Raw genomic sequence first — 288,358 nt, forward strand, 5'->3', positions numbered from 1 at the left:
TAGAAATCCAAGAACATACAACTCCGTACTCTGGAGACAGCTGGAGCTATTCTTTTTTAAGGTCACAGCAAATGTAATAATGCCAGCAGCTCATAGTGCTCTTCATTAGGCTGTGTAACTTCCAGAACATCAATCACTCGGTGGAGGGTGTTTACTTACTTTCTTTAACAGGGTGACTATATTTTTTAAATTGGTAACCTAGTTTAATTCTCCCTTATGAGACAGATGCATCTGACCCTGTTGCTGTTGGGAATTTGGTGATGCAGGAAGTCCTCTTCCTGTCTCCTGGCCGAGAGCAGAGGATGCTTTTGCATCTGGGGCTTCCCAGCACAGATACTCTGCCCACCTTCCAGGTGCCTTGGCATGCAGCAGTTTACATTAGGCACTTCAGTGTTATTTAATCAGAAATTCGGGCTCAGGGGTTTGTTTTGGGTTTCTTTGCCCTTGTTTTCTTGGTATTAGTAGCGAGCTCCTGTGGGAGCTTGCTGCAGACAGCCACACTGACAGCTCTGGGCTTTGGTGTGGTGCTGGTGCTTGCTGAGGCTCCCTGCTCACTCTTCCTTTAATTGAAAGTTGGGAAGAGGATAAGGCTTGGCTCACACCCCTTGTGAGACCTCACACATGCAGAGAGTTGTGCTTGATGAGAAGGCAGAAAGAGTAGACCCCTGCCTGGGGTTTGTCTTTTTTCCCCCCTAGCCCCTCCCTAGGAAGCAGGGAAGATGTAAAGATACTTTGTGAGCAGTGGGAGGGAGACCTAGCTGCTTCCCAGTGTAGGGATTACATATTAATACATCAGGCTTCAACAGCTTTTGGTTACACAAAAACACACACAGAGCAGCAGAGGGGCTGAGAAAAACATCGAGTCTCAACACCTTTGTGATCCTCTGGAAGCACACACACACATGTTCCTGCTTCCACATGTGGAGCACTGAGAGAGGCAGACACAGGGCCAGGGAGAAAGAAGAGAGGAAACCAAACCCCTCAGCTACATACCATGGCAGCAAGAGCCACCGTGTCGCTGCAAGCCAAGGAGCATCCCTTCCTGCTGGAGCCATGGACGTGGAGGACAGGTAGGAGTAATGCAAGTGGGAGCAGCAGGAGGACACAGTGGAAGGCAGTCTGTGGCAGACCTGCCCCAGCAGTTTGTGTGGTTAAGCAGATAAAGCACTGTGGTGGTGCCAGACAGTCTCCCTGAGACGCAGCACTAATCCTGGAACTGTTCTAACCTGCCCTGTAACCAGTCATGGTGTGTAACCATATCAAATGCATAAGGTCTCGATAGATGTGTTAATCTGAATTAGCGTGAATGCACTCAGGTTACAGAGTGTCTTATTTTAGGTCACGCTGGGAAAGAGTCAAATTATTGGAGGCTATCCTTAGGGCTGCTCCCAATCCCTTTGTCCCCCAGCCTGTGTTGATACTGGGGGTTGCCCCAACCCAGATGCAGGACTTTGCTCTTGGCCTTGTTGAACCTCCCATGGGCCCACTTTCTGAGGTTGTCCAGGTCCCTCTGGATGGTGTCCTGTCCCTCGGGTGTGTCAGCTGCACCTCTCAGCCTGGTGTCACCTGTGCAGACTGGCACAGGCTGATAACAAAAGGGGTTGTGAGTTGTGTAGCTTTGCTCTGCAGAGCTCTGTTCAGTACAGCAGCTCTCGTGGGTGTGGGGCCGGGCTGCAAACGGCTCTGGCACCACATCCATTGTCTGATAAGTGAGGCAGCACCCGCACAGCAGCTGGGCCAGCAAAGAGAAGAGCAATTCTCTGAATGCCTTCTGCTGAGAGGATGCAGGGCTACAATACAGCACAAGCACTCCATCTACCTGAAGTGCAGACCTACTGCTGCCGATAGCTTAAGCATTAGTGCCCTTGGAAGTTTTAATTAAATAAGCAACCTTGTTTCTGGCTTTATATGTCAAATATCTCTTTGTGGTGAAAATCTTCTTTTTGGGGAGATTATGTCTGTGGATGCCAGAAGGTACTTGGCAATAAGCGCCTCATGCATTTGTATCCCTGCACAGCCTCCATAATCCACTCACTGCCTCAAGATGGTCTTTAGCTGCAAAATTCAGATCCCCATCTTAAAACAATTTGCTGTCCCGGCATTCTCAGTTCCAGAAGTTTAGCTTTATCTGCTCTGTATTTCTCCCCCTTGGGAATTTGGTTTGGGACTAGCTGTTAATAAATTAAATAGCACCTTTTTTTTTTTTTTTTTGGTAATGCTTTTGCAACAAAGGCTCATCAGGGAATATGGAGATAATCAGCTTGAAGAAAATCCTGAGAAATCTGTCTGCACCTCTCCAAATAGGTCACCCACCAGGCAGCATCCCTGAAAATTGTATGGGGTGCCTCTGAGATAGCCTCCAGATTATTTATGGTGTTATAATTCAATTAAGTGGTGGCAGGGGATCAGTGAGGGTGGCTGTGAGATCCTCATGTGCTAGATATTTTTGGACCCTACAGAGGAAGAAATGAGAGTATTTAGGATTGAGTAATTACAAGGGTTAGGATTTAATAGGGAATTTATACTGCAATCTCTGGATATTAGTCTTGCTGAGTTACTTCATGAGGAGGCATAATAACGAAAGCACTCATCAAACAGGTATCTGAGATGCTGCTTATAAATAATTAGTAAATGATCTATGGAAAAAAAGAAGGTATATGCTTGGACAATGTTTTGTGACCATCCCTAAATTATGGAGATAGCTGCTCTAAAACGTGAGTCTGCCTTAAGCAGCAGGCTTTTAGGTCAGTAGAGCACAAAAAGGTTATGGGTTAGTGCCTGATGGATTCCTTTCTGCAAGAGATGGAGAGCAGATTTTCCTTGACTCATTTAAAGGAAGTGGGGAAAAAATATGTAGCTGAGAGAATAATGTGTTGCTTTAATGTAAGGGAGTGAAATGCTGGTAAAACACTTTCCTTGGGAGAGAGCGTGGACTGTCGGGATGAGAACTGTCCCACTGGAGGTGCAGATGAAACATGACTGAGCTGAGAAAACGAGCAGGATGTTGCTTCGGTTCAGCTACAACAGAAAAATAGTGAAACACTTGTAATATTAGTTCCCTTGCACTCTGGCTGAGTTTAAGGCACCTCTTTCAGAGATGTCACTGGTCTTTCAAACTTTGATCTCAGTGTAAGTCACCTTACAGTAACAATAAACAATCCTCATATTTTAAAACATGAGATTTCACTACTCAGGGCTTTCTAGCTGCTTTGTGAGACTTCTACCTGCTTGTTAAAAGGTTGCAATCTTATTCTCACCTTTGCTGGTTCCAAGTGAATGCAAGTGGTTTCCATCTGTTAATCTGCTTGGTGAGGAGAGAGGGTTTTATTCTGAGTTATTCTGAGTTGAGCATAGCCCTCTTCCCAGTGCTGTTCAGGAAGCCTGGCTCTGTGCTCAGCAGCCCAGGGTGTGCTGCTCCTTTGATAAGTGGTTGGTGCCTCCTTTTGCCTTCCCTGCAGAAGGTACTGGCAACATCTGCTTCCTTCTTAAATTCAAGGGTATTACTTTGATCAATCCTGGAATGCAACTCTGGAGGTGGGGGATGTCTTATTGTGCTACCAGGACTCTGCAGTTGTAGCATCTGTTATTGTCTGTGTGAGAAACCCATGTTTCTGAGCCCCACCAGCCATCATTAGTGACCAGCAAATTTAATTTATCTCTTGGAAAGCTGTGAGTGGACACACTTTGGAATGGAAAGTCGTACTTTGCAGTTGAGGCCCTGCACTAAGGTGCAGCTAGTCTGGGTTCAGTTCCTGCCTCTACCACAGTTGTCCTGCAGCCAGGGCACAATTCATAACCAGGATGCAATTCCCAAGGGACTGCAGAAGTATTTAGGACACTTCACTCCTCTGTGGTGCTCACTTAGGTACCATGTAGCTGTGAAACCCACTGGTCTCCATGCCAGGATGCAGAAAAGGGGTAGAAGACCACCTGCTCACTCTCTACTAGTGTTGACATGGTCCAGACAAGTCTCAGAGAGAGAAGGGCCACAAGTCTATGACTTGGACTCTGAAAATAATCCTTATTTATAATGAAAGCAGTCATATCATCCAACAGTCATTCCTGGAAACCACAAATCAGGAAGACAATGGCAGAACTGAATGGCAACTCATGAAGAGACCTTGTGAGAGGTGAGGATTCCTAAAATGGAAAGTTGTACTCTACTAGTGGTATAATAAAGCAGCTTTGTTAGAAACTATGCAGGAACTAGCTGTTCTCTGGACAATCACATCATCCCACTGTCTACCTGCACTGCTTTAGTCAGGCTGCAATTCTTCAGTACACAAGTAAATAAATACAATGAAAAAATAATCCTGACATGCTCATTTGTCTATCCAGTCACCAGTGATCTATATTTTTGAGGATATGCTGAGATGAATGGCTGTAAGAAGACCTGGACTGTGTTATGAACAGCACATGCTGTCCTTTTAAGCAAGATGATAGATTTAGCTGAAGGCCAAGTGTACCTCAAGTATTAATTCCTATCTCTTTTTAAGAACACTGAGAGCTGTTTCTGGCTTCTTCACAGTGTCTCTATGATAAACAAAATATATCCAGATTTAAGGCTCTCCAGTGACATTCTGCCTATACAGAGATGTGTATAAACACACACCTGCAGTTCCAGTCCCTGGAGCACTGACACAGCACAGGCAGCTATAGGCAGCCTGTAAACAGCTGTAGGTTGCCTACAGGCAGGCATAGGCAGCCTGGGGACAGACAGAGGTTGCCTGTAGACCAGCACATCAGATCTGTTCTGCTTTGGAGAGCCTCACGTACTCACCATGTGTTGCAGCAGCTTGAAGTCAGCTCTTAAGTAGGGCACAGGAAAATAAGTCTCTTTAGGAGTTGGACTTCCATGATCCCTGTGGGTCCCTTTCAACTCAGGATATTCTATCATTCTATGAAGTCTCAAGTCTGGGTAGAAAACATCTATTGTTTTACAGCTCTGCATTAAAAAGGCTGTGGGCCCAATCAAAGCTGTGAAGATGAAAATCTGATTTTGAATTATCATGTGTAGAAAGAAAAAAACAAATGCACACCCGGACCCACATCTCCAAAGATCTATCAGCATACCTGGATTTCTCCAGTGGTGATAACTTCTGTATTAAAACAAGAAGCTGAACAATAGTTTCCTGGTATAAATCAGGAAATTTTGCTTGTTTAATACTCTCTATGGTAGGGGCATATAGCTCTACCATGATTCAAGCACACACCAAGAGAAGTCACTCCTGTACCTCATTTCCTCCCTCTGACTATCTCTGGTCACTATTAATCATTAGGCAATTACATTCTTTAAGATAAATCACCACAAGTTGCTCTTCTATAAACAGAGAAACAGCTTTTCTTTGTAAAGATTGATTTAGTTGCCCTGCAATTTCCTGTTTAATTAAACAGGATCAGTCTGACAAATGCAGGTTTTTAAGCACTTTGTTTCCAGCTTTTTTCCCTTCTCCTAGGAATATACAAAGGATGGACTTGTTTTTCATGGCATTGAAAGGGCAGCTAGGTTAATACCAGTCACTTTGCCCTTGAGCATCGATTAATATCAGCTATGTCAGATAATTTCATGCACAGGAGCTGCCAGAGTGATTCTCCACCAATTGAGTGTAAGACATTCCTGAGCCAGCAGATGTATTTTGTCCAGCATCTTTGCTCTCCTTTCTCCTCAGCTGCATTGAGCCCTGCTCAAAAGAGTAGAAATTTTGTTGGTCCATATCACAGATCTGAATGTTGAGTAGGTAAAAAAGAGGCTTCAGGGGTGCATCATCCTCAGGGAGGTAAAGGTCTCCTGAGATGAGGCAGGTGCAGAGAAATCTGCAGGCACAAAGCTGAGGATTATCCTCAGATGGACTTTGGGCTAGTAACTTCAAATAAATATGTCTCCAAACACAGCAATAAATGGAGGGTCTGGCCTGGGAGCGCTCAGCTTGGAGGGAAGAAGTTTGAGGGGGACATGGGCAGGGGTTATCAAACCATGAAAGAGGGAGATGCAGCTGATGTGTCCTTCAAAAGCAGGGCTATGGGCACCTGATGTGTCCTTCAAAAGCAGGGCTATGGGCACCTGATGTGTCCTTCAAAAGCAGGGCTATGGGCACCTGATGTGTCCTTCAAAAGCAGGGCTATAGGCACCTGGTGAATGAAGCGGATTTTTCCAGGAAATAAATTTGCACACAGGGCGGGGAGGCACGGCACACACTGCTGAGGGAGCTCTGGGAATGGATGGTCCCAGCAGGTCCACAAAGGGATCAGCCACACTGATGAGTCCCATGGGGATAATAGGGACAGCAGGAGGAAGAGGCTGGGGCAGTCAGAAGGATGATGCAACCAGGCCATTGGGTGATATTACCTGGGGGGATTGCCTGGGAGGAGCAGTGGGCAGGCAGTGTGTGTCACAGTGACAGGGCTGCTCTCCCTGTCCCCACCCCTGTGCCAAACGGGAGATGTGCCCTTCCACACCCACTATTGTCTTGTCTCAAAACACTCATCCAGGTGAAGTTATATGGCTTGGGAAGAAAGTAGACTGTCACATCTTCATTGGCTTTCAGATAAATGTTCCCTGACACTGGAGCCATCTGCAGTTTCAGTCTTGCCACTCCTTCCATTCGTGCCTCTGTTTAAATGATTTCTTGAAAGGAGAACTCCAAAGAATAATTTTTCCCCTTTCAACCTCTTCCTTTGCACCCACCTTGGAATATCACTGATCACCCAGTAAGCAATTAGCACTCAACCTTTCCCTACACTCAATACCATCATTACATCAACAAGGCAAAAGTGTCACGTTCCTGCTGCTTGTCCCTGAAATGTTAAAAAGAACAGGGATTTTTCTGAAAGACATTTTCTTAATTTTTCCCTTTGGTATTTTCAAATGATACTACTTAGCTGCTGTGACATAAGGTAACCCTATCTTGTGCTGAGAACTGCTTGTCTTTTGCTATTAGCTCTGTTCCAGAGTAAACACTTGGAAATGTCCTACTGGTTCATATTATTGTCATGTTTCACAATTTGGACTGTGCTTGTAAGGTGTGCTGGAGTAAGTCCTGAGGTACACATGGATTAAAGGGTGTTTTTGTGTGGTTGGCAGAAAATGGTGGTAAAATTTCTTTGAGAGATGTAGGCTGTGCTCTCCCAGCTGCCTTTTGCCCTTTTGTGATACAAAGACAAAAGCCAAAATGCGTGTGAATGTTCTGCAAACTCATGGTCTCATACGCGACGCGAATAAAAGCAGGCTCAATGCAGACTTGTCACATCTATGGCATCACTTCCAGGAGAAACTCTGATTGACAAAACCATGGTCCCACCAGCCCTCTACTTGCTTCCTACAGGGAACTCAGGTCTACCAACATATGAGAACTCCTAATCTGAGTCAGACAAATCGTGGCAGCAGGTCAGGGATTGTCCCTGGTGTGGAGATGGTGATACCCTCCAGGTACAGTGACATCATCTCCTGGCACAGCGGTGTGAGGAGGATCTCTGACCACAGAGTAACACTAACAAAAGTGACTCTGATCTTCCCAAGGGTTCAGTCTCTCTGCATGAATGCAAAGGTGAAGGGGTGACGCAGCGGGAGCCATCAGGCTGGGCAGGAATTCTGCAGGCTGTGGAGAGCTGGGCTCCAACGGCAGCTGGAGCTGAAAGGGAGCGTCACCCGTCTCTTTGAGGGTTTCCTTGCTGAAACATCTTCTCCCTCAGGCTAAGTGGTTCATGGCTCTCGGCTCGTTGCTGTTACAAGACATTTATGTTTCATGGCAGATGGTCCACTGCACAACTTGTTCTTTTTTTTTTTTTTTTAAGCTAAGGTAGATCAGCAGGCAGTGGTTCAGTCGCAGGCAGATACAGGTTGAGATTTCAGTATTATCCCACATATTTTTAAAAGAAATGGAAGGGAAAAAAAGGGGTTGAGAGAGAAATATTTTCGCAGTCACAAGATTTGTCTGTTTTATACTATATTTGGCATGTATTTTGTGAAGGCCAAAATATGGTTTTGCAAGCACCTTTAGAAAAGTGTTAAAATACAAAATAATGAGTGGACAGTACTATACTTTGTGACTGTATGTATCAAAATACACTGACTTTAAGCTGAGCTGCATGGAATTTGACCTTGGCACAAATGATGGTGTTTCTCCACTTCCTTTCTGACCTCTGCCTTTTCAGACAATTTTCAGATTTAATTTACAATGCATTTCCATATACAGAGGAAAAGTGCTACAACTTTATCTGTCCGAGGAGTCCCAGTAGTCTCAGCTCACCAGATGTTCCTTACTCATTTAAGCAGTGCATTGAGCTTTGCTTAGTATGATAATTTTGAGAAGTAATGAGCATGGGGAGACATAATGAAGAGTTAGAGGTAGTGGCTGTAAGGGTAAAATGTTTCAAGGAAAAGATCAATTGTTGTGTGTCCGGCTGCATTACCATAACCGTGGGCATTAATTGTTGTCCAAACACCTACGGGTCACTCTGAGCATAAATTAGGTTTTGATTTCTTTTCTTAAGGGCAGAAACCTGATCAATAACCTTCCCTTGAAAGCAGGACCTCACTGCAGGCAAAGTCTTTATTTTGACTCAAACCCTTGTGATTACCAGGTGGGGTTTGCTGCAGCAGGGATTGCACGTGGCTCTGGGGTGAGATAGTTTGTCACCCTTTGCACCAACCCACACCAGGGCTGGTGGGAGTCACTACCTCAACCACCAGCATCTCCTCTGAGCGCAGAGCTGCCAGACTTATTGCTGGGGAACAAATCTTGCCTGTTGCAGATGAAGGGAGGGTATAAAGGACATTTTTTGCAGTCATGCCTTCCTACCCCCAGGAGCAGGAAGAACTGACCTGTTTGTCCAGTGACTCCTTTTTGCAGCATCTGATTTTCACTGTATTTGTGTCCAGCCCTTGCTCCCTGCCAGGCTCCACCAGCCAAGGCCAGGTTTCACCATCAGAGCAGCTGAACGCAGCTCCAGGAGCTCTGTAAGAGGCTCTCTCACTCAGTCCCTTTCCTCATCAGAGAGGGTGGGGGTCCCACAGCCCTTTGCAGTGGGAAGCCAGAGGGAGAACATTCCCAGTTATCCTGCAGGGACCTCACGTTAGAGGCTTCACTGTGAGGTTCCACTCCACGTCCAAGAAATAAAAGGCTGAAAGGCAAACCCAGAGTTCATGTTTCCTAAAGAAGTTGAAATCTAAGAGTCCACATAGTTACATGAGTATTTTCCCCTTAAGGAATGTTGGGGTTTTAAAGTTTAAAATACATTCACCTCCTCTCCAATAACTTGCTGAAATACTAAGAAATTTTCAATCTTACTCAAGCTCACAGTAAATTTTTTTTGCCCTATATTTACAGCAAGGTCAATTTTTTCTCCCTGAATTTTCTTGCATATAATTCATTTGAATGGGGTGGCTTCTATGTCATCTTTAATCTTCTAAATGCATCTTAAATCCAAATTATAAATCCTAGAAAGGAGTGACCCATAATGAATTCTTAACCACAACTTTATGGCAGAACAAATATACTTTTCAAATATGCAAACTGTTAAATGTTTTCTTATCATACTAAAAGTGTGAATTAAATTATAATATGATGAAAAAGTAGCAGTTTGCAGTAATTCCACATGTGGCAAATCTTCAGTAGTGCATAAAATTATTCAGTGAACTGTGGAAAACATCAGAGCAATTCTAGCCTTAAAGCTTTTCTTCCAACAACCAAAAAGTGCCAAAAACAAGCAAGCATAGCTAAGCATTTCATCTTGGAAGCAGCTTATTGAATTAATAAGACAAGTCAATTAATGTAATGCTCTGTTGCTTCGGGATAAAACATGAAAAGGAAAAATATGGAGCTGTTTACTGTAGTGAGATCAAGCAACCATGAAGTCTGTAAAGTTAAAGTTGCTCATTTCTCTAAATCCTAAGGAAATGATCAGCATAGCCATTGTATATACTCACTTTATATGTAAGTCATGAGTGAGATATGGATCTTCTGCTGTCCAGACAGGGGGTTTAATATCAATTTGCTCCTCCTGTGAGTCTGGTTTGCCTCTGTACTGCTTAGCTTGAAACTGTGGCTGGAATAATTCACACTGGTCAAACATTGGAACTGCCTGCCCAGGGAAGTGGTAGAACCACCAGCCCTGGAAGTACTTAAAAAATCTGTGGATGTGACACTTGGTGACATGGTTTAGGGGTGGGCTTGGCAGTGCTGGGTTAATGGTGGGACTTGAGAGGTCTTATCCAACCTTATTGATTCTGTGTTGGGTTATGTTTGGTGGGCTCAGATGTGTCTGAGGGCATTGAGTGCTAAATGCTGAGGAAAGTTACCTCTAATGTCTCTGGGGTATTTTCCATGGGTACACCCAGTTTTGTAGAGCATTTTAGAGCAGTGAAGAAAATCAAGAGCTGCAGGTAGAAACTGTAATTCAAGCACAGCAGCCGGTGTTTAAATCATGGCAAGGTCCTGACAAATTGAAAGTTAAGGTTGGTAATCTTTGCTTTCAGGTCAGTTCTTCAATTTTCATTTAGCTTAATGCTAGGCTTGTATGTGCTCAGAAATCCTGATTTTAGGTGTCTGTGAAAAAGTGCCTGAGAAGGATGGTGTCAATTAATGGTGAACAGCTGGTTTTCCTGTGTAATAGACCGTATCTTCCCAGAAATCCTCATTATGCAAGCTTAGGGGTTGACAAAAAAAATAAATAATGATAATCCTGATCAAGAACTTTACCAGTTGTAAACTTGTAGTTTTCAAGTCTTCTGCCCAAACCACCGCCTTGATTGCAAGACACTAATTAGATCAGTTTTAAAAGGACTGCTGAGGGTTAATGAGGACTACAGAAAGGTACTGGCTGTTGGTAAAGATGAGTACCTGAATTATTCAGGCATAAGATGACTTTCATGTCTGACAGCAATTTGTGAAGAACAACTCTCTCATAGCTATTCTGGTAAAATTCTGTTGGGAGCGTAAGGGCAGCAGGTGGAAGGGAAGCTGGAGACAGCAACACAGACCAGGTCTACACTCATTTTGGGTGATGATGTTGGGTTTTTGGGATGCCTTTGCAAGTGTCAAGTCTTCAAATGGTAAAGCCACAAGAGTTGCTTAAAGGTGGAGTCACCGTAGTCTCCAGGGAGATGTGTGGAGTATATTAAGGGAAGAGCATGAGGACTAGAAATCAATGACAACTATGTGTTAAACTGGTTTTAGTTTTGGGCTAAACTATTTTGGCAGTTTTAGGCTGCTATTCCTAATTTTGCCCCCAGATCTTCAACAGCACTGACTGTAAGAAATCCTGTCATCCTTATTTGCCTTTGTAGCTTTATTCCATGGTGGAAAAAGGGATATATTGTGGTCCCATCACATGTATTTGTTGTAGTTTGCTGCTAGATGCACAGTCGAGATGTTATTGTTGGGAAGAGCCACTGTGACACACTTGAGAGCTTTTGAGGGACGCCTTTAACTCCAGGATTTCATAGATCATGTGCAACGAGCAGTCACAGAAGCCACAATACAAATTATTATTGGGGGAAGAAGACATTTTTAGCTCAGCTGTGGGGCTGCAAAGCACCATTCTGAACCAGCAAATACTGTGGGTTAAATCCACTGATATGGGAAACTGAGGTAATTTGGCAGAAACTGTCAAAAAATATCAACCCTTGCTATCCAGTCCTCTGGGATGAATTCAGTGACTTCAGCCTGGAGAATCTTTCCAGGCAGCAGGTACATCTATGTGTGTAGGTAACTCTTTCCTGTTTTGCTCTCGTCCCTGTTGTTCTCTTCACCTTGCTGGGTATTGCTGAAATTTTTGCCGTACTCTCCACTGAGGTCAGTGCCTAAAGGATGAGGACTAGCAACAAATATTAAACCATCTAACATGCATTTTAATTTGTCTAATATGTGAATGCCTGAAATATCAATTCAGAGTTGGATCTTTCAGTTTCTGTTGCCCAGGGCTGGTGCTGACTGTAACAAGACACTGCTGGAAAGAGCATTGCAAGGTGGAAGTCACAGACTATATGGATACAACATCTGTAGGGAAAAATGGTAGGATTGGGCCCACTATTTGGAAATCTCTAATTCTGCTCAAATCAGAGAAATAGAAGCAAGTTACAGGAGCTAGAACTGTAAACAAATCAAAGTGTTCTGACATTAAAAAAAAAAAAAGTGATATAAAAAAGGTGTTTCAGTTAGAGGAGTAGAGTGGAATACTGTTTATAATCCCACAGTGAAGCTAATGATGAGATTAGCTTTGCTGAATAAAACCAACAGGCTCTTATCATCTGTCTTGTTTTGTATGCCAAGTAAAAGAATAGGCTTTTGTGTAAGCACAGTATCATTTTCTCTGCCTTGGACAAAGCCAGGGTGGAGATGGACTGAAAAGGAGATAGGCTATAATAACGTCTAGAAATCAAATGGTGAGAGAGTAGAAAAGCTGATAGAGAACATAATATTCCTATAACAATCACATTTCAGCACAGAGGAGCAGAAAAGGCTGCTGTAGGCTAGCAAGAGTTTTTGGGCTTTGGGTGCCAGAATTCCCCCCTGCCCTGGTGTTTATGAGCCTTCCCTCTCTCCAGCACCAGCTCAGGAGAAGGCAGTGCTAGGATGTACCAACTAGGGATATGGTGATTTTCCAACTTTTTTCCATCTAGTCACTGTTTTTTTTCTCTTTTGAGGCCATAAGATCTTGGAACTTGAGGCCAGAAGAAAATGAAGCCAAGTGAGTGAAGCACTCACTGAAGCTGCCTCTCAAAGACACATACCCAGACTGTGTTACTTCTCTGTTGCACTAGTAGTTGCTACTTAGCTTATGTGTATTTGAGCCTGGTGGCCAAACAGAAAGGGGGAAAACAGCCAAGATGCTGAGGAAACACACTGCAGCCTGGTTGTTGCTCTTGAGCAGCTTTGAACATCTATGCTGTCAAACTCTGCTCAAAGAGCAGGAAATTATAATGAGATTGTGGACCTTCCTCAGCAGAAAAGCTTTATTTGGACTGTTGTACTGTGTTGCAAAGTCTTGAGTGCTGTTATCACACCTGCTCAACCAGTCAAATTCAGGCTAGACTAAGATCAGGGAAGGTTGGTGGAATACAAATCTGCTTACAGTGAGTCCAGTGAAGCCCCTTTGGTGCTAAATGCTAAACTTGACACTGGCAGAATTAAAGAAAAGCTGGAGAGTGCCTGGAGGTTTCACTGAGGGGCAGTGAAATCTTTGTGACAGGTCTCCTTCCCCGCTTGTGTTCATTACTGTGACTTAAATGGATCTCAAGGTGACCTCTCAGTTCCTGTTCCAGAAGCAAAGCCAGTGGAAGATTTTGACAAAGACTTGAATTCAAGAGCCAAGTGCGTTTTTCCTTTTAAGATTTTTAGCTGGTCTTTGGCCTTAATTCAGTATTGAAGTTCTTCAGGTTGCAGGATGCTTTGAAGGCTGATGCTTTGTTTCAAAGATACTTCCAGGGAATATTCCTTTAAACAGAGAAGGACAGAGAGCCCATTGTCTTTAGCCTGTAACATTTCCTAACTCTTTCTCTGCTTTAAATCATGTCTGTGGGAAACTAGTAGGGATTTAGGGACTTGGGGCCAGATCTGTAAAAACTCTGGTCTGTTTTACACGAGATAATATGTAGGCTCCACTAGCCTAGATAGCAGAGTGTTTCAGAAAGAAAATATAACTGAAAGAGCACCAGGAAAAAAAATGCTCAGGAAAAAAGCATGGGAAAAGGCTTCCCAGGGAAGTGGTGGAATCACTGCCCCTGGAAGCTTCAAAAAATATGTAGATGTGGTGCTTAGAGATACAGTTTAATGGTGGATCTGACAGTGCTGTGTTAGTGGTTGGTCTTGATGATCTTAGAGGTCTTTTCCAACCTCTATGATTCTGTGATGTGTCTGTGTCTGTGCTTGGATCCCACACTGTGCATTTCACAGCAACTTGGCCTGTTCTTCACTCTCTATTTCAAGTCCAAAAAAAGTCTGATCAAATCAATAGTGGTAAATTTTCCTCTTGCAGAGGCATAAACTGATGGCAAGCCCTCAATAGTCAGTGTGCTGAGTTCTTGGTTCTGTTCAAGGTACAGGAGACCTTCAGAAAAACAACAAACAGAATGGGTTCAGTGAAGGTGAGGAGCTGACAATTAACTCCTCTGCTGCAAATCAAACACCAGGAGTATCTTCTCTGCACACAGGACACACTTGAGATGGACCCTGTGTCCCTGAGCTGGGGATGGCTGGTGTGAGAAGTGAAATATGGGAGCTGCTGGCACGGGTTGGCATCTTGCCTTCCAAAGCACACAGGAAAAGGAAAAGAAAGAAGATGACATAAATCACTGTTGTTGGGAACAGCTCCCTGAAAATAGGTCTTTTCTTTAGTCTGTTGGGCAGCAGTGGTAATAGAAGACTAATAGAGATGGATGAATGCAATTGAGTGGTGTGAAAGAGAGGGGATGAGATGAGATGAAAATGAAATGAAATAGGAAATGAAGAGGAATGGCAGGTGGGAGGAAGAACTTGCATATTCCCCTGAGCAATATGTTGGGCTGTGCATAGTTTGCTTCATATCTAGTTGGGCCTTCCCCTAGATTCTAACTGAATCAAGGACGGTTGTCTGAGAAAGAAAACAGATGACAAATAATGGGAAGCAGGTCAGTAACCTGATGCTCAAACATGTATATTGTTTCTGGTCATACAAACTGGATCATATTGCTACCTGATGGGAAAATAAAAATAATCTGACCATGAGTGTTGGATGAAAAGATGCCATATCCGGGCCTGTCATGGGGTTTCCTCTGCACATTTCTGAGCTGCACACAGCAATTAGAGGTTCATGTCAAGCAACAGCAAAAGGTTTTAGCAAAGATCTGCCAAGTGTGTCCACAGACAAATATTTGTCAAAAAGAAAGCAATTTCCCCGCCCCCCCATGACTTAGTATTCTCTCCCCTGGCAGCAGTGTTCACATTTTCAGGGGAGACCAAGTTATTTGTGCTTCTTGTTGTCTGCTGCAGGCATTTTTCTGGTGTAAAAAGTCAACTTTTACATGAAAATCATTCTATTGGGTGGGCATCTTCCAGCAGTTGTGACCTCCAGAAGAAGGCCAGAAAGTTGGCCAGGCTTGTTTCTCAGCCCATCAGGGTTAAGCACAGACATTTCTGTGCCTTTTTCCATCTCTGCTTTCATCTGAAAGGCTCAAAGCACTTTCTACTATGGAGCCATGAAACCAAATTAGGGCAGGACTGTGTCCCTGTGGGAACAAAAGATGTTGGAGTAGATCTACTGGTGGTCTTCCATGCATCAGTGGTTTGAAAATCCCAGCTGAAGGGAGGTGCACAAGCTCTGATCAGTTGGAGCTAAAAGCCAGGGTCTGCTGTCAGCCAAATTTCACTGGTGTGAACCATCTACAATGATGACCTAAAATCCAGGAGTCCTCAGGTCTGCTGCTGTGTCTGCTGCAGATTTTTAGCATCACCTTGGGCAGGTCCCAGGTCTTACAAGTTCTGGTTTCCTGCCTGGAAAGCAGAGGATTCAGTTTCTTTTTCTCAGAGCACATATTTTTATAAAGTACAAATATTTGTGAAGTTAAGTGTTTTGACTGTGTGAGCCTCTTAGAGAAGAAACCATAAATATGTGTCAGGCCTATGATCTGAATTCAAATCGATGAACTAGAAAAAGTGTTGACAGCCTGAAACCAGCTGCCCTGTACACACATCTCCTTCTGTCTACCTGAAAGATTATTTGTGGAGTGTGTTTCTATTTTTCTCTGACAAAAAATAGAATACCAAGCAAAGAAGCATGACCCATTTCTCTGTCAGGCTCTAAACCCTGCTTACTGGGATGTGACTGAGGTATTGATATAAGAGAAGTTCATTTTAGGCTACAATATTCATTGTGCCACTGAAGAAGAAACAAAGCCTGCCACCTTCAGATGAAATGGATGTGCTTTCCAAGCCAAAGTGTGTTTATCTCCTCCACAACTTCTCTATGATCTGTAATTACATTGAGACCATATAGTGAAACAGAAAAGTTGCAAATGAGGAGAGTTAGGAAGGTAACTAGTCATTTTATAATAGGAAAACATACAAGCAATACACCACTGAAAGTACCTGCAAACTCTGTCAATAATCAGTAGGTCTGATAAGAACATCTCTCTTCATAACTGCATCACCTTCAGTAATTTTTCATGGTCCTTTCTCTTGTAATGCCAAGTCTGGGTGCACATCATGCTGTTCATAATGTTGCCCATAGCAGTGGACTTTCCCCATGGGTCTTTTTTTTTTTCAAATATAGCATATAGCATATTCAAAGCAATATCAAGTCATACCACACTGAGCTCTTTATTACCAGAGATTTTTGGACAGAAGCACATAATCTAGATTTTCTGAATCAATAGGCAGATGGTGGCTACTTTTTTTTTTTTTGCAGTATTTTTTTCCAACTCGTACATTTTAGATTTACATAACTTGGTTTCACACATCTGAAGAAACACTGACATAAATCTAAGTTTATCTTCGATGCATTTACAAATATTTTTCTTTTTTTTTTTTTTAATTTCCTGACATGTCTCTGTCTAGACTTCTGCCAGAAAGCAGGAACTTTAACTTTCTCCTCTGTTGACATAAATACCTTTTAATATTATGCAGAGAATGGCATGACTGTCACTTTCCCATGAGGATGTGGGACCTCCCCCACTGAAACACATCAGCTTTCCATCAGCCAAGATAAGTAGCTCTGACATCTTCCTGCAACACACTGCATATCCCTGAAATACAGAATCTTTGTGACTCTAGGCTGGTTGAATCTTTTTGATTATTGTTTTCAGTTTGGTTCCCTGAAACAACAAAGGTTAGCTGCATCCGACTCTTAATTTGACTTCATCTTCTATTACTCGTTATTTTTTGCAAAGGCCTTAATTCCCCTCTAAAACATTTTAATTAAAACAGCAATTTCTCAGTGCTGCACTTCACGAGCAGATTTTGCAGCAACTTCAAAGAGACGCAGATGTTTACTGAATTTGGTGGGGTGATATTTGAGGCTGCCTACTGGCAAGGAAAAAATTCATAAACATCTCTGAGAAACTTTCCTTTGGTAATGACAACATTTCCTTCTTGTATTTTAGCAAGTCTAATATTTCCCAATCTCAACAGGCATATTTCACAGGCACAGGCATAAGCACTGTTATCTACTCACAGTCTGAGCCCTGTGGGATGCACTGCTTTGGGGTAAATGCCTCCCAGTGCTGTCACCTCGGGCTTTGGGTACAGGAGGCCGTGTGTACAGTTTGCTCTGTGTGTGTCCTCTTATGGAGTATCAGGAGACTGGGAATAAGGAAACCAATGTTCAGTTTCTGCTCAAATTTTCCACAGCCCTCCAGTGTGATCTTGAGTGGCCATTTAGCTTTGGGTGCCTCAGTTCCATCTGGTAAAGGGGTGATAACATATCCTGGCTTTGGATTGACTTACCTCCTGGTGGCAGGGTCTATCTCCCTGTGCACCAAGGGCTTCTGAGCTTGAGAGGATCTTGGGGTTTTTAAAGCACTGTTCAAGTAAAATTCAGAAATGCTAAGGATTTGTTTTGAGGAGTTTCTCCTTGTGGCAGGTGAGCCTGGAGGGGGTCTGATGATCCCGTTTGGGACCACACATGTGGGTAACTGGGCAGGCAGTGTTCCCCTCTGAACTGAGATAATGGTACTAGGGACACATGGCCACGGCAGTCTATGTCTAAAACACAGACTAGGGTTCAGGTATCTTCTGTGGTTTGTAGAGGTGGCTGTAGCCAGAAAATACATGGCCTGTCCATGGGACACCAGGGAGGCTTGTCCCTGCATGCTAGGACCTACAACTGGTAGTGAGGCTCATGCTCCTTTCCTTGCACAGAAGAAACCACAGAATGTTTAAAGTTGGAAATGACCTCTAAAATCATCGAGTCCAAGCATTAACCTCACACTGCCATCTTCACACTAGACCACGTCCCCAAGTGCCACACTGAGATGTTTTACCAACACTTCCAGGGACGGTGATTTTACCTCTTTCCTGAGTAGCCTGTTTCTTCCCTGGATACCTTTCACTCATCTCTTTTTGAAGAGGAGATAAATAGAATTACTTGGAAACAGCTTATCCCTTTCCACTGTGAGCATCAGGCAAAGACCAGCATGGAAAGCTGGCGTGGAGTATGGCGTGACACGTCATGTAGCTGCTTTAACCTACAGTGTAATTACAGTGACAATTTCTGCCTCTTGAAGCATCAGGATTGAAGTGGTTGCCCTGAAGGAGAAAGAAAGTTAGTGGGAGAATTGCGACCAAATCTAGGCTGGGAAGTGCAGCACTTCCTCCACATTGGATTAAAAGTGATCAGCATGGCCAAAGGGGTCCTGTGAGAGACAGGTAAGTAGGCTGAAAGAAAATTGGAAATATTAAAGAAATGAAGCTAGACTGGATAAAACTAGTTTTACAATTCCCTATTCCTCTTTGATTTGGTAGCATTAGGTGGACTCAAAGGTAGATTGTGCAGACTTATGCGTGACAGCAAGACACTTTTCCACATGAATAAACCCCCTGGAATTAATTGAACTGCTCACAAAAGTGCCTGGGAATGTGAACTAGGCTTGCACATTTCAACCCTCAAAACTGATCTTTCTTCAGCAGTGCAGGAGCCAGGCTGCCTGGTGAACAGCAACAGCTCAGCTAGAAATGGGAGTTCAAACCACTCACAGTGAGTGGGTCCATGTCTCTGTGGACAGATCCTTGCTGGGGAGCATCTCAGCTCAGCTGAATTCTCCTTGGTAAGAAACATTAAAACTAAACTGAAGGAAACTATTCCTGAAATGAAAGCAGGGCTCAGCCACAAGTCTGTGCTTACCACAAACTGTCCTGTGTTTACTGTGCCATGCAATTGCCCACATGTCCACTTTTAGCTGGTGGCAAATGCTCTCAATGAGAATTAGCCTGACCTGCAACGAGGGAAACTTAAATTTAGGTAGTTCTTCCATATGTGCTGTGGGATAAGAGCACACAGCCAGGCAGTCCCTTGTGTCGGGATGTGCCTGAGCATTCGGGGTGTCCACAGAGGCATTTGCTTCAGCTGAGGTGCTTGTTCACCAGTGGCAAATGGGCTCCTGAAAAAGCAAACCATGTGCAAAATTCCCCTCATGTGTTGGTCTGGAAAGAAATAGCTTTGTTGTTGTTTCAATGAATTAGTGAGCCAACAATGCAAAGCTTTGGAGGTGGTTACTGGGTTTTTACTGGAGTCTCTAAGAGCTATACAAAGTCTGAAGACATTGTACGTACAGTACATCTTTAATAAGAAGGGAGCTCACAGTCTACCAAACTCTGCCAAATAAACTTTTAATACATACTGTACTTCACTCAATAGTTGTCCATCTCTTCTTCATGGAGTATCTAACAGCTCTAAAAATATTTTCTTGGAAGAGGATAGAATTATCATTGTTATATATCAATCAAGTATGGTTAATGAAGCAAAGCCAGCATGCTAGTATTGCACGGGGGGAAAAGCCTCCAGAACACAAAGTGAAACAACAAATGCCCTCAAAATTCTGCCAAAGGGAACAGGAAGCTCTGGATGCCGCATCAGTAGGATTCGTGTAGCTCTTCGGCGTCCTTTTACCGCAGCAGGTTTGCTTTGCCTCTTCTCTGCCACATTTCTCTCTCAAACAGGAAGGGAACTTCCAGACCATTACAAAAAAAGGAAAAAAAAAAATTACAGCAGCTGCAGCAAAGTGTGGTACTATTCAATTTCTTGAAGAGCGAGGCTTTTATTTCAAAATATCATATATTAATATATATATATTTCTATATATATATACTTTAACTGGTATAAAGTAAATTGTAGATCCAAACTTATACTGTTGTTTGTACTTCGCAATCTCGGAAACTTTAGCAAAGGAACCATTTTCTTCATTTTTTTATTTTCAGCTGTCAAAAATCAGGGGCATTATTTCCACCGAATACTTTCTTTCACACAGTAAAGCCACTGTTGTTATCTGGTAAACAGTCAAAGTGCAAATAAGAAATCCATTTGGCTTGTAAATGCTGAGATGGTTTTAAACTTCCCATACTTTGTCCTCATCCATCAGCAGGGCTTTCACTGCCTCCGTGCAGACTGGGTGCTCTGTTAAGTCCTCGGGTGGATCTGCAGTGAGAAAATACAAAAGAGTCAGTTACGTAAAATATGCTATTTTTTTAATAGGGAAAGAAAGACCCAGGCTCTGTGGCATAAGGGTGAGTGATATAGCTGAGTTTAAATTGCAGTACGAGGTGTGTGTGTGTCTTTTCTGTCAGGGCTGCAAGAATGCAAGGACATGCAAAAGGCAGACCCTGAGCAAACTCCTGCCTGTGCCTTGGGAGATGCTGGATGTGCATCAGCTACCTGGGTTGGTGGTGCAGGAGATCATAGAATCCCAGAACATCTTGGTTTGGAAGGGAGCTTAAAGATCATCTCGTTACCCCCCCTGCCATGGGCAGGGACACCTTCCACTATGCCAGGTTGCTTCAAGCCCCATCCAACCTGGGCTTGGAAACTTCCAAGGATGGGGCAGCCACAGCTTCTCTGGGCTACCTGTGCCAGGGCCTCAGCACCCTCACAAGGAAGAATTTCTTCCTGATATCTAATCTAAACCTACTGTCTTTCAGTTTGTCATTCCCTTCCCCTGGAGTAGGGGAAGGGAATGACAGAAGGGCCTGGTGCCAAGGTGCTCTTTGCTGCGAGATGAGATGAGCAGAGGCTACTGAGAAATGTGATGCTCAGGTGCCTCAGGGAACCACAGAATGCCCTGCATTTCTCTGATGGAAAAATGTGTGGAAAATCAAGTGTTTCTCTGGAAACTGGGGGGTGGGCACAGGCTGTGAAGCTGGAGAGGCGCTTTGAGCTGAGCTGCTCTGCGAGTCCTCAAGTGCTCAGCGCTTTAATATCCATCCTCCAGATCATCAGCAACATCCAGCCTGAGATGCTGCTCTTCTATTTCCCTCTGCTGAAACGTGGTGATGCAATCTCCAGGCAGGTCCTAGTACAGCTCCAAGGGCCCCACGTTTTTAAGGAAAGCACTGAAAGTTATGTTCTTAAATTAAAAAAGAAAAAAACACAACATAACAAAAACCCCCCCCAAACCCCCCAAAACCAACTAAACAATCAAAAAAAGGAGTGACTAGAGATTAAAAAAATTGAATGACAAAATGATTTCTTTCCAGTGTTGTTTGTCACCTGCCTGACCATCAATAGAAAACAAATTGATTTACAGAAGCTGTGAGCTCTATATCTTTGGCTTTAAAAACTTAATTAGTGAGCTATGCTAAAGGACTAAACACAGAAAGAGGTGTGCTGGCAAAGACTTCACTGGATATGTTGTCCACCTCCTTCTGACATTAATCAGTATTAATCACCCTAGAAAATGATACATATTGTGTATATACATGTATTCATAAATATATACACACATACATGCTTATATGTGATTTATTGTGGGCCTGGAAGAATATACTGATGGGTATTTTAATCCTGAGATTCACAAATGTGAATGTTTTCCTTGTCAGGACAGCAGCTGCCCAACATAGATGTATTTAGTGTAAGGAAGAGTCTTCATTAAAACAGTTTACAGCCTGTGCAGACTTGCTCTAGCTTTTTGGCTCATCACCACAGATATAACTAGGTTGTGGACTGACTTTTCTTTTTTTTTCTGCCTTCTTAACTTCCTTACCTACATAAATTAGACACACATGGCCCAATCTTGTGGCCTGGACTGTGATCAGTACAGATTGCACTGTAGTCTCTTTCTCTGCTGCCATCTGAAATGGCCAAACTAAGGAAAAAAAGTCTGTTTCAGGATCTGATTGCTTCCATTACTTTACATTTATGTTGCCAGAGTTGACACAGCAGTACAGATTCCAGCAAAGTTTCAGGGACTAAGAAGTAGAATTTTTACTCAGAAAATGCAAGAGACAGTTGCTAAGCACATCATGTCATGTTGCCTTTGTCAGTCGGGTTCTGTAATGATATTTTAAAGCAACAAAGCAAAATTCTACTGGAAGCAGCACCATAAGGTACTCCCCTCACAAGCTAATTAAAATCATTCCTGTGGGTAAATGAAGAAATATTTTTTTTTTTCAGTTCTGAGCATTCACTCTGCAAGTATTTAATTTAAATGAAATACAATAATGCATACTGAATAGATTGGACCATACATCTGCATATTAATGAAGCTCCTAAATTTCTAGCAATCACTTCTATTGCCTAAAACTAGTTTATATGATGAGGATTGGGGGAGTTAAGAGTAGGATAGTTTGACTTGAAAAAAGCAAATGCAATTCCTAAATTATATAACTTGCAGACAGAGTGCAGAAGGAATGAATTATTGCATAAGATACTTCATGTTGCTTCTTATTTCTTCAACATCACTTTCTTCCATTTTAACTCCCCAATTCAGTGAGAAAAAATGTTGCCTTAATGGAAAGGACATGTAGTAAGTTTGTGTTTTGGGGTTTTCTGACTGCCCTGCAAGGCACATACATTAGGGCACAACCTTCCAGTGGTGCTGCACTGTGACATGACCAGCTGAGAGCACAGAAATATTTGCAGCAACAACGATGAAACTGAGTAATGAAATCATAGTTCCCTCCATGCTTCCTTCATATTTCTAGGAGATGACAGGGACAATATGGATCCTGTTTTTGGGAGTCACTTCCTGCCTTCTGCAATCTCCTAAATTAGCAGATATCCTAATAATTGAATGTGTTGGTGTGATTAGCCATGCCAGGAGGCAGAGCTCAAGAAGCTGGAGGTGCAATACAAATCCTTCATCCTAGTGTAGATCATAGGGAGGGAAAGAAAAGAATTCAGATGGCATGGGGGTCAGTTAGGGTAAAATCTCCTCCTTCAACAGAAAGCCTAAAAGACATGAAAAATGACTAGCGTTAGGATTGCAGGAAAAGGAAGAAGTCAGAAAATCATGACACTAAGCATGTTCCTGTGAATTAACAGCTGGGTATGAGTATGTAGAATTTCTTAATAAACAGGGAAAAATATCTTGAAAATATGCCTTTTTTTATTATTTATCAGGTTTCAAAAGATATTTTCCACTTCACAGAAAATTAAAATTTATATATTTATAAGACATACTTTGAGTTGAAAATCGTGTAATTTTCTTGGGGAAAAAAATCAATTGTAGTATGAAAATGAGTTAATTAAAATTGTTGAATACAGGTATAGGTGGTAGTTTTAAGCAAATGGTTGTGAAAAAAAATCTCTCAATGAGAAAGAAAAGCTAAAGTCTATTTTTGAAAAACACTTTTATTCCCAAGGCAATCTCCTAGTGGGAGAAGTTTAGGCAGCTCATTCACACTCTCTCTCTTTGCAGCCCCATCTCTGTGTTTTCCTGGCATTGTGTGGTGAAAGCTGTCATCTCCTGTTGGCTTGTGTTACCTGAACCTTCAGCATCTCAAGAACATGTCACTAATGGGTTCATGGGGCTAGAGCTGCTCTGAAGTAAGACCTGACATGCAGATAGTGAGTTGAGTCCTCTGTCTCAAAGCCCTTGTACAGCTGCTACCACAGATGTGGCCCAGAACAGCCAAGGAATGGATGTAGGATAATATTCTTCCCTTTAGCCACCAGAAGGGGATTCAGTGAGGGGCATTAGGGGTTTTCTTAGAGGTAAAAATGTCTTTTAGAAAGTGGCCTGGCAATTCAGCGGCTCCAACCTGCTGGTTACTGAGCCTGGATTCAGCTGACCAGCCTGATCCGTCTGAATTTTCACCAAATTATGGCCAGAAGCATCGAGTGACTGGGGAGGTGTGCAGTGATCCTTAAGATTTTTACAGCAGACATGATGATGGAAAAGACATGGGCGAGCAGTCATTTAGTGATTCCCTTTCCTAACAGGACCTCCTGGGTGTAGACAGAAAGACAACTTACTCTGGTGGTCTTGATTTTATTGCCAGTCGCACACATCCATCCAGAATTATCAGGCAACGTCTTACATTCCTCTCCTTCTAGGCAGGGCTCCATCTCACACCACCATTTCCCAATCACTATAGAAGCTGAAAGAGAAAACACAATGTTTGCCACTGAGTTACAACGAACAAATCTAATTAAATAATGTCTCAGGGGTCTAACACTGCATTTAAAAGGCAGAGTGTCCCTTCAACTGGAGTTTAGTTGTAAGGATTTCATATTTAATTACTTCTTTGGCATCCTGCATTGCCTAAGACAGTGCAGTGCTTTCCACAGCCTCCTCACACACGAGATCCAGTCTGTTATGCTGTGACTGCAGGGGAAGCTGTGATGGCAGCAATACTGCTGCAGACCAAGGACCATCCACCCTAACAGCCTGTCTCTGTGAGTGCCAATCTGATCCTTATGGACATATATAAGTATAAGGAAAGCCTAAAGAGATTTTCCTCAGAATATTCTCTGGGTCTTCAGGACTTGTGGCTCAGGCTGCTCCAGATAAAAGCGTGTCTGCTTTGCTTTCAGTACTTTCAGCTGGCTTATTTTTTTAACCACAGATCTCTTCAGAATTTTTTGAACCTATGGAGACTTTTAGCTTTCCCAGTATTCCATGGCAGGGAGCATCACAACTAGAAATAGAGGGCAAGGTAATACTGAACAGTAGCAGAAGTTCTTTGTTGAAACCTGATTATGAATTTTATAGAAACCATATTATCTCTAGCAGTAACTTTTAATTTCCAAATATTTAATATTGTAAATAATGTCAGTGTTTGGACCTTGTTGTTTGAATTTAATTGGCACGTATGTTTACAACCTTGAATGTACCTTAATGAAGTTTCTTGCCTGGGAATTGGTATCTGACTATATCCTTAACTGTATCTTAATGACATTTTTTGTCTGGGGATGCTGATAAACTTTAGCTCACCTTGCAACTGTGACTAGTTAGAGTGTGAGTGGCTCTGTCTGTGGTTTGTTTTCTCTGGCAAGAATTAATTTCATGGCTGTACTCAGGAAGCCTGTCAAAGCTTTCTGCACAGTCACTCAATTAGAGATGCTTAACCCATTCATATCACCCCACATGGCTGCTTCAAACTCACAAAATACCTTGGAAGCAGCTGACTACCTTATACCTCACCATTCAGCTCTGGAAAATACCCTGTTGTGCATGCATTGATTTAAGGACATTTCAGAGTTTATAATTAAATTCTTGAATATGGAATTTAATAGAATAGTTCAGTTGGAGGGGCCCTACAATGATCCTCTAGCTCTCTGTGTTGTCTTTCCTGGTTCTTCCCACAGATTATACCTGATTTTTATAATGTAATATATCATTTATCCATATATGCAACACAAAAAAGAAGCTCTTTGCACCTGTGTTTGCAAGGCAGTTTAATGATGCTATTCACACACCTTTTTCAGAAGGGTATCATTAATGCTGCTAACAGTAGAGAAAAGAGATGTCTCTCTCTTTGCTAGGCATGAAAAGGCACGAGGGCTGAATCTGTGCTCTAATAATAGATTGTGCAGTGGGCAAACTGAAAAACCATATCCTGCTAAATACTGGCCTTCACAGCAGTCATCAGAGCAGAGCATCCTCAGGATGTGTGAGAAGAATCCTATGCCATGGAATCAAAAGTGCAGCAGTACCATAGGATTAAATAACCATGGAGAAGGATCCTACAGTGCTGGGTACTGAAAAGCACAAACCTGAACACCCCGGCCTAGGGAGTTTACAGTGTAAACCAGAGATATGACATGAATACAGACTGAGAGGCAGCATGGAGAAGCAAAGCTGTTCATGGCAATTAAAATGATCTAACTGCTTATTGATGCTGCTAAATGCAGCCCAAGTATTCAGACCTCGACCTTGAAAAATAATCAAATGCAAAGTCAGCGCTGAACCTTTGTGGCAACTGCTTCACGTAGTGGTGTGCAGGTTTTAGTATATACATACACATACTTATTTATGTATTTATTTATTTGTGAGCACAGTGCAGTGCAATCACAAGCAAGGCCACTCAAATGTCCTTCAGTGAATACCCTCACCTGGGCTGGAGACCAGGCTCCTTTTATAGTGGGGGAAACTAAGGCCCTTTGCAGATGAAAAGCTCTTATTTGTCTCTAATATGTAAGTAGGCAAAATCCTTTGTAAGTCTGAAGGACTACAAAGCTCACTGTGGTCTCGTCCTCAGCCCCATGCTGTGGCAAGAGCAGCCAGAACCCAATGAAAATTACTTTCTTTGAGTCTTGTATTAATAGGTCTTCTATTAAGACCCTTGTAATCTTTAGGAGCAGTTGTCCTTCTAGGGCACTGTTGATGAGTTCTATTTGATTTCAAAGTTTTACACCTCCAACTCTGTTCAAAGAGGGAGGGAAAAGCTTTAAAATGAATCACAGTTTGCAGCCTTTGAGATTTGGGTCCACCTGTACGAGGAGGGGTGAACTTTCCCCAAGGAATATGATGCAGCTTCTCAGTGTTTAAGTTATGTCTCTCTGAGATGTGCTGAAGCAGTTGTGTTAGAGAGAGAATTGCTCAAGTTAAGATGCTTTCCCTCAGGGTGGTTTACACTGAAGAGCTCCCAGATCCTGAGGAACGTGAGCTTCTGACCTGAACTGCTAATTCTGGATGAGAATCCCAGATTCCCATTAGTCACCAGGCAGCACAGGCTGTGAGTGCTCACATCATGCTGAATTAGACACTTGTAATGTTTTGGAGTGGTTTTCATTGTGTTCTTCTCACTGTCTGGGGAATACATGAAGCACAGAGTTTCTTCATGCACGGCTGAATTGACTGACACAAATACCCTCAGCCATGGGGAAAGAAAAAGGATGTGATGTAGAAAAGCCTTGACTACTCCTGCTTTCCCTGTATTTTGTTTTAGTTGTGTATTTTTTTTTTTTTTTGCTCCCCAGCTCCTGCTTGCTTAAATAAGGGATTGCTTATATTTCAGTTATTTTCAAGAAAATGCCCCTTTTATAAGAATATTAAAATCCAGACATATAACCAGTGGGGCTGGGGAGAAAAGCAACTTCCTTCAGAAAATTCTCAAGATTTCTTTTCCAGCCAATTCACACAGGCTTGTTTCTTTTTTTTTTTTTTTTTAATAAATCTTTGTTTGCAAAGCTATAGAAAAAAATTGATCAAAATATTTAACTTTAGATGTATTTAGTCTGCATGGATTAACACAAAAAAGCATTTGGTTGAAATGGCATTTGCTAATCATGTGCTCCAGAGAAATAAGCTACAGATAAGAAATCTCAGGATCAGATTGAATATAGGGAAAGGGGAATAGAACAGCTTATATTTTCTAGTGTTTACACAATTCTATTGCATTTTAAAATACGTTTGTTCCCAAACATAATGCCCAAAGCCTTAGCTGAGTGCAGAGAACTGCCAGTTTAGGTTGGATTCAGTGGTTTTCAGCCTTCAAAGTTCATGAGAACCTTTGCAGGTTGCATGAGGGTAGTGACCGTGTTTTGACTTGCTCTTGTGCAGCACCTGGAGCCCAAAGGTTTGATGCATGAAAAAGCTGGAGGGGGATGTTTTCCCCCCGAATTTCAGTAACAGTGTATTCTATTAAGGGGCAGTAGAAATGCACTGAACAACTTCAGACATCTACACCTAAAAGGTCAAATAAACATGGAAACACTAATCATTCCATAATTTTCCTCTCAGATCAAGCCAAATTTGGAAAAAATAGACAATAGTTTTGATTAAAACCGCCTGTTGAAACTCCTGAATTTACCATGTTTCACATTTATCAGTCTTCAAGTTCTTGCACTGAACTGAGTCTACTCAGTTGGTCAAAGCCCTCTTACAAGTGATTAACAGGACAGAGACAGAGAAAATGTGTGCACACAGCCCAGAGACTCACAGGCACTTGCTTTTGTCGTGTTTGCTACCCCAGTGTGTATAGAAAAAGTAAAGGTGTTTTTTCCCCCGATAAAATTCTGCTTTAACTTTTCTGCATTTGTATTTAGGAGATTGCTTTAACAACATGTCAAAGTCCACATGATGATAAGTATAAAGACATTATATTTAACAATGTAACAATATGACAGTCCTCACAGAGTAATAGATAACTTTAATTCATGTTTATGGAATACCCCGAAATGTGAAAACAGAACAAAGTATCATCATGCATTTTTCAGCAGTTTAGAGGGAACATGCTATGTATTAAAATGTTCCAAGATTGCTTCTGCAGTTGCCATTATGAAGCCACAGCAGCTCTCTTTTTGCCTGTGATAAAGTGTACACATTTTGTTTGTATAGAAATAGAATACAAAGGAATGGAGATATTAGATTGCGCTTCCTCCTGATTATGGGTATCGTGTTACTCCAAGGAATAAGCAGCAGAGTTCATTTTCAAAACCAGTATGACACTCATTGCAGGATGGGAAAGTTTCCACTGTAAGTATAGAACATTCCATTTTAATCTAGTTTCCACCAGCGAAGATTGATATAAATAAAATTTAAATAGAGAACACATTTCACAGATGTCAGAAGTGAAAAAGACTTTGTCAGCTTAATGAAAAGATATCAATTTTCTCCACTTTATTGAATAAATTGTGAGTCATTTTCTAAATGGATTAGATTAAAGGAAAGTTCAAACTCCCTGTGAGAGACTCTTGAGCTGATGGAGATTTTGGCAATGGCAATAGCACAGAGGTGGGTAAAGTCTTTTAGGTAGGGTTTTTTTTTCAGAATAAATAGATATAAACTAGTATGGGAGAAACTGTAACCCTGTGCTCACCTATTCCTTATAAAACAAAATCCCAGAGAATTGAACGAGACGTAGTTTCTTTTACTTTATTGGGATGCCGTGGGGAGCAGGATGGAGGTGAGAACACACATTCTGGGAGGATGAGAAAACTGTACTGAAAGAAAGTGTCATGTGAAGGGCTATGTGTTTCATAAACAGACTGAAATAGAGGCTACTCTGGGAGCTGTAAAGCAGCAACCTGAAAAGTTGAAGAATACAAACCCGAAACAAAAGATTTCAGGTTGAATGTTGCTATCTAGGAAAAATACAGGGTGTTTCCTACAGGGAGTCCAAGCTATCAAACTCTCTGCTTTAATTCAATCTTACTCAATTTTAGAAGTATCAATATAATGCTGCTGCAGCGTAATGCTTTGCTGCCTTTGATAACAGCCCTCTCATAGCTCTGGGAAAATGGACATTTCTCCAGTTTAAAATACAAGCACAGGGCAATCAGTTTGGCAAGTGGTGTCTCATATCCCTAATTGCCTCACATTCAGTCTTGCTGAGTTAATTTAATATTTTTTAATTGTAGTAAACATTAAAAAGAGATCAGCATACTAAACTTTTTTCTTTTTTTTTTTTTTAACCCACTGATCTTTGCAATATTCTCCAGGTTTTTGAACAATGTTTTATTAATTCACTGGCAGAAACTTAAAAGAATTGAAGATTTATTTTTTTTTCCATTCAGATTTCTTGATTTTTTCATTGCAATCTATTCAGCAGCCAGAGCAGGGTATTTTAAAGAGTGTAATACGTGTCTGAACAACGCTGTGGGATGCCCTGAAATATAACCATTAAATATGAAAGGGCAGATTAGATGAAAAGAATCCATGAACGATTTCCTTTTAAGATTTGCATAAACCAGCAAAAAAGGGTGTTAATTCGACAGCATGAGAAGACTCACTAGTGAAAAACCACTTACACTGCCATTTCCTAGCAGTTGACATACTGTTAGGTAAATTAGGAAAAATGACATGAGTATGTTGTGTACTTCCCTCGTAACAACATGACTAATAGAGGTGGTGTTGGCTAATGGCCTGAGAAGCAGAAACTCTCAAAGCTTTTTTAACCCCAGCTCTGCTTCTCACTTTCTCTGTTACTACAGGTAAATCATATCCTTGCTATCCCAGTTTTCCAAGTGTAATTTTATTTACTTAAGAGGATTAATTATTCTTGTTGTATTTCCTTGTATGTTCCCCTCTGTCTTTACTGACCAGCTGAACTTTAACACTGTATTGCAGCAGTTTGGGACTGACCCTTTTTCTGCATTTGTACAACTTGAAGAATGGGGTCTTGGACTGAGCTTGGCTTTCCTAGGTACTACGAAAATAAATGATAACATTAAAATTATGTGAAGCCTGTGTGCTGCCAGAAGGTTTTTAAGCACATGCCTGACTTTGAGCTGAATAGAGATGGTCTGTTAAAAAGCAGATTTCACACAAAATAGCTTAGACCTTGCCAAGGAATTTCTAGTCCTTAATCCTGTTCAGCCTGGGAGTGTCAGATGCTGTAGCTTTGTCATTTTTCCATGTCCCTTTCTTTGCACCTCTGGAAACAAATGCTGCTTAGACATATGGCTGAGGGGCATCCATAGCTGAAGTAGGACCACAATTTCTCATGGGTGGCACCTTCATGGTGAGTGAATGTGCATCTGCACTTCCATGAGTCCATTAACAGTGACAGTACTCAGGTCCTCTGAGTGCTTATAAAGTGTGCCCAGCTGTTCAGAGGTAAAAAAACCCTTGTTTTGTTAGCCAGGTACACAGATAAAACATCCATATTTTAAGAACTGTAGAATTTGCATAGTCATCTTCTGGGGAGGATGGATCTCAGCAGCAATGTGTAGGACAGGGAACGGCAATCAAAACTTTTCTTGGATCCTCATAGCTCAACTTGTGAGATCTTTTCAAAGTCTCAGATTTTAAGGTAATAAAAAAATGAAGCCAGCAGAAGCTGTCAGGCTTGGAGGTCAGTGGGTTGTGGCAATCCTTCCCAAAGGTGTCAGCAGGTCCCAGATCAGTCATGCTGGCAGCTGACTCTCAACCTCATCCCCATTTGATAAATTTGTACTCAGGAGGTGTTGTAGGCTTTTTTAAGCTTTAATTATTCCACATTCCTCTGAGCTCAGACAGGACCAATGCTTGACATTTTTTCCTGTGAAAGTCATGGATCATAGTTGATATTCTAACTGAACCTCCACTGTGTTATCTATCAGGAAACTTGATTTCTGCAAAGAAAGGCAGAGCAAGTCTCGACAAAACAGATTTTTGCAGATATCTGTGGCAGAGAGAAAGGACATGAAATGATAAAATAAATCATGTATGATAAACTTGTCTCCCCAAAAGTGCACAGTGTATTCTATGACCTTCCAGAGTTCTAGGACACAGTCTTTTATTTTTTCTTGGAACTTCCTGAGTTCATGCACAGCAACACACATCTAAGGCAGGCGTCTTTATTTGTAGTTTTATGTGTGTGAGTTTATTGGTGTTTGACATGACATAACCTCTCTGCAAAGACAGGGGGTCATTTGAGAGCAACCTGCTGGCGTTAATGAGTGCTAATGAGACTAATGAGAACATGAAATGCCACATTCACGGAGCTGAAATGAATACAGGTGACTGAGGATCCCCTTCCAGCCCCTATGGGCAAAATTGATCTTTTGTAGGTTAGGGAGACCCATTGCTGCTATTTATTACTGAAGTTTGGAACAGAATCCACCCCCTTGCTGCAAAACAAAGCTGAGTGCAGGCTGATAAAATATTTGTGCAATGAAGCAGTGTTATTTACACTCTATTTGAATGGCTTCAGATAACCTAGTGAAAACTTAATCTTATTGTTATATATTTAATGAAATGCCAACGAACTGCAGCATAATTATACATTTTGGAAAGACAATAGGAAGCTAGTTATAAATATTCACAGACATGTTTCAGACCAGAGTTGAGAACTGGTGTCCATCAAAGAAGCAGCACATCTCCATGCAATGTAAATCTTTCATTAGTAATAATTCATTAATAAAGTAAATGAATGAATTGAAATGCAGACAGAGGAGAACCAAGCTGTGAGATGAGGATGAGAGGGGTACAGAGGTTTGTGAGTGGCCTTGCAATGCTATTCCTCCAGTGGCTGGAGGGACCCTGAGTCATATATATTTATATCAATATATGTATGTATGTGCACATATATCTGTGTATGTGTGTGTGAATGATGAGTGGCTGTGATGCTGATGCTGCTGTGGAGATGTTTGCTCACACAACCAGCATTGCTGGGAATTGGCTGTGATGAACCAAAGATACAGTTGCTGTGACTTTGTCCCTCATGATGGTGGCTGCCAGCACCCAAGAGGAACAATGACTGCCTGGTTTTGCATGAGAAACCAGCGATCTGTGTTTAGTGTGTGATCCAACAGTTACTGGAGAAACAGGAAAGAAAACCCCGCTTAGTTTTTGCAGGCTTCAGACCAAATCTGGTGCCTGTAAAAGTTGCCATTTGCTCAAACGTGAATCCCCTGTGCTGTGGGTGTTGGGTTTAGGGATGTGGAAGGGAAAAGCTGCGAGTTGGGCTCTGAAGGGTGAAAGTCTATTACGGAATTTTGACTGAGTGAGGTGCCAGAATCACAGCTTAGCAGCAAAGCACTCTATGAAAGAACACTGGAAATGAATAAATTATATAACTGTAATGCATTTATAAGGCATAACAAAGCATGCATAATATATTGGAGAGTTATCAGTTATGAAATTAAATTCTGGTGTACAGCTTAGGTATAAATTGTGTAGTCTTTCTCTCTTGTTTCCTGTCAACAGAGAAGATTCCTGTAAATAAATAAATGTGGAAAATTCTTTATTGAACCTTCAGACCTTAATAGCACATAATGTGATTATGTGTCATTAGTCAGTGAAAAATACCTTTTTTTTTTTTTTTTTGCTTGTGTATGTTTTTCCAGTGAAAAAATGTTGTTTGGTGTTCTTTTTGAAATGCAAGCTATTATATTGTCCTTGTTTTCCTCTGTGAAAAATACTAAGTTCTTTGTGCTTTAAAGACCTAAGGCTGAAAGTCTAAGCTTAGAAAATGTTGAAAGGTGTGGCTGTGTTGCAGGTGTCTCTGTAGCACTGAGGACTGTCAGATGGGTGCCTGCTGCTGAAGAAAGCATGGGAGGACAGGAGAAGGGGCAAAAGAACTGTAAACACAAAAGAACTGAGCAGTAAAAGGGTGGAAGAAGGCAGGTTTAGATTAGATATGAGGAAGAAATCCTTCCTGGGAAGGTGGTGAAGCCCTGGCACAGGTTGCCCAGGGAAACTCTGGCTGCCCCATCCCTGGAAATTTTCACGGCCAGGTTGGATGGGGCTTGGAGCAACCTGGGCTAGTGGAAGTGTCCCTGCCCATGGCACGGAGGTGGAACTGGATGATCTTTAAGGTCCCTTCCAACCTAAACCATTCTATGATTCTACGATTCTATATTTCTCCTAAAATCTGGATATCAAAGAATTTTTGGAAAAAGAGACTGCTGAGAGGTGTGAAATACATGAAGCCATCTGCTATTCTTCCGTTAAAAAGGATGGAAAGAGGATAATAATCAGAGCTGGAAAATTCCTGAAGCAAAATACCCCTTAATTTTGAGCTGCTATAAGTACCTAATGTCCTAAAAGGCTCCCATCAGTGCAAACCCCTGCTGGTGTGGTCAAACTTATGCCCAAAACACCCACCAACACAAGTCTTTGTCCTGTCTAGTAGCAGTAAGGCTGCCTAACTCCTCCACAGCTGGTGATTAAAACGCTTATCAGTTTTAGTTGAAGTTCATCTGTGCTTGACCTGATGCCTCATAATATATTCTTGGTAGGTTCTCTTGCCTCCCAAATGTTGTGTTCTTCAGCCTAAAAAAATATGTGAACATCTATTATTTAATGGACACATATGCAGCAGAGCAAGAGCCTTCAACAGCTGCCTTTTGCATGCAGCTGGTTGATTTTCAGAGTGAAGTGATGCAGGTCAAAGCCCTGATGAACACAAGCCATGGATGACCCAAAATGCTCCAGGAAAGGATGGGAGCAGCCCTCTGCTGTTGTCTGTACCCACCAACTGTTATCAGTCCACTGGAACTACAGAAACATGTTTATTCAAAACCCCACCAACCAAAACTCTCACTGCACAGGGTCAGGTGCCCTGTGCTCTCGTTGTGGGGATGATTCCACGTGAAATGAAAACTAGGAGAGGTTTTACTGTCCTAATGATGGTACTATGAACTTGCACGGGGTACGTGCTACTTTATGCACGGTGGTGCTGAAAGACAGCGCCTGCAAATTTCTTCAGGAGGTAGTTAACTTGCAATTCTCTCTCCTGGAAAAGACAATATGGTCCCAATTCTCTTCCATGAACTGGGGATTGCTGTGGTATAAATAACACACCTATAGAGCACTTAAATCTCCACAGTCCAGAAGAGCACAGTTTAAAATCTGTATGGAGGAAGTTGTTTTCAAAGGTTGAGTTAAATGAGCCAACTGCCACTACACAATGTAATTACTGATTTATTAAAAGTGTTGTATTCATTCAACTCTCTTTGTTCTGTGGTGTAAGACAAGTCTAATTTTGTTTTAAAGATTAAAGGAACATTTGTTTTTTGTAAACAAATTCCTAGCTGCTATTACAAATTACATAATGCATAATCTTGACATGATAGATTGGGAGATATTTCAGTGCAACAGTGCCAGTGCAATCGGAACAGGAACTGCGAGACTGAACAAAAATTGATGAATTGAGCACACGATATTTTGTATCTCATATCACAGCTAAATTACTGCTTCAGTACGCATGGAATAAGAGAAGTAACTCAATTATAAAAGCTTATCAGCAAGACTTACAAACAGAGAAATTTGTGAGTGGATATTAAACTGACCTTAACTGACAAGCTTTCCTTTGAAATTATGTTTTCCTTCAGTGCTCATAATGCTTATTTACTCTGAAACCTTTTACAGAGCTGAGAAGTCTGTTAATGGGCACTTGAAATTTCATGGTCGCGTTGGTATTGGCACAGCTCATGTCTTTTTGCCTCCATTCAATTTAACTCTGAGTTGCATTCTTTTAAAAGATCAAAATTCACTACAGGGGTATTTTTTCTCTTTTTTGCCATCCCTGGGTTTCACTTCCAGGTAAGTCTTCGCTACTAATAATTTATACAATAACCTTACCCTGTTGTCCTTAGAGTGAATAATCCTGAAGTCAGACAGGGTTCATTGTTTCCATTGTAATGCACAAGATGTGCTCTTGACAAAACAAGCAGATGGAAGGAGCTGTGAGTTGCAGACTTCAGATACTCCAAGAATTCCGTGCCCACTCCGGTCAGGTAATTCTTAGCTCTGAAGCCATAAACTCTATTCTCATCACTACAAATTGGAGCTTAAAATTTTGTTTTTCACAGACGTCTGTCCTTGTTCTGCTTGATCTCATTAATGCTCATACAAAATGAATGGAAGTGGAGCCTGAGCATGCCCAGCACAAGTTCTTTTACAAATCTGAGCATGAATTAGTGTAAAATGCTATGCAGAATATGTTCAGCTCTGCCAGTTGCAAAATGCATGCAAGCAGAAGCCCTTCAAAGACAAATAGCTAAACAAAGAGACTGAGAATTGCTATAGTTACCAGAAAAGCAAAAAGAAAGTTCTTAATTTTTTTTAACTTTATAATTCTACACTTTTGCAATGCTCCCTCCGTTTGTTGTTTTAAAGCATTTTAAAACAGCACAAGGTGGGTTTCTTTCTAAATATTCGCCTCCAAAAATACTTGATCAAATAGGAAAGATGTTTGGCTATTCAAATCTCCAATTCTGTTATTTATAATGTGCAATGTCCTTGAGAGCCAGACATGACCATGTGCATGGAGAATGGGACTCCAAAGATGGGAGTGTCAACAAAGTGACTTTTCACCTTACCAGTGAGCATTGAAGAACTGAGAACTCTGAAATGAAGCTTTCTTCCATCTGGAAAAGAACTTCCAGAAAAGGTTTATCCAGGGGAGTTTTTGCTATCCAGCTGCTGCCATATTTTATTTATTTTTTTTTCCTTTCCATTTCCTCTTGTATAAAAAAATCTCCTTGCACTGTTCAGGTTTATCTGCCATGGAGTTGCAGGATTGATATTCTTCCCAGCACCACTTACAGTATCTGACTTCTCATTCAATCAATTGATCTGTGTGAGTGATTTCTCCTTTCACTTGCTCCGGGCTTCTCCTCATGTCCAGTCCTTCCCCTTCTGCTCATTAATTCAGTCTCCACACCTGTGATCCCAAAGTGGGGGCTGCAAACTGATGGCTTCCCCCATAAAACACTGAGCATGGGAAATGGAATGGCCACATACTCAGTTGTGTGTCACATTTAGTACAAACTCTAAGATACAAATGTTATCTCACTTTGACCTTTAGGTGCTGTTTTTTATGGTTTTTTTGCTGCTTCTAAGACAAAATGCTCTCACCACAGGCAGCAGAAGTGGCTTGCTTACAGAAGGCAACATTCAGAGTTGTTTAATTTAAGTTTCAATGAAGGTAGAATATGATAATTTATTATGAGAACCTTTTGCATGGGCTTCCTCAAATATTTATAAACTCATTTAAATAATTAATATAGGAGTTTTAATAAACTGTTTATATTCACAAAAGGAATGTAATTTGCAGAAAGGACAGTTCAGGTGCTAGGAAACATGGATAGACCACATGAATTAAAAATAATGGCTTGCATCAAAAGTTTATATGACCTTTTTGTAAGTTGTCTAACGCTGCTTTCTTGGGGTGAGAAAATGCTTCTACTGAGCTGGTTAAGCTGTGCACTGCACAGGCTATTTCAGGGAGGAAAAAAGGACAACCTTCTATTAACTTGGAGATTTCCAAGGTCAAGGTCTGTCCAAAGAAACAAAATATATTAATTGAGAATATCAACATAAGTCCTTTTTTTCCTCCCTTATTTTTTATCCTTTTTTGAGCAATTTTTGCTGCATACTATTCTCAGGAAAGAGAACCAAGTTTTTCATTCATTGAGGCAAGTTTTCATTTATCACTACAATAGGTTATTATTTAATCAAGCATTAGCTATCTAAACCAGCCTGTGACCATCCTAATATGGTTAATAACAATAAAATCCTATTAACAAAAGCAATTACTTCACAGGAATGCAGCCAGATAGAGCTTTCCCAGCCTGCCTGGGCATCTGTGATTTCCTTTTTCCACCTCTGGAGCTAAGTTGAGCACACAGCTCTTGTAGGATATCAGATTCCAGCCACTGAGGGTTGAAGGGGAGTAGTTCTCTCCAGCTCAGTTTTCTCCCACATATCCCTTTCCATTAAAATGTGAGGTATTCAGGTCCTGCTGAGGTGAAGAGCCCCCTGAGCTGAGCAGGTACCCCCAGGGCTGTAAGGTTGCAGGCAAAACCTTCCCTGCCAGTGCAGGGCTGGCTCTCTGTCATCCTGAGAAACCAGCCCAGGCCTGATGCCTGAATTCTGCCCTATGACCTTATAGCACCAAAACAAAGAGGTTGTTTGCTGCCATCCTTTAGTTGATAAGTAATTGCTATTGCTGACCCATGATGTGTTTCTCAATATGTCACTGGGACTGCCTTTCGTCCCTGTATCATTTACCCTCTTCAAGGTTAACTTTAAACTTCCCACAAACCACCTAAGTGCAAACAGGTGCACACAGGTCTGTCCAAAACAGGAGCTATTGCAGGTCCAAGAGCTCCCCCTGTACTGGATTCTCCATTATTCCAGGTGCCATCCCTTTGAGATACCAACTACTTTCACTGCTCCAGGCAGCGTCAGCTCAAAGTCATGTCATGAAGGCAAACTTTTCACACAGAAATAGTAGGTGGAAAGGAAACAGACTTTTTTTCCCTCTCACCTCATCTATATAAGCACAAAAAAAAAAGAGCTCCACCACATTTAGAAAGGCAATCACAGCTATTTCAAATACCAAACAAACTCAAGCTTATCTTGTAACTTCTTCTGCTGTCTTAAAGCTCAGGGGTGCTATGTTCTGCAAACACCTCCTCTTTGCAAAAACCGCCAGCCAGCTCCAGCTCCAGCCCTGGAGAGAGCGTTAGCAACCAAACCAAGGCAGATAGCAGGGAAGGAGAGGAAAGTATGCAAATTTCACTGGGCACACTGTAATTACTAATTCATAGCAGAACAGATCACAGTATTTCACGCTTATCCCATGTAATTCAGTCGCAGCAGTATTCATTTTGCTATTAATTTTAATAGAATAATTACCTTTATAAGAAAGAAAGAAACTACTGTTAGAGGGTCAGATCCTCAGGTGGGGAAGATATGGTGATTTATGCCAGTTTGATGAATTTTGTAATCTTCCTTCTCCCTTGCTTTGAAAGGAATTCAGTAATTGACTGGTTGCCAGGCTTACAGAGATAATCTATGCTAAATGAAGCTAAATAAGAAGAAATGGCAAAGCAAAGAAATGCAAACCCTTAACGGTAAAATTTACATATCTGCATTTGAATGTTTATGTGTGTGCCTGGCAGACACACATCCACACACACAGACACAGACACAGACACACACACACACACAGACACACACGTGTCTAAACAGCCAGTTTCCAGTTCATTCCCAACGCTGTCTGACAGGAGAAACAGTTCCCATAGTGACACACTTTGCTGAATTTATAATGTTACGTGTCCAGGTTCAGCTCTGCAAAATGACAAAGAGTTTGGGGGTCCAATAACATCCTTTTTGATTATTAGAACAGGGAAGGGTTTAGAGTATGAGCTGCATAAATGACCTACAAAATAAGGAACAGACAGCTATATTATTATCTCAAGAACCCACAGAGATATGCAAACCACTTAAAAATTTTGCTCTTGGTCACAAGAAATTTTTGATAGATACTTCATAACCCACAGTTGTCAGAGTTCATGTATTTTTGAGAATAAGTTTAGACCTTAACCCTCTGCCACTTGCTGCCCTCAAAGTCATTCTGTCTTTTCTCCTGTTTTCCCTGACATTTTTGTTTTGTTGTCCTTTTTCTTCATTTTCCTGGCTCATAGGAGCAGATCTGCCTTTTGCCTGGAATGGTGTGTCAGAAAGGAAGCAGAAGAAGGTAGAACTGGTCACCAAGAGCTTCTAGGCAGCTTCTGCATCTGCCTGGTCTTTAACCAGCTTCAGCTGCTGTAATTTAGATACTTCAAGGTGCTGCATTATATTGTAATGGGTTGCTTTGAGAATTACTACTGAGATTAATTGAATTTATGGCCTCATTCTGGAGTATGTGCCCTCTTGTCGTGATTAAGATAATCCATTGCTTGAAACAGAAGTTACAATACATGTCAATTTTTGCAGTCAGCAGTGCTGTCATTGAAGTTTTTTAGCTCCAAAAAAATAAAAATGAATTTCAAGATAATTGTTTCCTTTCTCTTTGCTAGGGTTTTATATTCAACTATTTTATTTCAGGGTTCTGTTTAAATTGAAACTACTGCAGCATTATATGCAAAGAGAAATCAATCTCAGAGGGGGAGAAAAGAAGAACCAAATATAGATTAAAAAGCTGCCTCTCCAAAGATTTTGAAATATGAGAAGCCTGGCTCTGCATGTAAGATTAATGACAGCTACGTGTGTGATGAATAGTTCAGCTCGAATCAGGGGAAAGTTTTACCCTAAGTATCTGCTGTTTCAAGTGTTGCAACCCTGGCATCACCCAGCCCTGCAGCAGGTACACGCGGCGTCCTGATTGTCCCAGTCTGCACAAAGAAGTGAGCAACAAAGAGAAATAATACCTGTGCTTATAATCAACCCACATCACTTCATGACAAAAAGGTAATTTCTCTCCCTGGGTATCCTTCTTTTCATTATTTTTATGCGTGGTAATGTGTCAGCTTTGCTGTATTCTTATTAAGGAACGCAGACACGGCTCTGGTGGTGGGGGCTCGTCTCACATCGCGGCTCATGAATGGAGCTATTCTTGTGCTTTAAATTGTAAGTATTTTTTTTGAAGAATGGACAAAATGAATATTCAGCCAGTGTGCATTCAGAGGCTCAATTCGTGGCCAGGGAGCATTCAAGACTTCAGTTCTGTGTTGGGAGCTCATGGGGAGACCTTCCAGCTCTGCCTCGCAGGGAGCACCAGCCCCAGCCAGGGAAATGCAGAACGGTTTCTGCAAGGAAGTGTCTTTGATGGCTGACGTGCTTCAAGATTTTGTATTTTAATATAAATGAGTTATTCGAACACTGTCAGCATTTTTTCATTAAAAAGCAGGTGGAAACAGTCAAATTAGGACAGCTTTTGACATCCAAAGGCATTTCTAGTATGCCTGGGGGGCTCGAGCTGCATCATCACACCATAGTAGTTTCCTGTGTCATTTCAACACTTCCACTGCAAGGATTTCAAAGCAATTCCAAGCCCTACCTTGACATTGTAAAACCCTGCCAAGGCAGAAGGGGAAGTACATTCTTGTCCTTGGATCACTAAGGATTGTACAAATTGCTCTGAAGGATGTGGGCAAAAATGGTAAAAATATCCCTGATACTTCAGTGGAAATGATGTGTTGTATTTGTGTTCTCTTTTTCAGAGAGAGAGAAGCAGAGGCAATCCTTTCCATTTTCTGTGGGCAGTGGAGTAAAAAGGCACTCATGAATTCTTTAGGAATGTCCAGAACATTTTATATAGCTGTAAGAGTAAGGCTTTCTTAATACTAAAAAAATCTGACTCCTGAGAGAGTTCTTAATTTACACATGTACACGTATTATTACTTTTTGGAAGGAAATTCTTCCAAAGCTAATGAGTTATATAAACTTATTCTTTCAAGTCACTGTTTTTGGTCTTACTTTCAAATGGAATGAATATGAGAAATTGAATTGTATAGTTGTTAGCACTTGTTGTTTTAAGTTGTAATTTTTAATTTAGAAAACCACTGAAGGCAAGTTATTTATGTGCCCAAACATGGAATTTAGATGGCTTGCTGGAAGCCCTCAGCCTTCGAAAGTGAGATCCAAAATATCAGTTTGCACCCAGGAAACAGAGGGAGGAGCAGACTATGTCTGCAACTTCAGTAGTGCAGCCTACAGGGTTTGTGTTCTGGGTCTTCCTCCAGCAGTCTGCAACATCCCCAGATCATCACTCAGCATGATGCCAAATGGCCTCTCTTGATAGAGACCTGAGGAATGATAAAGGATGGGAGAAAAAACAAGCCAGACAAACAGATAGATGTGAAATGGATCACACACACAAATATATATATATATATATATATATATATATATATAAAGTCTGTGTTTTCTTTTTTTCAGGACACTGGAAGAGATGGGCAACAGGGACACACCTTTGCAACATCATGTCCCCATGCAGAGATGCTGGGATATATCACAGTGAAACTAAATCCCAGCAGCATTTTAGTAAGAGCTTGCTAAAATACAGTGAGGCAAAAGGGAGCTGGATCAGCTCCACAAAGACAATATAACCATGTATTTAATATCCCTGAGGGATTGTCCTGGACCAGTCTCTCAGCACAGCTCGCTGCATTACATGTTTGCTCTGCAGGAGTAGAGTAACAAATGGGACTATCAGAAAGGGCCATCAAAGCATCCTCTGTAATTTTGAAGAAAACTAGAATTGTAAGAAGCCAGCCACACTGTATGCAAAAGAGGGTCTAAATGTACTGGAATAAGATTGAAGACCTGACATTTAAATTGCAAGGCTGACATTTTTATGCATTTTTACATGCATGCTCTTACGGCTCTGTGGGTTGATGGAGGATAGGAATGAGGAGCTGATGCCATCACCTCCTGATGATGGCTTCCAAAGGCAAAAAGAGAAATTGTTATTTATGGCAATGCTGGGCATATCTTTATAAAATGCACTTGCTTGTCATTCAAGACAAAGATCTGAAAATCTCCTTGTTTTGCTGAAACTGTTGGAAACTGTGTCCATATATAACATGGCAGGGTTTCACAATCATATTTCCAGAGATGCAATATAAAGACCTTTCCATTTTCATCATGTTATACACTTTTCCTGCAGCCATAATTTGTTAGTTCTGCTGGCCATGAAACTAATGGCAAAGCTTCTTCCAGAAGCTGAAGCTTCCCTTCAGCTCCCCTTCAGTGGAAGCCAGACATGTTACACCTGCCAGTACCAATGTTTTGAGAAACTCCACTGAAACTTTAGAACGAATGACAAGACAGAATTGAAAACAATTTATGCATAGAGTCATCACACTCAGTTTGAACAGTTATGCAAGGAATATATTATCTTTACCTGAAACTCCCAGAACTATCTTATAAAGCCTCTGAAGCACTGGGGGGGTTTGGCAGGTTACTTTATTTTGTTTCTTTTGGGTTTTGGGGGTTTGTTGTTGTTGTTTGTGGAGGTTTTGGGTGGTAACTAGAGTTACTGTCTGGTATAATGTCTCGTACTACACACAGCATATCCCAGATACCAGCATACACAAAATAAGTCTGCTTTCCAAAATGTCTCATCTGAATATTTCTCAGGGAAGAGAGTTGTGAGCAGCGGATAACTTTCTAGGGATAAAAATGGTGTAAATACACTTCTGGATTGAGGGATCACAAGAAAAACCTCACAGCTCCAATCCTGATCCTTCCACAAACACAGCAGAGTGTAGACAGAGCAGCACCAGTTGCAGTCCCCAGCCTAACCATGGTATGAATCGTATATTACCACAGACAAACTTTTGCCAAGGCTTTAAGCTATAAAAAATCAAGTACTCCAAGAAAAACAAAAAGCCACTGCCCTGATGCAACCAGAAGGTGATGACTGCAAATAAGCTTTACAATGTGCATGACAAAGAAGGGTAGAATTGAACATTAAATCCACCAGCACTTCATAACCCAGGACTTCTTCCTAACCAGAAATGCGATCTGTTATCTCACTAAATTTTATCCTGTCTCTTTCCATCTTCTTCCTTTCAGTGGTGACTAGATCTGATTGACAATTAGTTTGCTCCATTTAATCCTAATTCATATGTGTCTCTCAGACTTCCTACCTTGTCTGCCTGTCCTGCTGTGTATACCAATAACACAATAATCTATACTTTGCAAAGTTTTCATGATGACAGCAAGGCAGAGAATGAGCTTTAACTGTGCCAAACTACTCTCATAATCAAGCTTAACACAAATGTCTTATTATGCACCTCTCTTCTTCAGCAGGGCAGAATTGTCCCTGTAGAGTTTTTCATGGCAGTGGGTGGCAATCTTTCCAGCCTACCATGTGTGTTAGCTTTCATTTGTACCAGCAGATCATGGAAGAAGAAACACAGATAATGTGTTAGTCTAGAAGCAATACACAAGGGGTATCACAGACAGATTAATCTGGCGCCTCCAAGACAGCATAATTCATTTGGATGAAAAGGGGATTCTCCTCAGTGAGACAGAGAAAAATCTCTTTTTATCTTTTTCTTGGCAGAAGTGTGAAACACACGGAGAAGCTCTTTGTGGGAAATGGGGAGTGCTATTATAACTGCTGACACCATTCTGGCCAGAGATACTCAATTAGCCCCACGTCCAATTTCCTTTTTGGCCACAGGCTTCCATGGGCACTTGGGCTTTGTGGTTCCCTTCCCTAAATATACAATAGGCACAACACCACGTCTTCTGTCTCCTCCTAATACAAGGACCAGTGATGTGGTGGGCAACACTGGAAAAGCCAAGACAGGAGAATTTCAGCCTCACTGGGGGGCTGGGCCTGTGAGCCAGCTAATCTGTAACACAGATGAGCAAGTCTTCCCTCTGTGAAGGTTAAGTCCAGGCCAATGATGGTCACAGGACGTCACTGTAGGTGGTACAGCTTCAGCACTGCCAAACTCTGCCCTCCAGCCTCCCCTTGGAAAATATATTATTGTAAGCACAGTTAATTTCTTGTAACTGTCAAGAGGCTTTATTTTTTCTTCTCCCCAGTGATGAATTCCCTTTTAACCAGAATAATGTGACAAGGAATAATTGTCAAAGAGGTAAATTCATACTCAGCTCTTTTGATTATTTGGCAGTTTTTGAATTTGCATAGGCAGCAAGCAATGTTTTTTAAATATATACAGGACTTGAATGAAAACAAATGTGTTCACAGTAAAATACCTGTTACCCACATTTCATAATGGAGAGAGTTGTGGACAGATATAGGTCAAGATTTAAGTGCAAGGATCACTAACTCTGACACTGTTTTGAGGAGGGCAACTTGCCACTCCCTGAAGATAGTTGGTTTTCAGAGCAAGTATAGGTCAACTCTCTTAGAAAATGAGACTTCTATGAAGGTCTGTTCATTTGGTACATCATTATGCTCCTCTTCATAAAAATCTCGAGTACACTCTTCTCAGTTCTAACTGCTATTTCTGCTGTAAAGATGAGCAAACTCATTTCTCATCAAGAACCTGAATCAACACTCCTGGAAAACTCCCATTAACTTGACTGTGAATTGCCTCATGCCAATATAAAGTTATAAATATGGAGTAGCACCACTGGCACAGAACTGACACTATTGTAAAATATGAGATACGATTACCTTGACCTGTTTTATTCCATGTGCTGCTTCAGTAATACAGGTTCCAAGGCCCACCAAAATTTGCAATAATTCCCTAATTTGCATCAGATGTCTACCCACCATTTAATGGATTTTTAATGTCCCTGTATTCCCACAGAGCAGTGACACAGGGCACACAACTTTGGCAGGGGGCCACCTGAAACACGGGGTTTCCTCTGCAGCATTTTATTAGCAAAAGACTAGGTAAAGGAAAGAGTGCTCCAAGAGGCGTAAAAATAATAATAGCACTGAGATATTGATTTATAAGGGACTGGGTTTAGATTACAGCAGGATAAGCAATGCTGAAATTCAGTAACAAGTTAAAAAGGGTATCTGAAATATTACTATAGAGGGAAATGTGAGACAGAAGGAGTAGCAAACTGAACAGGAGGCTGGAGTACAGAACAAAGTGTATCATCAGCACAGGGAATCCAGGAAGAGAGTACAACACATCAGCTTGACACTAGACCTTGGTGAAGGCGATTGATTACATTGGTGTTTTGCAGGCAGGGAAAACAGAGATGAGCAACTTGCCCAAACAAGCTGGGAAAAGAACCAAGAAGAAAAGTCAAGACCAAGGCTGAGGTCTTCATTTCCACTGGCTGTAACATTGCATTTCCTTGGAAAAGGAAACGGTACTGAAAGTTACTGGCTTGAGAATATCCCCCTGAAGACACTCAGTGTGTGAGTTGGGAATACAGGCTGGAGAAACCCCGGAGGGAAACGGTGCTGCCGCAGCACCAGTGTAAGTGCAAAGACCAAAAGCGAAACCCAAACAGTTTGTGTCACTAAATCATGTTTCTTTCTTGGAGGGATGAAGATTAATCAAGACAGAACTAAAAGTGAGTCTTTGATAAAATGCTTAAGTGGCCACACTTGAACTACAAATTATTTGCATCAACTAGAGGATGAAACATTAGTTTTCCATTATGCTGCAGGAAATAGCAGCTTGCTAAATAACTCTTTTAACTTTCCTCTGGCACCTATTGATTATATCCAATAGAAATTAAGAGTAGAAGGCAATTAAGTTCAAAATTTAATGGTGCTCTGCTCCTGTTAATTTACTGCCTGACCTGATCAATACATTACACTGGATAACAATCTATTCCAGCAAGGCTTGGTTTCTCCAGTGTCCCTTCCACTAAAATTACAATAATGACAAACAACTAAATTTTAAGCAAATAATACTTTAAAAATAATAAAATGACATAAAATATAATTAAAAATTGGAGTATTCCCTGTAGTAGTGAAAACAACAGCTTAAAACTAAATTGACTTTTGCAACACAGAGCGTGGACTTTGTCAAAATATTAGATAAGCTACAACCTCAGCCTCACAGAACTCCCTGGAAATCGAAATCACATGCAAGTTTTAAACATCTCACATACACAGCAGTACAAAACACCTGCCCTTAATCTAGAAGCCAAATTGAAGTGGGAAACTAGAGATCAGTGGTAGTGAAAGAAACAATATTGTGCTGTTTTTGTTCTTTTTTTCTACATAACAGTTAAGGTCTCTAGGTGAATACATGCAGCATGGGCTTTATGTATAGCAAGCTCTGTCAAAACCTGGAAGTACCAAGTTGATTTGTATTAGGTTGCAGGTGTTTTTTGGTCCTTTCTCTAAAACCATGTAAGCACTTTTTAAATAACTAAGCCTCTTTCCTAAAGGAAACAAGGACATGGTGGCATTTGCCACCTCCTTTTATTCTCAGAGGTAGCACATGCTGGGTCCCCCAGTGCCACACAATATTGGGTGGTCTTGGAGGCCACAGGGGTGCTCCTGCTATACTGTCCTGCACACATAATCCTTGGAGAGGACAATCCAGATGCAAATTGTCACCAGCAGCCCAGCATGTGTAAAGCAACAGAGCATTTCTCCAGGAGAGTGGAGTCATCGAGTGACTGACTCTCCCCGTGTGTGTCTGAGTGCACACACACATGCCTATGTAGCTGGCTGAATTTCATCACTTTTTTGCCAAAATTCAACATGTCAGCATAAAGTCAAAACAAAATATGATGAGGTTTTCTGAAAATATCCTCCTCGCTGATCAGCTCTATCCCTACTGGCATTCACTGTGTAGCCAGCACACCATTAATCACTATGAAACATTTTCATTTATTTTGACACCAAAGAGAAATTGAGAGGAAGAGTATTTTTGGATGGGAATGAAAAGCAGGCTGTAGGAATATCTCCTTTTACCTTAGGGTTTCCCCAGACTGATGGTCTAACAGGACCCTGTGGGTCTGCCCCCCATGTTCTGCGTTTTTATCTCATCCTTCTCAGGTACAGTAACACTGATCTGAACAGTGCATGTCTTACATCTATTTATTTACTGCACATTCTTTCTGGTTTTTAAGAAAGAAAAAAAAAATTCCAAATTTTTGTGGTTATTTACTGCATCCATCCAGTATTACCTACACAACAAGTCTGCTCAGACTCTGCAGTGTGACTTCTCTTCATTCCTGTCTTGCCCACAGCCCAGTTTTTCTTCTTTTCACTACACAATGCCTGTGTCCCTGCCCTTGCTGGATGCCTGCCTTGTTTTGCAGCATAAACTAGTAGATTGTGGTTTTTTGTTAGACTTCAGAGTGCAAGTACAGACCCCTTGCTCTCTGCAAAACTCCTGGGAAGAACCTCTCAACATCTATGGCATTGTTTTCTTAGTGAAAACAAACAAACAAACAAAAATAATATGATAATAATTCCAGGCACCTGTCATTTTTGGCTGAAAAATTATGTAGGAAGCAGCAGCATCTGCATTCTTTGACATGTGGTAGTATGGAATGAAGTGAGCAAATACAAAGGTAGACATAACCAAAATATGTTATACAAGCAGGACACTACACCAACGTGGCTGATTTGTATTCTACAGAAAGCTACATGCAACAAAACCTAATATTTCAGGAAAAGCTGGCAGAACAAGAGCACGATCCATGCCCTGAGCACAGGGATACTGTAGTAAGCCTTGCCCATAATTCTACCCAAAATCTGTGGATTCAGCAGAGTCAGGAAGGGCCCTGACTGGCCCTTCTGCTTCTTCTGCGATCTGCCAGCACTGCTGATGTCCCTGGCTACACATTTCTTCCAGGTCCATCACTATTAGACAGTAAAAATAAGTACACTAGAATAAAAATGCAGCAAAATTCAGCAAAATGACATCAGTGCTTCCTAAAATGGTAGAGGTGTTCACCAACAGCACAGAGCTGGCACTCACAGTGGTGGTGAAAATGCAGTGTAACAAGTCATTAAGATCCAAGTGGTCATTACAGGGTTTTTACTAATGATGCACTGTTGAAATTGAAGGAACACACTTATGACTTTGCATTTTTAACAGCATTTATTAATACAGACCAGTGCTTTATATTTGTTCCCCATCTCATACTCTGCAAAGCAGAGCCTAGCAAATGCTTCATAATTAGTAATTTATTTGATTTAGGACTGTAATTTGTGTCCACAAACAATCTGCTAGCTGAGTGTGTTGGTTAGACTTTGGTTATTTTAGAACTATTTGGTGAAAAAAACTAAAAGGGGGACAGTTTGCTCTCCAGCTACTGTGATAACATTTGAGACATATGCTACTGAGAGTTCATGAGCTGGGTTAAGACCGTTCTGCAATGTTGATGCATAAAAATCACCCCAAACAGGCTACAGACTGACAAACTGCTGGGGGGTTTGGGTCCTACAGGCTATACAGGTCATATTCTGAGAGGAGGAACTGGAAATGTGTCTGTGATCAATTGTATGGATAATTGATTCCCTGGAATCAATTAAACCCTTGTTGACTTGCCCGCCTCCAGTCGCAGTTGCCAGATTAATTCGTGTAGTTCAACACAATGGATAATCTTGGTGCTCAATTAGTGACTCCTCTTTGAATTCTCTGCATCAGTCAAAAGATTAACGATTTGTTTGCTTCCTTCAAGGACTTGGTCACCGTCTCTTCCAAATTTCAGTGTGCAGTAACTTCAGGTCCTTGTCTCTTAATTTAAAGAGAGTGCAGTGGGGAGGAGCATTTTTCATTTTTCCTTAAGCATCCACTTCTTTTGTGGTCAAATCCCTACCCCACAAGCCACATTCAAGCCTTGTGAACTATCTCCATGTTTATAGATGGAAGGTAGCTTTGACAGAAAATTAAAAAAGACTTGATGCTTAATAGAATAGTCTGATCATATATTTTCTGCACTGTATAGAGACCCCTGTAGACACAGAGCATTTCACAGCCCTGGTGCACCACAAACAGTCTTTGATGCAGAAAAGATTGGAACTCATGCAGAATTAGCCATTTAGTAATATGGTCTTCCCTGCAGAGACAGATGCATGAGTTCACAATTAATTCATGCATGCATAGCAAATAAATTATGCTGTTTCTTACAATTCTGCATGCAATTTTACCTTAGGTGTGTCAAATTATTATCATCATGTATTCTAAGTCAAATCAGAACCCAACTAAACCTAAACACTAATTTTTTATTTCTCTGCACATACATATATACAACATAAACAATTCTTGATGCAGAAATGTCACTAAATCACACAGCTTTATTTAAAAGGGGAGCTATTTCCTCTGAGTCTCACTCAGTGAGTTGAGTAAACGTTGCTGTGTTTCATATTAAATGTCTTCAGAATTGGTTCTTTCAGATTTTCATATGGGAACTCTTGTCCTTGGAGGAAAATAGAATAGATAGGGATTATAATGGTGAGTATTGGAATGTTTGCCAAGAGCCTGCAATTGGTCCGGACTGGATCAGGGCTGGGATGTGGAATGGGGAAAAACCTGCACTGGATCAGGGAGGGAATCCAGACAGGGAGAAAACCTGGACTGGATCAGGCCTGGGATGCGGAATGGGGAAAAATCCAGACCGGATTAAGGGAAAAAAATTACAAAGGGGACAGTTTGCTCTCAGCTACTGCAGTAACATTTCAAACACACTACTGAAGACTTTGCTAACTGGAAAACCTTTCAGTCTAAGCACAGCAATTTTATTTCTCTCATGCTGCTCCAGTATCATCATCTATATGGATTAGATATGAGGCCTGGAAGTTATTTATAAACATGAATTTATATCACTGTTTCTATTAGTTTAAGAGTAATCCAAGAATAAATTATTCTAATCCTCTTTTTCTTTTCAAATGCCAGACTATTTTTCTTTGCAAATATAGACAGGAAAGGAAAAAAAGAATCACAAGACAACTAATTAAAGAAGGTTAAATCAGCAGGGCAAAGTTCCTTACAGGGTCTAATATATAAAAACATTAACAGACAGTTTTTTCCTATACCAAATATGGTTATTTTAAAAGTTAGGCTGTAATATATGTGGCATTTCTGCCCCAGAGTTCACTACAGCATCATAATCAGAGTCAGGGCAGCGTTTTCACACTGCCTCTACTGACCTTTATGGGACTGGCTTCCTCGCCTCTGATGACCAGGAAAAAAGAGTCGTGCTCAGTGCAGGCTCCTCCTGGTATGAGGAGCAGAGCAGCCTCACAGTTTCCTTTCTGAGTCCTCAGGATCTGCTCAGCCAAAGCAGCCTGAAGGTGGGAATCGCCCACAGCTGCTCCCGAGGAGCTGGTCCCCCCGAGCCAGAGCTGGGCTCACGCCTCATCAGAGCTACTGATTTTGGAAACTAGAACAGAGCAGTGGGAAGCTGCCAACACTAACTTCCTAAAGGTTAATACTTACAACTACATTTTGGCTGATATTTCCAAAGCTGCCTAGAGGGAGTGGATGCCCAGTGCCCATTAATTTTAATAGGAACTGGGCAGGCACAGTCCTTGTGAGACTTTGACTATTTCAGCCTATTACTGGTCATGACATAAGGTTTGATACTGCAGGAGGCTGATTACCTTGCTGGGAGCACGGGAGCTAATGCAGCTCCTATACTTTGGCTTGAAAATTGAATATGCAAAATGCATGAAGAGTGTAGCTATGCTTACCATAAATAATGAGTTTAAAATGAAAATGGTTCAGATGGAAAGGGTCTAACCCAAAGCTAGTTAGCAATGAGTGTTCCTGATGATTTCAGAAATAAAATGATACAATTCAGCACACACTTGTAGATCTTTTCCCTAAAGACCTTTGCATAAGGGTTGTTACATTCGAAGCTTAAGCTTTTAACCTGGTTTGTCAATTTATTCCTTTTGATAGGAAGTTATATTGGGTTTCAAAAGGTTTTCAGTGCCAGTAAACATTAAGACACAGAGCTGGGTGCTTTGCAATTACATTTGAATTTTAGGAATTTCAAACCCTCCCCCCTTTCATTTTATATATCAAACCTAACTACACACAACAAATTTAGACCATGTCCATTGTAATCACAGATCATTTCTGATCACAGTTTCCATCCTGCCATGTGCTAATGAGCAACTCAGCTGGGAAATCTGCAAACTCAGGTGGATAAATTTTGCTAGAATCCCCACTTCTGGGCACCAGGGGTCATTGGTAGAATGCAAGCCAGGTGGTAAAGCTATAATTTACTTAATTTGTGTTTACAAATGCTGTTTTTTTCTGCAATGATCACACAAAACTTATAAGTGCTATGTCAAAAGAGTAGTAGAAATGGATTCTGCAATACTGCCTTATCATTGCTCATCCAGGGAAGTCCAGGACTGCTATCTCCAACAAATAGAATAGATTAAAAAATTCTAAGTCAATATTTACAATGGAGAATTAATTGGTTCCACTGCTAAAACTGATTTATCATCAGGTTATTGCAAATAGATGTATTAAAAAAAAGAAACCAATTTTGGTCAACCAAACAATAAAAAAATATTGTATGAAATAAAGTCAAACTGTAACTGAAGGCTGCAAGAGGTTTTTTTGTCTCTAACACATAAATGAATGTTATGAGTCTGCTTTACAGCTCTTTGTCTTGACTTTTAGTCTGTGGTCTACCCATACCTCAGTAAGCTGAGGTATTATTTGATCAAGGAATGCTAATTACTTTGCATTTTATGGGTGTGGCAAAAGACACTGGAAGTCTTTAAAACCAGTTGTCATCCCTACTGTGAAGCTGTTTCCAACCTCTTCTGGTTGAGAGCTAGCTGTTTTTCTAATTTCCAAGCAACATTCAATGGTGAGAAATTTATTAAATCCCCCAGTGTTTTCTTAGCCTTTCTCCATCCCTCGTGCCCATGTGCTGATCTGACAACAAATTCACACTCCATCCTTTGCTTTGCTGCCCTACAACTCTTCTCTCCAACAGGGGCTGCCTGTTCTGCTGAGCAGCCAAAGCCTTTCTCCACACCTGGTCCCACAAGATAATTCACCTCTTTTTTAAAAGCAGAGTGGCTGGAACTGCACATCCACCCAAGGAAAGGACCAGTCCCTAGAAAGTGCTAGAAAGAAGCGTTATCCTTCTCTGGCTCTGTAGCAAATTCCTCACCTGATTCCCTGCCTGACACTCAGATGAGCCGAATTCATCGATGGACAAACAAGAGAGATGAATGGCTCCAGTGCAATGGTGAGGTTGGGCCTTTGCTGCTGACCTGAATCCCAGAGGAAACACAACCTGCCAAAAACTATGCAGATTTTCTCCTTTACTGCTTCATTCCTGTGCTCTGTGGTCCAAAGCAGTGGTCACTGTCCTTTCCCCCACCCTGCTCAGAGCAATGGGTACCTGTGTCCTTGGATAACTAATGTGATACAAGTGTTCACTACAGTAATGGACCTGAGGTTTTATATTTAACAGGGACTACAGGTGCTCTTGTTTTAAAATGTGTTCATCCAGTTAGCAATTTTCAAGAGGAGGAAAGGAAACTTCTAAAGGAAATAGAGTTCATTTGTTATTTGCATAACTGTATTACATACAACCATATTTGATGGTATTTCATGGCGGGGTCTGGAGAAAAAGCAGAGGGCATTTTGTAATAAGAAAACCAATAGAGAGAGATGTTTTCTACTCCCATTTCAGTTAATGGGAGATTTGCCTTTGTCCTCAGTTAAGACAGTGTCATTTGCTTCTCAATTTCATTCCTGAGTGATGGTTTGTGCTGATGTTTCACTTTCCTGTTCATGAGTCTTGGGCACATTTGGAAGATAAAAAAAAAAATGTACTGACCATGCACATGCATCTTGGAAACTCTGTTGTATGCTTGCTGCCTAGGAATTGTAATCAAAACGAAGTGATTACACAAACCCACATATTAAAAGCCATTCATCTGCCTGCAGAATGGTCTTTATGTACCAATGACACAGGGCAGAATGCTTAAATTGTGGAGCACAGCTCATTTTCACACTGCTTTCTTTTACATGATAGGTTCAAAAGGGAGAGGCAGCACTTTTTAAACATTATTGGAAGTTTCCATACTCCATCTTGCTTAACCTCGAACAGTTATTGTAGCAAACTGAATGGTCTATGGAAACAACTCCCAAGGATGAATAATGCTTTCTTTGACACCTACATTTAGACAGCTGTTCCAAAATCTGCAGGTTATGTATGTGCTGAGTAGCACAGTTCCTCAGCACAAAGTCTAAGATTTCAAATAAATCCCTTGCTTACAATGTACTTACTTGACTCCTGAGTTTAAGACAATTCTGCAATGTTGATGCATAAAAATCACCCCAAACAGGCTACAGACTGACAAACTGCTGGGGGGTTTGGGTCCTACAGGCTATACAGGTCATATTCTGAGAGGAGGAACTGGAAATGTGTCTGTGATCAATTGTATGGATAATTGATTCCTGGGAATCAATTAAACCCTTGTTGACTTGCCCGCCTCCAGTCGCAGTTGCCAGATTAATTCGTGTAGTTCAACACAACGGACAATCTCAGTGCTAAATTAGTGACTCCTCTTTGAATTCTCTGCATCAGTCAAAAGATTAACGATTTGTTTGCTTCCTTCAAGGACTTGGTCACCGTCTCTTCCAAATTTCAGTGTGCAGTAACTTCAGGTCCTTGTCTCTTAATTTAAAGAGAGTGCAGTGGGTGGGAGCATTTTTCATTTTTCCTTGAGCATCCACTTCTTTTGTGGTCAAATCCCAACCCCACAAGCCACATTCAAGCCTTGTGAACTATCTCCATGTTCATAGATGGAAGGTAGCTTTGACAGAAAATTAAAAAAGACTTGGTGCTTAATAGAATAGTCTGATCATATATTTTCTGCACTGTATAGAGACCCCTGTAGACACAGAGCATTTCACAGCCCTGGTGCACCACAAACACAGTCTTTGATGCAGAAAAGATGTATGATGGGAACTCATGCAGAATTAGCCATTTAGTAATATGGTCTTCCCTGCAGAGATAGATAATAATTGGAATTACTGCAAGGATTTGGTGTGAGGGGATACAGCACAGATGTTAACCTGACCCTAATGTTTCCATAAGCTCCTCTTGGCAACTGATTAGCTGGACACTGCTCCCATATATTCCCTGAAGACAGTGAGCAAGGATTAATGGCCAGTCACCACTCTGTTCATTTTCCTAAACTCAACAAACCATGTCCTCATTTGGCTCAAACTAGCAGATCTCTCTGGATTTCAAGAGGCAATTCACACCAGCTGAAAATCTGCCCCTGGGTGTCAAACCACTTTCTGAGAGCCCTTTGCATGTTGCCTTGGACTGTGCACGTGGGCTCTGCTGCTCAAGGCAAACATGGACCCAGTGCTTGTTTAAAGGCAGGGGGTAAAGCTTTAAACCTTTTACTCCTAGGACAGCACACATCCTGTGTCAGCTGGAACATCACTCCACACATGTGCAGTAAATGGTAGCAAAGTACTTTCTGTTGCAGCCCCGCGGGTTAGATACAGATACACGTGGAAATCTCTCCCTCAGCATTGTTGGGTGCTGGGCTGTTGTGAGAGGAGCCTCCCTTAGCATTGCTGAAGCTTTTCTGGCCCCTACATCCACCACCTGTAGATGCACACATAGTTCACAGGGGGCTGAGGCCCCTCCTCTGGTCTCAACGAGGTAGACCTCTGTATGCAAAGCTGTGAAACTCCTTCTCCTGGTTGTTCTCCATGCTCTCCAGGCAGCATTCCCAGTCCTTTTGTTACCTGAGCTCATGGTTCTCACCTGCATAGTCCTGCCTGTGGCATCACCCCTGCAAGGGAATTTTATCTAGGTTTTTTTTTCCCATCCAGATTGTGCTTCTTTTTCCCTGTGGTGCCTGGCACACTGGCATGGCTGGCTGCCCTCCCTGCATCAAAAACCCCTCACCAGGCTCTTTTCAGTGCTGTGATTAACACTTAATGCTACCCATCAGAGAAGAAAGCTCCTACTGTTTTTCCATTTAGCCTCTAGTGGGCTTATTGCAAGTATTTGAGAGAAAGGTTGCTCTACCCTGTATGCAGGTGAAATAATTATATGTTCCTGTGTGTCTTCACACTGCTCCATGGCCGTACCAATCCCTAATTTCACCACAGGAATGCTGCTTGTGCACCTTGGTTGGCTGTGAGGGCTCTGCACCCTCTGTGTCAGCACTGAAATCTGTCAGCTGGAGCCTGGAAAAATGACCACCCCTCAGGTAGATGGAGACAGTGCCATGACATATCTTTTTTTCCCTCTTAAGTAGAAAAAGAAAATGTTTTTCCTGCGGAAATTGGGATTTAAGTGAGCTCTCTGCACTTCATCAGGGGTGGATTAGTCAGCTGTTCTATAGGCTCGATATTAAAAAGGGTGGTTGCTTTGCTGTGCAGGAAACCACAATGTCAATTGGAGAAGAAAGAAATATAAGACACAGGTAGGGAGATAAATTATAGCTGAGATGAAGATGTACTCACATAAACCCACAGTCAGAAGATCTCATTAGCTGCACCATCTTCCCCCCAGAAACACAGGATCATCTGTCTCTTTCTCCCTAATGCCTGCTGGAGGTTTGCATGTGGAATGAACGGCACAGCCCTCGCTGGGAGATGGGGAAGTGCCTGACTGGGAAACCCTCACTGCAAACTGGCTCAGGCAGGCTGCAGATGTGATCCTTGAACATCCTCCTCCTGTGTACCTTAATCACTGAAAACACCCATATGTGTTCGAACAGCACTGGGTGTTGTAACACCACCTGTGACAGGATGGGTCTGCAGCATGTGCACAGAAACACCTATATATATATATAGATATATATAAGCATAGATATACGTACATATACCCACACATAGATTGCTTGTACAAACACTTGCTCAGGGCCTCTCTGCTCTCCCCAGGCTGCTCACTGATGGTGTGGGTTCAGGAGATGATACTGTGCTCTGACACAAAAACTCACCCACCATGGGCAGGGTCAGGCACTTACCTCCCCTCTGCTCCCTTCAGCCTCTGCCCTGCAGACGAGAAGACAAACTAGTAATGAGAGCTGCTGTGCCTTGGTAAATGAACTAATTACTCTGCATCATCACTGCCAGTTTTGCTTTTACTCCCCCTGCAGTCAGCACCTCTCAGGATCTGGCTGCGATTTCAGGGTGGCTGCAAGGGCGTTTCAAGAAGACATGTTTCTGGACAAAAAGAAAAGTCTTAATATATTCCAGTATACAGTAAGGCTTCTCTCCCCCCCTCTTTCTCATTTTTTTAATAGCTCTTGTGATATTCTGTGGTTTTGTTTTTTTTTTTTTTTGAGTTTACTTAAATGGGTGTCAGTGGGGAAGAGATACATTTTTTCCCTCCCTACAAATGAAGTCATCTGAATTCACCAAATAAAAATAAATACGAGCCTACTGTTCAGTTCCAGTGGTGCTGCAGAAGGACAGGGCTATAGATTTTCCCAGGAGTGTGGAATAATTCACCAAGGCTGCTCGTTATTCATACAGACAGTGCATTAATAATACGGGACCCTGAGATCTCCTCTTATCTAGGCCGAAGCACAGCTAGAGGGATGAGAAGCTGACTCCTTGGATTTCAAAAAGCATTTTTCCCCCATTCTTCAAGAAATAAGAATTGATTGAAAGTATTTTCACAGAGTGGGGAAAAAAAGGCTTTCTGGTGATACCACCTAAAGTACACATTAGATAAATAGAAAACTATTGGCTTTGTGACTGTGAACTGTTTTCACTTGATGTAAGTGCTGATAGATACAGGATTATCTCTAACAAAGCATTTACTAAGGACCTGACCCGAAGTCAATAGGAGTCTTTCATTTGACTCTACAAGGCTCAAATCCTGCTCTCAGTCCAGGGAGGGCCAGGAAGTGTCTGTATACCCCGTGCCCATCTCTTAGTGGTGCAAGCTGGGGTAGCACCATTGCTGTGGGAGGATCCATGGGCTGAGGACCAGCTCAGGGACCCATGAGGGGCTGTGCTGCACCTCTGTACTGAAGGAACACAGTGCTCCTGACTGTATGCTCACTCTATAGTAGGTATCTTATCCATGATTTAAAAATTAAACTCAATTAGCTCATGTCAACAGCGTGGCTGCACTTACCGTCTGCCTGAGGAGTGACCAGATACCAGATATGACATTTTCATTTGTAGGTCCTGGGTGAGAGAAAGGAGGGAAAATGCCAACAAAAGGAGCACGTGCTGGTGAATGATGTCCTCTCTCTGCTCCCACTGTTGCACATGGAAAAATGAGGATGAGCAGTACCAACTATCCAGCAGCATGACTGGAGAGGTGTGAGGTGTTGGCCCAGAGAGGCATTAAAAGTCATGGTGCTCCCACTGGTCACTAGGACTTGTGTTTGGTTTGATAATGCTGACCTGATGAAGTCTGATCTAAATTCACAGGGCCACATGGTGGCTAGTGATGGATTATCCTCAAACTAATAGAAATCTGAAGTATGTACCTGCATGTTAATATTTCATACAGTGTGGAATTATCTGAAACTTCAGGTGATCCAAAACCAGTCTGTGAGAAAGGGAAACACTGGATTAATTTCATTTTATTGTTCTCTATCAGGGAATGATTTCCCTTTCCCCTGATGAATGACTGCTATAAAACAGGACAACAGCAGACCATGGAGAGCTAAAACACTACTTCTGTTGCCTGAGAGCAAATGCTTCAAATCCTGTTGCAGACAACATGGAACCAGATCACCTCAGATCTCTGCAAGGAATAATTTAGAAGGAGAGATACTGCACAGCATTTCAGTAGCAACTTCCTTTTTCCTCATTGGTTTTGACCAGTGTTAAAACCACCTCATTTCCTAAAAGCACTGGCAACATGCACAACCTGCATGAAATTCCCTTTGTGATTTCAAAAGCCAGTGCAGGTGCTTTTCTGTTATTCTATACTCTGTGATCCAAAAAATTTCAAAGATAATTATGCAAGAAATATGAGGTTGCCTGTGAAAGAGCTTAAAATAAACTGGAAGAAGATTGAAGGGAAGGGAACAGAAAAACTGAAACATTAAAAAAGTGTGTCTGAGAGCATCATTGTAACATAGTAAACTTCAGTATAGATGAACAAATTATATATTATTCAAAGGCCTCAATGAACATACAGACATAACCACCTACTGACTGTACAGAATGGTTCAATACCACTTTAAAGGATACGGTACAAAGCACATTATTCCCAGTATAAAAGTGACCGTAAATTATAAGTATCTTACATTCCTATTACATTTTTATAGTAATGATATGAAGTATTAAGACTGAGAGAATATTGTCAGAGCTTTTCTGTTAATACTTACTCAGCAATCCTGTGGGCTCACTTGGCCTGTGTTTCCCCCCCTCTTTCACCCTAGAGCATAGAAAAGGTGTAGACTCCCGTGTCCAATCAAACATCCATGGTTTTTATACAGAGTACTAGAATGAACTGCTTAAAAAACCCAAAACAACAAACAGAACAAAATAAAAAATAAACCAAGTGGCCACAAGACTGTTTTGCTAATGGAAGCAACCAAAGAAAACTGCAAGTCAGGTGTAGACAAGCCATAAAGGATAATAAAAACCCCAGACATAAGTGTATTAATCAGTTCCCCGCTGCCACTTGCTCATTGTTGCTCTCTAACTCACACAGCCAACTCTATTGATGCCACAGAAGAAAACCTGAGCCTATTCAGAAAGGTGACATCAATTTTGCATGAAGATTAGGTCAATGAAGAATGAGAGGTGGACATTACAGTCCTGACCCAAATGTGACAGTTTTGATATAACCTTTACATTTGATACTGTCACAACAAAGTTATTTTGAAGTTATGAAACCCTGTATGATGCCAAGACCTGGTAAAACCACCAAACATGGAGCAGTCTGCAGCCCTTTATTTGAAGAAAGTGTCTTGGGTTGTAAGAAAGCAAAAACAAAGGCAAAATGCCTTTTCAGGAGGCAGTGTGAAGGCAAGTCCCTGAATAATATCTAAATATTTTGAAAATATGCTGAGTACATCTCGAAAAGGTTAAAAGAGCAATTTTAACCGTATTTAAAAGTCACATTTTTTTTCATCAGGGCTTCACTATGCTTTCTGTACTGAGAAGGAAAAGCAGGAAAAGAAAGGTCTCATGGAGTAATGCAGAAGATTAGGAATACCTCCACTTTATGCATGAGCAACAGAAAAAAATCATCATCCCACATAATGTAAAGATGTACTTCTCTCTTAAACAGAAAACAAAGCCAGCTCTCACACACACCACCCAGTTGTGTCCTGGAGCAATATCTGGCAGGAGTGGAAGGCAATGCAATCCCTGTTCTGTAACATGAACTCAGACTGTCAAAGCATGAGCCTTGATGAGGTGTTTTCTGATGAAATTTAACTAGGAAGCACCAAAAGCTTGATTCCAATCCCAATAAGTCATAGTTTGGCCTATGGTACAAACAGGGCAATACTGAGCTTGTTCATACTAAGTAGCCATCAGGTGGAGGTGGCTCGAGGTGATAATCAACCACAGATGGGAGCCAAATTGCCAACATGGGGTGTCCCAGTCCTTGTCACCTCTCAGAGGTGATCAGTCTGTTTGGATGTGAGTATATTGCTGTACCCATACACCTTTGGATATTTAGTTAATGGACCCAAGCAAGCTTTCTTACTGACACATTAAGGCTTGAAATCATATACTTTTACATAGTGTAAAACCTAGTGTGAAATTAAATGGTCTTAATTGTTATAATATGGTAGATAAGGAAAGTAGAAGGTTGCAGATGACCTTTTGAAATGTCCTCGTGTACAAAAGAAACAGCAAATCCCAAATCTTTGTGAGTTAAAGTACTGACGTCAATGGGACTCCCATGGGAAGTTTTGGGAGTTTGCCTTAGCAAGAACAGACCAAACAAATAGGACAAAGTTTTGACTTAAGGTCAGTATGTCAAAAGTCACAAAGCAAAGCCTGGGATAAAACAAAGGCCAAAGATAATGTCCCTTGGATTAATTTTTACGAGCAGCATACTGGGTTTTTGAATCCTTCACCAGCCTTCTACAAAAGCAGCTATGGGCTGACTACCACAACTAAACTTGAAAGGGGAAGACATTCCTTTGTAGTTCACATTTTTCAGCTTTGAAGTCACAGTGAGTCTTACCAATGACTTCAATGGGACTTGCTTTACACTTTTATATTAGTCATTGTTTTATCCTTACTCCTTTCAAAATTCCGGACAATAACATTTCTTTTTATCGTAATCCTGACAGAGCAATTAGGCTTCAGTCCACACCTGCACCCGACTTTTTTCTTAACAAAGCATTCTTTGAGCTTCTCTTCTCTGAACAGAGTTATGAGAGCTGAATTAATGGTGTCTCTCTGCTCTGTCCACTTCCTCTGTTTTTTGTGACCTGCTGAAGAACATGAAATTCTTCAAGGCTCATACAGCTGATCTTTGGTTAAGACCAGCTGTAGATTTCACGTTCAGTTTTATGAGTGTGCTTAGCAGAAAAAGAAGATTCTTTCTATCAGGGTAATTAAGCAATAACAGAATGACAGAATGTGGATTAAAGTGTAATCATTCACAGGTGCATTCATAGCATGGTTTTAGTCACGAGTTCGGAAGACGAATCACATTCCCAGTGTAACAAGCCATGAAATACTGCTTCATAGTTTAAAAATTTGAGAGTGTTTTGGAAATAAAACATTTCTTTTGTATCTTTAATATATAAACCAGATAGGCACATGCCACAAATACTTGCTGTGAAAACATGAGGTTCTCATTGCTCCAAGGTACCCCCAACTCTCATCTTTTAGGTGTCAAATGTGCAAGACTCTGAGCTTTACCTGTACAACCCTCCATTCCACAGCACCCACCAATACTCCTGTCTAACGTTGGGCTACAATAGGACCAGCCCCTGCTCCATTCTAGTGCCTTTGTAGCCCATGATTGAGGAAAGGTACCCAGAGGAAAACATTTTTCCCAGTGTTTGCTTGCACAGTTCCCCCCTCTCGCTCACTTGGAGGGCAGCTGAATGCCAAATGACCGACCCAAAGAGGGAAAGTTGGGCACTTCCAAAACCTGCAGATGCACCACCACCCCCAGGAGTCCAGCCATGGAAAGGGTGAGGAGAGCTCAGTGCAGAGCCCCCCTCAGCTGCAGCCAAAACCAACCCGTGGCTCTTAGAAGCACCTCTGGGCCAGGGGTTGGCACAAACAATGGCACAGGACATTGACCATAAAGAACAGCAAGGGGTTTTTTTACAGCATATTCCACAAAGCTGCTGCACAGAGGGATTCTGCAACACAGAGCAGCTTCTTTGGGAAGGGTAACTAATGGGATTAGTACCACTTACTCCCCATCTTCTTATGTGATTTATATTTTGCTAAGCACTTCCAAGCCCTGTTTCCCTCCCCAATTGCTGAGTGGTTTCACCTTGCAGCCACGGCAGGGGAGCCCCAGAGAGGAAAACACCCTGTGCAGCTAGAGCTGATATGAAACCCAAACACCTGATATGAAACCCAGACACAAATAACATGGTGCTTTTCCTTCACCAAAAAAATCCCCACGACAAGCAACAGCACCATGGATTTCAAAAGGCAAAGGTTGTTTCCAGATTTCTTTAAAGTTTGTTTCAGGACAAGAACACAAGATTCATTTCTTTATCTTATTTTGCCACTGACTTTCCAAATGAAATCAAAATGAATGGCAGTTGTCCTTTGAAATATTTACAAATCAAAAATAATGTGGCACCGACAGGGCCCCATGAAATGACACCACGGATAATTTTGTCCAGTTATTTATTAAGGGCTTGATCCTGCCCCAGAATCTCTTATACTTATCAAAGTACCTATACTGGGTACTATACTCCCAGTTTTTTGATAATCTTAACATGACTCATGTGCACAGAACCACACACTAACGTAGTAGGAAGGTGGTCTAAATAAATACTCATGCTTATAGAGTTTTGTGTTTTGTTAAATAAAGAACAAAACAAAATTCCGATGCATAATGTATAGACTAACAGCTATCTACTGGATAGTACACAGAGACATATATACAGGAGGAGGTACTTGCCATCAACACAGGAGGGTCTGTTTCTTGTAGTCCCAGCCACTTTCCCAGGTAGACAGGAGCATTTTACTGTTTGTGATCTTTCCTCAATTCGATTCTTATTACAGCATCTGTGTGCTGCTATAACTTCACACGTTCCTCCTTCTGGAAAAAAAAAAAAAAAAAGAAAAAAAAAGAAGAAAAAAGAGAATATTGACACTGATTAGGAAGCACTAATCAAAGCACCCAGGCATGCTCCTGCCTGTGACTCTGCCTGGCTTCTATATAAGTAGGATTATGATGTTATTTCTCCCATTACTGTGCTCCCAAATCAGCCAGGTACTGCTACACCTCATTTTCAATAGAAAATGTAGATAAATGTCCTTTGCCTGTCTTATATTAGAAGCTTCTCTGACATCCACATAATTTTTGGCCTAAAAATGACTGTGTCAAGGTCTGGGCTTGAAGAAATGTAGGTGAAATGTGCAACAACTGTTGACTGATTTTATGCTTGTAACTACGGAGGCCTCTTCCACAAATGTTCTCTTGTACAAGGAGAGGGACTAAGGGAATTCATCTAGAAATAAGATTTTTCTCCAAATATTTGATTCTGTGCTAGCACTCAGCCCCTAGGGAATGACAATGAGTCTCTCCAAATCACAGTGTGGCCCAACAGCACTTCCCTTTGCTGCTCCACTCACTAAATTAGCAGTTTTAAGGCAGGAAACATTCCCATTGTGTGCAAGATCACCAGGCTTAATTTGTCTTCTCCCTAATTGTTCTTTATGAGCATTTGCAATATTTTATTAGATGGAGAACACAGAGGTGTGATAGACAGATAGACAGTGGCTTTGGGTCTGTGAATAGTTGGTGTTTGTGGCATATGCTGAGCACAGAAATGACGTGTCAGGTGTGCCATTCCCCTTCACCTCAGCACTGCAGTGCAAGGAGACAAACACCACAGTGGACTAATGCACTGCCCAAGTAATTTCTCCATTCCTCAGCTAAGATTGTATTTAGCTCATAATCACTGAGTGTTTAATAGTGTCAGTCTGTTCCCCACAGATATTTGGCCACTTTATGAAACGGCAGCATAAATTTGGCAGGATTTGTTTAAACTTAGTACAAAACCTCATGCACAGCCCACTAAAGCACAGGATGTGTAAGAAGCTTTTCCAGAACAGCATTATTTCTTCATGCCATTATGAATTGCTAACAGTACAGTGCTTTTGCTATACCACATTATTATGTCTTTGGCTTTCACTCGTTTTGAAACAATATCAAGAGCTTTTAAACACCAGAGTACCCTGCAGCCAGGTGGGAGGATAAGCAGTGTGGGGATGCTGATCCAGGTCTGGCTGTGAAGAAAGGATTTTGGTAGAGGTTTGGGAGTTCAGTGGCATCTCCCAGCTCAGGAGAGAGTCCTGTTACCTGGGGATTCTACAAATGTGACATTTCTGTAGTGAAGCACTGGGGTAGGTGGGCAGGGAGGAATCTCTTGCCTGAATGTTAAAGTCATATGGTGATGTGTCATAAGGTGTCCCTGGGGCATTGAGAGGTACAACAGCTACGAATGAACACACACAAAGTGTGGAAATGTTTTGTAATATTAAATTTTAAACCCCCTGACATTCCAGGGTCAGTCAGTGGACAGAAGTGTGTGAACATCCATTAGGGCAAAAGAGCTTGGGTTATGTGGTCATGGGGTTCAGCACTGGTGACTCTGCAAGCATGAGACTATGTAGTAAATATTTAAGTCATCTGGACAGACATACTGCTGCATGTATTAGTTATCAAGAGCATTTGGCCTGCTGACACAAGCTTTTTGAAAGCCAATAGGTGTCAGAGAAGAGAGATCCCAACAATACAGAGAGCCATCATCTGACAAACGGTCTTTGAAGTGTCTCTTAGGAGTAAGAGGAATTGTGATAATCAACTCAACCCCAAATGTTTGCATTTGCTATGAAGTAATCCTTCACATAAACTCCCTGTTCCCCCATCCAAATCATATTGAAAGCAATGAAAAGACCCTCATTGGTTCAATCCATCTTATGGTCGTGCCCTAGGAGGAGAAAGATTTGTGATTTTATTGATTGCAACCCTAATACTAAAGATAATGTACACAGTAATAAGCATTTCTAATTTTAGACAACATAGACTGCGTGGTAAATATCTGTGAATAACCTAAATGCTTAATTTTCCTCTATTAATTTGCTGTATGAGTACTAATAACCACATGAGCTAGTCGTGCTTATTTGCTTATCTATTCAAAATAATGGGATGTGGTGGAGGAGCTTTATAACACCTTTAATTGTTATGTGGAAGCTGAAGTTGCTGAAGCAATAAAGAATTTAGCTCAAAGTGTATAGCTGTTTAGGAGGGGCAAAACATAATGAAACTATAAAGGCAATGAAAAAACACTTCTTTTTAAAAACTGCTAGACAGTTAAGTACATTAATTGGAAGTTTTATCTGCATGGACTATAACTATGTGCAAATAATAATAATCATGATAATAGGAAGACCCTTCCCAGTGCTGACAACAGAAGAAAAAATTCATCTCACATGGAGAAAGTTCTGCACAGTACACACCCCGTTTTCCTGGAAAATTTGCTTTTGGGATCAGATTTTTCCATTCAGGAGTGTTTGGCCTGTGAATGACTGCTGAGTAGCATTGCATGCAATGTGTTTTGCTGGTATACATTTTACCAATGATGCATATACATGTCAGACTTTTAAAAAGCCATATACAAAATGGGAATAGTGGTACCTAGACAGATACAAATGGACACAGTGAGACTAGGAAAAAACCTTATTGAAAAAGCACACCCTTGACTACATTATTCACAGGAATGTATATACCACAAATATACTGGGGTTGGGATGTTCAACTTAAAGCTCTATATCAGTGTATAAATGAGGAAACTAATTAGAGTGGGGAGAGGAACATGAATCAGTCTTCAGTTTCCACTGAAAACCATTTAAGATGTTCAGATGTATAAGCAAAGTACCTTTTTATTCTGTGATTTTTACTTTTTATTTCCTACTTCTTCTTTGGGGGGAGGGGATGGAGAGCACCAAGAAATGCTCTAATACCAACATCTGAGGACTTCAGCTCCTGAGCCAGTGTTTTTTTTATTCTCAGTAGTTCATCTGGATTATGGAAGACCTGGTGAGATATTACAGTGCTGGGAGCCCTGAAAAAAGAATGTGAATTATTGACCTGATAGGCTGTGAGTGCAGTAAAGTTTGAATCCTTCTCACAAAATCCAGAAATGTCTTTTTTTTGGAAGCTTATGGTCTATTGAGCTGTGGTAGCTTCTGGCTTTGATTCCACAGTAACAGCCTCATCCAACTCATTCAAGTCAATAGGGGATTTGCCATTGAACTTAAAAGGAGAGGAAAGGGCCCTAAAATCCTCTAAGTAAGTGTCTTCTAAATGTTTTGTTGACAGTTACATTTCATGAAGTGGCTGCTTTATCCACCTGACAAGAAAAATATATTTTTTTATTTTTTTTTTTAATAATTCCCTCCTGCCCCAAGAAAATCAGAAAAAGATTAGAAATGGAATAGGAACTTGCAGATCAGGAAGAGCTTTGATCTTCCTTCAAGAAGCTTCAGAGGTGAATGAAAACATCCTTATATGACTTATATCCTCTTCACACCAAACATTAGCAGGACTTGATAGTAAGAACAGCTGATCCTTTCTGAGCACTCAGTGCACAGGATGCCCTCAACTTTGCATGAAGAAAATGTGACACCTACCAAAGCAAGAGGGACAGAACTGGCTGCAAGGAAGGATTCTGGGATGTTGCAGGTAGCAACTCTCTGTGTCATTGCAACTCTACTCATATTTCCAGTCCTTCCAGAAATCTTTGTTCTGCATAGGCTTAAAATACAAAACTGTAGAAACAACACAGCATTCTTATTGTAAAACAGGGACAACTGTTTGTTACCCCTGCTAATAGTTTAATTCTAATTGGAGGAGAGTAAACTCCTGGAATTGTGTTCTTTTTTGTCTCTGTTATAAAGCCACCTTGAGTTTACACACTGCAGAGTGAAATATTTTATTGTAAGTATGAGCCTGCTGTGGGAGGCTGTGATTTAAAATATCTAATCACCTATAAGGTCTGAGTGCAAGCCTGGCAGAAGCCAAAAAGCCATCTTCTAGTCATCTCTGTTTTTTATATCTCTAGCTGAGGGGTAATAATAAAAGCATATTTTGCACTTCAAAATTATAACTCGCCTCTGTATTCTAGCCAAGCCTGAACTTATCAGTAAACAAACATAAAAAAGGCAAACAGCACTGCTGATTTGTGTTATACATTCTGGAAGTCATTAACTATGACTCAGGTAACAAAACTTATACGTTCTCTCTTTGACAGTGATGACAATTTAATAGTATTTGACTCTGCTGAGTTACGTGGAGCATCCTGCAGCAATGAGGGAGGTTGTTTATCAAAATGATAAACATGTTTTCATTTCCTCCTTGGCTGCATGTATGTGATCAGAAGTCTAAGGCCATCAAGAAATCACTTATGCTGGCCACCAGACAGACATTAAGCTACTCAGGACCATCTGTGCTTGAAATGAGTTCCACTTAATGGACCTTCCTAGGGCAGGTCAATCATAATGAGTGTGTGTGTGCAGGAATGCAGGAGCACAGCATCGCCGAGCTGAGACTTCTCGCGCTGTTTGGCAGCGGCACAGACGGTTGGGAGATAAGAGATGCCTTTCTTTTCAGGGTCATATGCCCAGTGATTTTAGAATTCAGATCCTCTGTTATGTTTGCTTCTGGCTCGTTGTCAATGCTCCTCACAGCCTAATCCAGATGAAGGTTGTTGTAAGAACTCGTTCGTGTTACTTGTGACACAACAGTGATACCCAAACAACTTCATAGGCTTTGCTGACTCTGTTACACCATTAGCCATTCACTATGGGAATACAAGCAAAAGGAATCATATGGACCAACCCTATCAACACTTCCAGACAGTTCATTAGGACCATAGCTGGTTTATGATAACTGTATTTATTTATACAGCTTCAATTAGCCAGTCTTTGTGCCAATGCTATCACCGTGTTAATGTCATACACCCATATGTTATTCTGATAAATGCCTAAGTATATGCAGATGCTGCTAGAAGTAGGAGATCAGAGAAAATTTGAAAGAGAATTAAAGTTCTATAGACTTCAAGCAAACATTGAACAGCGTGACAGTAAAAATTCTTCAGACACTTCCAGTCTTTCTGACAAAGTGCTTACAGAAACTAATGGGTAAAAGAATTTGCCCCCTTGCCACTTTGTGTCTTTATACAAACATCCAAGGGAAAGAAAAAACAACTCTGCTACAACCATTTGTACATTTACTGTAAAGAATTCAGGTTTGGGGGCTGCAGTTTAAAGAGTTTTCAGTTTGAATAAGCTCTGGAAACTTCCCAGGTGTAATTAATACATTCATAAGCTTTAATCAAAATGTTTATGCCAGCTAATGTGCCAGAACTACAGACTGCACTGTGCACAGGGGAAAATACTATACTTTACTTTAAGAAATAATAAGCCACTACTATGGTACTTACAAAATAACGTTTTTGCTTCTGACAGGAATATGTAACAGATGGAAAAACAAAGTCCCATGCTACTCCACGAGCTGCTTCATAAGTGAACAAATAAAAGACTCCTCATAGCCACAGTGCAATTACACTCCAATATTTCTTTTACATGTAATCCACTGACTTTCTGCATCTGCTCCAGAAGGAAAAGGATCAAACTTACAGGATGCATTTGCAGAGCAATCAGAGAGAGCTTATGGTTTTCACTCGTTTTTATGAGGTCAAGGCTAACTGCACCTCACCTGCCAGAGTGCCCTCAGTTCCAATAAGGCCACAAAACAGCTGAATTTGGCCCATGATCTTGATGTAACACAAAGGTATCGTCAAAAAATTGACTTAAGTAATGCATGTTAGCATTACACCATGCTTAATTCTTTCCCACTATGATAACTGATACAAATAGATTAATGGAATGCTCATTATGTATGGAATTACCTTAATTGTGAGAATTTGTGATGCTCCACACATTCTCTGCAAGCTTCCTGGTTATATATGGGATTTTTTTTCCCCCAGTGGATCAGAATAGACTGCAGTGGTCTGTTTCCTAAATTTCTATTTATATTTTCATTAATATTCAGTATTTTCATTGTTCATTATACAAGCTATATATTATTTTCATTTGGGGAAGACCATGCAACAGCAGCAATGTGACTCCCACTGTGGGTCATTAAGTTTTAGGTTGGGATATTACTTTCTCAAATGTTCCTGCTATGAAAGGGTTCTGGAGACACAGGGTATCTCCTCTAAAGAAACTGCTATTTTTTTACAAAAGACCACAACAAGTATTTCCCTGAGGACAGTGGCTACTGAAATTTATTTTCCCTTGGAAATGCACCTTGTGTTAAACTTCAAGACCATATTGAGGTTCTTCTGATGTTTAGGTCACTTAAAAGAGTGACTTCATGGAGGTCATAGCCCAGCTAAGAGTCCACAGGACTCTCTCCAGGTGGATGGTGCAACATCCTGTAGGTTCAGGCCCCAATTTCCGTGTCTTTGGTGCAACACCCCTATTTCCAGTCAGAATAATGTTATTGTACTCATGTCAGAGTCTGGAGAAGAGCTGCTGGACAAAGCAGGTCAGTTACACCTGCAAATTCATTTCATACTGAGCCAAAGTTCTTATTTTGGAGTCAGAATTCATGAGCTAAGAAGGGCAATGTGCATTCAGCACAGGCATCTCTGGTTATTTATGGTGCTATGAGCTAACTTTCTAAGAGCAGTTTTGACAGAAAAGACCATTTTTATGGAATCAAGCTTTTCTACAGAAGTCCATACCAAAGGAACTTCTAGAAGAAAACAGTGTCTTTAAAATATTTTGTTCAGAAGAATTTTAATATTTCAGTTCAATATTAACTTCTTTTTCTTTTTCATTTGTATTTTATTTCCCTTTCAGTATAATAGGGGAAGCAGGGATATGCAAAGCTCTAATTAGCACATGGATTTGTAGTCTTTTAAAATTTTCTACTAATGCTCTCTGCCATCAGCCACAGGAGGGTTTTTATCAGGGAGATTTACAGATTCTTGTACTTACACCGAGAATAGACTCTGATCCTCACAAACTGGTTTATTCACAGAAATTAAAAATGCTGGTTTTTTGTAAAGGAGAAATGGCATGGATTCTACTCTTGAATTCAAAAAGAAAACCCTGAACACACCAACATATGGGATGTGATTGGATCTAGGGCTGGCTTATGGATTTCCATATCAAACCAATATACACACCAGAGAATAGGTTTTCCTACCAAAGAGCCTTGCAAATTGATCTCCCGAGGAATTTGCACAGGACCTTATTCTTATGCACATTAAAAAAAAAAAAAAAAAAAAAAAAAAAAAGAAAAAATCTCTTCCAGATGAATCAAAGGAAAAAATGGTATCCAGAACAACGAGGCAGCCTCGTAGCAGGTCCTGCCTCTGGCACTTTGCAGCTCCCACGGCAGCGGAGCGGGACCGGCGGGCTGAGGAAGGCGAGGGGACAACGGGGCGAGAGGGGCTGGGCAGGAATGCTGATGAGGAGCTGGCTCCCGGCTGCTGCTGAAGCGGAGTTCTGGGTAGTTTTAATCACGATTTTGCACGTGCACGGCGTACACAAAAAAACGACGGGATGGACGAGAAAAGCCCACCCGCGGTGCGCGTCCCCTGCCCCCGGCAGAGCTCCCGCCAGGGCCATTCCCGCCCGGCCGATCGCCTTTTTGTCACAGGGGCCGTGGCGAGGGAACCGCAATAAGTGCTCTCAGCGTTCTTGTATCGATGAACTACAGAAAGCAGATATGTAACTCAAGAGGCGGGAAAGAATCCAATGTTCTCTTAGTGGGGGATCTTCAGTCTTTTAATGAGATTTTTTTTTTTGCTTCAAGGGGAGATCAACTTACGGCAACTCCGAGAAATGGAGGTTGGAAATTAGAAGTCTTGGTGGGATTTACAGCTCTGGAATGCCATTAAGAGATGTGTATGAAGAGGCAGGACTTAATTCAAAAAGAGAAAAATGTTATTTTTGAGAAATAAGTCCCATATCAAAAAGTAATAAGCATTGTGATTCTAAACTTAATTGACTTCAGTGAGATATGACACTCCTAGAGGTCTATATCACTTGTAAATAAGATGTCTTGGTCTAAATGATGTATGCTAGCATGGTAGAGCATAAAAACTGTAAGTATCTTTTAAAAAATCTTGCTCTCAGTCACTTGGGTGGTTTGGAAAATTTAATGTTTGACATGTCAGAGAAGATAAAAAAAAAAGTTTGGACAAAATAGATGTAATATGTCTGCATTCAAGCAGTGCTCCTCCTATAACTTAAACTGCAGGCAGCACTATAAACTAGAGATTAAAAAGACCTGCTGTGCTATTCTGATCATTGCTTTGCAGCTGCACAATTCTTGCCCAGAACAAATTTCTAGGTATCAAAGCTGTGGAGAAATGAACATTTCTACTGCTGAACAGAAATGAACATTTCCAATATGGACATCTCTAGTTCCTTGCCAGAGAACAGTGAAAATCCAAAGTGGAATTAAACTTGAAAATAGCCTAACAATAAAATTTGAGTGAACCACAGAATATTGTTCTTGTGGCCTCAAAATGTTGTTCTTTTAAATGCTGCCAGCAAAAGGCATCAGAAGAATTGAAGTTAAGTTAAATGAGTCTCAGAAAAGACACACAGGACAACTCTCTCTTTGGATGGAATAATTAAGTCGATAAGAAAAAAGCGATTTAGTCACAGCTGCTGATGAGAAATTACTATAGAAATGTGCATGAGAAGTAGCTACTAAGAAAGGATTTAGAAATTATTCTATGTCAACTATGCAAGCACTGTTTGGTCCTGCCTGAGTCTCGCTTTTGCCCAACAGGCTTTCCCCGAGCACCTTAATGTTTACAGATCTCTAAAACTCACTAATGCTTTCATTAAATGCCTTTATTTTCAGACTACTCCTCAAAACTGGGAAACTGCATTAATTTTCCCATCAACCTCAAAAGAGGCACAAAATTGCTTGTTACACTCATAACACACACCCTTTATTTTTAAGGATGATATATGAAAATCTCACACTTTTAGGATTTCTTTTAAATATTCATAAATTAATCCACTGATTACAAAGAGCTTGGCAATAACCAACTTTCAAATCCAATCCTTCAGTCCTGACAAAATGATGCAGAGATCTTAAATTCTTGTGGAAAAGTAGAACAACGTTGTTCTATACAGTTCATCCTTTGATATGATGGCTGCAGATAAATTCATCCCCAGGTAATTTTATCCACTAAGGTGATTAGCCTATGGAGAGCCTATGATGTGTTTACTGAGCACAGCAACATAGTTTATGGTAATGCTCTTGTCATGCTTTATAAATGTGTGAGGTGGTTTTTATGAAGTGGTTAGATAAGGAGTGGTGAAAGTAATGTGATCCATAAAGAATGTACAGTGATGAAGAGCTGGGATTGCAGAGATACTATAGACAGACTGATAGAGAGAATTATAACCAGTGCAGATGCTGCATTAATCTGCCAAAGAATGGCAATAAATAAAATAACAAGAAGGAACTGTTCTAAACGAATTTGGCCAAAGCATAAAACTGAGATGTTGAGGTGGGATCAAAGTGGAGGTGTTTTTAATGGGATCTCTTACAGATGAGTTGCCTTGCTATAGTGGCAGCAACATTTTCATCAGTGGGGTTGACCACCTCTTACAAAATCCATGAAAAGGAAAACAAAGGACTGTAAGTTACAGCACTTGGAAGCAAATGTCACTGTAAGGTGTTGAGTGCTATGAGCAGCAGCAGTAAATCCTGTCCTCTGCAGCAGCTGAGCCATGCCAAGCAATCATTTCCCAGTCATTTTTCCTTGGACAAGTGAGCCCATTATCCCACCCCTTATATTTCTAGAGTCATTCACACCGTGACCACCAGCAGCTGGTCCTGCATTTGAGTACAAAAGGATTCCTTTGCCAGGAGCTGGCTGCACAATGGTACAGAAGGACAGAGGATTGAACCAAAGGCACAGAAGCAATCAGTTGTTTTTGCATGGAAAGCATTTTACACTGCATACATTATCCATAGCAGAAGAACCTGGTAGTCTCCAGTTTAAGGAATTTATAGCACACTCATTACTGAACCTTATTTAGCTTCAAGCACAGTCAAGCACTTCAGTAAATGTTAGGGACCGGGTATGTGAACAGTAATATTTTAACTTTCAGACTACTATAGTGTGGTTATGAATTAACAAGTTAAAAAATCCTCTCTCAAAATGATCCATTCTATTCCAACCTAAGCATGACTGAGCTGTTTTACCTCTGGTCAGGACCAAACCACTGCTGAGGGGAGAAGCAGAGGATGGTGTGCGATTTGGACTACGATGTTCTCAAAATTTAACTCATCAGTGCAGCCACTTCTGTGGGAAACCTGAGTGGAAGGGTGGTTGCCTTCTCCTCACTGAAATTTAAGGGAGAGGACAATGCCAATATTTTATTTCATGATAACCTTTGGTTCCTGTTATTTTCTTTTGTTTGTTTTGTTCTGTTGTGGTGACCTTCATCTCAAATAAAGCAAGTCTGACTGATTTTCTCTTTTTCCATATTACTTTAAACATTTCTCAAACCTCCTTTCCCCTACATTTTCCCAAAGTCACTGTCCTGAGCTGGTTTGTTTTTTCTTTTCTTTTTTTTTTTTTTTTGCAAAGTCCCCATGTTTTGATGTCTCACCTCCCTGTTTCTGTTGATGGGCAATATTTTATTTCCTGTCACCTTGATTTGCTCTGTCTTTCCGCTCCAGCTCCCTGCATACAATTGTAACCCTGATTTATTCTGGTTCCCCAATCTTTCTCCCTTTACCTTTTTTGTAACTGCATTGGATGTTTCTCTCTCTGACAATTTCTTTCTCTTCTCTCTGGAAGCTCCTGGTGAACAACACAATGCAGTACTACCTCCTAATAATTGATCACCTGGCTCCTGTTCAGATTTGTACTGCTCCTTTGAATACATGTCCAATTCAGTTCACTCTGTTGCCTTATAATGTGAATAAAAAAGGCTGCATACTTGAGTGGAAATACATGAAATCTAGTGAGCAAATAATTTCCTACTTTGAAAGCAACATGTGACACATTACAGCACTGGCTTGAAACTCATATTAATTTATTTTTTATTAGCTAAACAGAAGCAGTATGCAGGGAGCTCTGCAGTTAAGCAGAACCCAAGAGGCCGGGCAGAAAACACATTTATTTTTCTCTGCCCTGTTTACCCTTGGTGATGATCAGTATTAATCCAAACACTATCTCTGAGAATTTGGAATCAGATTTTTCAATTAAAAGTCGCTTTTAAAACAGAATGTTTTTAAAAACTAAAACCTTTTTGATGAAAAACATTGACACTTCATTGGCCAACATCAACAGATTTCAATTCAAGATAAAATCCCTGTCTCAGGATGGGTTATAATTCATGTGATGCAACTACTTTTAGTTAGTAATTTCCAGTTTCTTTCTATATAGCACTACAGCCAATAAACTTTATGCTGTGCTCCCATCCTCATCAAAAAGGAGAAACTGTCTTGAAAGATGAAGTCTCTTATGATCACAAAGGAACCATTTTATATTAAGATAAAAATAAATTCAACTTTTAGTCCAAAATAAACCAAGTGATACATTTCAAAGCAATCATGTAAAAAGAAAAAGATACATGTACATGTCCTTATCCATGTACTGCAGCTTCCCGAGGAGAAGGAGCCAGTCTGATGTGCTGCAGATGCTGTGCTAAACACAGCACTGCATGAAAACAGTTCTCCTTCCCTCCACTCTTCATAGACTTGTCCTGATTCATGTCCAGCTCTGTCCACTTTTGAGCTAGTTGGAAAAACACCATTGCACTCAACCCCAAAGGTTTTGCTCTGGAGGGCTCAGGTTCAAGTGCCACCCCAGGGGGTTCACATGCATCCAAGGTGTGCAGCTCCAGCTGAGCCCCACCAGAGAAACTACTCTAATGCTCTGAACCCTCAGTTCAGCTGCCTGCATTTCCAGTCTTGAAAGTTTTGGATAGTGTTGACTATAAACTGGCCTCTCATTACAAATAAAAAAAAAAAAAATTAGAAAAGCCTGCAAACTAGAAATAGGACCTCTCTGCCAACTCTTTCTGGTAATTACAAGCAGAAGAGGTCATCTTGCACAGTTCTTTCCCAGTATCGAAATGTTTTCCTCCACACGCTCATGAGCATCTTACTCGATTTATTTTCCCATTATTTAAGCAATTGGACTTCTGCTGGTGCAACAGGGGATCCTTCGAAGATCCCATTCTAGTGTTTAATGTGATCTGCCATTAGGCTGAACATCACAAGAATGTTCTGTTTTCTTTTGCTCAGTTTTCCTCATTAACCCTAATTGTAATGCTATGACCAACTGAACACAACTATTCCCTGTTCCACGTTTACAGATGTCAGATATGTTTTAGATGGTCATCACATCCCCCATCATCATTATCACCACTTAGACAAGCTGTGCATTTGCTGCTTCTCTTCATCTTTCCTCATAATCCTGCCTCCATCACCTTAATGATGTCCACAGCTCTTCTCAGCATATTGACAACACTGATGTTTTTAAAATTCCACTTAGTAATGTAACAGTTACACTATTATTAACAGTGATAAAAATTCTGAGCTCTTAAGTTGATGAGCATTATTATCTCCATTTGAGAGGAAATCTGTCCTATTTTCCCAATCCAGCATTTATCTACACTCTGCTCTTCAGTACTGTTAACTAAACCATAGACAACCAACACAAGTTAATCAGGTTTCAAGAATATTTAAGCATCAGTGTATAAACTTCCAGATACCTTGGTATTTGTTACTGCTTAGGCACATAGGGACTGTGGAAGTAGACAAGGAATGAAAAAAAGGGGTAGAAACAGAGACAGATGCTATGCAACAGAAAATCCAGCCAACAGTCTGAGATGGAAGAGGAATGCCATATCTAATTGAAATGGCTCTCTGTGCTTTCCAGCAGTGTTCCCAACAAGGATAGAGACTATTACCTCCTGGGCTTGGAGAAAATGCCATCGCTTTCCTATTTTTTTCATCCCCACTGCAGCAGCTAGAGATTTTCTAGCATTAATACTTGAATTCTTCTTTTCCCCAGATATATTAGTTCAGATTTTTTTTCTGGTTCCATTCACATTATTTCCTGGGCCTGCAATTTTTTCTGATCCTTTTTATTATGAGTTTTGGACTTCAGTGACATCTGTTGTAACAAATATTTTATTATCACTGGTAAACTGTTGGAGGGTCTGTTTCCTATAACCCTCAGCCTGGATAGAGCCATCATCAAATATTAATTTTAAAACTTGAAAGATGTGTTTTTGCATGCAAGAAAATCAAACTAGCACTTGCAATGCCTATGGCCCAAAATGGAAAAAGGGGAAGAGAGTTTTCAGCCCAACCTGCCAAGATACCCGGCACTGTGAAGATGTGGGTTTCCCTGTTTTTCCATTGTGATCCTTTTCCTACCAAAGTGCACGCTAAAAAAAGAGGGAATTTAACCCTGCAGCCAGGAAAACTACTGACTTTCCACTGAACAAAGAGAAATGTAATATCAGAAACACCTTTAAGGCAGGCTTGGTTGACAAACAGGTGTTCTCTCTGTAAGACAGTTTTCTTATTGATCTGTGCTAACATCTTGCAGAAGTGAACAATCTCATTGCCATGTCAAAGGCTAACCATCTGTGAACAAGTAATGCAGCCAGAAAATCCATGTTGCTGCAATAATAGCTTTAGGACGTGGGTTTTATTTCAATCACCACTAAAAGAAACCCACAGAAAGCACCACAAAAATTCTTTTTCTGATAAATCAGTGTTCCTAGAAAAATACACAAATTTCATCTAAATAAATTACAATAATTTACACACTTTATCAAACAAGTAAAGTTACTGAAATTATTAGGAAAGTTCATTTATTTCTTTGCCTCCTTTAATACTGCAATCACCTTCTCACAGTCTCATGCATTGCAGCCCTTATTTAGAAGTCATAATTCTCTCTGTGGGACAAATCACATCTACAATACCTGAATATATATGTTAATACTTCCAAGGTCAGAGTTTTTTTCCCATCAACGAACAGTATTCAGCCATGCTGGAACCAGAATTTTAGACTAAAAGACCGTTCTGAGGGACTGATATGCAAGCCCAGGTTCATACTGAGAGATAGACTAGTGAATTAATGATGCTAGAACAGAAACCTGATGGCAGGACTTTCTCAGACCAGGAAATGGTCTTGTGAGAAATTTTCTAACTCAGTGAGATAGCACTAGGTCCTGAATTATTGGGATGTCAGAGGATACTGAGGTTGCTGGGCACAATTTTTGACTGAGGGATTTAGTAATCTGACTGCTCCCTTAAAAGCCTGAACCAAGAGTTCCCTTATATAAAGACAATTAATTTATTACTATTACTATTGTTAATACTATTACTCCTACTACTCCTACTGCTATTATTATTATTATTATTATTATTATTATTATTAATTATCTGGCTTTGATAAATTACTGGACATTGTCCAGTCTATAACTGTTAAGTGTATAGATTTATCATTGAAAGATCTAAGGTTCTGGCTAGATCTGGAAGGCTTAAACTTTGTCCTCCTGCTCTCTGGTTATGCTCGGGGAACAGCCTCATGGAGTACCAGCAGTGTGGCATCCAGAAATAACTCTCATTCCCATCCTCCTGCTGAAGACCTACAAGGAGCAAAGTTGAGCTCACGGTTCCTTGCACTCAGACAAGACTGGTGAGAGCCCTTGAGTGCAGATATTTCGCTGGCACAGTTGAATACCAAGATGTTTGGCATAACTAACCAGAACTGAAGTGCAAATTTCTGTATCTTCCTGTTTACATCTGGGATAACGGTGCCAGTGGAGAGGGCATGGAGCAGAAAGGACATTGGCCTGTAACATTTGAGCTCCTGGACCTGAGCTGCAGCAGAGACAGTCAGGGAGGGAACCCTTAACCCCAAGACCTCTCAGCTCAGTGCACAGCACAAGAGAAAGCTGGGCTGGGAGGAGGCACAACAGGACAGAGTTGCCCCAGGTTTCTCATTTTTCTTTCCTGCTTTCTTCATTCCTGTTTTCATTGCAGCAATCCAAAGCCTGTCATCCCCAGCTGATGTAGGTCTCTTATTTTTTTGTATAAAAATTCCACCGATTGCTGCTTTCTGAACATATCAAAACTCTTGGGCATCCGTGGACTCCTCCCCACTATCACTGTTTTGTTGGCTTGTTTCAGCTGAAAATTTGCATGAACTTGAAGCACTAATTCCAATTCTTTTAAAACTAGGCTGGATAAAGAAAGTATTGTAGAGATTGACAACAGAAAAGCTACTGCAGAGAGCTACAATAAGAAATAAAAAACACAGCACTGTCGGTAATTCAGCAACGTCATGGTTCTCTCTTCTTGGGCTCTTTCAACCCAAAGCATCAAAAAACCCCAATTGGCACTTCTTGATGTATATTTGCATACTTGTGAGTAATTAGCTTTTAGAGTATTACCAAGGAGCTGAACAAATGTACCATATAGCTCCAAAAACAATTCAAGAGAAACTGTTTGCATTTGAATGAATTTACTTTGCTGGTACCATGCATGTATCAGCTGAGTGAACACTTAATGTTGAACATTAATTATACAAACAAAAGAAATGGCACAAGGCTGCTGTCTCTGTGAGTTTTCTTCCAAGATTAATCCTTGTTTATGTTGGAGGTTTTGTGTCCTAAATAAATTCCTAACTGTGACTGCTTCAAAAGGGATGATATTTGAGATGATTGAAAATGTGCACTGATCAATGCCCGAGACAAACAAGCTCTTAGCTGCTGTTACTCACTCACTGACCCTCACTCAGTAAGAAATTCTTTTTATCCTGCTGTGAATTTCATCAGATGATCATCAGCATGATGGACTGATGATGGCTCTGTTCCCCTCTGGCCAGTTGTCTGACATATGGCTTTCCAGTCAACTGCTTTTGGTTTTATGGTTGTGTTTCTGATCCTCAAGAGAGGGAGAGTAAACACTTGGGCATCACAACAAAGTAAAAAAAGAAAAGTGCAAAACTGCATTGAAGCTTCTTGAAGAAATTTAGGTTTAAAATTAATATTTAAGCTAACACCCCCCCGATACTTTTGGCCCTTGATTTAAAGGAAACATATTCACAACAAAGCCAATATACTTGTTAAATAACCTCAGTAAAATAGCAATATAAAGTGAATAGAAGAGAACGAGAAAAGTCAACTGCAGCTCATTGATGCAACCCCCAGAGCCCCTAATGAGGAGATTAGGTTTGCCCAAAATGTAAATTTTAAACTGTGGTGACTAATGTAAGTTAAGAACAAAATTTAAATGTTTCTAATCAAAGTAAGGCTGACTTTTTGGAAAAGAATATTATTCAGGAGTGCTGAACAAGAGATGTGTGTAATCAGGGTACTGATACATGTCAGGAAAATACGAATTTTTGCTGTGTCTTCCAGCAACAAATCCAGGAGTTATGACAGAACATGTAGTTGAAGGCTCAAACAAATAAGGGTCACACAAGGCACATGAGCTGAAATTTTTCTGTGAGCTCACAAAGCAGTTAGAAAAGCAAATGGAAGAAAATTCCTTTAAGGGTTATTAAACACAATCCCTGAATCACAAACTACTGAAAACTGGGAAGGACCAGGGGGAGATTCCCCCTGTTGGTTTATCACTCCTGTGCTCTGCCTTGGCATGTGCTGCAACTCGTACTGAAGACAAGATACTGGATTCCTGGCCTGACCCAGTATGGCTGTTTTTAAATTCCCAAAGATGGGCCCAATGTCCCTGAGGTCATTCTTCTAGTCATCTGAAAATAGTAACCCACTGTAAAGAATCACCAAGCTATTTAGGACACACATACCTAACATAAATCACATGTTGGGACTTCCATATCCCTTTGCAGGTCTTGCATTTCCATTTCTTTCTGCTCTTATCCAGAGCAAATCTCCGTCTGTATCCTCTTTATAGTCAAATCACATCAGTTTTGAAGTTCCCTCTCTAACTGGTGCTATGAAATACCACCACAAGTACACACTCCCAGTTTTATTTATTTCATCACCATCTGACAGCTTGCCTTGAGAAGCCTTGTCCAGAGTCACTGCTAAAGGACAGAACAAGGCAGGAAATGTCAAAGTTGTCATGCACATTCCCCAGGTCTTTGATTTCTCCTGCCAGCCACACCTTCTCCAAAACTTCTTTGTTCTTACGCTTCAAGCTAAGGATGAATGTCCCACGCATCTGAGAGACCCTCAGAGCATCCCAGATTCACTGCTAAATGGCCTTTAAACATGTACAAAGCTGGAACATAAATACTGCCAAACCAGATCAGAACAATTGTCCATCATCTGTTCTGCACTCGTTCTGACAGATGAAACACAAAGGACTTCAAAGGAACATTAAAGAGGCCCATAAATGGGACAACTACAATATAGGCTGCTTGCACACTTATTTTCTGGGGAATAGGAGCTCCTATTCCTTTGGGAGCATTTTTAATCATAAGCAAATTCATGATGTTCAAATGACCCAGAAAAATACCCGTAGTATTTTTTGTCCGTTTTGCTGTTGGGTTGCCACACATTTCACATACATTACACACTGTGTTAATAAATATTTTAAACCTAGTTCCCTGCATCAATTTTACAAATTTATTTGGTATCTGCACTCATTCATCAAAAGAGCTGCAAATAGAACTGTTACTCCCTGTTCCATTTCATGCCTTTTCATGAGTTTTTCTCTACTGTACATGGTCACCAACATGTCAGTTTTGCTTGTATAAAGCTATTTCCTTGTCTCTCAAACCTTTTATGTGGCTCCTCTTTTAGATTTCACTGGTGCTTTTGCACTGATGATAGAAGGGGTGATGTAAATCTGTCAGTAGACCTATCTTAAATATTCACAATGACTTTCAAGAGTTCAGTAACTAATACAGTGTTTCCCACCCCACCTTTATCCTTGTGTGCTGGATTTGCAGTAGTCACCAGTTTGGGCACACCTACTTGCTCTGACATTTTTTTTCCCTATAACCAGTGTTTTTATAATATATCACCCTTTGCAGCTCCACCAGAGAGGTGATTTTCCCTCCACACTACAAGGGCAGGAGGTGTCACCAGGTGACTCACCCCTGGGACTACTCTAGCTCTGCTTTCTAATCATTCTTGGCCTCTTTTTCCATTTTCTTCCTTTCCTCCTGGGCTTGAACTCCTGTTACACTATTCTGCAGTCTCTGCTTGTCCCCAGAAACAATTCAGCACACGTTCCCCTGGGTCCTCTTGTCTCTCTACAGTTTACATCTTGACAACATCACCTTCCCTAGTTCTTCACTTACATGATCCCTCACAGATCCATTATTCATTCTCAGAGCACAGTGTTGTTAACACATCACACGTGGGGTCGTGTTCGCGCGAGCAGATGCTCTGCTCAGGAGATGAATCGGGGCTTTGAATCGAGTAGCTGGGATTTAATTAGAGCCCTGTACTGAGGGACATCCACAAGGGCTACCTGTAGCCCTGATGTGATCCTTTAAATGGCACTTTGAATGCCTATTGAATATACAGACAGAGTAAGGCCCCGAGGCTAAAACTATACATTATTATACGTTCTCCATCACCCATGACTGTATCAGCCTTTCTAAGTCAAGTCTTTGCAAGTACTTTGTGAAAATATTTAGTCCACACTTCTCCAAATGTACCAGATCACTGAACAAACCTTTAATAAATCTAATTTATGGTAAATCTCTTAGTGCTAATTGATTAATATTAAAAATAAGAGATAATTGTAACAAGCATTTCTGTGTACCTCTAGGAATACTTTAAAATAGTGTTAGTGCTTCAAAGGCTTTACTGATGATAGTTCCATTATTTGCACATACAGCCCCCACACGTACACAAACTGTTACAGGAGCTTTATTTAACTTTGCTTTGTCTTGGCTCCCTAAATATAAGGAGGTCTTAACTTTAGGACTGGTCTGAATGCACTGAGAAAGATTTTCATATTACAGCAGGGACCACAAACTACACACACTTTTTAGCAGTGGTTGTGCAGGTCAGCCTGTAAAAACTCTGGATGCACATGCAAGAGGGGCTGGGCAATTGTGCACATCAGCATCCCTCCAAGTCTACAATTATCTGTGCTGAGCATGCCTGACTGTGGTCTGTGTGCAGATATAGAGAGTTTTCCGTGTTATACTCACAGAGTCTATTACAGAAAATCTGTGTTCATTATGGATGAGCAGTACATCTTTCCGTATTTTTTCCGAGCATTAAAATATGTTTCATAGCGTATTTTTAGCTCAGTTCATTAAATGCATGCACAAACATCCCCACATATCTCTAACTCCACTAGGCTACTCCGACAGTTTTCCTCAGTAATATTAAAGACTGTGCACTGCTTGCTTTGTGTTTTACTATTACTGCCACGAGCTTCACAGACTTAATTGTCAGAGTGACAATATTTCAGAGTGAGCTGTGAATTCAGGCTGTTGTTGGAAGGCTGTGTATTACAGCTGAGGTGGTGGAGGGCAGATACTTGATATCAGGAATCCTGTGTGGAAGTGTTAGAATTTTATTCATGGAAAGCCAATTTTGCTGAACGACATCCATGCCAGCAAGGTGTTGTATGTCACTAAGGGATATGTCAAGGTCTTTCTACCACACTGTCTGATTCTTGATGCCAATCATCAAAGAGCATTTGGAGAAAAGGCAAAATGCTATCACCCTTGTATATAGCTTTTAAAACCTTAGACTGTGGATAAGAGGTGTTGATTCCCTTTCCCAAATACAGTAAGAGGTTAATGCCCCTGCACTTGGATTTTTTTCACAAACAAGCTTCTGTCCACTATGATTTTTCCTTTGATTGCAGCAGGTCACACACACATCAGTTTAACTGAACAGAAACACCAATAAACATCTGTAGCTCAACTCAGCTTCAATTTCTCAGCCTCAAGCCCCGTGTTGCAGATGGAGTAAAGAGGTATTTTTTCATCGTTATACCCACTATTATCAAAATAATTATTGGGTGTCTAAACATAATTTACAGGTAAAGCAGAAGGGAATAGTTGTCTCTTTGATAATACAGTAGAATCAATAGCAATAATTAACTGATTACTGATTAGATGTCAGTAACATACAGAAGTGGAACGGAGAAGAAAAGTAAAGCTGAAGTTCAGATACAGTAGCATCATGAATTTGAAGAAAATAGACATTTCTGTCTCTGGCTCACTTTGTATTTCCCCAGCTATTCTGAGAATATGTAGAAAAATCCACTAAAGTATCTTTCTGAGATGCTTCTCAGGAATTAATGTAGCTGAAAAGAAACCTATCTCACGGGGACAGCTCACAGTGCAAAGGTTGACAGGAGATTTGATCCTTGTCTACCACACAAAATCTCAAGGCAAAATCCTGGTCCCACTGAAGAAATTGGCAAATGTGGACAGGACTTCACTCCATCTGGTTTAATTGTTCAAACTGAAAACTGCTTTGTTTATGGGATGTAGACTGCATGAAATTAAGTTGCCTTCATTGTCTCTGTGCAGCCTTTTTTCAGCCCCCGGTGAAGGTTTCCAACCTCTAAATGAAAGAGGGTAAGTAGAATTTAAAAGTTCATTTTGTGGATTTGTTCCTTTGCCCCCTGTTCTGGGCTGTAAATTATTCCATTACTAGGACATAATCAAAAAGTCTCTAAAGTGTATCCACCACACACCCAGGAATCCAGGTCTTTCCTTAGTTAAATTTGTCAAGTAGAAATATCTTTCCATATGTGTTAACCTCCAAGATTGAATGGGTTTATTGTTTTCATTTTTTAGTAAAATAGTTCAAGGGAGAGAAAGAAAGGATGAAATATAATGTTCAAAGGAACATGCAGCACCAGATCAACACCCCTGGCTGCTGAAGCCAAAGGGATCCAGACAAAACCCATACTCTAATAAAGGCAGTGTTGCATGGTTTTCCTAAGAAAATTCATAGGTATCAGTTATAACATGGTGAAACTCCTTGGTCCTGCATGATGTATTTACATATGTGGACAAAATTATACAACCATATTCTCAAAGTTTTATCAAACACAACGTCACGAACAAACAGAAACATTTCTTCTAAGACACCTAAAATCTGATTTTCACTAGAAATAATGTTATGTAATCATCTAAAGTTCCCATTCTAGAGTTGTACTCATCCCTACACAAAGAACAAGCACTGATCATTCCTGGGAAAGAGCATTTTTAGCAGTGTGGATCCTACACTAACCAACACTAACTGCTTTATAAACAACTGTATCACCTCTTTCTAGTGATCTACTGTGGACAACATAGTGCCAAATAACTCCCTGTTCTATGCTTAAAATCACTGTATTTTCTTAAAGGAGAGGTTCTTTGGCTGGCTGGAGACAGTTTTCTACTGGGATGAGTCAATAAATTATAGTGCATCAATTTATTTGAGAAAGGCTATTGCCACAGCAAGAATGACTGGAAGTTACTTGGCAGCTTGTTTTATTTTGGAAAGAAAACAAAGTTTCAGAAAGCACTTGATTCTTGGATTCCTGCATTTACCTTGTCTGGATGAGATTTTTCCCTTTTTACTACAAGAGCTGGGTAGTAATGCAAAATGTTTAAAAAGTGGATGTTTTTCAGCTGGTTTCACTGCTTCCCAGATTTAGCCAATGACTTCTAAAGCTCATGTAGAACATGTCCAAAAAGTAGTCTTTATTATAATAAAGTACTAACTGTATTGCTAACTAAGAGAAACAAGAACCCTGTTAGTGTCTCACCCATTCACTATTTTAAGCCCAGATAAAGAGCCCTGTCTCATTAAAACTAACTGATGCCCCACATTGCTTGAAAGGTTATCTGCAAACTTCAAACCTCCCTGCAGGACCTTCTCCTGCTGGGGCTGGGACCCTCTTCAGCTGTCAGTGTTTCTCAGTATGGATAAGCTGCTTCCCCAGCCCCATAAACTCCCTGTGAGCAGCTTCTGAAATGGTCCAGGGGGCAGGAGATGTTGCCTTTTCACCCAAATATAAAGATTTTCAATGGCAACGTGCACACAACTGACATAGTCCATCCCCAGAACTTCGTCAGATTATCCTGTAATATCTCTAATTAGATATTTTTGATTCACCAACTTTATTTGCAAGGTGTCAGTCACTGTAGACTATTCACCAAATAAAATCAGAACTCGCCCTTCTGTTTGTGGCTGAGAGGTTTTTTTTCAGATGGAGCACAACATTTAGTCATTCTTCCCATCACAGGTGGCAACCTCATTTTGTGAGTGACTATGCCTCTTATTACTTATCTGCTGCTTTCTTGCTGTTCCTCTAATTCTTTTTTAATCTTTGCACTGTCCTACAATTGTTCCTGAATGCTGATGTCTCCTAGACTCTTTGTCCCTGGAAAAGCCAGTTAGTGCTGCAAGTAAATGCTATAAATGCAAAATAAAATATTTAACTACATGATAACTAAAATGCCAGCTCTCTAAAGCTGTGGAAACTCATTTCCAGTCACCAAACAGCAATTGTTATTATGCCTTTCATGCAACAGTAGCCAGTATCATGTTTGTTCAAAAGACCAAGCAATAGATAATAAAAGGGTCACCAATTAATGCTAAATTATATTATCTGTTTTCATCTAAAAAATCAGAGACTGAGTGTGACTTCACTCCTACAACATACTTTGAAAAAAGCAAATAAAGGAGAATGAGAGAAACGTTAGGAATTGACTTTGGAGCAGGGCATATGCTGTACTTAAGTGGAGATTATAATGTCATTTAAGAATGTATTTGCACATACTTGGAGTGAATATCTCTAAAATCTGTGTGCATGTGTATAAACACATTCTCATTCTTAAACATATATATGCATAAAAGTTCAGCTAGCTTAGAACTTAAAATTCAATTGTATTTTCCTCAGGAGTCTCTGACTATCTTGAAAGATATGTGTAGTTAGCAGATAGCTGGAGGTACATTTGAACAACTGCTCTGCCTCTACCTGCTGTTATTTTCACAAAAACAAGAGGAAAGTGAGTGATGTCTTCTACTCTCCATCTAAAAGCACCACAGGCACTAAGAAGTGTTTTAAACCATCTTTGCTTGAATAAGTTTCTTAATGTCATCTGGCATATTCTGACATTTACTAGTTATTTGCAAGTTAGGTAAAAAATTGCATATACAGATCATTTTCTACGATGAAATATCACACTTTGGTGATAATCTGGGTTCACCCACTGAATTTTGATTTCACTTACATCCAGATAGTAGAGTTGACCTCTTATGATAATTTATTAGAGTTGTGCTCTTTATCAGAGCTAATAAATATTTGTATTATTTTTCTGTTCTCTACGGATTGAAAATACTAAAATTAGAATCCTGAAATGGATCCATAACTAATGTGGATCTATTACTGCTTAATATGTCTATTTGATCTAAATTCAATGTTTTAAAATCTGGTTCCCAAAACTAACATTGCCATAAATTAGATGCATCATCTCCTGCAAAATTATTCCCTATTCTAACACAATTTGGTGTTTCTCTTATTTATGGGTGTCTTTTAGGTCTTTTTCTTAGCATGTCAATATATATATATAACTTATACAGCTTATTTAGTTGTCATGTGTTATTTACATGACTTTTTCAATATTTTCAAGCATCTGCTGCCTGGCAGCAGCACTCTGTGCATTATATCATGCAAAGCTTTTGACTGTAAGGGGATATTTAAGCTCAGGTGTAAACTTTGTATTATAACACTTCAAACTACTGTGAAACAAATCCCCCTTTTTGTGTCATAACAGGCCTATTTTTGTGCAACTGATCAGCATCTAGCCTGAATTCTTCTCATTTTCCTGGTTTGGACTGCCATGGAAAATTCAGACTAAGCACACATTAATGCTCACATGCTTCTTTGGCACAGGTTGTGATTTCTCTTTTCTCAGTCTGTTGCACAGTCCTGAGTCATGATTGCTTATTCTTGGTCTTCAATTCCCTTGTTTCTCTGTTTGATCAAAGCCCAAATGTGTCATCTACAAATTAGTTGTGACACTCAGATGCAAGAAATAATGTTTTTCAAAGATATTTTGGATACAGAAAGCTACCATTTTTAGTGATACAAAGACCTTGTCTACTTCAGTGTTTCAGTCTAATCTTTGATCTTGCTGCTCCATGGATGTACCATTATACAATTATCAGCCATGTATCCCTGAATTCTCATGTATTTATTCTAGTCCTCACCCTTCCCCTTATGAAAACACATATTTGCACAAGTTCCTTCTGTAGGAGCAGCATCTGCTTTGTGCAGCTGCAGTAACAATCTTCCCCATCATCTCCTTTGATGTTTAGAAATGATCGATGGTAGAGATATTGCATCCATCTCCTGCCTGCACAACTGTGGCTGAGGCTCAGGCACACACAGCTCTCAGCCTTACAGCATAATTACAAGGCATATTCCCTTGTATTACACTAAATACAGACAGTGATCCATATTCATGTTGTTGTGATATCAGACAGGACGGATAAAATCCTGCAAGCCCCACTAAGGTGATAAAGTCAATGGGATTTCTACTTGCTAAGAACTGAAAAAAGAGACATGAGGAATTTGATATCATTAAGTGGTCCCTTCTGTATTACAAATAAGGTGCATTATATTACCCACTGTTTTCAGTCACAGAATATTTTACAGTCTGCCATATTACACTGTGTGCTCCTTAGAAGTTCTTGCTGAGCAGCTCTTAGCACTTCCAAATGAGAGCGACTGGACTCAGACCATGTGAAAATCTTGGAGGCGTTATTAAGGAGATAAAGAAGTTGAGGGGTTATTGGAAAAAATTAATTCCATGTCTTTGCTTACCACAGAGGCAAATGCTTACTTTTATTCCCACTTCCTGAGGCAGGGCTCCAAAAATGTATGAACTGCTTAGGAGTAAGCTATTACTTATCACGGCCTTTGCATATATTGGAACAGTAAATCAGAGTGGTGCCAAAGGAAGTCCTTGCACACTCCTGTGGAGAGGTACACAGATGCATATAAAGAGAGGCAAAATACTACTAAAACTCTACAGATAGCTGGAAAACTCATCCCTCAGTCCTAAATCGCCCCTGAAATTTGGAGACACCGGATTTCAGATGAATATTTTATATTACATCTTAAAGGCTCTCCACTACAAGAAGTAAAATAATTGTTATTAAATTCTCAGCAGATTACAAGGCATCTCCAGAACACAGTGCAAAGGAGAGATTGGGCCTTTGTGGTGCTCAACTCACTGCACGCTGGGGAAGTGGATTTTGCTTTTTGAAGGATATTTGCCTCCAGCATAATACCAATAATGGAAATAATATCACATCATATAAGGTTGAAGCTTTTATTCTCTATAGAACTGAGGAATGATGAGAGAAGTACTCTGGGAATTTTACCCTTTAGATTAAATATTTGAGTCATGAATGTCTGAGACAATCAGTTTCAGTTCTGAAATTACCTTGCTATCTCAAGCATAGGAAGAATAAAAGACACTTTCTGTATTACAATTAAGACATGGAAAATCTTATTTTCAACAAGATTTTATGCTTAAAACAAGAGAAGATTTTTTTTTTTTTTAAAATAGTGCTTAGCCTTGACATCAGCTCCTGCAGCAGTAGCTAAACTTAGTCTGTGCATTCTGGTTCCCCTCTCGCCCACTGCAGCCAGTTCTACAGACAATCACACCACTGCAGTTCTTCTCCCAGGGAACAAGTGACAGGATGAGAGGAAATGGCCTCAAGTTGCACCAGGGAAGGTTTAGACTGGATATTAGGAAAAATTCTTTCACAGAAAGGGTTGTCAGGCACTAGCACAGGCTGCCCAGAGCACTGGTGGAGCCACCATCCCTGGAAGTGTTCAAAAAAGCTGTGGATGTGGCACTTGAGGATGTGGTTTAATGGTGTCTGTGGTGGTGGGAATGGGTTGAGAGTTGGGCTTGATGATCTTAGAGGTCTTAACCCTTCTGTGAAGCAGAAGGCCATTCCAATGCAGGAGCCCTGCTCCTGAGCATGCTGGATCGCTACTGGCAGCCTTTGCAAGGCAGCTTCAGTCCAAAATATCAACACAAACATCCCCTGAACTGACACCACACCTGCTTGATGTGGGAGCCCATTCCTATTTCCAGGATGAGCCACAGTTAAAACCTTCTGGGGACATTGCAGGGACAACTCATCTCTCAAATGTGTTACCTATAGTTACATATAGTGCCATGTGGTGTAATAACATGCTCGAGAACCTATTTAGGTATGGACAAAATAGTTTATAGGCTTTCGAACTTTTCAGGTACCTGAACCTGTAATGAAATTTTCCTAAGTATGAAAATTAGAGTTTTATCAGGAGTTTCTGCAGACATAGATTCAGGGTCTAGAATTCCTCTTTTTTTTCTTTTTTTTTCTTACGTTTCTCTACACACAAGTGATGACTTTGGCAGCATAGTTGTTACATTGCATTTTTTGGACTTATCTATCATCCCTTCTGCATCAAAATTAAATTACGTTCCTTTGTGAGCTCCTCTGCAGCAAGTCATGAGCACGGTACTGATGGCAGGACAGTCACATTTGAGTTTCTGCTCTTCTTGGTTACAGAAAAAGCCCCTCACCTGACACCATTCAAATCCCAGCCTGGCCTCAGCAAATCACAAGGACCTCCCTGGCTGGGAAGGAGTCCCCCGAGGCCCAAAGACTTCACAGAATCACAGAAAGGGGTAAGTTTGGAAGGGACCACAGTGGGTCATCTGGTCCAAACTCCCTGTTCAAGCATTTGCTTTTCACTGCAGTATTTCAGGCTAGCAGAGACATAAATTGCAGACATCCTAACGAGTTTACCAAAGGTTTGCTCCCAGGAAATTATACAAATAAGCACAAACCACACACACACAAGTAGCACTTCTGGGACAAAGGAAAAATGTAACTTAGAATTTTTTCCACCTTGTAAATTTGATCTATAAAGCTTTTATGAAATTTCTGAAGAGTTTCCATTGCCTAAAACAAATTGATTATAGACACAGAGATGATCATGATGGAGGGATTACAAATGTTTGCAGAACTAACAGTATTTATTCTCAGAGACACTTTGGCAAGTAGAGAAAGCGTGAGACAAATGTGTGCACATGTGTATTCAGAGGAGTACATCATATGTGTTTTCTTCTCTACAAAGAACACATTAGATTCTAGTTCCTCAGAAGTGACATAATCTCTATGTATGTAAATACTTTTCTTTATAAAAAGATTGGCATTTTGAGTAAAAATGGAACAGGACTGAGGGGATTTGCTGGGTTGAGAGGGGCAGTCAGTTCATTTCTTCAGTTCATTCACTTCTGCCTCAGTAAATATGCTTATTCAACAGAGTTTACAAGGCTCAGCACTGAAACAGCTGGATGAAATCCTGTGACCTTTGCTACACAAGAGAATGGGATTCTAGTGGCACTTTCTGACCTTAAAAAGCTTTGAGACAATGGAATAACTCTGTAAAAAAAGGAGAAGATTTACACATCTTTGAAATGCTAAGTCTGTGGACCTTCAAAGAATTAATTCCATGTATTCCCTTCTTCAGCTTATTTCCTTTTTCCATTATTCATATACATTGGAGACAAAGTCTAGAATTTGATGTAATTATACTGCCATCTAATTCACTGGGGTCAATATATAATACAAGAAAAAACTTCAGAATACCATAAATTGTGCTCATTAAAATGATCTAGCAGAGGCCATTTATTATGAAAAGGGAAAGGGGTATGACATTTTTGGCAGTAATTGGGAGAAAACTTTTTTTCCCCTGGTCACACCAGAGTCACACATGTGAAACACTGGTGTTGGCACATATTGCTGCAACAGTTTCATGGCTCAGCTCTGAGTACGATGGATTGAGTTTCTCTTGGCCTGAAAAAAGCCAGCAAAAGTTGTCCAGTGGCCCTCAGAGCTAAAAGGGGACGATGTGGGCCTGTGGAAAGCACAATATACATGGAGCTATCCAAGCTGCCTTCTGCAGGGTGACCAGGGAAAATCCAGGATTGTGAAGAAAATGCAGAATAATTAACATTGTATAAACTATTCTTCTTCAAAAGAACCATTTGCCTCACCTCAGAGGTGTGATGGGCTCGATGAAGAAAGAGAAGAGGTTGTAAATAGAAAGAGCAGAGAACTGCAGCCAGAAAACCAATAAAATACATATCACTTGGGGACGACTGGGTTATTTTATGCTGAGGCAGAAGGTGTGGAGCTTTCTCCAAAGGCTGTGCAAGGGGAAGGAAATTCTACTCATGTAATTAAGCAAACTTCAAGAAAGAGAACCTGAAACTAGTGGAATGTGAACAGAGACTGCTACAGCTTGACAGAAAGCATCCAAGTGACTAGAGGAGTAACCAAGTGCCCTTTAGAGGCATAATGAGCTTGGGTAGGAAGGCCAAAGACTTTCATGGAGCCCTTCTTTTCTACTACTGGTTGATTGGAGTTATGCAAATAGAGTAAGGTGTAAACTTGGTTTATATATAGACCTCAAGTCCTGAATAAATAAATTGGACCCATCCTAGTACAGATGGTGGAAATAAGACAGGGTTTCTGACTTTAGGCTAGCAAACTGCAGGTAATAATTTCACTACTACTAGGTTTCAGTAGATGGTTAAATTGTTTTCCAGAACTAAGTACAGTCTAAGTTGGAATTTGGGTAATTGTGAATCAAGAGAGTTGCTGTAAAATTTGATCCAGACCTGTACTGTTAGGTACTGCCAGGAGTTTTAAGAGATCTCTGATTTGGAGTTCTGTAATTTTGTTAAAAACAGCTAGGTATCAAGAACTCTACTGCTTTCACTGCTGGTGAGCAACACATATGTACAAGTTCAAAAATTTCATATGAGGTATATGAAATCCTGGTTTCTAGAACAGGACATGCACTGCTGGAGTGAAGGGGAAATAGTCCCCCAGAACATTTGATCATTTTCCATGTTCCTCCAGAGTTTGTTTTCCATATACATTTATTTCTCAGGGATTTTCTTGCATGACTTTGAGCTTAAAGCTCTTGGTACCTTACTGAACTGTGCCCTATTATCCTGGGTTTTCTTAATTCTTTTTCAGATGCTTTATGACGGAAAGAACTGTCCAAACAAGTCCAACAATACAAAATCTGGTTTTCCAGACCACTTTCCTCCTATTTACTGCCGTGTCTGTGCTACTGGAGATGCAGTTAAAAGAAAAGAGAGAGAGGAGTAACAGTTCTTTTGGTTTCCCCAACATTTAATTATATTTCTAAATTGGATGAAAAGTAGGAAAATCATTAAAGATTTTTTTTTTCTTTCAAGTATTTTCCATACAGTTTTAGGAGCAGATCTTCTCAAGGACATGCCACAGGCAAAAAACCAACCAACCAACAAAACAAAAAAAAAAACAAAACCACAGCCCTCTTTGGTTACTTATAGATGATTACAAGTTAACCAAAATTTGAATTTTGTAATGTGTTTGAAAGTTATGGGTGTCTGAATTAGCCTCACTGGGGGCACTGCTTGCTTATGCAGGATTAAACATCAGTTATTTCTATGACAGTGTGAAGTACTGCATTTAGCAGGCAAAGGAAATAGAGTATATATGCATAATATATGAAGAGAGTGGAAATTCCACATCTCATTTTGCATGTGAACAGTTTAACTGCAATTGTCAGTACAAATGTAAAAGGAAAAAAAAAATCACAAGCAAGGCCTGTTAGATGTGATTTCCCACCCACCAGACGAAAGGAGACACTGTGGGCAAACTCTGCACAAAACAGTCCTGTGACAGGTCCTTGACAAGCCCAAGAAAGCAAACACTCTCCATGCACTCCACAGCTGTGCTGAAAAGATCCACTTCTCTGTGAAAAGCTATTGAGTTTAGGAAGCAAAGATCAAACAGCCCAAAGACAAGCTTCATAAAATCATGTCAACCATGTCAGTAGCCCTGATTTATCTAAATGGGGAAACTCTGTAACATTAAGTTATACTGTATGTTAACATACAATGACATTTGGGCTTGATGTGTGTATGCTGGATGTTTGAATAGCTCCCTTTTTGTGTGGATAGAGATAAATGTAGCTTAATGTTGAGCCAATTATTCACAAAGACACCAGGGGACTCACGTCAACAACTAGTTAGCTTCCGAATTTTCAAGGGAAAGATACATGTCTACTGTTTGTCTACAAATATTCAGCAATTATTACAGATATGAAGACACTCGGTAACACTCAGTAGTCATGGCAACCTGCTTTCATTTTATTTGAAATTGAAGTTCAAAGAGCCATTTGACTGGAGTAAAGTATGTCACCTTTTAATTCTTTATTGATTTAGGAACTAGATGTTAAACTTCTATCTTATGTTGTAAAGATGTCATTATAAGTATTCCATCCTGCCTCTGCTGTTGCCTACTTTTGTATTTTCAATTCTCTATTTATGTGTCATTTGCAGTTTTACTCAATTTTCCTTCAGATCTGATGGAAATGCACTAATGAACTGGGTCCTTCCACCTCCAACCCTTAGCTTTCCCTGCACGTACCCACTTTCTCTCCTTTTCCTTCATCAGCTGATTTCAAGATGCTTTATATTGCTCTTTATTTCAAAGTCACAGAGACAATGTGGACACAGCTTCTCACTGCAGGTAAAGCCTCCTTACATCAGGGGATAGCAGCAGCCAAGGCAGCAGTGACTGGGCACCACATCAGTCAGACCAGGGAGATGGAGAAGGTACCAGCTACCAGGACCCCACATGCTGCTCCACAGTGGAAACTGTTTTAAGCATCCACGTTGACACACCAAACTCTGGTAAATTTGTGCCCTAACCCACAACACAGGGGCTTGATTTGAACCTTTCAGGTACCCATTTTACACCCTAATATTTCCTACATATATTTGGGAATAGGAAGCCAGTCTTTGGGGACAAAGGGATATGCACACACGAGTCTGACAACAGTCATTATTTACAGGATATTATAACAGCTGGGTCCTGTGAAAAACACAGTGGGCTTTAAGTTTTACTGGAACAAACACTGGTTCAGATTATTCTGAACCCTGAGAATCCTTGACCAGCATTGTATTGTATTTCCAGGCTTGAAAACACTCATCTCAGACAAACCCGGTCATATTCATTTTGCTTTCTTTCTATAAAGCAAACAACTGCCTAGAGAACATCTGAGGGCTTTCTCCTATCTTGCTCTGAAGGATAAGTGGAGAGCCCTGTGAAGAGGTGCTGCTGGGGACTAACAAAGGAGGGGGCACGGAGAACATGCATTCCCAGGCTCTGCTGTTGTTCTTTCCCCACTCACCAGGTTTGGGGCTGGGAATGATTTTTTTTTCCCCCCTCTGTGTCAGATCTACAGAGCTTGCAGGATGGTTGTGCCTTTCTCTTTATAACAGGTGAGTCTTTCTTGCTGGGATCATCAAGATACCTCCCATTTCAGAAGGTGCCTGGATTCCCAACTCTCCCTGTCCTTTGCCCACCACACACTGTTACTGCCCCGAATGCTTTGCAGTCTCAGTGTGGGATATCTGGACAAAGCTGAAATCACAGTGTTTAAAAGCAGTCAAAGTAAAGAAAACAGTCATCTTTTGTACCCTCACATTCCCTAAAACTACCAAGCTACAGAGCTGGACATGGGCCAGCTGTGACTTTTCTGCATACAAGAAGAATTAAAACAACTATGAAGGAGTAGTTGCATAAACCTGCAGGGCAATAAGCCAGATAGTTTTGCTAAGATCATTTCCAGGCAATGTTCCATTCCCAGTGGAGGTTTCTATTGATCAGTAGTTATTTTTGCTTGCAATCAGCCATAGACTTTAAAAAAACCCCCCAACCTCTGCTTAAGAGAGCATCATCATAAAGTGTATCAAAACTCTAAAGGATCTTTGATTACAGTGCACATCCACTCATTATTTTTTCCTCTAGCTGCCTTCTGTTTGTTTTCTACTATTCTCTTTTTCCACTGCTTAGAATCAATAACAGCTCTGCCACAGTCAAATGCCTTATGGTTTTGTGTTTATAGCAGTGTGAGGGGGCAGGAGCTGCTGCAGGTTAGAGAGTGTCTGTCCCTCACCACCCTGCTGAAGGCACTGGGACTCTGCAGAGCGGGACCTCTGCCAGTGGACACTGCTGGGGATGGGGGTTTAGGAAACTGGGTTTTCAGCTGACTTTGTGCTGAGATAACACTTTGAGTGCCTCTATCTTCTGGCAGCTTGGAGAAGCCTGGGAGTACACACACTGTAAGCAAAGGCTAAGTTTATTTCATAGGAAACTCCACACTTAACTAATGTTTGCATCTGTAGGCCCTTTTTTGCTGTTGTGTTCTCTTACAAGAATGATATTGTCTTTGTGAAACAAATATATATTTGGCTTTAACCACCCTTAAATATAGATCTTTGTGAATGCTGGTTACTATAGTTACAATGGCATTGTGGGTAATTCTTTCATTATAACTGTTGCATGTTTGTATATAAACAGCTGAGCTGCATTTTTTTATTTATTTTTGTTTTAATCTAAGAAGCCACAGGAAATGCTTAGATTTAAAATTTGCTGATCGAGCCTGCAAAGTAAAAAATGTGAGATCAGGGTGAAATCAGCATAATTCACTGCATTATTTTAAAACTTAAGGAAAAATGTAGCTCAGAAAGCTGAAAAAATGTTAGAATAATATGCATGAGTAGGTCCACAATCCATTTTGATTAAACTTGCACTTAACCATTTCACAGATTCCAATTTTAATGCCAAACGATAGGTTGCCGTTAAGCAGGCCATGAATATAAAGCCTTGCTGTATGCTCAGGCTTCTGTGATACATCCAGACCCATTAAAAAGGAAATTTTCCTGCTTAAATTCAATTCTTCTTGGGTTTTTTGGGGGGCTTAGTTTTGTTTGTATTTTTTTCTTTTATGGTGTGACCAATCACCTCAATATATTGCTTCCTACTTTGATATGCTTCAGAAAGAGTCATTTGCAAATTATTATTTATATAGTTATTCACATATTAGTTTCAAAGATAAATTGAAGACCCAACATAATTACTTCTTTTGATAAGAATCCCTAATTCACTATGCAAATTTACTACCAGAAGTCACCCTGATTTCTTAATGAAGCATTTGATAAGAAGACCACGCCAAGATAACATTCTGCATTTCATCCAAAGGAGCATCTCTGCTTTACCTGACCTGCAGCTGTAACCACAAGGGGGGGGTGGAACAGCTTTGGGCTTCCAGGAAACATTGCACAGAAGATAAACAAGACAAAATATCATCATTGTACCCATTTGGTACCAGTTTCTGATGAAGGCAGATTGAGACCTATCTATCACTAGCACATCCCTCTCAAAATACCATGACCCCAATTTCATAGTCTCCCCTTCCAAAAATCAGCATGAAGTGCAGTAGAGAGCATGAAAGTTGAAACCAGCCTTCCCTTGGGAACAAGATGAGTGTTTCAGTAGCCACACAGACCTGCTCAATGACCAGTGCACCCCACTGACAATGGGGTTTACAAAGCCTCTCTATTATACAATCCTAGACTTTTTTAGGTTGGAAAAGACCTCTAAGATCAAGCCTGCACTGTCAAACCACTAGACCGTGTCCCTAAGAGCCATGTCTACAAATCTTCTAAATACCTCCAGGGATGGTGACTCCACCACGTCTCTGGGCGGCCTGTTCTTCTTCAGGCCAGGGGGACAATCACTGTCCTAGCCCTGCTGGCCACACTATTCCTGCTTCAAGCCAGGTGCCATTGGCCTTCTTGCCCACCTGGGCACATGCCAAGTCATGTTCAGCTGCTGTCACCAGCACCCCCAGCGAGGTCCTTTTCCACCAGGCAGCTTTCCAGCCACTCATGCCCTAGCCTGTTGTGCTGCAGGGGGTTGTTGTGACCCAAGTGCCGGACCTGGAACTCGGCCTTGTTAACCTTCATACTGGCCTTGGGCCATGGATACAGCCTATCCAGATGCCTCTGCAGAGCCTTCCTGCCCCCTCAAGCAGATGGACACTCCCACTCAACTTGATGCCATCTGCCAAGTTGCTGAGGGCGCCTCAAAGTCCCTTCTCCTGATCATCAATAAATATATTAAACAGGTCTGGCTCCAGTACTGAGCCCTGGTCACCTACTAGTGACCAGCCCCAAATGAATGTAGGACCATTCCCCACCCCTCTCTGGGCCTGGCCAACCAGCCAGCTTCACACCCAGTGAACAGTTCTCCCATCCAAGCCATGAGCAGCCAGTTTCTCCAGGAAAATGTTGTGGGAAACTGTGTCAAAGGCTTTACTAACCTCTAGGTAGGTGACATCCACAGCCTTTCCCTCATCCACCAAGCAGGTCACCTTGTCATAGAAGATCAAGTCACTCCAGAAGGACCTGTCTTTTCTAAACCCACACTGGCTGGGTCTGATCCTCTGGTTGTCCTGCATGTGCCATGTGATGGCACTCAAGAGCGTGCACTCAAAAGCAAGGTAGGAAAAGGGGGGGTTGCAATAGCTCTTGTAGAATTAACTATAAATGAAAATATTGACTCCTACCAAAGTGAAGTTCACTAAAGAGGGGGACACGGCTCATTGTCTTTAAACTCTTCCTTCTGGGCTAATTAAAAGTTAAAGCGCTGTGGTTTTGTACCTGAGATTCCAGCACCTCAGTAATTGCTGCTAAGGAAGAGAGTTAAGTGGAAAATAATTGCAATCTGAAGGTCCATCCCCATGCAATCCAGAACAGCTCCTGCCTACCTGCTCTGAGATTTCACTTAAAGAAGCAGTTCTGCTGGTGTCAAGATCCAGAAAGAGTTTCAAATACTTTTTGAACTGCAATAAGCAATGGAAGAGAAATCATGCTCTTTATGACCCATAGTTACTTTCACTGAATACATATGAACTAGTTTACACTCAATTCTTTTTTATCTAAATCAACTTGCCAAGCATTCAAGACCTGATTTCATGTTGCTTTTGATAGAGCCATCAAACTCAATTGACAGCAAGTATTCAAAGACTTAAGTGAGCATCTTCAAAACAAAGGCCACAGGATGAAAAGTAGAGAAAATTTTTGGAGGATTTCATCCCTATCTTCCAACCATAGTTGTTCCTACTAATTCTGTTCCTTGCATCTTACACAATGCAATTCACATCTCAAAATCTCCTTTAGTTCCCTCTTAATTTAGCTCTTTTACTCTCAGTTCTGTCTTTTGCATTATTGTCTCTGACTTTATTCATGCCAGGTAGGACTGCTTATTCAAAATAACACATTTTTAATATATGCATTAGTGCTGTTTTAGGGATAGAATAGTCCCTACTTGGTCAGATTAGTGTATCTCTCATTTAATTACAACTCGAAAGGTTAGGAAGTTTTATCATGCATACATATTCTCTGGGAATTATCTGACTCTAAAATATAATTAATCATCCTCTGTCATGCTTTTATTATACCCACTGCTCTCTGGAGTAATTCTTTTATTTCATCTTCATTCATATTCCTCTGACCTTCCTCTTCACTCTGTTGCCACAGACCTCAGGTGAATTTTAGCCAACTGCTCAGAAATGAGTGGATATTGTTAAACCCATTTGTCAACCACATTATCAACTCACAAACATGAGATCTCTGCATATGCTTAGCATTTTCCATATATAGCAGCCCAACTATTAACATGGATGGCATCTGTCAATGTTGACTAAAATTAAATATTGGAACTACTGTAAATAATAAAGCAGTCATATAAAGATTATTTCTCTGGAGCATAAGCTACCAGTAAACATGATTTGCATATTGTGCTTACAGCTGTTTCAACATGAACTGTTTGCTGTGGTTCATTAAAATGATTTGATTTGTCAGATTCCAGGATAGTTGCAAGTCTACATACACCACCCTGGATGAATGTGGTGACAATTCAGGTTTTCAGTACAATGCACATGTGTACTGGATTAGTGAGCTGAATTGAATAATAAAGCTTAAAAAGAGATCATTAATCACATGTCTCTGACGAGAGAAATGAGAGAGGGAGTACCTCTGAGAGACATTCCTAAGAAACAAAGAGTACAAGCAGCAAAGCAATGTCCCCTGTGAAAAGAAAACCTCTTTTATAGACCTACATCTCACTTACATTCAACACTCTGCAATCTTTTCTATTGACTTAGCAGAAGTTAAACTGGGACTTGGGCATGAAACTTAAATGATATTTCCATATAACACTCTTGATCTAGATAATAACATTCATATATCTATGAAATGTTTTACTCTAACTTACAGTAAATTCACGCAAATCTTATTTTTTGTCTTAATCTATTTCCTTCCCCCACAATATCACAAAAGTCTAGATTCTTCTCTCCTCCCTTTTCCTCCTCATACTCACAATCTCAGCAGAGCAGCAGAAATTTGATTTCAGCTATTGAGCTGAAAAATGGCAAGATGGCACAAAGACTGAATTAAAAGGAATCCTGTGCTGTGAAGGCACATGAATGCCCAGGTGAGGCTCACCAGAGCCACAGCACTCATCTGTATGACTGGGGGCTGCATTTTAGAGCTCAGCTATGCTGGAGAAGAGCAGCAGAATCAACATCACTGACATCAGAGTTTTGGGGCTAATTTGCCTTTATGCCAGACCCTCTGGGTGTGAGCCTGAGCCTGGTGGGGCTGTGAGCTTGATGCTGGACCCCAGGTGACTTCAGCTTCCCTGCATCACATCCCCCAGTACACTCAGTCCCAGCTCAGATGAGAAATCTGAAAGGCAAATACTGTAACTAGGACAGCAGCAGCTGCCCTCTTTTTGGTTATCCAGCCTTCCTTTCCACCTCTTGCTCTCAGCCAACATAAGAGGACCTCAAGAGATGTCCTTAGATATGTACTGGGTTTTTTTTCCATTTTCAGAGTGTGCAAGTTACACAGAGCAAACAAAGCAACAGATGCGACACACACTTGAACAGCTGAATCCTGAGCAAAAACATTCAGTTATTGCCTTTTCCTTCCATGCAACTCCATGCTCTTCACAGTCCTGAAGTATTTTTCAATACTATTGAAAGAGATAAGGATACTAGAGTGAGAGATAAGGATACCATAGTGTGGCACTGAACTTTTATAGTGTCTGGACATCACTGAAAGCATCAGTGCAGCTTTTAGAGGTGTATTTTTCAACCAGGAGCCAACTTAGCTGGAAAAGACGTGGATGTGATTGCAGGGGTTCTGCTGTAAACCTGATTAACCAGTGCTAATCTGAGAGCTTTGGTGGTTTGTAAACACACATCGTTTGACTCTCAAGTCTGTAGTTCAGAGGCAAAGGATATATTTCCACTGCTCACAGAATAGTACAGGAATTTAAATCCTACATTTGCCATAATAATCAAAGCTTTAACAAAAGTACACATAGAATTGAGTGCATGTCCAAGGAAAGTGTTCTGCAAAGTATTTCCAGTCTGCCCCAGGAAGAACACATGTGCAAAATATTTCAGCAGAAAAAAATTCTGTTTCTAATCCCAGGCAGATAGATTTGCTTCCAGGAAAGCCTGTCCACTCTCAAAAAGTCTGCTAAAGAAATGTAGGGCTTCAAGAATGCTGGAACAAGAAGAAGGAGAGAGAAAAAATAGCTTCTTCAGTTTTCCAGCTTGAGAAGGAAATTGGTTTAGGTCAAAATATATATGCTATTTCAACAACAACAAAACCTCTGCATTTAGAATAGGCACAATCTAAAATGCTTCATTGAACATAAAAAAAAATATTTTATTATGTTTTCGGTTTATTTAACTCCTGAACAAATCACTGATTCAATTTTTTGTATGTAGAGCTTTTCTTTTTTTTTTTTTTTAAAACTGAAAATGCTGATTTGAAGCAAAAAGTTCAGAAGTTGAATCATTAAAGCGCTGAAATGAAACATTTTGGCATTTCCCATGAACTGGTTTTCAATTCTCACTTGTTCCTGTATTTTTCATCAGGAGCTATTTATAAGATTTGACCCAAATTCTTTTCTCCCCAGCTAGCTCCTATTTTTCAACTAATTTATTATTTGGCCAGTAAAATAGTGGCCAAGACCTGAAGGTATCATCAGTTCAGTTTCTAAAGAAAGCAGTAAAACACCTCTTAGCACCTCAAAGAGGCAGAGCAATGGGAAGAGGAGACTTTCCTTATTACACTTCTATTTTTCAAAAGATTTCCTAAGAAGGGGCCCCCGGAACAAGCAAACTTCTTGTGTCTTCAAAATGCATCTTCTCTTATTTGATGACATATTACCCTGTGTCTGCCTGCAGGGACAGTTTTTATGCCTCGTGCACTTGCTGATGCTGGGATTTGGAGCTGTGCATCCTCCTTTGCAGCACAGGTAAGTAATTCCCAAGAACTCTTGTGTGTTGAAACAGCAGCTTCTCATGGATTGGGTGAAGACTTGGATGGGAATGACCATATGGTAAAAGACACAGAGGTGTGAGATAAGAAAGTAATTTGAGTTTTCTCCCAGCAGATATGTCAACTGAACCAGATACTCCAGGTGCAACCTGGATTTTGGTCAGGAGCTGTGAACGAGCTACAGAGCAGCTCCTGGGTTGTGTTCACTCAGGGTTTGTACTATTTTCTATCCCCACCATTTTTCCAATCTCATGTTGTGTTCTGCTTCTCAACTCAAAGCAATTTACTGAAGCCAAATTCTTGCCTGGATGCTGATAAGAAATAACACTCCAGAAGTCACCACAATGACTACTTGTGGGTAAGTGTTAAACTGGCAGAAACAGGGTCTTTTATTTTAGCAAGCAGAAAGGTTTTGATACAGTTCAAATTACATAACCACATTTTCTTCCAGAAGAAGAAAGACAGACCTTATTGAAGTCAAAATCAAAACTCCCATTTACTTAAAAGGGGCAAAAAGTAAAAAATCTAAAACTTTGGTATCTTTAAAAAGAGAATCATAAGAGAGCCTGGCATCCCATTCATTTACTGGGCCTGTCTGAAGAGTCAGGTCTGAGTAGCTTTTTTTAACTTCCAATTTTTTTTGGAGAAGATTGAAGAAAAGAAACTACCAGCAAAGAGGAAAAGCAAATGGATGACTTTTTTAATTCTGCAGGGGAACAAAGAAAAAGTGATCTTAGTTTCATGTGCAAGTTATGAAAAACCACTGTAATTTGCACTAATTCAGTCCTCACCCTTTCATTAACAAAGACTGGTCTGCACCAGATTACTAATGATGGATTTGAGGTGTCTGTGACACACATACACCCACCAAGCACCTTGCTGAGATTGTTTTTAGAGTTACACAACGAAGGTGCTACAGTCAGTCAAGTCCATTGCTGTGAGCAGGTGAAATAAGGGGCTTTATATTGCCCCACTGCAGGACAATATGTACAGGACCTTGACAGAGCACTAACTGCTGCAGACAGACAGCCACAAATCTTAGGTATCTGAGACTCCATCACAAATCAGCCTGGTGACAGCACATGGACAGGCTTGCAATGACCCCAGCACCGTTGCACACACTCTTATCTGCTAAATTGCTTTGCGGTAACCTCACGTCATGTCCTTGACCACACTTGTAAAACTATTTGCCTCTTGCTTTCCAAAGAGCTGACAGTCCTTGTTTGGAGCTTCTGAGCATCAGAAGGACTATCTATTTTTTATTATTTTTATTTATTTACCACATGAATAGCTACAGTTTTAACTAGTCAATGAGTAGTTGACAAATGAAAGAATTGTGAATGGCAGTGCGTGAAACGGGACAGTTTCAAAGGATGCTCTAAGAAAGCATCCTTTGAAAAAAACCCCAGTTTTTCAAAAAGGAAGGATTTAAAAGACAGCAGAAAACCTCAACACAGACCTTTGTTTGTCATTTGTATGCAGGTGATTTACAATAATTATAGGACAGATGTTGATTTTTTAAAAACACGCTGAATACTTGTGCATGAAATAAATAGGGCAATGGAGTGGGTTAACTAAGACTGCAACATCCCATTCCTGGGTCTGGTGCACACCTCTTCATGGTGCATTCTGTTCTCTGTCCTTTCTCTCCTCTCTGTTGTGAATCTCTGTCCTCATCTCTGCAGTTTTCTGGGAGGGAAATAATTGACTGGTACATTTGTCTCTATTTAGCCTTTTTCCCCTTCTGTTTGCATGTTCTACCCTGTTCTGCCTTTTCTATTTATACAGCAAACTTTCTGAAGCAGAGATGTTCTTCTGTTCTGTCTGTACTGTCTCAAACCACGGTGTCCCATCAATGCTCAGTCTGTTGGCACAACAATAATAGACCTGATAATTGTTATTGGTCCATGCTATTAAAGTTACATCAGTGACATGAATGTGCAAAAACATCAAGCTGCTGGGACAAATATCTGTAAATTTCTTAGCAGATGTCATGTGTGTGTCAGAAGCTGAGGTAAGGAGCTAAACAAGTACAAATCTGTTTACAAAATGTTGAAAACGCTCAGAAGGGATGGAATTAGTTGGCACAGCACAAAATGGAGGTATCACAGTGCTAGACACTTACTTCACCTATCCTTGTTTTACATCAGGGGTCATACTCCATTACCTTTTGCTCCAAGCTCCAAGTCAAATTTGATTAGGGACTAATCTGATTCCACATAATGAGAATACTATTTAGGATGCATGCTTTAAATGTGGCTTTTAGTCCACAGTTTGTTAGGTTAATGAATTTAACAATTGAGATGATTTGTATTTCCATGGATGATTTGGCATGGAAGGCATTTGTAAAATGTGCAAAACTGGCTAAAAGTGGCATTTCAAGAAACACAAGTGAATAATTATGGCTGATGCTGCAACTTGCATTTGTCCTTCAATGATACATAGGTAGATAATATTTCTCAGATGTTTTTAAGAGAACCATTAGAAAGCATGAAGGGAGGAAGAATTTATTGGACAGATAAAATGCAAGAAAAATATTATAAATTTTTGAGCAGATCTAGTAAAGTCCTTTGTGCTACAACTCCTACAGTTACACATTCAAATGAGTATGAAACATGCCATGCTTGGAGCATCTGAAATCAGTACTTTTGGCCAGCCAGACATCAGCAGAATTGGGTCAGATGTAAGACTTAACCCCTACTTGCCAAATGCCCCACTCGCAGCTCTTTTCTGTGGTAAAGTCTCATGCAGGGCCCTCTCTGAACACATGTATCCATAGCCCTTCTTTCAGAGCATGGGCTCCAATCAGTCCTTTAGCTTTTAAAGCTAAAAAGCTAAAGCTGATGCTGCTGGAGCTTTCCTTCTTATTGCACAGAAGTTTTGTAGCTGAAGTATTCAACCAGCAAAGCAGAGGCCCAGGTGTCCTCATCACCCACCTCTGCTGAGCACCCTGGTCACTAAACCACTGGCAGAGCATCTCAATGCTCCTGGGGAGTGCAGATAACAGGAAAGCTGATAACTACCTCTGGAAATGTAGAAGCCCTGGATTCTGGACCCTGCTTCCAGAAATACTGGCACATTTTCTCCAGTCAGTTGAGGCATGCTGTTAAACCAAAGTATTTAGCTATCCCCAGAGTGGGTAGCTGGATGAGCTTCCAGAGTTGCAGTTTCAGACACAGGCACCTGAATTTTGCCCAATCCTTACACTGATGCTCAAATCTTGTATTGAATTTGTCTTTTTCATTCCTACTCCAGAACCTGAGAGCCAATTGCTTGTCAGAAGCACTGAAGCACAGTGGTGGGAAAGCAAAGAAACTTGAATAGCACAAGAAATCAATAATGACTTTTCTTACATTACAAGTTTGTTGCAGCACAAAGCTCTACAATCAGATGCTGCACACATTATTGCTCCTTTTTAAAATTTGGAGGCGTGGGGACTCTACTGGTGAACAGAGCACTGGGAGATTTCATGCCAAGCCAGCTATTCTGGGGGTAAGAAAGTTGTATATCCCAGAGCACCACTGGGCTCTTCTTGAAAGCATCAGCAACAGCATCAACAGCAGCCAAACAATGTCCTAACAACAACAAAAAAAAATCATCTACCATGGTTACACTGCATCTCAGGGCTCCCTCTGTTGTGTTACCTTAGAGCTCTACTCCAAAGATCACCTTGCTGCCAGCAGGTCACAAATTCTCATGCTCCCCACAGCAGCTACAGGGAACATGAAGTTCGGTTTCCCTGTCACTGAGTCAAACCCAAAACCTACAGAGAGAAGTGGTTGTGTCTCCAGACTGAAAGGATGACAAGTTCATAAAAGCCTGAAGCCTGGAGGAGGAACAACTTCTTGGTGAAAAATGCCAGTTGATGCCTGGAGGAGCTGCAAAGGGTGATGAGACACTTCTTCCCACAAAATGTGCTGAGCTGGAAGGGACCCACAAGGGTCATCGAGTTAAACACTCATGGCACAGCATATGCCACACGTGGCAACCTGTCTTCATTAAAACCCATTTCCCTTTACAGTGGTTTAAAATACAATTTACAATTACAGAAGATGTCAGGTCAGCCCTTTCTGAGTTTTTGTGCTGCTCTGAGTGCCCTACTCTGCAAAGCTAAGAGGAGCTGTCCCCCAGCCACCCCTCCTGGGTAAAACGTGGACTTGTTGGGTCCACGTGGAAATACAGATAGAAGACTTCAAAGGGCTTTCAGTTCTGTCACACAAACCCCACAAAAGCTCAAAATTATACTGCTCTGAACCATTGTTGTGTCATCCTCTTGAAGGTAGGAGCATCACTGCTCACTTTGCTCTCCTGCTGAAGCAATCTCTCCCTCTTAAGTGCACAGGGTGTATCACAGGATTTGCCTCAGGGCAGAGACTGTAGTGACTACATTTTCCAGCTAATGAGCATCTGAGAGAAGGTTGTACCAGGAAGAGTAAAAGAAGTAGCAGCAATGCTTTTAGCCAAATATCAATCATTTGATCAGTCTTGATCCAGCTTATTCCAGCCTTATGTGAACATGAAACCAGTAAGGTTCATGCTGGAACTTACTGAGCTATGAGTAGCAGACGTGGTCTAGGGCCTATCGTGTCTTTCTCACTGACAGTCCAGGATCTGTGATTTCTCAACAACCAGCTCAAGCACCTGACAACTCGACAGACATTTCATAAAAGTACATTTATTACACGGTACGGCCTAACTGACACAAATTTACTCAGCTGATTTTTGCCAGCTGAGGATGTTGCCTTGGAATGATGGCAGCAAGCCAGGCTGGAGAAACATATCGAGAAATAAACAGTTGGTGTAAGTTCTGCTGTTATCTGGAAGTGCCTCAATTGAGTTTAATGGTGATTGTTTACAGCACAGAGTGCAATACCAGTCATAAAGTGAGAGAGAAAGTGAGCAGATGACAGGGAGAGAAAGGGATATGCATTTCCCTCTCCCAGAGTATGTCACAGAAACCACAATGTTTGTACTCCAAACTTCTTTCCTCTGAGATACCTCCCTTTGTTGATCTGATGATACCAGGATGCTTTCTAGTCTAGCATTTATAGAAATAAGCTGGCAAGACTATACCAATATTACCATTTAGGAGAATGTCTTTGGTTGAGTTAGCTTTGGACACATACACATTCTATTGAAAAGCACACAAGGGGATCTTCAACAAAAAATCATAATTGCAATGAGCACAGTGCAGAAAGCAAGCCCTGTTGATTGCTGGATGCTGACCAATGCATTAGCAATCCCAACAACTATGTGTTTTACTTGGATATTCAAACATATCTATTGCTCATATCTTCTTCACGGTTTGCTTAACACTGACCTTCGGATTTCAGCTACTTGTAATAACCAGAAGTAATTTGCCAAAGGTAACAACAGTAACAAGTAGCAACTGCACTTAGGCTGAGCTCCCATATTGCCACAACAATATAACTGTATTAGCATCTGATGGCAGGGAAGATTTCAAGTCCCAGCACAGCGAGATAAATGTTACTAAATGTTAGACTACTGTGAAAGATTCAACAAAACATAATTACCATGATTATAGGCTATAAAAAGTAACATTACAAAAGAGCTCACTTAATACAAAGGAGAGGAGGAACAAAAAATAGATTTCTGTCTAGGGGTCTCTTTTACACAATTACAGAACATTTCAGCAGTCGATACAAAAAGCCAGGTGGTTGTATCCAGAGAAGCAGAGAGAATTGTTTTTTCATTAAACCAGTGGTATCTGCTCACTTCCCTCCCTCCACCTGGTTCTACCAGTTCTGTTCTGAGAGTTATTTTGATGGACCATGACCCGCTTGTCACCCCACAAAGACATTAAGGCAACACATCTTTCACACGAGGAGTTTCAAACAACCCACAGTTATAGAAGGGAAGAGATTTCAAAATGGTCCAAAGCAAACACAGAAGCAGTGGGAAAACCACATGAATATAAACTTTCTGCTGTGCTTTACATAGAAATATTCCTTCTTTTGGGAGGCACAGAGATGAATTTCATTAGATTTTCTGAAACCAAACCAGTGGACCTGCACACATCCCATACAACAAATATACTGTACAGAACAGTAACGTGCACTTGGGATAATATTCATCCCAGAATATCCACCTATAGGTCACTTGAGTGAGCACCATCTCTTCCTCTCCACGCTGCAATCTGTGTCAGGTCTATATTTCAGCTCTTGGCTTACTCATTAATGATTTTTGGGGACTTGGCATGAGCGAATGTTTACCAAAATCTCAAAAATTGCCAGCCATTCTTCTCCTGTTAGATTGTACCAATATTTTCTCTCTCAATTCAGTGGAAAAGTAAGCATACAAAGGAATTTCTTACTAGTAATGCAGGTAGTTAAAACTATTTTAATGACAGATACAGCCACAATGCCTTTTTTTTTTTTTTTTTAATCAGGCACTCTTATAAATTACATTTTTCCTCATTGTTACAGCTCTGAGTTGGAGGTAGCTCAGACTCTGCTTTGGTCAGAATAAAAAGCATGACCCAGAAATTTCTTACAAAGAAAAAAAAAATGATTGCTAAAATAATTTAAAGTTTTAATTAATGATTCTCTTGAATAACTTACACTCAGGTCACCTTATTCTTTTTCTGGGTAGCTTGTTATTTTTCTGCTATGGGGAGACTTCTTAAATAGATCAATAATGTTCTGCGCTGCCATTTTGAGAAACTGAAGCATGAAAAAGAAGTTCTGAAAAACATTTTGAGGCTTCTTTTGTGCTTCAGAGAACTTAAATTTGTTTGTGTGCTGTAAGAGCATAGATCTGTTGTGCCATTCAGGGACTGAATGCAAGCAGTTTGAATTCAGTGGTGATCATTAAAGGAATACATGCAAAGGATGTGGTATTGTTGAAGGGAAAAGATTTTTGTCAGAAATGGAGTCTGTTTTCTGTATCAGGAGAGGCAGAGGAGAAGGATGGAGTAAATTTAAGCTACAGCTAGGATGTGTGAGTTCATTTGAACCTCTTCTCTTGCTGGAGCTTTGATGGAGAGAGGCACAGAGTGATGCTCTCAGAAGCACTTGCCTGCATCTTTAGCTACCTAAATAATGTAGGGAATTTTAGTCATCATCATCAAAATATCCCATTGTATTTACATGCACTGAATGAAAAAATCCCATTAAATTCATGCCAGGTATTGAACAAAAGAGAAAAGCAGAAATGAAACCAGCATTTACTATCTTTGCCTACAGTAGTTCTCTGAGGGGTATTTACACAGCATGAGGGATGTCCCCAAACCAGCATCATTAGTGGTCTCCCACCTCCTCTGTCTGCAATTTAAGCAAAGACTTCAATCATGACACGATCACAAAATGCTAAAGAACAGAAAGACAGAAGTTGTTCAGCAACCCACAGCATTTTCATTAATAGCCCTGGGAGTGAGGCACATTCCTCCAGCAGCGCTTCAGGCAGACACGTGTATTGATCTCTGCGAGCTGCCTCCTTCAGAGAGGCTGCACAGCAGTCCTGGGAGCATCTTCTGGATGCCCCCGCCTCTTCTGTAAATAACTGCACTCCTAAGAGCAGAACATCCTGTTTTTACCCTCTTCCACCTTCAGACCCACCCAGAATTCGCTTTTTGTGTCTGTGCTGAAAATCTTGTTACAGCAGCTTCCATATCACCTTCCCACTCTTCCTTCCAAATTGGCAAGCCACCAGAACCTATTTTTTTTTCCTTTTCTTTTCCCCCTAAATTGCAGCCAGCAACAGGAAAAGAAGAGAGGTGGCAATGAGTGCTGGGCAGGGGGCCAGTTGTGGTGGGGTCTGGGGTGGCTGAGCTCAGCAGTGCCTTCAGCCCATCCTTGGTGTGGGGAAAAAGCCACCAGCAGGAGCCTGATGGGCTTACAGACTAGGGACAGGGTGCTGTACTGCAGGCAGGACTTGGTTCCCTCAGCTGTTCTCCAGGTGCTGTCTGCCCACATCGTGGCTCTGCAACCTCTTTTTAAGCTTAATTATTTATTGTTTGGCAACCCAGCCATAAGCACTGGGACAGGCACCAGTGGGAATCTTGTTATAGGTACAGAAGCATTTGAACTTCAGCTTTGCTTAGGATCACTTTACATGATTTACCAATCACTAAACATGACTAATGATCAAATCAGACATAAATGTTTCCTGGTAAAAGTGATAAAAATCAATGAAAAAATTCTTTACAGTCATTCCAATTATTTTCCAAATTCGGTTCATAGGTGACAAATTAATACTTAAGCATATTGGGGGAGTATGTGCCCTTTATTTAAACAGCAATATAGATATCAATTAAAGGACAAATTAGTTATACCTTTTGACTTATGTGCAAGGAAGAGAATCACTACAGTATGAAAGAGTTTTTAACTAGTGGGTAGTTTGGCAATTAGGGAGCTGTCAGAGCTTGTTATGTTATCTTGCAGCAGTTGGTATTCAAAATACTTCTTGCCACTCATGATCTGAGTGGGAAGTTGTTAATATGCAGTTAGAGTCTACAAGAGTTCAAAGGGTAGAATTTAATTACGATACTGTAAATTCTTAATTTTCAATTACTATGACACTAGGGATCTGCCCTTGAGAAAGGGCAGATAAAAGACATTTTGGCATTTACAAATGTATGAATAAATAGGAAGGCAAAGAGAAATAATATGTGCAGGATTGTTACATTTGCAAGTTCTGTGATTGCTTTTTTAATTTATTTTTGCTGTACTAGATTGCAAAACAGTTTCCCCCTGTCAACAGTTACAATGCATCATTTGCAGATATTATCTCGTTCCAGGCTGTGGTTTTCAAGGCCATCAGAAATACTACTTTGATCTGCAATGCACTGTAAACCCATGCACAGGTGATGATCACAAGAGTTATGTGCAACAAATAAATACCTGTTCTAGGAAAACTCCTTATTTAGAATCAAACACCCAGCTACCTTTGTTGTTGAAATCACAAAACCACCTTGGCCAGTGTTATGCAAATATTTGTGAGTAAGCTTTTCTCTGTCTTCCAGTTTTATTAACCTTCATCAGTGACCTCACCACCAAACTCAGCAGTGTAGAAATGATCCGGCTTCACCACCAGGCAACTTCCACCTGGAGGCTATGGACCACATTGGAAATGATGGATCAAAGTATCCTCCTTCCTACCTGATGCTCCATTACTAACTGCAGTTAACTCTATGCACCTAAACCCAGCACACATGAAGACTTTTCTATGAAAGACCATACAGTCATTAGAAGGGGTACAAGGGATTATGCTGAAGTCAGCATTAATGAGGAAAGCGGAAAAGCAGAGGAAAAAAGATGGCCTGGATAAAACAATTAAGTTTAAAAGGCAAGAAACTTTTGCCCTGTGGCACTGCCTTAGCCCTGTTTAAGGGATAGAACACTAAACATGCAACCTTTCCCAGGACAGCACGGCCCAGCCTGTCACACATCACCTACAAGTGTGCAAGTGGATTGTGTCAGCCTGGTTTTCTCTCTGCCATTTTCAGAAGTGCCAACACGACTCTTCACTCCAGGGCAGCACAGCTCAATACAGAAAGTGAAAAAAAAACCCCATACAACTCCCCCTCATGCCTGTAGTGGGGTGAGAAGTGGTGCTGCCTGCCCTCAGCTGCCCACAGAGCCCCGAGGAGCTCACTCACCACCTTTGCCTGGAGCAGGGAGGTTTTCCGCCTCTCCTGTCCTAGGAGTTATCAGAGACAGTTCTGAAACAACCCTTGGAGAAAGGATAACAAGAAAATCCCTCACATAAAAGGGAAATAAGAAACACTCCATGACCCTAGGACATTTATCACCAAAGAGAATCAGTGACTTGCACATCAGACTCGAAGTCGTCACTGTAGCCCAGCTGGTTACACGGGGCTGGCAGGGGAGCACCCGGGTGTGCTCCTTCCCTGCAGAGAGTGTGAGCTGATACAGATCCCCTTAAACCTCAGGGAAACTGCTTTTAGCAGATGTTTGTTACCTTGAGTCGCCACAAGGGCTGCAGACACTTACAGGTGATGGGGTGTGCTGTATCTATGGTTTACGAATTTACCAGGGAGCCTTCAGCAGACGCATCAGCCACTGGGGTCCTGTTTCAGTGGGAGAACCACAGTTCCCCTGCAGAACCCGACCTTCCAGATCTGCTGCAGGTCTGCACTCCTCATATTCATGCAGTTTTGAATACCAGAGTTGGTAGTTTCACAGCTCCATGTAAAATTGAGCAAGATCAAACTCATGGAAAACTCCGTGTTCCTCTCCAAAACTGCAGTGATTTTATTTTATGATGGTCTTTATGCCACGTCTCACAACTACTATCTGCAGTACTGCAACAAAGATCATATTTGTGGGTGTTTCCCACCAAACCTACAAAATAAGAATGAATGCTACAAGACCAAATATCTAAAGAAATCTTTTGTTCAAGCTGAATAAATAACTGCAATTGAATCCCATGTAACAGACCATCATTGGTGGGATAAGGAATAAATAGTCATAACCCAAAGTTTACGTAGCGTGAGACACCACAGTGGGAAAGTGTGCTATTAAAGTATTTTTTCTGATGTCTTTTTAAAACATTTATAATTTATATAAAATCACCAGGCGGTACCTTTAAAGTTATTTAGCATGAAAGTCCAATAAAAAACTCCTTAGGTTTTAACAGCATGACACAATAGCTCTCACAGTATGTATAGTTAGCCTGCTCTTATTCAGTAGAGTAGGGAACAAAAGCACAGTACTTGGTGCTCTCTGTCAAATCAAGAAAAGTCATTTCACCACTTACAGTGATTTACATGCACGGCAAGTCAGTCCAAAATGCAGGTGCTTTTTCCAAGAACGGAGAGGAAGCACGAAAGGTCAGAAACATCATCACAAGCACTTAATACAAAGCAGTTTCATTAGGTTTCCACAGATACGTGATGCTGAAGGAAATCCCAACTGAAGCATGTCCTTCAAGTAACACACATGTAGCACTATCCTAATTTGCTCAGTTATTCAGCAGTGGGGATCATGTCAGCTTGTTAATTAGGCAATTAACATCTGAGACACCAACTCAAAGAAGTAGGAAAACAACCTATTTTCAAGGTGTAGGTGCACAGAAATAGTTTATCTGGGGCTCTCACTAGTCCTTTGTTTAGTTTGTTGTTTCTTGGTTTTTTGTTTTTTGTTTTTTTTTTTTTTTCCCAGAATGAAATGTAAAACTAAGGCAAAACCTCTAATCCCAGGTCCCACTGTGTACTCTCTCACTCCAAATCAGGGAGAACCTGTAGATACAGCCATGGGCAGATTGCATCTCTGGGCCTGTGATTAGTGATTTGAGGAGGTAAGAAGAACAAAGAAAAGAAAAATAGAAACAAAACTCTTTTGATGTAGGGCAGCTGCTTTTTCATGCTCTGGGCTACTCTGTACCACGTCTCTAACTTTGACATGGGCCAGCTTTGAAAAGGCACACAGTAAAAAGGAATCACAGTTACATCAGCATCCACGGTGTGGGCAAATGCACCTCTCATTATTTATTCTATTACCAGCCAAGATTGGTGGCAACAGCACCAGCAAATTCCCAGCCATTTTCTCTCTTCTAACATGTGCATGTGGTGCAAGATCTGCATCTCCCAGTGGTCAAGGAGGGGACATTTTGCAGTGACATTTTGCAGTGACAACCTGCAGACCTGTTGAAAACTGCACTGGGACATGGGGAAGAATGGCATCCTACTGATGCATGAACCAAGGTCCTGGCAGTGCCATGCATGTACAAACCTGTTTCACAGCCAGTGGCACCACAACAATATTCTCATTGTTTTGAATTGTCCAGTGCTCAAAAAACAATTATACTGGGTAGGGTAAGAGGGGAGCTTTTTTTTTTCCCTCAACTCCAACAGTCATTTTTTTCTAGACTCCCACAAACATAATTTAAAAGTGTTTCAAGGTGGTCTGTGAATAGCCTGAGGTGTTAGTAGATTATTTGGCGGACTCCAACACTAATACAGACAAGCATCATGCATAGGCTGAGGAGAAACCCAATGGTTGTCAATAAAGAACTGAGCCATTACCATCCATTCATTCAGCTTGATTAGTGGTGAGGACCTGACAGAGGGTGTAATGGTAGCTGTTTCTAGATAGGAAATTTACTAGCATTATTTGTACTCACTGTCAAAGAAAACTAAAAAAAAAAATAAAATAAAATTACAGAATAAACCTTTAAGCTGAAAGAACACAACTCTGTTTTGTGATCCTGGGGGAACAAAGGTTGAATCTGCTCCCGGATCAGAGCAGATAAAACACCTTCAGTCATCCTCAACCATCAAACTCCTGCCCTGGTGCCTGTGTCATAGGCTTAGCACAGCCATGAAATCAGCTGTTTGCAAGTTCCTACCATTAGATAGATCCAATGGGAGCACTTTGCCCAACTGCAGTTTGAAATTGCTCAAAGCAAACTGGTCTCAGGACCTTCCTGCTGGAGGACAGCAACCTGAGCAGGAGGATTCACAGTTCACCCACAGGAATAACCCTTCAAGTACAAGTAAGCAAGTGCAGAACATCCACGTAAGGTGCATGCAGAGAACTGGTGTCAGATGACAGGGAGTTTGCCAGAAATGCTTTTCTAGTGTTTGTGCAGCACTTGTGCTGACTCAGGCACTACGAAAAAGGTAAGTAATGACTCTGTAAGTGACTGTGTTCAAAGAACAAGTAGTTGTTTTTATTTTTTATCCCCGTTGCACCCCTACTTCTCTTTAGAGGTAACAGCTGAGGAGCCAAGTACATTATTCTGTAAATACACCAAAATGGAAATGTTTCTCTGTAATGGAATAGTTGATCACCTACACCAGCTTCCCCATTGATCTACATTCCACGTAGCCTCAGGAACACTGCAAGGGCTGTAAATCAGTGAAGAATAGCATCCTTTGAGTCTAAATCTCCTCAGCCATTCAGAAGTCATGTTAATATGTTGCTGGAGCTGTAACGTACACGGAGCCACTGTCAGTCGGAGCTGCTCCAATCAATGGCATTGAAGGAGAGCCCTGGGGTTGGCTCCTGTATTGATCACGTTAAAGGGTGATAAACAATTACAACCATCAGCCCTGTATCATTGCCCAGGACACTAAATGAAAGATTCCCATGCCTTTAAGGATGCATTTTTTTATTGTTGAGTGTATCTTCATTCAAGCTACTGAGTCTTATAAAAATCTGTTTTCCTACTTCCCTAAATGATAAAACAGCAGGATCTGGAGGACAAGCATCCTTTAAGCCAACAAGCTGAAGGTGCACTCAGAAAAATGACTATAAAAACATGCCTTGCTAGGTGGCAAATTCTCTTCTTCTCAGTATCTTTAATATCTTTGAGCTGGACACCCGGTTGATTTTTTCAGTAGGATGGACACTACTGTGAGCTCATGCCTGGTGACAGAGGGACAAAAACACAGCTCCAGGGACTCAGGAAGCTACATCCTGAGGTAATTTGACAAAGTCAGGACTAGAGGTGAAACCAGCCCACTTTCATGGATATGCTTGATACTCAACCCTGCCAGAATAGAACATGTTTCTAAGTTTCTCTAAGTGAAATAAATACCATTCCAAGTTCCTATAGGAAATAGAGGCATTAAAAACATGTGCTTGATTTTCTCACAGACACATTTTCTGTGCTAATTTACACCCTGGAGTAGCTAGGAGTCTCCACATCTTACCAAAAGGCAGATGAAATCCACTTCAGTATAGAGATGGAAAAGTCAATGTTGATTTGTGTCACTGTAGGCTTTGTATTGACATATATGAAGAGAAGAGAAAGGAATTTTCTCCTACTTTTTCCTTTAAGCTGCATGAATTTTTGCATTTCACATTATAAATGATAACTCTGCAAATTTGGCTTGCCCAGATCCAATATAACAGTCCACCAGTATCTTAACTGGTTAACAGGATTTTTGTACAGGAGCTGCTCTTTCTGATTCCCTGTGCTGATGTTCAGCTGTGCACACTGGATGTACCTTCCAGACACTCCAGTTATGAGACACATTTTCCACTATGTCTTTTGAGATGGAGGAAAAACTGGAGAAAAATGACTTCCTCCCATTAATGGAAAAAAACACCAAATACCAAAAAAAACCATAAAATTAGCAGCTAGAGGAGCAAACCAAACAAAGGGACTAGCAGAAGCACTCGAGGTAATAAATCTAGAGATAAAAATGGGTGCCACTGTCCCTGAGACAGCTCTCCCACCACCTGCAGCCAATTATGGGTGTGTTCAAATCCTGTCCCTGGTTTAGTTTCTGCAAGGCTATACTTTAAAACATTTTAAACTAAATCCACTGAATCTCTTCCCCTTCTGAGGGAAAAGAGGGGGCAGCCAGGACCCTTTTAATACTTTGTTTCATGAATTAAGTCAATGAGCACAGCCTGAATTTGCCTTTTGACCAAGCATCCAATCAGGCCAAAATACAGAAAACTACTGCCTATTACTTTAGAGATCTTTGTGGGGATTCCCATGCCAAAACATATCTGTAAGCATTTTCCTGAGAAGTTTTAAAGCAAGCACTTCTCCATCAGCAGTTATTTGGATGTGATCAATTGGAGCTGCCATGGTAGGGCTGGGGGAGAAAATTTGAGATTTTCAAAATGTGAGATCCTTTTCTTCCATACTACTAATAAAGACTGAATAAAGAAATAGGCTTCAGGCCTCTTAGGCTCCTGCACTTAGAAGTAGCCATCTAACATGTATATTTGCCCATCGGGGGGTGAGCACTGTGTGGGAGCCTTGTGCACAAATCTTATTAAATAACCTGTGGGATGCACACAAAAAGCCTGAGCACTTCCTTCAATAAGCTAGCATGAACATTTATTTACCATTTTCATTTTCTGTGTCAATCAGGTTTGGGGAAGGAAAAGGAAAAAAAAAAAAGGAAAATTGTTGGTATTCAAAATGCCTCAGTACAGGAAAACACTGAACAATGGGATTGTTGTATCCAGCGTCTTTCCACGCAGGTTTTTATAAGATTTGTTAGCTAATCTGTTTACAGCATTAAGGGTCTGTCTCATATGATTCAAATTCAAAGGTTGACAAAAAAGGTCCAAAATCCCTCTACGCTGCAGTGTAGAAATCAACAAACAGAAGGCAGCACTAACTCAAATAAAAACAACTCCTGAACCATTTTGGAAGGCAGACTGATTTTCAGAAACTCGTTAAAACAATCCCCAATTAGGCATAAAATAGAAGATTCAAGATTCATTTTCTAAGGAAAGAAGGAGAGTCTCCATCCTCACGGCTGACTGAGGCTGTGATTTGCAGAGCTTTAAAAATAAAACTCCGCACCACCCTCCCTCACCCCCTTTTTAAAATATTGCTTTCCAAAGCAATCAAGATGCCTCCTGGAAGAGCCAAATCAAACTACATCTTGTCCTTGAGGATATTAGCTGAGAAACGATTTTTTCAAGCTCCACTGTAAGGCATACATTGATCTGATGACAGCTTTTGAATCTTTAGACAAAGCTGAACTTTGGCCTTTTCTTCATAATACCAGCATGCCTGTCTCCATGAAAGCCCTCAGAGCCACAGTCCTTTTGGCCAAACATAGAGAAATAAACTATGAATAATTCTTTTGCCCTTTCATTTCACTATTCTCACTTCTCATGGAAGTTTTGGGGCCTGCTCCCATTTTTTTGTCCTGCAATGCTGTAAGCTAGCATGTGATTTTAAGGAAAGAGACCATTGTAATTAGGCTTACTGGGTTTTTCAAGTTTCTGGATTTTTAGAGATTTTTTTTTTTAAAGGAAATAAAAAGTTTTTCTTTCTTTACGTTTTCTTAGCCTAGGGCAATTGCCATAATTTTCCTCATGCTTCAGGGTGGGCACATGAACTGGTCAAAACTGCATGTAGAAAAGAAAAAATGGAGAATGCATTTTCTAATAAAAATTATTTTTATTTACAAGATAGCAAAGGGCAGGATACTTTTGAAAAAAAAAAATCATTTAAGGGTTGAACACAGAAACTTCATGTCCTCCAGCCACCCATAAGAACCAAGTCTGTTGTGAGCACCTCACTCACTTCCATAAAGTTTATATCCTGCAAGTGAGAACTTTTCCATAGCTCCCTCATGGCTCCCAGCAGCTTCTATCAGTTGGGGTTTCTGAATCTGCTGAAAATTAACAAGGTCTTAAAAATAATAATTCACCATTAGGAAATCAGTAGGATGCCAGCAAGAAGACAAGATAAAATAGCTCTTAAGTATGTAGATAATTCCCAAGGAATAGAAGATTTCAGTGCTCAGCCCCTCCATCAAAGCCTGCTGAAGTCAATTAGAAGACTTCACTTTGACTGAGGTTTATAACTTGGGATGTGGGGAAGGCTCAAGGAAAATTGCTAAGTTGGCTGGAACCCGCTTTTTCTCCTATTCCTCATCGCCTTTGTAGTCAGGTACAAAAATCAAAGAGATCTATGCCAAGAAAACTAAAAATGCAGCTGAGAAGAAGGTGTTTCTTCAGTCTTACACCTCTCAGGCAGATTCCACAGGATTTCACCAGTGAAATCCAGAAGGATATATCTGGAATCCATACAGCATTGAGCAGTTGAAGTAAAAGAATATCTATGGTACGATTTCTCTTAAATACATCTCACATCTGTCAAAGCACACTGCAATCAATACTTTTATGACTGTAGCTGCAAGTTGCTGGAGAAACACAGCAGATATCTTTTAAACTGATATCAGCGAGATATAATGGGATATCGGAATTAACGTTAGCTCAGTCAAGCATGACAGCTTAGTGTAATGACTAAGTGTCAGCTACTTTGAAAGTTTACATCTCTTTTAATTACCACAATTACCCAACTGACTGGTTTTCAGCTCGTGTGGCTCCTGGAGGCTACGAATGAACAGCAAACTGCAACACATACAGATGTCAGCAAAGTTTTCCACTGAATTGTAAGGATCAGATGTTGATCCTTATCTAACTGCTGTCCTCTGCTAAGAAGCTCACTGTAGAAAAATGTTACCACTGCTCAGGGTGGGGAGATATACCCTGGTTTTGTTCTCTCAACATAACAGCTTTTCCTGGCAGTGGCAGTTGTGGAAACTCCATAGATCAAGGACTTTTCTTACTTCAAGGCCTCTTCTGTATCCCACCAAATTCAGGATGGTTGAAGGACTACTTGTTTTATTTCTAATTAAGGCTTCCTTCTTTTGTCTCCAGGCTAATACAGCTCTTCAAACCAAATCCTGTGGGTTACACACTACACACAAGAACTACTTTTTTCCCCTGTGTGCACGGACAGGCTGGAAATACAAACCTAACTTTTAATGAGTTCTGTTTCCAGCTAAGCCACCTATCACTTTGTCACCTCAAAACTCCCAAAAGCAGTACCTGTGTGTAAGGGAGTACCAGGTAAGCACACACCTACACAAAACTGACCTTTAATTGGTCAGTCCAGACCTGTGTAAGGCAAACAGGGACCACTGGGACTCTGAGTGCTGATTCCAGGGAGAACTGTGGGAAATCTGTGACTAGCAAGTGCTGAATTAGACCTTTTCTGAGAGATGGCATTTTGCAGTAGGATTCAGTCAGGGAGCTACATTCTTCACCACTTCTGCTGTCCATAGATGTAATTCTGCTCTCCCAGCCTTCACCCCCCCGACTTCTGTGGATTGCACCCCTGGTGTACTCCCCCCTTTTGTACTCTCCATTTTTGAAGCAAGTACTGCAAGAGCTATGAGGAGATGTTTTCGTAATGAGGGTAATTATCATTGCATTTTAATGTACTGCAATACAGAGCCATGGTTCAGCAGCTTTACTTTAGAGCAAGTGTTTAATATAGAGAGCTTTAGATCTATCACGAAATACATCTGTAACTAACCTTTGGTGCTGCATGCCAGGATTTTCTCCTGCTAAGCACTAATAAGGTGTGCTCTGGCCTGCCTGCCACAAGTGGATGGGGCTCCTCTAATGAGTCTATAGCTACAAAAAAAAAGGAAACAACTATCAAGTTACTTTGGCCTCATTTTATATATAGCACCACCTAATAACTCTAATTGTGACATAACATTGCCTCCTAGAGATTGATATCACTACATTAAAAAAATAATCAAATCAGAGTGCAGCAAAGGACAGGGGAGCTCAGAGAAAAAATAAGATTAGCTATAGATAGGACCAACTATCAGAACCATAATAGTGTTATAAATCCCATTCCTTTCAATATACCTGACACAGTATACACATAAAGAAAGTAGGAGTAAAATACCACACACAGGTTCATTATTTTCCTTGCCATACACTGCTTCTTGTATAGTTTTGTTAGAATAGGAGGAAAGGGGAAGAGGTTGTTTAGGGCATGGTGAAGGAGCATTCCCTCATCTTTTTTCAATGAGAAAAGTGCCTATTTTGGACGTGCACAAGGAGGCTCTCACAGGAGAGATGAAACCACTGACAGCAGCCCTCAGGTATTATGTCAGCTGTTCCAAAGCCTCTGAGCTGAGCCAAGCCATGAAAATCCTTCTCCAGCCTGTCAGGGCTGAGCCTTGTTAGCAAATTGGCCAGACAGAAGAGGTAAAGCTCAGTTCTCCCAAAAAGTCAGTTAAGAGGACTATGAAAGCCTGTTTAGCTGGTCACTAATAGAATAGAAATCATCAGCCTTGGCTTGGGAGGCAGGAGCCAAGGTAGCCAGGATAACTAAGACTGTGTGAGTACATGATGCTCTTTGGGTCTCAGTTAAGAGCAGAAGTCAAGCAACACACAGCAGGAGACTCAAGATGGTAATGCTGTTAATGAAACACTGCAAATAAATCCCAGGAGAGCTCTCCTCTGCAACCCAGGCCCTGTGTGAAGTGTGTTGCTTCCGCTGTGCTGGCCTGACCCCTCCAGCAATCCTGTTATTAGGCAGTGGAAACACTGACCATGTCACAGTACCTCCTGCTCAGGTCTGTGCTTTTGCTGAGAAGCAGCTTTCATGCATAAATAAGTTAGTACAGGGAATCTGGGATGGAATCTCCATAAGTAAGAAACAACTTTAAAGCAAAGCCTGTGAAAAAGCCAAACTGGAAGCAGTTTAACAATTCAGAGTTGGTGGGGGCAGAGAGTGGAGCAAGGGAGAGAAAGGAGCACAAGGCATAAATTGTGAGGTCTGGGATCACTTGGAAAAGAAAGGATAAGAAATCTCCTTTATTCCAGCTCTCACCTATTGTGATTTTCCCTGCAGGGAAAAAAAAAAAAAAAAGGGCTTTCCAAGTGGAGACACCATTGATGCAAGCTGAATTTTATGTTGGCTACAAAACAACCCTCTTATTAACCCTTCCTCTGAGAATCACCATCAGGTTTTTCCTGTACAATGTCACATCTGTCTCAAACCAGAAAGTCTCTTCCTTTACGAAAATCACACTGGTGTTCAGTGGCATTTTCCAAAGCATGAACTTGTCAGCTTCCTTTGTTTACTACAGGAGCCCCAATCTCACCCCAATAAATCCCTTTCCTAAGAAAGCCTTCCTATTTCCCCATCTCTCAAGCCATCTAGAGCTGACTGCTGCGAAGGAGGTGTGGGTACAACAAACTTGTAAAAAAGGGAAATGTTAAGCATTATTAATGCATTAGAGAGCTAACATAGTGGCTGTTCTTGCTGTCAAACACTTTAGTAATACACTAATCTCACCATCCGTGGAATCCCAAGCCTTTCCCCAGAGAAGCTGAGATTACTGCATCGGCCACAGAAAGGTGAATGTTGCTTTTCCCATTATGATTCTACCCACAACTTCTAGCACTGCCTGATTAAAATAACTTGGTCCTGACTTTCACAGTATTTTGAAGGTGACAACATTTTTAGACATGACATCCTTCTCCAACAGAGAGTGCAGTTACAGGAGCCTTTAATGGCTTTTGCAAAGCAATAACTGTGCAACTTGGAGAAAAAAAAGGCAAAAAACCCCTTAAATATGAAAAAGCTGTTTTTATTAAGACCCTCTTTTTCATTAACATTTGTATTTTAGAGCTCAATATCATTCTGTGGATATTGATGGTAGAGAACTGGGTACTATGGCACTGAAAGCTTCTTTTTCTGGTGATTTATTTTACGGTAAATACCCTTAATTTGCTTTATTTAAGATTAAAAAAAAAAAACCAAAAAAAAACACACAAAAAAAGAGAAAAAGAACATTTTGATGTATGCTTTTTTCCCATGCTCAGGTATGAGATGTGTCTGGCAAGAATAATTTGTCAGTAGTTAGAGACAGAATAAACTCCATCAGAAACCTGCATGTTTCTTCTTGAACGTTTGGGGAATTCTACCAAGAATCTTTGGAGCCCTATCCAAAAGCAGACTTCTGGAGATCAGAAAGAGACGTTTGTTTGGAAGTTTCACTTCCAGCAAAGCTGCTCTTTGTACAGCCTGCACAGGGACACTCTTGAGCAGAGCCACCAACACTGACAAAGCTCCCCCGTGGCCTCTCTGCAACTCCCTCAGCTTTCCTGCTATGATTTTATTTTGTTAAACCAGATCAAAGTTTTGAATCTCCTCACAAGTCATAAAAACATACACACATTCACAATAAAAGTACTCACCAGCTATCCTGGAAATGGTAGGCATCAAGCTCAAGGAGTTATTTTTCCTTACGTCGGTAAAACTTTCTTCTAAAGTAGCCTGGGAGTGTAATTTACCAAAAAATTCTGATTCAATTCCCTTTAGTTCCAGGTTTGTCCTTGACTCTTCAGGCAAGAAGATTTTCTTCTAGTAATTTTACAATTTCAAATCACCAGCCCTTCTTCCAGAGCTGCTTAAGTGCAACCCCTCCTTAGGCAAGAATCCTTCACAGGTGACTTTAAGTGTCTCAAATGTCAGCAAACAAGATACAGAAGGGCATCCTACCACCCATTTGATTTCACTTAAGTAAGGACAACAGATTCTCTCTTTTTTCTTTTTCTTTTTTTTTTTTTTTAAAGTTAATATGGTATTTGCAGATATCAATTTTATTTAGAACTGCTCTGTGGCTGATTTTTATAAGCATTTGTTAAATAAAGGCATCTTCCTTCAATCCCAAGATTAGTATTTGCCTCCCCAACATTGCAGCTCAAATATCTTTTGGCAGAAATAGTTACAGCTGAACTTGAGCTTTTGACAGAAATCTATCAAGAATATCAGCACATCAAAGATCTCCACTTGAATTCAGTGAAACTGTCACTTTTTTCTTCTCTGCTTGTTATGAAAGTATTCCTTCAGAAGCATATCCTAAGGAAACTTTTGCAGTATGGTGACTAAATTTTCATACAATTTGTAACTACTTAATTGTAATGAAGTCTGGAGAGAGCAGTACCCACTCATCTCACATGAATTAGGCTGTTGGGGACTACCAGATATTGCTGAGAGGAGACAGATGTGATGGAGAAGTAGGATTATACTAGAAGGGCCACAATTTCTTCCCACTCATCCCAACCACAGTACATCTGGATGGAGTATGGTCCCAGCTGAGAACAATGTGTACAATGGGTAGAAATCTCCATTTTCCCAATTCCCAGGGAGCTGGGAGTCTGAGGACACAGAGCAACTGGGAGCAACTTCAGATGCTCTAACTGAAGTCAGGGCTGGAGCAGATGGGGTTTGTGTGTCTGAGACCCATAATCTGCTCCCTGGAACTCCTCCTCTGCACTGAGCCAAAACACACTGAGCTCAAAAGGGCGCTTGAAGTAGCTTAATTAGGGAGAAGCTTTACAAAAGCTGCTCTTGTACAAAATAAATCATTTACTAGCATAAAATATAGAAACAGTTCAACTGGTTTTTACATTTCTGTGTCCAATGCACTCTGTAGAGCTCAGAAGCTCCCTTATAGCTTCTTAAGAAAGAATGAAAACAATGGAAATTATTAAAAAACAGCCCAAGACACCAAAAATCCAGCTATTAAAAGTACCTAATATGATATTCATGCTTTCATGTATCAGATGCTCCCAAACTGTTCTTGCCACATGCCTGCATTCATTACAGTATGTAAAACTGGGAGTGATAGTCATGGTCTTAAGTCAAATTATCCCACATCAAAAATCAGTCTCTGCTCTTCTACCTCAATCTTGTCACGCTGCTGTGGCTCCAAAGTTGGCCACTTCCCTTAATATAATTCTTATCTTTAATGCTTCCCTCCCTTCACCCGCCCTGCACTAAAAAATTGCTTTGTACTGCAAAATGTGGCAAAGGATTTTCAGAAGAAGGGGAAAACCTCCCTGCAGTAATCTCTCCTCATATCCAACTGCCAATTTGGAAACTCAAGGTGTCAAAAACCTCCCAAGTGGCATTTTCCTCCCATATGTTTTTAAATGTTCCCTTCCCAAAGGTGACCCTTCTGAGACACCACTTCCCCTGCAGGAGCACACCACCTCCAAATCCATCTGCTTGGACCTGACACTTTAATTAGCAGGGAGGGGAGGGAACAGGAACCCGCCCTGCGAGAGGGGCTGACGGCACAGTGGGGGACGAGGCCAAAGTCTGTGTTCAGGACTGACCCAGAACCTGTCTCATTTCAGCTGCTGCAAAAAGAAAGCACCAGGATTCCCCTCAGACGATTTGGGAATGCCAAGTGGCAGAAACAGAACTCCTCCAAGCTAATTACTGAAAGAGTGGGACAAGTAAATGAGTCACAGCAGTGGAAATCTCAGCAAACACTTGTCCTTTCACCACAATAAAACCTGCTATTTCCCTTGGGAAAAATCAAAACCCATTTCCCTTCCTTTCACATTAATAAACATCATGTCAGAAACAACAGCACAGGCTTACAGAAATGTGACTAAGTTTTCGATATGTGGCTTTTTTGGAAAGCTCTTCAAACATGCTAAATAATCTTTAATAAATGTAATGGTTCGCACTGGATTTTTTTTGTGTGAATTGTTTAAAGATAAGAGAGGCTTTTAAAGCAACTTTCAGGTTCGTTCTAGTCTTGTGATATCTCTTTAAAGTTCAGAGCCATGGCTATGCATTCAAGTGCTGCATTAGCGAAAAATGGTCATGAGCTGGAAAATCAAAGTGTTATCATATGGACATTTGGACATTATTTAGAAATTAAGATCAAGTAAAAGTTTTCAACATGTACAATAAATATTAGGGAAGGATATTATTGTAAATGAACTGGAGAGTTAAATAGCATTATCACAGTGGAGAAAAACATACTTATTACTATTCCAAGAAAGAATAGATGGAATTTCAAAGCAGTGGGTAGGCTGAGATCCTTCCCATTGAATTCAATGGAAGAGCAAACTCAGACAACAAAATTATTACTTTGAAAAGCAGCAGGTTTCCTGCCTAGAGAGTTAAAAGATCCAAATCTCTGCGTGACCACTTCCCTGTGGAAATCCTTGGAAGTGTAGCTGCAGTACTGTGCTTTCCCACGCACATGTAGGGAATCTGTGTCCCTAAAAACAGGAGTCTGTTTCAGTGCCAAAATAAAGTCAAGTGATATTTATTAATGTGCCAATGTCTGCTCCTGGAGGAAAGATGGGCTGTGCAATTTTAGAGGTTACTTCACAATTGTGGCCCTTAGCAGAGGATATGTTGTTAAGCACTTTGCAGAGGCACTGAAATGACTCACGAGCTTCCCCTCATGGTGGAAAGAAATTGGCACCTCCTGAAGGTGGTTCAGCCCATCAGAGATCATACTCCTAACTCATGGCACTCAAACTGGGTGCCTAAATTTTTGCATGGAGGTTTCTCATCCATAGGTTGTTTCACTGCCCTAACAGGGTATGCTGACCACTATTAAAAAAACTGGGAGATTTCACCAAGGGCGAGTGCCCAGAGAAGTGTTTTGATACACTTTTAGCTGCAGAAAAAGAATGAGCTAAGAACCTAATAGGCATCATATAATTACAGAGATCACATCAAGAAGCTCTGTCTTCCATCAGGCTGACTAATTATTTCTCTATATAAGACAAATTTCTACTCAGATGAAAAAAATGAAGTTTTTCAGTGGAACTGTGGCAAGCCATTAAACCCCGCAGCCTATGAAGGTTTGCAATGTACCTGACACACAGTATCAAGGGTATTTCAGGTCTCACTGCATGTCACTTCGAGTCATTAGTTTTTTTTTTTTTTATTGAAGCGTTACATTCCTGGGCTCGGGATGGCAGAAGTTGCGAGGAGGTCTCTGAGGTGCAGGTCTGGGTAAAGCAGAGCATCGGGTCATGAGATATTTATCAAGTGATAACGTGAACGACCGAAAAAGACATGAGGTGAGGACAAAGGCTCCTCCAGCTGGGAAGTTATTGAACACTTGGAGCCTAGGAAGAGATCACTCAGTGGCAGCTGGCTGCCCTAACTCCCTAAAAAATTAATCACTGCTGATAAATGCATAAAAAGACAATACCTCAATCTGTTTTCCACTGAAGGTGGTGGCAAAATTCCCATGTCTTGTTCCTCTCCACCCTCCAACCTGTGCCATGAGGCCCAGATGTGCTCACAGCAGTCCTGTTTTTGCGATGGAATAACTGTGCTGGCACCAGCGGGTTTGTGAGTGGTGCCTGTGGGGAAAATCCACAGGACCCATGTCCCACAACTGTGTTCCCCCCCCTGCTTCCCCTGCACTGTGCAGAATAAACCCTCGGTGTCTGAGCCTTTGTAGTGTCAAACTTTCAGGTCTGGTCAGTCCTGTGGTGCAAACAGATATATTTTGAGCCCTAAGACTCTTGTAACACTGAAGGAACATTTCTCACTAAGCTGCTATTGTTTTCAGTGGGCATTTCTAAAAACAAGAGTTCCTTACACACAATTCACGAGCACCCTGTGATTTTGGAATGAGGACACGAGCAAGCACCAGAGTAGACCTTGCAAATATGTCTTGGTTTAGAAACAGTCATTCTATGAATATTTTAATTGATAAAACCATACTGTAGAAATGTTCATAGAAAATTAACACAAGTGGAACACAGAATAGCCAAAGGAAATTAATTTACAAGTGTGATGGTATGAAAATTCCCAGGAGACAGTGAGCAACTGAACTAACCCTAGTTATAAGAGCTCTCTCTGTGCTTTCAAGATCAGCATTAGGCTTGGAAGAAAAATTCTTGTACCTGCAGCAGAAGAGCAGATGCATAAAGGGCTGATAATGAAGCCCAGTTAAACATCTTTCTACACTGGTAAAAGTACGTCTTGCACTTGGGGCACAAGTACCAGTCCTGAGGGAAACTGCAGCAAATTCCCACTCGAGGATAAGTTCACATCAGAAGGTACCTTTGCAGTCTAAATAAGGACAATGCTACTCATGTCATGATAAAAAACATTTAGCAACATGCAGCCACATAATTATGGGCTGCCAGCAGCTGACAGAACTCTGTGCTGGCATATCTACGGTGCAGATTCACATTTACTGCGCCAGCTTTTTGGTTTAAAGAAGGATGATTGTAAAGGCAACACCTGACAAAAGCATGGGTATCCATGGGAAACAGCTAGTGAAGTCAGGGAGGCTTTCCATTGGCTCAAAAAGCCAGGGTTTCCTCTGTGTATACACAAGACCATAAACATTTCATAAATTATTGCAACCAAATCCAAATAAATATATTTAATAGACCAATTTTCTCAAGATTGATTCTGAAGAAGCTCTGTAAAATGATACGTGCTTGTACATACAAAACACAGTAAAAAAAAAGGACTCTTTTCCCTTATGTTTTAAATTACTGAATACTCCACACTGGTTCCTTTGATTTTAATCTAAAAGGCTGAATTTGCAGATTGCCTAAAGATAAATGAATATTCGTCATCTGTCCCACTAACATTTTTCTAAGATATTGCTTCTCCTTTTGGCAAAGCTGCTAAGATTTGCCTCTAGTTTTTATCTTCTGTTGTAAAACCGAATTTGTTTTGAATGACAAATAATTCATTACAGAATTCATTTTTTAACTTTTCTTGCCTGAGACACCTTTTCAATGGTTTCAGGGCATTGTTCTAGCCAAAGTATCAGATCCACTCTTCTATTTATTCCACCGTGCAGTTCAGTGTTTTGCTCTGGCAAGCTTCCAGCTGAATTAATTTGACATTCACTGATCAATCAAACTGTCTCATTACTACCTTCTGCCCGCCTTGTCATCATGGTCCACTGTTGACAAGAGTAAGAAATGAACATCCACAAGGTCACCTTCAGAAAATCTTTTATTTAGTTGTAGTAGACCTACTGCTAAGCCCTGAGGTTATCTGCAATGTTCCTGTGTGTCTCTCCCTTTCTTTTCACATGTGTAGTGAATAATTTTACGTAGCTCACACCGTTCACAGATGGAGCGACTCCAGCAGTTATTTAAACAGTGGCCTTAGTAATTACACGGAGGAGGATTGTTTTATTTCAAAAACCTCATGAGTGACAGACCAAGCAGACCATTCAGAGGAAAGTATTCAGAAAGGGGTGCTGAGAAAAACTGACAAACTCTCAGTATGGTATTATTTATAGTCATTACACAAGAAAGCTGCTTTCCTTGTTATATAGTAAATTATTCCAATTAATTCCTACTTATGAGTGCCAAGTGATAGGGTACAGTTTGCCAAAAGGACAATAGCATGGCTCACCAGAACAGGTACTCTGCCAGAGAACCTAAAATTTCTATTTTCATTTGTCTGAATTGACACCTGTAGCAATTGTCATGAACTTCTTGTGCAATTAAACCTTATGTGTTCTGTGCAGGAGTTAAAGCATTTGGAAGGAGATATCTGCCCTTTTGAATTTTTTTCTGAGTTGGTTTAAATTTCCCATAGGAAGACACTTTTTAGACATTCTACAATATTTTGTCATGAAGATATTCTGGTTCACACTTTACACAAATTATTGGTGCATTACTACACATTACTGGAAAGGGAGCTGAAGTCCTTTATATTCTCCTGAGACCAATATAGCATGGGTTTGGTTATCTTTAGTTACACATATTCATGGATTCTGGCTTAGGAACATCCTAACATTCACTGGCACTTAGGATCACATAACACTGAACCTTATACACCATTAGCTTTCCAAGGCAGCACAATTATACCAGATTATGGATCTGATATTTCAGACTGGTTTTGTCTGGAAAACACCCGATATTCCTCAGGCTTATTGCAAAATTTTGGCTACTGTTTCGGAAAAGCAAGTATGATCTGATAGATAGGATTCATTTATTTCAATGCATTGAATCTTATTTTGAATACCTTATTCTGCTTTTCTTCTATTTCTTAGAACTTTTTAATGAGAAAGTAATTTCCATGTTGCATATAATGTCTTTTTCCTTAACAAAACTTCTGTCTGTGTTAGGTGTTCATTGGAGTTCTGGATGTGTCCACGTAGCAGCAAACACATCTCACCACTGCAGTTATGCAAATTCTTAATGACACAATCACAAGCACTGCACAGAAACTCCACCACTGTCACAAACTTGGTAAGGATGTTTTTATATGAGAGAACCTGTACAAGGAACGGGGGTGGATGTTTCAACAAGTCAAAGTCATAAGACTCCTTGGGACCAATTTACTATGTACTTAGAGAGCAAAGGGTATCATTAACTTTAAGAGGAAAGCTCACTTTGCAGTAAAACAGAAACCATCAAACTGGAGATGGGAGAGTTAAAGGAGTTATTAAAAGGATGGGAAGTCGTTTGGCAGGAAGCCTCCTGGTTCACTCCCCAAACACAAAGGGAGTTGAAGTATTGCCACTCCAGTCCCAGAGGAGAAGGTGCTGACCTACAAAGCATTTGTGGGAACATATGGTTGGGTCTGCACAAGGTGCATCTGAAGTAGAAATAATAACCTGCAAAACTATGAGACTAGCAGAAACAAAGCTGAAAGAACAGGAAAAATTAGGGCAACAAAAGGTAATTTTGTTAAGATTTATAATACCAATAAGAACATTATTAATTAAATCCTGAATAAATGCATTTGGGTCTCTCATTATGTGCAGGTGGGAAAAAATACTTTTTTTTCTTGACATTCAGGCTAATGCCTGATGCAACAAATATTTTCTATGTGCCTGGATCTAAAAAAAAGGGTTAAAAGGAGATATTTTGAGTAAAAAAATATTTCTTGTCTCACTTGAAATGAGCAATTTTGTATGTTTAATTTTCTCCCTGATCACACAATCAAACACAACCTGCCCTCATGTTTACAAATCTATAAAAATTTCATGCAAATTGTGCCAAAAGAAGCTGCTAAATCCATCATACCACTGTGGGTCCATAGATGCACCTATCAAAACCAGTATTAATGTCACAGCCTGAGCAAGGGCCACCTGTGAAATCCTTTCTGCCACACTCACTCCCACACCACAGCAGGGACCACCACCATGTGTCACTGTCAGACAGCAGGGGAACCTCCAGGAAACAGAACTGGCATAGTGAGGAATAAACCCAAATCTCTGCACCCCATTTTTAATAACATTTAATGCCATTTTTAATCAGTTTATGTAAATTTGGAGCCTTGCAGCTTTTCTGCACAATTTCCACTTGGCCAACTGAGCAGGTCATTGCCAGAACAGAAAAAGCATGTGAGAACATCAGTCCCACAGGACATGGAAATAAACTTATGAACCACTTGCTAAAAAAATCAAAGAAAAGGGGTCATGGAATACTTAAAATAAGCTTACACATTAGAGAAAAGAAAGCTTGAGCATTTTAACAAAGTGTTATATTATTTTCATAGTGCTATTCTGAAAAGAGGCTGCAGCTTAGAGAAGTAGTGACTCTCATTTCATTTTTAAGCTGCTATTGTTTTGGATGACCTTCACTGTCATATCTCCTGATTTTGAGCCATGGGGTAGGCATTTATGTAGTATGATAGAGAAAGGGAAGCAAAGTAGAGATTTTACTTTGAAATATGATTCAGGACCTTGTTCTGATGCAACTAATAGAAAAGTGCAGAGGAGACTGATGCTCTGAAAACACACCCCATTTCCAAATAAGAAGTCATGGTCTTTATGTAACTCATGAGAAATTACTGATTTGTTACAAGGAGCCTTTAATCAGTGGTACAAAGTGCTGCACTTCATTGGAACATTACAATTACATAGAATCACAGAATGCTGTGGGCTGGAAGGGAACTTAGAGATCATCCAATTCCAACCCCCAGCACTCAGCCCTCATTTCCACAGTTTTTGTTGCATATTCTCTTAGCTGCTGCCACTCCTGTTAGGGGTTGCTGTGTGGTCTGCCAAAGGTGTTTCAAAGGTCTGTTTGCCCTCAGCAAAGAAAAGCCTCTCCAGCCCTGGATTAAAGGTTCTAAGTCTCTGCCTTTCAGCTCTGCACCCTGAGCACCGAGCCCAAACTCATTAATTGAAGCAGAAGTGCAAGAGTACAGTCATGTTTCTACTGGGTGCCAAGACAGATATTTGTTGACATCAAGGGAATGCTTGAATTTTGTTTCCTACAGTTAAAGCTACAATAAACTGAGAATCCTTTTATTTTCCCTCTTATTTACAGTACAGAGTTGCAAGACAGATGGTAAGAACCCACATAGTATAAAGAACAGGGTAGCTTTAATTGGCATTTCTGTTAAAAGGATTACTGTTTGATAAAGGCTTGTATTTTCCCCTGCTAAAGGGAGGAAATTAGATCTTTGATGGAGGTTTAGGATTGTGACTGAGGAAGGTATATACATCATTCTTGGGATGGATGGGTTTTTTACAGCTGGCTGTGTAGCATTAGTTTATCAATTACCTCTCAAAATGTGATTTACCTATCTGGGAAAAAAAAAGCATTGTTTTTATTGTCTCTAATGTTCAGTTCTCACAGTTTTTGTTATTCCCAGCTGCAATAAAATAGTTCTAATGACAGAAGTTTCAATGTGTTCTGCAAAAGTTTTACTGCTGTCAGCATAGAGTCAGCGTGCATCTCCTCTCCATCCCTCATTTTGTGTGATACTTCTTTCAGCATGCACTTAGATTCATAATGATAAGAAAAGAAATGTTGGGGTGGTTTTTTTGTCCCAACAGATCAATTTATGCAGCTTTAAAAATGTATATGTTTATATATAAAAAAATAGCCAAGAAAGAAATTGCCAAGAGGACTGAATTTGTCTCACTGAAACTGAAGACAATCTGTCATCCAAAGCCCATACAGGAAAAATCCACAAAATATCCATTAAACATACAAGAGGATGCAAAACAGATCCTAAACTATTTCTATCTCTGAAAATTCTTAAGGATTTGGAAATGTCTCAGCAGCAACTGTTTGTGCACAAATCTCACACACTGCCTGAAATCTTTCCATCACAGGATTCTAAGAGGATCAAATCTGATCCCAATGCCCTGTATTTCCTTCCCTTTGCTCCCCAAACTCAAAGTGCTACTGTTCTAACATCATCAATAAACAATCACACTTAGTGAAGGACACGTTTTCTCACCTACCTACATTAAACAGAAAGATAATTTTAGGGAATTTCCTCCCTTGCCCTTGATTGATGACAGCCCCATCTCCATGAATGCTGACTCTTACCCTTTCTGCTGTGTTTGTGGTAATTTGCATCCTTATTTTATTTGCTTGTGTGAAACAATTGGGATGTGACTATTCTGAATGAGCTCAGAATATTAGAACTCAACATAGCGATGCCACAAGAGCAACCAAGAGTGAGTAAGGTCTTGTTCTTATCCATGACAAATCCAAATGGAAACAGTAACATCTTGGCACACTCAAGCATCAGGAAGTGTGGCCATTTCAGTAACCTTTGAAGTGTAAGACTTTCTATCTGGGAATGATTTCTTACTGTCTTCCCTATTTTCTCCTTCCTTAGCTGCTTACTGTTTGAGTGTTGGTAAATGAAGTCCTTGATACAGCAAAGGTTGTGAGCATGTGATTAACATTAAAATGGCCTGTCAGCAGTCTCCAAGTGGACTTCATCCTGGGACTACTGAGGTGCTTAATGCTCAGCATGAATTAATTGCTCTGCCAGTTTAGAAGGTCTGTTTGCCATGTTGTGCCTATATTACCGCTGTAAGTTAAATTACCACAGTCTATAAAACACCTTGTAGTCCATTTCTTCTGGATGAAAGGAGCTATGCAGAATAAATTGCAGTTTCTGTAAGACAAACACCCACGTGAAATGATTATGGAAAAAAAATAGAGGAAAATGGTTGTGGATATGTTTCTGTTCCACTTTAGTGCTGCAAAATTCAATGTATTCTCTTTGTATCAGATCTTGATAATTTTCAAGTTTCACAATCACCAATTACATGTAAAATGTCAAAATAACAGGGAGATAAAGCATCAGGGGTATCATTTGGCTATCAATAAGCCATATCTATTCATAACTAAATTTAAAATACAGCTCAGATACTGTATGTCAGCAATCAAGGTAAAAAATTTTCAAATAAGCATATTCCTACTCTGTGAGAAACTTGATTCAGACTAGTTTTAGAACATGTTAGCTGTACATTAGAAGAAAGAGACACAGCAAATATGTGTATGCTAATATGGTCTTCAATCCCACATTTCAAGGGGCATAAAAGCATGTCAAGCTCTTCCATCTTCTTTGGCTGGCCTACAAGGAAATCACATTAGTAAGTGGCATAAAATCATTCCATTTTGAGCAGTAACCTGACCCCTTGTTTTCAGTTGTGTCAGAACTGAGAGCTCAAAGGTACAATGGGAAAAGATGGCACCCTAGAGACAGATAGATCACACATTTTTTCTATCAGTCAAATAGTCTTTGTGCTCAGGTGGACTGAACTCAAAAACGTGGCTTGAATTAGACTTGCTGTCATAAACTGAGCTTTGGTGTTTGATACAGCAACGACCCTTTCATGCAAGAATTAAGAAGTTTTCACTGATGTGAATGCAACACGTGTCTCTCCTTGGTGTCTGGGGTCCTTCCCTTGGGTCCTCCCCAGGCAGGCACCCAAAGATGTACCCCCATGTGTGGCATTGTAACTTGCCTCTCAAAGCACAATCCATGGGAAGAGAGTCCAATTACAAAATCAACACTTAAAATGTGGCTGCAAAAGGGTGATAAATGAAGTTATGGGCAAGGGGAAGATATTTATGGCTGATATTTGTAAATACATGGAGAGTTATTGCAGTAGAAATACACATAACAGGTTCTTGATGACTGGGGCTGCAAAGAGGATGAAACTCAAACATCAGCAGCTGTGGGTTGGTTTGGGAATTGAGACGAAGTTTCTGGTAAAATAAAGAGATGAATCCATGAGAAGGTATGTAAACCTTAATCTGCTGGAAAGTGTCATAGACAGCTACCAGATATTCAGTTTTTTGGGCTGTATTGTCTGATCCATTTCCCTGAGCATTGAACTGAACAGAGATAAAATGAGAAAACATTTGTGCATGACGTGTCTCATGATGGGTAGGTGGGAATTTGTCATTAATTTCTCCTTTTGATTATATATAATAAAGAGTATATATATGTGTAATGTATAGATAGATACATAAAAGTCTTTGCACCTGGTCCGTGGGAGCACTGCAAACTTGTAAATATCATTTAGTGATATTTAACAAACCAGCCAGGGTTTGACAAAAATAAACAGCACCAGTGCGAAAGAAAGCAAGCATTTTCATTAAACAACATCTTATGAAATGAGTTATATTTAACTTCCTTAAAACAGCAAAAACTCCAGTGCCTTGGCACACAAACTGTGGTATTTTTCTTGGCACACTCTATAGGTTATGTCTCGTGCAAGCAAGAAAACTTTGGTTCTTGAAAAATTATGATTTAGCACGACTTGAATTTTTTAATATATGATTATATGTGTAACATATAAACACAAATATAGATTTTTTTGATTATATGAATTTATATTTAAAAACTTCAAAATACACATTTACACATTTCAAATGTGCACATCTTCAAGCTCATATGTGGATAAGCTTGACTTTCAAGCCTGTTCCCTAGCTACCACAGAAAAGGAATTCTGCTGTATTTTCAAAGCTGGGCCTCCTATCACAAGCTTTTCCCTTGGAGTCTTGTAGCAGAAAAGCAATTTCAAAGCACTGGTACTAGGTTTTCAGTCTTCAGCTGGGGAAAATCACCATAACTCTGTATTCACTTCAATATGGAAAACCACAAACAGGCTGGTCAATGTATTTAAAGCCTTAAAAACTGGCTTTACCACACGTCAATTCATGCAGGGTGAAATCTGGGGAACTCTGAAGACTCCATGAATATTGACCTGTGCAGGGCTCTGGTGTCACCAGTGTTGTTGTTGCTGGTGATAAGTAACAACTTAGCTGGTGACAAAAACCATATATGCCACACATGCTGTAGTATGTGCATCCTGATAATATTAACTGAACTATTCAAGTATATTATAAACGTATTTATACATATATATATATATATATATCACATATGTCAAGGCAAGTATCCTCAGCAAAGTAAAACAGAGGCAAAAGCTATGACCATCTTCATCAAGACCAAGTCAAACAGCAAGAAGGTGAAGTGGTCAAGCTAAGAAGCCAGTTTCTGTTTGCAGGCATCTCCCAAGTGTCCTCCTCAGCTTCAATGGCAATAACCCCTCACATGAAGTAATCCTTTCTCTATTTCCTGTCCTACTTCCACTGTCAGTCTAGAGTTTTAGGAATTTAGATTCAATTCCTTGGTTAGAGAACTCCCATTCCATGCAGACACTGGGCTGAAAGGTAAGTTAAATTTCCCTTAAGCTGTTTTTGTCTCTGAAAGTGCTACATTATTGTCATTATGCTAATGAAGTCCACCCAGGTTGTGTGAATGTTCTCCTATTTTTTTTCATGAAACATATATAACAAAGAAGTAAATTTCTGCAGTGCTTGATTGACAGCTGTCAAGTAACACACAGGGCAATTCAGCTACCAGGAATTGCTGCTGTTTATCTCAGCACCATAAAAACCTATTGGAAAAGCTGATGTTTGTGAAAGGATCTTCTGAAGCAAGAGCTTGGCAAAAAATTATTTTTGTCATTTCATTTGCTTTCCCCTCGTTTCCACAGGCAAGTTAAAGTTAGCAAGGCTATGCTGTTCTTTTATGTAAAGAAAATCTAATACCGGTCTGGAGTATTGGCTGATTTCCTTGAGCCAAACCTTCATGCTAAGCAGTCCTTACCAGAGTTTTACACACAAACACTATGCCATGCAATATTCTTATGACTCTTTCTGGAAGTATTTAATAAGTTTGGATGCAGCTCAGTATCTGGCAAAAATCAGCATTTCACAGCAAATCACCTCATAGTTGTGAATAATTTGCCATTAAAAAAGCATTATATTTTTCCTCTTTGTAAATTATCCTCAAGCAGATTATCATTCAAGTAAGTATATTTGTTGTGCACAGTTATTTACCACATAATTTCTGTAAATAATTAGTGCCCTAAATGTTATTTGGAAGTGATTAGATAGAAGCTTACAGTATCAAAAGTTAGAGGGGAGTATGGTTAGCACATGCTCAGTGGGAGGTAGCTAATGTTCATGTTAGGGCTGTGTGAATCCCTGTTCTCTTTTGCAAATTAAATAATTTTCTTTTCCCAGAATCCAAACATAGTCCAACACACTTTGCCGTTTCCAGAAATGCTCTCTGCCTTTCTGGGGACTAACAAGGGTGGCAGCATTTGGTCACAGTCCTCATCTGTGATCTCAGGCAAGTCTATCAGCCTGTTTAGGTTCCTAATTAAATTTAAAGACTTGAGCCTTAGGGCACATCTATATTATAGATAATATCCAATGCATTGATCCCCATGCTGAGGCCAAGCAGCTGAGTTAACTCTGCTCTCGGTGCCTGCTGACATGGCCATGCAGCTCCTGGGCCTGAGCCAGCTCCCTGTGCTGGAAGGGGGAATTGGGAATGTTCTCTCGCTCCCTGACTGTCCCCAAAAGTCAGGGAGGGGACAGGATTTCCTTCTGCACAAGGCAGCTGGAAGGATGAAGTAGTGGGGTGCTTGAACTGAGGCCCGATGGAAATCAAAGGTTCAAAAATTCCACTACGTTCTATTGTTTATTAAACCATCCTACTAAGTTGTTACAATTTCAGTTCTTAACCATAAAATAGATAAAATATGCACATGCATATAGATCTGTAAACCAAAGCAATATTTCATTGCAAAAATGATTGTCTATGTAAAAAACTCCTAGATTAACACTTTTAAACATTAATCTAAATTAAATCTTTTATTAAATGGATCAGGATCTCAACTAACCAAAGCAAATATAACACTACCTTGGTCAGTACAGGAATGCTGATTTACTTTCTGCTTCTTCCTAATGATTTGGAGCTGTCGAACGTGACACTCCCACACTCTGCTTGTCAAAAGCTCTGATCCAGAAAACATTTTGAGGACTGAAAGTAGAGAGAGGACTCCCAGCCGTGCTGGGGATCTGCCAAAGCAAGTAGTAGTGGTGTACAGCTGGGAAGACTATGCTTAAAAGATTTAGCATTTGTTAGTTGCATTTCAGACTTCTAAGAAATGAATAGTGTAAAGTTATTTTCGGCAAATGCAGTCTAATGATGCCACATGAAGTTGGTAGCATAGTCTCAGACATAAAATTTTAAATGAGCTAGAAGAAAAACATGGCATTACTTATTTGTTCAGCCCCAAAACAAGAAGATTGGTTGTTGCTTCAGCTTTTTACAAGTCTCGTCTTTTCTGCTGTACCATAAGAGAGCAGCTAACAAAATAAACATGTTAAAAGACCTTTTTTGCATTTCCTACTTAATAGAAGCTTCCACTGCAATTTAGCCAAAGGAAGTCATCCAAACTGCCTTCGTTTTCTGTTCTTGAGAAAGATGCCAAGGTCATCAGGTGCCAAAAGATACATTTAAATGCCTACAGAGGTTGAGCTCTTAGGGAATTGGATGCCTAGCTTAATTACTAGTCTTGAAAATTGCTATCTCTATCTGAAGATGCTTTTATAACCTTGAAAATTTGGCCTTAAACTACTCCTGAAAATGAGACTTAGAGACATAATATACTGTTGGCATTTTATCTGGGATGTCAATACCAAAGAATGGGTGCCTATTATTGAATAATTAAGGAAAAAAACATAAATTATTCAAAAGAGCTGCATTTTCCTTCCCAAAGGAAGCGATTATATCCCAAATCTGAGCCTGCAGACAAAAAAGCTTCTGTCCTGCTGAGTTACAGCCACCCCAAGCTGTACGACAGCAACCGCTGCAACTGCTCCACCTCCCCTTGGCATTCATCGCCACAGGAATGAATGTGTGCAGGGGCTGCTGCTCCCAGGAGGGCAGCACAGGGGCTTGGAACCAAGGGTTTCTGTCCAGTTAACTCCCCTCTCCTGAACTGTCCTCTGGATAGACTTTTCTCTCCTCACTGTCCAGACTGCCTGGAGGGACTTAAAATCCTTTATCTGGGGGTAATTCTGCCCTAAAATGATCCAGTCTCTGTCAGACAACCTTCTGCCCATCCCTGCATGGGACAGTACCTGACACTCATTCCAGCTGCAGCCCTTTTGCCTTGGTTTGTGTTTAGTTTCCAGAAAGTCAATTCTGCTGTTCAGCAGATGAGGTGTGGACACCAGCCTCCCCAAGGTGACAGCAGCCACATGAGCTCCTGTATGATGGGCGCTGTAGGAGAGTATAAAGTTATTACAGAATCACAGAATGGTTTGGGTTGGAAGGGACCTTAAAGCTCATCCCATTCCAACCACCTGCCATAGGCAGGGACATCTTCCACTAGCCCAGGTTGCTCCAAGCCCTGTCCAACTTGGCCTCAAACACTTCCAGGGATGGGGCAGCCACAGCTTTTCGGGGCAACCTGTGCCAGAGCCTCACCAGCCTCACAGGGAAGAATTTCTTCCCAATAAATCTCTAACCCTGCCCTTAAAGCCATTCTCCCTTGTCCTCTCACTCCATGCTCTTGTCCAAAGTCCCTCCCCAGCTCTCTTGGAACCCCTTTGGGTACTGGAAGGGGCTCTAAGGTGTCCCTGGAACCTTTTCTTCTCCAGCCCCAACACCTGGCTCTGCTCACATTGCCCTGACCTCAGCTACACCAGATCTATTCTGAACAGTGATAGAAAGCACATTTACCACTCCCCAACTCTGGCAAGTGCAAATGAAAAGGTCCTAGAACAGGTCCCAAAATAGCAGCTTTTTCCTCTTCTCACCTGCAGGCTTGATGACTTGTGCCAATACTTAATTAATTAATTAAGGTTAGTTGAGGTCAGGGCCTGGAAGCTGAGCACTTAAACTGTTTGCTCCCCTGCTAAAACAAACCACGTGCACAAGGCGAGCTGCCAAGGTTGGTGCTTGTGAGATTTGACTCAGGGAAGGAGGTGCCCTGGGCCTGCCCCTCACGGTGCTGCTGAGGGCTGGTTCTGGATGTCAGGCTGGGCTGTGGGCTCAGGGATGCCATGGAAGGTGTAGGAAAAAAAGCCTTGCTAAGTTTTGTTTTAAGGATGACTTTTCCTGTCCTTATCGTGAACTTGAACACCTGGTATTTTAATTTTAAAGCTCAGCTCTTGAAATGGAGTGATTAGATACAATATCTCGCCTTTGACAAGAGAGTCTTTGTGGGTTCAAAGATGAGCTTGAAAAGGAAAACTGATTAAAGCCTGAAGGGTCAGAGCCAAGGATGGAAATGAGAGTTACCTGACATGGATTTCTCTTTAAAGATCACACACATTTAATCCTACTGCATGATTTCTGACTTACATAATTTAGTGGTACAGAAGCAGAACATGTAGTTCATGGAGGGACAAAGGTGACCTGGGCTGGGCGAAGGGGGGGAGTAGGGACTGCTCCAGGGACTTGGTGATGGAGGTGCCTGCTGAGCTGAGCTGCCCCCTGGTCCTCAGGCATTTATCACTACCTGGCCTGCTATAAATATATAAACAGACAGATCACTTGTGCTGTAAATAGCAGAGAGCTCCCAGCTGTGAGGATTGTACTCATCGCTTTAAAAAATTAATAGTGTTTTATTGTGAGCTTTTTTTTTTTTTTTTGCAAAAGCTCTTCATACTCTTCAGGAAGATAAGCTGGAGAACATCTGAAATGCTGCTATAAACAGAAGATGAGCATGCAGCTCATGGACATCATAGGGTCAGAGCGTGACAAAGCCCTTGGCATTTGGATCTGGATGGATCATGATTATTACTGCGTGGATTTCCTGTCATTCCCGGGAATCTCTGTACTTTGCACTTGTTAATTAATCTTCACTTGTTGTTAAGTGATCCAAACTTGTTAAGTGATGCAGAAGGTTTATAGAAATAAAAGTCCATTCCTACCTCCCAAAGCACTGGAAGTTTGCTAAGGGTAATCCTGTGAATGGCTAGAAAGGTTGTTCTCACAGGATTTCATTCTTATTATTGCCTTTTAGACTTTCTAAGATATAATAGATTAAAGGTCATTCAAATAATTATAGTTGATATGAAATTAAAATGGCCTTGACGGTACATCCCCAGACACATAATTTTAAATAAAAAAAACCCCAGAGTTATTTGCTCTGAAAGATATACATGACCCACTAACCCCTGCAGTGTCATGTGTCTTAACTAATTAACTATGCTCTTTATTGATCAGAAAAAAAACAAAACAAACAAACAGCAGAAAAAACCCACAGGATTTTTCTAAATTAAGTAATTATTTAGAAAATGGTTTTGATCAGTTTACAAGAAGAACATGCAGAGCCTCAGTGAACCCAGAGCCCAGAGGCCCGCCATGGGAATCTGCCTCCTGGGCAAAACTGACTTGGAAAAACACTTTCAGAAACTCAGAGTTTCTACCACCTATTTTAAGGGCCTCCTCTGGCCCCAGTGTGGAACTGCTCTGCTATGACAGCACAGTTTTCCTTTCTCCCATTTCTTCAGTGGTCTGCACTGGGATGAACAGAGGCAGAAAGAACCCACCAAAGACACAGAGTTCTTCTTCATGCCTTGAGAGGGCAGTTTTAGAGGGAGAAGGAAGGAAATGTATTTCTTCCTTCCTTTATTTGACAAACAATGAAAGATTTCTGGTCATCAGAAAGCATTTCTAGAAGTAAAATCTGCTTCTGCGTGGATTTCAGCTCCTGCATCCCTGAAGACAGTATTTAAGGTTAACACACTTCCTTCTGCAATGCAACACTACCACAGGCCCATTTCCTTCCCAGTTTGACTCCCGTTCCCCAAATATATTGATACATGAGGTATAACACGGAGACAAGACAAGGACAGGTCTCCACACAAATGCTGCTGCTGAACGGCCTCCATTGCTCCTCAGGGAGCTGCCGTGGTAAGCTGTGACTGGAAAAACCTGGTGATCACCCTCCCTCTAGGAAGGATGATGATAATGATTTTTAAGACTAAGAAGCCCTTGCAGAAAAGCCATTAAATAAAGTCATATAGTTCCCTCTTGTATTCCAGCCCACCCAAGTTTTTACCCCATAAATTCTGCATCGTCTGTAGGCCCAGAGATAACTGTAGAGCAGAGCTTGAATGCTTTTCACCCTACAGTGCTCTTTGGGTCTAGCATAGGCCTAATGTCCCTAATTCCTTCTTTTCTCATCCTCTACACATGAGAGGCCTTGATGCAGGAAAACTTGAGGGGCTGCTTGAATTAATTAGGCAAATCCTTGTAATCTTGAATGAATAACTGAGCAAAGTTAGATTTAAGAATATATTGAAGTATGGGACCAGAATGAGGAATGCAGCTGTAGCAAAACATTGTGAAAACATGGTTAAAACTATATGACAGATACCTGTTACAAACTAGTAAACCACGATGGCCAAGCTGTCATCTGTACAGATGGTTTTTCTCAGCCAGAATTTTGCTTTATTCTGACACATAAAAAATTAAAACACCTTGCTAAAGAATCCTCTGGTTTACCAGACAAGCTGTTCTGCATAGAATATAAATGTGTTGGCTGCTTCATTGGCAGTCTATACTTCAGATTTATTTTTTTAAGATATAATGTCTGAAGCCATATTTCCCTAGTGATAAAAATCCCGTTAGTAATCCTGACAAAATCCTAAAGGGCTAAAAAGCAATGAAGAGGATTTCTAATGGTAAGTTATAAATCCTTTTAGAGAATATCTTGGTTTAAAATAATTCAGGGAAAAAAGAATCTTAGGAATGAGGTAGTTCTACTTAAAAATCCTACGGCGAGATCAAGGACACTTAGGAGGACTCCCACTTCCTCAGGCAAGGAGGTGACACTGAGCAGTAGCTTTGGCTGGTCACTGGGCCAGTGAGGCACCAGGTACCTGAGGGAGGATCAGAGAATGAGGGATCATTTGTTCAGTGCTGTCTGTAATCCCACCTTCCAGGAAATATTTTGAGTTCTCCCCACCAGGTCAGTCAGAAGAAAAGTCAAGACCATGAGTGCAAGTGATGTGTGCAGCTGCAGTAAATGGGGTCTTCAGAGCAAACAGGGATGTTGGAATGGAAAAAAACCCATTAGAGTGCAGTGAATTTGGCTTCATTTCTTCCGTAACGTGGGCAAGGTTTCCCTTAGTTTAAATTGGTTTAAACCAGTATATTTTTGGACCAGGGATAACTTCCAGTTACACACATTGTTCAAGATCTGATTTTCAGCCTTTTTTTTCATGCCCTATTTTTGTCACACAAATATCTGATTTGTAACTGTTTAGAATGCTTGCATCTTTTATCCAAAATTTGGAGGTGAATGAATGGTCATCTTCACACACAATGGTAGCACATATGTAGTAGAACTGACACTTGTGGAATAAAAGAGTTTTTTGCTAAAAAAACGATATGTGTGTTACAAAAAAACCACTGAAACAACTTCAGTAAGCCTCAAACACTGCAAATATATAGTTCACTCTACAAACTAAATGGACAAGCAACGTATCTAATATTATTCTTCTGCTAGATTTGTAATAAACCTGAATTTGGTGTGGAAACTGCTCATTGAATGAAATGAGGGTGGGGAGGAATTAATTGGGGTCTTTGCACCTTGTGTCACCAAACACAGAACAAGAGCTCTGATTAAGAATTCATTACATTCAATTATTAATTTATCAAAGGGGCTGCATTCTTCAGTCACATGGGTTTTCACCAGAATAAAATCAATTGGATTCAACAGGAATCGATACAACTGCTACATTTAAATAAATAATTATACACCTTCTGGAGATTTTTAAGCCCATTTATAGCCTTTCAGAGCAGAAGTGCAACACTTGTTAAATTCTGCAGGCTGCAAAGGAATGATTACTGTGCTTTATCAGTGGCAATGGTACTGCTTTTTTACACAGTGAATAATTAGAAAAGAGAGCCCACTGCTGAACATGCAGCTGACAAGAGGCTGGGGGAGGTAGGGAATTCTCTCAGGGACAGGCTTAGAAAAGTGATCTTGATAAATTGCAGAAACGGATGGAAATTGAGAAAATGAAACTCGTGGAAGACAAATGCAAAGTACTGAGGTGTGGAAGGGAAATCAGATGAGTCAACACCAACTGGGACACAGCTGGCTCTGGAGGCACAGGGCAATGCAAATGGGAAACGAGGGGAGACTGAGGTGGGGTTTGTGGATATCTGCATGAGGGCAGGACCAGCACATGCAGAGCTGTGTGGAGTGAGGTCTGAAGGATGATCACCCGGGCAGACTCTGCCCTCCTCCTCTTGTGCCTTCTGCTCTCCTTTAAACACAGTTTTCCTCATGTGCTGATAGCCCAAGCCCCAAATTTCATTTAGCCTGAAATACTTTATTCAGCAGATTTTTCTTCTAAAAGTAAAGTTTCATTTATCCTCTTTGTAGCTGCAACAACTCCTAATCAGACATTCCTCATACAGCAATATATGGCACAATGTGTTTTTAGAAATGGTTCTCAGTCACACCTTCGCTAATTCAAAATGAGAATGTAATGGTATGGAAAATTAATACTGTTTCTCTGCTGTGTCACATAAAACTTGTTCCATATTCATCTAATAGCTTATTACTGATATGATAAAATAATATGGACACTGAAAAGCCATTTGTTTCAGAAGCTCTGTGAACATTAAACCTTACAATAACTATACTGGCTACTAAAACATACAGCAGCACTTACAAAAACCTTGTAGGAGGAACTGCAATCACTTGCTCAATAGATAGTGTATTAAACAAAAATAACATCTGGCAAAATAAAAGTGCTTTATGATAATATAGAAAGGCTTCCTAACTGCCCACAGATAGCATGTACCACAGAAAACTAATTAATCAAGTAAGTTACCCACTTAAAAATTACTCAGGACTCATGGATCTCAGAACACATCTTAAGCAGTTAGAATCATTTTATATATGCCAGTCTCTTCCACCTCTTTCTACCTGGGAAAGTTTGCCCTGCCAGGAACCCTACCTGGGAGCAGTTTCTCTGCCCAGAAGAAAATGATGATTTCAAAGGACTGTGAAGAACTGCTCATGAGGCATCTCTCACTTCATTAGGCTTTGGATTAAGGTTAGACTTTGGATTGTCACTGTATATGATCCACACCCAGCCTTTCTTTTAACATTTACTTGACTATTATTTACAGATAAACTTAGTCAAATATCTTTATTATTTACAGGTAAACCCTAGTATATGAGGATAACTTCAGAGTCATTGATCTGAACATGTATCAGGCCAAAATTAGAATAAATTTGATTCTGGAAATCAAAACCTGGTTCATACAGAACTGACAATGGTCTCCACGCTTCTGAAAGAGCTGTTATCAAGGTGAGGCTCCAAAGGCTACTGATACCATGTTCCTATGGCAGTGGGAACAGATACATCTTTATAACACACACATTTGTAACCCAGTCAGACTCAGCACACTCATCCTACTATTATATATAATCAAAAAAAGGGATAGCTCCAACCTACACTTGAAATCTGACCTTAAATCATACAGTGTATTAGTTGGCCAGAATTTTACTGGAGTATCTGTCTGTGAGGCTTCTTGCAGCATGTGAAAATACTGTGCAGGCAACAAGAAAATCTACTACACACAGGAGTTTGTACTGGAAGATTTGAGGGACTTGTGTTTGTTGGTTAATAAAGACTCAGGAGAAAATCATTCATAAATACACAGCCTATTTCAAAGCATCACAAAATGAAGAGTCTGAGACATTTTAGCAAACCTCCAAACTACGTTTTAAACTCCCCAGTTATGAAACAAATTGCTCCACATTGAGTCACTACCGAGAGAAAACTACCTTTAATGCTGGCAGAAAGAGAAGTGTATTGCAGAAATCCCTCACATCTGCAAAGTACCTTACTTAAATGATAATTTTCTTCTATAAAGTGCTTTTACTCTTAGTCACTATTTACTTTATCTATTCTGAGTCATATTAAGCGTAGTGTCTCAGCTGCAGAGAATTTCATTATGCCATTTGTTAAAGCATCCTTAATAGGCCAATTTCAGCATCCGTCTACTGTATCTTACTAAATGGTTTTTATTTGCTAAATGATACAGTTTAGATGAAACACACTTCAACAAGAAATGCAGTTGTACTATGACAGATGTCACACTAACAGCCAGAACACTTTCTCTGAGATCACTGTGCCTACCAGGGAAGTGAGGCTGCAATCAGTGAGCTCATTTTTGAATCCTTACGCTAGTAAAACTTCCACTGAACTGCTTGGGAATAGAATCAAAATTTGAAATTAAACCAGATTTTTTGAGCTTTATTTAGCAGAAATAAAAGTGTTTATTTGATGTTTTAATTTGTAAACTCTAATGGATTAACAATACATATATTAAAAGGTGAAAAAATACTTCAAGGACTTTATTGACTATTCAGTTTCAGCCAAAGATTTGCAGTCATACTTTGTATGGAACTGAGACATTCAAACAAAGCATATTTACTTTGCATTGTAAATAAAGCAGAGTACAGCAAGTCTTGCCAGTGCTGTTACCTGCTCTGATTCTCCACACATCTCTCATCTACTTGTCTGCAATCAAGCCATCCATATTTTCAAAATTACATACTTTAGGTATAATTGTAGAAAAACCATCAAGTCCAACTCACACTAGAATATTTTACTCATGTATACCTTTAGCTAAGCATAGTATAGGGAAGAGCCCAAGCTTCAGCCTTGGTGGTTTTTTATAGCAGTTCTTCAGACTTGTGTCCTTCCTTAGCCTGGACTAGACAGGTCTGCTATGGGCAGGCTCCAACCCTGCACAACTGATCTTTAAATTACACTGTGTTGATTTTGTAGTGGTTTTGATTCCTGCATTTATCTTCCTTTTCCTTCCTAAACACCCGATAGTTTCACACAACTAAATCCAGGAATTCAGAGTCCTTTCAGTCTCTATTAGGTGAAGGGAAGAGAAATATCACTTCAGCTGACACCACTCAAGTGATGCTATCGGTTACATTAATGCCTGGGAAGGGTATCTCCACTGAGACCTGCCAGCAAGCAAACATGCTCTGAATTCAGCAGGACCCTTCAGGCACCAAGGATAGATAGTTTGACCAACCTGATTACTTACAGTTAAATTCCCTCATTCGGCACTACCCATCCCTTTCTATCCAAACAAACATCTCTCTCTCCACCTGCAGGACTCTCTTCACAGGACCAAAGCAGGAAAGATGTTAGTCCATGAGCCACTCACTGCTATCCCCTTAATTCTTTGAATCTATGTGACTTTTATGCACCTCAGGCAGGCTCCTATGTCCTGATCGTCACTGCACATCAGAGAAGTTTCCAACAGTCAATATGTAAATACAGAGTAGAGTGTCGGATTAAAAATCCATAGATTTTTCCTGAAAATTGGAGAAAAATCTACAAAGGGATCTACATTTGCATGTCCTACCACTGTCTTGAATGACATGTTTGTCCAAGGTGAAAAACCTCAGCAGCAGAACACATTTACAGGTGAAGTCAAGACAGACTCACTGCTGCTGCAGCTTCTTGTGGCTGGCACCTGAGATCTAGTGTGGAGAGGTCAAGAGCAAACCCCTACAGTGTCCCTCACCCAGCTCAAGCCTCTCCATCCCTCTAAGGGGGAAGCAAGAAGCCCCCAAATGTGTCTTTAAGGAGGAATTAATGAAAGGAGCAGCCATAGGGGCAGACACATGATGAAACCCCGTGTCAGAGGAGAAGTCGATCAGCCCCGTGTCTGTTCATAGAACCTCCTGAGTCAGAAGGGACCCAGAAGGATCATTGAATCCAGCTCCTAGTCCTGCACAGGACAGCCCCAAGAATCCCACCACATGCCTGAAAGGTTTGTCCAAACACTTCTTGAGCTCCATCAGGCTTGGTGCTGTGATCACTGCCCTGGGGAGCCTGTTCCAGTGCCCAACCACCCCACCCCGTTAATGGAGATGGAAATTCTGTAGGTTTGCAGCTAACACAAAGGGAAAGGTGGCTGCTCTCTGTTAATCACCTGCCTTGAATTAATGACTGGAAAACCAGCCCAGGTGAATGCCATGAAGGGTTACAGCACCCTGAGTTTCATGCCAGCCTGTGCAGTGGTTTCACAGGGTGAGGTCAGCAGCAGATAACGATGGCAGTCCCGGATAAAAACAGTCAAAGCAGCAGGTGATCTGCAAAGCAGATACCTGCAATTAGCCATCCAGTGGACTTTGGGTTTGTGGTGGGTATTTTCTCCTCATTAATTAATTCCCTCAGGTAGTTAAAAGGAATATAAACTGTGTGCCCAGTTTGAAGAAGTCAGACACTTCCTTTTCCCCCCCCCAATATTTCAGTGCATCACAGCATGTTTTGTAACATTGTCCAAGGACTGACAGTTGCTTTTCATGAAGCACACTGCTTTACTGACTTTTGATGCTGAACTAAATTATCAGCCCTTGCTATAGCTTTGTACTGTTCCCTTCTGTATGCATTTTCTCTTTAATTAAAGTTGTTGGAGATCATTGCACGTCATCTGCAAGAAAAAACAGTCTTCCTCTGTTTTGGTGCAGTTTCAGTCTATGACTTCTTTCTTATTCTCAGCGACTCAATGTTTCCTTAAACAATAGAACTATAAAATGGGAGGTAAGTTGAAAATGGGTGCAGGTTTTGCAGTATCTTTGCAAAAAATAATGTATTCTCTTTATTGTTCAACCCTGCCAAGCACTTAAGCACATGCTTATCTTTAATAGCTCTACTGAAATCAATGAAACAACTCACATTGACAGCCAGACACTGATCAGGGGGTTACTCCAATGGATGGTTTATGACTTATGATTAAAAATAATTCCTGCTTGGGAGCTGGGAAAGCATTTGTTCAAGCCTGCTGTTCACTGATTTCTTCCATGAATGTCCTCTTGATTAGCACACAAGCTCCATATGAAATATTTGGAAGATACGTATTTTCTAGGTATCCAAGCAGTGCTTTTCTTTTAAATCGGATGTGAATGCCAAGGCAACTTTATGCTCCTTTTATGCTCAGATGCTCTGCTACCACAAGTCTATAGTGCTCTCTGGCAGGTCTCACAAGTGCTGGAACTATAAAATACACCTGCTGTGGCCATCTCGGTGTTTTCTTTTCAGTTTTTGTTGTGGTTGGAACACAGTTCTCTGATGCCTGCCTAGTATCCTTCAATGAACTTCATCTTTACTGGACTCATCTGCAGGATTTTTAACTGCATCCAGCTCTTTTGCCAACTGCATAATCTCAGCAATACTTATTGTTCTCTTTATTTAACTCCTGATTCCATATCTTTATCACACATGCTCCTTCCACTGATATGTCTGTTTTTCAGGTAATAAGCTGCAAAAAATAATGCAGCCAAGTTTTTTGGTGTAGGTACAAAGGAAAAGGTCTCTAATTGCAGTGACTGTGCTCAAGACTGCCCATTTTCCACAAGAATTTCTGCTGCCTCCATTGTCACAAGCAGGAGGGCAGAGAGAGTCAGGGCTCACCCCTTCTATAGCACATTCAGGAACAAGCCCACTGGGTTCCACCAAAGCACCAGGTCAAGCTCAGGCTGTGCTGGTCCTTTGGCAGAGCTCCTCAGGGTCAAACTTCATGAAAGATGAGTCTGAAGTGACTAATTTTAGCTATATGTATTTTTATGATTGCAGCTTTCTTCTTCAGAATACTGTTATGACAAATTTGTTACTGAATTTCCCAGACAGGTTTTCAAGCCACCTCCAGGCTGCAAAGATGAAGAATGGCTCACATTTAGAAAATTACAATAATAAAATCCATGTACAAGGACTGACTCTATAATAAGACTTTTTCATGTTATTTTGCTGCTGAGTGAGACAATTTGCCAAAACTCCTCTAATAATCAAAGAGGAGGTTTGCTGTCTGTGAGAAGATGCAAATCCTGATTCTATTCTTTGTCAGTGCTCAGAGCAGGAGCCCAGCTCTCATTTGGTATGAATTCAGTTAGTCTTTTATGACATTGTAATATGCAACTCAAAAGAACTCATCAACTTGATCTAATCTAAGCTTCTCTACAGAAAACTCAAATAAGCCTGAATTCTTGGATTAGTCAATGTTTGCAGCCACTTGAATTACATTTTATATATACATAAAGTGAGCATATGAATCTCAGCAGTTAAGTACTCTGCTGTCAATTTCCATTTTTTTCCTTAAGAAAAGAGTAAAACATATTTAAACTCATCACGCTGAGAAGTAGTATCTGGCTGTGATCCGACACAATCGACCAAAAGAAAAGAAATAGCCATATTTACATCCATAATCTTTTTTATCTTGACTCTGAAGGCTAATTGTCATATCAGGAAATGCAGAATGAAATATAGTACATGTGCCTGAAGGTACCATATTTGCAAAATTGCTTAACAGCAGCTACTACTTGCTGTTTTTGACAAAGATTTACTCTCGCTCTCTGATAGCACATTTCTGTAGGAAATAATTTTGAGTAGACCCTGTCAAATAAAGTTAGATTTAATGCAGCCACAATGTTAGTAATAAAGAGGAAGCATTGACATTTTCTTCTTTATAATTAGATGTTTCCACTGATATCCAGTGTGAAGACCCTGTTGTCCTGAATTGTGATTGTCGCTGGAATGCTCATTGCATTCCCTGAAATCTGTGTTGTCCCTGAGGGCACAGAGCACATGCACACAAGTGTTGTCCTTCTGATTGAAGTGTCATAAATCCATCAGAATGTGATAGAACTCTACCAGATGAACCCTACCTGAACACACAGCAAATATATCCCCCACTGCCACTGGCTATTTGTATTATATTTCACACTTCAGGGACAATAGTAGTGTGTTATTCTATACGAAAGTGTCTTTTAACAGCCTAAAAATTAATAGGGGCTGAGATTTGCTTTCATACACCACATGTGCCTGGGGGGTTTTGGTTTTGCTTCTGTTTTCTTCATGTAATCATTTATCTGAATGAAGTTTTCAGATGATGTAATGGAAAACAGACAAGTTATTACAAGAGTGCTGTCACAGCCTAATCAGGACTGTGGTCCCACTGAGTTATCAATCACAGAATCACAGGGTGCTTTGGGTTGCAAGGGACCTTAAAGATCATCTCATTCCAACTCCTTGGTCATGGCAGGGACACCTTCCACTAGACCAGGTTGCCCCAAGCCCTGACCAACCTGGCCTTGGACACTTCTAGGGATGGGGCAAGCACAGCTTCTCTGGGCAACCTGTGCCAGGGCCTCCCCACCCTCACAGGGAAGAATTCTTCCTAACATCTAATCTAACCCTGCCCTCTGACAGTTTGAAGCCATTCCCTGTGTCCTGTTGCTCCATGCCCCTGTAAATAGTCCCTCTCCAGGTTTCTTGCAGGCTCCCTGCAGAAATGCTCTGGTGCCCCGAGGTCTGAGCACTTTCAGAGAGGTGAAGACTCCTTGGCCATTGCTGTGCCAACGAGTTTCCCCAGTGCCAGGATCTGTCCTTACAAGCTGAAAATAAGCAATAAAGATAGATGCACGACTGTTCTTGAGTGAAACCACTGAAACTTGAGTGAAGCCTTTCCTATGACATCCTACAGGTCGGGTCCTTGATCCAATTCGTAGTGTCACAATCAGCTCACACATATCCCATGTAAATAAAGCAAATGAGAGAGGTGGAAACAAAGGCAGGCGGAAACAGAACATAAAGCATAGCTATAAATATTATAAATCCTGCAGCAACCAAACAGCCTCTTTTCATCCCGAAAAGCTGTAGAGATGGAACTGATTAGTGCTCGCTGAGGAAAGGATATTGATGTTTAATACCCTTCTGAGGCTGTTGAGCTCAGTTATTGGATTCAAAGCAGGATACCTGATGGTGCAGACAGCAGCATATAACTCTGCTTCCTTCCCTAACAACTGCAAGTCCACAAGAAAATTACCAGTTTCAGCTCAGAAATGAAGGTGCTCTTTTGCTGGCTGAAAATCATTTATTTATGAAACAATTTTAAATTAGCTGCCATTTGCAATGCCAGGAAGAAAGAGCACATTTCTTCAGCCAAAGTACACTTATATCTGCAGTGATGTTTAGAGTGGTCCTACTGTTTGTCATCATTTAGGTTGATTTTTTTATTGGTTTTGCAAGAGACAACACATATTCTTAAGCAAGATTTAGCCCAAGATAATGTAAGGAGTGAAGAGTGTTGGGTTTTCCCCTCAAAGAAAAATAAATCCCTGAAGGTGAAAAGAAAAAAATAATGAAAAATGAATGGCCCAAGAAATGGAGAATTAAAAAGTGAATAAAACACACACACAAAATTACCCTTCTGGGGTCACATCCATAAAGGCTTTTGGGCCAAAGACGTGTTTATTTTTCAAAAGTTGAAGTGCTCATTTCATAATTTGATTTTTAATATTTTTTATTTGTTTGTTTCATACTAAAAGCTGCTTTAGTAAATTTAAAATCCTTAGAAATACAAACTGTCATTTTTATTCAAACAGGTAACCTAAACCGACATTTTTTTTGTTACTAAGAAAAAATATTTTGCTCCAGAATGACTAAAATTAAAAAAAAAAGCCCCAAAACAGAACAGAACAAAAACACCAAAACAACCACAAAAACCACCCCCAAAACCCCAAAAGCCCAATAAGACCCCAAACCCTATCAATTACTTACACAGCTCTGTGAAGAGCTGCTTGGAAGCTCTTTACTACAACTTTTATTCATAGAATATGATTTCTAGCAACCAGACATCGTACCTGGCTCCTGCTTTAAATAAAAGGACAAAGTGATTACGTGACTAAAAAATGGCAAATTGCACCTGATGCAGAACATGAAACTTTGGGAAACATAAACACTACTAGTTACAATATAACAAAATACTTCATGGTTCCCGTATATTTTGGTCCTGCAATGCCCTGGTAACTTCACTAGGATCTTACAAGCATTTCTGATAAAAGCCAGTGCATAAGCAGGCTTTTTGACAGCAGTACAATCTTTTTCTGCTCATGGTCTCCAATCCTCCAAAGGGAAACGGAAAATAATATAGCCTAATTATAACTCTGAATAAAACAGTTTTATTACTGAATGAATGACTTTAATTCTTTGTTTGCTCTCAAATGATACGTGAAAATTAATATGTGGCAAATTAACACCATAAAACTCGGGAGTGAAGGATTTTTTTTCAGTTTGCCTTGCCCTACTTGCAGTGAGGGAATACAATTTCTCTTCTGGCATTACAGGCAATAAAGAACACCAGATCATAGTAATGATAGAAGTTATACAGCACTGGGCTTGCCTTACAGCATAATTCAATCAGTCAGAAGTCTTCACACTTACAGATGTTTTTTAAATTTGTCTGAAAACTGAAATGTGGCTCTTTTAATATGCACCAAGCTTTACACCTCAGTGGGGACAATGCAGGGAACCACAACCTGTCATGGAGTTCTGCAGTGCCTGATAATCCATGGCTTCCAGTCCACCACATCCCTGCTGATGACATTGCTCTTCAGTATCACAACATAATTAGACAGCTGAGGTGCTATTGCCCCATAATGAAGTCCAATTAAGATTCATTAACCTCTGACCACCTCCACTTATTTGATGGACAGTGAGCATCTCAGGGAAGAAGTTAAAGGGTGAACTTGAATGAGCTCAGTTCAGTGGATGACATTTTGAGGAGCTAAAGGCACCTTAGATGATAATTTCCATCTGAAGCATCAAGGCATGTTGACATATTGATTGATAAATGGAAACATTATGTGAGATGGTCATGCTGGCTGAATCTTTAGAGTGATTTATGCTGAAACATTTGCTTTTTATATGTGTACCATTATTTTATGTTAACAATAAAGTGCTGTAAATGCTACATTAGTAATAAAATATGCACTGGCTATGTGCTTTATTGGTTTTATTTGGGTATGAATAAATACCACCATATCCACACAAAAATGATATGGAAATAATATACCTAGGTGAGGCACAGTGACAACCTGTAACTATCCTAAGGTAAAATTGATGTTAAAATCCAAGTAAGGAAGTCTGTACAAACCATGATTCATGTTGGGAGGTACCTCTTCCCACTGTGCTTGTGGAGAAATGTGTCAAAAAAAAAAGTATCAGAGTTATTAGGAAAGCAGAAGAGAGGACTAAGAGGAAGGGACAACACTTAAGTGGTATTTGGCAGTGCTTAGATACAGTTTAGACTTTTGATGTTCCTCTGAGATTAATGACACCATCACTCTGTATTATGTGCATCTACAGTGCAGAATTACTCTGCTGCAATATTGAGATACAGCAATTACAGAAATGTTAGATAACACCCAAGTACAATGATGTATTTATAGAAAACTCCAGAGAAGAAGGAATTTTCCTTTGTGATTATAGACTTTTCTCTCAATAAGTTACATACTTTTTGTCACCTCTTGGTGACCAGTCCACTTTCAAATGTGGTTGGTTTTCCTTCAGGAAAGACAACTCTGAAAGAAGGGGCTAGTGTGGGGGATCCCCCCTGCTATGGAGCCATGTGAAATATGCTCCAGGCAAACTTTCCTGGAAGACCAAGTACCCTGCTCTGCAATCATTAGCCTGTGCATATCTTGCATACTCACAGATGCCCCTGGGAAGCATCACTCCTAATGTGTATGTACAACACAGATGCTCCATGCACATGCAGTACTTCAGCACTTTCATACATGACTGACTTTCCAGACATGCAAAGTAAATCCAAGTATTTCATGAAGTCCAGGGCTTGCTTTATGGTTTAGCAATAAATACACAGAGCATATACCATATTGTCAATGTTTAAAGGGTTAGTTTGACTTACTGCCTACCTGCAGTGCCCTGACCTGGACAAATGTCAGTAAGACACGCAGGAACTCTGGATATAAAGATTGCTGCGTAGTTGTAAAAAACATTGAGTGTACAAGCCAAAAAATGCTTGTAAAAATTTACAGGATCGAAAAGGAAAACAAGCAGAGAAAACTTCTGACGTGGTACCTTGAAGTTTGACTCATGATGCACACAGGAGCTCGGGTAGATATGAGAATTTGGAAATGCATAATATCAGCAGGTCTGAGTTACCAGAATGGTGCTGTGACTTCTTGCAAGAACTCTTGTGTTGAGCATCTTTACCTCACACAGATTAAAAGGCTCAGGCATAGCCCAATGCTAATAACTTTATCCAAGCTAGGTAAGGACTCCAGATTCATGGAATAAAGAACAGAAGGGCAAGAGTGGAACTGTTGAGGAATTACTGCAGCATGTTGGGCTGTTGCTGTACCGAGTGCCAGCTCCAATGCAGGCTGTCAATAGAGTGTGTGTTGCCACAGCATCAAACACCTGGGAAGATGCTGTGCTGTCCTGAAATTCAGCTGACCTTCTCTGGGATAACAAAACCCTGTCACTGTAGAGAAGCCCTATTTTGTTGACAAAAATAGTCACCTTTGAGGGGTCAGAAGAGACAGAGCCTCCCCCAGTGCAAAGGAGAGCAGTGTTTTCACGGTGGTGGATTTCCTAAGGCTCCAGCCAGCTCCTCAATGCAGCCTTCCCCATTCCTTCCCTGTGCAAATTACAGTTACAGGAGGCAGCAGAAACAGCAGGTACCTTTTATAATCAAAGATCTCAATAGTTACAGTACATTGCGGAAAAGCCATTTCCTCAGTTCAGCAAGGACTAAGTGGCAACAAGGGAGAGGATGAAGCAGGGACAATGGCAATTAAAGGCAAAAAGGATATAAAAATATTCCCAAATGCCTCAAAAGTAGCAGAAAGAGAAGACCATTTCAGTCTTAGCTAGCATTAGCCTCTTTACATGGAAACCAAGTCTAGACATATAAACGGCAGTACCCAGTATTTCTTTGTTATTCACAGTATACAGGGGGGAGGGAAGGGCTTCACACACCACTCAGCAGATAACAATTACCCCATATACACATAGGCACATGCACATTTATCTCAGACACACACAAACAAGCCTACTGGCACATATAATATACTCCACAAACCCAATTTGTTCTCACTTCATTATTTTCAAATACATAGGGAGAGTTCTGGGAATGCAGGATGTTGCTATGCCAAATTCTGCAGAATGCAAGTTCTTTTGGTACTAACAGGAGTCTTTATACCATTTTCACTGTAATTTTCTGCTATAGCACTGCCAAACACCATTTAGCTTTGCTCAGAAAGTTGAATCTTTTGTAGGCAAAGCCCCAGAAACACTTCTTTTTTTTTCTTTACTTCTGTGAGCAGCCACATAAATCCCAGATGTTCTCTATTCTGCATGAAGTAAATATTGAAATTGTGCTAGGAGATATTCACATAGAGCTGACAGAGATGTGAGCCTGAGATCCAAAGTGATAGAACTTGAAACAGTTCTATCAGCAATTGCCCACTCTGACAGTGCTGCACATCCACTGTCTGCAATCAGTACAGAGGGCCATAGATCTTCCTAATCACCCTTCTCTCCAGTGACAAATATGAGCAAGTTAAAGCTAAGGTCAAATGAAAGTACTAAACACCTTCCATACATCAGGCAAGTTACCCTCACTCCAAATATGAAGCTCGGTATCTGGCAAGCTTGAGTGATGCAAAGCACTTTGGGTAGGAAGTCTGTCAAAATAACAGCATCAAATAACCTGATGCAAAACTCCTTGGGGTTTGTTGGAAGCTGGAGAAGATGGTTCTCTGCTCTGAAGCACAATCTGTGAGCACACAGATCAGCACGTCAGACCCAGCCATGATGCAAGAGGGCATTTGTTGTCTTTGCCATATATAATTGTTCTTTGGAAAGGAAACAGAGGTGGAGCCCCCTGGGCTGTTGGAAAGCTTTCATACAAGTGGCATCAGTGAGTGGCCTCGATGGAGGCCAAGCTGGAGGGACTAAGCTCAGCAGAGAGGATCACTCCTGGCTAGACCATCACAGGCTTTGCTGTCTGCAAAGGTGGCATGAAGGGCAATGTCCTGTTTTGGGGTGGCTGCCAGGGTTTGGAGGTTTTCAGGACAGAGACACCTGTAGATGTTCCCCAGCTTCATCTGCTCATCCCCACTCCTGACTCACCCAGGTGCCGAGACATCCCTAACTCACGAGGAGAACAGTGAAGGGCAGTTGTAGGTCAGGTCTCAGTCCTTTGGTTGTGTTTCACAGTGGAGCACAAGGGAGTTAAACATTCACCCACTGATCACCTGGAGTCAGGTGACTAACTCCCTTCTTTCTTCTGGAAAAAAACCCAAGGTTTGAGCAACCATCCTCAGGAAAAGAAGAAAGACAGGAAAAAACCAAATTGCCAAAAAAGCCCCCAGCTTAATTCCCTGTCTGAGCATCTCAACCAGATGACAGAATGGCTTTAACTTGGAGCAAATGGGCTGAATGTAGAAAGTACAACTTTTACCACATACAGCAACCACCAACAGGCACAGAGGTATCTGAATGAAAGTTCAAACCCAAACTTTGTGCTAGGCAGTGTGAGTAGTCAGTAATTATTTATAGCTACAGGCCAGTGCCTTCTGAGCATACAAGAAGCACTAAGCAAGTTACCTTTCACCATTGAAGAGGCTCTGGGAATATTTCAGGAGGTTATGGGAAGAATATCTGTTGAGGGGTCAGGGCTCAGGGCAGGAGGCTGCCCGCTACAGTATGAATTATATTATCTTACTCTGCAGCCCCAGAATGTTCTATTTCATCTGTCACAGAGACTGTCAGTTGGTTCTTTAAGTACAGCCTGCATCTAAGTGCATGTAAGTTATTATACAAAGGAGAACTGGCTTTTCCTTTCCCCAAATGAAAACCCTAAACTCACTGATTCCACAACACAGACTGTAAATCCTCACAAACACAATGCAACTTGATCCAAAAGCAAGGGAAGAGCAGGCCCAAACCCATCAGAGCATTACAAGGACTAGAGACACATTCTTGCTCAGAGCAGCTCCCATGAGGGTCAGGGTCTTTGCTGTGCACTCCACCACTCCTCTCCTCATCCTTTTTGTGCTCCGTTGCCTGGACAAGGTCTTTCCAAAGCAGTTTCAGATTTTTAGATCCCCACAACAAGCAGACTAAACTCTTCTTCCTACCAACCCCACTTTGGTATGAAATGACATCATGACTGATGTATTTGTGGCTCTAATTTGTACCAGTAGCCTCCTTTTCCATACAGCTTCCCCCAAAGATGTAAGTGAAGAAATGAAGTTATTCCCCTTCTAATCCTATTCCCCTATTTCCCTGAAGGAAAGAAAGAACCCCAATGTCTAAAAATTTCCAAATCTGCTAAATCAGCAAACACAAATCTTCCCACGGGACTGTGCATTTAACAGCATCAACTAAGAGGAACTCCACCTGCTCTGAGTGCCCCCTCACCTAAAATGTGGAGTATTCACTGGGATATTCTTGACTGCACAGAAAATTGGTTTGCTTCCCCACTGTGTGAGGTTCAGCACAGGAATTTGGTATCTCCCTGTTTGAAGGCTGTACCCCAGCATGGTGCTCAGCTACCCCAGCCTGCCAGCAGGTCACTTGCCATAGTCCAAGTGGCTGTGCAGCACTGGCACATCCCATACATGGCCACCTGTGGAATTGCCCCTCTCCCACACATGCACAAAGATGCAGCTCTACAGAGGAGATCAGATCAAAATTATTTTAGCCAAGAGTTATATTTCCATTATATTTCCAGCTTGGGCCTGTTTCTAAATGCTTTCTAGGAAAGTGCTGGTTAATGTTTGTGTGATGTTCTGCCACTGAGGATAAACTGGCTGTAATAGGCTGCTGGGACTGCCAGGAAAGCCGGGATCCAGTCCTCAATGTCACACTGACAGGCACTGTGGACACGTGCCACGGTGCTCCGAGTGCTGACAGACCCACCCGAGAGCACAAATGTGAGGGGTCAGAAAGCAGCTCTGCCCTGGGCTGTCCCAGTCCCACGTGCCCTGCTCCCCTGGCTGTGAGCAGGGCTCTCCCCACGTCTCCTGGGCAGCCCCATCAGCACTGTGAGGCACAGACAGCCTGGAGGAAGCCACATTCCCACACGCAGGCTCAGGTTTTGTCAATGAATTATCCCTTTCCCCAGATGCAAAGGAGGCCAGAGGTACCCTGTTGTGTTACAGGGTAATATAAATGTTGTTTTTGGACTTTGGTGCTTTAGTGCTCGTTTTCCAATTACATAAGGCTCAATTGTTCATACGAGAATTCCTTGTTGACTAATTGGCAAAAACATATACACAGCTAAGTAGCACACTGTGTCCTACTTTGATGAAACGTGCTGCCATTCCATCCTAATTAGAAATACTCATTTGCTCTTTTAATTGCATACCTTTGCATATTTACAGCAATTAATAAATTGCAAAAGTGGAACATACTAAGTAGGCCTAATATTTGCATTTCTGCTGGTTAAGTCCGTTAAGGCATCGCTTCCACATTAGGCTTTAATTATGTGAGGAATGCAAAACACCTGATGCCACACTGGAACCCAGAGTGATTTTCCTTGGATTCCTCTACCTGGTCACCGACCAAAGCAGTGTTTTCTCCATAAAAACTGGCTAAAGATTGACTTCATGAGGAATTAATGCTGTAATTACATGCATTTTTCTAACTGGGTATTATGCCCTTGAAATACTGATACAATCTTAATTACAGAAGTATGAACAATACCATTATTGTGAACTGCTTTCTATTGTATGCCAATTATGTAAGTAATAAACCACTTTCAGTAAAAAATAATACCTTTTAGCAGTGCCCAAGTCTTTTCTCTATTTTTAGCAAGTTTGGGAGCTGCTTATTTTTACTGCCTGAAAATATCCTGCTACAATAAATATTCTAACAGTGAGAGGGATAAACAGTTTATTTCTGAAACTTGCTTATAAAACATGCTGGATTTTTAGCTGTTTCTGGTCTGAACTTCTCTTTCGGTTTCATTGAGACTATACCAGTTTACCTCACCTGGAAACTGGCTCACCTTATAATTTAACCACATCTGATCATGTTTGGTCTGGAAATTTAAAAGTGTCTTTTCTCCCTTAAGATATTATTTATCATCAAGTGGAGGTAATTAATGGCTTTTTTGTTTGTTCAGTGTACACTCACACATATGTAGATGTAAAACATACATTCTATTTTAAACTGAGATTTCTGTAGCAAAGCAGAGAGGAGCAGGGAGGTTTTACAGTCGACAAGCTCAGCAAAAGAAATAGTGAAATTTTTTTATATCTTCCTACATACTCACTGCTTTCCAAAATCTCACTAAATCCACTCATGACACTCTTGCAAGATTGCAAACTCGAAATTGCTCACAGTCCTCGTTTCAGAAAACAAAAGGCAGCTGACATCCCTGCCTGAAACCTCTGGCTTTACACCTAACCCTGGATTAGGGTTTTATCTGCTGGCATTTGACTTGGCTGCGCCGGTGCCAGCAGAGCTCGACTGCTGAGCTGGAAGCCCTTTCCTTGCTACAGCCTTTGCTCTCTCTGGACACAGAAAGAATAGTCCTTAGTACAATAGGTCCAGCTCACAGGATTTTGGGATGCTGTTCATAGCCTTGGCAAAATAAAGAGCATAGCAGGAGAAGAGGGTAAATATAATTCAGTGTTACTGTAACAGTGTCACAGGGATTCTCCCAGCCTGCAGATAACAGAAGCTCCATGGTGGGGGAAGAGGGGACACAGTCAAAGGGTGGCCTAAACTTTTATGTTTTAGAGCTGTTTTGTACTGGAATGCTGCTGCTGAGGGGAGGATTTCCCATCTCTGGAAGTGTTCAAGGCCAGGTTGGAAGCGACTTTGAGCAGCCTGGTCTAGTGGAAGGTGTTCCTGCCTGTGGCAGGGGTATGGAACGAGATGATCTTTGAGGTGTATTTGAAACCAAACCATTCTAGGAGTCTATGATTCCCTATCCTCTCTTCCCCTGGTTGAACACAGTGACAGGGAGCAATGGGATAAATAAGAGACAAGTGTCAATGGTGATAAATTGCTGCCCAGTGCTATCAGCACATCTTCGTGATTGCCCCCCCTCCCCAGGTGCCTCGGCACAGTAGGTGTGAGTACCTGCAAGTGGCACCAAATAATAACAGACATGTTACTGACTGTTTGGTCAGTGGCTTCAAAGGTTGTATTTAAGTCCATTTTCTATTTATTTTGTGGTGGAAAGCCAAGTCTGAGCTTCCTATCTTAAACCAAAATCACTGTCATTCTCTGAAAGGTATTTCTCGCCCACTTCTCTACATCTCACAGAGTTATAAACATTTTAGCCACAGTAACTCCTTTAGTATTTTGGCAGAGAGCAGGGTTTGATTAGCAAACTCTTCAGCCATTCTATTTTGCAGATAGCATTCACAATATCAGACCTAAGTGGGGCAGAAGCAAATCTTGCACCATTCCCTCCATCCAGAGAGTGTCAACCCCAATTCTGTCTTTTCAGATGCCCTTATGGCACATATTTAAGTATGCAGTTATATTTGCATGCATTCATTCATCTAATACTAAGTCTGACATTTGTAAAAAAACATACAGTTGGTGAAGCAGAGAGTTGTCTTATTCTTCATAAGTAGAAATTCGAGATTTTAATGTCACAAGATAAAAATAACTGTTGGGGTGTTTGGGGTTTTTTTCCCTGTAGGAAGAATTTGGAAAAATGGGGGATTTATAATTTAAAACTAAGCAAGCAAATTGTGTTTGCACTGCAACTTTCTTCTTTACCATTTTCAGAATAAATGGGGAGGAGAAGGCTACATGAAGATGAAAGAGAAATTTACCCCAATAGTGAGCTTTCAAAAAGCTGAAGAGTACAAAGAAAACCTGATCAGAAAGATATTACCAGAAACTGGAATGACTGTATGTGTCTGGGGAGGGGGAGAAATGCAATATCACAAGCAAAGAAAATTCAAGTACAATAGAAAATGGTGCTGGATGTCCACTGGGAGATGGAATGATTTCCTCTGAGCTCATGGGAAATTACTGTATGGATATTTGAGTGGGTCATATCTTGTGTTGAAACCACACAGACATTTACTGTGTTACATTCAGATATGGGCAGGGTTTAGTTTGTAAATAAACATCAGCAAACTAAATGACAGACTTGATGCTAGAGACGTGATCTTAAACCAGAGACAAACCCCACCCACACAGCTATTCAGGTATCTGCATTTTTTTGGATGTGAGATAGTAGAGAAATGTAAGGCCCATTAAAGAGCAAAATTTAATTTAAATTTGTACCCTACAGGAAAACACATATTAAGTATTTGATTTTCTTGCTGTCTCATAAACTGCTAAATGTTTAAAAAAAATAGCATTTTTAGTCTCCAGCAGCAAACACAAAATGGATTCACGCTGTCAGCCCTCAGCAATTTTTAGTGAGCCCATTGAGATCAGAAGTGCAGAGCCAGAATGACAGGGCCAGGAATGGTCTTAGAGGCTACTGAGGGATAGTCTAACGCAAGCCTGAAAGTTTTACGTTGTTCACAAGAAATGCAGGGGAGCCTGCACTCTCTGCCACACACAGGCAGTAGGCAAATGGCTCCTTAGACAATCTATACCTTCACAAAATTGTAGAGATGATGTGAGTGATAGAGGGAAAGCATGCAGGATAAAGGAAATTTATTCATTTAAATAAGTTTTCCTCCTCGTCATTTAATTTTCCTCTGAAAGTTTTCTGATCCTCTGCAAAGCTCACAGAGGTGACATCAGAGAAACCTTATGACAGTGTCTGTAGGAAGGTGCTCTGCATAGCAGAGGTGTGCAAATGACAGTGGTACATCTCCTGCAGTTGGGACATCTCTCCTTTCACAGGAGGTGTAAGAGCTCGGTCATGATGAAGATAGTTAAGAAAATATGAGTTAGAAAATTCCCCTCCTTAGGTTGCTGCAATAACACCACAATTGTGGTCATGACTGTGCAAATTTGGTGCAAATAGCTCTTTCATAATGTGTGATTTCTTATTGATAAAGCATTCCTAGCCACACTGGAAAATCCTCTTACACTTCGAACAACAAGGCTACGATTGACTGTCTGCTCAGAAATGAGTTATAGTGGGATTTGGCACCTCTGAGCTGGGAGGACACGGGGAGGCCAGAAATTGTTTGTGTTTCTGGAGGGGTTATCCAACTACACAAGTGTTCAGCAGCGTGTTTCAATCAACAGCAGGAAAGTACAGCTATCTCCACTTTGAAGAAGTTTAATCTATGGCTACAATCCAAAAAGACCAAGTGTCCTCTGAATTCAAAGGCAGCCAATCTTCATAGACTTGAGAAGAGATTATCTAGAGATTATGTTGGTAATTAACTGAGGAAATGGAAAGTTGGTCTAAACCCTGTGGATCTGCCTCAAAGTGACATTGCTCTTTTCTTTCCATAACGGATGTGCACTGGAGGTTGTGGACACACTTTCCAGAGGAGCACGGTGCAACATGGGAAAAGCAACCAGGGGAGCCTGAATTCAGGTGTCTTGGCTACCTACTTTTGCCCTGTACTGGACAGCTGGGTGGTTGACAATAGATAATTTCTATTGAAAATTAAAATTAAAACTAGCAACTACACAGCAATACCCAACAGTCATCTTAACAACGTTAATATGTGTTTCTCATTAATGGCATTTGTTCTAACTGGTCTTCATTACACCACTCATTTACTGCAGTTACTCCTAATTAGACAGAGACTATGAGCACCAGCTTTTGTACCCTGTCACATTCCAGATGAGCTGAAGGACCCCTCGACTGCAACCCTGTTCAACAGATAGACTTCATTTTCTATTACTCTAGAGACTTTCTCAAGACAAACCTTTCATTTTTGTAATATCATTTTTTTATCTCTTCTTTACGTGACAGTGCTTCACAGTTTTCCTAAATCTTCGATTACTTAATAACTACTTTTCTTTCTCATCTGATAACAGCAGGGAGTGGAACAAAAGAGTGATGCATATTTACAGACATACAACAGCCCTGCTATTTAGCATTTAGATGGTGCCACAGCAAAGAGGGAGGAAGTACCAGGGAGGTGGGCAGTGAGCAGTGACAGTTGGCTGGACAGAATGCCCCCTCTCATTTCTTTCGCTGTGGACCCTGCCAAAAACATTATGCTGCTTCAGGCAGACAGAGGAAACGTGCCTGCTTTCCACTGGTCTGCTCCGCTCACCGCATCCCACTCTACAGACATTTCTCAGGCTTCAAGTCATTGCTGTTTTGCAGAGTGAAGAACAGCTTGAGACAGCTACACCAGGGCAACAGAACACCACGCAGGTGGCAAGTCCCCCTTTGCAGGCTGAGTGTGTAAAATAGATGTGAACACTGACATCCCACAATTCACCTTCACATAACCCCAAACACATACCAAATCCCCCACCAAGAGCTTAGCCTCTTAACCCAGGATATTCACAGATGTCTGAGAAGTTTGGGAATCAGTGCTCCATTTAAATGATCCTTTCACTCCTTCCCACATGAATTATTGTTATTTGCATTAACAAATGTACTCTATGCCAAATTTCCCCCGGGCCTCTTTTCAAATTAGCCATCTGCAGCCGTGTGAAGCTTTGCATGTACACAAAGTATATGAAAGGATATCCAGAGCACTCTTCAATCACACGGGTACTTATCCATCTCTTAACATATTCCTGACACGCATTTTCCACATCAGGTAAAAGCAGTGTGGATATGAACTGGGGAGCAACGTCCAAGCAAACCATACACTCGTTCCAACATTCCCAGATTTCCTTGTCCAGTCATCAGTTTCAAGGAGGTATTAGCTATACAAAAAGAGACAGCTCTTAATTTGAAGCACCCTTCACTCCTCAACAAAAAAAGGTGGTGTTTTCCCATTATTTGCTCCTTGACAACAAAACACTGAAGGTCTTTCCTGCCTACTGCAGAGTGTTAATTTTTAATGGGAGAAGCTACACGCTGCTTGATTTCTTTAGTGCATGAAGCAGCCAACCAATCGTGCATCACCTATAACTCCAGAACAGCAGTTTCAGCAAGGAGCCTTCACAGCTCAGAGCATCCTTGAGGGCTAAAGATGTCAAGCGGTTTAAATGCCAGTGAAATCAAGAAGGCACACCAGGCCCAGACGTGTTACAGGGAAAGGACAGGAAAATGGAGACCTCTACTGAGACCAAAACAATTTTCTCTGCACTAAGAAAAAAGGGCCCACTGAAGACACCTGTAAAGCACTTGCATGGTGAATGGGGAGAGGACTAGGCAGCACTAATGACAAAGGTTATAGCAAATTTTATGATGAGAAATGAGTGAAAAATAGGCTGGAGGACACGTGAGAGAGTTAGTCTCTCCCTCTGCCCTAGGACAGAACTGACTGCACCTAAGGCATTACTGACACACGCCTTGCTCAGTCTGTCCAGTATGAGGTCTGATGATGGAGATCCTACAGTGACCCTAAAGGAATTTGTTTCAAGTCTTAACCATCAGAAAGTTTTTTTCAAGTAATTCTCCAGAGCACACAATCTCAGTGCAACTGTGCCCATTGCCAACCTTTTAAAAGTGCCAGGCTTTCATGTAACACAGGACTTCCCATCCAGTTCACACAGCTTTTAGGACAGTCTGTTCTTGGGCATCCTCCCTATCTGTAAAGGCCCTTCCTGCATGGGACATTGGTCCTGCTAAGAAAGAGCATGGGGATCCAGCTCCTGCAAGAAGTACAGTGCAGAGGTATCTGCATCTAAGCAGCTGTCTCTGAAACTGGACAACAACCCTCAAAATGTACCAGATCACATTCAAAATACCAAGATTTCAGTGGATAATCCAAGCTATATTGCTGAAAAAGCTTTTCTTTTTACAGTAATTTTTATCAGTTTTTTCAACTTTCCAATGTGCTGTACAGCAGGATTGAAAGTTAATATCCATTTAAGCCTTTGCCAGAACAGGAATATTTCCGCTCTTGTGTCTTTAAAAATGTCTCGTGGAATGAAACGACGGATGCCAAGTTTCAAGGTTGAGTGAATCTTTATAGCAAAATTATAAATCCCTGAAAGTTGAGGATAAAATGGAGAGTGTTTAATAAACCTTAACTGAAACACTGCTGTCAGATGCTCCTTTAATAATTCTGATAGAAATGTATCTTCCCTCAGATTACCCCATCTGTGAATGCAGCATTCTGCACTGGCATCATACTGCTGGTGGTCAGTGTTTAAAGGTAGAAGTGTGTAAGACTGAACAATAGCACAGAAGCCCTTCCAGGCAGAAGTACCATGTAACACAAGCAGAACTGGTGAATTTTCCCAAACCCACTTCCACACCACTGTGGCTGCTGTGAACTTAGCACTGCCTTGGGAGACAAATCTTTTCCTGCCATAACTGCGTGTTGGATGCTGTAGACAAGAATGACTGGACTGGGCTCCCGCAGCCTTGGTGTACTGGCACTGTCCTGAGGAGCACTGCTGATGGTGTATTCCCTACAAGCATCTCTCTCTAGTCCCACCTCAGGGTCTAATCAAGTTAATGTTCCAGTGAGAAAAAAGGGTACTAACACTGGTATTAAACAGGTAAGCTCTGAGTAGCACCCTGGGAGGAGAAGTGGAATTTATCCTTGTCATGTGCAGTTTAATCTCTTTTAAATGACACTTCTGCCTAGAGGAAATGGTTAGTGCTAATCCAAAATCATAAAAGATGTGTTTTGCAATTTTCCATGCTGACTTCAGGAGCATTTATGGTTGGATTAAGTCCACTTTCTCCCTAGAATTTACAGCGATGTAAGTTTATTTTGTAACGACACCATCACACTGGTGCACTCGTGTGCATTCCTGCACTTCAAGGGTAATAAAATGTCTCTTGATCATCAGCAGTATTGAAAAAGGACAGCAACAGGTACAAATAAAGAACCTTTACCCCAGTGAGGCCTTATAGAAGCCATAATTTGGTAGCTAAGCAATGGCAGCAATACATTTGCTCCCAAACTTGGTTCTTTGCTGCTGCTTACCTACAGTTGTTTCAAACACTGGTCATTCTTCCAGACACCTGAAGATGCCAACAGATGCCACTCAACAGCTATTGAGAGGTATTAGTTTTCTACCCTTATAATGCACTAAGAAATCTTCCCTGCAGAAGGATGTATCTTTCTGGTTTTTTTGGCACTCCTGGTCATTTTTCTACACAAGGTCAGACTATACTTTTTTCACTGTTTTGGTTTAGCTGAGCACATATAAGTACATTAGTTTAAAACATTTACTCACACTAGTTTTTCTGTATTGCCTCTCTGCTCAAGCCATCTTCAGATCAGTCCTTCCCAATTCTACAGAGAGGATATGCTTATTTGAGAAAGAAAAACCTACTTTTTTTTTGTCTGTCCCCTTTTCTAGCTTCAGGCCATGAGCAAAAGAAAGCACATACTGATAGCAATGTAATATGTAAGACAGAACAACTCCAGCCAAGACTCCTTAATGGAAATGGCAACTGCTATTGATTTCCTAAACACAGAGGTTGTGCCCTTCACCTCTATGACAAATCAGTTAGTAAAGACTTGGGACTCAAGGGAAACTCCTCGCTATGTAAACATGAACTTGTGGTTTATATTAACACAATATATTCTGCAACTTCTATGATGAAATCCAGGAAAATACAGGAGGAGTCTGCAGGTGGCAATCAAAGATGTTCATAGCAAAAAAAAAAAAAAATCACTAATATAAGTGGAATTGTATTCAACAGGCAAAAGAATGAGCAGACACACAAGAATACAGAAAAACTGTGGTTGGCCTTTGAATTACCAATAAATTTATAACAATAATGAAAAAAAGAAATATAAAACCATACAGATTTCTTCTCGGTTGCATAATATACATACAGTGATAAATAAAAATAACTGTTATTTATCATCTGATAACTGTAAATTGTACTTGATGCAATTAAAATTAGTGTGAGAACTCAGTTTGACAAGGATAAACATTTCATTATTAATGGCTTTCATGATAGAAGAGACAAATAATATTTTTCCATACAGTAAAATAAGGTTAAGGAGCTCCTCGCTACTTGGTAATTCAGTTTATATTTTGAATACAAGGAATATCCCATTTAGGAGCAGAGCAACTTGCCCCTGAAGCACAGTTCCTTCATAACCAATGTTTTTACAGGCATTAACAAGGACGAGGAATACACACATCTTAGGAGATGTCTGTGGCCCCTCTTCTCTCACTGCTAACAGTAAAAGCAGCATAAACAGAACCATTCACTGGCCTGGCTGTACCAGCAGAAAGAACAGACAGGCAGCTTAGATGAATAACCCTGAGAATAGAATAACTTATTTCGTCCTTGAAGCAAAAGCAACTTCCTTACACCCCTTAAGTTAATAATGCTTTATTTTGTCCCCAGCTGTTAAGTTTATAGAAATTAAAAGTCATGACTATTTGTCTTTTGCCAGCATGAATTTAAAAGTGCCTTTAAAAAATCTCATTATCATTGTGGTTTTTTTTTAAAGCAGATTCAATACAAAGTAGATTACATCCTGCCTGCACTAGTAAAGTGCACATAAATTTTTCACAAACCAATTTATCTTAAAAATTTTTCTTTCCTCATTTTGATTCTGGACACAGTGCACAGCAGAAAGGCACTTCAAGTATTTTTCAGATAACAAAATTCTAGTGATGGTGTATTGGTGTTTTTGAGGTCTTTCTGTTTTACAACATTGTTTCCAGACCATCAGAACACACCTTTTATGAAGTGGAATGATCTTACATGAAACAGTTATATTACCATGATATTTTAGTCTAATGTTCAACCTGAATTTGAAGATTAGAACTAAGGGATTCATTCACAGGTAACAGAAGAAGAGGGTAAAAATAATTTCCTTGGTTAAGGAAAGTTGAAAATATCTAACAAATAACCTGCAAGGGGGTTGCATGGATACACTGCACAATATTTTGGCAAAACAACCATCCTACAACAACCATCTGCAGGACCACCACTGGTTCCCCACACCTGTACCAGCAATAACCAAGACTCTGGTTACTCAGTCAACAGTCAGATGATTTCAGAGGTGCAAGCCATTCTTTTTAAGACACTAGGAGAGGACCATGACCATAATTCTCACCAAAAGTCTTTAAGAGAGCTGGGAAGAGACACAAGATTTCCAGCTCCATGGGAAAGTGTTTCTCTGGAGAACAGCCCTTCCTCTACAGAGCCTTGACTCATCAGTGCTTGGGGACAGTCAGGAGATACTGATTGAACAAACACTTCCAGGGAAAAACTGCACTATACTTGGAGCCAGCAGAGATATTTATAGTCAGGTTTGTTTGAATGGCCGTAATAGCTGAGGTACGGCTTTTATTCTCTAGATGACTCCTAAAAAAAAATGAAGGCAAAGACACTGGTGGAGCAGGAAAACTTCCACTGTCACTTTTCATGCAGCACTTGTCTCTCCCTGACACTGATGACAGCCTTTTCACAAGTACCCTAGGCACCTTACAGAGAGAACAAGACATGAGTATGTCATGACATGAGTGCAAAAAACGGAATAAAAGTTACCTTATGCAAGTCTGAGTCACTTACTGTTAAGACATAGCAAAATCCTGAATCTCTCCTGTTCTTTCATTTGCTTTCACTCCTGCCTAAGGAAGGGGTTTGATCACACTTTCATTTTAGCTAATAAAGTGTTCACAAGTAATATATTTACAAGAAACAGTATCACTGTCTCATTTGAGGGGGACAGGACTGACTGTCTAGGAACAGTCAGTGAGTAACAGCCAGTAAAGGAGAAAGAAAATTAATTTCTTGGGGTTTTGGGTGAATTCTAAACATGTCATCTTAATCCTGCATGCTTGCTAGTCATGGATCAGAAGTGGTCAGAAACAAGAATATGTCACTGTCTTTTTCAAAAATCTCAGAAAAAAGCTGAGTCAAGAAAAGACCCTAACCAGAAAGCAACGTGCAGAGGAACAAGTTCTTCACCCCCAGCAGTACTGCTACACTACTACAACCCTGACACTTCTGCTTGTTCCTCAGCAGTCACTCTAGAAGAGAATTCCAAAGAGAATTTGGAAAGCTGGCAGTAACAGAATCACCCATGACACCTTCAGAACAAAGCTGTTGACCAGATTGTTCCTATTTGGCCAAGGTGCTTAGCTGGTCAGAAAGCAGAGGAATAAAAAAGAGGGGGAGAAAAAGTGACTTAAAAAACTCACTATAAAGAAACATAATTCCCTGTTCTTCTCAGTAAGTGTTTCCAGGGGAAAAAAAAAAAAAAAAAGATACGAGTTCTGTCTAAGCATAGCTGAAATTCCTGCCTTGGGGAAAAAATCTTGCACGTTCCCTTCCCTCCAGCAGACAGGCGGTGACGGCGACGGTGCAGTCCTTCAGGAGAGCCTTCAGGGATACACCAGAGAAAACTTCCAATTCTCTTTTCCACATTAATTTGCATTAAACTGACATTTTTCATGACGGGCATTTTCAGTTCTGTGAGAAAATATACTTTTCTTTGGAAAGTCCATTGCCAGAATATTCCTACCACCTCAACTATTTCAGATTCCTCCTTTATCTTTGGTAGTGCTGCCTTCTGAAATGCAGGCACGAGGAGACACTTATGACATCTCTGCAGGCACACTCTTTACTATGATCACATTCCTATGCATCATAGCACATTCTTTACAAAACAACCAGTTGAAAAGAGTGGATATGATTTTCAGCTTCAGGATATTAAACCTTTCTTTACCACTGAAGGGATGAGACACTGATTTAGAAGGAATGAAAGGCAGAGAGAACTGCAATTGTTCAGCCTGGAAAAGAGAAGGTTTCAGTGTGACCTAATTGTGGCCTTCCAGTACCTGAAGGGATCCTACCTGGAGGATAGAGAGGGATTATTTACAAGAGCATGTAATGACAGGACAAGAGGGAATGACTTCAAACTGACAGAGAGTAGATTTAGATTAGATATATGGGAGAAATTCCTTACTGTGAGGATGGTGAGGCACTGGAACAGTTTGCCCAGAGAAGTTGTGGTTGTCCCATCCCTGGGAATGTTCAAGGCCAGGTTAGACAGGTCTAGTGGAAGGTGCCCTTGCCTGTGGCAGGGGGTTGGAATGAGATGATCTTTATGGTCCCTTCCATCCCAAACTATTCTATGATTCTACGAACCAAAAGGCAAAGCAGTTCCTCATACCTTCCTCTCAGACTGGATGCAACTAGCCCTGTGAAGCAACATTTAGTCAAGCATTGACTCTTCTGCATCACCGCTCCTAAACCAGGAGTGAACATCCCACGAGAGCACCAGGAGGCCACCTGACTCAGAGGCTCCTCTCTGAATCACAGTCACCTACTCCCCGTGGGAGGGAAGGGGTAGTGATTTACTGCTGGCCTGTAACAGGACTAAATTATTGCCTCCCCTCATGCAGGTGCTGGCTCAGCTATTTTGACCCAGCGAGTGGGAGGGCTGAGCCAAGGTGTTACCCAGCCCTTGGAGCTATCCACCTTCTCCTGGGATGCTCGCTGGGAGAGGAGGCTTAACCAAGCTGCAGAATGGAGGGGGGGTTATATACCCTCTTCCTACTTTCTCCAGACAGATGAAGCCACAAACCAATTAAACTACAAGCTATTCAACGCTTATTTTCAGATTAAAACTGTGTTTAATACATAGCCATTGTGTGCTTTGTGCTGCGAGGTCTGCTCCGATAGCCTTTCAGGAAATCATCAATGGAGACCAAGAAGTTGAAAGCTGGCAAAAGGCATTTCTTGTAGCATCCTGAATTTGCCAGTATTGTTTAAAAAGAAAAAAAAATATTATATTTTAGTACCCCTTGGACTTCTATAGATGCCAAAAATAATCATAGTTCTGTCCTTGTTCAAGACAAACCCAGTTTAGGATAATTGTCCTTGATATGTATCACAGGAAACCAAACATTGAATTACTTGTATTGTGTATTGAGCAATTCCATGATCTGGATAAGCTTACATCAGTGAAGTGTTTGAGTGGAGTTCAGTAATAAAAGACATCAGCTATAAGAGTGGATGTTCAATGTAGCAAGAACCAGTTATACAAACATGCATTAAGGCTGTAAACTAAAGTTCATTAATTCAGTGTGCTTAGAAATCAACAGCAAAAACAAATGACAATGCTATGTAGCAATAACAACAATGAGCATAAAGAGAAGTGGTTTAAATTGTAGCAAATTCCAGAAACAGGCACATTTTCTGAGCCAAGAAAACTCAATTTCCACTTGGCACAAAAGAGTCAATTAGATGTGGCACTTACTGGTCAGCTGAGAGTTGCATACACCTCTCCTCTCTTCTAACATTTCAGACTGTGTACAAACCAATGATCAAAATAAATGCAACCGTACAACTTTGTGAGTTTGTCATAAAACCATTCATTTCTCAAGTTTGTTTCTCTGTGTGGAATTTTCTTACAAAGATAGCTGCTGTCATAACTAGTGTCCATTCCCTGGCAGAGAGAAAAGGAGCAGAAAATCAATCAGTTTGCAAACTCAAAACTAATTGAGCCATTCCTCAACACTGCATGACTTGCAGGAAGACAAGGAACTGTTTAATGACTGAGATGTTTTACCTCTGATCTAGGTACCTATGTGGTTTGGAAAGCATCTCATTTAAAAGAAAATTCAGATGAAGAGTATAGGCTGAGATGAGGGCTAAATCTTGTTTCCTCACACAGTGAAGTGGGTAAGATTTCAGTAGCACAAAGAACTTCTCCAAAGGCCAGTGAAAGCCAAACTTTGGAGTAGATTTTATCTGAGTCTAAGGAAGAAAATAACCCTAACTGGAGCTGGCTTAAATGTAAGGTCTGGTAGACAAAACAACTTGTGGGACCTGGGAAACTCATTTTCCTTAGAAATCCTGTTATTACACAGAAAGAGGACTTTAAAATGCCTCAACCAATACATTAATTTAATGGAATTATGCTTCATCTATTCTACACTTCATTGGAAAGAACAACTTAAACAAAGTGATTGCAAAAAGTAGCCTACTCTTAACATTTTCTTGTATTTCAGTTGTTCTTTAATACTTCATTTCAACAGTCAGTAGAAGAAAATCATAAAACAGCCAAGCTGCCATATTAACTCAGGTTTCTGACCAGTATTCCCCTCGTGAACAAGGCCATCCCCAATCAGCAAATTCCTGTCCACCTTTCCTCATTGCCAAGTCCTCTCCCCTAAAATGGTAGTTAATTTTTCTTTTTATACTTTCTGCTTCAGTTGTTCACAATGTTCTTAATGGGCATAACAAAGAAAGAGAAATAAAATGCAATTAGCTTCTTCTTCTGTTTTTTAGACTCCAGCATAAGAAGAACACGAGTACTTTGATTGTTCCTGTGCAAATATTCCTACCATTGGACACGTCAACACTTGCAAATGTGTCAGGACAGACATAATCAAATTATTGTTTCCTGTGGTTTGTTTTTGTTTGGGGTTTGTTTGTTTGTTTGTTTTGAAGTTATTTACAACATGAATCTTTAATTCCTTCTAATTGAAGGCATCTGTCCTGATATCTGCCTCTTCTATCTGAGGAGCCTGTGTGCTCTTATGCAAGTCCTGCTATTCAGGTTCCAATTCATCTTGTTTGACATTTTCCTAGTTGGAAACTGTGTCTGTAAAGAACCTCCAGAAATGGAGGTGTGATGCTTGGTAGAACTCAATATCCTAGATAGGCTGAAGAATATTTAGCTTGCTCTTACCATAACCATCAGTGTGCTGTTAAATGGTGCCAAGCCACAAAGTACCTCATCTGAGCAATGGGATTAGTCCATTTTGTGACAAATATTGCAATTGCAAAAGCATCTATCACAAAATCTCATTATAAGGCCAGGAAACATTTTCTAGCATAATGTCATGGTACTCATTCAGACCACAGAAACTTCTGAAATACAGAACTAACACCCTTCCCCCCCAACCTGCAACAGAAATTTTACACATCCTTAAAAATGTCAAGATGTATGGAAAGGACTCTATTTTTTTCCCAGGACCTATATTACAGGGTAGAGGAACTACTTTTTGTCAGGCAGGAAGAGTATTCTAATGGTTAGAGCTGGGAAAACTTTCCTGACAAAAAATATTTCACTGAAAATGGAACATACAAGTTAATGTTGTTTCCAGGAAAGATCCTTAATCAACCAACAGGTTCTTGAGTGAAAAGAGATTTTTTCTCAAGAAATACAATACTTTTGATTCAGGCAGGGGAACTACAACATTGTAACCTGTGGTAAGCAAGTCTACATCTTTCTGAGACTCAATAACTTGATTTTGTTTGGCTATTATGCTATTTAACTTTAGTGGCTTCTTTTATCTGTGTAACAGTGTGATGAACTGGGAACAACCCTTTGAGGCAGGGTAGAGGGGAAAAGGAAAACAAAACAATCTTCAAGGAGAAAGTAAGGACGGGAAGAAGGTCCCTGAGTGTGGTACTTTGTCAGAGACAAGGGGTAGCAGACAGAGCTGGAACAGGCAGAGACTGACACTGAGAGGAGATCAGAGCCTGTCTCCTGTCCTGATGGAAAGGTTTGTGTTTCCTTAAGCAGCCTGCAGGAAACGGGCTCATTACTCTTCCCCATGTGCTCCCACATGGACAGGAGCCTTAGAGCAGCATTCCCAGGGATGCAGATAGTAACTGAACCTCTCTCTATCGCTTCGTTTTCCATCTTGATCCTGTGCAGCAAAGTTCTGACAATTCCTTATGGAACCAGAGTTTACCCCAGGCCTGCTGAAGGCACAAAACTCCATTTTTTACCCCATAACAGCAGGCCAAATGAGAAATGCTGGAAGAAGGGAAGATGAAATCTGGGATATGACCTGCGTGATCCGATTCTCAGTGTTCTCTGTACCTTCTTTAAAATGCACTGAACCAAGGACTGGTTACATGGCTAATAAATCTACTTGTTTTTTGCTTTAATCCAAATGAAAGGAATATCCAGGAGTGGAAGAGGAGGAACAGGCTGTGCATATTAAACCCATATTTGTGCAAAATAAAATGCCTGCTTTAAAAGTGTGTTCCTGAACCTGAAGATAACATCTCCAAGAGATTGGACTGGGAGATGAAAGGTAAAGGCACTGCATTCAGGCAGAGCTGAACATCCATCACCACTCAAGCATGGAAATACAGAGTAAGGGCTTCAGCAGCTCACATCCTTGGAATCAGTTATCTAATGATTCATCTTTCCCACAATGACTGTTGCAAAAATCAATCCTACAGCTTTCCTCCAGTCTTGGGCTTTGCATGGAAAAGCAATTGTTTAAATTAATTATTTAGCAAGTACTTTCAGGAAGTTTAAAATACAGCAGCTAGCTATGCTGTCTGTTTATTTCACAATCATTTAATTTTTTTTTAATATTGCATCTCAGATACACAGATATGTGATTAAAAACAAACAGTTGTAAGAAATGTCAATATAAATAGTAGACAATGAAATACAGCGTTTCAGTTCATTAATATCTGTGTCTTAGGTGACTGCAGGTGCACCTTAATGAATTACATGACTAGTAAAATACAATTAAATGCAGCTGCATGTGTTTACAAAACTGCAAAACCAAATTACAGGTATCAGTAGCACCCATAATTCATCCATAATTGACAATTTTCATATTACTGGAATAAGGAATCAAGTCATGCAGATGATTACTGCGTTTGCCTTTGAGCACTAGAGACCCAGGTTCATTTGCTATGCAGCACCACAAATGAAACAAATTACATACTTGCAGGTTAAGACAGACCTGAAAGCAAAAGCCTCCCTGAATGACAGCCAAAAGCCCAAATCATTCAGGTTCTATTTAGCTGTCAATAAAAGTTCATGAATGGCTGACAGCTGACATAACTTAAACATATTGTTAATAAAGTATTCTTCTTTACAGAAGAACCATCATGTCTCAGCTGCAGAACTGGGTTCTGACCCCAGCTATCCAGTAGGTGGATTTTCAGGCTTCAAGGACATGACAAGGACATAACAGAGCAGAATTTGTGTCAAAGATTTGGCTTTCTCCTGTTTTTACATGTGGCATAGTGATCACCTCCTTTCTTTTTTGGCAGGACCTTTTCTATTGCAGCAACTCCTGTCTAAATTTAAATTTAATTTTACCCACATTAAGGCCTTTGACTGGACAAGCTCCTGAGAAGCCTGTGCTACCTGCCTTGCTGTGAGCAGGGGCTTAGACTAGAAGATGCCCAGATCCTGAAGTAAAACCAATCACAGTTTCTTCTCTTTTTTAATAAAGCATATTCATTGTAGACAATATTTTTAATGTGTAAAAAAGAAAAAAAATAATTACAAAAATTAAATTCTGCAGTCTTTGCTGCTGGTCCCATTTTGATTTAAAATGGATGACAGCCAGTTAACATTTTTAAAAGCAATAAATATTTTTTGGGGAATCAGAAAGGGAAAATAATTCATTACAAATGTTTCTCACTAGCCCACTGGGTGATCTTACCAAACTCTTCTTATTACTCCTACCCTGTAGTTTTGTCTTGGGACTTTTGGAAGAAGGAAGAGGAGAACTTGAGTGGAGATTTTACCCAGAGGCAATGTGTCAACTGGAGATGCCATACATGCAGTAACCACTGCAATCAATCCAGCTATTCTGGGTGTTTTACTCTAAGTCATTGTAAAACAAGAATCCAAACACTCAGAGGGATGAAAGAATGGAGGAAGGATAAGGGAAAAAATAAACAGGAGACAAGCTGCCACATGTGAGCTGTATCTGCTGTATCTTCCAACCAGGGACTTAACTGATAGACTCTTTATCCTTCAGGAAATACTTGACTTCACAAAAAAAGAGCTGTTCGTTTTATGACTCTTTCAATATTTATCTTACCAACTGGAAAATCTTAGGTGGCTGCACTGTGTGCAGGAAGAGTACTCAGAAACACTGTGCTATGATTTCCCTCTGCAAAATTATTGTGGAGGAGATGCAGCAAGTCTAGATTTCCAAAGACAAAGATAAAAAACAATTTCCTCAGATCATCTGTTGGAAATTCTCTTTGCTGTCTTTAAAATATAAGCTATCAGTAGGATTTTATTTTAAAAAGAACGGAAGGACAATTTTGCAAATTTATACTGACAAGTAGGTGTTTGTTATCACTTAGACTTTGTAAAATGCCATAGTTTTATTTCTGGTTGTTTTATGGATTCTATTACTGAAAGAAGTCATGGCCACTTCTCTACATGACCAAATGGATGATCTCTTCTGTTTTGTAGGTGGGGAACTTGAGATCATGAAATGCCAACTCCCATAAAGGTGCTCAACTCCTTTAGCTCTGTTGTTACTTGTTAGAATTTGACATGAGGAATGAGTGAATGACACTATAGGCTGAGGAACCTGTAATTCTCATTTCAAGATGCTTGGAGAGCTTTCATACTGATGAACTCTATTGTGCTCACTTAGTATCTGAGTATGCCCCACTGATTCTGAGTGTAGAGCAAGGTTATTGCAATATTATTAGCAGCAAAAAATGTTTCTCAGTCTAAACCCACATTTCTTTTATGCTTATGGAGATGTGAATATCTTTCCAATCTAACACATCTCCAAACACCTTCAACAGTCACAGATGTGAAGACTGAAGGTTTCCACTCTTGGCTCAACAAATCTTTCTGCAGTGGTTTTGCCCAAACACCTATTTGTACCACGTCTCACTGCACAGAAATGAAGTGTGACACTATATGCCATCAACACTCCTTTATTTTCTACTCATGGCTGGAAAACTGTCCCTGGTGTGGCCAGTTTGCCCCGTGTGATGCAGTGGTTTGAGTCCCAGCAGTTCTTAAAGGGTTTTTATGGTCACTTGCTAACAACAGTGTTTGCCAAAACTTGTCATCCTCTGGGAATCACAGACTGGTTTGGGTTGAAATGACCTTAGAGATGTCTTGTTCCAACCCCTCTGCCATGGGCAGGAGCACCTTCCACTAGACCAGGTTGCTCCAAGCCCCATCCAACCTGGCCTGGGAAATCCCAGAACACCAATTAAGAACATTTCAAAGATTAATAGATGAAAAAAATTACAACTGTGCAGGAAAAAGCCCACCATGACCCCACATGTCACCATCTTTAGGACAATGAAATGCTAAGGAGACAATTTGAGGCGACATTGTCCTTTCTGCAGAGTCGTTCCTCTACAGGAGATATGGGCCATGTGAGAGCCAGGTCTGTACCACTTACACACAGGCTTCCACTGAGGATGGATTTAGTGTTCCCCTTGACACCCACAGACCAGTTTGGTTTGCCAGTGACCCACAGTGAGCAAGAAGAGTCCAGGCCTATCCCCAGTGGGGACCCAGAGGAAGGAGCCTGGTGTAGAAGTCGCCCCAGAAGATCCACACCAGCATTTCAAGACTCGGTGAGGACATGATTGAAAGCTATTGTGAGCCTCTATCCACACAATCCTCCCACTCCTCTGCCCCCTGAAGAAAGACAGAAGAGTAATACATCCCAGCCTTAGCAGGAGCTACTTATATCCTGTAGTAGGAGGCTTTACCAGCTTCGCTTAGTTTCTAAGTGATATAACACAAATCTGTCACCACAGATGGTCTCGCTGATAGCATCTGTGGCTGAAGTGCCGAGAAAGGAAGCCATACTTCTTACCACTGTGTATAAAAAGAAAACTCTCCTGCAGTAATATTTCACTGCTGACAGCAGAGCATCTTCGTTAAAAAAAGAAACACTCATGTATCCTAATATTCTGCTTTTCTAAACAATAAAATCAATCTCTGGGTTAGCAGCCTGTCTAGTCGATATTTCCCCTATAAAGCTAACTTGCATTCCATTTCTGTGTCCAGGATAATCTTTAATGAGAGGATAATCAACACATTACAGAGTCCTGATTTTCTGTATGTTACAAAAATTCCTATGTCTTCATTAACTAAAAAGGAGGCAGCTTGCAGGATTATTTTTCAACTCTGACTTCACAGCACACTCTAATCCCTTCACCATTATTTTGTAAAGATTTATGTTGCTTGCACAGATACATGTAGAATTCACTTCATGGATTTCTCTTCCATATCTTCCAACAATCACAGCCATCTAATTTAACCAACATGCACAATTACATATCCTGCCTGCTAATACATTTCTCTGAGATTTATTTTAAGTACCAATATAACAGTATACTTTCCTCAGCATGCTCAAATGGACATTTTTAGGAAGGAAAGAAGTTTCTAAAGTTATCAAAACATTGCATTTCCACTTTCAATGTAATGTGGATTGCCTCTTCACCAATTAACTTTATCTAAGCCACAGAAGTGCCTGGGCATTGCTCTTGGTCAGTAAAAGCTTTTCTGGAAGTACAAATGTCTCAGTGTAGAAGTCCATTATCTCACATCCCTTCTAAGATATAAGCAAAGGCTCTTTCCCTCAGAAAAGGCTGCACAAGCATAAATTCAGCATGACCTGAAACTCCAACCCAGCAAGTTAAATTTCTTTACATTTATATCTCAAAAGCATGAGTCTGCAAGATAAATGTCATGATTCCTTTTGCATTCTAATAGACACTTGAAAATTAGGATCAGTTTTAAATGCTTAATATATGACAGAATTTCACTTATATACTACCTAAATCTGGGCATAGGATACAAATATATATATATATATATAAATATGTAGACAGCAGACTTTACAGTTACATTGTAATGGAGCTTAAACAAACATACCTTGAGAAAAACATTAAGCTGTAGTCTACTCATATACCTTCTAGAAATGGAATTTGACAGCAGCATGTGTTAGGTTTACCACATTTAGCAGGAATTTTTAAGTTTAGAGGGTATTAACACACATATGAAGCCCTGCTCTACCTTTTTTGTCTCTTTTTAAACACTCAAAATTGTCAGCTGGACTCCCGATAAATGAGTTTTTCCCATCCAGTCTGGTGTCCTGGTGCCATTAATTTGTAATAAGAGCTGGGATGCTGTAATCTGAGAGGGGACATAATACCTGGTTCACTAGATGGTAATTGTGACAAGATGACCTGGCAGGGTACAAAAATGGCTTTAGCCACCTATGTTATGATATCTCTTGCTAGTCAAACAACTGACAGAAACATACATGCCATATTATGACTTGATGACCTTTAAAGGTCCCTTCCAACACAAACTATTCTGTGATTCTATGATATTACCTTAATATCACCTTTCCAGGAGATGTATGGTTCAAATATGAACAGCTTTAAGAGGAAAGAAAGGAAAATTCACTCACAGGAAGCTATGGAACAGGTGGTGTATGTTATTATCTGAGAGCAAGGTAGGGATGACAACCTTTCCTCTTCTGGCCTACAACCATGGAAATTACATCCTGTTCTCCTTCTCCCCTGTGCCCTGGCTCTTGATTTGACACACAAATCCTTTCTTCAACATTTGGATAGCCACACCCCAGGGGCAGCTGAAATCAGGAAGCAAAATTCCTGTAATACACTGGGTGACCAGATCTAGTTTGGATGGGAAAGGTTTTTTAACTAGAAGGAGTTATGTCAGAAAAGTTGCTGGAAGGTCTCTAAAGATATTCTTTCATAAGCAAAAGGGCTGAGACAAGTGCTAAAGTTACAAAGTCAAAAAAGCCTTAGAAAGCACAACCCAAGTTGTTGTCAGCTCTAACCCCATGACATTAATCTTGTGCACAACTTGTCCATAACTCCCTGTCCCCTGCTCCTCAGGCCCCTGCACAAATCAGTGTGTAGTTCAGTCAGCAGTGCAGACTGTGCAATACTTATCCTTCCCTTCAGCATTCAGTTGAGGCTCCTCTGCTTCACTCTTTGCTCAAAATCCAAATCCAGCAATAAATGAAACAATAAACTTACTGAATTCCCCACCAAAGAACACTTTATTCAGTATCCTACTTACACAGGCAAAGAGATAGGTATCTTGAGGAAAATACAAGCACTGAGGAGCTCTGCCTCGGGGAGAGCAGTGAGCTCAGGAGACTCATGGAGAAGATGTCACTTTGTCTAAAATCTGCATGGGACAGCCAAACAGGATAAATGGATGTTTTAAGACTTAGCTGTAATAAAAACCAGCAGCATCAATCATTTTATTGCTGCTGCAGGAAGGTTTCTCCCTTTGCCATGTGGGGAAACTGATTCTGGTTGAAATGCATTGCACTGGGAATTCTGCACTGTCAGCAACAGCTTTCCATGGACCACAAGGATCCCACCAGCAAGGATCCCACCTGCTGTTCCACCTTTCCCTGGTGGTCCACAGGACACCAGTATGCACTTCAAATTGGTCCATGGAACCACATTAAGCCATAAAACACAGAGGTTAGGTTTGCTTTCTGTTTATTATTATTAAAAGTTTAATAATAAGGTTAATGCTGCAGAGAACCCTCTGTAATTTTGGGGGTTTTTTTGACCAAAAGACTGGTACAACCAGTGAAGAATCATACCAAATCACACCCATTTCTACCCATTAATTTTATGTATGAAATCACTAATCAGAGAGTACTTGGAGAATTTAGATACTTCTCAATTAAAAGGTCCAAATTTCTGTGATATGTATAAACTATTGTTTATTTTTTAGCCTCCCTGTGGAGTGATATCTATCATTTTCAGCAGGAAGCCAGGGCTATTTGTTTTTCAAAGATAGGTCTTTGGAATTAATTACTCTGGTATTAGACTAAGTGACAAAACAGGTAGTGCAGAACTGAGCGTAAGAAGAAATTTTGTCTCACAGCTTTTTAGAGCAAAATTATTCTCCCAACCTGACTGACAGCATACCATTAATCACTATTTAACCACTACTACAGCCAAGACACATTAAAAAACATCCCTGAATTTTTCACCGCTAGTTCTGTTTATTTCATTTTTTAATTGCTGGCTTAATTTTTTTAATGTCAACAAAAGACAATCAAACTGTCGCTGTAACTGTTCAAGCTGAACATATATAATGAAAACCTAATAGATGCATCCTGTTTAAGATTCAGTTAGAGTTTCTTCCATCTGATGGCACCGTATCAAACATGACAGCTGCTCTTCAGAGCCTGATGTCCAGCCCACCTGAGGTACCTCTGCTACACCTACAGAGTTTGTGTGTTGTTTTGGTGATAGTCAGAACTGGCAGGCAGTTACAATCTCCACTGCAACGTTAATTATTAAGCTGTTCCCCAAGATGTCAGAGCTAAGATGGCAATTGCAAAATGGCTGTCAACATTTTGACTGAAAAATACCAGTTTAGCTTTATTAACCACTCTCGCTTCTTTGATTGTCAGAAAACAGCACAAGGCAATGTTTTATAGGGCACCAGCAAACTTAGGGATGCTACCTGATGAGGCCTCTTTTTTGACACTGAGTTGCAAAGAAAACAAGAAAACTGAGCTGCACCTGCTGACTTGCATGAGTTTTGTGGCTCAGGGTACAGTGATAAATCAGGTTAAATGAGAAAGCTGGTTTATTATGTTCTCATCCTCCAGCAAACTCTTCCCAGCTTCTGCCATGGTTTGTTGCCATCTTAGTCCTGCAGATAAAACTCTTTATTGTGTCATAATATAGACTGGATTTCTGAAAGCATCACAGGGAGGATGGGAGCAGCATGTAAGCACAGGGGTGAGTAGTTACAGAAGGCAAAACTCAGAGCCAGTGGCAGTCACAGAATCATTAAGTTCAGAAAAGACCTCTAAGATCATCAAGTCCAACTGTTTACCCAGAACTGCCACGTTTACCCCTAAACCACATCCCCAAGTGCCACATTCACACACCCTTTGAGCCAGGCATCCTGGATTCGTTAAAAAAAGAGCAAAAAGCCATCATCATTTGATGATTGTCACAAGAGCAGTGATTTTAAAATCAGACATAAACCTGCAGAAACTTTCAGAGGCGACCTAAAAGATGACAAGGTAGCTCTCACATGGGGTGTAATTCTGCTAAGACCAATTAGATAACATCTTCTGCGTGCCACATCATGTGGGATTTCAGGTGAAACACGTGTAACATGGCCTTTATATATATCAGTTTAAAAAAGCCATGGGTGAAAAGCTGCTATCAAGACTGTCAGTCAGCATTGTGTCAAAAATCATGTCACCAGGACAGATGAATTTCCATATTTATGTGTTCAGCAGAAAAGAGAGGGACCCCGTTTCACCCTATTAGCCTTTAAAATGTGGCACAGCATAAGGAACTGAACACAAAATACAACATCCAGCCTACAATAACCCCACATTTGAAAACAAATAAAGAAAAAAAAATCCTTCTAACAGGATGTATTATTTCAGAAGATAGTGACTCCCAACAACAGAATACTAGAAAGAGAAGTGATCTTTTATGAACCCTTTGCTCTTGGAGTTAGAAAGCACAGCTGTCATACAAAAATAGAAAATTAAGTCTAAAATAATTGTATGTTTTTTCCTGACTGTTTTATTGCTGATAACAGATGAGTTTTCTGAGCTCTAGCAAAAAAAATTACAAAAACCCCTATTTCAGGAGTAGGACTGCACACGGAGGCATCACCAAGGACCCATAAGTCCAGTGTGAAAGAGAATATCCAGCCACAGATTACTTTGCTCCTTTTGCTTTTTAGCAAGAGGGTACAAACCAGTGGGCCCTGACCTTCAGCTGAGCCTTCTGACAGGAATACAACTGTGGGACTGGAGCAGTGGGACAATTAATTGCCAGACTGAAAGCAGACTGTGGCTGAAAAATAGACGGAAGAAGAAAGTTTGTGTTAAGAAACTGCCAGGGTGGATGTGGGATGATTGATCAAGTCAGCGCCATAATGTCTCAGAGCCTCAGGAAGGGGACGTGGAAAGGCAAGGTAGTGAATTTATTTTTAATGGTATGTGTTTGTTTTTCTTTATCCCCTTCTAGGAAAGAGAAAAGGTGGGGATATATGTGGAAGAAAGGGCTTCTTGGGCCAAATCCCATATGTTTCTGCTTGTGTCCTATTCCTTTTTCTGTCTCTCTTTATAGGGTGAAAAAATTTAAAACATAGATCTTAATAAGTCTTTCTCCTTTTTTTTAAATAGGTGGTGATACAAGTCTTACTTGAAGCAGTTGCCATGGAGAAGCTGTTCAAGTGAAGAATAATTACTAGGGCAAAATCACATACAATATGGGGACTGATCCTTCAGCTTTTACCCATGCAAAACTCCCACAGAAGTCAACTTGTTATCACACATTTTTAGCAAGCCAGGAAAAGAAAAAGAACTCGTACTTCAGTCCTTCTAAAAGAAAAAAAAAATCATTTGTTTGCGTAACACAGCAGAGAATAGGTTTCTTCAGCAAAAGTCTTTTTTCTAAAGACTCTGTAAGCCACCTTGTATCACAGGTGGGATGTTTTCACTCTTAGGATCAAAGAAGCTAATTACTGAGCAGTAATTTGTAAGTGCATAGTATGCTCTTTCCCATAGTATCACAAATATTGCAGAATGTGTACTTTAAACAAAATGAGGTTCCTCTTTTTTTTTTTGTTTAATTAAAAATAATAATTGCAAATTCAAAGAGAAACATTTTTAGGTTCCAGCTGGCTATTGATGCTGACTTGCAGAAAGAACCAACATTTCTTTGTCCTGAACACACATAAGGCTGAAATTAGAGATTTGTCTCTTCAAACAACAGTGGTTACCCAAAGACTCCTAATGCTTCAAACTGCACTTTGCACAGAAATGCCAGCAAATTATATTATTCCAGCAAATCACCTGCATTGCCTCGAGTACTCTAGACCTTACCCAGGCTCAAAGCAAAGCTCTGAGTCTGGGAGTGTTCTCTCCTGAGCCCTCAAGGCAATATTCACTGGGGATGTGGCTCTTGCATTCCTCAAAAGAGTCCCAGGCCTCGGCTGTTCAATAATACGCTGTAATACCATCTTGCTGAAAGCACATGTCGCTCTTTTCAGAATCTGTGCTACCAAAAACAGGTACATCCCTGCTAGATAGTTCCTTTCTATCATCCTGTAGAATAGTGGGATAACAGCTACCACAGAGCTGGTTGAAGCACAGCCTTCAAATAATCCCCCTGGGCCACACAACACAGCCTTTGTAATTTTACCAAGGTGCTGGGACATAAATGCCCGTGGCTGTGGCACATGGGGGAAAACCCCTGCACAGCCTGAGCTCCACCACTATGGTAAGAATGAATGTACTTGCCAAAGTTTGCTCCCTTTTACCCAAAATGTGTCACCCTGGAAGCACAAAACCCACAAAGAAAGTAACCCTCATCCAGGGAAACAAGGGGGTTTTATGCTGGTATAATTAGAGGAAGCCCTGAAGCCCCTTGGCTCCAGTCACTGCCAAATATCCACAAACTCTCAATGGCCCCTTCCCAAAGAAGTAATTCTGAAACATAATATTTATGAAACATCTCTGGAAAATAAGGACAATACTTAGAGACATGATGATCTTCAAACCATTCAAGTGGATCTTTCTGCTGTGGTTTCATCTGTTAAACCAACTGCAAAGTTTGGATTGTGGTGCACACCCTGTGTTCATAACACACCTGATGGGCCTGTTTCTCTTGTCCAATATCCATTCCAGAGGAACAATAAAGTTATAAATTGAGATCAAGCTTAAGTGGCCTGTGGTCCTCATCTTGCAACCTAATCCTAAAAGGAGTGTGGGGTATATGGGCTCCCAGCAGTGGAATGAAATCCATCATTACCAGCTGTTAGGAAGCCAGATCTGAACCAGCATCCACATCACCCAGGATTCTCAGCATCTTTCCTGTGCTGTATGTGGCAGAACCTTCCCCACAGTCTCAAGCAATTTAATGTTTTGGATATTATACTGAAGGAAACCTTAAATAAACAAACAAACCCCAGAACCTAGTAATAAGAACAAGATGATTTTTTTCTTGAATTACCCCAATTAAGTCAGCAGTTATTACCTCCTACAGCAGTAAAAAGAGAGCGCAATTAGAAAAGTTAATTAATTAAGCTGAAGGCGACAATACCTATTTTAAACCCCTCAGAGCAGCAAGATTAGCAGAGCAGTTCAGTGAGGCAGGAAATGTTTAGGGCTGAAGGAGGCATCAAGCCCATTCCTTGGACTCTGCCTGGGTGATCCACCCCTCTGCAAACGAACACGTGCCTAGAGCTGCCTTCTCTATTCTCCTCACAAGCAGAGTTACAGACAAAACAACAGTTGCCCTCTGTATTAAACTGAGGGATGTGAGAAATAACCATCACTGGCTCAAGCCAGAAAACCCAAAGCTGAGGGTGGGGCTACAAATGTACATTTTATAATTACAAATGAAGGCACTGCATTCCATCCACAGGCATAAGCATGAGGTAAATTGGACTGCTTCGTATGATCATAGAGGGTAAAGGCCTGGTTGGTTTTGGAGACAAGCCCTCAGCAGTTCCCAAAAACTCAGGAAGGCACTGTTAGAGCCATGGGACACCCAGGTTAAAGTAAATCAAGAGAAGGATGATACCTAAGCTGAAAACTAATAGATAAGAGCTAAAAAAATTTTATTACAACCTTAATGAGCTAAAAATACAGAAAATCAAACCACGGCGAGGAGAAACCAACAGCATCATTCACTGCTATCTTCATAAAGTGTTGTAAGGTTGGAGCAGCACCAAGGAAGCCAGCCCAGCTCAAGCACACAAACTGAGGTAGAAAGGATGGGTCAGGAGAAGTGCTGAGTAGGGTAACCCAGTTAACATCCATGAGGGGGCTGCTCTGCTCGTTCAACGCTCTTCCTAAAAGAAGGAAATCACGAGGAAACCAAACAGAAAACCCATCATGATATTTATAAATTCTGTCTTCTAAGAGAGGGAGAGTCCAGATGGTGCAAACTCCATTTAGAGATAGAAAACATGTGGCAAGACCAGGGCAGATGAGTGATTTGGAAGGGAAGTGCCTCTTTCAACTGAAAACAAACCAGTGGAAGAAGCAGTAAATAACAGAGGGGTTGAACCACAACCCCCAGAGCCTGTCCACACACTCCCATATCTGGACACCCAAGAGCCACCAGGGATCAGCCAGCAGAACACTTTGGTGGTTTTCTAAACGTGGAAAAAAGGTTCTTTTCTGTGCAGCTCCACCATGGTAGAGTGAGTGTAAGAGCAGTTTTGATGCAAACCGAAATAAGCTGCTATGAACAGAAAGAGCTGCACAGTCATTTTGTCTAGTTTGGGTAAAGTGATGCAAATCTGTTTTCCAGACACCACCCTGGAATGAAACTGGAGAGCCAGGAAAAAGGAGGAGAGGAGGAGGAGGGTGAGGAAATGAAGGTGGTTGTCACTGGGGTAGCAAGCACTGTGGGAGAGGGAGAGCCAGGGCAGGTGAAACATGAGGATTTGCCTTTGAGAGGGCAGTGAGGGATGTGAAAAAAGGGAAAAACAACAAGATGTCTAGAAGAGGAGAAATTAAATGTTTTTAAAGAGTAAGATAAATAAAAGATATAAGGGATGGATGGGAAGAAAACCAGAGGGAAGAACCGAGCCTGGATTAGCACTTGGTGCCCTCTGAGGTGTGACTTTGGAGGCAGCACCAGAGGAGAGGAGGCAATTTGATCTACGTGAGGTTTTTCATAGGGAAAGTTCAGCAACAGTAGGGATGGGCTCCAAAGGTGCAGGTGGAGCTCTCACAGGAGTTCTATAGAGATCTGGGATAAAAAAGCCCAATACAGAAATTAGGCAGGAAACAGCACCCTATGGGTTATATTTTGGAACTGGCAGCAGTAAATACTCTCATTGGCATTACTGAGAGTGCCAGAGACATGACATTACAATTCTGCCAAGATGGCATTTAGGAAAGCACTTTTCTATTTATAACACAGCTTTTCAATGAATAAACACAATAAAATAAAGCACATACGTGGATTTAGTGTTGTGGAAATAAGACTGAGAAATACACATGGAAATGAACTGAAAAGTTACACACAATTAGAGATATTTCTGATTTGCACTCTTCTATGATTTTCTGTTGATAAATCTATAAAAACAATAGACAAACAAACTCAAAATACTGTTGATGAATTCCCAGAAGCCTCAACAGCACATTTTTCAGAGCTGATATCTAACTAATAGAAACAGAGAGAAAAGCAATTAAATAAAAAAAAAGATAAAACCAACACATTCCTCAAATGACTCATTTCTCACTTAAGAGGAGTCTCTTTCCTCTGCCTCCACTGCCCTTTAATAGCTCCTTCATGCCAACATCCCTTCAGGTCACTAAAGGATAACTAGTCCCAGTTCTTTTCAGGATCAGTTCCCGCCTGTTATCCCAGGAAGGGAGCTTGGTATCACCCTTTGCTTGATTCTTTGTCCAACCAGAGCTTTTCATTTCTCTCCCCTTCCCCAGGAGATTCTTTTGGCATCTTTCATCAAGAATTTCTTCTGTCAAAGAGCACTTGTTGACACTCCTGTGTACCAGCTATTCCATTAGAGAGCAGAGCCATCTCGGGTTAATTTGCCACTTGTTTTTTGGGGAAAGCCAAGGTACCCAAGGCTCAGCAGTGGGATAACTTCTCACTTTGGCATTATCTGTGCCCAAAACATTACTGCTGTTCTTGCTGTGTCTGATGCACACAACAGCATTTGGCCTTATGCTTATGCCTCCCTATGGAACTGTAATGCTCAGAGATAATTAACTTGTGGACCTTTTGACATTATTTGCATCAGAAATGGGTTTTAGATGTCCATATATGCCCCACGAGCATAGCAGGTAAGAGATGGCCCATTCTTGTAGCTGATGGACATAGGAAAATGCCTTTCCATGACTGCTTGCACACAACAGCCCTTCTCACTTGCAAGGAAGAGTTGAGGCTCCCAATTAGTGCTTGAGGTCTTTGTTTCAGATCCTATTTGGAAACACCTGTTAAAGTCCCACTGTTGTTGGATAAAGGAGCATGCCATTGCTCTTGAGCACAGTGGTCTTTTTCTGTGGAAATCTGGAAACAGAGGGAGCTGGGTGTCAAGAATCCTGCATGACTGCCTGTTCCTTGAAGGATAAAACAGTCATGGGAACAGAAAGTGAAGTATTCCCATTCAGATGAGGTATCTCCATCATTACTAAAGATGTCTTACGTGCTGATTATAGGGCAGAGAGAGGAAAATGATGTAAAGTGCTGATTTTACTGTTCTGCCAGATAACACAATAGGAAAAATAACAACTCAATCTGTGCTCTTTCTCTTTTCATTTCAGAACAATGAGTTACTAAGAACTGGCACAAGCAGCAATTTAGTGCTTAATAAGTACCTAAGAGAATTAGGATCCTAATGACTGCAACTGAACTACTGAACAGCCCTAAAATCCAATGAAAGCATGGGAATAAACTGAAAGGTGGATTATGTGCTTCAAAACTCTTCTCCCTCTTTCCTTTCAAATTGGGTTTAAAAGCTTGCTTTGTCAATTACTTATATACCCATGTTTTTGAAAATCAAATTGAACCTTGCCCCTGGCTTTCTGCCAAGCATAGAATTTTGGGTGTTAGGTGTTTTTAACAGGCAATATAACAAATTGTGTAACCGTTTTGGAGGGTTTTGTTGCTATTATTGTTTTGGGATGGGTTTTTTTTAGCTCTTCAGCACTCAATAACTGTCCTTCACTTATCTTCTTGTTTAGGCATCAGAATAGTGCAATAAGGGCTACTTGTAGAGCTGCAGTACTGGGGGCCACAGCCAAGGACATGAAGCACTTTGCAGTCTTGTATCACTCTGTGTTCCTCAGATTGCATTAGAGTCTGCCAATTACAGCAAATAGTACATTTTTTTTCCCCAAAGGATTTATCAAATAGTCAAACATTAATGTTGTCAATATATATTTCACCAAGACAATTACAATTATCTGTTTTGCTGAAACTCCCCTCCCAACCTTGACACTTTTTAAATAATTTATGTGAGGAGTTGTGAAGTTAGAGACTTAATCCTGAATAGTCTTTCAAAATAAAGTAGTGTAGCCCACAGCACTGTGAATAGAATTAGGCACATGTGTATATGTATATATATTAAATTTAGTACATGGTCTCCATGTCAATCTAGTGCTGCAAAACTACAAAAATATGACTTTTGTGAGTAATTGAAGATTTTTTTTTTCTTGAAAAACAATATCATGGAACTCACATGTATGTGAGTTTATGTCAGTAATGCTTTGTCCTCAATTTATCAAGATCTTACTGAATCCTGCACTGGTTATTAAGGAGAATTCTTTAGTTTTCATTGGATAAAATCAGGTTCAGCTTCAGCTACTGGATCTATGAAAAAACTGCCCAAGGCCACTTGGAACTACAGGCTGCACATGCAAACCCATCCTGTTAATGTGACATGATTGAACTAACGGAAGACACAAAGCCATATGGCATTCCTCTAGTTCAGAAAAATAAAACCAGATTAATTACTTAATAAATAAGTAATGATTACACGAAATGCAAATGAAAGTAGAAAAAGGCTTCCCAGAGCCCTGTTACCCTGCAGGTCTCTGATTTCTGTCCTGGGCAATTTTGAGGAGAACAGAGTGACAATCACCTCCTGGACCTCAAATCCCTAAGGAGACAAGGTGTGCAGTGCCAGGCACAGGAATGCAGCATAGTGCACGTTGGGAAGAATTTTAAATGGCTCTGAAAACAAGTGTGTGACAGAGCCCATGGAAGATGTGACTAGAGGACTGCAAGGGAGTGGTCTCAGAGGTGGATTCTGGCCCTCACGTGATAGAGTGGTTTTGAAATAGTTTGGGGTTTATTAAAGGCAGAGATGTGATAAAGCTCATTTTTGTCAGGAAGGAGGGGAAGATGGTAAGAAGGTTCTATAAGTTCCCAAAGGACCAGACAGGCTTCAAAACTAGGAATTTCCAGCAATTGCTTCTCTGGATTTGATGCCAAAAAGCAAGTGGTTCCCTTGGTGTTAGGGCCTACACATACCTCCCAAAATTAAGGAGAAAACAGTATTAAACTTGCAGCTCAAGAAAGTGGCATCTTAATGAGAGAATACTTACTGCCTTTTTCAAGTGAAAAAGGAGAAAAGATGAAACAAATTTTTTGAGATCCAAAGGCCACTATACAGTAGCAAAGTATCAGGAAAGCTGAAGCTGTGTGTTCCAAAGACCCAAGCAGTAAGTGCTGCTTAAATTAAATATACAACCAGATTCTCACAGCTATCAAAAGCTGCTTATTAAATTAAATAAACAAAAGCTGATTAATAAGACACTTGGTGTTAAATGGTTAGCCTCCTGCTTGCTCTGCAGTGTTCATTCTATAACAATAAATGAAAAATCATCATGCCTAAGCATGTCTAAATCTGGGCTATAAGGATTCTTAATAAATTCCTGCAGTGAGGCAGACCAAACAAAGAATTACTGACATGAAAGAATGATACAGCATATACTAATGGAAAACTGAAGCACTGTCACAATTAATATGAGGTCTATTCAACTCCCAGTGAGGAAGCAAAGAAATTGGTTGGAGGTTTTCCTTTGTGACCAAGATGAAACAGGATTCAAGAGTTCTACTGTCTAGAGAAGAGTTCCATGGTAGTTATAAGACTCAAGGAACCCCAGGCTACAAGTGTCTGCACACACAAGGGTTGCTCCCTGTCCCCCTCAATGCTGAGATGAGGCCTCTAATCCCAACCTGGCCAGGTCTGCATTGGTGCAAAAGTCCTGGGCAGAAAGGTCTGGTCAGAGAAATCCCACCCAGGAAGGAAGCTGCAGCAACATCTTTAGTTTCCATTGTAAGTAAATCAGGTTAGTCTTCTGTTTTCTACACTCTTATCCCCCAAAAGGTTCAAACTCCTCCTTGAACAGCCTGAGTTCCAATTGACCACCTACACCAGGGTGTGAAGCTGTAGCACCCAGTGCCCACCAAACTAACTAGACTAGAAGTGAAATACTTGTATCAGCAAGGTGCTATGACCAGTTTCTCCAAACAACCAGATCAAACAGTGGAGGGATTTCCTGGCGCAGCCGTGAAGCCCCGGACAGCCCACCCAGCAGGCACTGACACACACAGTGCTGCTCCCTCCTGACACTTCTGAGCTTCATCATTCCTGCAACATGCATGAACTCGAGGTGTCTGTGGATTGCAACCCATTTTTGAGGACTTCACCGTGTGGAAAAAAAAATTGCTCTAAGGAGCAGTGGGTTCATGTGTGGGAGATGCTCAGCCCTCCCAGTTTGACACAGGAGTTACAGTCCCTTCAACATCTCCCTTTCAAAACCAATCCCTTGAGTTGAACAAACTGAGGGAAATGTTTGTATTGCATAAGCCAGTCTGGGAACCCTGCAGCTCACACTTCCCTTCCCAAGGAGCAAGTGAGAACCAAAATACACGCCAGATATTAACTGTGCTGCAGAATACACACTGAAAGGTGTTCAGGTGCAGCTGTGAGTATGTGGGTACAGAAAGCTGTAGAGAACAGGGAGAATGAGGTGGGTGCAGTCAACCCTGAGATCAAGTCTTTTCTTGTTGGATAGACAAATGAAAATTCCAAGACCTTTAGTTCAAAAATAATTGTTTTAGGGCTTTTTGCTCAGAAGAAAATTACTGGGAAGCAAATTATAAATGTAGCCTGCCCTAGCTAACAACTCTGTGAGGACATCCAGAGCACAGAAAGCATAGGGCAGAATACTAAACTTGCTTAAACCATAAAAACAAAGTCAGAAAATCAACTGGTATGAGGGTTCTCAGATAGAATGGCAGCAGTAGGTAGAAAGGGTATTGAGATTTTGTATAGCAAAACACTTCTGTTAAAGTTAAATAATGAGGTTGTGGTAGGCAAGTAACTAAGTTCTTAGAATGAAAGGTTATTTAAATAGCCAGGTACTTTGTTGATTATTTCTGAAAAAAGTAAAAAGAATAAGGCAAAGGCCAAGTGGTGTGTTTTTTTTTTTTCTTTCAAAAGCAGTGCTCTAATTCAAATTGGTGCTTGTTATGACCATTGAAGAAGGGGGGTTCTAATTGTTAGTTTTTATAAGCCACTATTCAGCTGGTTAATAAGAGGGGCAATAAAAAAACAACAGCAAAACCTGCTGTCTATGACAGAGTAACAATTACCCATGAGTCATTTGACAAACTTTTTATGCTGATTGTAACTGGTGGGTGGAAAGTGCTTTTCCTGCACTGTAACGTGGTACAGGATGGAAGGTGGCATCTCCTAAAAAGCTTGTATGAAGCAAAGGTAACCCAAAACATGATATGGTTGCAGCCACTAAGCAGGGGAGCTGCACAGGAATGAGTCACAACTGCCTGACCCCGTTCCCCAGCAGGATGGTGCCAAGACCTGCACACTGTACTGAGGGAGGGAGTGAGCACATGCAGAGGTGCAATGGGCAGCACGGCCTATATGGTAAAAATTTGGGTCTGATAAAAGGGGCAGTTGAGGGCCAGTCAGCAACTTGTTCTTCACATGCACTGAACAGAGGAAACTCTAGGGAGATCTAGTCTTTCCTTACCAAAACTGTGGCAAAATGTTCCTGTCCTGAGAAGGAAGCTGCCTGTACAAAATACCAACAGCAGCATCACAGGACTGAGCCCTGTGTGAGATGAAATGTGCAGCCCATGTACTCAGCACACTGTGGTTCAGCTGTGAATCCAGCAGTCAGGAAACATCTACTGGATTGTGGCTGCATGCCCTGGAGTGTGCTACTGCCTGTATAAAATTGCTTTTCCATTTTTTCACACAAATACAGCACTAAAAGAAGTATCCTTCCATCATTAAAAGTAGTTCACATCCAATTAATAATTGGTCCTCCAAGGGAGTTTCAAATCAGGGCTTGGACTTGATTTGATATCACAGGCACTATATCAAGAGGCTGAGGAACAACTCGTTCTCATTCTGTGTGAGTCACATCCTCTCAGCATCCATGCACTCAGGCATTCCTCTAAAGAGGAAAAAACCCTATGCTAATTTCTAGGCATATGATCCTCCTCTGGGGTTTTTTTTTGCTCTGTTTAAGATTAAGCTTTTAGAGTTATAATGGATATTGCATCATCAGGCTAGCTTTAATATGTAAAAGAAAGGCTAATTATATGCTGCTTGGTGGTGGTAGCAAAAATATAAAAATCAAAGCTGTTTTCTTTATCTTGTTTCTCCTTTGAATCCTCATGGCTCAGGGAAAGCACGGAGCTGACAGCCTTGGGCTATGAAGAAATGCAGGGTGAAATTGGCCCCTGTGCAGACTACAGGCAATAGGCTTGTGCACAACTTTCTCAGGATTGATACGCTCCTGCAAGTTTAATTTTCATCCCCTAGAAGCAGACAGGGGATGCAGAGACAACAGAGGCCAGCTTTCCCTACCAGAGAGACCAGTTCAGCCTGTCCCTCACTGCTTTCCTTGGGAGTGCCTGTAAAATGCAAAGCAGAGGTGGCTCTTGCCACTTGCCCTGGGGCAGACTGCCAGTGCCCTGGCCACTGCTCTTCAGCATTTAGGAAGATAATATGGACAACACAAGGCCTGGGATCTGCTCAGCACAAGGAACCTCACACATCTTCTAAGTCTGGCACAGGTTGAGCCACCACGAAGGTCCAGACTGGAAGGGCTCTTGCAGCCCAAGAGGCTTTGTCATACAGCGTGGAAAGAGAAAGGATTTGATTTTTCAGGGTTTGTGTCAGTAGATTAAAAGCTAATGCCCATAACTTCCCATTATTTTTCATGTTTCCCTGAGTTCCAAGGAAATTTCAAGACTCTGCCAGCGTCCTGGGGGTTTTGTTTAGAGTGCTAAGGAATCAAACCGGGCAGGCGGTGGGAGTTCAGCACTGTGGGGGAAACTCCTCTCATCTCCATGCCAATGTTTTCTAAACCAGAGCCAAAGGCAGAGCACTTAGCTGTGCATCCACCAAATATCACGGTTTCCCTGAATTACAATATTTATCCCCTAGTTAATCATTAACAAAATAGATTTAGACATCCCTATTTCTGCTGGTTGTGACTGCATAAATCATCTCGGCTGGACTTGGGAACTGAGTCTCTGCCCAGCACTCTGTCCAGCCATACAGAATTCCCCTCTTCAAAGTATTCTCTGTACTTCCTAAATATCCATATAAATGCACCATACAATTTATATACCACGCAAACTCTGATCTATATTTAAGACATAGATCGATGAATAAAATAACAGGGGTCCATCACACACCAAAATATATGCAGAAACTCATATCTCAGTGGCTTTGGCAATTTTTCCTACATTTGATATGATGGATAAAGAAAGAGATGCAGGGATAAGAAAGTGAACAATGCAAAAAGTAAATCTTTCTTAGATAAGGAACACAAACACGCATTGTTTTGGCAGCGGTCTCTCTAAATGTAGTTTGTGTTTGTTTTGTATATTGATTTTGTAATTCCCTTACAATTCCCTATCCTGAAGTAGACAGCAAAAGTTACTTTTTCAGAAAGATTTAAATGAATTAATGGAGTTGCTGGGGAAACAGAGGTATCATGCAGCTCAACAGCAAGTGCTTGCGAGCCAAGACAGGCTAACGGAGATCAGCAGCTTTTGCTGAGCCATAAAATAAAGGCACAGACAAACCTCCTCAGAGCTGAACTAAACTACCCCCACAAAAAATGATTCCAGCCTCCCAGGGGAGCAAGACATAACCGCACCAAACGTCTTAAGTGCCTATTCGTGTAAAAGGATGACAGAGCAGCGCTGTGTAAATCCCGTTCACCTGCTTGCTTCTCATTTACCGGGTGATTTACTGGAGCAAACAGCGGTGTGACTGCCTGATCTCTCCGTGACGATGGGTGTTTAATGCCCCTGTGCCAGGCTGGGGTCAGCTTTATCATTCACATCGGGCACCCAGGCTAATTCAGGTGCATCCCACATCCTCCCTGAGGCACTCATTTGCCTCCTTTCACCGTGTGAATGCTTTATGCACTGCAAACTAATTATTCTGCTTCTCCCTAGCCCTCTAAAAGGAATGTAAAGAGAGGACAAACAGCCTCATTTCAAAGCACTGAAAAATCAGTTACTCTTGTTTTGGGTTTCTATGTCACAAGTTAGTGATTTCCAAGCAGTCTAAAAAACATCCCAAATTCAAACCCCAGAAACTCAAATTCTGAGTTGAAAGGCACGCCAAGTTCTTGGCTTCTCTTATAGTACCAGTATTAAACTGATTGCCCTTCCTAATATCCCTATAATCCTGTCTGCTCCGGGCATGCTTGTTTGGAGTGATTAGACTGTGAGAAGAACTTCTGCCCCATTCCTGATGGATGTACGGGAAAGGATGTGTCTGGCTCTGAGCTGCATAAACTTATTTTGTGACCACCTTCAGCAGATACAACCCAGAATACATCCCAGGAATAGAACTGCTGTGTCACTCTTTCATTGCAATTTTTCCCAAAACTACTCTTTGGGTTTTTTCGAAACAAAACTTCCAGCAGATTTTAACCCCAGATCCTCATTGTTCATGTTTTTTAGACTAAGTATTTGGAAACTCTACAAGCAATAGATTTTAGTGCTTTTTAGAGAAGAGATTATTTAAGAAGCTGTATTGTTAATGCACACACACCTAGTCAGGAGGCATTTTTGTGGTGTTGGCTTTATGTAGGGATAAAAAGTAGATGTTAACTTAAAGTGCCAGTTACAAGGAAAAAGAACCTAGCTAGACTCATAATTTCACTGACTAGAAGCAAATTAGTAGGAGGTTAAGATGCCACCTTTGATATTGTCTTCTAGCAAGAAAAGAATTCTGGAAAGGCAGGTTTCCCAACCAAAGACTTCAAGCATTTATGTCAGAAGCTGACATATTTCTAAACAGCACTGTCAGGAGGAGGTTTTTTAATGCAAGTTCACATAATCTATATTATTCCGAGAGAACCAAGTGATTAATTGTATAGGAGTGAAATTCATTGTGCTTTAGTGTGGCTGGTTCTTATGCAGAGCCCAGTTCTCCTGAGGGGCAGAGCACAGATTTCACCCCAGCAGATAAGTAACAGTTCAGCAACCAAAATGCACAACCAGAAGCAGAGGGGGCAGAGTGGGAATTTATGCTGTGCCTTCCTCACATCAACCAGACTAAAGCCAGCAAATGCAGAGCTACCAGGATTGCAGGATTGCATCTTTCCTGGGGCCTGTGACGTACCTTCAGCGACAGGGGTAGTGTTTCTTCACAGTTATATTTTTGTCTGTCCCTAAGGAGAGATGCTCCTGGGAAAGGGAGCCTGTGTGGCTTATATTTGTGCTGCATATCAGGGAGGAAAAATTGAAAAAATAGGTCTTGTTTAGGGAGCAGAGCAGTGGCAAGGATGAGAAGGGATGTAGAAGCTGGCCCACAGTCCCTTCACAAGGGCTCTGTTTTCAAAAAGAGTTTAAATTCACCTGTCATGCACAAAGCATCTTCAATTTGTAAAGAATCCCTCACCATCCCAGGTCTGTGCCTGCCCTCTCAAGGAGCTCTATGAAGGTACCTGCCCTCAATGGCTCTCTAAAGTAAGACTGGGACTGCAGGTGACAAACCCACAGGTGAGGGAATGGAAAAGAGCAAGGAAAGGTGAGCACACAGAGCAGGACCCTCTTTGTGAGAAGATACCCATCATCATTTGTGAAAGACCACCACTCACCCAGTAATACTGAAATGGGTTAATTCTGCAACCATTCTCTAGTAGCTGTGGAGTTTGGACACAGACACTGTGCTTATTTTCAACTAATAAGATCTGTAAGGAAGAAAAACCCAAACAAACCTCTCTCCCCTCCCCAAAACAGTACTTTGGTCAACAGAGGAAATTTTTCACTCCCACTGTGTATCCTACGAAGTGAATTGGGATTTATCAGGTACCAAAGACCAAAACCCTGCAATGCAGAGTGTCACTGGCTCATGTACAGCACCTGTGCCACTGCAGCCTCCACACCTGAAGCCACCAACAGCCACCAAGACAAACCACCAAGTCTATTTTCCAATTCCTAATGTGTTGGTCAAGTGAAATCTGATTGCTAGGCACTCAAAGGCTTTTTTTTAGCCAGTAATTCCTACTGGACCACCCTCTTTGTTTAAATACATTGTACTACTTGGCTAATAAGCTCTTAAAAAACTCAAACACACCCAAACCTAAACCAATATCTAATGGATTTTTCCAGGAGGTGACTGACATCACCAAGCATGAATACATTTGAAGTTCAGTTTCATTTCAAGCTGAAGAAGAAATCAAGAAACAGCCCTAAATATTTTGATTTTAAGTATGCAACTGATTTTAGTTACTGCATTGCTCCCAAATATTTTACTTCATTCCTTCTCAGACAAAAAAAGCAAACCCCAAGACCCTCTGCCTTCTGAAAGGACAGATGGTCTTACCCCTGAATTATGACAGGGGAAATATTTGAAGTTGCTCATGCCATGACTTTCCTTTTCAGGACATTGTGTTTTTATTTCCACTTCTCCTTTCCATGTCAATCCTGGTCTTCTTGGAAACCTTGTTTTATTTTTGTGATTAGATAGTAGGGGTATTCCAGGTGTAATACTTTATAGCAATTTAATTTAATCTCAGTTCTTATGTCCCTGCCTCTAGGGTGCTAAGCCTTCTTTTCACTTCTCTATGTGTTAGTTTGATTTATTTTGCTTTTCTTCCCACTATGATTTTTTAACATTTTCTCAACCACATCCTGTCTTCCTCTACCAGTCTTTCCATACCCCATTCCCACTTAAAGATGCACCTGTCTGGGGAGTGCAGATGGACCTGAGCTCTCTGTGGCCCAGCTCTCACCTGGACCATATAACCAGAGGTAATAGCAGCTGCTTAAATATATACATTATTAAATCAGCAATAATACAGGACAGAAAATAGCCCAAATCTTGAAACTGAGCAGTGCTCAGCAAACAGGTGCAAACTGAGTCTACTTAACCTGAATAAAGTTTATGTGGTAGTACAATGAATGCACTTACATTTTAATTGTTACCACTAGTCATGTTCCTTCACCACTTATTTTTCTTGCCCTCAAACATTTTCAATGTGCAGAATGCATTCATTTCAAGATACTGGGTTAAAGTAAAACAAAACCTCCAAGAGTAATGTACTTTATATTCAACACAGTAGTATTAATCACAGTGAGTTCATCTGATGTTTGTTTGAAAATTTCTGAATGTTTAGTTTTGAACAAGAGACATTTCAAAGGGAAGCTGTGTCTTACTAAGTAGACATTAAGCTGTACCCTTAAAGCACAAAAATAACTGCAACTTAAAAGAAACATAATTTTCACTACAAGCACTGGACTGTAAATTGCATTTAACTCCGAATCCAAAGTGAGAAGAAACTATGTAAGGATACATCACTTGGTAGCTTTAAAGTCACTTTTAACATCTTGCATTATTTCTGTTGCTGCTGTTGCCTAAATTCACATCCTACACTGACACAACTAGTGAATGAATGTCCTCAATTTGCTTCAATTAGCAGATAACTTCATTTACCCAACAATCTTCAATGGTTTCCTGAGTGGCAGCTCTCTCCTACTGCAATGATACTTGGCCAGATTCTGACACAAGTTTGTACAATGGATTGTTACTCTCAGCTGGATCTTTTGTTCCCAATTATTTAAGAATAACAATATACATTATATATATATATATACAGTGCTCACAATTAAAAATTTCGTATTTTCTCCACCTGTTAGTTATTTGAAATACCATTTGTTTGTGCCTATGTCTGAATCAGCAAATAATTGTGATGAGAATGAAGCCCCTGTAGATATATTTTGAGATGTTGATGGTGAGCACTTCATCTGTGCAATAGTATGTTGTGGTGTAAATATTTAATTGGCATTCATTGGGCACGTCTCCATTGCAGATAGTAAACTCCCATGGAATTTGGGAAGGTCATCCTAATGTCTGCAGACTCCTTGAAATGCTTAAACCATACTACCACAAGCAATATATTTCACCATGAAAAAAATTTTAGAGTGTTTGAAGTCAACAGTGGTGATTTTCTCTTTTGGCTTCAACCAAACCCCTGGTGTAACTTAGTATCAGGTATATATTGACATTTATCTGAAAAACTTCAGAAAACAACTTTTCACTGAACTTTCCGTACACCAGTGGTTTATTTTAGTTACTTCTCATTCTGGGAAAGAGGGAACCTGTTTCCATCTGCTACTCCAGCAGGACCACTGGATACTGCACCTCAGCCCTCCAATAGATCCAAGAGTGAATCCAAAAGCATCTGATCTTGCACCTCTGGTCAGACTGATCCCACCCACTGTTCCTCACTGACAGAGACACCAGAGAGCTTTCCAGGGTAGCTTGATCTAAATCTGGCAACTCAGGTAAAAGAGGCTGAGACTACCCAGCTCTATGACACAACAAACTATGAACAGACTGAGAGGTGACCAAAGATGTGCATTGTGACACCATACATTAATTGGTTTCAAAAATTCTGCAGAAGCACTACTTTTTATACACAATTAATATCCAGGAAAATAATTCTGCACCAGATAAAGAGGTAGATCTACCTATTAAATTTACATATACATAAATTTTGGGTTATATCCATGCCCAGATATCATACTATCAACTTGTTACTATAATTGAAACAATGATTAGAATCACCAAGTAATGTAAATGAAAATTCATCTTCAAGCAACTGCTAGAGGAGCTCCAATTTTTGTGGTTTCATTCTGTCAGCCAACTGTGTATTCAGCAGGCATGAAGGGGATAGTTGTTAGATTTCTAGCACATAAAAGTACAAAGGCACTAAGCGACCACAATTTGAAAGCATGTAAAAGCTTTCATGAGATTTCTAATTCCAGATAGTAGACATTAAAAGCTGATGTTATTAACCATTTTTCATTATTAAAGGTCCCTTCATCCCTGAGTGAGCAAGTGGCACTGACAGCTGTACATTACTCTCAAAATGACAACAAGCCCATCAATCTTGCAGGGCTCCAAAGAAAAAAAACACGTCAGGATAGGCAAGAAATAATTCACAGCATCAAAAATAAAAAATAATAATTAAAAAAAAAATCAAAAACCTTCCAAAGAGAAGACATAACTCAGAAATTTAACTCAAAGTACTACCACAAAACCAGATTATTTTAGACAGGGCTTGAGGGAAGAGCCACAGCCAGAGGGCCAGATTTGCAGCAGTGAAACATTGACTTATAGGGAGACAGATTCAGGAAGATTTTCAGTACCATCTTGCTGGACCTTTATGTACCCACATAAGTCTGTAGGTGTGACCCTGTTTCCAGTTTCCTCAGAGGACCACCAAATTAGTCAGGTGCTGTAGGACAGCTGTGGGGCTGAGATTATCAGCTCAGTGTCCTGATTTTTAGCCTCTCTCCATGGGCCTTTACACCTAAAATTAACCCTAATATATACTTACATCACCTTTAGAGCCAGTCCTCTAAAGCACCAAACATAACATGCAAGACACTCAGCATTTTCAGCTCTCAGGGAAGAAATAAGGTAATTACTTCTTCTTAAAAAAAAAATCTTGCAGAGAGTGGTGGTTTATCAGTTTACTGATAACCACACTGTGACTCAGCTAAAAGCTATCAGGATGGTCCTTGTGACCTGCTCCTCTCTCTGGAGTAGATCTAAGAATATACAATATGCCAATGAAGATGTGGGTTTTATGTTCTCACAAAACATATTCATCTCTTTCCTGCTACAGCAAATCCAGACAAAAGCACAATCCCTCTGGAAATGGGCAGAATTAGGAATTTCCTCCAACCTCAAACTAAAGGATCAGTTTTCTTTGAATAAAATGGGATTGTTTTCAGGAGTTGGTTTTGCAGCTTGTGATTCAGGCTTCGTGTAATTCCGATTCCAGCCTTGTACCACAACAGGTATCCAATAGTAACTAAGCAGTTCCATTTGCACAGCACATAAATATTTCATATGGTTCTTAAAGCCACAAGTGCCAAACTGGAAATGTGTGCAAGCATCAGAGAATCCCACCTCTCGGGCACTGAATACAGCCTTGGGATTTAGGGGCTGTCCCATCAAGAAGATCCTTCTCATTCTTTAGGGTGCAGCTGAAGTTCCTGACATCCCCACAAGTGGGAGAGTGTTCCATCACATTTAATTTTAACATCTTTGCTCCCTATCAGAGTGTAAAGCTGTTGTATCCATGTCATTTGAAATAAGAAGCTCTAAAAGGCAGCAGGGGTGTCTGCTCTACCAGCATGCAGTGTACCTCCATTGTACACTCTTCTCCTTTTGGGGGTGATAGAGTTTCTGGATTAACTGCTCCTTCTTTTTGGAATTGACCTGAGAGATATGGGAATATCAGTTCACACACTTGAAGGTTTCTGGGGACATTAAATGAAAGCTGCCACTGTCACCATCAGCTCCCCAAAGAACAAAGTAATAGCATCACTTCAGTCATTCTTCCAGCTCCAAAACACAAAATTAAGGTCAATGAATGGTTCAGAAAAACCCCATTGGGAAAGGTGGAAAATCAGGTTGAAAGATCAATACAAACTGAGGCGAAAAGACTGACTTGGACACAAAGCAAATGTTGGTAAATATCAGCCAGTATTTGCTTATGTATGGGTTTAAAACATTATGCATGTATTCCCCATTATATTATTACACCAAAATTTACAGTATTACACTGTATTCCTTACAGAAAGCTTGGACATGGGATACTGAGACGAATTGGAAGCTAAGCAGAAGATTAATCTTTTGTATTGGATAATCTGAGATTAAGTGGCTCTAGAAACAAGCTAAGCCTGTTGCAAACCAATCTCAAAAGTATTTGCCCATGTTATTGACATTTCCTTCAGTTCTTCAAAAGAAACAACCTGGTTCTGGTGACAACCAGAGCTGAGTTTCCATGGCTGTTGGCATGGGAGTAAACAAGAGCTGGAAAAAACGTAGGATTTTTTTTTTCCACGTTATTATGATGGTATTTTCTTAGTTCTTCAGAAAACAGCTGAAGAACCCTCCCTCTCTCAGCTCAAATTCATATGTCCCTCTCCTTTCCCAGAATATTTGGAAAAAGCAGGAAAATAAGAGTGAGGACTTTTTCAGGATGACAGGAATTGCCTGTGGGCCTCTGCCACTTTGTGCCATCCCATCCCCTCCTCCTTCCCCAGCCCCTACACCCCTACACTGGGGACATCCAAGAGGACAAATGTTCCCTTAAAATCAGCTTCCTGCTCATTCACTGGCACCCACGGCTCTAATTTTCATGGACAGGATGAATAGCTCTACATTGGCTGTTTCTCTTGCCACTGTGACTTGGCAAGACATGTCCATGTCCCCCTCAATCTCCTCTCCAAGCTGAGGGGCCCCAGCCCAGCCCCTGCATTTGATCCTGTCTCTGGGGTCACACTTTGCAAAATAGATTTGTCGTCTTTGACCGATTACTGTCAATCTGAAAAATATGCACATAAATAATTCATCTAATCTATTTAGGTTGGCATCCACCACATACTTCCCTGGTATATAAAGACTTGATTGAGTCTTGGATTTCAGATCATCATGAAAGGGTTTTAGGAAAGAATAGCTCTCCCTTCTCTCTCTCCCACAATAGAGGCTGATTGAGAAAGAGCTGGCAAGAATTGAAAGTGTGTTTAACACCAATCTTCCAAAGTTCTGGTAAGGACCTGAGTGGCATGAAGGGCCTTTTACTCCTTAGGACACATTGTTTATTTGTAGGGTCTTGGATCCAAGTGATGGCCTTTGTTAAAAAAAAAATAATTCTGGTAATTCTATCGATTTGATACGAACTTCAACAAAGATACTGTGGAATAAAATGCCAATTAGGCATTTTTAAAAATGAAATGTAAGGGTTTGTAAGTGAACTGTCAAAATAATGCATTTTACAATTTACATGGTTCTTATTATTCGCACCTTTTCCAACATGATGGTATCAACAGCCTGCATTACTTTACTGTGGATATGTCTTAATGTAGGATTTTTGTACGAGTGTCAAATCCTTCATTGCAGTTCAAAGCAGACACTTTGCTCTGATAAAGGGCACTGTGACTTGGTAAATGCAAGGCAATGATTTTCAAAGCAACATGGGCGAAGATACAACATGAAAGACGAGTTGATGAAATACTGAAAGACCACTCACTTGTAAAAAATTACTGCAAAATTAATAAATAGAATATAAAAAATGGGAAAAAAATAAATTAAAATTTGAAATCCCACATTTTAGCCAGTCCAAGTTCTGATATCCTATTGGAAGCCTGTGGCTGTGCACACCTGTGGAGGGGAAGAGGCAGGAGTCAGTTGGGATGCTGCATGAACCTGAGCTGGATCACCTCCCAGCCCAAGGATCCCACTTCCTGCTCCTTCCCAGTACACAGTCAGTTTTTCAGTCTAAAACACTAACTGGTGTAAGCCTTGACTCCTTTAACTTGTTCACAACAATCTGTGCAACCCATCACAGCTACCCAAGATAAAAGGCAAACTGACAATGCAGTGCATTCCAAAGGCATTGGCCTTTCTGAAGAGTCTTAAAGCAGGAAAGGGAATTTTGCCCGTTCCCCCTTCTGCTCTAACAACGCAGCACTTGGAAACACTGCCGAGAGGATCACAGGAGGTCATCACGCTGGAACTTGTTACAAATGCTGCAAATGGAACACACCAAACACGTTGTAACAGCAGAAAAAAGGGAGTGAGAACATTTCACTCTGTGATGAGGTAAAATGAGCCATTTATCTGGTGCTTGCAGTGTGACCCACACTTTGCTTGCAGGAGCACAAGGGATGCTGAACTGGAAAATAAAACTGAATGCTCAGTTTGGTTCTCTCCCCTCTAGCAAGAGACTGTAGAAAAGGAAAGGAAAACTGCAAGGAGGGAGAATAAATTTTAAAGGATGTTACCTGCCCTGCAGGAAATGCAATATCAATAATTATGGAGCTATTGATAAACAGAGGTCACCCCAATGATAAAAAAATTAGATGAAGCTTTTCATGTTGTACACATTTTATCAAATGGGAGTGCTCAATCTGACAATACTAAGGGAATAAAGAAGGAGCCAGGAAAAATATGCTTCCTGCCTCTGCACCTTGGATCTGTGCAACTGCTAAGGGGGAGAATGCAGAAGCACTCCATGTGCTCTGGAGAAGATACAGGTGATCTCTGCTCCTTCCTTCCTGCCAAGGAGCAGGGAAAACAAGGTGAAGTCATCTCACAGTCCCTGGCAGGGCATTCAGCAAAAAAATGCATCCAGTAAATAGCAGTGGGGTTGATTATACATTTATAGGGTTCAGGACCTGTCTGAGACAATTCCATATCTCCTAGTCTGAGCAGAATTTGTGGCTTAAAACAACATTTGATTCTTCTGCAGACCTATAAATAGTATATTGTTTAAGAATATTAAAATATGACTGCTGCCAGAGAACTGATAATATTGCCTCTTGAAATTTATGGAATACTAAAATGGCAAAAAAAATCCCAGACAAAAACCCAGACCCCATCCATTACCAAAGAGACACTTACAGGAGGAAATTAGTCCTGTCCTGCCAGAAACAGGACATGAACTGGACTCCCCTGTTAGCATAAGGATGACCTTCCGGTTAGAAGGTTGCCTAATGCATTTACTATATTCAGTGAGATACTAAGATGTATTTAAAATTCCTGTTTGCAGCCCACAATACTACAGAGTTGTTCTTTCTTCCACGTGGCCCTGAGTTGCACTGTAAATTATGGTCATCCCTTCTCCCTGCTACCAAAATTAATTATCTGATAAACAGAGTTAATACACATGGCTGCTCTGCAACAATCTGTTTGATGGATTTGTGTTTGGGGCACTGCAGACGGCCTTGCCAAGACACAGACACCATAAACATTTGGACTGTGTGACTGGATGACTCATTGCAAAGAAATCCCTGTGCGATGGGTGAGAGCAGAAGGGCTCTCCAACACTCGTGCCGGGTCTATGGATGGACAACCTCACATCTCCAAACCATGAAGCAAACTGACAGTTCAGCTCTAAATGTAAATATCAGCTCCAGCAGCCAAAATATTGCCTTCCAACATCAGTATAGCTGAACATGTCAGAAAGGAATACACGTGTGCAGCAGTGCACAGCCACTTTCCCTTGGTAATGGCCTGGCACTCAGACAGCTGCTTCCAGATGCTTTGGAGGGGAGAGGACAGAAAGAAGAATCAGTCTAACAACAAACTGGAAAAGGGGTGTGTTTTTCCCCATTAAATTAGTATGTGAGGAAAGAGCAACATCAATCAGTAAGAGAGGCAGTAGCCCAAAATGAAGCGTCTGAACTGCCATGAGTTTCCTCAGCATCTCACATCATGCCAAGTAATTAATGCTGAAAACAGCCTCTGGTGGGCTCTTCCCATTTCAGAAGAGAAATGAGAAGCAAAAAGGTAAAACAAGTAATAGAGTTCAACACTGCAGACAGACCAAATTCAAGTAGCAAGGCCTCTGTTCTCAATAGGAAAAGAGTGTCCCATGATGCATTTACAGCTAAATCAACAAAAAAAGACATTTTTTTCTCTCCCTCCTTTTAACCTTTGTGATGGTAAATGGAGATATTCAGAACAAAGCACAAATCTGAGCAGTAAAAACAAAATGATCTTGTGATTGCCAGTTCCTACAGACAGACCCAAAATGATAAAACACAGCTTGTTCCTTCACCACAGCCACAGAACTGAGCTGTGCCCCATCCCACAAAAAGAACCAAACCAAAATTTTCACCCCTTTAAATTCCCACTCCCACTCTGCTCTTCCCCCGAGGAATTGCCCCCACCTGTTACAACCCGAAGTCGTTCTCTGGGAAGCTGAAAATGGAAATGCACCCCTGAGGCAGCAAACCCAGGCAGAAGGATAAGTCAAAATGCCAGCGCAGCACCGTCCGTGCACGCTCTGAAGTCCGGGCACATCGCAGCATCGCCTGACAGCGACTGACACTTGACAGCCCAGCAGATCCCTTATCTGCCAGGAGGAAATGAACAGTGCCCTCAATAACTTGAGGTGTCTCTTTCAGTAGATGACAGTGACAATTTAGCAGTTTGTTACAGCAAGTCTTACAGCATCTAATTGCATTTAGACAGACAAATTGGAAGAGCAGTTCCTCACTGCACTGACCAGCGTTTTTTACAGGACACAGTTAACAGCTCACTGTTTATTTGCAAATGGGTTTTGCTTCAAACAACTTGAAAGTAGTAAAACCTTTTCTGAAGCAGTCAGGGCTGTGGTTTTCTCTGCAGATCTAAGGGAGTTAGGATTTAACAATGCAGAAACAAGACATTGCTGTTTGTTGTGTAAAAGAAATAAAACCATTCCAAGGTATTTGACTCTCCAAACACTCTGAGTAACCAATACAGATCAGAGACTGTATTCAAAATAATTCAATTCAAAATAACCATATAATCCAAGAGTTAATTATTCACAATTCCTTTCACTCAGGAGGCCAAGTTAGAATCACTCTTCAGAAGTCTGAAGAAACTGAAGAACAAAAGTGTGAGATCATCCTATATTTGGAGGATCCATGACCACTGGGGTCATAAAATCACTCTTACTGCAAAACAGTCAGGAACCTGACTGACATTTCTGCCATCCCCAGATCCGTGGGTGTTGTGCCATATCTCCTGCATCTCAGACTTTTGACCTTTTGTCATAGATCAAACACATTCAGGATATTTCCTTTTGAATTCAAGGGAAAATGCTTTATAAAACTGGGCCACTGGCTGTTAACCCAGCAGTTCCACATTCACCAATAAACCATACACCCAGCTGCCACATCCACACATTTTCTGAACATTTCCAGTGATGGTGACTCCACTACTTCCCTGAGCAGCCAATCCCAGTGCTTGAGAACCCTTTCAATGAAGAAAGTTTTCCTGATATCCAATTTAAATCTCCCTTGGCACAACACAAGCTCATTTTCTCTGGTCCTGTCACTTGTTACTTGGGAGAAGAGACCTGGCCTCACCTGGCTACACCCTCTTTTCAGGTAGTTGTAAAGAGAATTTGAGGTCCCCCCTGAGCCTCGTCTTCTCCAGGATAAACACCTCCAGCTCCCTCAGCCACTCCTGCTCTAGTCCTTTCACCAGCTTTGTTGCCCTTCCATAGAAACAATCTTTTATTGTTTTCTATGAAGTTCAGGGAAAAAAAATACATACATCTGGGTTTTGGGAGCACTGAAAGATTACCTACAGTTGAAGTAAATGACATGAAATTTTGCATTATTACTTTTCTCCTCCAGCAGAACAGTAGAGGGCAAATGCTATGATGGCACCTGCATAATGCAGACACACGTAATATGTCACAGTGAATCAAAAGCCCTAAAGGAAGCCTTTTTCCAGGGTCAAATGTGTTTGAGTATCTCTAAGTAGAACAGAAGAATGTAAACAGGCACGAACTGCTAGATTTCTGAAGGGCTTTTCATTCAGTTCTCTTTGCATCGTGGGCATCAATCCTAGAACATAAAAAATGACTAGAACAAAGGGAAAATAGCCAAACAAGAAAGAGAGCTTCAAAGGGGTGATATGCTTCACACTCAACTGTAAAATACATCACTGTTGGCAGATCAATATTACCAATTTCTATTTGCACTCCCATCCCTGGACAAAGGGAACTCTTCTAACAGTTACTGTTATAACAAACTCAAAGATGCGACTCTGCAACATTCAGTTCACTGTAATATTAAAGCAAAAATGAGTGATACCCAGTACTCACTAGGGCCTCTCCCAAGAAGACCATGGTGGAATGACACACAAGGATTCTCAGCATTTCTGTACCTAACTGGTAGTTGAGATGATGTGCTATGTAAAGCCACCATTCAGATACAAACCTAGTCCTTCCCTTTTGTCCAAACCCCCCCATATCGTTTCACTGTGTTTTTAACCTGATGAGGGAGAAAACAGGCTCTCCAACCTGATCAGTCATGATTCCTCATGATCAGAGTTCTGAAAAATTCATCCTTAATTTATAGAAGTTTGGGCACGTTGAACTGTTTAGGTCGGTGTTCATAACCCCAGAACCAGAAATCCATAGACCCAAATATCCTTACTGCTGGTTGACTTAAAAAGCCTATGGGTAATTTATAATTAGGTAAGTATTCAAAGTTTTATAAAACAATAGCTGTAAAGCTCAAGCCTTGAACACTGACCTTATACATTGGAGGTGAGCTGACTGCTCATCTATGGGACAGAATTTCGGGTGTGTGTCTCGGCAGTGCCGAGCGGCCTCGCGCAACAAAACTGAGTGGGGAGCTCTTTCCAGGAAAAGCACACACAGCCCGAGCACAACAGCAAACACAAAATGTCGGAGTTCAACTGGTGCTCGAGAAATTATCAGGCCTTTGTCCCTGAACAGTGTGCCTGCTGCCTCCCCCCTCCTTTTTGGAAGCTCATGAGGAAATACCATATGTCAAGCAGGATTTATTACAGGCTCTCTATATGATTAAGTTCCTTCTCGGCTTCAGGCAAGGAAAAATTAATTTGACTTTAAAACAAAGCAAATGTTAGTCTAATATGTGCATGTTTTCTGCACTTTCCTTAGAGAACAGATCCCATATTTTGCAAGCAGCCGAGATTCCTTCTGAAACCAACAGGCATTTTGACTGATTAACCACTAAGGATTTATTGCTTAGTGAACAAATGATGACATATTATCTAAAAGAAATGGAGCAAGTGGTGCCTGTAGACATGTGTCTGATGGACAAACAGTGTAGGTGAGGCTTATATTCCTGCAAAAGGATATCTGTTGTTTAAGTGGCATATTTACAGAGAGATACAGCAGAAGAAAATGTGTTTTCATTTGATTATCCTCGATTTTTTGAGTTTTTTAAAGGGTAATCAAACTTACTGTTTCAGCCCAAGGAGACGGAGTTGTATTCGAATTTTGGATAAGCAGTGCTCAGAAATAGGAATGCTTGAAAAGACATGGCAAAAGTGGCCAGTTCTTAATCACTGTGAACTCAAGGAACTACCTCATTGTATTTTTGTGCTGCATTGATCATGTAACCCTAATTACAACCTTGATTTAAAACTTCAGTTTCTTAGTTGTGTGAGCTAGCAGTTAATTATTATTTAAGTGTTAATTATCCCTAGCCTATACACATTTACTTAAGTCTTCAGGCTCTTTTCCTGTAGATCTAAAGGAACTATTTTTTTCTTAAGACTCAGCTCTCTGCTTTAGCCACACTTTGCCATCCATTTAAGATGAGAAGTTAGAGTTCAGACCTTCATATCCTTCAAGGAGGTAACCAATCTCCCCAGGAAAGGAGAGGACAGAGACCTGTTGGAAGCTGACTGTAGTCCAGTGGGGAATGATAGAGCAATCCAAACTACCCCTAACCCTAATTAGCCCAGCTGATCATGTCAGGACATGTATTCATCTATTTTAAACATAACTTCAGAAAAAATTAAAACACCTGCACTCATTGTTATTACAGCAATTTTTCTAATAAAAATAATTTTAATTACAGAATTATATAATAGTCTTAACTGTAACAGAACACTTTTCAGCTATAAAACTATAAGGAAATGAAATGTTCTCCACAGCATTAATGGGTTTTCTTGGACAAGTTATGTTTCAATGAAATATTAATTCTTGATCATTTGTCATGTGTTAATTAGCAGAATAAGCTGTAGGAAGTCTAGATTGCCATGCAAATGTTAATTAGGTCATAATTTATGTTAAGCATTTCTAAGTATAGGAGCACCAGAACTGCATATAGCAGCAGCTGAACTTTAGGGGAAAAAACTGTATTTGCAACAGTTATTTTTCTATTTAAATATGAGAGTTACTATGTTTTAATAAATACCAAAGAACATGTATTTAATTGGCCAAAGTCTCCTCTCCCCTTTCTACCCAGAGTCACAACTCAGGTAAAAGTTTGTCTCTGGCCAGGGATGATGAGAAGCCGGGAGCAGATGGTGAGGTTGCTTTCCAATGCAACAACTCCCAGGTGCCCTTGGAGACCTGGGGAAGAGATAACGGCTTTAATTTACTTCAGAGCCAAAACACACAACCCTGCAGAGGCAGAGATGCTGGAGCTCTCCCTGTATACAGCCAATAGAAGCAGCAACACTACTGGAGTCACCTCTTGCCTTTAAAAGTGACTCACTGTGGCACTTTCCCAGTGAGAGGGAGAAGACAGCTGAGAAACAGGGGAATCCTTTTCAACATTTGTCCCGATGTTCCCTTCAGCAATGACACGGGGAAAAAAAAAATCACAGGATGTGGGTTTCCAAATGTGTGAGGCAAGAGCATCCTCTGACCTCAAGCTCCTCCTCAGAGGGTTCCACATTTTTTGCTGTTTACAGGCACAGCTCCTGGCAGTAGATTTTTGTGTGCTGAGGAAGCAGCAGGACCTGCATCTGTCTGGGGCACACGTGGCAATATGGGCAGTGATCAGACTCACTGTTCCTGTTACCTGAAAACACCCCTGTGCTGCAGCCACTTTGAGGCACTGGAGAAGCTTTGGAATTTTATGTGGAACAACTACTGAAATAAACAGCTGCAATGACACACTGTAGTGGGATGAAGATAAATTTATTTTGCTGTTTCCACACTCCCACAATTTTTACACCTCCCCACACAAATCTGCCCAAGCTGCTTCCACTTTGTTGGTATTATCAAAGGAAGAAAAATAGCACTGGGCTCTGGAGGGAATACCAGCATTCACTCCCCCTGCTTCACTTTGAAGGCCAACATTAATTGTTATTTTCATTTGTTGAACTGCATTGCAATTGATTTTTTTTGAGTTGTTTTTGTGTTGGTTTTTTTTAAAGGCGAAAAAAATCATTAAATGATACAAGAGTTAACAAAACAAATGCAATTCTACTTGAAGTCATAAGTCAATTCTACCTTCTCCAAGCTGTTTCTAAGGTAAACAATGTCAGGTTGGAAAAAAATGACAGTTCAGCCATAACAGCTATCACTTTAAGAGCTAGAAATATAATAGTTGGGGGGGGAGAAGTAGAGGAGGAATGTATTTAAATTTTACTCTTTTTTAGTATGACTTAAGATCTCCACCCTAAAAACGGCAAAGTAGGAAAAACAAGAGAGGGAGAGACCAGTAAAAGGACCAAAGGGAATCAAGGGCACTAAATGAATTTAAACACTTAATTTCCAGTGGGAACAAGTAAAGGGGAGGGACACTGAAAAGTAGCAGATGACGTGGAAAGAAGTTATTTACCATTCTTCATAATGCAAAATTGGTGAAAAGCATTAAAGACATCAAATGTCAAACTGATTTAGAAGAGCAATTTTTGAAGTGGCATAGTTGCTATATGGCACAGTTACTAGCATTTTACACCAGTAAATATATGTACTTTTATGCACAGTAATTGCTTAGTTTCAGGTCACTACACAAGCTTGAGCTATGCTACCAAGAGGTGTAGAAAACTAGAGAGAGAAAAGGACTCTCTATCCAAGTGCTGCAGAGGAAATAATTCATTGTGTGGCTTCTGAATCCAACACCAGGTCCCTGATCCATGGCAGCAGCTGACAGCAAGGTCTGAACCCCAGAACCTGCTGGCTTCTACATCTGACCTAAGTCACTTTATTTAGTAAGCAGTTCACAGTGAGCAAAGGATAGCTTGTGAACATGCTCTCTGTACAAACCATTGAAAAATATTAGTTTCCTTTTTTTTGGAGAGTATTACTGATCATAGACTCTCCTGAGTTAGAAGGGACCCACGAGGATCATTGAGTCCAACTCTTGGCCCTGCACAGGACAGCTCCAAAAATCCCACCATGTGCCTGAGAGCATTGTCCAAATGCTCCTGGAGCTCTGACAGTTTTGGTGCTCACTGCCCTGGGGAGCCTGTTCAGTGCCTGACCACTCTCTGGGTGAAGAACCTTTTCCTAATATCCAACTTAAACCTCCCCTGACTCAGCTTCAGGCCATTCCCTGGGTCCTGTCACTGGTCCTCAGAGAGCAGAGCTCAGTGCCTGCCCCTCCACTGCCCCTTGTGAGGATTTTGAAGACCACAGTGAGATCTCCCCTCAGTCTCCACTTCTCCAGGCTGAACAGATCAAGTGACCTCAGCTGCTCCTCGTAACTGGTGGTATTATGTCTGCTATTCACTGGAGCAATTTAAACCTCTCAGCTTTGAGGAAACTCCCTATTTCACATTTATTTCCTTAAAACCAGGGCACACTTAATAACTATTATTTCAGTGGAGATGGGCACAGTGCCTTGACCTCTGTTTGGAATATTGCATTTAAATCACTATGTATACAGTGACAGTGTTGATCTCACAGCCCCTCAAGCCAAAATAGCTTTCCTTCACACTGCCTATATGTTTTTCAGGGCAAAGATGCAATCAATACACACAAAGAAGTCTGAGGAACCCAAGAGGAACCAGAATAGTTTTTGTGGAATTGATGTTGCCGTGCATCCATTAGCCCCACTCAGTAATTAGGAAATTAAAAGTGTCTGATTGCTCCCCTCTACTGAAGGTCACCCTTGAGGCCCTAATGTTGGCTTTAGATGCTAATTAAGAGCTTGCTGACTGCTGCCAGGGCACAGGCTAAAAACACCAGCAGAAATCCTGTTCTGAGTCCCTGACTTATTATAAACAAATGTGTGTCCTTCTCCATAGGGGATATTTTCAGGAGTACCTAAGCCCCAGGTTTATCACCACAGTTTGTAAGGCAATAGCCTGGTTATACACATATACTTCACTTTAATAACATCTTCCTTCTTTCAGAGAGTAAAATTTGGTTCAGATTAATAAACCCAGGCACTCCATATTATGCCTGGTCACAGGCATAAGTGAGTCAGCCAATATCAAATTTTAGCTACACCTTTTAATAATTGTGGATAACTGTTTATTAACAAAATCTGAGAAACAACATGAACAAATGTGTGCAATTAAGGCAATGCTCAAAACACTGAATTTTGGTCTTATAATCCCCTAAACTGATATAACGGCTTAAAACTTGTCTACACTGAACACCTGATGATACCAAACTAACACAGCATACAGTGAGCATGTCCTGATGCACTTGTGTTGGCTCTCAAGTTGGTACAGGTTCCAAATAGGACACCTCTGGTTTCCTTTGCATTGTGTGGACATGTCTAAAATCTTCTTTTTAGGGGAAGGGGATATTCAGAGAACTAAGACCCACTGAAATGAAACCCTGATGCAACTGGATCCTTTAAACTAAATGCCTGAAAACTCTGTGGCTCTGTGAAAACTTATTGTGGCTGAAAACCTCGATAAGTACAAGCCTGTGCTTGGGTACCCAAACCACTAAGTCCCAGGACATGCCTTCATATATCAGGTACAGTCACCTGAGTTTAAGACTAATTTATCTGTTGTCCTTAGTACAGATCGTTAAAGATAGATATCTAAAGAAAGTCTATCTTTATACAGTTACAGAGAAATTATTACAGAATATCAGACCAATTGCTACACCTAATCCATTACCCCAATACCAAAAGGCTTGGTGCTTTGAAAGGGTACAAAAGTACTGTGGGAATGAACAACACGAAAAGCTGCACAATGGAAGGTACCCACGAAAGCAAGTTCAACACAGTAAACAGGAAATAAAACTGCTGGGAATAGACCTACAATGATATTAAAAAAATCAAAACAGGTAGTTTACAACTGATGCAATAGCAAAGGGGATATCAGGACAGAGGGAAGACAAGGTACAGGCTAAGGACAGTCTTTGCCTCATGATTGCAGATAGACACTAGCACAGTGTAACAAAAGTTATAAAGAACAAAAAAATGAAGGTGGAAATAATCAGGGCATGAAACAAGAGCCTTAATAAGACTTCTGGCTGCACATCTAAACTTCAGTGATTGCATCTTAGATGGTTCATGCAGCATGATTCAGACACGCCCAGGATGACACTTTTGTTACAGGCAGGATGAAAATATTCTCAGTGGACAGTACAGAAAACTGAGATTTGACACAATGAGGAGTCCTGCTACAGCTGTGATAAGAGAAGAATTTTGTTCTAGCTATATTGTATCAGACTTAAAAGCCAGATGTCATGGACACCAGGGAAACAGGTGCAGATTTTAGTGCAAGCATCACCAGTTTTTTTGAATCCTAGAATACTATTGGTTTATGAATAGACTGACACATTACAAAGTGGTTCTCTTGCTTTGGCCTCCATTTAAGATCACTACACCCTTCCTCCCTTTTGCTTGCCCAAAAACCTCTGTCACCTGCAGACCCAGTTACACACCACTCACTCTCATGGACCTGAACAAAAGCTGTCATAAATTTTCTACCTCAGTGGAAGAGATTAATTTTGCCCTGGTTAAGATGAAATGTCCTGATTAAGCATTTTCTCCTTTCTCTGATGAGTCACTTGGTTCACCTGAAATCCCTCACAGGAGCCATCAATGAATTTCATTTTGTAGAGGGCCCAAAGGTGCTTTTATCTATAACCCTAGAACACAGTTATCTACTGCCCTAAGTCTTTTGGGTAGTGCTGTTAAAATGCCATTGAATCATCGTGGTCTTACTCGGTACCTACTCCATTCTGCTCATGGAGTAACACTGGGATGAAAACTAAACCGAGAGCCAATTGCTTGTTTGGGAAGGATTTACCCTTACACAAGACTAGCAACTTCTTCTATCACCTTTTTCTTGCCAGTTTTGTAGTCTGAGTTCCAATGTTTACACCACTCATCACTCCTTGATCTTCTGGAAACAGTGCCACCTTCATTGGTTTTGTTTGTTTTCCCACAGACTTCCCTGCAGCCAATCCCAGGTGATGGAATCTGCCTTGTTCTGCTGCCCTGATACCTGATGTGTTGTATTTTCACACTGTTGGTGCCGTTTCTGAGCTCTATGACTTAAATAAACAAAAACCTACAGGAAACACTAATAATTCTATGCTAAAAAAATACACTTAAAAAAATATAGAGGATGGTCAGAACCATTCATGTTGATGTCAACATCTCAGAAAAGTTAAAGGTGACAATGTTTCACTCCAAAAACTTCAGATAAAATGAAATATCTGAGTAACTGGGTTTTTATTTGAATTTTCTGTAAGTGTTTTCAGGTACACATTTTTCCTCAAGGGGAAGTCTAACAAGGCAGGTCTGAACTGATTTAAAGAGATGTACTTTCATTAGCAGGTGATTTACTACAGCAGCATGTGTGTTAGATCCAGCAGTAAAAGCAAATTAATTGAACAAAAAATACTGTAGGAAGAAGCAATCTGAGTTATCAGGTGTTAGCAGTCAAAAAAGATTAATACAGAGATATTCATGACCTCTACCCATAAATAACCATAAAGAAAACTTTTCTCTCTTCAGAAAATGAATTCAAGAGAGCCTTGGAAACTGTAATTACTATTAATTTAGCTGATTGTACACTTAGATAAGATGTACATAAAATGGTTTCAGACTTTAGGGGAAACAGACAGCTACATACACCAATTAACAGATTTTTAAAAGACCTGGAGATAAGCAATTAATTAGAGGAATGCAGGCAATAAAGGGATTCCAGCTGAAGAAGTTGTGGGTTCTGCAAACAGGAGCCAAGGAATCATTGGAAAGAGGCTGTGGGATGGCAGAAGAAGAGCAGACCCTTTCCTCTGCAGCATTCTACCTGCCAGCTCCAGGAGCAACAGGGATCAGCTCACTTTAACTGAACTGAGCACAGTCCCTAAGCTAATTGTGACTGTTATTTAGGAAATCTTTTTGTCATCTGGTAGCACATCCCCTGTACAGCTTAAACTTTGAGGAGGAGAGTCACTTGGCAGTCACTCTGAGGGGAAAGAGGTGCTGAAGAATGAGCCAGTTTTTGGTCAAAGGCACAGAGAGAGTAGAGCCCCTTGTTAGGGTACTACCCTGGCACAGGAGTGGAAAAGGAAAATCTTCCCCCCTCTAATTCAGGCCAGGGCATAACAGTGAATTTCCCATGCTCAACTTCACTGCACCACCTCCACTTCCCGACCTAGAGGCCCTTCAACAATAGATGGATCTTTATTTTGTTCCATTCTCCATCAAAATCTCTGAAAGACTTCTTTCATCCTGCTTTGAAGTAGATATTTTTAATGAACTGTTTACCAGCCAAGTCTAATTGAGCAGCATAACTACAGCAACTTGAAAAACCACTCAGAACTGCTCTAGAGATGGGAAATGACTGCAAGCCAAAAGTTGCAAGAGTGAGCAAATGAAAACCTTCTTTTAAAAAAGGCTCCTGATGTCAGTGAATCTGTCATTCCTCCTTCTTTATGAAGTGTGTCCTTGTTCATCAAGAAATTGCTTAGCATTTACCAGCCAAAAACAGCTTTGCTCTCTATTCAAACAGCCAAAGACCTGTCTGGGCTGCAATTATGAACCGGTGTCATAATGACACAAAAATGTAATGTAACAGTTGTAACAAAGGCAAATCTAAGGAATGGCAGAGTTTTAATATTTCAATAAGGTTAAAGCAGGAGTGTTAAATTATTTAGGTCCAGGAATAAGTTATAAGCACTAGAGCAATATCACATCCATACTCATATATCTTTACACGTGTAGAGGTGATACCTATGTGATAAATTGCAGGAGTGTGAGGTAAATTAATTTACTATGCACTTTGATCACAATACCCTCTCCTAGCCTACTAATCCATTTCCCAGCAGACTTGCTGTAACATCCCAAATCACAGAACACTTTCATTGCTGCCATTAAGGACAATGTTTCATAGTCTACCTCTTTTTTTTCTCCTGACAGGTATGGAAGTTTCCCTCCTCAAAAAATTAAGAAATATAAATTAAGTTAGGGGAAATCATACTGATGAAACCTTTACATCCTCCACTCCTCCATATTATAAAGCTACATAAGAGACTTAAAAAGAGAAAATATCTTCAAATTCTTCAAATACTGACAGCTGGGCAAGATGCTGTGATGTCTGCATGTTTCTGGTGGAAGGGGAAAAATTAATAAAGAACAGATGTATAACTCTTCAACTACAATGATTTAATATTGCTAATAAAGAAATAATACATATCTACATATAAATTCCTGGAAAGGCACTAATAGTTAAACCTAATCTACAAATGTGCTCACAATTTGACATTTTAAGGCTATAGACTATTATGCCATAAAAATGCTAATTAATATATCTATCACTGCCAGAAGTGTGATGGAACCAAAATGTTTGGCATGCTTATTGTAAAGAAAACCTGTTACTACCTCAAATCCCCAGTCACAGCCAACTACCAGGAGCAGGGAATCATTGGTCTCTCCTGGGGAGGACAGGAGCATCCTCTCCCTGCCAGGCTCTGAGCATCACACACAGGAGAGGTGCTGCCAAGCTGGAGGCTCCCGAGGGCAGGAGATTTACCCCTCTGCCCACCAAGGCAGCCAAACAGCTGTAAATCCAAATTACAAAGCTGAAAAAACTATAAACTCAGGCGTTATTTATCAGAAGATCACCAGGTGGATTGATTTTATGGATTTGAAGCTTCTTAATCTTACCACACGTACAGAAGGGTATAGTGCCTGAAACCTCCATGGGAGGAATCCATATGAATGAGGGAAAAGCGAAGCAGGAAATTAATTGGCTTATAGTAAGGCTATGGATGTAAAGCCATGTTCTGGACATACAAGCACTACCTTCCCCCAATTTACCATGGCTTTGTTTACAGCATGAATTACACTTACCCAAATATTAAATATTGACAGAAACAGTCATTGTGGACTTAATGACACTTTGGGCAGTTTCTGCATTTGAGTCGATATCTATATTTTAGAATTTGTTACAGGAATCCTAATTCAAAATGTAATAAGAAAAACATTTCTAGAGATGAAAAAAAGGCAGGATAATTGATATTGTTCTCAGGTTTCATACATCTGTCCTTTATGATTTTAAGTGTTTCATTTAGACAACATGATCCCTGGGAGGTCTGCCTAGCTGTGGCCACCAGAACACAGAAAGTAAAAACAAAAACATTAGAAGTGGATGGCTTCCTTATTGGGGTGAGGGTAGGCAGATTAAAAAAAAAAAAAAACAACCAAAAAACACAGGGAATTTGAGAAGTGTTTCCAGTCCATGGAGTGAGTGCATATAACCTAAAGGAATACCTGTGATGGCACCTTGTCATCCCTGAGGTCAGTGGGGCTTTGCCTTTGCCTTGTGATGGCAGGAGACATGGACAGTGTCTGTTCCACTGGGTCCACAGCTCACCACTCACAGCTTGACAGAGCTGTGCCCTGAGGGCAGACAAAGCCAGACTGCCCTGAGGGCTGCAGGGACAAGAAACAAGGAAAACTAGGGTATGCTGAGCTCCTGCACTGCCTTCGTGTTGCCGCTGTTACCCTGGCCAGGGCAGTGACTGCCACACCTTGTCACTGCAGCTACAAAGATGTTTTCACTGCTATTTGGGGAACTGCAGAAATTCTCTCTGTGTGGGAAAAAGTATCTGAAGAAGGCAGTAACATCCATTTCCCCTGGCCAAGGCAGCACCAGGGATTTTCTGCTGCCCCTTACAGTGCTGTTCCCGCTGCTTTGGTCCGTGACAAGCCACAGTCCCAGGGGAAACATCTCATTCCAGACTGGCACTTGTACAATGAGGAAAGATGCTCTCAGCAATAGCACAACTGAAAACATTTCAGTCTTCATCAGGACCAGCAGGAATACAGCCAGACCCCAAACCCTTGTGATGATTTGAACAACTGACTGCAAGACCCGGTCAGTCGATGGGAAACTTTTGGCACTGAGTTACCCAGGAGAGTGACAAACCCTGCTGCTGTGAACATCCCCACTATGGACCACACTGAGCAGACAAGAAATAAGGGAGGAGAAAGGACAATGTTATGTGAAGAAAGTGAATGAAACCAGCTCTGTACACTAAAAATGGGACTCTGCACTACATACAGAGGCTTGTAGGGAATATTCCTGCACGACAGAGAACGAAAAGGTTGGACATGCTGGCCATGTGCATATCCACACATTCTGATTTTGAGTGATAATACATTGCCCCCTTCCTCTATCCTCCTCAAGGAGTAATGAAAGGAAATGCATAAAATAACAGCAGCCATAAATAAGGAGGCTTTGCAGCAGAGAAAAATTAAGCCTCCTTTTCTTACAGCATCTTTCCCAAACTTCCCATTTACAGAAGGAGGAGATGCTTCAGACAGAGGATGGCCTAAACTGGGTGGATTTTTGTTCTTTTGACATTAAAAGAAATAAGAAGAGAGGTGAGCAGAGAGTGATACAATCCAGCATAAAACTTCATACTAAAAAAAAAAGAAATTAGCACCCTTTCCTCGTGGTTTGGCATCCTGAAAATGTTAAGCACCTTTTTTATGGGATAGCACCTTTATCTTCCACAGATACAATTCACAGGATGTTTCTCAAAACTCTATCACAAATAAAGTACTTGTACATTCACAGTATCCAGTAGCTGCCTTTATAATTTATGGGCACCATCCTATGCAAATCATTGGGAAAAAAATGACAGATCTCAGGGTTGTTTGTTGTTTAATCTCAGTTTGTCATGATTCAAAAAGAACGATGTGAAAAAACAAGGAAAGTCATCCATAATGGTAAAAAAAGATTCTTGGACGTTCTTAGTTGTTTTCTAAGAAACATAAATAATCAGCTCTTTGTCAGCTATGAAATGAATCTACATTTTCTATTCCACATGAAGGGCCATCAAAACCAATCCTAAGTGTTTTACATCCCATTCTATTTCTGATAGCAGAACTTTGGGGCTCTAAGATTTGACAGCTACAGATCATCCACTGAGCCGGGTAACAACATGAAAAGACATCACACAAAACTGGGATGGGCCTTCCACAAAAATCACAAGGCTTTGGAAACAGGTTTGTGCTTTGTGCTGCTGAAGAAATAACAAACCTTGGTGGGGTGGGTTGGCCCCAGCTGGATGCCAAAGCTACTCCATCACTCAACCTCTCATTCTGTTTTACCAACATTCGGATCCTGCTAAAACTGGTTGTTCCTATCAGAAGTTTGTTGAGGTTTCTTGGGGTTTGGGTTTTTTGTTTGGTTTTTTGTGGGGTTTTTCTTTGTTTTATGTGTGGTTTGCTTATTTTGGGGGGGTTTGATTTGGGTTTTTGTTACAAGTTTACATATTTCAGTAAAGGTCTCCTGACACATAGCCCTCAAGTAACTCATTTACTATTTTAAAACAAATATATCCAGGTAGGAATCCCACTACAATCCCCTCCACCCTCCCAAGAACCTGCAATGAAAAAGGCACAATTAGATACAGTCTAAACAACTACTGGAGTCAATGATTAATATTAGATTGCACAGAGCTTCACTGCTGATAGACAATCATGCTTTCCCTGGAAGAGGAGAACAGTGGTGCTGTGCAAATCAGAGCTGAGTTTACATAAAAATGACAAAAGCAGATGCTATCATTGAGATAAAGAAACATATTTCTAATACTTTGTAAAAAAAACTCCCAGAAGCAACTCTCAAAATAAAATTATATTTCAGTCTGTGTTTCTTCAAGGACAGCAAACTAAGTGCTGCAGATGTATATTAAAGGAGGAGTATTGGTGTCTGACTTGGATAACTGTCACCCTGACAAGTGAAATGGGCTCATTCAATTAGCAAAGGTCTTGAGATGACTGAAGTCAGCAAAACACAACAGCACTGCAGACAAACATTGGTTTGTTAAAGCTTTGCTTTCCCTCTCTGTGGGCCCCTGCTTCTTTCTGAATGGATGAAGAGAGGCCATGAGCAGGGCTGTGCTGTGGCTGGTGCAGCCTTGGCCTCATCCAGAACACAAACAGAGCAGAAGGGAAGCCGCAGGTCAAGCCTTGTATTCAAACACAGCAGAATGGCAGAAAGGCTTTGCCTCCTGCACCGTGCTGACAATTAGTGGGCAGTGATTCAGCTTTCTTCTGAAAGCAAGAGAAGCAAAACCAGCCAAAGTGTGCTTTTGCCCAAAGAGGGTAAACTTTGCAAGAAGTTGTGCTTTTAATACACATCTCCTTTGTTTTTTGAAGCCTCTTTTTCACATGCATTTAGTTCTCAATGACCAGCGTCTGCCACCACCAGCTCAGATCACAGCTCTGTGCACTCAGCCTCAGGGACAGGGATTTTAGATCTGTCTTGTTCAGCTCCTCAGTTTTTGGTAGGGTTAGGGGCTGTCTCAAAGTCCATCCAACCTTCTATAAAACACCACCTTATCCAGGGAGTCTGAGAGCAATGGACTGGCTTTTTTTGCTGTCTCATAGCAGGTGAAGGAGGAAAAACCCTGATGTTCTGCCCCTACTCTCTTAGTTATTTATTTGAAATGGAAAACTGAAGAAGTATTGGAAGTTAGTCTCCCTACCAGTCATATCTTAACTCCACAGCTCTACCTTGGGAAGAAAGATGAAGGGTCAACTCTACAGCAGAATGCAGTTTCTGGTTAGAGATACTCTGAATTAAATCTATGTAAGGAAAGAAGAAGTACAATCTCTAGACTTTTTTTACTAATTTAATCTTGCTTTCTCCTTGCTGCTCTTTCAGTGTTTATAAATTTGTCAAATTGTTTCAGATTTTGTTTTCTTTTTTTTTTCCAGTTAGTCAGAAGAACAATGGAGTTGTTCTAAACTAACTTCAAAATGTAAATACTGCACCAAACCAACACTTGATATCTTGCTTTGGCTGTCACATAGAAAAGAATTATATTATTTACACTGCTTTAGTCACACAACGAAAGGAACACTGCTTTGCAAAGTGTAGACTGTTACCCTGTATTCCATCAAACTGCAAAAATAAACAAACAATTGTCACAATAGAAAAGAAAATTTGCTACAATTACTCAAGCACATGAAAGTTTATCTCCACAAGAGATTCAATGAGCATTTTTCACATTAATTTATCAGTACAGATGGAATCAAATCCTAGTTTGATTCTCAAAGCCTACCAAGAGCCTCTGAATACGTTCTGCAAGCCAGGCAGTGGGCATTGGCTGATGCTCAGTCATCTTTCCATTGCACAAGAGGAAAAGGACCCTCTGGAAAAGGATCCCTTGCCAGGATTCCACAGTCCAAGCTGGTGGCCCCCATCTGGACTGGTACACTGGACTCATGCACAGAGTCCTGACAAGGAACAAAAATACTGGTCAATAACTACATAACCTCTGAGCTTCTGTGTTGCCAAAACAAAGATAAATTATGGAGAAGACCTTTCCCAGGTTCCAACAAGTGAGAAGAAAAACTTCTGCAGTCAGCTTCCACAGCTGCAGCCCAAAAATGGTCATTAGTGGGGAAGGACATGCAGGACCCTAACAGCATCTATCCCAAGTGTGTGGGTGTTCCCACACCTTTGACTGGACCAAACAAGACATCATTCACAGGTTATTTTCCATTCAGGATTCCCAGATCACAGTCTTCTTTTGGGACAGAACTAGGTCTTTCCCCGGAGCAATTTATGTCTTCAGAAGCAAGCAAGAGATTATGATTAAGGTGGGGTTTTTTTTATAATTATAGAAAATGAAAGTTTTCATGCTGCTGTAGTTGGCCTGCAAGTGCACTGAGATAGCAGCAGGCAGTTAATATTTACAAGTCAGACACATTTCAAAAAATGCACTGAGTTATGCAGAATCCATGTTACACTGCCTGTGAAGGATTGGAAGCACAGCACTAAACTCTGGTGGGAAGTGTAGTCTTCAAGTGAGAAACATAATTAAAGAGGAGCCTTTTTGTCCTAGGAAAAGCCCAATCTCATCTTTTGAAAGAAGCAATTCAGTAACAAGTGGGAAGGTCTATATTTGAATAAACTCTGCACTGCCTGTTCAGCTGAGAGCCTGGACACAGGAAACATTCCTTGCAACAGCACAACTTGTTTGTCAGTTGAGCAGCAGTAAGTGAACGTGAAGGCTCTTTACACCTCCCAGCCAGGGCAGTCTGATAGATTACAGCTTAACCACCATGGAGGCTAAGCCAGTGTGAAGTTGGCTTACAGCAAAGCACTTGATTCCATGAAAAGAGGGAGCTGAGAGGCTCCATGATCCATCACCCAGCTCACAGCAACACTTGTACTTGCACATCAAGCCATGCCAAGGACAGAGCACCAGGGATGGGATGCCTGCTCTGGGTACCAGCAGGGAGGACAGTGTCTGGCAGCCACCCTCTCACTTAGAGAGACCAAGTTAGGAACAGAGTAACAAACCCTCATTTGTTTACATCTCAGCTGCCATAAAAATGATCATGGTGGAGATCTGCTCTCTCAGATGGTCTATTCCAGTGCTGGATGCTGCACAGGGGGATCGACCGTCCCTGAGTCGGCCAGAAAGAGAAAGAAAAGGACCAAACAGAAAGGCCACTGTTGGTTGGGTCCCCATAAAACTATTCTGTCTGTACAGCAATGATGATGTTCTGAGACCTGTATGTTCCATCAGAACATGGAATAATCTCTCCTGATAAAGGCACATTTGAGTTTTGTTCGTATCTTTGTTAGGTTCCTATATAAAATCTGGACTTTAAAGCACCTGAAAATCAGACAGGACACAGTTTACAGTAAGATCTCTGAAACTTAAGATACTAATTCATATACTCTGTTATTCAGAGAAAACTATTTTGCTATAGTTACATTTAAAAGAAGGTTTGCATTTTCAACTCTGTATGAGTTTTTCTCCTAACAGACTTTGATTCACAGATTCTGTCAGGACTAGGGGATAATCTCTTCTCACCTGTTAAAGAACACAGCCCCTCAGATGTAGGGAGCAGCATGCTAAAGACATACAATCCTCCTCAGAAGGACTTCAGTATAAATGTGATACTGCTTTGTAGCTTGTTGCCATCTCTAGACACTATAGATTACACCTTTTCCTTTGATAGACTAGAAAACAAAAAAGGAACATAGGAAATAATTTGTTTTACATAAGAACAGGGTTTAGGGGGGACTTGCACAGCCTGAACCTCAGAGGATTAGGACTGGTACAAAGAACTGCTCGATCCCACCCTGCTCATAGAAGGTACATCAACACTAAACGCTGCAGCAACAGGCAGTTCACAGCCAATTAAGTGCACTCTAAAAAGTCAGGGAACTCTTACTAGAGGAAGCCATCAGATAATTTACAACTGAAGCAGAATCCCATTCCCTTTAATTTGCACCTATTTTTATCACCAGCATTTGTTCATTTTCAGAACTGGTCCTGCTCAGTCAAGAATTTGCTTTCCAGAGTCTGCATCACCCTGTCTGACCAACCTGCTTGTGTCTGTGGTAACATCATGACCTCAGCAAGGGGTCTTGACTACAGTGCAGCATGGAAACAGGGGAAAAAATTTGGGGGGATGTAAGGGATGAAAGTTTGGTTCCAATACAAATACACAAAATCAAAGCATAAAAGCAGAGGGGGAGGAAGTAAGAAAACAAAAAACCACTATGATAGTAATATTGCCTTGCATACACTCTGTAGAGACAGACACAAAGTAGCTGTGAAATTTTTTCCATTGGAATATTCTGATCAACAGTATTTCCTATGAGTGAAAAAGGCTATAAATTATATTTTTCCAGATTTTTCTTAGAAAACACTTTAACTGTGGTGTCACCATCAGGAAGCAGGAAATGTATTTTAGCATTTCAAATGTTTTGATGAAATAGCTACATTTTGATTCTTTCTAAATAGAAATGTTTTAAACTATTTACTTCATTAAAATATCACTGGTGTTCTAGTTGAGATGAAATCAAGTGGAATTTTGTTGTTTAAACATCACATCAAGGTGCATTGACTAAGAGGAGGAGGTTCAGAGAGCCTTTTCCAAAAGTGAGAGCCATAGGAGCTTACATAAAGGAAGATTTAGAGAAAATAAAGGAAACTGATTTAAAGGAAAGGAGACAAATCTAGAAATACACAAAACAGTTAAGGGGAGGAAAAAAAAAAAGAGATTGAAACAGGGTGAAAACCTACAGAAAACAGCAGGTTATCTGCCTAGGTTGTGGACCTTACACTGAATTACAGCACCTGTGTTTGGTGATCTCCCAAGGGTGGTTTGGGATGGTTAGAAATACAATGTGCTCAGGATGCTCACTGTTCACAGTCTCCTCCCACTCAGGGGGTCTCAAAATTCCCTTCCTACAACTGTGTTTCAGCTCTTCCTCACACCATCCTTTGAGTGGGGAACTTGGCAGAGCTCACCTTTTAGGACTGAAAAGAGTCCAACCAGGCTCATAAAGGAACTGGAGTAACAATGACAAGCATGAGATAAATATCTAAAAACTGCTGTCAACTCATTCAATTCAGCCTGTTATCAACAGTAGGAGATCAGTATTAAACAATTTCCCAATTCTGCCCTCAGGGAAAGAGGGAAATGCAAAACATTTCCAAAGAAGACACTGAGGAAGATACATTCCTCCTCAAGAGGATTCATTTCAGTATCCTGCCTGGCAGCTCTCCTGACTCCCAGTGTGCTGTGATAGGGATACACATGCTGGAGGATCGTTTATGATTTTCTCTTTTTTCCAGCTATGAGCCCCATCCCTCCCCTCTGCTGGGCATACAGACAGGTTTTATTGGACAGAGGGAAGATCCTGTTGGTGTGTAGTCCTGGGAAAGCCATGAGCTCCCATGGACACTTCCCCACTTCACTGTGCATTTCCCTAACATCTAAAGATTTCAGTATGAGGACAAATGTCAAGGGAGGGCACAGAAAAGCCTCGTCTTGCTCCTAGGCATTGAATAATCTCATTTAGGGACAGCTATCAGTGGTGGTTTGGCCTTGTTAATTTTCTCTTCCTAAGTCAGCACTCAGACACTCACAGCCTTGGTCTACTGCTGTTATCAAGGCATTTGCATGCACTAATCCATGACAAATGGTTTCATTCGATGCACATCTGATTTCCTTGCCTGCCAACTAGAAAGAGATAATAGAAATACCAAGAGAAACTAAATTAGAACTAAAGGAGTCATCTATTTGTTGAAGAAACTCAAAACAAGGTTAAGATAAACACCACCCAGGCAGCTGACTTGATGGTGAAAGTGCTGAGATTTCAGCCGTGGAAAGACAGTTTCTAATTACCTGAGGGAACAAAAATGCTGCATTTTAAAACGTCACAAAAAGAGGATATTACTACAGAAATAATTATACTACAGATGTGGGAGCTGGTTTAGACAGTCATTCTCTGTCAGATTCTGCCCTGGCACGCTGAAACCAACTGCAAACTCAAAAACCTCTGTTAGCTTCAACTCATCCTTTTTTTTTTTTTTTGTTTAACACACAATAGCAACTTCTGGCTGACTGACTCCCCAAATTTGAAAGTCTCCCATGCAAGTAACCAAAAAGAGGGATTTAATGAACTAATGGATAGTCACAGTAAACAGTGGTAGTGTAGCCATAGCTTATGATTTAAGTAAGATTTCCCCACCCCCAGATCTCTGCTGTTTAATAAAAGCTGTATCCTTGTCAAAAAAAAAAAAAAAAGGCAACTTCTGTAAACATTAGACTTTCTTTCATTTCAGTGCTACTCTAAACCAAAACAAGAGCTGGTACCAGCCAGAAGGACACACAGGACCTTCCTCATGTTCACATTGGTTTTAGATTTGAAGTCTGTGAGGTCTTGATTCCCCTTGGGAAAGAAACAGCCACTGGCAGATCTAGAGTTATACTTTCACACAGGATTCTGATGAATTGTTTTGGGTAGCTGCTGATACCTTACACAGCCAGTGAGGAATATCAGGGCAAAAGTAAGGCATAAAGATATCAAACTACTTTTTCAATCATGGTTTCAACTTAGGAAACTGATTCTCCATTAAAAAAACCACACAAACAGTGAAACCACCGACCAAAACAGAAAGACCCTGGATGTTAAGTCCTCAGAATTTTTGTCTCAGTTCTAATTTTAATATTAAAACAGGAAACAGAAGTTCAAGACCTTCTGAACTGTAAAATTAGTCAATTTTCAAACATATGATGGAAAACATAGAAATTATTATATCATAGATATACAATGATATACTGTATTAATAAAATTATAGGAGGTATTTGCCTTGTCATATTTTAGTGTTTTACCATACCCTCCTTACCCACACAGCACCTTTAGCCAGACGAGAGATGCATTTTTCAAAATACAGTGTTCTGAACACCCTACTGCTATTTTCGGTATTACTTGATCTCATTTCCATATGGTTTAAGGTTTTATTTAAATTCAGAATGATTCAGAATGTGAACATTTACTTCCTACTACGTTTATCTAGGCAAACATATACACTAGAGATACTTCTCAACTCTTGAATCTGTTCAAAGCCACAGCTGTGTTATTGGTGGTTCCTGGGCAGCATGTAGGGAAAGAGGTGTTAACCAAAAGGTTCCTTTCATTTGTGCATGTTCTTTTAAGAAACAAACATATAAATCAATGAAACCGATTTTCCAAATAAACTGTCCTTGCTTGCTCCCAACCACTTAATTAAACACCATTAACTCTAGTTTGTTTTGGCAACCAATTAATGTCATGATCAAATATAAATAGACTCTGCGAGAAAAGATTATAATTAATAAATCCTGAACAACACAGTACAATTACACTGAAGCCCTGCTTGCCAGAAATATTTAACAGCAGTTTTGGAGAGCATTAATGAGGACACCAAAAAAAATAATAAAAAGTTTTATCAGAATGTGTGCAGTTTAGATCCTGAGGCTCTTGCCTGCACTCAGGCTGATCTATAGAGCCTTTGGCTGCTGACATTATTTACAGCACAGAAAATCACAACCCCAGGTTCCCCACTTTCCAACAGACTGACATGTATGCTCACAGGAGTTTTCCAGTCAAGTTCTTCATTTCATTGATATAACTTTCACACAATTTCACTGCAAAGTGTATTTTGCTCATCATGTTTTAACAGGTTCACAATGAAGGCTCTTGATTCAGATTTGTCATTTGCAGAAAACAAAATTAATCCAGTAGGAGCTTTGGATTATGCAAGAGGATGAATTAAAAGCATTCTTTGATCTGAACCAACAGCTCCCCTAGTAATCAAGAGACAAGGATCACTACTTAAGCTGGGGTTTAATTGCCTATTCATTTAGTGAGAGTTAAGGTGCATGATATACACTAAAACTTCACTGCTCATGGAAGAAATATTTATGCACAATTTCAAGAAGCACCCAGCACATGTGGCTGGGAGGAACTGCTCGTGGAAAGCAGGTTATTCACCTTGTAGCTCAAAGACAAGACACCACAACAAGAGCACCCACCTCAGATAACAGATTGGCTGTGTACTGCACTTCACCTGGTGATTCTCAAGGAATCATTTTCACATCATCCAAAACTGCTCAAATCCTCCATTCCTGCCATCAATTCAGTTCCCAAGCAAAGCTGTTCTCTCAAAGTAATATAAGGATTACAGTGGAATACTAGGACACAGTTATTGATTAGCATGACAGCAACAGTGATCCTGCACCTGCTGTCACTGAATTGACCTTTCAAGAAGGGCAGGGACTGGTTTCTTTACCCACCGTGAAGGAAAAGGAAAAACTGCTATTCCAAAACAGATATAGAAGGCGAGAGAGAGATGTCAGAAAACAATCTTCTAAATAGAGCGTAGAAATATGAGTCACAGACACATACATTGGGCTTTGCAACTCCATTCAGCTTAATTTACACCCCCAATTCCCCACTGTGCATCACTGACTGAGTCTCATAAATTTAGAATCCAGCGGCGCTGCAGCCCTCGTGGTCCCTACCTAGGGCTCCATGAACAGAAATCTCCAGCATCACTCCCATGCAAAAGAATAAGTTTAGCTGGAGAGAATCTGCATAGAGCATCTGAAAACAGCAAAAAATGCTGAATCCCACCAGGAAAATAAATCTTGCTCACAGCAAAGCTTAGTTTCACAACATAGCGGAAACAAAAACATTCAGAAGGAAACCACGAAGATTATAGACAAGATAGGATAAAACAATATGAAACTTAATGGAAGAAAACACATCTGTCTTATGAGGAAATGCACTTGGATATTGCCTTTTAAAATATAAATGAGCCTTGGATAAAATAGGCTAATCATTAAAGGCGGGTTTCTGATGCTATCAGCAGAAATACTTCAGCGCAGAGCAACACAGTTTGCTTTTGGGGCTCATATTTGTAGGTGCCAAATTTTCCTTGGGACTTCACCACCATAGTATGAATTCTCACAGTCTTCAACACCATGACGGAGAGCTCCAAATAGTCCCTGCATGACTCACCCAGGCCCCAGGGCTGCACTTGGAGCTGGAGGCTCAGCACAGGGAGGAGCAGAAGGTGCTTCCGAGGCCAGTGCATCAAGAGGTGATTTTTGATCCCTATTTCCCTAGAACAGCTTCTGTCACACCAAGAGGGATGTGCTTTGCACCTGCCTGAGTGTCTGCCTGCAGAGGGGTCTGAGGGACAGCTGAAGTGGCACGGGATGGGGATGGGAGCATGGCCAGCAGGAAAGGGCAGAGCAAGGGGACAGAACCAGGGCACTGGCACTGCCCGTGTGAACCACACACGAGGGAGGCACATCACATCTCTCCAAATATCACCATGAGCACCCTGCCACTGCTCTTTTGCACCAGGTGTGCTGCGAGGGTGATCACAGGGAATGCAGCCCTTCCTCCAGCAGCTCCCGTGGAGCCTTGCTGGGCACAGCAGTTGCTCAGTGCCCCACTGCACACCTTCACAGTCCATTGAGCTGCAACACCTGCTCCCCCTCAGGTTGCTTCATCTCCCTGGATCAGAAGTAACAAGGCATCACATTCAGCAGCATGACTGGTGACAGCTTTCCTCCACCTGCAAAATTGCTGAGAGCCTCACAGCTGCACTCCCTTCTCCTCCTGCCTTTGACCATCCCATGAGCTCTGGCTGCTCCCTGGCACTACCTCCCTACACTTTTTCCCTTTTACTTCAAAGGGCTTCTGTGTCTTAAATAACAGCTTACAACCCCCCCCAAAACCCCACAGCTAACTGCCTGCAAGCACACCCTGTAGCCATGCCGGGTTTGTTTGGGAGGTTTGATTTCTCAGAAAACAAAACAAAAAAAACATAAAAAAACCTAAATTACAGGGTACAATACTTCTGATAAGGTCTGCTGCTATAAACAAGTGCATCACACAAGCACAGCAGGCAGTTCATTGCTATCATGCTGCTTAGAAACCCTACATCATCCTTAAGTGTTGAGTTGTTACATCAGTTCTCTGTCCACACAAAATACATGCCCACATACATTCAAACATATTTTTTATGTGACCAGGAACACAGCAGGTACCTCCAACTTGGATTTCTTTACTTAGCAGTTGGTAGCTTCACATTCTCAAGAACAGCCTGTGAAGGCCAGGTGTGTATAACAAAGGCATCACAAGAGAGATGATTTCCAGTGAGTGACTGGAACAGCTCATTACGAGCAGGTTTTTCTGATCATGAACAAACCAGGACACTGTTGTGCTCCCTGTGCATTTCTGGTGTAAGTGAAAACCGAATCAGACCTTAGGGCTTAAAAATTTGTTCATTTTTATAAATACAGCAAGAAACACTACTTGTCACCTTTGATGCCCACAACAAGATCTGCTGGATACTGGCTGTGTTGCCCCATGGCAATTTGGACGTTGTGTACTGAAGGCAACAGTTTGCATTCACACCATGTGATTAATGAAACACAATTCTTGGTAATCATAGAAACTGCATACTTTTACATATTAACTACCTGGTCCCAGACTTGCTTCTATCAATACCAGGAGCAAAAATCCTGCTGAATTCACCTTTCAAATCTCAATTGTTCTACAAAGTAACGACACATTTTGTTTACACTTTTCCGAGGAGTTAGATCCAAACCAACATTCTTCCCAGTCTGTTTTAAACTGAATAGCCACATATATGGGGCATATGAATAGAGCAGACCTTTTGAAATGTGAAAATATGCAATTTCCCCCAAGGCTATAAAAATCAGTGGGAAGGCCAAGATCAGAACTAAGACATTTTTTGCTCACAGCCACAGACTCCACTTTCTGCAAAATGCTGTCTACTGAGAAACATGCTCAGAGCATCCTTTGGTTGATGTTCCTTGTTAGTTTGTACAGAATTGCTTTGAGACTGATTTTTCCACCTCATGAGATGAAGTACAGAGAAACACTTCTTGAGATGATTTTTAATGGGCACATCATTAACTACTGTCACAATAAAAGGCACTTTATGTTTAGCGTCATAAAATTCCAGCCTTGATTCTCTCCATGATTTTTTTCCTCTGAATAGGCCTATTTTTAATTGACATATTTGCTACAGTAGGTACATGTTTCTGCTTGTGTCTGTCTCACATCTTTACACCGTGTACAAGATTAACTTAACATGTACCTAATTAATTTTGCACAAACTTACAGGTGAATCCTATGTCTTTTCAAAAGGAACACATGGCCAATGTTGTGCACTGTGATTAAATAGCTGATGCATATAATACCTTGTTATGGAACACAGCCAAAATTTTGTCAAAAATTGCATGATTGAAAGAGTGGTGTTTATTGTGTTTTTTTTTTAAAACTTCAATCCTGTACTTTGCCGATATCTTGCTGTCTCACCAAATGCCAGCATCTACTTCCTACCTCTGGGCAGGGTCAATCCTGTCAATCAGATGATCAATGAACTATCACAGGCACTCAGATAACTCTGCAAATCACAACCTGTCCACTTTAACCCTCAGGCCAATTTAACAGCTCAACTCTGTGTATCTTAGAGTCTAAGAGCCAGTGTGGAAATCTTTTCATTACCACTGTTTCTTCTTAAATCACACAGAAATGACATGCTTGGAAAAAAGATGGAGATTTGTTTCCACATAAAGTTATTTCCTGTGAATGCTTTCACACATCCTCTGCCTAACATGATTTTCATGAAAATGAAATATTGTCATAAAAAACCTGCAGGAAGCCATGTATATTACCCAAGGGGAATTACACTGCAATGGTGTTCTGCCAGTTTACTCTCAAGTCTCCTCCTCCTCACCCATTCAAGTCAAAAGGAAAAGGCACCAATACTTAAGGGTACTAAACAACAGCATTCAAACTTCTCATCATGTTAATGAGACAAGGAAGAATTAATGAACGAGCACAAATAACATAGCATCGTTCATCTTATAAGCAAGCAATATTCACCATGCCCTTACTACCTGTGCCCACCTGCCAATGTTTCACAGAAAATAAAGCTACAGTCAATCAAAAATACAGTCAGTTAGAGCTGTTTATAACATTTGTTTCCAGGTTCATACCTTCTGCTAAGCCATCTAACTGAATAAAGAAGTGCTGAATTATAAAAATGAAAAATTATACTACACTAAAAGGAGGCTTTAAGCTTTTGTGATTGCACAGTGCGTGGAAATTTAGCTCAGCCCATTCAGACACTTAAGAAAGTTTCAGGGGAAAAAAAAAAAAGAACAAGCTCAGAAATCTCTGATGATAAACTAACATTTTTGTATATTGCCCTTGATTTCCAGAGTTTCAAAACTGGATTACTGCAGTAGTCCAGATGAATACATTCACTGTGCTAATCCACTGAGTTCACTTCAAGTTTATTATGCTAAATACACACCAAGAGGATTTTATCTTTTACCTGCACCTTCCTGTGCTCAGTGAGACTCTTCTATTCATCAAGTATGAGAAGTACAAAATGGGGTGAAACCTGCCTTTTTAATTATCTTGTACCACAGTGGTCCCACAATGGAGTTGAACTGCTTAAATTCTCTTATTTTAGAGCATCTCGTTACCTATGGAAGACCACAAACTGAAAGAAAAGGTATGCCGAGCATGCTATTGATTACAGCTATATTTGTCATGATTCAATAAGTTGAAGTTTCATATACCAAATATTAAATTACTGAAATTATATCCTGGCTCATCTGCATCCATTTTTGTTCACTTTTATTTGGCTTACACAGTGACTAACCAAAAGTAAACGATGCATTTCTAATATTATAAGTATGAAAAATAGGGTGTGCTCAGGGACTGCAGTTGAATACATTAAAATCACTCAGTTTGCTAGTTAACATATTTCCATCCCTTTTATGTACAACCTTTCACATTCAGTTGGCAGACTGAAAATTCTTGGCCTTATAAAAAACACTGTCCTGATTTTCTGTTGTGACAGCAGAAATTGTCCAAAATACCTAACAGTTTCCCTAAAGGACACTCAGTAGCTGGTACTTCCCAGGTGCAGCACAATCTGAATTCGAGGTGAACATCATGTCAAATTCCACTCATCTGTCAGTGTAGTGGATTATTTCTTGAGAGACTGAAATTGGCTGCCTGGGATCAGAACACCATCAATCTCGTTCGTGTAGGGTGTGGAGAAGCTGCCTGAGCCAGGCTCGCAGGAGGGAAAGCTTGGCTGCTTCTAAGTAGGTGATGAGGCAGCTGTAAAACCTTCACTCTATCTGTAGCACATCTCTGAGTGAAAGATTTTGTCATTTTTCACATTTCCCCAACATTTGGTATGCATTCAGTGTCTTGCTGTTCTTGCTTCATAAAAAAGGTGATTTTTCAAGCTTAGGCAAATGTTGCTGAGCTCTGGATGTGCCCAGCTCTCATTTTTTCTCATAATGTCACTTGTTTCAACTGATTCCCTAAAACGATATTACATTTTCCTTTTACATATCTGTTTAGCTGGGCTGGTTTTTCCCCATTTCCTTCACTAGGGACAGACTCAAATAACCAGCAGCATTACTGACAATTGCACTGTAATAAATCTCTGCAAGTCCCAAATAAGACCCTCACCACTCAAACTTCAAACACTCTCAAACTTCCAGTGTCAGCTAGTAAATACTTTTGGCTAAACTGATGTTTTAACATGGGTACTGAGAGCTAGGCTAGCAAAGATTTTGCTCTATTCCTCTATACATTATATGCTTTATTACAAGAAAGCAAAACAAAGCCAATATCTGTGACTTCTGGGTAAGAAATGTACTTGGGAAACTTTGAGTTTTAAGGTTACTAAAGCCTTGTGATTCAAGACCATCTGTCTTTGAAGGGATGTCATGAGATCAAAAAACATTCAAGTATTAATTGCCACACTGTTAAATGATTCATCACTGTGAGTTAAGATTTTCCATCTTTCATTTCTATATCTCTTAAAACCTTTCCCACCTTTCTTTGGATCCAAATTTGTTAAGTGACATTCTTGGCCCATCTAATTTTAACCAGATGATAATACTGTGCTAGAATATGCCAACACCTCAATTTTTAGCATAGCACGTTCTTCAAAGTGCAATTAACAGTTGAAAAACTTACGTGATCTATTTCTATTAATAAAAACACAATAAAACCACTGATGTGCTGTCCCTGCAGATCCAACAGTCAAAGTCAGCTCTGTTCCCCACTCTGATTTATAGGCATTTAACTCCATTGAAATACAGTCCCAAATTCTCCTCTGGGCTGCACTTTTGTGACCCCATCAATTCGCAGAGGTAAACTTGAGAACCTTAAAATAAGTGCATTTATGCAAACATCTGACCTCCAGTAAACACAGGTGACTATGAGTGAGATTTGGTGCCAGCATTTCAAGGAACAAACCCATACCCAGTTTGGGTCAGATAACTGCAAAGTTATCCAAACCTGTGTTGTCACAATGTCTGAGTTACACACCCATTCCAGAACTTCACCAGGTGAGGAGAAGGGGACATAGAGATAAGGACATAGAAACAAGGACATAGAAACTGAAAAGTTATCCAAAATGGGATGCCTGTTTTGGGAAATTGTTAGAAGATGACATTAAAGGATGACTATTCCAACATTGGATTGGCAGAGCAACAACACACATTAGACTGACCAAAAAAAACAGATGCTGTGCAATATAAAGGCAAGCAACTCATAAAAGTTAAATGATAAAAAGATTTTTGATCACTCAGTCATTTATCAAGACACACACGAGCACGGGCAGAGAACCTGCAATCTCACGGCACCCCAGAGCTGAGCTCAGTCCTACCTGGTCTGTGCAGGTGATGCTGCTGGAAAGTGTGATGGAGGGACCCCTGACAGAGCAGCATTGCACAGGCACTTATCCACAAATACAGGACCCAGGACATTGCAGAGACCACTGCCATTCTCTAAACAAAATATTAGACAGACGTTATTACCCAATGCCTCGCAGTACACAGAATAGTCAGATTCCATTACAACAGTATTTTTTTTTCCCTTTTTCACTCCTTTTGCTAAATTTCTTTTGATTATTATTCTCCCTGTAGGATGCAATTGTTATACAGCAAAGGTCATGCCCAAAAAGGACAGCTGAGGTAACAAAACATCACGCAGGAGCCTGGATAACTTTAATAATTCAGTGGTAAAAAATCAAACTGTAATAATCTGAGGACTAAAAAAGCCACAATGTAAAAAGAGGTTGGAAAACATTCCCACACTAATCCATAGTTGCATTTACAAGGGAGTTAAAAAATATACATTACATTAAAAAAAAAAATCACAGTGCCAGCTGAGAAACACATGATGCCCAGGTAGTATCAAAGCTACTTTAAACACATTACAAAAAGGCATAAAACATCCTCAGCTATTCAAGATGAATTGCAAAAATACTCCATTCCCAAACTGGATGGCTGATGCTGACCCAGAAGCTAACAGTTTATTGTTTGTTTCTTTACTTTTGCAAGTATTAATTATTAATCATGCTTCTGTCTACCAAACAAAGCAATTGTTTCTCAAAATTACATTCTAATCCTCAGATGAAATCGGCTTCCTTTTGTTCGACCTGTGCGTGCACAGGGTCCAGAGTATGGCCAGACCGAATTTCAGATGGATTCCATAGAAGATTTGATGCTTTCTCAAAGCAGATTGTGTCAAAATTTTAATAATATTCCTGTTGCAGAGGGAAAGAGCAATTTCTTTGTCTTTTGGTGCTGCTGTACTTGGCCACCCAACACAGACAACCATGTTTTTTCATACTTGTGTTCATGGCTGTACTAACTGGCTAAATTTCCCTCTGACTTGTTAACTTCAACAGCTCTTTCTCAATGCCTGCAAGGACTGGGAGGTTTGCAAGGCTCAGCTACGCTACACATCGTCCAGTTCCCTTAACAACACCTTCTGCTGCATTTCATATTGCCAAATTAATCAAACTTCAGGCACTCTCCTCGTTCAGCCAATGACGGGATGCTATTCTCTATCTAATAACCCAATCAGCTGAACATCATTTTCACAGAGCAAGAAAGACTTTGAAAGATTAAATCTCTCACATGGAAAGACCATGTCTTTGCTAAAAAAAAAATAAAAAATTAAAAAAATGAAAAGTCTGTATGTGATATCAGGGGGATTTCTGCAGTATGAAAATTAACAGTATTAAAATAGTGAAATACAGTGGTAATAAAATATATGCATATGATTTTTTTTTGCCCCTGATTTTAAAGCAGCACAGCTTTTTAAGTCTAATTAGCTTAAAAGAACCACATAAACTGACAAGCATAATTAATAGAGAATACCAAAACATTATTTTGATCAGCATGAGGCTCTTCCTTTCTCTGTACTGAGTGCTTGATGCACTGCTTAGTGTATAATTAATTTCATTTCCAGCTGTTTGCTTTGCAGTATATAATGCACTTTTTCTCCTCTCTTTTTAGACCTATTTATCTTGCAAAATAGATTCAACCCCCTCAGACCAGGGAGCTCCCAGTAGGCATCCAGTGTCTTCAGGAATTAACGCCTTCTTGTCATATTTGGTGCTCCTGTGCTTTTTATACCACAAGGTAAGAGGGGAAAGGTGAACTCTCACATAGGGATATTTCAGCTATTCAGGTTATTTAAACTGAACTTTAAGAATCCCAGTTAAAGAGCAAAGCAAAGCCAAACTTCCACAGCCTGCTAAATGCTCCTGTGTCTTTCCTCATCATATTCTTAGCACATGGACAGCAGACTTACTTAACCCTCTCAACCTTAATTATTAGCTTTTTTTTTCTTTGTACAGAAAACCTCCCTCAAACTGCACTATTTCAAACTACCTTTGCTCAAACACCAGCATTTCTCACAAACATTTCTTCACGCACTTGTTTGTGAGCAAGGTGCTGTCACATACACACTTTTACATACCGATCACCTTATCATTAGTAAAGAAACACAGCACTGAGTATTTTCCACTTATTATCTGATGAGTTCCAGATCTGCTTTCTGAATCTTAAATCCTGAAGAAGCTCCTTACCTGAGTAATCCAACCAAGAGCAGAGCACTCTAGTAGTGTTCATCGGAAAGATCTAATACTTTTTTAAATCCATCTGTATCACAATAAGGGATTTTTTTATAGCTTCCCAATAATCTTCTTTATCAGGATTAAAAGTAGGAAAAAAAAAATCTCTTTTTCGTTACAAATCCTGTTTCCAGAGTAAAGAAGACATCTGAGCTCTCAGACTCTGCCGTCAGAAAAGTGGCCAAGGTTTGAGGGGTGGAAACCTTCTCATTTTCACCTTTAAATCATCTCCTAGCATCACCTTCTGCTTGACGAGACCTTTGAAGTGATCTTGAGATAATTTGCAGCTTCCAGGATACTTAAGGACGAGGAGCAGTCTCTGTGTGTGAGGGCAGAGCAGCCTGACTCCGGCGCGGGCAGTGCGGGGAAGGCGGCGGTTCCGACACTGCTCTACGATGCTGGAAGTACCGGAGCCTATTTCAATACATCCCTGCTCGGGAAAGTATCACATGCCTTAAAGCGACACAGCCCTCGGTGACAAGCCCCAGCCAGGCGCTCGCCAGCGACTGGAGCTGCATTTAAATACCGGCACTGAGACTGTGCCCGGCGCGGAGGAGCCGCCGCTCCGGCTGCGAGAGGCAGCGCGAATGAATGGGCAGGAGGGTGGACCAGCGCCGGTGGGAAGGCAGAGCTGATGGAGAGGTGAGGGACTGAACAGCCAAGGAGCGATCTGGGGACGCGTTAATTCCGCCGGCAGAGGCTTTATTCCCCGGCGTTGTTCTTGCACTTATTCACAAGAGGCAAGCGAGACTTAAGGGAGTCTCCTTTCTTTCACAGAGAGCAGCACATGCTTGTGAACGGGGAAGGGTGGTGCAGGGAAAGTGCAACAAAACACACGGGAGTACAGGAGATTCCTACACGTTCCCATGGGCTTTCCAACACCTTGCCACAACTCTGAGGGAAATCTGTCCTTCCAACTCCATTTCCAATGCACCTCGGCAGACAATGGGGAAAGAGTTCTGATTTATACCTAAATGCTAAAGCTCAGCTACGCCAGATTATTTATTACAGTTATTTATTCTCCACATCTTAAGTGGCCATTTACAGGAATGGAGTGGTTTCCTCTCCCTCTTGCACCATATGTAATTATTTTTTAAAGAGCCACTGTATGGACTCAGTACATACCATTCATTTGGCATTGCAACTCTTACCTCTGCCTACAAAAGAAATAAGGCTTAGAGATAGAACAGAAACTTCCATTTTAAGAGCTCAGGATGTGTGCTGTAGCACAAGGTGGGATTTTTTTTTCCCTTGATGAGCTGTGGTAGAAGTGTATGCCACCTGCACTGCTTACCAGCACCAGGCATCAAACAATAGTAAATAATAACAGTAATAAGTACCCTTACTCCTAAGTACCTCCTTCTCAGCACCCAAGGACATATATCTCAGTGGAGACTCTCACTGAGAGGTGCAATGAGTTTCCTTGACAGATCACACACTCCTTCAGAGCTGCTGTACTTTATTGGGCAATACATACTAAGAACCTGGCCCTGCAGACCGACAGGAACATTATACTGGTCTCTGCCACAGTGTTCAGAGCAGCTCTTTAATATAGCCTTAAAACAGTAAAGCAGTGGGTGGCAGGTGTGTGACAGTGACACAGGAGAGCACTGGCACACAGCCCACAGTGGGGCTCGTGCCAGGTCCCTGAGCAGAGATGGGAAAGAGAGGGTGGCTCAGGACAAGCCTCATGGTGACCAGTATGGTTGGGGATGTAATGATCTGCTTAATAAAGGTTTTCTTGTTTTCCTGAAGAATTCCCTCAGACACTGGAAGAAGGCCAAGAACTGGGGCAGTTACTATTTTCTGGCCTGAGAAGGGTCTAGAAGAGTCAAAAAAAGCAGATGACAGACAACCAAGTACCATGAAGTACTGATGAGCAAGATACCTGGGCCTGGGATCAGGCACAGCCCATACCAGGAGGTGGTGAATAGAGGGCTGCTGGGGTTTGCTGCCGAAGCCATAGGGAGGCTTAAGACTTTCCCCCTTTCCATGGGAATACTGGAAGCTTTCTGCAGCACTGAAGAGGGTAGGTGATGGGAATTTATTTTAAAATAACACCTGTTTAAAATATGTTCCCTTTAGGACTTGTGGGACAGATAGAAGGGAAAGGGTAAGGAGGTAGGAGTTGTGAAGAAAGATGAGGGAGAAGGGCCTCAAGAAGAAAAGATAATCTTCTAAGAAACTAAAAGGCCTTGTAGACAGCAAGAAGAATCAGACAAATTGTGACCATACACCTGGGCAGACTAGGCAGAGACAGATTTATGCAAGATACAGATTTATGTAAGGTACAGCACAACTGTCACTCTGCCAAGCACTGCTAACTCCCAGCTCCACGAGGCTAATGCCACCTAACCCCTGACAGATGCTGCTATTGCTCAGGACAAGCTCTGCAGAAACATGGGACATGTTGCTTCTGCAGGGTAGGGGGGAGATCAGAGGGACAGAGAGAATATTAAACAGGCTGTGCTTGCTGCCTCTCCCCTGCCCTGGCTCCCAGCATCAGACAGGAACACAGGAGTCCTTGGCAAATCTTGCAGAAGCATCCTCACACCTGCTTTGATGTCTTTGCTGCCAAGTTTAACTTTCAGTGGACCAACAAGACACAAAACAGCTCCTCTTACCCTCTTTGCTAAGCACAGTGTCATCTTCACCTGATGCTTTGGGGCTTTATTTCAGCCTCCTCACTTGGCTATGACAGGGAGGGGATGATATTTTACATGTGCCCCTGGGCCTGTACTCAATTGTGGGGCTACTGACACACTGGAAAGAGAAAATAGGAAGGAAAAATAAGACACAAGTGAGCAGTCTGCACATTTCAAAATCCTTTGTTTTGAAAAGGGAAGGCTGAAAGAGTAATTTGTCTCTAGATAGAGAGGAGACAGGACAAAAGGTTGTATCAACCATTCTGTGCAATGGCATCTCTCACCAGCACTGGGGCAGGATGAATCCATGCCCTGCAGAAGGACAGAACAACCTTTGGGATACACAGCCTACGCCTGACTGCTGGGAGGTGAAGTGTCAGAAGGAGGTCCTTCCACCCCCACTCTGATACCTCATGGCACACAGAGGAAAGAACAGAGACCAGAGGCTGAGCTATCCCAGCTGGAGAGCATGGAAAACTGCTTTTCCACAGCTCTGACTGAAAGACTCCATGGGGTTGCTGGCACAGTTGCCAAAAGCAGACACTGGCATGATATTTCCAAGGTGAAGGTGGGTTGCAAGAGGTCAGCAGGTATCCAACTGTCTTTGAGACAGTCTGCCTCACACACAAGGGCTGTGTGCACAGGGAGAATAGCCTTTTCCCTCCTGATTCCACCATTCATTTAGAGATGCCAAGTGAATGACAAAAATAGGCAAATAAAAATAAATGCTCTTCCCTGCCTGAACCTCTATTTTTCACAATTTTCTGGGCACACAGAAAAGGAGAGCATATGCAACTAAGGCAGGCTCATGCAGACAGCAGATTGGTGCTTGCACCCAAAGAGGGGCCTCTGGCCTCTACTTTCTGCATTCTGCCTCCTCTGCCTCTCTCTCCTCCTCCCCCACACACCCCTTTTCCCCATGTAGAGCTTGAACACAACACATCCCAGGCACGTATTTCACAGGGTCTGGAGAAGGCTCACCACCTTGGAAATGCAAAGCTCATTAGTTCTAGTGCTTCTGGGACAATGAAGCTTTGCTTTTCACAGATTGTGTTCTCCATCCCTCCCAGCTGCTTCCACCCACCCCTAAAAAGCTCCTTTCCATATCCCAAACTCTGCCTTGGCTGCTGCCTGGGCAACAGGCACTGTACACTGCAGTTCCTCGCTACCAAAGTGTTCCTACTCAGGTGAGCCAAGTGTAGTCTCACAGTAAGTTTTACCTTAGTTCCACCAAAAGCCAAATTTCTTACTCTTTTGTCTTTGGTTCACAACATTTGTGGAAGCTTTTTAAAAAAAATCTGACAGAGCAGAAGTTTTTCTTGGCCCCCTCACCTCCCCACACAGCTCTTCTTCCATTGAGAACCAGCCCACGTGCAAAACCAGCAGCTGAGTGTGTGAAGATTGAGCTGCCTACATGTGATTGCCTGAACAGCAACCACGAAGCCCAGAGTAAAACCAGCCAAGAAATCCTCAGCCAGGGCCCAAAGCCTCCTTGTGTTTCTTGCTCTTGGTTGTTTTTCTTTTTCTCCCCAATGGAACAGAAAGCATGAAGAGCAAAGCAGGATTCCTTCGGTACAAGAGAGTACAAGTTCTAGGGTTCCCTGGACATCAGCTGTGGATGCAGCTTTGCCCTAAAATACTTCTAAGCCACATTCAATGTGTGTGAGTGTAGCAATGTTTGACATTCTATGTGCACTTCCCCTGTGCTCATGCAAGTGCCCCACTCCCTGCAGATCACTTTTTATATATAATAAGGAAAACCTTTTGTGTCCTGAGACTTCCAGTCCCCACCACTTTTCTCCCTCTCTTGTAGGAGGTCTGGTCCATCCTCAGGGACCCAGCTGAACCCTTTTCCTTTCCTGCCCTTCCTATATCTACCATGACAGCATTAAATCCTTTCATCTGTATTGTCATGTTTTCTTCTCCTGTGGCTTTTCCAGGGGCAAGAGAAGATGCACTGCTTTTCCTGGAGGTAAACATGCTGACCATGAAAGCTTAGCTAGGAAGGTACACAATCTTTCAAGAAGGAAAAACATCAAGGATATATTTGATGATTTGTCCAGCCTCTGCTGGCCAACACAGACCACACACACCAGGAGCCTGAAGCAGCAGAGCTGAACAACATGTTCAGGGAAACCACTGACCATGGGAACCCAGAGGCTGGTTCAGGCAGTTATCATCCCACTTCAAGTACAGGGGGCTGGGAAATTTGCTCTGTTTCCAGCACAGGTGCAGACATATGGGTATGGAGGACCAGCCAAGGATGCAGCAACAGGGAACAGCACAACACACTCAGTGGAGATCCTCCACCTGCTGTACTTGGCACCCAGACCTGGCAACTCCTTTCCACCCTGTTGTCTTTTGCCACGTCACTGCAATACCTCTCTCCTTGCTGCCTCAGCCACACCAAACTTGCTTGGCAGAAGCAGTAGTTTTATCAGCCACCCCTAAATATACAGAGAAGATCCAACTAGGGAGATGACATAACCAAAGCCATTAGGGGGGAAAAAAAAAACCAAACCACAAGAGCACAATAAGTAGCTTGTACGGGAAAACAAAGAAGAAAATTACAAGTCTGAATATTGATAAAAGGAACAAGTGAGAACAGAGCACAAAAAGAAGGATTTTCACAATTATTCTTCCCAGCCTACCTTAAATATGCTGTTATTCCCTGTTAAAGGGACGTCTAGTCTTCACAATTACTGTGTTTGGGAGGCAACAGTTCTGCTTTTTGCAGTTTTTCCATGCCTAAGAGAGGAGAGAAATAAAAAAGAACACATCTATATTTGTCAGGGAAGTTTATATCAAAAAAGTTTGTGTCCTAGTTATTTTTAAAGTATGTAGGACAACACACACAAAAAGTCTCAACCCTTATCTATAACTTGTCATTAGCTGACAAGATGACAAGATCAGCATTTGCTAAGGATTAACAAGAAGAATTATCTGTGCAGTACATTATCATCATGCAAAAAAAAAAAAAATTCAATAGCACTCAATATATTTAAAGTATTACCAGAAAAACATGAGTGGACTCTGGATATCATGGCAGGTAAACATAACCATCACATAATGGAGACAAGTTGTGCATTTAGTTTCAGTTCAGATATACCAAAAAGCAGAGAAATAAATGTTAAAGCAGTGCTTGACTGATGCCAGTTCATGGTTTCCTGTGATATTGTTATCCTTTATCAGCCATACATTAGCTGGAGAGATCATTCTGATCTGAAAATCCAGAACATGGATTCTCAACTTCTGCACAGCACAAACTCAAGAGCCTCCAGCCCACTCTTAAATTAGTCAGGGTGAAACCATTACATAAAATGCTATTGAAATAGCCCTGATTTGAAAACAAACTATTACTTTTGTTGGCCTGTAGTTGCCTTTCCAGACCAGTTAAAACCACATTACATGCAAGACCCATCTACAGTGGGCAAATCATGGGTCAGAGTGCATAAACTGAAAGTGAGTGTATCTATAGCCAGAGGGGACCCTTGGCATTTGATTTACCTCTTTCATTATGTCAAACATCAGTCTTCAAGCACAGGTTTAGCATTTGCTTTTGCTGTTGAAAAGTCAATTTTTGCGAGAAGGTACAGGTGTTTTAATATTCATAACATAAATAAAATAAATCCAAGAGAAGCAAGGCCACTTAGGCACTGTGGGAAGCAAAATCACTGTGGTGAGCTCAGACTTGGTCACTGGGCTACCTTCACTCCTTCTACGCTTGCTATGTTCCTAAATTTCAGTTAAACTTAATAAACAATAGATCTCCATTATTATTTCACCAGCATTAGCAGAAGGGTTGAACTAGATGATCTCCAGAGGCCCCTTCCAACCCCAACCATTTTGTGATTCTGGTTTTATGTCAAGGTAATAAAAAAAAAGGAAGTTTCAACAGCAGTTAAATTAAACCTCTTCTGTCAAATTTGACATATCTCAGGCATCAGCATAGAAACAGGGTTATCTAGGAAACAAATTTCTCCCTATAATATTGCAGCAAGTCACTCCCAGCTTGATACCCCATCTCCTGCCCAGCTGCACTGGGGCAGGTTCCCCCAGCCCAGTCAGCCTCCCACCTTCTTCTGACTCAGGGAAAACTGTAGGAAGAGCAGCCAGATGCCAGACAAAAAAGTTGCTACGCAGACAAAAGATCAAAGATACATCAACTCTCTCCCAGTCAGCCCCAAACTCCCCATCACTGTGAAGAGCAAAAGCTTCCCCAACACACAATGAAAGCCCAAAGCCCAAACCACAAACACAACCAGGAAACCACCCCACAAGCTCCAAAATTCTGGTTCCCAAGCACCAACCTCAAAAACCCCAAAAACACTGGGGTCACAGGCAGGTTTAGTTCTTGTTTCTGTCTCACTGTAGATCAAAGACTTTTTTCCATGGACTTTTGGCTGCTTCTTTCACTCCAGAAACAGCCTAAAGCACACCATCACTCTGCTCTTCCTCTCTCCTATTGGGAGCTTTTATAAACTCAAACCACCTGAACACAGGGAGGAGCTGGTTTGAAGGTTCAAAACACTATCAGGTGTGAGGGTTTTTTTGATTATAGTAAATTTTTTTAACTATAGTAAATCCCAGTAACAAGGCACAACTGGGCTGATTTGGGAAACAGGCCAGGGTGGTTGTGCTGTGTGCCAGGGAATCCTGAAGGGAGTTCTGCTGTGAGCTCAATGCCTCTCCTGGCTGTGAAATGTTTCCAGACACCCAGGTCTGCCTGGGTGCTCCAGTACACAGCAGATGCACATCCTGACATAGCCCAGCACCTCTTCTGGAAAAGAAGCTTTGGCTGGTGCCTCTGCCAAAGGAAAATGCAAAAGGCCAGATCAGCTCTGCAGTGTTGCACTTCTGGTTTTTTTAAGTCCAGGTGCCACCCTGAAAATAGCACTTAACAGTCCTCTAACTCTGCCTCAGCCTCAGCTGCAGAGCAAATCTCAGCTCTTACATTACACCAGGGGATTGACCAAATAGCTTATTTGCAAACCCATGTTTTTGCTTCCAGTTTATCACAAAGAAAGTCAGTGGTGGAAAAAAAAGCCCATTAACAAATTGAGAGGTTTCTTTGCTGCTTGTACCCTGCAGTGTGAACCCTTATAACGGATTCACTCTATGATATTAAATTATACTTCAGTTTATTAGTTCTAAAATGCCCTGGATTCTGCAGGGGCATGGTGTGGCTTTCACACACCTATTTTAGCAGGCTTGGAGATCCTCAGGTTAGAGGTGCTACATAAGGAAATTTAGTTATGGATGAAATACACTGCTGTGCAGTACTATAGCCTAGAGTTCACAGGAAAATCTTTGAAAAGATGAAGCAGGCAGACAGCAACAATTTTTGCCTTAGGTATGTTCATGAAAAAAGCCACCCCCAACCAAACAAAAAAAAATCGTAAAGCAACACAAAATACACCCTTCAAGAGGAGGAAATGAGAGACTGGGGAAAACTCTCACCCTGGAACAAAAAAAAAGTGAGAATTATCATGATTATGGGATATAGAGCAGCCAGTATTCCCTAATGCCATCACTTTAACAAATACAATACCTTAAGATTTAACTCCTTGTCACAGCTATGGGCTTTGTCATTATTTAAGAAAAACACTCTCTTCCACACCTCATCTCCCTGCTTGCAGGGCTGGGCAGGGAGCTGCAAACAGAGCCCTGTGTGTTGGAAATAGTTTCTGAGTAAGGAATTAGTGCATGAAATGAGCATGGAAAAAAAAAATCATGTACTGTTCTTCCTTTGCTTCAAAACAGGTTGGTTGATTGACAGCAAACCCTATATAATAGTTCCTTCCAGGCAGATGGCAAGATCATGATTTGCTCTTCAGTTGCAATTTTCTGCTGCCTCTCACAACCAACAGAACTCCCTGATCTACCAATGAGAGGGGTCTGGGCTGCTTTATATGTGTTTTACAGCGCTCACATCAAAGCTTATGGATTAATATTGTGACTAGTTATCGTATTCCATTTTGTGAAAATTTGCCTTGAATTTGCCTCCAACGTCTCCTGGCTGATGGTGTGCAGATAACAGCTTCAGAAATCCACACAAAAGCAACTTGTAAATCCCTGCACCACCCCTGACAGACAATACTCCTTTGAGCGGTTGCGTAGGTGTTGAAAATCTTGCCATACATCTCGAGCTCTCTCAGCACATATTGTTTTTAGGCTGCCATCTGCTAATGCACAGTCCCACCCTAAGAGAGATGCAGGAATGCTCCAGTCTCAGGGCTGTTCTGCTTTCAGATTTACTCTTTTATTTCTTCCAATTCCCAGCACTCAGATTCTGTCATTCTTAGCCCTGGCTGTAGCTACAAAGTTCAAGAGACCCTCTCACACCACTGCTAATTTTCAGTGATAAAGAGAATTTATTGAAGATGTACCCAGGTATTTCTTTTAGTGGACCAAAGGAATCCTTTGTGGTGTCCCTGGAAGCAGATTCATTTGTCTCCGTGTCAGCTGGTGCTGAGAGGTGCTGGGACCACCAGGAACTTTGGAAGCACTCAATTCCAGGGCATGTACACTAAAAGGATGTATTTTAAGTTGGTGGCAAGGGAAGGAGACAACTCCCAAAAACATAATGTGGGCAACATCTTGAACAAAGCAAGTCATGCACATCGCAGTGCAGAATGTTGGGATCTAATTATCACAGTAAATAAGGAGTGATGAACATGATACTTGACTGATTGTCCTCTTCACTGAAATTGTCAGCAGTACTCATTTTCTTGCTGCTGATTTTGCTTCTCTACCAAGCACATTAGCAAAATTTATAGATGATATTTAATTTTATTTTTTTTTGTTAGAAAACAAATTTATAGCAGCTAATTCACGTTAAACTTCCCATGCAGGATCCATCACTAAAATACATTGGAAACTACAATTTTAACTCTAGGAAACTGAAGAGCATATTATCACTTGCCAACTGAAATTTATCTGTTTTGATCCTTTTTTTATACTCCTCTTCTCCCACACATCCCTTTTATTATCCCACCTTCTTCTCAAGTTATCAAAGATTTTGTTGTCATTTACTCCTGAATAAAATCCAAAAATCTTTTGTCATGGCAGGCTCTGTACATCAAATTGTTGTTCATGTCACACCCTGACTTCTGTGCACCAAGCATGGAAGTCAGAATAAGGGATCATACACAATAGCATAGAATTCCTCCTTGCTTTTCTTTCAAAGCAAGAAAATGAATAAAAGAGGACCAAGAAAAAAATTGAGATGGGAAAATGAAAATATAAAGGACTGTGTGTTCAAAGGAGATAAAACTAGTAGTTTTGTTTTCTTTCTCAGGTTGTACAGCAATCCCCTCTCTCATTCCCTAAATTCTACAAAAATGGTTTGGTAGACTGAAGTTATGTTTTCCTTGATTTCAGTAATCAAGGTAAGTCAGGACAATCTCTTCCATTGAAAATAGAATTCTTCTTAGATCTAAGAAGCAGTAATAGTTTTTGTGTCTTCTGCCTCTGCTCCAGCAAAAGATTGCAGCTGCCTTTTTGCAAGCTTTTAGTTGCTAGAGATATAAACACTCTCTTCAGAGCATGACAGATGAATTCTCCTACAGTGAAATAAGATACCTTTCAGAGAGCCTGAAAGCAACTAATAGATTTCCAGGAAAATGCTGAAAATTGGCTTAATGTTGCATAAATAAAGATATTTATGCAACTTGGAATGAAACTCTACCACAAGCAGAAGGCTAGGCCCTACTTATGATACCAAATCCTTCTTTTGCCAGTTTGCACAGATCTTTAATGGGCATGGGGGTCATTTGCTGCCCTTCTGAATCTCCCCTGCTACAGTCATCATTGTTAAATTTTAAATATGAATCATTTTCCAGGCAGCACAATATCCAGTTGGCTCCTCCTTCCATTTTCCCACAGGGGTCTGAAAAATGTTAAACTGTTCTCTTCACAATTAAATTCATGAAACACTTAAATTCTATGGCAGTCAGACACCAAGGAACAGGAAAATCATTTCATCTCATAATGTTTTAGAGCCCCTAGGCAAATGTAAACACTGTATGCTGTGATAGAAGAAGGATTTATTGCTGCTGCTGAACAGAGAATCTGCTGATTTATTTGTAATTCCAGTAGATTTTTGAGGGTAATTTATTTATTACAGAATTTTGGTGAAATGATTATTTAGGAAGCTTGAACACACCAGACCCATTTGTGTGGAGATGCATTTTAAAGAAAAAGATACAGAACCAAATCAATCTGTATTGAACTAACACTGGCCTGTAATAGTGAATCATTACTGCACTCACTCTCCTGCCAGAGCATAAAAGGGGTTTGAGCTCTCATGTATCACAGGTTCTGGAGGCCAAGTGACATTTGATAGGCAACCACTGCAGGGGCTGCTGGAGACACCTTAAGCTGAGGCAGGGAAGTATCTAAGTCACTATTATATTCTTGCAAATGTTTTACCCAAGGTTAGTTTAATTCATTTCGCTGAGAAAAACATCTCTCAACTCTGCTCCCAAGTGTTGATTCAAGCATTCATTTATATACATCTCAGAATGCCAAAGGTTACCACTGTGAGTCGGTACATCTCTGCCAGTATATCAAATTCATAGAAACATTGGTAAAAATAGGACTTTGTGTCATGCCACTTACTTTTACAGGAAGGACTTGGCTCTGCTGGAGCCTCCTCTGCTTCAGCAGCGTTGGACAGCCCTGGGAACTGCTTGGGGAACTGAGGGAGGGTAAATTCAGTTTTGTGGCAGAGGTTGAGCCATGAGTCTCCAACACTGCTCAGCAGTGGATGTGCTTGCAGGAACAGCCATCCACACACTGTCTCTGTGGGTATCCCAGTTCCAGCAGTGGTCTGTCATCTTGTGTCCTCCTTTTTCTCCTGCCCAACCCACTGGTTCCTATTGCAATCCAGGGGTTAATACTTTGGGAAGAAGCCACCTCCTGTACAGCTACATCTGTGATATCCAACATGAGCAGGCTGAGCTGTGACTACAGCCTGTGGCCATGCCACAGCATTGCTAAGAAAAATCATAAAGAGCCTGGATCTGATCGCCTTATTTGACAGTTCATCACTTATGTCTCCACTGAAAGCTCTCTGTGTATTACTAAAAACCCAAAATCCTTTTTGTTATCTTCTTACCCTCCAAGCTTATTTAGAGAGCTGAGAGTAGACAGGAGACTTCTTTAAACAAAAGCATAATTTCAGAATTTCTCTTCAAAGATACCACAGAAATCACTCCAGAATATCTGTCAAGCTGGCATTCCCCTGAGACTGCCTTAGCTCTTTGCTCTGGCTAACTTGAAGTGAGAACTTGAACCATATCTCAGATAACTGCTGTAGAGAATCAATTTTCAATTTCCTGCTGAACTCCAGATATATATTTAAATACTCAGTACTTCTGGCATCTGGAAAGAAACCAACAATAAAATCAAATGGTCAAGCCACTCATCCGATGAGGGGAAAATCTGCAATGAATCAAGCAAACAGGAGACTCAGACACAGGCCTGAATGGTAAATTTTCTCAGCACCACTGTAAAATCAGTACCATTATCTCATTGTCTTTTTGACAAAAAAATGCCTAGTAACTCAATGCCAATTTTATCTAAACCAGAATATTTCCGTAGAATTCACAGTTCATATTAAAGTAGTCTAATTTTTTAGTGGAAGGGAAAAAAATAGATGAAGTTCATCATGAGGTTGAAATCATTGACTTAATTAGAAACAAGGTTTAGCCAAAAAAGGAGAACCTCTGTTCTTACAAGAGAGACATTGGAGAAATGCTGATCTTTCTCAAGGTAATGAGTGTTTTGTCACTTTTCATGGTCAGACTTTTATCCTAATAACACACTCTACACCTTACTGTATGCTGTGATTAGGATACATGTCTTTCAGCTCAGCACTCTGCAGGTTTGCCTTTATTTTTCTCAATCTTCAATGTCCTTAATAATAAGTAAATAAGTTAATACAACAGCCCCTGAAGAAAATTCATGGTTTAAACAAGGCCATTGGAAAGATTCATGTGAAAGGCCCTACAGCACTTTTGACTGAGATTTTATTTGAACAAAATTTTAACAAATGGACCAGTGTTTCCCAAGAATGTTCAAATGTTATCAAGTGGGAAACAACGCTCCCTGGCACAGTATCCAGGCAGACCTGGAAATGCGTCTTTTTGTATTCAGAAGGCAAAATGTTAAGTATGGTCATGCAAAATCACAGTTGTGAGGATGTATTAAACTGGAATACACAAGCTAGGAAGGATGATAGAAAAATCACAGCACCTCTAACTCTCCTGCAGTTTTGCAAGGTGTTGCTGCTTTAAGGGAATCAGAACAATAAAAATGCCTCCCTCCCCTTTACCAGCTGTTGTAAGGCTGTTTCTGAGAGTACCTGATGGGAAGATGAAACAAATATTTTTATCTACAAAGCTCTGAATGTAGGAACTTGTAAAGCACTTCTTTGAAGTCAGAGTCATTGCAAACTGAAGAGGTAAAGCCATGCAAACAGTACTACACTGGTGTCTCTGGGAGGTTTTATTCCCAGCTAACCTGCTCCCACAGTTTGTCCAGACAGCTGACATGCTGGGAGCCTTCTCCAATTTGCAACGAGCCATCAGCATCTTGCAAACAGAAAACAAAGAGAAATGACAACAAGGTATCAAAAATAAGCTCATCTTGATGTCACTATTCAGGAGGGAAGCAGCAAACAAAATAATAGGCAGGCTGGTGACAACTGCAGAATTTCTTGGTTTTCAAAGGTGTGAGAGTAGAATTGGAAAAATTAATTGGGTTCCAATTTTATCCTCGTTCTGTGAAAATGCATGAGCAACTATGGGTAAAAATGCCAATAGCTGTAATAGTAATTATAATAATAAATATGACAGGAACTGCCTGAAAAGTATTAATTTGCAAGGTTAGGCCTTTTCAAAACTCCTACTTGAGGGACCTTTGGATGCTGTTTCTTGCAGAATGACAGAACATCCTTTTTAGAAGGATTTAGACACGTCCTTTTGTGTGGTGCCCCTTCAAGGCAGCATAGCAAGGCTCCATATTTGTGTGAATCTGAGGGAAAGATCAGCTCTGTCCAAGGAAAACCACTGACTGTGCTGCAGTGCCTTCCCCTCCAGCTCTGTGCATGCTGCCCATAACTTCCCCTGGGCTTTCAGGTCAGAAGGTGCCAGTGCAAATGCAAGGAGAGAAGTAGTTCTCTGTGGCCAAGACTGAGATAACAGGGAGGATGCCCATCAGTGCTTAAGTCTGGCTTAGCTTAGCCCTCATGGCATCACCACGGCCAGGTTGGACAGGGTTTTGAGCAATGTGGTCTAGTTGAAGGCATCTCTGCTCATGGCAAAATATCTCCCCAGCAGAGATCTTTTGGTGCATTGAGTTCCACAGGTACCAGTGGCCTGGGGGGACTGATGTATTTAAGAGAACAAATCTAATTCAAAGTCATTTGGCTCTAGGGGTAATTTAACCGTGCTGGTATTGCTGAGCGATTATGTGTATTTGAAAGAGAGAAAAGCAAATACCCAAAGGCTTCTTGTTTACGATTTCAGGAAGTTTCTTCAGGGCAGAACAGGGTGCTGATAACACAGGAGCTGATCCAGCCCGATAGCACTATCAGCACCTGAGGAGCAATAACTGATCTGCACTCACCAAGCCCACCAAGCACTCTGCATTGTGTTTACCTAATGATTAAATGGAATGACTTTCCTTTAATCAGTGTGTCAGCTTGAGCAGTGTAATGAAATTAGTCAGGGGTGAACGCAGGCTCCTGAGCCGAAAGGGGCATTTCATCACAACTTACTCCTGAAATCCGTAACATTGCTGTGCCATGGAGGGTCCTTGTGGGATGCTGGGTTCCTTACTCAAACACAGATTGTCCAAAATTAAAGCAAATGCCCTCCTTCTGTATTTTATTGCATCTCCTCTCCCAGCTTGCGAGTTCACCCAAGGATTTTTCTTTCCTTAAAGAATTCTGTGTATTAATCATTTGTTCATGTCACATGGATGATATCTGACAGTTTATCCCAGTTATCATCAATAACTATTAATGACCCTGTTATTGTAATGAAGCTGCATCAGCTCGTAGCCTCACTTGCATTCAGCTCATTTTTCATTTGATTATGAAATTCAGAATGCTTCTCTCACAGGCAAGCTTGCTTGCTTAAAAGGGCAGGGATCTGTGCATTTGATTGCTTTTCGAAATGTGGCAGATTACACTATTTAGCTACTGTTCTGGAGATGTGGAATATATCATGTGTTTCCTTAATCCTAAAATATAAGTTATTGTCACTCCCAGAGAAGCTGCAGCATGTAAAGTTTTAGATGCACACAAATCCAAATTGAATGAAGTCATGTTTTTTCAATGCTGAGGAGGTTTAACAAATTCATGTAGACACTAATGAGTATTACTGGGCTTATGGAGGGTCATGGAAAATTAGACTGGCTTTTTAAGCCATTATTACAGATTTTCTCATTGTTACATGTTAAACTATCTACTATTAATACAGCTTTACTTTTGCTTTTGGCCACTGGACAATGTTTGAGGTTCAGTGGCATGGCTATCTCTTCATACTCTTTGTTTCTTTGGTAATCACATATTTTACCCAACTTTATGGGTTTGGCAGGATTTCATTTCTAACTTTAACTTACTGATTTCTTCCAGAAATTTGCCTTGTATCTATTCTGCAAAGAAAACTGTCATGCAACACAATGTGTTTATTTACCTCATTTTCCCATCAGCATTTGTTGGAATGGTGTGTGCCACCACTGCTGTAAAAAACATCTATAATTAGAAAAATATCAGTTTCTTAAAGATACAGTGCTGAGTTCAGACCTGATTAAGTACCAGTGGAGTCAGCTGTTACCAGAGTAGAAACAGGAGCACAGTTTGAAAGACTGCATGTAGAGCCAGCATACATAATACATGTCTTTCATTCATCAAGGATATCATCCCGTGTTTCAGCACAGTAGAATGAATCTGCAGTATCCACAACTTGCCCAAAGGTGAGGAGCTGAGCTGTGGAGGACACATTTCACCCAGTGCAGCTTCTTGACATTAGAGGGCTCCATATTCCACAGAGTATGGCAAAAGCAAATCTCATTCTGAGGTCAATAGAGATGACATTGGAAAGAGAATTATTGGCTCCCCTTGGAACTATGGTTTGATGGTGCTGTAGATTCAGCTTCTGAAGCTTTTTAAGTCAAAAGCATCAGCTGAAAATGCAAAGAGTTGGTCTGTTATATTCATTCTACTAGTTCATATGAGTTTACAAAGGTTGTAGGGGGCTCAGTGTTACCGAGAGGAGATCAGAAATCATGGATCTCTTTCTCTTGTATCATGATGGATCTGGTGTTATACTGGCATCATCTATCTTCCCAGGACTCAGAAAAACCTGGCATACACCATCTATGAGGGAATACTGTTACTGAGACACAAATGCAGGGAGTGTCCATGCCTGATACAGATTAAATCTCATCTAAACTTGGCTCTAACAACTGCAGAGGCACAGCTGCATGCCATGCCTGTTGTCCCTCACTATCAGAACTCTAAAAGGAGCTGTCAGCACAGCAGGCAGTGGAGCCTGGATCAGAAAGCCTGGGAATAGCACATGGTCATAAGGGAAATTCTTGACAGGAAGGGTCATTAGACATTGGAATGGGCTGTCCAGGGAGGTGGTGGAGTCATCATCCCAGGAGGTGTTTAAGAAAAGACTGTACATGGCACTTAGTGCTATGATCTAGTTGATATGGTGGTGTCTGGTCAAAGGTTGGACTCTGTGATTTCACATGTCTTTTCCAACATAATAAAAAAAAAGAATCAGAAAAGCTTCTGTGACAATAAAGACAAAAACTGAGGTCAGGACAATAGACTCAAAAGGCACTACTTGATCCCCTCCTGGATAAGGATAGGGCAGTGTGTGTTTTTCAGTATCCGATCTTACACCATAAGGATTCTCCCACTCATGCTAGAACCTTGGTTAAATATTTCTGGGTTCTATTTTGGCATAACTGATGAACTAGAATGCCTTTCCTGTCTCCTATGGCTCTCAGTATGGGTTGCCTATTAGGAGGACTGTGGAGCTGCCAAGGTCTGTGCCCGGTGGCTGTAGCACACACCTCTAGACCGAGATTGCACAGGGACACCTGGGATAGCTGGGTACCACTCACATGATGTACAGTGTGGTGGGGTACAACAGGTAGCAGCTACTGGTCCTTGTCTTGCAGAAATCACCAGTTTCATTCTATTGTCTTGCTGAGGTAGAACTTTCTGTGACCATCACAGAATGTCACAGAGCAGAGTTCAATGGCCCTTCAGGAAGATGCTGTCTTTGTGTAGAGCTGGGCACAGCTCTTAAGAACCACTTGCAGAAAATTTTTATTATGAATGTAGGAGCTTTTCCTTGACATAGATAAGGTAAAAAGGTAGTCATTGTGGAACAAGAACAAATATTCAAATGCCATTATCTCATCTTTATGGCTCACTCTATTAACAAAAAAATACTTTAAAAATATTTTAAATGGCCAAACTCCAGAAGGAGCTCTTACATATAATGACATAGCCTTGAGAAAGTGCAACTTGTCTTTGTTGCACTTCAAAGAGTCTAATCCTAAAGATAGCTTCCTAAGGAATAAATGCACTCATGAGTTGAACTAACCCTATTCTATGGAAGATAAAAGAACTTTTCCAGGTAGTACTTGTACAATTCCAAGCCTTCAAAAGTGAACATTTTTTATTGAGGTAACTACAGAGGGAGGGGCTTCATTCAAGCCATGTGCCCATACTCATACCCTATCCCATCAGCCCTTCCTCCCCGACCACCAATATCCTGACCAAGTGGCTGCTGCAGGGGCAAACAGGCTGTTTGTAGCTCAGAGGCTTCAAAAGGAATCAGTATCTTGGGGAACATTGAAACTCCCTCTTTTTCAGTGCTTAATGACTGATATATCTCTCCTGGTAAATATGGAGAGACAATTGGATGATTTTGGTAGGGAGGGTCAGATTGTTACAAACACTATGATGTCCTAAAAGACAATCAAGTAGAGCTGGCTAAAGAAAATCTCATTCTGTGAATTTTTGGCTTTGTCCTGATACATGGACTATGTTTTTCTCAAATGCCATGGGCATAATCTGGTCACATAATTCTGGAAAATGCCTGTAGAGATAATAATTTTACTAGTCAACAACAAAGACAGTAAAAACAAGGAGAAAAGTACTGCTCAGAGTGAGGAGAGCAGCAATGCAGGGAAAATCTCAGTATCTTTTTCAAAGTTTCAGAGCTGGACACTCCAACTTCAGCACTTGCAAATTGAGTATACCCAAGATAGCAGGAAAATTCCCACTGTGAAAGGCAGCGTCTGCTTTTGAAGCAAATGTGTGAAATTTTACACCAGCTGAAGATCCGGTACTTGTTGTTGAATTTATTGAGCCTGAACTAAATCCCTGTGTAACCAATGGGGGAAAAAAAGAAAGGAATGAAAAAAAGAGAAACCCCTTCCCTTCAGCACTTCAGAGCCCAGCCTGGTTACGTGTGGAGCCCTCTGGGCCCTGTGCACGGATATCAGCAGCTCTCAAGCCATGACCAGCTGACTAATACAAGCATCATGACTCATTCCTGGTCTACTAAAAAATCCCAGAAGTACTATAAGTGGCACATATTTGGTCACAAAACTGCTATGAAAAGCTAACAGAATGATATATCTGAAACAAAGTACTCTCTGAAAAAATTTGGGGGTGAGAGGGACTAAATTTTCTCATTCACATCTACAGTGTCTACAGGGTAGTGAGCCTGGTACCCAAATCACAGATCAATAATATTCTGGCAAGATGATTCCTCACCATGCTTCACTTTGAGATAAATTCATGTAACGTGGAGAAGCAGCTGCAGGAGGAGAACAAATAAAACCTCAGTATTTCCTTGTGGCTGCCGAAATTTTTGCTGAATTCCTAATTTTCTCTCTGCATTTGATGGGTCACTGATTTAAATAAATTAAAGACATAAATCACATAAAAACTGTAAGTGAGGGACTACTTTTTCACTTTATGTTTATAAAGTATATTTATTTCACAGTGGTTTATGGCTTCAGCTGTTGTTACACTAAAATAGTTTCTTCCTTGGGATTTCTCTCTGCCTGGTTCCCAGAATTATAGGCTGCCCATTTCCATAGATTATGGGATCCTTGAGAGACAGAACTTAGGTGACTCTCCTGGCCAAATTCCACCATACAACAATATACCCTGAAACACCTCCACCTGACAAGAAACACCCCTTCTCTGAAATTCCAGCCGTGCCAGAGGCTGCAGACTCCCATCCCGCTGGTTTTGGCAGCCAGTCTTTCCAAGAGCTTTATCAGAGCACAGCTGGGACCGAAACCAAAGTGGTGCAGCAGTCAGGGATGCTGCAGCACTATGGCAAACACTGGGAAAAATCTGGGATAAACACAGTCACAGTTTTCAGGGACTCTCTGTGGCTGGAAAAGTGAGTTTACTCAGTGCTCCCCAAGAAGTCAATCAGGTACCTGTGGTTCCAGGAGCTGCCTGATGGGAGGTGCTGCTGTTTGCAGAGCTCTGAGCTGGCAGTAGCTCTCCAGATCTCCTGCACAGCCACAGCCCATCCACACCAGCCCCAGCAGCCAACTGAGGAGCACCAGGCTGGGTCAAAAAGTCACAGAATCAAATATTCTAAAAATGCAGATGTGACTCGAGCTTGCCACGCAGCCCAGTGGAGAAAGCAAACTGTCGGTGCCACATCTGCTCACACTTCTGCATTTATTACATTTGAAACGAAATTTTGACATCTATAAAGCAGAGAGAGCAGTTGTGTGTTTGTATTAAAACATCATTTGGATAAGCAATAACCAGTGATTGGTGTAAACATCTGTGATATTATCTGGCTATTTTCATTTGAGTCCTTTCACACTGGGAAAGGCAAAGAGAAAAAGAAAAAAAATAAATGAAATTATCACATGTGATGGTTCAAATTTGGCTTTGTTAAAGATACATTCCTTTTGATTTTCCCATGCAACTCCCATAGAGTTAAGATAAAGATGTTTGTCTTTTCTGTGGAATCAAACAAACATTCTGGTATTTTGGTTTGACTATGAATCATGCTCCTAAAACATTTTTGTTGATTAATTTTTAATCCCAAATTGATAAATTCCTGCTCACACAATAATGTTAACACTAAGATCCAAGTCTCCCTGAGCCCTTAATCTGAATTTCCCTTGTTAGTACTAATGGGGTTTAATTTGTCTATGAGAAAAATAATTAACTATGGCCGAAAACAAGGATGAGATGGAACAGACAAGAGAAAAGACACGATTTTTTATAGATGAAGCATGTTAGTCTTTTGTTAGGTAATAAGAAAGCCACTTTGGTTATTAGTATCCACTATAGAAACACTGAGGAAATTTATTCTAGCCACAGAAAAAGCACTTCCGCTGTTTTATAAAAGCAAATATTTTCTTCATGTATGCTGGGAGGGCAGAGTGGGAACCACTTAAAAGCATTTGTGGGACTTTCAGCTCATCGTAGTTTATGTCAGGCAAGAAAGTGATAAAAGATGTTGATTTTATTAATAATTTATATAAATCAGTATTTATAGCCTGCTCGTTGTGTGGCAAATTGAAGGCCCACAGTACTAAACAACTCATTAGAAACACTAAGCATTAGGATTGTTTAATTGTACACAAGTTCACAACATGCAAACCATTAAATCACTTCAAAGGACTATATGTGCTTTTATATACATATCTCTTCCCCCTGGAAAGAACATCCATTTCATCCATTTCTCTTCCATCTTTTGGGGCTCACTGACTGCTCCATTATCCCTGCTCCTGAGGGGAATTCACAGCAATGGTCCCTGAGGAGCAGTGGGAAGCTGACCAGTGTGTGATCCAAAATGTGTTCACACTCAACCTCCACAGTGCACTGTCTTGATGTTACTTCAGGTGTTGTTTTTAAAACAAATGATCTGTGATCAATCTGAGAAAGCTTCTATTTACCATCCCCAACTGAGGTTAATAAGGAGGGACTAATAGTGCTACACTTTTTAATTTTAATCCAGTGGTTAAAAAGAATCACAACCTTTTCTTTTTAATGAAAACTTAATTGATAGCAATATTCCTTAACAAAATTTGTATGGTGAACTAAAGCAAAGAGTTCCTAGATATAGACTCAATCTTCCTTTTCGGCACAGCTGATCTCTGCCGTGTCCCAGTGGCACTTTATGAGTGATGCTTCTGTAACATACTACAAATATTTCTGTCGAATGCTGTGGGTGGAGCTTTTTCACTGCTTTCCCTGGTATTTTTGAGATATCAAATCATTATCTTCGGGGCTGTAAACTAGGGTAGTGTCTAGTTCAGTCTTCAACTGCAACTGGAAAATCATTCAGGCCATTTACTTTGTTTTATGCTTTCTTAGCTGACAGTGATTTATGAAGATAGCATTTCCTACATGTTAAAATTCTGAAAAGATCACATATTAAAGTGATGTCAAAGTTACCTAAACTGTAAGCTGAAACAATTAATTTAAGGCCTAATGCTGTAATGCCCACATTGATCAAATTTTTACAACTGCTTGCATTAAAAAGCTCCTTGATTTCGTGCATAGGCAATTATTATTAAAAGACTGACTTTAAAAAACCTCCTCTGTACACAGTAGATCAATAACCTGTCCAAGAAGCAAGGAGCTGTGGAAATGAATTATAGAGGGAACTGTGAAGATAAATTATATGGAATAATTAAATAAAAAACCCCTGTGTGTGATTGACAGGAAGAAGACATTTTTGTGAATATCTAGTCAACATTTTACTGTGTTTTTTTCATTCTTAAAGGATACAGAAAAATGCAAATTAGGCCTTTACTGTGGTTTTGGTACCTTTCTTAATTAAATTTAGTCTCAAGGGAAGGAGTTGTTTATGACTCTATACCGTGTGCAGGACTGCTTAGAGGAGACCAGGAAAAACATCAGCAAAGACGTGAGAAAGACACAGGTACATTGCAAAAGAAGCAGGAAAAAAGTGCCATGAATTTATAAAGAAATTGTAGCAGATGGCACAGGCTAAAGAAGAAGACGAGTGGGTCAAGAGATGCAGGGAAGAGGCTGGATCCAAACTCTCTGAACAGCCCCAGGTCTGGGCCCATCACCCAGTGTGGGCAGCCAGACCTAAACCTGGTGTCTGAATCTGGCCTCCTCAATAACCCAACATGACAGCTCCTCAAGTTATTGATTTGGTGAAAAACGGAACAAATAAACATTTTCAAATGTCAAATCATCCTGTCCATTACAAATGCCAGCCTTCTACAATTCGTGCCTTTTAGCAGAGGCTTCAGATTGATAAAGAAATGTTTCTGGAAGTGTAGGTTGGTATGGCTGCAATTGTATTATTTTGCTACTTAATGGCCTAGAACTGAGGACATAGTACACGTCTCAGTTTACTTTTCGGAGACAGCAATTGATAATATAAGTTAACATGGTATATGCTTTTTATTCATTTATGGGAAGCCAAAGTGATGAAATCACACAGCTTGAGTTTCATAGGCACAACAGTCATATTTATTTAGTGTGCCCTATTTACAGTGGATTTTTAAAAGCTGCAATCCACATGAGTGCCATCATATTAGGCTACAAGAAATTGTTCAGATTGTTTCCTGTTTCCAGCTTCTGTGCTAGGGAATAAACTGCTGTGTTAAAGATGTGCAGTGTGAGTAATGTGTGTGGTCATTCATATCTCCAATTATTTTTATTGTACAAATGAATTTATTATAGAGCACTGGAAAATGCCACAATTTGACATATTCTGTATTTAAATATGCATGCTTTGTATCTAGCATAGATTTATAGACAATATGTTTGTACAAGTGTATCTAGTAAGTTAGAGGGGTTTATTAATCTTGGAATTACTGTGATAGTAAAAGCATTATTTCTTCAGCCTCTCTATTGTTTAATAGAAATGACAAGTAGTTCAGACATTTGGAGATGAATGAAGCAGCACCAAGAGCAGTTCCCTTGGAAAAAACTCAATAAACATCTACAGTTGTAAATCTAACCACTTTTCTTGGCAAAACAACATTGAAGAACTGTTACAGAATTATAAAATGTTGTAAACCGGCCTTTTTAGGATCGAACAAGAATTTTGCTCTGTTCTGTTAAAGAATGATGGCTGATAACAAACCAGTTTCTCCTTCGCACTTTCCAACTTAATTACTTGAAACACTGGGTACTTCTACTACTAACCATTAGTTTTATGGTAAATCACATGACATTTTAGCCAGAGCCTGACAAACTCACTGATGCCTCCTCCCCCTCCTTCTTAACCGACCTGGGTGCCTGCAGAGCTGTTTCTCTCACATATTCTCCCTCATCTCTCCAGCTGCAGTTTTGGTTGCACAGATACTTTTTCCCTCTTCTTAAATACATTATCCCAGAGGCACTGTCACTGTCACTGATGAGCTTGGCCTTGGCCAGTGGTGGGTCTGTCTTGGAGCCACTGGCATTGGCTGAGTCAGACACAGGGGAAGCTTCTGGCAGTTTCTCACAGAAGACACCAAAATCTGGCCACTCAAACCCAATGCACCCACTGGCTACAGTACTTTAAATCCTGCATTTAACAGTGAAGTTAGTTGGGATTACTCATAGGAGGTAAAGCTGAGTAGAAAGGTATTGTAGGTGTGTATTAGGGGGTGTATTATTTCCAGAAGATAAGATGCTCTGTACATGTTCCTAATACAGTCTTCCATCAATGCCCAGCCTGCTAACACTGTGAATGGAAGTGACTGATCTACAATTTGCATTCCCTTTTCAGTCCATCAACAGAACATTATCAAATCCATTGAGCCAAAAGCCATTAGAACAGCACTCATGTATGAAACAATGCACAGGTCTGCTTGTTCCCATTTTTATGCACTGCTATAGGACTATAAATATTCATCGTAATGTAACTGAAAATTATTGAAGTGAGAAAAAAGAGAAACAGGGAAGCCATTTGCTTCAATTCATAAACAGCATCTGTTGGGAAGTTATTCATAGATTGCTTCAGGGCCTGCTGAGCAGCAAGCCCATGGAAAAGGATGCCATTGCAAGCAAATTGGCCAAAACTGCAATGGAGATGCTATTAAACATGATTCACTGACAGCCAGGGAGCATGATCAGGCACCGGGTTGTTTTATGTCTTCTTTTATCACTGGGACACAGAAGTAGCCTCCAGCCAAAGTCTCACACAGCTCAAATTAGAAGAGCAACCTTCTAAGTATATTAAGACCTAACTAGTGGCAAGAGAAAGTTGCGTGAAGTGATATTATAGTGAATTCAGTTGTTTATTTGTCCCTACCCGGGGCACATGTAAAATCCCCTTGTGAATCAGGGTGGCTATAACCTTTCCTACTGTATAATTTTGGCCAAAAGGTGTTTGCATATCTTCTTGTAAAAAGGTGAATATGCAGCCTAATGGATAAGTGAAAAGCAATTAATAAGTCAATAAGCATCCTTTAGCTTCTCATTAAATTTCAAAATACAGTTTGGCAGAAAAGTGACACCATGCCAAAGAAAATTGCATCTGTGCAAATCCATAGAAGAGAGCAAGTACATTTTCAAGCATAGTTTATTATTGGGAATAAAGTACTCAGCTGCCAAATTTTGTTTGCTGATTTACAGAGCAGAGCCACAAAAAGGCAAAACTGCTCAGCAATTTTGAATTCAGTTCAAATGGTGCTGAGTCTTCAGCTAATGAACTGGCCTAAATTTTTTTGCCACCTGTAGGATTTATCAGACCATGAGGAATTTGAAAAATGCATTTGCAATCAATATGTGGACAAACAATTTTCCCAACCCCATTCATCCCCTTGTTGCAAATTATTTATACTTTTAATTAACTCCAGCAATACACTGACTGTAAGTAACTGAAAGTGCAGCCCCCTTTGGAACAGGGATGTTACATAGGCCCTCAGCTCATAAGGTGAAGGGTTTTCTTATATATTTTCTCTATTTTGCTGTGTTGTAATTGAGGCAAACAGCAAGAGATATGAAGCCATTTGAATGATCTTTTTTGGCTACTTTTGAATATCAAAGAGTTGTTTTCTCTTTTCACAAAGATCTGGGGAAAGATGTGTTCTTCATCTGCCTGACCTGCATGAAGTGGGAGACCTTCATGTGACTGGTAGGCTTTAAATCAAGCACATAAAAATGTCTGATTTTGCAAACAAACAATGATATTTTCTCCTAAGAAAACATTAATCATTTGTCATTTGGTTTTTACATTTTGTTGTTGAAGTACAAACTTGACTGTGACTCAAGTGAGTGAAGGTCTTTTGCACATAAAAATGCCTGATTTTGCATGCATTTTTTGAGGGATATTTTGAGCAAATGCATTTCCAAAAATTAGGACTGTTTCATGCTAGGGGAAAAAAAGATAATTTATTCATCAAGTACCCTGGAATGTGATAACTAGCAGGCATCAGTTACATCTATTCATTAGACTCCTTCTCCAGAAAGTTAACTTAGCTTTAAATTATTCATTTAAAGGTTGGTACACTCTCCAGGAACAGTAGGAGATGTGGTGGGTGTGATACATTTAAGGGGTAACAAATGCTCAAGCACAGAGAAACCTCCACTCAACCACTCAAACTTTAAACAGAAGAAAAAAACATATTAAGAAGTTTCATCCAAATTTTCTTTATATTCCCTTTTGCCATAACATGTCCTTTTGCTATTCATTTGCCGGGAACTGTTTGCTAAAATAATTGAGATTTTACCAATAAAAGATTTTACTGAGAAAATACTTGTTGCCAGTAGATTACATATCTGAACAGCTACAAGATGTGATGTGCAGCTTCAGCATTTCCTGTTCAACATGAAGAACTACAGCACGTGATTGACGACACATAATATAACACCATACCATGAAAGTCACAGATCAGGCTAAACTGTTCAAATGTGTGTGATATTATCACATCCTAGCGAGGCTAAATGAGAAAATCAATGTTTGACAAGTAAAACCAGATCATAACTTCAGAGATTAATTATTCATTGTATATAACTTGCTTGCCCTTTCATCTCTCCACACCCAAATTGTGTAATTCTATTAATTCCGTGTACACCCTGGTTTTAAACATGGAAGGATGTGGTCTGGCAGCCCCACATCCACAACTGGAATATAAGTGTGGGTTTTCCAGTTTGAGGGCACCAAGTAAATCCTGTTACTACCCCTCGTCTGTTAAGTTAAGTAATAAAATTAATGGCCCAAGTGCTTTCAGACTCAGGTTCCATATTCTCCAAGAAACTGTATTTTGTGGTGTATTTATCCCTGTCCTCTTACACTTCCAGCACACAGTAGAAAGTATTTGAAAAAAACACTCATACAGATCTCTACTCATGAATAACCTGGGACAGAAAAACAATAACTCTCAGGAGCTAGCCTGGGTCTAAGAAGACTTTCCCTATGAAGACTTTCCCCAAATATTTTCCAATTGATTCCCATTTTGTATCATTTCCACCTAAAAATACCAACCAGATCAAAGCCCAGTCATTCATTTGAATTAACTGAATTTATAGTGAGAGGAAAGTTAAACCAATCAACTCTGAAACAGTCTTGCTCTGGCATATTTTCAGCAAAAGTCTATGCTATTCACAGGAGACTTGTCTTCTAAGACAAATTATTTTATAAAAGTTACATTTCTCGGTATAATTGCAATTTTTTACCACTGTAAACATTTTTGGCCATTCACCAAAATGGGGTTAGTCCCTTTTGTAACATAGATCATACCTTGAAGTGATAAAACCTGGATCATCTCAGCTTCCTCATAAAGGCCACCACTGACTGGTGGAATGGCAATAATTTTTCCTCCTGAATATCAGAAAAAACCTATACAATAGTCCATCAAACTACTTAACCACACAATTCTGCAGCATCACTCATGGGTCCAAAACCAAGTGTGAGCTGAAAACACAGGAACAGCTCAATACCTGAAGCCTGGCCTGGAAGTGTCCCACCTAACCAAGATATCTAATCAGCACATAAATCATGTGTGTAGCTGTTTTTAGGCCATTATGCAGCTTTCTACTCCTTTTTAAGTTCCCCTGGAACTACTCCTTCCTTGAGTTCAGCTATTCACCCAAGTTTATTTCTGTAAGCCCTGCCTTTGCTCTGTGGAGATGGGAGCTTGTTCCTCATGTATGCCAAGCCATTCCAGATGCTCCATGACCACATTAGCCACGCTCCAGGCCTGCCTTAGAAAAAGCAAAGCAAATTAGTTCAGACTTGGATGTGCATTAGAGTAATCCCAGGGTTATGAGTTAGAGTAGATAACTCCCACAGCCAGGAATATGGGCACAGCAACCTCTCAGGTAGACAGACCCTGAAAAGGGTTACAAATGTTCTGCACTGAGAAACTCTGGGATACATCTACAAAATCCTCCTTTGAGTTTCTTACCTCCTCTGGGAGCTAACACGCTTTTTGCCTGTTAAGGCTTTGATGCAAAAGAGAAGAGCTGTTCACCCACAGTGTGAGAGAAAGTTGGATAACCACTTTTAATGGCATATGGCATGTCCATCTGTTAAGGATATGGCACGTCACACATCTGTGTTCTGGCACCGGCCTGGGAGCAGAGCTGCTCCGAGCTGCTATCAACACCATCAACTCCCTACCTAAATAACAAGTGATGGCTTTCCCAGGAAGGGAGCTGCAAGCTCAAACCAGAGTCCTGAGCCACACCAGTGTGAATCACAGCAGTGCTTGTGCCTTGTGCACACAAATGTGATGGGGTGTCAGCACACCACAGTGAGAGCAGACTCTGCCCTATACGTGTAGGAAATAGAAGAAAAGAGAGTGAAAGAAAAGCAGAACAACTCTCGTGTAAAAGCTTTGTTCACATCAATTGTTCTCAACAAGCCTGACCCAAACTCCTCTCACCAGACAGGCTGTGAGTAAAAGCAGTGGAGACATTGTCCATATTGGTTTAGTTTTCTGGTCATGCTCCGAATCTTAACAGATTCGAATCTTAAATCCCAGAGCCGGGTCTGCATCATGAGGTGCCTCAGCAGGCAACTGTATCCATAGTTTTAATGAAGACTCAAAAAACCTAAAGGTTCCTTTCCTTAATATTCATTATCCTTCCAGGATGGAGACTCTGAAGGCACAGGCCTAGGCAGTGATTAATTCTTAGGAAAAACCCACTGAGGCAACACCCAAATTTAACTAATCTCATCAGTTTTTTTCTTTAGGAGCAATTCTTTCTCATGTGCGATGTCAGGTGAGGAAAACTACGGAACCAGAAATCTTCCAACCAAAAATTATTCACCAGGTTTAAAGGAGCCTTAGGATAATAATTTTACTCATCTAATTATATTTCCAGTCCAAACAATTACATAAATAGGAACAAAAGTGAGAGTTCCCTATAGGCTGCTTGAAATACTGTTCACTCTCCAAAAATGTAATCGATATCTCTGGGGTAGTTCAGAGAGTGAACATATAATAGAATGGCAGGAGGCTGAAGAAACAGGATTCAACTGCTTTTTCATTTCTACTTTCAAAGAGAATATGGAGCATCATAAAGCTTTCTAGCACTGTTCTTATCCATAAACATGGAACAGAACACCACATGCCTTTTTATTACTATGGATATATGGATTACTATTGGACATGCAGCACAAGTAAGTGACTATGCACAGGATAGGAGTGGAGGGTTTCCCAAGGCATATGGATGAAAGCATTTCCAGTCCTGCATGTGGAAATCTCTGTGTTTTCAGATAGATTATTCCTGCAGTCTAACACACAGTCCATTTGTGTGATAGTTGAGGGTAAGTACATTGTACATTAATAGTGCTTGTGTTCTGCAACTCTACAAGTCCTCAAAACCTAAGTGAGAAAAGGATATTTTGAATATTAAATAATAGTCACAATACAATATACTCATGACAACACTGGACCTATCCCAACAAATTTCCTCTTGCACTTAGCTACAAGTCAAGGATACTCAGTTTTTTCATGGAGGGATAAACTACCTCAAGTCTGCTTGGATTCTTTCCCTATTTGATGTTGTGCCAATTTGCAGTCATCCCTTTGTCCTCTAAGAACATTAAGTTCAGTCTGTAGGTCCAGGGAGCTTTCTGTATAACTAAATTAACTTTAAAAAAATCAAAACAAACCAAAAAACAGTAGAAGGAAGAGGTTGTGAAGGACAAGCAGCATTAGCCTTCACAGCTGACAGCAGCTGCAGCTGCCCAGCTCTGTGGCACCCCCAAAACTCTCTGTTGGCTCCAACACCCAGCAAGTGGCTGGGTGAGACTCCAGGCAAAAAGCCACCACTAAGCTTTGTGCTGTCACACTAACAAATCCAAGGCTTGTTAGTTTAATGCTGCCTTTGGTGTGTCTCCACTCCATAACATTCACAGCAGCAACTGCAGCTCAGACTCACCCAGGGAGAGGCCAACAGATGTGGTGAGCTGTGCTCACAGCTAGAAGTGCAAAGTGTTTGATCAGCTGCGTGTAGATAATTAGTTCTATAATTTAAAAAGTTTCTGTTATTCCTTAACATCCACGCTAAGCTGCAGCTATAGAAGTGCTTCTCTAAATACCAACTGCCAGAGGAAATTTCCATTCATGGGAACTTTATTTTTAATTCAAGGAAGAACTGAAAACAAAAGAAATTTGTAAGAATGCTCAGAAGACTCACAGGCCAACTTTACATTATTTCTGTAAATTTTAATTTAAATAAAACAATAGATTGATTCCCAAATGCTGTTCAAATAATCTGTTAAGAAGTACAGTGCCAAATATTGAGGTGATCTTCCAAAACAAATATCTCCATCTTTCTGTTGGATAATTATTTAGACCACAACAGCTCTGAACTTTGGCAGTAGTGAGCATATGTATGCCATATTGGTTGATCACTCTTGCCTAATTTTTGCATATCACAGTGTATTTTAAGGATTAATGCCCAGTCAGTTCTGTCCACTCAATCCAGCTGCGAGTGGACTAGATCTAGTCTCTGTTTTTCTAGGTGAAACCACCCATGAACATTCAGAGGATAACTTGCTCACAGCTCCCTTACACCAGCTCAGTGAGAATTTTCTGTATGGGAAAGTCAAACTGTGGTTCAAGTTGGAAAAGAACATGTAAGAACACCCCCTTTCCCTGTGCACTCTTCAGACACCACTCACCTTATCCTGCTGATTGTTATGACAGAAACTATTTTGTTTTTTTCTCAGCTCCTGAGAACCAGATCAGAGGGAAGAGGGGAATGGAAGTTACCTCCTTTGCACCAGAATCCTATAAGCTGCTTAATAAGTTTTAGTCTTGTGCAAATGCATTAAAAAAATGAAGCTATTCAGGCATCAATTTGTGCCTACTCTGGCAAAGAGCCTTCTTTATTCTCAATGCCTGTGACAGGAAGTTTGCATCTTGACTTCCAGAGTACAGACTGGAATTTGGAAAAAGAATAGAACATATTTCTAATCACAAATTTAATAGGTTTTATACTGGGTCCTTGAGTGGCAAAACAAAACTTTATAAATATCATACTTACTGCCATTCACTGGAACAGAACAGCAATGTTAAAAGCTTACATTTCTGATATTATATATTTCTGAGAGCTGCATAACTTTGCTGTATAAAAGCTTGGAAATGTTTGAGTGGGACTTCTGGTATTTCTCTGCATTCTATTGACAAGAGCACTACTGTATTCTTCTTATTTCCACAGAGCTTTTAATTGAAAGTATGCATCTCTTTTTTGAATATATAGAAACCACTGATTAAAGCACTGCCCAGTGCAGTGTATCTGACATTTAATCAACATTTACCCATTGTACTGGTTCTCAATACCCACAGCAAGATAAGGAAGGACTTTTGCTATTTTCAATTCATGTGTATCTGTACATGGCTTTAAAGGAGAGGCAGTGTTGAATTTCTTCTGAATTGCACCGTTTCATATCCAGGAGAAAGTACAGTGATGTGAACCTGCTACTTTTGTGCATTTACGTGGAACAGAACTTTAAAAAAATATCATATTATCAGCCCATTTCTGCAAATGAGAATGTTGTTTTTCAAGACAACAGCAACGAGGTGTTATATTGCAGAGCTCAGGCTCCAGACGAGAGATGGCAACAAAGGGCTCCTGGGTTATGTGATTACAGTCCTTCCCTCTCCCTGGTTTTATGAATGTACCTGGTCATTTGCAAAAACATGGCTAATCTCAGTCATGTAAAATGATGACCAGGAAGGTTTGCTCAAATATGAAGGGGCCAGATTTGTTCAATCATCACTGCTGCTGTTTTTTCATTCATTATTCTTACTTTAGATAAAAGGATCCTTAGGCCAAAGGGACTATAACCTTTGATATAACGTTTCATTCAGTTCTTTGATGTGAATGAAACTCCTTACTAAAGGACAGTCAGTAGGTTTGGGGACAATTTAAGGTATGAACTGGACTATGGCCACCAACAGGACAGTAGCAGTATCCTTCACTTTTAGAGAGAGTGGTGGCTGCAGATATGAAACAGTTTGAGTCTCTTGTAAAAATTGATTTGGAAATTAAGGGGGAGAAAAAATTATGGGATGATTTTCTCTCTCAGTCAGGGAAATGGTGCTCTGTGGAGCTTTGTGCTGCCAAGTAACTCGCAGATACACTTATGAAGCAGGGGGATTAACAGTGCTGTTTGTTTTGCATTTCTTGATAGATTACCTATGATAAGGACCTTGAGAGTTAGATTTGGAATGCTTACTTTAAAAGTTTTCTTTGTATATACAGTGCTCTGTGTGTATAGAGAAAAAAATACATTCAACCTCCATACCCTTGTTTAATAATGTAGAGTGTTCCTGTTAGTTCTGTATCACTTTCTTGTAATTAAGACATTAGGTGTCTCTGTTACAGAAATATAATAAATTAACTTCTGCCTTCAAACTACCCTTACACAGTGCAGTTTTTGCTGTAAGGGAGATGCATTGAAGTGGCTGCTGTGTCAGCAATGCTCCTTCATCATGCTGTGCTGTGCCCACCACAGAGAAGTATGACCACAGGAAGCTCTTTCCCATCCCTTCATATCAGTCTACAAGGGAAGGGATATTCCAAAACAATCCAAGGAAAATGACTTTCAGAGCAAATCCACAACATTTTTTTTTCTGAGTATGTAGGCAGAAACACTAGAAATAGCAAATCCTTTCCTTACCACCATTCTTGAACTGCACTCTGGCAACTTTCTATTTACAACACATGGCAGTAGTACTCCAGCAACTGGAATGCAGTTAAACGCACATCTTTGCATCTGTAAAATACATATGAATGTTTAATAAACTATCAGATGACAGAGTTTTTAAGGCCTTAAGCTTGCTGCCAACTAATAGTAGTTCTCTTATCTAATGTTCATGAGTGCTTAGAAAGACTATTGTTTTTAAAACATTAATGACACCCCAAGGCTATTGCAGCAGCCACCCTGTATATTAATATAAATGTTTTAAGGAAAAAAGCACAGTCGAGCCCTCTTAAAACCAAAAGATTGACTTCATTTGAACTTAAACATATGCTTAGAGCTATGCATACATTTAAGTGTTCTGCTGAGTGGCATTTTTCTTCAAAGAACAGCCCTGTTAACTTCAATAAGACAATTTATATGATCATGTTCTTCTAGTCTTAAAGTATAAATTTACAATCCACTAATCGCAAGCCCAAACCTATGAAATACCATTATAATGAATTTATTTAATAAAGTTTACCTTTAGTCACTTCTAAGCCTGACAATATGTCTGTAAGGAATCTCAAGAACATGGGATTGCAAAACTTAAAGGGCACCAAATATGGAATTTTAGAAACCACATCCACACCTTTTTTTCCTCTCCTTTTATTGGACAGGAAATTTAAAGGAGGTCTTGATACCATTTCAAATATGCTTTTGCATCCAAGCAAAGGTACTTAGGAGCAACACAAAACTGTTTGCTGCTACTCAAACAACAGAAGGGAACAACCTAGAAATGCTGAAGCACTTTTCAGCCTTTTTATGAAACAGAGAAGGCAAGTTGCGTATCAAAGCTCTCTGAGAATTATGCTTAAAAGTCAATTTTGTTAATATTAAATAGGCCACGCAACACCCTTTGATTAAGCAAAGACTTTCAGTTTCCCTGTGAGAGCATCTGTTTATTCACAGTCTCTGCAGCAAAATCCTTTGAAAGGGCATTATTAGGTGAATGTTTTGGGAAGGGGAACATTGTTCCTGATCGAGAGAGTAACTAAACCTGACCAGAAAGAAGTTTCAGGGAATACAGCATATGGTGAGCAGGGAGGAGCTGTGCACAGCAGGGCACTGGGAGCCTGCAGCACACACAGGGACCAGAAATACTGGGAGCAGCCAGCTCAGGGCTCAGGAGTTGCAACAGGGGCTTATGAGGGGCCATAAGGGCAGAAGGAGCGTCTGCTGCAGCTCAGAAAATCACTTACCTGGTTTGCCTGGACATGAAGAATCACCAAAGATATGGGAGAAGTGGGAAGGAGGAGTTTTTATTAATATTTCATCTGGTGCAGTCACCTTCAGATTTATTTATGTACCAGGAGAGCTCATCTCCTGAAATGAAACAGCAAAAAATACGCACATCAAGTTTCAGCTCAGAGCTTGGATGACACATGTTGTACCAAAACTTAAGGATTCCATACTGAAGTAGGGGAGAGAGGGAAAGATACAGAGAGCCTCTCATCCCTGGGGATCCTGTGCATCCCCTGGAGAAGGGATGGGTTTCCCTGCAGCATAATTCAGATCAGATCTGAAATACAACATACATTTACCATGCTGGCTTTTCTGTTCTATAAAACATGAAGGAAACAATAGGGTGAAGCCAAGGAGAAATCCACCTTTTGTCCTGGATTTTGGGCTGAAAAAAAATAGATGTCATCTTTTCCACTTATTTTCCTTGATTAGAAAAGAAAAAAAAATGTTTTTCCTTTTCGGGGAAAGAATTCCTCATTTCTTACTTTGTGGCCCAGCCTTTAGTGGCTCTTGGTAACATCAGTGAGATTTGGACAGACAGCTGGAAGACTTGGAGGATATCAGGTGACTTGAAAACTAGGGAGAGAGCAAGAGGGAGAGCAGACAGATGGGTTTGGGCTGGGGGCAGAACCTCTTCAAGCAGCACAGATACTCCAGAAGAGAATGTGTGTCTGCAGCCTCACAGCCAGCTGTGGGAAGTCAGATGAATGGATAATATTTGCAGCAGGAGTGGAAGGAGGAATTATGGATATGGGCATCTGAATCTCTTAAACTCTTTCAGCAGTCCTTTGCTAAATTCTGCTCTCACTGCCATGGGGTTACTCTGCAGACTGTAAACTGATTTACAGACCCCACCCAAACCATCTGGATATTGTGATGACATTGCCTGTGACTGATTTGAGCTTTCCAAAGGGATTCGGGCACTTAATTTGTTTGAAAATCTAGGTACTGGCACTCTAAGAAGTTCTGCCATTGATTTCCAGGGTGGTAGGTTTTCACCTATGGCTTCACAACTATTGTAACACAGAAACACTTTCATGTGTTTGGAAAAAACAGTTTGCTTGGTTTATATCTACATAATAGCAACACCTGTTAAATAAATTGTTAAGAATCTTAACTATTAAGGTGTTCATTCTTTTAGGATAATGCATGATTTACTGTTGAACTTAACCTCTATTGAGATTAAAAGAGAGAAAGATGTGGTGGTTAAATAGCTAGAACACTGGCAGATTTTCAGATACCTTTCTCCTGCTAAAAGCAATATTGCTACTCATCCTCTCGAGCTTTAGTGAGTTAAAAGGTAGAAGAGAGCAGAGAGGAAGTTCTTAGGTCAAAATATTACAGAGTAGCTAAGCACAGAAAAGAAGAGAAAAAGCAGTCTCTCAAGAAAAGTCAGAACAAGGAACAAAAGCCTAATAATTTACAAGCCTGCTTCTAAAAACAGACACCGCAACGTATTTTCATTGCACTTTAGGCAACATTCCCTACTTTTCATTGAAAAGTGAGGAAAAGAAAAGAATACTTTGCTTTTGCATCTACCAGCAGTGCTTGCAATATTCATCTACTTGACCTGGCACTGGGAGAAAGAGAAATGAATTAAAGTGCTGGTGGAAAAGCAGAGGTAGGAATATCTGAGTGGGTATTGTGCTTTCTTAGAAGCAGGGAGCTGTTCATATTGCAATTTGGGTCTGTAGTTTGAAATAATTGGCAGGGTGCTCAGAGCAGGTGGATGGTTATTTCTAGTCTAGTCTGTTCTGGTCTGGATCAAAATTAATTAATAAAGTAGAAAATGCTCTCAGCCTCTTGGCCTTTAGATTGGCTTTGGTTTTATTACTTATGAACTACCTGCAGCCTCAACTATTTTCTTTGTTTGGGGATGTAATTAATTGTTATTCTCAGTTATGGCTGTAAGCATGACAGAAATCATTACATCATGCCTTATATGACGAAATCTGTTTTAATTTCAGCCTTCTTTTGTGTCTATATGCAGCCTATTGTGTGGCATAATCATCTCTCCTTTCCACACATTGCACTTCAGAACTGGCAAAGCAGAAGTGCCCTTTAAATAGAAATCAAGTTCTTCCCCAATTGTCTTCAACATCTGAGGCAAGGCTGCTTTTTGTCTGATTTTCTTCCTCAAGTCCTGCCCCTCTTGCTACGAGTATCACTCAGCTGAACAGCTCTATCCTTAGACTTCACAGGAAGGCGTGCACGAGCATCTGGGCAGGACAGCACCGTGTGCCTCTGAGGCAAGGAGTGAAAAATGTCACCGGCTGGATCCCAGACTGCTGACGGAGCAGGCAGCAGCAGGGGGAGCAAACAGGAGCAATTCAGTAAGTGATACACAGTCCCCGAAGTGATGCATTCTGAAGTTAGACAGAAAGGAAAAAGCAATCGGGGAATGTGTTTGCCATGGTTGGTAGCACTATTCCACTACTCCTCATGAGAAAGGGAAAAACTCTCTAATTTATAGCCATGAGAAGTGTTATCCCCGTTTGGCTGTCAGAGGGTCTATTAATAGTGCTGCTTACTAAATAGCTTATCTAAATTGCTCAAGGTGCTTTTTAAAGCTGGTATGATTGGCCCCATTAAAAGGACTGCTGAACTGAGGTCTAAAGATGCAAGTTTTCTTAGCTTGCAGTCCCTGGTTCCTGCACAACTGAATTCTGTAGGGGATCCTGCTGTGCCTGTGCTGCAAGATGAATTCTAGTTTGGCAGCAGATTTGGGCAAACTCATCCATAGGATCAATATGCCTTATGGCACAGGTAAGTTGAAGATGCCTGTATTCACCTCATGAATATGAATTTGAAACCTGAAGGGGACTGGTCTTGAGTTTATTGGTGTTCCTTCCAGACAGACCATAGGAATGAACAAAGCTCAGATCCCCTCCAGGTCTGTTTCTCTCTAGGGACTTCCACACATGGACACTTAGTATGGCCATCAATGAGGATGGATGAGTCTGACCCTGAGAGTGGGGATGAACCTCATAAAGACAGATAATATAAGACCTCAAGAAATATTCCATTAGGAGGGAAAGAGTCCTTTTAATAAGATTTGTCCTGTATAAAACACTCCTGCCTTTCAAAGGCACAGAATTTCTTGGGCAGAAGGAAGAGTGGCCACAGAAGCTGACATTTTCATTAGATGGAGAAATAGCACATTATGCTGCTCTTGTCTAGTCTAAGGTCCTAAATTTTCTTTCTTTAAAAGCCATATATATCTCATGGCAAAAGCAGGCAGTTTGTCAATGAATGACTAACCACCAGAGCAGAGCACCATCTCACCATCCTTTGGCAGCTATTACACCTGAGCAGTATTTTTTGGAAGAAACTGGCAAATATGTGTAGGCTGAAACTTTCAAAATAAACGAAGGGAAGCTTTACCCTTTCGTTTCTAAATTGACAAACTAACTTTCAGCCCAGTTTTTTCACAGGTTAAAGATTTCAATTAAAAAAAATTCTCTATGTTGTAACTCTATGCCAGTCATGCAACCAAAAAGTTGCTCTGAATTCCTAGGGCACACTCTTGCTTCCCACTCAGGGAGAACTGAAAGTATCATATGTACAAGCCCAGACAAAACAGCACAGTATTGCAGGCTACTTACACAATCCAAAAAACATTGCTACGTGACTACCCTGAAGTAAGTTGTCTTGCCATTTAAAATGCAACCTCCCCAAAAAAAAGGTAAAAAAGAAACACTTTGAGCTTTCATTTTATATACTTCACACCTTCACAGACCATATGAGAGAAGACAATCTTTCCCATCACAGAAGGTCATGGTCGCTTCTCTGGAAACCAAACCAAACCAAACCAAACCAACCCCAAGAAGTCCAGAAATCATTTTTATTCCTACACAAGCTTGAATCACAAACATGTCTTTCAGGCCACAGCTCTGCTTTACTCAAGTTGGAATTGCCAGGTAACCTGGCAAGAAAAAAAAACAAGAAAATCAACTTTTTTTATAGCCTGGCCTTCTGGGTCACAAATTTAAATTATACTTTCGAGACTGAACACTAAGATAAGCTGAAAGATTTGGCAAGAGCCAAACATGAAATGTTTGCAGCTGGAAGATTTAGAGAGTAAAGAGTTTTTTAAATCTGCACAGCATCTGATGTCTAACCTTGGTGTCAGAAATGAAATAGAAGCCCTTAATTTTTTTTTTCACTAATCATAGAGGAAGGTTGGGTCCCAAATTTGGGTGCTCTAAGCAGCCTTTTGCTGAAATGTCCAAGGCAGCCTCAGGTAGGTGGTGTGAATAACCCTTTGGTTACATACCACAGAAGCAGCATTTTGTAACAGAACTGGAGGAAACCTTGGCACAAACTGGTTTACACCCCTTGTCCTGAGGTTTTAAAGAATTCTGACACCAGCAGCCTGTTTCTCAGCAGCACAGACATTCGTCCCTATGTATACAGCCATGACTTCATGCTGCATTATTAAACATAACTTACAATACAGCAGTTATTAGCAGGGAGGCTGGGCATTGAATACAGCACTCTGTAAAGACCTGGCACTTTAGCAGAAGGACAGATATTTGAAAACAATATCAACTTAATTTCCCTTTCTTTCCTATGCAAAAAAGCTATAAAGTCTTAGATTTTTTCCTGTAATTTGCTTAATTGATTAACTTGATTGATGTAGATGACTGAACAAAGGGTAAGGCAATGAAAAACAGGCCATTATCTTCATTTGTTAGCATAGTTTGATTTTGTGTAAATATTTGTGTTCAAATTTATTCAGGTTCTTACACTAGAGAGCATTTTTCAAAAGCAAACAATTCTTACTAATGAAAGACTTGTCACCAGAAATTTCACTCCCCAAAGGTAAAGAGGAACTGACTTCATCAGCCACATATTAAAGGAATTGAATTGAAATCATAAGCAAGAGAGTGACTGAAAAATGAGCTGTGTTGGAGGGTGCTGCTCCTCCTGGTCCCAGTAGCTGAGAAGCTGCTGCTCTTGGTTTGGATTGACACTTTTTCCAGCGTGTCAAATAGAAAACTAATACTCTATTTGTTGAGCTGATCCTCAGTGGCTAAATTTGACTGAAGTTCAAGATTCACTTTGTAAAGAAGTTGTCCTTTTGATAATTGTGCTGTGCTTTGTTTAGGAAACACAGAGCAGAGTGAATTGTGCCTGTGATGATAACAGGCATTTGGCTTTCAGATTTTGATTGTGCCATTAAAAAATGTGGAAAGATTGTTACTAAAAAAGAAGGTCTTGATAAATGATATAGAAAGATTGTTACTTAGAAAGAAGGCCTTGATAAATGATATGCTAGAAGAGTTGGAAGAAGTGTGGGGAAAAGGACAATCACAGGAATCGGCTTAACTATTGATTGAAGAAAAATGCTTTTGTCCCAGGAATATTAGTATAGAAGGAGGATGGTTCTGAAGTAAATGCATGTTCTTTCCTGTTCACTGTGGCATTGCTTTAATTTCACAACTCAGTAGCCCAGCTATCACCTGAGTTCCTAAAGAATTGAATAATTGATCCATAATTAATGGACACACAAAGCAGGAAAACAGCAGTAGGATACAGCTAATACCAGAGTCCACTTTGGGGAACGAGGCTGTGTACGTGTCCAACTTTTGGAAATTGTTTTATTAACTTCTATTAGATCTACATGGCCACATGCTGAAAGCCACTTTAAAAAGCACAAGGCATTTGGGAAAATTCTATGTACATATGCCAATTTACTTGCTATGAAGAATAACCTTATAAGTTCAGTAAATGCACATGGAGTTTTGTGCAGGGTGATTCAAATTCACTCCATGGCCACAGTAATCAAGAGCTTTTCTTTGTACAGATGGAATGAACTGGTGGCACTTTCACATTCAATCACGCACAAGGTATCTCAAAGTTTACATGAAAAGTAAAATTTTGACATAGAGGTTTCACCCTGCCCTCATCTTCTCCCCAAAGTTCAATTTACATGGTCAAAAAAGCAGTTATTTTTACCTGGCCTCTGGGCATCTGGCAGTACTACAAGTAACATTCCTTGCTTGCTGGGCTTGTGGAGGAGACGACCTCCTTGCTTCCAACCAGACCACTGTGGAAAGAGAGATCATTCAAAGGCTTCCCATATTCTGGATTTTCCCTGTCCCCATCCTTGTGCCAGCATTATTCACCCACATGCATATGTGCTCCCTGAGTATGGGCATGTACTCTGCAATTAGCTCAAGTTTAAAAACTCAGGTTACCATAACACCCAGCTCTCAGATATGAACAGATGGCATTTATAAATGCACAGAAACTGGAAGGTGATCCTCTACAGCAAGTTTATTTCTGTAAGCCTTTCAGAGTCATATGAAAATGATAGAGAGTATTAATCCATTGATCTGCTGAGCAAGAGAAACAGAGCAAACTGGCTGCTTTGAGTACCTCTGGCTCTCAATGTGACTTTGGCAAATGAAAACATGTATAGACACCTACAGAGGTGGGTTATCAGTTAAGTCTACAGTACTTGTTTTTCAACACTGGCTCTGTTCTGATGGCTGCCATTCAGAGTGTTCCCAAGAAGAAGAATCTCAGAGAGCTGCATGGACACCTCCCCATCCTGCAAGGCACCAAACATCTCCTGCATGTTTGTTGTGTAACTTGGATATCAGCCAGCAATGTGCAATTAGAGAACACAAATGAATTAAGTAAAAAGGACATAAATTCACAGAATCGTAGAATGCACTTCAGAGAACAGACTGAAAACAAGGCTTCTGTCCATCCCTAAACACTGTCAGTCTCTGAAAGCCTCAAGCTGACAGCAGTTTGGATTCTAAAATAAAGACTCCATTTCCCATGTACAGCAGATGGAACTAAATGACGGAATGTGGATAAATATAGAAGACTAAAAAATATAATATCTATTTGAAGCAAATAAATCACCAAGCTCATAACCAAAGGTACCCACCAGAAGGAGCTGACCAGCACTAGCAAGCTCCTCCTGAGTTGATGCTTCCTCCTCAGAAGAACAGGCAGGTTGTTGGGCACTTGTCAAGCTCCTGCATAAGGAATACTCCTCAGACACCTGGTCTGTGGTAAGGAGTGTTAGGGTGACATACATGAAAGGCAGAGAACTGCAGCCAGGAAGTTCTTCTGTTCATTGACTGCTGATAAATTTGGATCAACAGTATGTGTAACATGAGAGCTGTTTTGAAAAGAGCTGGTGATCACAGTCACCTAGAATACGTCAGGAATAATGTTAATGCACTTGCTTGAGATTTGCATGTTGTGGCTTCTGACTGACCAAATGATTCAGTGAAAAAAAGTATCCCCACAGCAGCCAAAGGCAGTTTGCCTTTTCCTAGTCTAAAACTCTACATCAAATTTCATCTCCAGGCTTCTTGAAAACTGGTGGGTTAGGGTTGGATTTTTTTCACTACATATTTTTTGTTGATGCTAAAATTTACCAGCAGAAAGACTCTAAATGCAGTCTAACTTCAGAATGAGTCTGCCTTATTTAAAAGAATGTGCCAGAACTTGTCCATTCAACCGAAGCATAAAGATTCAGAATAATTAACATAAACACAAGTATCATCTATGTTATGGAGATGGATTCCTGTCAGGTGGGTGTACACGGTTGCAGTGTGCATAGCCAGATGCTCTAGTCATTCTTTTAAAGGACCTAGAACATTTATAATGATTAATCACATTTCTAAAGCAGTAATGTATGCTACCATCTGTTTAATTAAATCTCATACTTCCAGACATACGCCAGTCAGCTCACAGGGGTCAAACATTATTTTCCCCCTTTATACATCAGGGAACAATTGGTTTACACCATTATACTCTTTATACAGTCCTTCTGGTTTTAGGTACCAACCACTAATAGAGATATGACTGACAGCATGACAGGAGAAAAAACTATTTTAAAATGTAGAGATCTGACCTCAGATCTTGCCTTCTCCATAACTACTCTATAGTTTTTAAGCACCTGTTACTTTGTACCCTAGACAGCTTTAGGCATCTTATGCTAAAGCCAACTAAAAGAACAAACTCAACAGGTTATGAAAAAACTTCTCTGGAAACATTTGCTCGCTTCTTCACATGCTTGAGCTCACATGCCCAGAGACTTGTTTAATTCAGTGTAAAAAAGGATTTTGACAGGGTTGCATGTATCATCCGATCCTGTCCATTGCATGAGATTTGTCACTATGATTTTTGGTTTGTTTTATATGCCTAAAGGCTTTTTCACCCATTTACTTGTCCTGATTAAAGTCTTGGTTGAAATTGCTCAAGAAAAAAGCAGCCTTGGGGATTTTGAAGATTATCATCTCCTACTTTCGTTTTGTAGCTATACTAAAGTATCCAGATTTGAGGTATTGCATTTAATGTAAACTGCTGAAGCATGCTTTATGTTTCAGCTTGAACTTTACATACCGCAACTCATACAAATTTGCACTTTAGTAACATTGCAACTGTGGGGTTTTTTCTTTGTTTATTTGTTTTAATAGAGGAGTTGCTGAGCTGACAAAATCTGCAGTGTCTCAGGAGCATTCCTGACCTCCAAACCCTACAAGCTGTTTGAATCCCACCCATTGCCTTTCACCAGGAATGTGCCAACCCTATCGTCCAGCTAGAAAAAAGATGATCATTTCTGTTGCACTAATTCTTCTCCAAAGTGAGACAGATTTTTCTAAAACATAGCTGTTTCTTCTAATGATGTCTGATCCTGAAGTACATGTCAGGTTTCTTACACAGAATAGCTGCTGAATCTGCTGTATAAACAACAAGGGGAACTATTTCAACACCATATACTTGCAATCAAGGTACATCCATTCCTTACCCACACAGCACTCCTACAAATTGGCCTGGTTGCCTGATGGAAAATTACTGCATTTCCTTGCATTTATGAAGTTGATGTCTGGTTTACATTACAATGAAATTAAGCAAATTTATTACCTAGCTAATTTAGTCAAATCTTGAATTCTTCCCTGTGAGGATGGTGAGGCCCTGGCACAGGTTGCCCAGAGAAGCTGTGGCTGCCCCACCCCTGAAAATCTTCAAGTCCAGGTTGAATGGGACTTGGAACAACCCAGTCTACTGGAAGGTGCCCCTGCCCATGGCAGGGGGTGGAACAAGATGTTCTTTAAGAGCCCTTCCAACCCAAGCTGCTCTATGATTTTATGATTCTAATTCTCACTGTCAAAGAAGAGGACTCTTCATGGCAGAGGGAATCTCATATGTGATTTGGACACTGAATGAGTAGAAGAGTTTAGAAACTATAAGATTGTGCATATTAATGGATCTGAATGCCAGAAGAGGATCCTGCCAAAATATAGTCAGATTTGGTTCCTCTTGTAAGTTCTAGTTTGCTTTCTAAAGGGGACATAAATCCTGTTGGATTCTCTTACAGAAACAAGCAACTTACAAATAGATCTCATAATCACTGCTTCCCATGCAGTTTGGCAAATATCCCTTTGCATAAAGGGACCTCTTTAAATAATTTCCATTATAAATATTTTAAGAATAGAAACAGTTATTGCAGAAAAAAAAAATCATATGATTAATTTTTCAAAGGGGTCACTGACCCTAAAGTCACTAGATAAAACAAGTATGCACAATTAATTGTTTAGTCACAAAACTTGGACTTGAAAACTGCATGTGCCAAGGTGTAAGACTTTAAACCTGGTATAATCTGTCTCTAATAGCATCACTCTTACTAAAGCATCAAGGTTCATGATTGCTGCAGCTGAAATGCAGGAATGAACTGAACACAACTTGATCAGACAAGGCAATGTCTGTTCTGAACTGAAGGGTTTTATTAAAGAGGTCCAAAATAAGCAGGTAATTTTTAGACCTAATTTCAGAAACATTGCAAACTGAAGTCCAAAACCAACCTGCTTTCAACTTCCCTGGAAGATTTCACCCCAAGTATCCAGTTAGTCTTGAGTTTCTCACATATGACTCTTATAGCTGGGCATTTTGACTGTCAACAATAAACAGTATAGATATATATTAAATGAAAACAAATAGATTTATCATAATATGAAATTTTTGAACATTACAGGGCTTTAATCTCTCTGACACATCTGAGCTGTTTTTTCTTGAACAGATGGTGACATTACAGTCACCACAAACACTCAAGAAAAATTGCAAGAAAATATAGTTTTACACACAAAATTTAGAGTTTGTGTGATGAAAAACATTGTTGGTGCAGTCTAACACTCCATTTTGAAGCCTGTCCATATTTAAAACCTAAATTCCAAGCAGAGTACACAGCTTCAGATCCTAATAATCCATGCACCAATGAGTTACTGGAAGCAGGTGAAAGTAAAAATCCCTAAAAAGTTACAATAAGAGATTTGTTTTCATCATTTCTTTTCTAGCATTTAGTGATTTTTAGAGTTCTCCTATAAGGGGAGATTAAAAATGCACCTGTATGAGACTAGAGCCAGGTTATCTTATTGTCCTGAAGTTTCTGCCAGAAAAGGACTTGGAGCAAGAAAACCTCTCCAGAATCTCATATAGATCCAGGGAGATAAAATCTTTTAGAAGAAAACTGATCACAATCCATGATGTGAAAAGATCCCTTGTGGACTATAAATTTGGAAGCTTGTCCACATGGATGCTCAGGCTCCTAAACTGTCAGTGAAACTGTGGGACTGTGCCCTACACAACAGGATGGGTTGTTCAAGATCAAGAGACCACTGCCCTCAGCTTGTCCCCTGTCACCTGGATGGTGGATGTCACCATGGTGGGGATAACTGGGTGGTTTGTGAGGAATCAGCAGACTCAGTAGATCTCTTTTTGGTCTGTTAGATAAGCTGGGTTTGGTTCACTTGATGCACTGACTTAGCAAATCAGTAGTTTTAGGAATCTTTCACAAAATGTTCTGGTATCTCTGCAAATAGAAAGAAAACATGCCAACCAGGATCAGGCAGAGAGATGGAAGGTTTAGGTGCACTTGCAACCCAAATCTAATCTCCCAGATAAATGTTGAAGTCTCTGCTGTTTCGGACTTGTACATACACAAATCTGCATCTGCATAGGTTGTCCCATCCAGTGAAATAAGTCTCAGATTGGCAGCTACAGCTCTGCTGAGCTCTGAAGCTGAATAGATACTTGCTCTTGGGTTTCCCAACACATAGTCCAATTGGATTTAGCTGTCAGAGCTGATATTACTGCCCTTGACTGGGCAGGTGGACTTGGTTAGTTCTTACAACCCAGTCAGTCATGGGCTCACAGCCAGATATTTTACATTATTAGGCTTGAATGCTCTATGGCACAGGTCAAAGGGAAGGATTTAACACATAAAGCCTCCTATTGTACAAAACAGCAATCCTGCTCTGCACCCCATCAAGGCTGAAATTCATGTGGATAAAATAATTGCAGTATCTTTCAGACCAAGAACCATTCAAAACAATAGTGATCATCATAATGGGAAATGCATAATAGGGAAGTAATAGGGAATATAAGTAAATGAAATAAAATGCCTCTGGGCTGAAAAGCAGTAACAGAAAAACTGAGGTAAACCATTACAGCATCAGATTAAAATACACAGTTGATCAAGTGATGGTCAGAAAAAGAAATGCTCTGTAAGAAAAAGCCCCATTTATTACTGTTGGACAGCTAAAGCAGTGCTTTCATCCCACATTAACAGCTTAAAACAATTGCTAGAACAGCTCTCTTCAGCTGGAAGGATTATCTGACTCTCACACAATTCCCGTTACTCGGGTTCATTTCTGAGAGATGTGGTTCATAAACTTAAAGTGATTGGTAGTATTTTTGGGATTGCTTTAATGTAAAATTCACTGCTAACGTGATTACATTCTGATCATCTGCTGAAGAAGAGTCTGAGTTACCCAAGAAAAGTACAATGTGCTCAAGGCTCAGAGGGAGGTTGTAGCAGCTATTGGACCTGGAGGGAATTAGATGCATTTACCAGTTTTGGAAAGCTTCCAGGCTTTATCACTGAAGGCTGTTGGAAACACTCCTAAGAGCATCTGGAACTTATAACAATATTTTCCAAAGGTCTGTTGTAGTTCATGCTTCTTGGGTAATTTCCAAAGAACCTGGGCGATTTTACAGCTATTAGAAAGCAAAGCAGAACCCAGTGGCTGAAATTCATTTCCCTTAAATTGCAGGATTAAAAAATCTCAAGAAAGAGTCAAAGGAGTATGAACTTGGCATGCAACAAGATAGAAAGGTCCAGCTGTGAGCTGCTGTGGCTGTGCTTCACACAAACCTGGTCCTGTTAGAATAAGGTGAGCACCACCAGTATTATAATGACTCTTGACATGTTCACCTGCCTCCTCAGCTGTCCTTTGCTGTGGCATTTTGTGGGGTGTTTCACATTCTACTTATACCAAATAATAGGAGAAAATCCTGTTTAATAACACATTTTAAGAACTTGTATGCAATATCTTGAAATCAATAGAGCTGCAGTGGCTCACCAGCCCTCAGGACACAGTGTGAAGCTATTATCACAAACTGTGGGATTTTATTTCAGTTCCACTTGGCCAGATAGCAATCATTCCTATTTATGTTATAAAAATACACTATTTAACAGTGATCTTTAAGTCAGGGATGATTTAGATGCACAGGGGGGATAAAGTGGTATAAATAACATGGTAGCTCATCTGACAAAAAAAACTACCCAGCAACCTCTGCTTAACACTGGTTTTCAAAGGACAAGAATTTCAAGAGTAAAAGGAATATTCAGCCTGAGTATTCAGGCTTTGAGATTCTTATTATCAAATAGCCTGGATGGCTAGTATTGGAAACTGAAATGGAATACAGCACTATACTTAGAATCAGATTTTCAAATACTCATATGCTTTGAGACTATATTTGAGTAATTTAAATCTCACATAATCTAGTAATATAGTCTCACCTATATCTTAGTGTCTACACAAACCCATCCATAGCTAAGCTGAAGAAAATTGATGCAAAATGCTGCTCTAAATAATTACCTTCTTGCCTCCACTTGTATGTAAGAGTTTTCCAAGGGTTAATCAGATGGGTAGATGCAAACAGTTACCCACAAAGCAGACAGAAATTTATGTAGATACAAAAATTAAGTGCCAGGAAACATACCTAGTCTAGATACATGCTTCCTCCCTTAAATCTATGGTTCTGATATCTCCCTATGTGAGCAAGACTGAATATTTATGCTTTATCCTGTCTGAAGTATCTCTACACGGGATAAAAATCCTCCTCCTGATTAACATCTTTGATACTTCACTCGTACTGCCCCTTCCTCCTTGAAGAGGCAAGCTTAGAACTGAAAGAAACACTGCCCTCTTCCTACAACTAGGAAAGCAGGCTCTGATCCTTTGTAAGCTGCAGGGACTGCATTATATCATCTGTTGCTTACCCAGGAGAATGGGCTAAACAAGGGGGTAAGGCCTTTGAAGCATGATTGATTTACAGACACCTTCCCACTGGAATATAAACTGTTATCCAGAAAGATAAGCACGAATCTTAATTTATTTTTGATACAGGAATGACTGCAGCAGTGGTTATTCGAGCTACTATATTTGTATCAGTCTTCCCAAGTAGAAAGGTCATAACACTGTACCTCTTCAAACCATTCTGCAGTAATAGGGCACTTTTCTGAGTGACCAGATGACTTTTGACCATGTAAGTTCCTTTGTGCAGAGAGACTGGGAGGTGACATGTTCACATCTCAGTTGTCTGGACTCTGTTCAAATTCAGCTCACAGATGTTCTCCCTCTCTGTATTCAGTTCCAACACCCCAACCTGTCATAGCCTTGTCTTCCATTTTCCTCACTGTCCCTGTGAGCTACAGCTGACAACTTGCTTATTCAAGCTTTGAGTAATATAGAAAAGCAATAAATTCACTAGAAATTGTATCCTTTTTTTTTTCCCTGTACAATGTCTAGCTCAAATATATGGTTGGTAGATCTGCAAAAAAAATCTGCTTAACAATTTCCCTCCCTGCTTTGCAGGTCCAGACAGATTTTAGACATGTTGTACCAAATCATCCAATTTCTACTGTCTTACCTGCCACATCTCCACTCCACAGAAAACACCAGAGATGTTTGCTGCTGTAGATCTTCACTTTACTTTTCAGAGGCATCTTTCTGCTAGATCTCTGATAGCTGTCAGAATGTATTGCTTTCTTACCTGACATTTGCATGCGTCTTCCATCAAATATTCCCTTCCACAGCAATCTACCTGTCCAGATAAGTAAAAATCTCCTTTTTTCAGCTCTTTTCCTGTAAACATTACTCTTCCATCTTTCTATATTCCTCCCACCTTCATCAGCTTTGATTTGGAGCTACACACACACACAGACTGTATACACAAACACAAAGATGCTATAGAAACAACTGAAGAAACTGAGGTGTCTCTCAAAGCATAATCACTCAGAGTTAGGCTGGGAAGTGTAATGTCTAATTTATCATTGCTGGTTTATGCATCATTGTTAATGTCACCAGTGGATGTGCTTCTTCGAGAAGATGGAAATGCTGAGTTTCTTGCATGCAGGATTGTCCCAGAAATGCCATCACATACATTTCACAAGTAATATAAGACTGCAGCAAACTGGTGAACATGCAAAAACATTCAGTGGTTTTCTTTTTATGGATGAATGACATTTTAACACTCACAGCTTTAACAGAACACAGTGCAGCTGGCTCTGTTCTCTACCAAATTAATGAATGAACTCTGTAAGGATGGATAATAAATACAGTGATATGCTATCAGTATAAATTGATGAGCTTTAATGATATCCTTCATTCCCCTTTGGTTAGGAAACTGTCTTGTTAACAAACATCCAGTAAAAACTAAGAACTTCAGAGGTACTCCTTCTAGCTTTCTTCCAGTTTTGACTCTGCTTTAGCTGAACTGTTTAGGGTATCAGTTCTTATGCAAAGTTTCACAAGAATGAAGAATTTAAGAATTCAGATGTTTGTCCAAATCCAAAGAGTTTTCACTTGCCTGGATGAAATAAGATTGCTATGTCTAAATTTTGTAAGCCATTCTTAAGGACAGACAACCCGACTGAATGGAAACAGTAAAACATTCAGCCAAATATCAGAAAAAAGCATTTCCCATTGATCACAAAAGGGCAACAATTACAATTCTGACATGCAGAATAGATCTGATTTCATTTTTGAGTTTGTTATTAAATTCTACTAAACCTGTTGGTGAGTTTCTGAACTTTCCCTCCGCCTCCATTCCCCGTGGAATCCAAACTATGAAACACCTTAGGAATGCCATATGAGCCAGGAAAGACCAGACAGAGGGATACCAGTCTACTTCCATTGGTTTACTGAAGAGGAAACACCTGCTCTGCAGACAGAAATATGAAACAAGATAGGCTTGATGACCTTTAGACACTTCCTGGCTGCCTTTCTCTCCTGCTCAAGTGACCAGGAAAAATCACATCAGTGTCAGTTGAGGGAAGACAGGTAAGTTCATGGAATCAAAATTCATTCAGGTTTTCTAAAAACTCATACTAAGAAGTGCAGGAGTCTGGCCAGAGTTTTGGGAGGAGAGTCATAAATATGTTCCTTTTTCTACTCCTTCCCAGACATCAGTTTTTGACAAGTGTCAGAGACAATGTGTTGGTTTAGATGGTCCTTGTTTGACTCACAACTCAGGCAGGCAGGGGAAGCACCTTGAGCAAGGTGGTAAATGTATGCCAAGAAATAGCTGGGCAGGAAAAAGTCATTGTTCTGCTTTCCTTCTGCCTAAAGAGGATATAGGTAGATAAGGTGAATGCATGCACATGCTGATGTGTGTATGCAGTGCACGACAGCAATACACACACCTGCCTTCCTCACCACAGCACACAGAGGGGACTGAGGCAGCTGCTCCTGAGAGAAGTGAATTTTAGGAGCTGCAAACTGTTTCCTTGAGCAAATGGCAAGCTGCCTCAGTGAAAGACATCTGTGGCTTGCTCCTGGTGAAATTTCACTGTGCTCACACAAAAATTGTCTCTGCTTGCAACAGAAGCAGCATATTCTTGTACAAGAAATTCACGGATTCTTTGCAAATACCTCAAGCTTTGCGGGCAAATACTAATAAAAGGAAAAGTGGGTCAATTTGCTTAGTTCAAACCCGGTAAGAGAGGGAGTGATGTTTGAAACCAGCAAGAAAGACACTGAGGACTAAATAAACAGAAAGAGAATTTTTGCAAAGATCTTAAGAAACTCAGTCTGAAAAATAGCCATAGAGCACAGAGCACAGCAAACTAAATACGAGCTATAAATACATAACATAAATACATAAATACAAGCATATTTGATTTTGAGATTTTCAGATACAAACTCTGAACTTCCTCTCTTTGGTCTATTGCAGTTTGTTTGTTTTACATAATAAAATTATTTTGGTTTGTCCATTAAAACATACTGCAATTTTCTTCCTCCAAAAATCCCCACATTTCAGTGCAGTGACATTAGCTCTGTGAAGACACATGGCTTATTTCAGCTGAGAAGTGTTCTGATCTACAGGAACTAATTAGAGTATTTTCTCAAGTTCATCCCTTTCTTCTCATTACTGGTGACCAAAGACAACTGCTGAGACATGATTACTACAGAACTGTCTGATAGTGTATATGCATTATCTTTACAGAAATAAATCAGCACATACAACCAGAGTGAGGGATAGGGAATGCTTGAGAAAACAGCCACTGGCAGAAAACAGCACCCAAAAGTGTCACCCTAAGGCCACACAAACCGTTCTCTGCCAGAAACAGCTTCAGAAAGACATGCTGCTGGGAAAAAGGAAAACAGAAGAAAATAAGTCTGTGCAGGGTGAGTGTTTATTCATGAAGGCATTCATAGAACGATCAGAGAGTCGGAACACATTTCCTATGAGGAAAGGCTCAGAGAGTTGTGGTTGTTGAGCCTGGGGAACCCTCCTGGGAGACCTTATTGCAGCCTTTCAGTACTTAAAGGGGGCTTTTATGAGATATTGGGACAGAACTTTTAATAAGGTTTGTAGTAATAGGAGACAGGGTAATGGTTTTAGACTGAAAAAGGGTAGATTCACACTAAATAGAAGGAAGGAAATTTTTATGATGAGGGTGGTGAAACGCTGGCCCAGGTTGCTCAAAGAGATGGTGGATACTCCAACCCTAGAGGTTTAAGGTCAGGTTGGATGGGGTCTGAGAAACATGACCTAGTTGAAGATGTCCCTGCTTATTGCAGAGGGGTTTTTTTTCTACTTTTGAAGTGCAGTGGGGCTTACAAATCATAAGTTTTGAAAAGCGACAGATTTAAATCCAAACCAAACTATTCTATGATTCTGGGATTTCTCAGTTTGCTCTGCAGGTTGTTGCAACAAATGGGTATTTCAGCCAGTAGTTGAGGTATGTGGTATCTTGAGAAAGGCTGAACAGCTTCATACAGAGAGTTCTTGAGTTCAATCAATTAGTGTTATTTACAAATTAGTTTACTTGTTTAGGGCCATTCCTTAGCACCATACTCTAGGATTGACATATTTGACCACAAAGTGAGTTTGCTTCATCTGCAAATTCTTAATTGCTGTGCAAAAACCAGTAATAATTACATAAGAAGAGAGGAAAAGGCAGGCCTAAGTTGCTCATCCATTTTAAATGTAGATCCATAGTAATGGTACAGCATTTCTGCATTTGTGATGCTTTTCCACATTTCTGCATGTTATGCCTTTTTTTAATTGTCTGGCTGAATGAACTTCTAAAAACCTGAACTAAGTTGTCATAGCATCATACTCTCACTGGACTGAACATCCCATGGAGTCAGCTGATATGTCAGCACATTATAAAGACAGAATAAGATTAATGTGAGGGAAGTGCAGAGAGTTATTCACAATATTGGCACCATTGTGCCCCTAAGAAGTGCAAAGGTTGCTCTTGCTGTTCAAACAGACTTGCCTGACTACATGTTTCAGACAGAGTGGGTTGCTTTGCTGAAGAGTGTTAATAAGACGTGCCAGATCTTAGCAGAGCCAGTCAATATGACAAATCCTATAGTCTGAAAAAAATGGTCAGGGCAGAACTCATCTTCAAAGAGCAACCCCAGCACCAGAACAGACTCAAGTAATTATAAAATCTACTCTGCTGCACAAGCACACTCAACAAAGAGTATCTCAACTTTCCCAGTCCTTCAAAGAGCTCTTTTTTTTTCTACTTTTGAAGTGCAGTGGGGCTTACCAAGCATAAGTTTTGAAAAGCGACAGATTTAAATCCAAACCAAAATAACAACAACAGGAAAACATCACACCGGGTTTATGAGGGAGAAAATCAGATGGCATTTTTACATGCAAATGTTGAATATCTGAGGGAAAGAATTCAATATGATAAATGTGATGCTTCCTCTCTGCTATTAAATGAGCTCCTGTGATGCATTTGTCTATCCCAGCTTTACATTTCCATAGGAAATTGCACAAGCTTTCCCATGAAAATTTGCAGCAGCAGGGGATAGAGAGCACAGGGTTGACCCATCAATCCAAAGTAACTTGTGGATCTTTTTCCTACAAAGGAAGGAAGCTGAAAAGAAGAAAAACTCTTCTGGGTTTCTCTGTGGGGGAGGTTTTTGTTTGTTTGTTTGTTTGTTTGTTTGTTTTCCCCACTTTTAACATTTAATTACTGCTACCGCTATGTTTTACTTTTGAGGAAGAACAGAGTGTATCACAATCATGGACTGAGTTCATGGCTCAGTAACAGTTTCCCACGGTGCTGCCAGCCAAGGCTACACTGAAACATTTAACTCTCATTTAACATTAACATCTCCCTGTGTCTTTCTGGACTGAAAAAAAAATGTATATAATTCAAGAATCCCCTTAAAAAGACTTTAGTTTATATCATCAGTAGCTATGCCAGCAGGGAAAACAATTTTCAGCATTATAAGCAGTGTACACTATCCCTTCACCAGGGGTTTCTATAATAGTGCTATGGCACAGGGATCTTCATAATCTCCCTTTGTGTCCTTCTTCAAATTATCTTCCTTAAAATATTGAATAAAGAGGGAAAACCAAATAACTGTATCACTTTCACAGGCATCTGTTACTTTCTGATATTTATAGTTGGAAGCCAACACCCGAAGTTATCATCTCACAGTCCCCAAACACACCAAATTTTCACTACAGTCAACAAAGGTTCTGCCAGGAAAGACTGTAACAGCAAACCAAACACACTGAACCTTATTTTCATAAGGAAAGACAAGATGAAAATGAAACGAGTTAATCATAAATGTTCTTCTTGAGAGGGCACTAAATCTTTAAGATGGTGTTTCAAACAAAGGGTTAGATTTCTGATGGAGAAATGTTACAGTTGTTGTGTGTCTGTATTGAAGACAAGGAAAACTTTTCCCATCATTGTAGAACGCTCCTTGATTAGGGAAAAAAAAAAGGAAGAAACAAATAATGACAGCCAATTTCCAGTGCTTTTAGGCTATTTCATATCAAACAGTATGATGAATGTAGCAATATCACTTTTGGCTATAGCACAAAAAATATTATTCTCTACAGACGCTGCAGCATAAAACAAAAATGCTTTTATTACCAGTAGCAATGATGTGACATGCCTGATAAATGCCACTTTAAGACTCCTTTGGGTCCCAGCATCCCTTCACACTTATTATCAAGTTACTAATAGATTCTGTAGGTTTGACTGGCCATCATTTAGGAGTGTCATTTACTCTAAAATGACAGAAAAGTAAAATGTTCTAAAAAGCTCAATTTTTCTCTTCCCTGACTGAGTGACTAATGAGTAAGAATAATAACTTTTATTCATGTTGTCTAGGTGATAAAATGGCCATTGTCGAATGATGAATATCAAATAAAGATGTTTTCATTTAACACAGGAGGGAAAAAAAAAACCATGAGCCTTTAAGTCTTAAAAATATGAAAGAGAGCAGGCAGATATTTAAGAATTCACATCTCCTCTATGACAACTGAGTCTGTTTCCCGTTGTTATTAGTTTTTCTCTGGATGCAGAGAAGCACTGAAAACAACAGGGTCAGACATGTTACAGATTAAATTCTTCCTTGCAGGATGATACTGTCCAAAGGCCCCCACTGAGATTAACACCCTTTATTCTGTGTAATGTATAGATGTACCATAAAGGTTAATTCCTGCAGCAGAGTGTAGCAGTTACATAAACCAGACAGGCAGAAGATCAGAGCAGAGAGAGATGCAAAAAAAAAAAGGAGAAAATAGTTGTGTAGCAGATTCCTGGCAGATCTCACACTGTATTATATTTAGATTAGAGATGATACTTTGGTTGCAAACACCTTGGAAAGGCTTCTGCAAATCATAACGACAATACCCAGTAGAAGATAATTTTCACCCACAGATGGTCTCTACACCATACTACAGTACCACCAGAAAAAAATATAAACCACTTCTTTCTGAAAATTTAATTAATTGGAGCTGAATCCCTAATTCTCTAAAGCCACTTAAAAATCCAGCATAAATTCTTGTCTGTATTAGAGAATTTGATCTCACCATGACAAGGATGCAATAAGTAATTCTATATTAACTAACTCAACATAAATGCTCGTCTGACCCTTTGCTCATCATGCTCAGTCCTTGCAGTTCAGTCTGGTCAGCAATGGGGGCCACTGGGGTTGGTCTCTTCTGGAAAGAACAAAACATTAAATAGTAAACTTTTCTTTCAAGGGAATAGATTTTGTCTTGCTCCTTATCTGGAAGTAAAAGAACAAACAAGAAACCCA

General features: G+C 40.6%; 1 protein-coding gene across 2 annotated transcripts; it reads right to left on the reverse strand.

Moving 5' to 3' along the window:
- Positions 1–19,234: 19,234 nt before the first annotated feature.
- Positions 19,235–235,196, reverse strand: TAFA1 (TAFA chemokine like family member 1). Of its 2 annotated transcripts, none has more exons than XM_018068381.3 (5): positions 234,593–235,196; positions 232,379–232,499; positions 61,481–61,618; positions 23,878–24,002; positions 19,235–20,103 (listed from the first exon to the last, which is right to left on the reverse strand). In XM_018068381.3, exons 2-5 carry the CDS (start codon positions 232,494–232,496, stop codon positions 20,086–20,088), a joined length of 399 nt encoding a protein of 132 aa, XP_017923870.1. In that variant the 5' UTR covers positions 232,497–232,499; positions 234,593–235,196; the 3' UTR covers positions 19,235–20,085. The 2 variants fall into 2 exon arrangements, with proteins under 2 accessions (XP_017923870.1, XP_008923946.1); XM_008925698.4 differs by having other exon boundaries at positions 61,481–61,621.
- Between the last annotated feature and the right edge of the window lie 53,162 nt (positions 235,197–288,358).

The sequence above is a fragment of the Manacus vitellinus genome, unplaced genomic scaffold (genome assembly GCF_001715985.3).
Source record: "Manacus vitellinus isolate BGI_N305 unplaced genomic scaffold, ASM171598v3 scaffold_14_pilon, whole genome shotgun sequence".
NCBI lineage: Eukaryota > Metazoa > Chordata > Aves > Passeriformes > Pipridae > Manacus > Manacus vitellinus.

Bases quoted from the DNA above. Each gene is read 5' to 3' on its own strand.
- TAFA1 (XM_008925698.4), bottom strand. From the start codon at position 232,496: ATGGCAGTGGTCTCTGCAATGTCCTGGGTCCTGTATTTGTGGATAAGT. The intron at 61,622-232,378 runs GTAGGACTGAGC...TTTTTTTTCCAG, and splicing joins GCATCACCTGCACAGACCAG to AAGGAGGAACGTGTGAAGTT. The intron at 24,003-61,480 runs GCAAGTACCTCC...TTTCTCTTTCAG, and splicing joins CAGACCCTCCTGTGTTGATG to CTTCTATAGTGATTGGGAAA.